The sequence below is a fragment of the Coregonus clupeaformis genome, chromosome 26 (assembly GCF_020615455.1).
Source record: "Coregonus clupeaformis isolate EN_2021a chromosome 26, ASM2061545v1, whole genome shotgun sequence".
NCBI classification, from domain to species: domain Eukaryota; kingdom Metazoa; phylum Chordata; class Actinopteri; order Salmoniformes; family Salmonidae; genus Coregonus; species Coregonus clupeaformis.
In genome coordinates this window covers 16,478,827-16,735,170 of record NC_059217.1, presented here as the reverse complement: position 1 = coordinate 16,735,170, position 256,344 = coordinate 16,478,827, and the positions used below count along the sequence as shown (strand labels likewise).

Genomic DNA, 256,344 nt, shown 5'->3' with positions numbered 1-256,344 from the left:
CGAACCAGGGACACATGCTCGGCACGCGTAGCGGAATACACCAGAATGTCATCGATGTAGACCACTACACCGCGATCAAGCATGTCCCGTAACACCTCGTTCACAAAGGACTGGAAGACTGATGGAGCATTCATCAAACTGTATGGCATCACCAGGTATTCGTAATGCCCCGTGGTTGTGCTGAATGCTGTCTTCCACTCGTCCCCCTCTCGGACACGCACCAGGTTATACGCAAATTTTGTGAAGAAGCGCACCCCATGCATTGACTCGATCACAGATGGAATGAGGGGTTTAGGATAACTATAACGTATAGTCCGCTTGTTCAGCACTCAGTAATCAATGCAAGGGTGCAGACCTGAGTCTTTCTTCTTCTTCACAAAAAAGAAACTCAAGGAGGCGGGCGAAGTGGGGGACGTATGAACCCCTGAAGCAGGGTCTCTGAGACGTATGTCTCACTCGCCTCTGTTTCAGCCTGCGACAGGGGAGACACATGACTCTGGAAGGCACAGCGGCTACATGGAGGTTTATCGCGCAATCCCCTGCCCGATGAGGTGGTAATTTGGTCACCTGCGTTTTGGAAAATGCATGTGCCAAATCGAGGTGGAGGTAGTGTCTGGACTTTCCACCGTGGTTGCATTAACGGAAACACCTAGACACCTACCCTGACACTCTCGCAACCACCCCGTGAGAACCCTCTGCTGCCATGAAAAGGTGGGGTTGTGGAGTGCTAACCAGGGAAGACCTAACACAACAGGGAAATCAGGAGACTCATAATAAAAAAGGTGACTCACTAGCTATGGGTCTCGTGTGTAACCATAGTGACTGGTGCTGTAACTTCCCTAACAAACCCGGACCTTAGTGGTCGACTGTCAAGTGCTCTGATGGGGAGTGGAATGGATAGGGGAACCAATGTAATGCCTAGACTATGTGCAAATGACCTGTCCATAAAGTTCCCAGCTGCGCCTGAATCGACCAGCGCCTTACACTGGGGAAATACTGTGTAATCAGGAAAGTGGATGGGTAGGGTACAGTGCACAGCAGAGGGCTCTGAACGAGTGTGGGTGTTCGATACCTGGGGTGACGCGAGAGTGCCCACAACAGCTTGCAAGAGAAAGTCCTCTCGTTCCACTAGAGTGACACTGGCGCTCTCATCCACCGCTCTCCCGGATCACCGCTCCACCCAGCTCCATCAGCTCGTGATCCGGGTTAGGAGGGTGGAATGGGCAGGCCCCTTCCAGGACGTCCTCTAGCAGCCAGCAGGTTGTCCAACCGGATGGCCATGTCCACCAGTTGATTAAAGGACAACATGGTGTCCCGGCAGGCTAGCTCCCTTCGGACGTCCTCTCGTAGATGGCACCGGAAGTGGTTGATGAGGGCCTGCTCATTCCACCCGGACCCAGCCACCAGGGCAAAGTCCTGCGCGGTCCTCGTCCCCTACCTCAGGTGGACCAGCCGCTCGCCCGCCTCTCTACCTTCGGGCGGGTGATCGAAGACGGCCCGAAACAGGCGAGCGAACTCCCCGTAGTTGTCCAACGCGGCTCCTCCTTCACTCCAGACCGTGTTTCCACGAGAGGCAGGAGACGAGGGCGGAGACCTTCTCCCGCTCCAATGGGGCCGGGCTGATGTTCGAATAATATAGCTCCAGTTGTAGGAGGAATCCCTGGCAGAGAGCAGCTGTCCCGTCGAAATCCTGTGGTCGGTATATATGGATCCCTCTGGGTGCTGGTGTGTGGGTGGCTGTATCCGGTCGCCCAGCTGGTCCCGACAGATCGGGTCCTCTCCTCTCCAGGCATTGGACAACTGGAGAACCCAATCCATCGCTTCGCCCAAGCTGGCTAGCATCGTCGAATGCTCCCGGACCCGTGCCACGACTCCAGGCATGTGCTCCTCTCCTGCTGACTCCTGCTGGTAAATCACAGAATAACAGGATTTATTTCGGAATACAGAGTTACGCAGTAATGCGTCAAAACAGTCCAGTGCGCAAAACAGGCGCACTGGAACCAACAAGGCACACAGGGAAAATAACCCGGCGATACAAAATACAAGGACCTCCACCGAGCTTCACTATCCTCACAATAAACAATCACACACAAAGACAAGGGGGCAGAGGGAACACTTATACAGGTACTGATGAGGGAATATGAACCAGGTGTGTGTAGTAAACAAGACAAAACAAATGGAATGATGAGATGAGGAGCGGCAGTGGCTAGAAGGCCGGTGATGACGAACGCCGAAGCCTGCCCGAACAAGGAGAGGAGGCAGCCTCGGAGGAAGTCGTGACACCAGGAGGCCGGCAGTTTCTGCGATACTGGAACTTGTGGGCCTTGCACCGTCGATCATACCACGCTTAGTCGCTTAGGTCACTCGTTTTGCCCATTCTAACGTTCATTCAAACAGTAACTTAATGCCTCAATGCCTGTCTGCCTGCCACGGCCAAGTGACTTACTGTGTGTAGGAGTGAACCATTTTCATGAACGGGGGTGGTATACCTAATAAACTGGAAAATCTAATTTTTGCCTGTCCTGGGCCTTTAAAAGTGGAACTTTTTCTCTACTCCCCATGGTAAAAAAAATTTGAATTGCAGGAAATTAACTTTAAACTGTAATTTTTTCTCTCCACCGTCAAGAGGGGGACCACCATTTTTTTTTGCTGTGAGGTGGGGGGCCCCCCAACCAAATCTCGCTTAGGGCCCCCAAAAGGCTAGAGCCGGCCCTGGGTTTGTGGCTAAAACACAGCCTGTAGCAGCTAGAAAGAAATTACTCCTTTTCACTATAAGTGCCAAACGCATGTATATATTCATTCATGCTCTACTGTGGCCATGGCCGCTTCCTTCCTTGACTTGCATATTCACAATATGAACATACATGTACACCCTGTGTAACCTTTGCCCTGTGGTTTCCTGTTCTTTGCCCCTCCATGGATCAGAGGAAAGCTCTGGGGGTAAGGCTGCCCTGTAAGGTCGAGGTCATTGATTTTCAATGATGGAAATTTGAATTTTAGTTTACATCCTGAATTGACTGAATTAAAATGGAATTGACCCCAACCCTGCTGCCCTGTCGGTCTTGGTTATTCCTTCCTTCTGCTGCAGCCAAGAACACGCTCGCCCTCCGTGACCCAACCATAGTCATGGTGAATCAGCCTGAGGTTCATGCCCCAGTCACACAGTACAGCACACAGTGCTCAGCTCCAATACAGCCTTGCCAGACGCAGATGGGAAATAACTCCCTCGTTTTGTTGTGAGCAATATTTTCCAATAACTCTCTAAGCCTGTGCTTTCCGAAAAAGTCAAACATTTCAGTAAAAACATTTACCCTTAAAGTAAATTCTCTCCAACGCAATAAAGAGAGGTTAGGGAAGAGAGAAGTAGCTGTGAACTACCTGACCACTCTTTTCCTGCCAGTCACTTTTCTTGCTGTCATTTGCACTGTTTGTTTGGCTTGGATTAAAGGGGAATTTCACCCTGGGGGAATCTGGGCTTGTTTTCATCATGTCTGAGGCATTTCAAGGACATTGAGATGTGTCTCACACATAATTTCCCAGGAGGATACACCCGATGATGGCTTCCCGTATGTTGATGGGGGGGGCGTCTTTCAGTGATGTTCCTATCGCCAGATTCATTGCTAAATACACAAGCAGACCAGTGGAAGCTGCTGAGGGGAGGACGGCTCATAATAATGGCTGGAACGGAGCGAATGGAATGGCATCAAACACATGGAAACCATGTGTTTGATGTATTTGATACCATTCCACCTATTCCACTCCAACCATTACCACGAGCCCATCCTCCCGAATTAAGGTGCCACCAACCTCCTGTGAAGCAGACACATTTTTTCCAGTCTCTGAAAGACTACAACTCGTGTAGGGTGGTGCTTCGGGCTCTGGCCCCCATCCCTCCCCCAAGCCGGGCTTTTTTTTAAAGGACACGGACACTAACAACAATCCTTTGGGCAAAACTGAAAGAATTGACAAGATGCAATGGCCTCAAGTGATTCCTCTCATCAACACAAATTCAACGATGGAGCATCTATTAGCTACATGGTGACATTCAAGCATACATGTTTCAACTGGAATATAGCAAAGAGGATTCGAAACAAAGAGTTGGATTTAGCTAACGTTAGAAGCTCAGCTACAGCCGATGCCAGCAACAAGAGGGCAGATGACAAATACGGTGCCTAGCTAAGTAAGTTATTTTCCCTGCAAGCCACCTAGCTAGCTAACTTTAGTTTATCTACTGAAACCCATATTGTGTATTGCTGGCTAACATACTACTGTGTTACGGTAGGGGGAAGAAAAAAAATTGTTTGCTAACTTAGCTAGCTATGTAGCTAGCTAACTAGCTAAGTTTGCTAGCTAAACAACTACCGGTAGCCATATCTATGACTTAAAATAGAAGAGGTTTTACAATCGGAGATCTTTTGTATCTCGATTGTAAAACTTCTTCTTCTCTTTTTAGTTGCAGATATGGCTAGCTACTAAACAGAAAGCTACAATGTTACAACCAGCCACCTAAAGTTAGGTTTACCAGCAAACATTAGCAGGGGACTGGAGTTCGCTAGCTAGTTAGCCTGGTGCCTGCTACCTTGTTATGCACCACGCCTCGCATTTGTAACTTGTTAGCAAACGTGTAACATCAGCAACTGTAAATAATTTTACTAGCTAGCTATGTAACATAATTGACAAGGGTTGACATTGGTTAGGATTATGACCTTGAATGCATTTCAATCTCATACAATTATATGCATATCCAGCAAGCTAGCTAAGTTTACTAGCAAACAGTGAGGATAAACAATAATACAACAATTTCCAGTTGTAAATCTCTAAAACTGATGCTGGTTTTACTATAAAAATATTTGCCTAAGTATGCCTGATAGACATGGCTGTAGGTAGACACTGTCTGCCTACCTACCTAGGCTCATTTGTATGGTCTGGTCACTGCAAAGGCTGAGGGTTATTTATTGTTGTAAATGTAATCTCTGTGCCTTTGCACATGTATACATGTTCAACTAGTCTACCCTAATGTTGATGTTATGCTGGCACGGTTCAACTGTTGTTCAAACACATGTTCAACTAGTCTACCCTAATGTTGATGTTATGCTGGCACGGTTCAACTGTTGTTCAAACTGTACAATAGAATATAGTGTTCTGTGTTTTTTGTCTTACAGACAATACCTTGTGGTGCCTGGGCTTCTTCCTGGAGTGGATTCTAGATACAGAAACATAATTCCTTTGCCTGTGTGTCATTGTAGCAGAACTGTATCCCGTTAACTGTATCCCTCTTGAGGGATTAGACATTATGCTGGATTTCAAGCAGATGATTTATGAGGAGCTGAATGGCAGTTTGATCATGACAACACTCATCCCATAGCTTTACAATTATTCCCTGAACTTAATGTATGTTTCTTTGGAATGGCAATTTCATCATGACCACCTCTCCCATCATCTGCTGATCACCAGTTCTCTTAGCTACAGATTGCTACACCAGATAATGTGATTTAACCAAATATGTTTGGTATCCATTACTGGGAGTTACAGGATAGGTACTGTTTGGTGTAGCACAGAGAATATTCAAACAAACTTAGCGATGCCATCTTTCTCCTAGATTCTGGGAAACAGGAGTCTCATAAAATGCCTGTGTCCAGTTGCAGGGGGTCAGTTTGAATTTAGAAAATGCTCCGTTCTTAAAATAGATAATTGTTTTGCTCCATAAAGTCATCCAGCAATAAGTGCGCTGCCATCGTGCCTATTTCAAATCTTCTCACTCAGTGATCGAGACAGGTCTCTGTCATCATAACATGCAGCACTTTAGGGTGGACACCCACCTGTCTCAATCAATGAGAGAAGACTTGAAATAGACAAGATTTTGGCAAAGATCTTTGGGTAAATCACATTATCTGATGTAACAATCTGTAACTACAGTTCTCTGCACTTGTGTGTCTCTACACCTAAGACTGACTCGGACACACTGAACTGTACTACACTGTTCATACAATATGTTTTGTACGTTACTTTTGCCATATAACATTGTTGTTGAATATCCAGTTCTCTTGAGTTAGCATTAAATAGTGTACACTCTCCTGTACTTTAGATTTAGACAAATAAACATTATTTGGATATCTGAATGTCTAGCATCTGTTTGATGTTACAGAGCCCTGTACAGCTTATATAAATATATTTTGTGAATCCATAAGGGCAGACACATTTTGAAGATTGAAAGAAAATATCCATAGTTATTTTATGGTGGTTCTACATCAGGGCTCTCCAACCCTGTTCCTGGAGAGCTACCGTCCTGTAGGTTTTCACTCCAACCCTAATCTAGCACACCTGATTCTAATAATTAGCTGGTTGATAAGCTGAACCAGGTTAGTTACAACTGGGGTTGGAGCAAAAACCTACAGGAGGGTAGCTCTCCAGGAACAGGGTTTCAAGCCAATTCTGATATTCTTTACACTAATTGGTCTTAATCACATCATATCTTTTTCAGAACTGATCTGATTGGTCAAAATACCAATTAATGAAAAGAAGATCAGAATTGGGCTGCCTAGGTAAACACAGCCATAGTCCTTTATCCGACTTCGGTACACTGGCAATGGTGGGCTGGGGAAGCTGAGACTCTTTGTGCATATGGCGATGGGCTTGTCCTGTCTGCGATGAACGGCCAGCTGGATAAGACTCTGCCGAAGGTGGTGTAGGGCTTCTTAACCACCAACTGTTTGGTCCACTTGCAGAAGATTTGCTGGTACTGCACATCTCCTGGAAAGACATGGTTGTGGTCTTAGCATTTTATACTTTTGTGGAAGGGACGTAGGGCAACACGCCTTTGTTGGTAAAGGTGTCAACCAAATAGGACCGGCTAGCGTATTGTTTAGGGACAATGAGGGGACATTAGGAGCTGCTTTTGAGAGGAAAGATCAGTCAACAAAGTGAATGGGCTGGGGGGCTGCAGAAGGTGTGAAAAGTCTTAGGAAGGCAGTTCTTACACAGTATGAATTGTTGTGTATGGGAGATTGCACAACCAAAAACCCCTTCCTCATCTCAAAGTACTGTCTGTAGACCTCCCCCAGCCCATTGACTGACAGATCATTCTTGTCAATAGTAGCCCTTTGCAGGAGAATTTTGTAGACATGTCTTTGTATTGTGTTTGGAGAATCTGCAGAGAGAAGAATGAAGTGGTTGTGTCATTACTGTAGTCTTGATTTTATACCTTTCTGTGTCCCTTGTTGGTTTCCGTCCCATAATCTTGTTGTGCTCCATAACCGCAAGGTGTGTCCTCTCCCTCATGCTTGTGTACCAAAAATGCCCCCGCTTTGGGGTATTTTTCAGCAGGCCACTGTGGAAGGACTCCAGATAACCTGAGTTTTACAAAAAGAAAAGGTAAAAAGAGAAGAGGTGCATACTAAATTGATTACATGGTTGGGAAGGTACTCTGTGGTCCTCAGGCTACCTCGAACCACCTGTAACCCCATAACACAAACACAAACCATACCCAATTCATGTTTATACCATGCTTACTGTAAATTGAGCTATCTTAGCCGTCAGCTTGTAAATATTTTGGTCAACTTACCTTCACCTTGTGCAGAGCTAGCGGTTGGAAGCGCATGTTGGTGGAACCAGATTCTGGACCACCTACAATAAAATACACAATCATACACAATTTAACCACCCGCTAATTGTATTTCTCTCTATTAGACTGGATAGCTAAGCATACATAACATGGACATTTCAATATTGTCAGCTTGCTGTTAGCTAACTAGCGTCACTAAATTGGCAGCAAGACTGCAAGCCAGCTGAGACTGGCTGAGAACCAACTAACCAACCAAACAACCACAGACAATTTATACATATTCATCATTGCTACCAACACACAAACAGAGAGTCAGTTAGCTATATCGACAATTCTATTTTTAGTAACAGAGTTTTTTCCAGACAAGGGTGGTATAGATGGCTACCAAATTGAGATACGCTTTATTTGGTAACATTAGCTTGATAACATTAGCTAACGTCAGTCAAAGATAGAACGAACAAACAAATATGTTTACTCTGCTGAAAGTAGCTACCAGTCTAGCCTACCATGGCATGTGAAATTGATTGACAGTGTGTATACCAAAAGATAGCTATATGATTTAGCTGATGGCTTTCAGAATTCAATACAGGACTGTAACATTAGCTAGCTAGCTAACTTACCCATCTAGGCAAGCAAGCTACCTAGCTAACGTTAGGTTACCTCTAATTGAGAATCTTCTGTTTTGTTGTGAAGGAAAAAAATGGATGGTCACCAGATCATTCTTGATAGCTGCAACTCAAGCCACTGGCAGAATCGGGGTGAATCTCTGGTAGGTAGAATGGTGAAAGATAACTCATTTCAGCACAGCCAGGCACAGAACACCATACGGGCATGATGACAAACAGTGAAAAACAAACGGGCCTAGAGAATCTCTGATATTACTGCGTGTTGTTCATTCAAAGTAAACAACGCCATTATTCAAGTTTGTGGGAACGCCCCCTCTACCTAGTGGGTGGTATCAGCATTTGCTATGAATGCTGGACTTTGTGGTTCACTATGAGCAGACGAATACACAGGGAGTCGAAACTTCAAGATTCTACCCGTGAAATGAAAATGTGCTAGTTCTAGCTTGTGTTTTGGAAAATGTTTATGTTTATGATAAAAACGTAATGTTGTTAATATAGTAATGACTATATGCCGTGGCAGAGCCAGTGTGAAATTCAATTTTTAAGCTTCATGACAGCAGCACCTGATCTCCCGAGTGGCGCAGTGGTCTAAGGTACTGCATCGCAGTGCTAGCTGTGCCACTAGAGATCCTGGTTTGAATCCAGGCTCTGTTGTAGCCGGCCGCGACCGGGAGACCCATGGGGCGGCGCACAATTGGCCTAGGGCAGGGGAGGGAATGGCCGGCAGGGATGTAGCTCAGTTGGTAGAGCATGGCGTTTGCAACGACAGGGTTGTGGGTTCGTTTCCCACGGGGGGCCAGTATGAAAAAAGAAAAAAATTATGCACTCACTAACTGTAAGTCGCTCTGGATAAGAGCGTCTGCTAAATGACTAAAAAATATAAAAATAAATACAGAGGCAGAACCCACGTATTGACTACAATCGCTGTCCATCTACATGGCTGGCTATCAGATTATGTAGCGCTTGTAGTAGCCTATTGCTTTCCTTTAATGGTCTTCATTTTCTCATGTTAAACCTAATGTTTATATTTAATGAAGCTATAGACCTACGGTGTCGCAATGTTGCTATTTAGAATGCTGGCGGCAATAATGTATTTACTTGTTCAATAATTAGTGGGAAATGCAAATATTGCAGATTGTAAAAATAATGTTCTATGCAACAGCATACTAATCAGAAACCAATTATATTTTTTATATACAACTGTCTTAGGTCTATAGCCTACCTTAGCTGTCCTCACGCTCTCTCTCAGCTTGGATAGAAAGTTTGTGCTGCGTAAAACCAGTCTATTAATGCCAAATAATACAATCAGTCCAACTTCAAAACAATAGCTTACTAGGGATTGTTTCATTATGCAGACAATGCAGTCTAGCCTACTAGCCTATCTATAGCTATATACAGTATTTATCTAGTAGACTATTTACATTACACATTGGAACTCTGACTCTGATCCGTCTCATCACTCGTAGGCTTACCAGTGTTCACAAATTGTATTTGTTACATGCGCCGAATACAACTGGTGTAGACTTTACCATGAAATGCTTGCTTACGAGCCCTTCCCAACGATGCAGTTTAAAAATAATAATACACATAAAATAGTAACACCAGGAATAAAATAAAATACACAAGAATGGAGCTATATACAGGGAGTACCAGTACCATACCAATGTGCAGAGGTACAAGGTATTTGAGGTAGATATGTACATGAAGGCAGGGTAAAGTGACTAGGCATCAGGATAGATAATAATAAGAGTAAAATAAAGAGTAGCAGCAGCAAATTATGAGTGTAAAAGTGTGTGTGTGTGTGTGTAATGTGTATGTATGTGTGTTTTGTTGTGTCGGTATGCGTGTGTGTTTTATTTACATTTACATTTACATCATTTAGCAGACGCTCTTATCCAGAGCGACTTACAAATTGGTGCATTCAACTTATGATAGCAAGTGGGACAACCACTTTATTAATTTTTTTTTTTTGGGGGAAGAAGGATTACTTTTATACTATTCCAGGTATTCCTTAAAGAGGTAGGGTTTCAAGTGTCTCCGGAAGGTGGTCAGTGACTCCGCTTTCCTGGCGTTGTGGGGGAGCTCGTTCCACCATTGGGAATAGCTTTGACTGGGCTGAGCGGGAACTGTGCTTCCGTAGAGGTAGGGGAGCTAGCAGGCCAGAGGTGGATGAACGTAGTGCCCTCGTTTGGGTGTAGGATCAGAGCCTGAAGGTAAGGAGGTGCCGTTCCCCTCACAGCTCTGTAGGCAAGCACCATGGTTTTGTAGTAGATGCAAGCTTCAACTGGAAGCCAGTGGAGTGTGCGGAGGAGCGGGGTGACATGAGAGCGGGGTGACATGCAACTCTCGCTCTCTTGAAGACGGAAGGGACATGGCCAGCGGTCAAGTAAGAGTTGATGAGCGAGGTGAGGTAAGGGAGAAGGTCTCCGGAAATGGTCTGGAGAAGAGAGGAGGGGATAGGGTCAAGCGGGCAGGTTGTTGGGCGGCCGGCCTTCACAAGTCGCAAGATTTCATAGGGTAGGGCAGTGTGAGCAGGACCAGCGGTGTCATTTGACTTAATAAATGAGGATCGGATGTCGTCAACCTTCTTTTCAAAATGGTTGAGGAGGGGGATTCAGCAGGGAGGAGAAGGTGGCAAAGAGCTTCCTAGAGTTAGAGGCAGAGGCTTGGAATTTAGAGTGGTAGAAAGTGGCTTTAGCAGCGGAAACAGAGGAAGAGAATGTAGAGAGGAGGGAGTGAAAAGATGACAGGTCCGCAGGGAGTCTAGTTTTCCTCCATTTCCGCTCGGCTGCCCGGAGCCCTCATCTGTGAGCTCGCAATGAGTCGTCAAGCCACAGAGCAGGAGGGGAGGACCGAGCCGGCCGGGAGGATAGGGGACACAGAGAGTCAAAAGGAGGGTTGAGGGGGCAGAATCAGGAGATCGGAGGGAGTAGGATTTAGCAGAGGGAAGAGATGATACGATGGAAGAGGAGAGAGTAGCGGGAGAGAGAGAGCGAAGGTTGCGACGGCACATTACCATATGAGTAGGGGCAGAGTGAGTAGTGTTGCAGGAGAGCGAGAGAGAAAAGGATACAAAGTAGTGGTCGGAGACTTGGAGGGGAGATGCAGTGAGACATTCACTCTGACATCCTCCCTGTAGGCTGACTCATTGCCCTCGGTGATCAGGCCTACCACCGTTGTGTCGTCAACTTGATGATGGTGTTGGAGTTGTGCGTGGCCACGCAGTCGTGGGTGAACAGGGAGTACAGGAGGGGACTAAGCACACACCCCTGAGGGGACCCCGTGTTGAGGGTCAGTGTGTCGGAGGTGTTGTTGCCAACCCTCACCACCTGGGGCCGGCCCGTCAGGAAGTGTAGGATCCAATTGCAGAGGGAGGGGTTCTGACCCAGGTTCTTTAGCTTAGTGATGAGCTTTGAGGGCACTATGGTGTTGAACGCTGAGCTGTAGTCAATGAATAGCATTGTCACGTAGGTGTTCCTTTTGTACAGGTGGGAAAGGGCAGTGTGGAGTGCAATAGAGATTGCATCATCTGTGGATCTGTTGGGGCGGTATGCAAATTGGTGTGGGTCTAGGGTTTCTGGGATAATGGTGTTGATGTGAGTCATGACCAGCCTTTCAAAGCACTTCATGGCTACAGAAGTGAGTACTACGGGTTAGTAGTCATTTAGGCAGGTTACCTTAGTGTTCTTGGGCACAGGGACCATGGTGGTCTGCTTGAAACATGTTGGTATTACAGACTCAGTCAGGGATAGGTTGAAAATGTCAGTGTAGACACTTGCCAGTTGGTCAGCGCATGCTCGGAGTACACGTCCTGGTAATCCGCCTGGCCCTGCGGCCTTGTGAATGTTGACCTGTTTAAAGGTCTTACTCACATCGGCTACGGAGAGCGTGATCACACAGTCGTCCGGAACAGCTGATGCTCTCATGCATGCTTCAGTGTTGCTTGCCTCGAAGCGAGCATAGAAGTAATTTAGCTCGTCTGGTAGGCTCGTGTCACTGGGCAGCTCGCGGCTGTGCTTCCCTTTGTAGTCTGTAATAGTTTGCAAGCCCTGCCACATCCAACAAGCGTCGGAGCCGGTGTAGTATGATTCAATCTTAGTCCTGTATTGACGCTTTGCCTGTTTGATGGTTCGTCGTAGGGCATAGCGGGATTTCTTATAAGCGTCCGGGTTAGAGTCCCACTCCTTGAAAGCGGCAGCTCCACCCTTTAGCTTAGTGTGGATGTTGCCTGTAATCCATGTCTTCTGGTTGGGGTATGTACGTACGGTCACTGTGGGGACGACGTCATCGATGCACTTATTGATGAAGCCAGTGACTGATGTTGTGTACTCCTCAATGCCATCGGAAGAATCCAGGAACATATTCCAGTCTGTGCTAACAAAACAGTCCTGTAGCTTAGCATCTGTGTCATCTGACCACTTCTTTATCGACCGAGTCATTGGTGCTTCCTGCTTTAGTTTTTTCTTATAAGCAGGAATCAGGAGGATAGAGTTCTGGTCAGATTTGCCAAATGGAGGGCAAGGGAGAGCTTTGTACGCGTCTCTGTATGTGGTGTAAAGGTGGTCTAGAGTTTTTTTCCCTCTGGTTGAACATTTAACATGTTGGTAGAAATGAGGCAAAACTGATTTAAGTTTCCCTGCATTAAAGTCCCCACCCACTAGGAGCGCCGCCTCTGGATGAGCATTTTCCTGTTTGCTTATGCCCTTATACAGCTCTTTGAGTGCGGTCTTAGTGCCAGCATCGGTTTGTGGTGGTAAATAGACAGCTACGAAAAATATAGATGAAAACTCTCTTGGTAAATAGTGTGGTCTACAGCTTATAATGAGATACTCTACCTCAGGCGAGCAAAACCTCAAGACTTCCTTAATATTAGATTTCGTGCAGCTGTTGTTTACAAATATACACAGACCTCCACCCCTTGTCTTACCGGAGGCAGCTGTTCTATCTTGCCGATGCAGCGTTTATCCCGCCAGCTGTATGTTTTCCATGTCTTCGTTCAGCCACGATATTACAGTTTTTAATGTCAAGTTGGTAGGATATCCGTGATCTTAGTTTGTATATTTTGTTATCCAATGATTGTACGTTGGCTAATTGGACTGATGGTAGAGGCAGATTATGCACTCGCCGTCAGATCCTTACAAGGCACCCTTATCTACGTCCCCAATATCTCCATCTCTTTCTCATGTGAATGACGGGGATTTGGGCCTTGTCGGGTGTCTGAAGAAAATCCTTCACGTCTGACTCCTTAAAGAAAAAATATTTGTCCAGTACGAGGTGAGTAATCGCTGTTCTGATATCCATAAGCTCTTTTCGGTCGTAAGAGACGGTGGCAGAAACATTATGTAGAAAATAAGTTACAAATAACGCGAAAAAACACACACAATAGCACAATTGGTTAGGAGCCCGTAAAACGGCAGCCATCTCCTTCGTCGCCATTATTAAAAGCTCTAGCCTTTAGCCCAGCACAGATACTGCATGTAATCCATGTTTTTGGGTTTGGATACGTTCTTATAGTCACTGTGGGGATGACATTGTCTATGCACTTTTTGATGAAGCCCGTGACTGTTGTGGTAAACTCCTCAATGCTATATGATGAATCCCAGAACATATCCCATTCTGTACTAGCAAAACATTCTTGTAGCTTCACGCTTGCTTCATCCGACCACTTCCGTATTGAGCGCATCACTGGTACTTCCTGTTTGAGCTTTTGTTTATAAACATGAAGCAGGAGAATGGAGTCATGGTCAGATTTGCTTAAGGGAGTATGAGGGAGTGCCTTGTATGCGTTTCTGTGGGTAGAATAGAATGGGGGTCGCTCTCATGAGCGTCGCTGGGTCTCTGTCAGTCATCAGCTTGGTTTTCTGGGAGAGGAGGTGGAGGAGAAGGAGGGGCCGGCACTCTCACTAGAGGAACTGTCATTATTGTCGAGGGGAGGAAGAAGAGGAGGAGCTAGGCCACTCATTGATTAAAACACTTGATAGCCAATTAGGTGAGGAGGCCGAGGCGGAATGCGGGCGGCACCGCTATGAAATACAGTGGGGGAAAAAAGTATTTAGTCAGCCACCAATTGTGCAAGTTCTCCCACTTAAAAAGATGAGAGAGGCCTGTAATTTTCATCATAGGTACACGTCAACTATGACAGACAAATTTAGAAAAAAAAATCCAGAAAATCACATTGTAGGATTTTTTATGAATTTATTTGCAAATTATAGTGGAAAATAAGTATTTGGTCACCTGCAAACAAGCAAGATTTCTGGCTCTCACAGACCTGTAACTTCTTCTTTAAGAGGCTCCTCTGTCCTCCACTCGTTACCTGTATTAATGGCACCTGTTTGAACTTGTTATCAGTATAAAAGACACCTGTCCACAACCTCAAACAGTCACACTCCAAACTCCACTATGGCCAAGACCAAAGAGCTGTCAAAGGACCCCAGAAACAAAATTGTAGACCTGCACCAGGCTGGGAAGACTGAATCTGCAATAGGTAAGCAGCTTGGTTTGAAGAAATCAACTGTGGGAGCAATTATTAGGAAATAGACCACTGATAATCTCCCTTGATCTGGGGCTCCATGCAAGATCTCACCCCGTGGGGTCAAAATGATCACAAGAACGGTGAGCAAAAATCCCAGAACCACACGGGGGGACCTAGTGAATGACCTACAGAGAGCTGGGACCAAAGTAACAAAGCCTACCATCAGTAACACACTACGCCGCCAGGGACTCAAATCCTGCAGTGCCAGACGTGTCCCCCTGCTTAAGCCAGTACATGTCCAGGCCCGTCTGAAGTTTGCTAGAGTGCATTTGGATGATCCAGAAGAGGATTGGGAGAATGTCATATGGTCAGATGAAACCAAAATAGAACTTTTTTGGTAAAAACTCAACTCGTCGTGTTTGGAGGACAAAGAATGCTGAGTTGCATCCAAAGAACACCATACCTACTGTGAAGCATGGGGGTGGAAACATCATGCTTTGGGGCAGTTTTTCTGCAAAGGGACCAGGACGACTGATCCGTGTAAAGGAAAGAATGAATGGGGCCATGTATCGTGAGATTTTGAGTGAAAACCTCCTTCCATCAGCAAGGGCATTGAAGATGAAACGTGGCTGGGTCTTTCAGCATGACAATGATCCCAAACACACCGCCCGGGCAACGAAGGAGTGGCTTCGTAAGAAGCATTTCAAGGTCCTGGAGTGGCCTAGCCAGTCTCCAGATCTCAACCCCATAGAAAATCTTTGGAGGGAGTTGAAAGTCTGTGTTGCCCAGTGACAGCCCCAAAACATCACTGCTCTAGAGGAGATCTGCATGGAGGAATGGGCCAAAATACCAGCAACAGTGTGTGAAAACCTTGTGAAGACTTACAGAAAACGTTTGACCTGTGTCATTGCCAACAAAGGGTATATAACAAAGTATTGAGAAACTTTTGTTATTGACCAAATACTTATTTTCCACCATAATTTGCAAATAAATTCATTAAAAATCATACAATGTGATTTTCTGGGAAAAAAAATCTCATTTTGTCTGTCATAGTTGACGTGTACCTATGATGAAAATTACAGGCCTCTCTCATCTTTTTAAGTGGGCAACTTGCACAATTGGTGGCTGACTAAATACTTTTTTTCCCCACTGTATATCATTACATGCATGACAACTATATTGTCTGTCTGACTCACCGACTACTCACCGACTACCAATGTAGATTGGACAACACAAACACATAGAATTTTGACATAGGTGTGAGATGACGGGCGCTCGTGCCCCCACCTTGCGGGGGCTGCAGGGGTTTCCGCTACACCAGTGGTTTACTGGAGAAACGTTGTTGTCTCACCATAGAGGAAGAGCCGGGCAAAAATCATTGGTCTACTTTTTTTCTGTAACTTGATATACTATGAGAATGAGGGATGCATATAAAAGCCCATTCCTCTGGTCTGAATTCTCCCAGGGAAAGCAAGCCAAACCTCAGCTCTCCCGTCTTGCTCTATCTCTGGTTGAAAACATCCTGGCTGGGCTCAGAGGGCTGAGCTTTCCCTTCAGTGTGGAGCGCACAAAGGCTCACTCTATTCAGGATCAAAGCACAGATTGTCTGGGCGCTTCACGGGCCCAGTTCTGGAGGTCTAGAAAAAAAGACCCTATCGTTGTTGTCGGATTCTTCACTTGAAGAAAGACACTGTAGCTCCTTTAACCACCACACCATCTATTTAACAGTCTTTGCCGCATAATTCAAATGAACCCACTCTTTCATAACAGCATAAACGTCATCCTTGTTATTACTCATGTTTTGACATTTCCCCACTACAGCAGCTTTTGGCTTGGACATGGATTGTTCTCTGCAGTGGCATGTGTCTCTCGGTCATCAGGCTTTTCCCAAACATGGTACTTTAATGAGTAAACCCTCACACGCTTTATCCTGTCTGAGTTATGCTGGGTTAGATATAGTCCGTCTGGACCATGGTCCAATGTTCTCCACTGCTGACGTGACTGGACAAATTAGTGTTAGTTCAGCTAATATATTAAAACTGCTGCTGGGCCGCCGCAGAGGACATTGAGAAGTATTAGGAATGATAGCCCTGACTGTCACAGACGCTAACCACTTATGAAAAGGTGACAGCACATTTGGTTGCTATTTGCCAAAGAGAAAAAAAAAAACATGAGGCATTTTGATCTTTAATTCATACAGGATGTGGGGAATGTATATGGGCTATTCATATCTGAAAAGACTCTTTCTGCCCCCCCAAAAAAGCCATATAGATCATCTCACGCCATCCCTTCTCAGATGGGATTTTTTTTTTTTTCATGGGTCTCAGTCACTCGTCATTGACAAGCCATCCATTCATACAGCGTTGGGGAAGAACATCTCCTTGCAACTTTTTTACAACCCAAACCCACTTCTGTGTAATCAACTAGCCGTACAAGCTAAATATTCAAAGCAACTCCTGGATGTGTTTTATGCAGACAGAACCTGACAGACTTGAATCGACACCAAGGCAGATATGAAAGTGAGCACTGTCTGTCCGTCAAACCCAAATCTGGAAGTAATCAACTCCCCTTCCTCACAGGGCCCCAGCTGAAAGTCATTAACTTAAACAATGCTGTTTTTCTACTGATAGCTAGTTAGAAAAAATAATACTTAGGAGCATTATCATAACCATTTGAGAGGATCTCAATTATCTCTTGTTCTCTGTGCTGTGCTCAGTAAGATTGCAGCTTGGTCGGTCGTTGGCTTGGCTGGGAGGATGTAGTGTAACTGTACTACTTTATGAGGTAAATGGTCCAGTGTTTACATCCTAGACCTGACTACATTAGCCAAATATGATTACCCATCTCTAATCCTATTAGCTTTTGTTTCAGTAATATACATGAGAAACATACTCTGAGAGAAAGAATTGACAAAAACTAAATTCATACAACTATTTCCGTATGGTTGTTAGCCTACCAAGGTATGCAATTATAGGAAAACATGCTCTTAGGTACTTCTCAGAGTCCAAACTATGCAATTATTCTGTATTGTTTTGTATGATCTCAAAGAAATACAGCAAGACCAGAGCTTACATTGTACAGTTTCATTTAATAAGCTTGAATGCAACATACATCAGCGTGCCATATTAGATTACTTTTTTTGCCATGAAATCTCTTTAGTTTACAGTCAGCACAACATACTGCATTTCAACTAAACTATACAATGTCAATCAATAAAACGTACTGTTGTGTAAAACAGTAATTTAAAAAAATATTTGAAATCTTCAATATTACAGGCAGAGGTAAAAAAAAAAATACATTGGCTACTAAAAAAAGGAACATTAATATATACACCTGTCTGTCTTTGTTAAGCATTCCCTGCCGGTGACTCTTATTAGTACCTCACAATCCTTTCAAGTTGCACACTCCACTGCCCCTCCCCCAGGAGCGATGCCTGAGAGTCTAGGCGTACCATAACCCCTAAAGGTCTAAGCCTTGCTACATGGCAGACCAATCCAAACTCATCTCCCGGCATGTCCAGCCCAACCATTATCTCAGCCAATCATGGATAGCGGGACGGTCATTTTCCATGGCTAAACCAACTAGGCTCGTAATTTAACCATTTTATTTGTATTTATGGATGGAATACAAGTTTGTTATTAAGGCACATGAAAGTGTGAAATGTTCCAGAATGCATTTTGATAAAAAATGTATGTTTACGTTCAAATCATAAGGAATAAGGTTTTGAAGTGTCTGTCCTATATCTAGAATTTATATAAGAAAGCTCAATAAATATTGTAGTTTTTTTGGACACATATTTAACACTTTATTTGGCACAAAACTACTTCCATACTCTTCTTTTTTAAACTGGTACCGGGTTACATTCAGACGAGTCCCGTAGAGAACTAGAGTAAAACGGAGAACAGCATCGTGTTCTTGAGAGTTTCCCTTTTCCATAGAGTGGTCATATTAGTTTGTAGGCCAAACCGTTCGTACGCTACAGGTGTTTTCGTGAGAAGACTGATTTTCGTGATGTCTCATGGTCTGACAAACTGCTCTTTAGCTCTGCCACTTTCCAGTGTAAATTCATAAGGCTGACATAGGCGGATACGGTGAATTGAGACACAGAAGGATTTTGATGTGGATTTATTTTTTATGTTAACGGGTGCGTCAATCGACTCTTAAGGAATAAACCGGCCTCTCAAACTCTCTCTGACCTGTGTGACCTGGTCCTGATTGGTTGCCATGGAAGTTGTTAGGGCAATTATTGGGCAGTTGCGAGGGGGCGGAGACCCTTCTGACTCTCCAGGTCACACACTTCGCAGTCTCCTCCAAGCAGTTGCAGAGAGAGTAGCAAGCTCCTACACCTCTGCCCTGCCCCACACAAATGGACTCCTCCATATCTCTGTGGACTTGTGGGATGGTGTGTGAGCACAAAGTGAGTTGTGTGACGTGTATATTATTCTTCATATTTAGTTGTATAACTGTTGCCTATTGTCTGTTGCCTCTCTGTGTTTACTTTGTTATGTAATATGTGCAGGTAGAATATACATTTATACAGTCCTTCCTTTGTTAATAGCTTTGTTGCTTTACTTGTGCTATTAGTTATTGTATTGTGTACCTCTGTTTCTGTCCATTACAGAACCTCTACCATTGTACATCCCCATGTACCCGAGTTTTACTGTGTGTGAATAAAGTTCCTGTGTGTGTTAACTCTTGGGCTGCCTTATTCCCCACTAACCAGGGTCAGACCAGCAAACACAGAGAGCCGGGTTGTTCTCTTTCTTGGTCCTTCTGTCACTGGATTTGTGACTTTGCTGGCACCACTACACTATGGCGGCCCACAGAGACCACACAGTGTACTTGCCACACAGGCCATCTGCAGTCCAGTGGAGTATGACTCCGGGATATGCAGTGAACTACTACCATTTGGATTATGTCCCCGCTCTGGAGCCTATGGGAGCCCCACACCTGCCGACAGCGCAGCATGGACTTTATGACCCCTCTCCTCCATCACCATCAGATTTGTAGCCATGATGCATCTTCCGCCTGCTGCACTGTACCATGAATTGCTGCTACGTTACCATCCTGAGCTGTTGGAGAGTGGGAGTCGGTGGCAGCCTGCAGAGAGATTCTGCAGCCACCCAGGCACTATATTGCAGGGTAGCATGCTCTTCCACCCCTCCCAGCTCCACAGGTGGCCCTGCAGTTCTACTGCGAGTCTACATTCCAGTGGTCACCTGTGTGGGAGCCAGCTCAGCCAGCACCGGTACCAGCTCCTCTGCTACGGCCCCTGTTGGCAGCACCCAGGCCAGTCCAGCGGCCCATGAGACTACACCAGTGGAGGGTCCTCAGAGGAGGAAGGGGAGGACCATCATTGAAATTTCATAAAAATAGAAATAGTGAAACATTTAAAATGTTATCCTTTTCAGATAAAACTATACTAAATATATTGATATGTCACCAAATAATTGATTAAAATGCACTGTTTTGCAATGAAGGTCTATGGTAACTTCAACAGCACTACATTGACTTCAATACAAAACCTAGGAGGCTTGTAGGCCTCACCCCCTTCCATAGACCTACATGGTAATTATGACCACTTCCGGAGGACGACCCCCAACCAATCAAAGCTTTTGCAGTATGAACTGACACATCCAATCATAGGATTAGGATCAGAGAATTAACCTAGTGTGTTGTATTGGGGTTGTGCCGTAGAGTATTATGGGGGGGTTCTATGTGTTGAGAAGCTTGGTGAGTTAGCTTAGTGGATAGAAATTAAGAGTGAAAAGTGATAGTCGAGCATTTTTAGGATATTATTCAATTCAAATGGCCAACAGAATGGCCAACGCTATCGAAAATGTTGTGGACTTTTTGTTGAAGAACCCCTTTCATTCTCTGGGGTAAACGGGAAAGGTGGGAATTAAACCGAGGTTTGACCTCTGCCTGAGATCAGTTTCATGAAGAAGGATGAAAAGGTGAGGGCGTTCGTCTTGATTGGTATCAAAAGGATAGCAGGTTAACATGGAGCCTTTCATCAAGCCACCTGTATTGCTGGCCTTGCCTGTTTGTTGGAAAGCCTTGGGCGAAAGGCGGGCACAGTGACTTGAATAACATCGATCGTTCAGTTAAATGGCATAACAAAAGCAGGGAGCATATAAATGCCCACATCAGATTCAAGCTTCTGGGAAAAAGTTGCATCGATCATGTGGATGAAGGTCTGCGTATTCAAACTGCGCAACACAAGAAAGTAAGAAGAAACAGGGAGGTTGTCAAGCGGTTTGTCGACACCACCACATTTTTGGGCATGCAAGAGTTGGCTTTAAGAGAACATGACGAGAGGGAAAGTTCAGCTAACAAGGGCAACTACAAGGAGCTTGCAGAGGTAATTGCGCGTTATGATGCTTTACTTGCTGAACATTTAACTTTCGACTGTCTTTTCTGGGATGTCGAAATCAATAAAGAATGATTTGATAGCTTCCATCGCATCATCCATTAAAAGTGAGATTAAAGAGAGAGGTTGACGCAGCACATTTCTTTGTGCGCGCTCAAGTAGGCTTTCCACTTTCCTTCTGTATTTATTTATCAATAATAACCCATAATCACAACGGACAGACACAAGCAAAAACGAATTATATAAATATTGCAGCAGCCTAGGCAGAGATTTAACCTGCTGTTTGGGATGAAAACGAGATTATTTTTCAGTTTGATCAACTGTAGGCTACTAATAATAGCAGCTGCATACAGCCTATGCACCCTGTCCATCTGGTCAGGTTAAACAAATTGGTAACGTTATGTATTTATAGTCCATGTGATCAAAATAGGTTTATATTCTAAATTAGGCTGGCTAGGCTGCCTATACGTTTTCAATCCAAAATTATTATTAACTCAATTGTTCTAGTCACCAGCCTCCACTGCTACAGACAGTCCGGTCGCCTGGGCTTGATCATCGACCTCCGGGATTAGCCATCACTGCAGCCGACGAGAGAGATGGCACTCCAGCTGCTGCCTCAGCCAGAAACCCAGCCTCTCCAGGCACCTCGAGCGCCCTCACCGTATTATCACCAGCCAGAAGTATCTGGTAAGACTTCTCCATCAACAGGGGCTTTTTCTGCCCCTGGTATCCTGCCTGTCCCTGATCTAGGGGACCCTCCAGCCGCACCTGACCTGCCCGCTGCTACCTCCCATGACCGGTCCAGCCTTGACCTGGGCACATCAGGGGACCCGGCCACACCACTGTCATCAGCTACCGACAACACAGGCTCACCTGACCCAGCCATAAATTAGCATTGGACTGAAAACCCACAGGACGGTAGATCTCCAGGAAGAGGGTTGGGCAGCCCTGGGCTAGGCATACTATATTTACTTCTGAATTTTCCTAATAATAAGCACATTGCTTATCTTTACAACAGGAGTATAGCCTACCTGGTTGGCATGAAAATGAACCACGGTTAAAGCGTCCTCCATTTGCTATTAAAGTACATACAGTTGAAGTCGGAAGTTTACATACACTTAGGTTGGAGTCATTTAAACTCGTTTTTCAACCACTCCACAAATTTCTTGTTAACAAACTATAGTTTTGGCAAGTCGGTTAGGACATCTACTTTGTGCATGACACAAGTAATTTTTCCAACAAATGTTTACAGACAGATTATTTCACTTATAATTCACTGTATCACAATTCCAGTGGTTCAGAAGTTTACATACACTAAGTTGACTGCCTTTAAACAGCTTGGAAAATTCCAGAAAATGATGTCATGGCTTTAGAAGCTTCTGATAGGCTAATTTACATCATTTTAGTCAATTGGAGGTGTACCTGTGGATGTATTTCAAGGCCTACCTTCAAACTCAGTGCCTTTTTGGTTGACATCATGGGAAAATCAAAAGAAATCAGCCAAGGCCTGAAGAAAAAATATTGTAGACCTCCACAAGTCTGGTTCATCCTTGGGAGCAATTTCCAAACGCCTGAAGGTACCACGTTCATCTGTACAAACAATAGTACGCAAGTATAAACACCATGGGACCACACAGCTGTCATACCACTCAGGAAGGAGACGCATTCTGTCTCCTAGAGATGAACGTACTTTGGTGCAAAAAGTGCAAATCAATCCCAGAACAACAGCAAAGGACCTATTGAAGATGCTGGAGGAAACAGGTACAAAAGTATCTATATCCACAGTAAAACAAGTCCTATATCGACATAACCTGAAAGGCCGCTCAGCAATTAAGAAGCCACTGCTCCAAAACCGCCATAGAAAAGCCAGACTATGGGTTGAAACTGCACATGGGGACAAAGATCGTACTTTTTTGAGAAATATCCTCTGGTCTGATGAAACAATAATATAACTGTTTGGCCATAATGATCATCGTTATGTTTGGAGGAAAAAGGTGGCAGCTTGCAAGCCAAAGAACACAATCCCAACCGTGAAGCATGGGGGTGGTAGCATCATGCTATGGGGGTGCTTTGCTGCAGGAGGGACTGGTGCACTTCACAAAATAGATGGCATCATGAGGAAGGAAAGTTATGTGGATATATTGAAGCAACATTTCAAGACATCAGTCAGGAAGTTAAAGCTTGGTCGCAAATGGGTCTTCCAAATGGACAATGACCCCAAGCATACTTCCAAAGTTGTGGCAAAATGGCTTAAGGACAACAAAGTCAAGGTATTGGAGTGGCCATCACAAAGCCCTGACCTCAATCCTATAGAACATTTGTCGCCAGAACTGAAAAAGCGTGTGCGAGCAAGGAGGCCTACAAACCTGACTCAGTTACACCAGTTCTGTCAGGAGGAATGGGCCAAAATTCACCCAACTTATTGTGGGAAGCTTGTGGAAGGCTACCCGAAATGTTTTACCCAAGTTAAACAATTTAAAGGCAATGCTACCAAATACTAGTTGAGTGTATGTAAACTTCTGACCCACTGGGAATGTGATGAAAGAAATAAAAGCTGAAATAAATAATTCTCTCTACTATTATTCTGACATTTCACATTCTTAAAATAAAGTGGTGATCCTAACTGACCTAAGACAGGACATTTTTACTAGGATTAAATGTATTTGGCTAAGGTGTATGTAAACATCCGACTTCAACTGTAGATAACATGTATTTTTTTTCCCCTGCCCCTGTTTCGAGACAGGTGCATGTTAATGGTCCATTCTAAATCAAAACAAATTTCACACATATATTATTTACTATATGTAAAGACAAGATTAAATCAAGAATAGTCTGATGGGTGACAATATTAGCCTATCACTTGTGAATTATATATTATCACTTGTGAATGATGCCCAGCTTAAGGCAAAAAACAGCGCATGCCTTTTTCCCCCCGACTTTTTCAAATCATAGTCGCACACCTCATGTAGCCTAGCCCGTAGGCCTATATGTTTTGATAAGGTTTGTATCACAACTAAAGTTGCCAAATAACTTCTTAAAATGAAGCACATTAATTCGCTTTACAATGGGTATAGAGCCTAACTGGCATACATACACAGCGCATGAGTTTCAAGTTTTGGGAAGATTATTTTCACCATAGAAATGCACCTTTATAATAAAAACATTACATGCATAATTGCATTTGCGGTCACTTTCTAGAATGGTGTTTTCCTGCTAATGGAACATTCGCGCGTATAGCCTACTGCTTATAATGTGAAGAAATAGCCTAACAGTTTATCAACATTTTAAGCTGAACGTTCTGATCTGTTGCACCAGGCTAATTGCTTAAAACTGTTTTTTTTGTGCTAGTGGTTGTATTAATTTGGGATCTATCGCATCCCACAACTGTACCAGACTACGTTTGGAATATTTATTTCTCACATAGAATACAATAGGTCAACTTTTGTACTATGATGGATAGTAGATTGACATAGGCCAGTGCTTTTGCTGTTCGTTAGGACCTACTCATTTTGTTGGCTGACGAAAAGTAAATGTGTACAGTTCTTCCAATATATGCAATATGCGCCTCGGAATTGGATAAGGACCCACGCAGTTGCGTCCCGGATGTGTCTGTCTTCACTTGTAGCCTGTGAGAAAGACCCAATCATGTGATGGAGAGCCATGTGAGTGAGAGGTGATTCGGCACGCAGCCGGGAGAAGGGAATTATAATGATTATATTCAGCCCAAGGGCACAATGGCACTGGCCGCAAAAGGCATGGATTTCTTTAGGGGCCATTACGGCCACACAAAGGGGATGCAGCCGGGAAATTCTAAGCATTATCAAGTGCTTGTAAAATTGTGAATGAGAGACTGATGAAGTGTGTACAGCCTGCGCAAAAAAACAAAGCGGAGCTCATGCCTTTCATGCAACTTTTTTTTCAAATCATCATCATCGCATCATGCAGCCTTAGAATGTATAAAAAATCTAAACATATAGCCCAACATTTGTATCACAACTAAAGTTACATAAATAATTGTAAATTAAGCATATACAGTGCATTCGGAAAGTATTCACATTTTGTGATGTTACAGCCTTATTCTAAAATGGATTGAATAGTTTTTTCCCCTCATCAACCTACACACAATACCCCATAATGACAAAGCAAAAACAGTTAAAAAAATGATTATGCAACTTTATAAAAAAAAATATTTACCTAAGTATTCAGAACCTGTACTTTGTTGAAGCACCTATAGCAGCGATTACAGCCTCAAGTCTTCTTGGGTATGACGCTGCAAGCTTGGCAAATCTGTATTTGGGGAGTTTCTCCCATTCTTCTCTGCAGATCTTCTCAAGCTCTGTCAGGTTGGATGGGGAGCGTCAATGCACAGCTATTTTCAGGTCTCTCCAGAGATGTTAGATCGGGTTCAAGTCCGGGCTATGGCTGAGCCACTCAAGGACATTCAGAGACTTGTCCTGAAGCCACTCCTGCATTGTCTTGGCTGTGTGTTTAGGGTCGTTGTCCTGTTGGAAGGTGAACCTTCGCTCCAGTCTGAGGTCCTGAGCACTCTGGAGCAGGTTTTCATTAAGGATCTCTCTGTACTTTGCTCTGTTAATCTTTCCCTCGATCCTGACTAGTCTCCAGGTCCCTGCCGCTGAAAATCATCCCCACAGCATGATAATTCCACCACCATGCTTCACCGTAGGGACAGTGCCAGGTTTCCTCCAGACGTGACGCTTGGCATTCAGACCAGAGAATCTTGTTTCTCATGGTCTGAGAGTCCTTTAGGTGCCTTTTGACAAACTCCAAGCGGGCTGTCATGTGCCTTTTGCTGAGGAGTGGCTTCTGTCTGGCCACTCTACCATAAAGGCATGATTGGTGGAGTGCTGCAGAGATGGTTGTCCTTCTGGAAGGTTCTCTCATCTCCACAGAGGAACTCTGGAGCTCTGTCAGAGTGACCAATGGGTTCTTGGTCACCTCCCTGACTAAGGCCCTTCTCCCCCGATTGCTCAATTTGGCCGGGCGGCCAGCTCTAGGAAGAGTCTTGGTGGTTCCAAACTTCTTCCATTTAAGAATGATGGAGGCCATTGTGTTCTTGGGGACCTTCAGGCTGCAGAAATGTGTTGCTACCCTTCTCCAGATATGTGCCTCGACACAATCCTCTCTGAGATCTACAGGCAATTCCTTTGACCTCATGGCTTGGTGTTTGCTCTGACATGCGCTGTCAACTGTGGGACCTTATAGAGACAGGTGTGTGCCTTTCCTAATCATGTCCAATCAACTGAATTTACCACAGGTGGACTCCAAATCAAGTTGTAGAAACATCTCAAGGATGATCAATGGAAACAGGATGCACCTGAGCTCAATTTCAAGTCCCATAGCAAAGGGTCTGAAAACTTACGTAAATAAGGTATTTCTGTCTTTCATATTTTTGTATAAATTTGCAAACATTTCTAAAAACCTCTTTTCACTTTGTCATTATAGGGTATTGTGTGTAGATTGAAGAGGATTTTTATTTATTTAATCCATTTTAAAATAAGGCAGTAACGTAACAAGATATGGAAAGAGTCAAGGGGTCTGAATACTTTCTTGAGTAAGGAAGCTCCAAAGTGCAGGTGTTTCAGCCTAGCTCAGTGCTTTCTGTGGTGGTGGGGAAGCCAGTGGAAAATAAGGAGCATAGGGGTTTGTAATGTTCTCTAATTGCGCCGTGATTGGCTCAGTGTTATGTCACTCATGGAGACACTTCGTCACTGCAAAATCTAAGGGTAGAGCTCGAAAATTCAAGCCCCTTGGATGCTGCCATAGAGTTACATTAGAAGTGCCCATCCAAGAAGGCTCAAGGTCATTGGCCACAGATCAAATGACTTCAAATCACGTTATATCTACAGTAGCTTTGATTGGACTGATCATTTACATTTACATTTACGTCATTTAGCAGACGCTCTTATCCAGAGCGACTTACAAATAGGTCATGTCAACATCATACTTTCAAAATCTTAGCTATCAGTCGTCATCATGAATCAAGTCAACAATCTACTGGCAAATCCTTTTTAATCCTTGTCATATGAAGAGAAATTATGAAGAGAAATTATAGATAAAATGTATTGGTGCTCATCAGCCATAAACATTACACAACAAGTTGGAAATCGCAAATTCAACAATGAGTGGTTTGGAAGGACTCAGTGGCTAACTGCAAGCATTGCAAAGCAATCACTAGCCTGCTATTCAGTGGAGTGGATGTGTGGTCCAAGTCTGGGTTTAAGGGTCTTAAAATGATAAATATTCAACATTGGCCATGCTGTCAATCCAGCATGACTTCTGCCACTTTCAAAACAACTGAAATTGGACTTCAGTGAGTTCAAGACAACTGGGAACTTAGAAAAAAATGAGCTCCTACTGGGAAAGTACGTTTTCAACGGTCATCCAACTCAGAATTCCAAGTTGGGAACTCGGGCCTCTTTCTAGAGCTCCGACCTGAAGATCGCTAAAGTCATGATTCGACCTTGTTTTTTTCAGAGTTCCCAGTTGTCTTGAAAGCATCGTAAATCCAGAGAATGCCAGACCTGATGACAAAATTTGCCCCCGAAGGACTGCCGCACAGCACAACAAGGGGAGTCCAAAAATGTATTGTATGCTGCTGCATAAATTATGTTATATGCCAGGGAGATATGTATACTGTAGCTAAGTAATACTAAGTGTATGGTGTGTAGTAAACTGTCAGTAGCCCATGTGCCTCACCCTTATAATTTGGTCCCTTTTCCCCTCATAATTTAGCCTACTGTTCTGACTTGGTGGTGCACATGTAGCCTATAACCACCAATGTTTCAGCATCACTGTGCCTTCTTGAAGAAGGCATAGTGATGCTGAAGCGTTGGTGTTTTTTTACCCAATAAATTACTGGGAGTTATACATATGGAGTGTGCGACTCTCTTTAGACCTGCCTAAAATAAATAATGGATTTATTGTGATGGTGTAGGCTATATTACATGGATTTATTAGACTTTTTTAAATGTAGATGTTCCAAAAGTCTGCATCAGTGGCTTGTAGGCTATGTGTGGAAGCCAGGAGATGCTAAATGTGTTTGTTAATTAACGGTCAATTACCGTGAGACCGGCAGTTATTTGCTTGACAATCACTGGCTGACAAAATGTCATGACCGCCACAGCCCTATGCATGGTGTGTCAATTGAGTTGTGTAAGTAAAGCTATGTTCGTCATCCGCAGGGCCTTTGCCATTTGGACAAAGCAGTGTGGGATTTGTGTGAGGACATCTGACATCACTAGTCTGATTACTGAATGGAAACAGCCTTAGGGTTTATATTATTTTTGCTCTAAAGTGTCTGTTACATTTACATTTACATTTTAGTCATTTAGCAGACGCTCTTATCCAGAGCGACTTACAGTTAGTGAATACATATATATATTTTTTTCATACTGGTCCCCCGTGGGAATTGAACCCACAACCCTGGCGTTGCAAACGCCATGCTCTATCAACTGAGCTACATCCCTTCCGGCCATTCCCTCCCCTACCCTGGACAACTGTGCGCTGCCCATGAGTCTCCCGGTCGCGGCCGGCTGCGACAGAGCCTGGATTCGAACCAGGATCTCTAGTGGGACCACTGCGCCACTCAGGAGACTACCTAAAAGCATCATTGTCAAAGTCACCCTGCTTTGCCTCCCGCCAAGCAGTAAAGCTATTCCAGGAGATTTTTCTAATGACTGATTTAAAGCGGCAATCAACAGTTGAAAAAATTACAAAGAGTCCTCCCACCACTGTTTCGGTAAAAAGTGGGGAGGATAGGGCTGGGGAAATGTAACCACATTCAAATTCAAAGACAGAGCTATGGATGCAAGGACTGACCATCAATGATATCAAAATTATAGTTTAAATAATGTTTTGAGGCTTTTCAGTGTTTGTTTTTTTTACAATTACTTTGTTTACAAACATTGGAGTTAAACCAGATTATATTTTGGGTTCTGATGGGGTATGACAGTTGAACTAAGCTCATGAGGCATTTCTAAGTTATTTTCTACAAGAATCAATGGGTAAATATCATTAATTTATACATTGTTGGCAGATTATTATAGTATTCTACAGGAATCGTATAGAACTCCACTGGCAACAGAAGGTACAGTAGAAAGGTGTAGGCCAGATCATCACATTGGACAGTATCCTCCTTCCTCTGTCATGTACGGTAGCAGTATACTGGACAGTAGCAGTGATATCTTAGGAGCTATGTAAAATTGGTATGAGTGTGTTAACATTAGGCTCACAGCTAGTCCGCCCTATATATTCTCTATTTCCTTTACTTTAACCCCCAAATCCCAGCAGATCGTAATGAGAAATACACCAGATGACTCTATAAATAGACCTGTTTCCATGTCACACACATTCCCATGAATTAACATTCATGTAAGTACATGCACACACACACACACTGTAAGACCATGCATACTGAATGTTGACCCTCTACAGTTTTGTGGACCAAGTGTACGATTTACACAGGGTACATGGGGATTAACGGCTGGGCTCTGGCCACGTATTATTATAGAGCTGGTCTGGCAGGAGGTCAAATTGACCATTAGCTACAGTACATGATGTGTTTTGGGCCAAGGTGCATCTCCCTTTGTAGATGACAAAAGGTTTGGCTCATGGGAGAAGGTATTTTTATACCAGAAAGATGATGCATTTCATGCAATAAATAGATAACAGTAGAAATATAATCTTGGGTTCTGTGACACATGCAGGCTCTGTTGCGTGCATGAATACAGCATTCACTACCATATAGTATTCAATAAAGGCAAAATATATATATATATATCATCCAAGCTAGAGGTGTCATTTCAGTGACAAGTGTTCTTTAGTAGACTTACAATAAACCTGCTCAGAAAGTTCCTGGAGCCTTCTAGGTCGACGTGGGAGATCTCAATGAAATCTCCCATCATTCCCTCCTCTGACGGCTCCACGTCCTCGTAGAACTTATGCGCTTTGTAGTAAAACTGCTTCTCTCCTTTGATTATCTCGCAGGTCACAGCGAAGAGCTTGACTGTGATACACACACACACACACACAGTTGAAGAGACTGTTACACATCATTGACCTTTTCACACGGCCATAGTCAAGTACCATTGCCATGTTATGTCAGAGTGAATAACAAACTCTTTCCCCACACTACTGACGTGGAAGAGGGCAAAGTCACTCAGGAGGAACAGGTGTGTGAGGACCAGAACAGGACACTGGTTCGCTAACTATGGACTGGATCTGAGCTGAGAATCTGCAGCAAGACTGAGAATATGCAGCAAGACGCATGATAATAATTTGATTATAAGTCTAAAAGTAAGGGATTGTTTGTCTTTTCCAACAAATGTATGTGATGCAATCAATATACGTACTGTATGTACCAGTGGAGGCTCCTCAGAGGAGGAAGGTGAGGACCATCCTCCTTAGTAAATTTCATAAAAATAGTGAAACATTAAAGTTATCCTTTTTAGATAAAACTATGCTAACTATATTCACGTCACCAAATGAAGGTCTACAGTAGCCTCAGCAGCACTCTGTAGGGTAGCACCTTGGTGTAGCCGGAGGACTTCTAGCTTCTGTCCTCCTCTGGGTACATTGACTTCAATACAAAACCTAGGAGACTCTTGGTTCTCACCCCCTTCCAAAGACTTACACAGTAATTATGACAACTTCCAGAGGATGTCCTACAACTTATCAGAGCTCTTGCAGCATAAACTCACATGTTGTCCACCCAATCAAAGGATCAGAGAATGAATCTAGTACCAAAATGAATCTAGTACTAAGCTACAGCTAGCTAGCACTGCAGTGCATACAATGAGGTGAATAGTTGGCTATCCAACACTGGAACTCTTCCAAGTCGAGGTGAGCTTTTGGTTTTATTAATTTATTGCCACGGGGCCCACTGGTGGCAATAACTGCTTGCAGCTGACTACACTGTACTGCATGATTGTAGTGGGCTTACTAATATGTTAGTTCTAGTAGCTGTTGTTGTGTTGACTATGATGTGACAACAATGTAGGCTGTGTGTAGCTATTAGTGGTCATGATATGAAGGTTTGTCTTAGAAAGGGTTTTTCGCCTGGTCACAGACAGCTGATGTGTTGTGAACAGAAGTCCACAAGCGAAGGGAAAAGGTGAGAGGAAGAGACCGAGAAGATAGATGCGAGAAGGAATTATATATAGACAACGAGCTGTTTGTATGTGGCTTATATGAAAGTGAACTGTGTTTGCGTGTGATCAGGGGTGTATTCATTGTGCCGATTCTGTTGAAAAACGGAAGCAAACGAAACGGGGATAAACATACCTGAATTTGTCCAATAGAAACTCTCGTTTGCAACTGTTGGACTAATGAATGTGTATTGAATGTGTCACTGTCTGTCACCTTGATTTCTCCAAATTCTCTCGACCTGTGCACCTATGTTATAAACTTTCATTCATAGGCTAGGTTGTAGCAACCTCATGATGAGTATAGGGAAAATTATAGTATCATGTAGTAGCCTAAATGTATTGATGTTACGTTGAGCTGGGTGAATGGAATATGAATGACAGTCATCAAATATGCTGTAATAGAAATAAGGCCATGTTCATAAAAAAATCTATAAAAATCATCCTCCCTCATCTTAAACGGCACCGACTAACACTGGTATGTAGTGTATGCGCCCAATGGTTTGTTTATGACATTTTATTTCCAAGAAATGCACTGTAAATAAGTACACACTTTTACCATACATTTTGTTATCCAAGCCCATGCTGTTGTTGCATGAACTTTGACACTGAAGTATACTTTTTTCTCACCAGTTTGAGTAAAATGTATATGTTTCTGTATGTGTTGTAGCTCTTCGTAAGTACAGTCTTTGCAGTGATAGGTAATCCAAGATGGCGTAGCAGTGCGGTCGCTTTTATTCATTGTCCCTGTGTAAATATCCCGTTTCTTGTTTTTTTTTGTCTATTTTGTATATATTTCTCAATTTTTACTTTTCATTCTTTAACTAAATATACTTTCCTGCAACCCGCCTCACCCAACGTGGAAAGGATTCTATTATTTCTTTATAACTTTCATCAAGAACCGTAAGCTGCAAATAGTGTAGCTGCAACTGAATGGCTACTTGCTACTAGTCACTGTTAGCGTCTTCACCACTGTCCGTGCCCTACACTATCCACCAGCCAGCTCTAGCTCTAGCCTGGACAATTCGTCGGCCAGTCTGCACAGCGTGCTATCGACCCAGAGCTTATTGGACTTTCTGCCGGAATCACTGGACCCTAGCGCCGGATCATCGCAACCAGCTAGCTAGCTGCAACCTGTTGTTGGCTGATTACCATTGCCCTATAGCAAGCACCAGTTAGCCTTGAGCTAGCCTCAGGCCCATCTCCCGGCTATCTACCTCTCTGTCAACCGGACGGGACCTCCTAGTGTTGACACTGAGCCCCGCCGATCCAACACGACTGGTCTGCCGACGAAATAGTCTGATGTGGTTTCAACAGGCTTCCCGTTGCGACGACCACGAAGATCCATCTGCCAGCCCCGGCCCGCTAGCACACGCAAACTACAACTGTGCTCCCTGCTAGCTGTGCTGAAGCACCAATTTGAACTGCTCTCGGACTCACATATTGCTGTTCACTGGACCTTATGATCACTCAGCTGCACAGCTGATGCCTGCTGGACTGTTCCTTTACACGGTACCCTGTCCTGTTTATTCTGTTTAGCCTTAGCCCAAACGTTATCGCTATTTCCAGTTGTTGTCTTAGCTCTCTCTAATAACACCTGTGACTGCTTTATGCCTCTCTCCCATGTCAATTATGCCTTGCCTATTGCTGTTTGGGTTAGTTCTTATTATACAATTTCACTGTAGAACCCCTAGTCCCTCTCAAAATGCCTCAAATAGTTCCTTTGTTCCACCCCCCATACACGCCGAGACCGGCTCAATCGGTGCCTCCAGTGACGCTATCTCTTTCATTGTTACCCAACGCTTAGGGTTACCTGAACTGTACTCATATCCTTCCATATCCTTTTCTGTACATAATGCCCTGAATCTTTTCTACAACGCCCGGAGAACTGCCCCCTTTATTCTATGTACCCAACGCACTAGAAGACCTGTTCTTAAAGCCTTTAGTCGTATCCTTATTCTAGTCCTCCTCTGTTCCTCTGGTGATGTAGAGGCTAACCCAGGCCCTGCAGCCCCCAGTATCACTCCTACTCCCCAGGAGCTATCATTTGTTGACTTCTGTAACCGTAAAAGTCTTGGTTTTCTGCACGTAAATATCAGAAGCCTCCTTCCTAAGTTTGAGTTATTCACTGCGTTAGCACACTCCGCCAACCCTGATGTTCTAGCAGTGTCTGAATCCTGGCTTAGGCAGGCCACCAAAAATTCTGAAATTTCCATCCCCAACTATAACATTTTCCGTCTAGATAGAACTGCCAAAGGGGTGGAGTTGCAATCTACTGTAGAAATAGCCTGCAGAGCTCTATCATACTATCCAGGTCTGTGCCCAAACAGTTTGAGCTTCTACTTCTAAAAATCCACCTTTCCAGAAATAAATCTCTCACTGTTGCCGCTTGCTACAGACCCCCCTCAGCCCCCAGCTGTGCCCTGGACACCATATGTGAATTAATTGCCCCCCATCTATCCTCAGAGTTCGTACTGCTTGGTGACCTAAATTGGGATATGCTTAACACCCCGGCCATCCTACAATCTAAACTAGATGCCCTCAATCTCACACAAATTATAAACGAACCTACCAGGTACAACCCTAAATCCGTAAACATGGGTACCCTCATAGATATCATCCTGACTAACTTACCCTCTAAATACACCTCTGCTGTCTTCAACCAGGATCTCAGCGATCACTGCCTTATTGCCTGCGTCCGTAACGGGTCCGCGGTCAAACAACCACCCCTCATCACTGTCAAACGCTCCCAAAAACACTTCAGCGAGCAGGCCTTCCTAATTGACCTGGCCCAGGTATCCTGGATGGATATAGATCTCATTCCGTCAGTAGAGGATGCCTGGTTGTTCTTTAAAAGTAATTTCCTCTCAATCTTAAATAAACATGCCCCATTCAAAAAATACAGAACTAAGAACAGATATAGCCCCTGGTTCTCCTCAGACTTGACTGCCCTTGACCAGCACAAAAACATCCTGTGGCGTACTGCATTAGTATCAAATAGCCCCCGCGATATGCAACTTTTCAGGGAAGTTAGGAATCAATATACACAAGCAGTTAGGAAAGCAAAGGCTAACTTTTTCAAACAGAAATTTGCTTCCTGTAGCACTAACTCCAAAAAGTTTTGGGACACTGTAAAGTCCATGGAAAATGAGAGCACTTCCTCCCAGCTGCCCACTGCACTGAGGCTAGGAAACACTATCACCACCGATAAATCTACAATAATCGAGAATTTCAACAAGCATTTTGCTACGGCTGGCCTTTCTTTCCACCAGGCTACCACTACCCTGGCCACCAGCTCTGCACCCTCCGCTGCAACTTGCCCATGCCCCCCCCGCTTCTCCTTCACACAAATCCAGACAGCTGATGTTCTGAAAGAGCTGCAAAATCTGGACCCCTACAAATCTTCTGGGCTAGACAATCTGGACCCTTTCTTTCTAAAACTAGCCGCGAAATTGTCGCAACCCCCTATTACTAGCCTGTTCAACCTCTCTTTCGTAACGTCTGAGATCCCCAGAGATTGGAAAGCTGCCGCGGTCATCCCCCTCTTCAAAAGGGGGTGACACTCTAGATTCAAACTATTACAGACCCATATCCATCCTGCCCTGCCTTTCAAAAGTTTTTGAAAGCCAAGTCAACAAGCAGATCACCGACCATTTCGAATCCCACCGTACCTTCTCCGCTATGCAATCCGGTTTCCGAGCTGGTCATGGGTGCACTTCAGCCACGCTCAAGGTCCTAAACGATATTATAACCGCGATCGATAATAGACAGTACTGTGCAGCCGTTTTCATTGACCTGGCCAAGGCTTTCGACTCTGTCAACCACCGCATTCTTATTGGCAGACTAAATAGCCTTGGTTTCTCAAATGACTGCCTCGCCTGGTTCACCAACTACTTCTCAGATAGAGTTCAATGTGTCAAATCGGAGGGCCTGTTGTCTGGACCTATGGCAGTCTCTATGGGGGTGCCACAGGGTTCAATTCTTGGGCCGACTCTTTTCTCTGTGTATATCAATGACGCCGCTCTTGCTGCTGGTGACTCTCAGATCCACCTCTACGCAGACGACACCATTTTGTATACATCTGGCCCTTCATTGGACACTGTGTTAACAAACCTCCAAACGAGCTTCAATGCCATACAACACTCCTTCAGTAGCCTCCAACTGCTCTTAAACACTAGTAAAACTAAATGCATGCTCTTCAACCGAACGCTGCTTGCACCCGCCCACCCGACTAGAATCACCACTCTCGACGGGTCTGACCTAGAGTATGTGGACAACTACAAATATCTAGGTGTCTGGTTAGACTGTAAACTCTCCTTCCAGACTCACATTAAGAATCTCCAATCCAAAGTTAAATCTAGAATCGGTTTCCTATTTCGCAACAAAGCCTCCTTCACTCATGCTGCCAAACATGCCCTCGTAAAACTGACTATCCTACCGATCCTTGACTTCGACGATGTCATTTACAAAATAGCCTCCAACACTCTACTCAGCAAATTGGATGTAGTCTATCACAGTGCCATCCGTTTTGTCTCCAAAGCCCCATATAATACCCACCACTGTGACCTGTACGCTCTTGTTGGCTGGTCCTCACTACATATCGCACTGCTTTGCTTTATCTTGGCCAGGTCGCAGTTGTAAATGAGAACTTGTTCTCAACTGGTTTACCTGGTTAAATACAGGTGAAATAAATAAAATAAAAAGTGAGAGGGAACTTTTATTGCCCTAAAAGCTCATTAAATCCAAAAGAATCGACAGACATTTCTCTGGGTTTAAGTGACACGTTTACAGAGGATGGGGGTGAGAGGGGGCGGTGCGTTTGGCAGCTAGAGACATGCCACGGCTACATTTATGAGACCATGATGCAACATTGCTCTGTCGTCTCATTAAAACGTCATTTGCCTCCATGCAGCTGTATGGTCTCCAAAAAACTAAAAGGCACCCGACTGGGCAGAGTTCCAGGAGTGGGACTTCAATGGCCACCTCCAAACAATCAGGGGTTAAAACCAAGACGAAGCAGACAATTGGAAGGTCGGGCCATCCCACTGGGCAGACACTGTTTGAATCAATATTGTTTCAATGTAATTTGTCAAAGTATTTTACTAAATAAAAATATAAAGTAAAGTGTTGGTCCCAAGTTTTATGAGCTGAAATAAAAAATGCCTGAAATGTTTCAGATGCACAGAAATATTATTTCTCTAAAAATGTTGTGCACAAATACATTTCTCCTTTGCCAAGATAATCCATCCACCTGACAGGTGTGGCATATGAAGAAGCTGATTAAACAGCATGATCATTTCACAGATGCCATTCTAAAAAGTGCAGTTTTGTCACACAACACAATGCCACAGATGTCTCAAGTTTTGAGGGAGAGTGCAATTGGCATGCTGACTGCAGGAATTTCCACCAGAGCTGTTGCCAGAGAATTGAATGTTCATTTCTCTACCATAAGCCACCTTTAACATACCAACCGGCCTCACAACCGCAGACCACGTGTAACCACGCCAGCCCAGACAGCTGGCTCCAGGCCATCTATAAATCACTGCTAGGCAAATCCCCGCCTTATCTTAGCTCATTGGTCACCATAGCAACACCCACCTGTAGTCTGCGCTCCAGCAGGTATATCTCACTGGTCATCCCCAAAGCCAACACCTCCTTTGGCCGCAATTCCTTCCAGTTCTCTGCTGCCAATGACTGGAACAAATTGCAAAAATCTCTGAAGCTGGAGACTCTTATCTCCCTCACTAACTTTAAGCATCAGTTGTCAGAGCACCTTACCGATCACTGCACCTGTACACAGCCCATCTGAAATTAGCCCGCCCAACTACCTCATCCCTATATTGTTATTTATTTTGCTCATTTGTACCCCAGTATCTCTATTTGCACATCAAACTGTCAGAAACCGTCTCAGGGAAGCTCATCTGCGTGCTCATCGTCCTCATCAGGGTCTTGACCTGACTACAGTTCGGCGTCGTAACCGACTTCATTCGGCAAATGCTCACCTTTGATGGCCACTGGCAGGCTGGAGAAGTGTGCTTTTCCCGGATCAATCCCGGTTACAACTGTACAGGGCAGATGGCAGACGTGTGGGCAGATGGCGTCGTGTCGGTGAGCGGTTTGCTGATGTCAACGTTGTGAACAGAGTGCCCCATGGTGGCGGAGGGGTTATGGTATGGGCAGGCATAAGCTATGGACAACGAACACAATTGCATTTTATCGATGGCAATTTGAATGCACAGAGATACCGTGACCCGATCCTGAGGCCCATTGTCGTGCTATTCATCCACCTCCACAACCTCATGTTTCAGCATGATAATGCACAGCCTCATGTCGCAATGATCTGTAAACAATTCCTGGAAGCTGAAAATGTCCCAGTTCTTCCATGGCCTGCATACTCACCAGATGTGTCACCCATTGAGCATGTTTGGGATGCTCTGGATCGACTTGTACGACAGCGTGTTCCAGTTCCCGCCAAAATCCAGCAACTTTGCACAGCCATTGAAGAGTGGGACAATATTTCACAGGCCACAATCAACAGCCTGACCAACTCATGCGCTGCATGAGGCAAATGGTGGTCACACCAGATACTGACTGGTTCTCTCATCCACGCCCCCACTTTTTTTTTAAAGGTATCTGTGACCAAAATATGCATATCTGTATTCCCAGTCATGTGAAATCCATAGATTACAGCCTAATGAATTTATATAAATTGACTGATTTCCTTATATGAACTGTAACTCAGTAAAATATTTTGAAATTGCTGCATGTTGCGTTTATGTTTTTGTTCAGATTGGATTTGAAAAAAAGTCAAATCAACCAGGACTGTTTTCATCTAATTTCAAACCAGCGTTGTAAACATTGAAATTAGGGAAAAACTTCAACTTAACTGCATTGACTTAACCTGACAAACAGGTTGTTACATCAATCTAATTTCAACATAACCATCAGAACTATGAATATGTTGAAATTGTGTTGAAAATTCCACATAGAAATGTAAAAAATAATTCTCATCCTATATTCAATATTTGATTAGTCATATTTTATTTGACCTTGTTTCAATGTTGATAGTAAAATGGTATGTTTGAATCAACGTCATTGTTTCAACATCATGCCATCAACCTAAATAAAAGAGGAATATTGAAATACAATGCGAAGTCCCAGTCCAACAATTTCTGCCTGAACATTGACTCCTACTGGTATATGAGGGGTAATGCACTTCAGTGAGAAGTCTACCATCCAGATGCCTACCTCTATGTACCCCACTTAGCAAACAAGCTGTGTTCGATTCAGCTGAGCTATCATGTCAACACTTTTAATCATTGATCAGCTTCCATACTCATTTGTGTGACTACCAAAATAATATTGAATAGTTGAAAGTAACTCCTCTAACTTTTCTTACACAAGCTGATGGGAAAGTAAATTCGGAGTGAGGATGAATTTATGTAGGCTACATTGATATCTGATTTGCCCAACAAAGGACAGCATAATTTCAACGTGTAGCTAGGTATACTATCATTCATCCAAGGTTGATTGGATCTTTGGAAGTTTAGAAGTAGTTACCATTTGTCCTATAAATAGGATGCCAAATTCATGATATGAACAACACACTTTTACCTTTGGATATTGTCTTGTGTATGAAGGATGGTTGGTTGATTTCAAATGTTATCTATAAGTTATTAATATGTTGGATTCTTGTCTCTATCTCAACCAAAAATCTAAGTTGAAGAATAGGACTAAGTCAAATCAAACTTTATTTGAAGTGCATTTAATGTTTGATTTGATTAAGTGCTGTTCTTTGAATTAGATTTTTGGTTGCAATGGAGACTTGAATCCAACATATCAATAATTCATTTGTAGACAAACTGGAAATTGAATTGTGAATGCAACCAAATATCAACATTTGAAGGAGATGTATCTCCTGCTTGCATAGTACAGTGAGGGAAAAAAGTATGACTTAGTACTTGGTGGCAAAACCCTTGTTGGCAATATCAGAGGTCAGACATTTCTTGTAGTTGGCGACCAGGTTTGCATACATCTCAGGAGGGATTTTGTTCCACTCCTCTTTGCAGATCTTCTCCAAGTCATTAAGGTTTCGAGGCTGACGTTTGGCAACTCGAACCTTCAGCTCCCTCCACAGATTTTCTATGGGATTAAGGTCTGGAGACTGGCTAGGCCACTCCAGGACCTTAATGTGCTTCTTCTTGAGCCACTCCTTTGTTGCCTTGGCCGTGTGTTTTGGGTCATTGTCATGCTGGAATACCCATCCACGACCCATTTTCAATGCCCTGGCTGAGGGCAGGAGGTTCTCACGCAAGATTTGACGGTACATGGCCCCGTCCATCGTCCCTTTGATGCGGTGAAGTTGTACCAATTGTTTTCTTGGTGACTATGGTCCCAGCTGCCTTGAGATCATTGACAAGATCCTCCCGTGTAGTTCTGGGCTGATTCCTCACCGTTCTCATGATCATTGCAACTCCACAAGGTGAGATCTTGCATGGAGCCCCAGGCCGAGGGAGATTGACAGTTATTTTGTGTTTCTTCCATTTGCGAATAATCGCACCAACTGTTGTCACCTTCTCACCAAGCTGCTTGGCGATGGTCTTGTAGCCCATTCCAGCCTTGTGTAGGTCTACAATCTTGCCCCTGACATCCTTGGAGAGCTCTTTGGTCTTGGCCATGGTGGAGAGTTTGGAATTGGATTGATTGATTGCTTCTGTGGACAGGTTTATTTTATACAGGTAACAAACTGAGATTAGGAGCACTCCCTTTAAGAGTGTGCTCCTAATCTCAGCTCGTTACCTGTATAAAAGACACCTGGGAGCCAGAAATCTTTCTGATTGAGAGGGGGTCAAATACTTATTTCCCTCATTAAAATGCAAATCAATTTATAACATTTTTGACATGCGTTTTTCTGGATTTTTGTTGTTGTTATTCTGTCTCTCATTGTTCAAATAAACCTACCATTAAAATTATAGACTGATCGTTTCTTTGTCAGTGGGCAAACGTACAAAATCAGCAGGGGATCAAATACTTTTTTCCCTCACTGTATATATACTGTATATTATGAATAACATATATAACAGACAATCTATTCCACGCAAATGAGTATGGAAGCTGATCTTTATCTAAATGTGTTGACATGATAGCTCAGCTCAAACGACCACAGCTTGTTTCCAAAGCCAAGCAGGGTACATAGAGGCAGGCATCTAGATGGTAGATGTGCATTACCCCTCATATACCAGTAGGAGTCACTGTTCAGTCAGAAATCGTTGGACTGTGGCATCACATTTTATTTCAATATACCCATTTATTTAGGTTGATAGCATGACGTTGAAACAACAACGTTGATTCAAACATACCATTTTACTATCAACATGGAAACAAGGTGAAATAAAATACACTGCTCAAAAAAATTAAGGGAACACTAAAATAGCACATCCTAGATCTGAATGAATGAAATAATCTTATTAAATACTTTTTTCTTTACATAGTTGAATGTGCTGACAACAAAATCACACAAACATTATCAATGGAAATCAAATTTATCAACCCATGGAGGTCTGGATTTGGAGTCACCCTCAAAATTAAAGTGGAAAATCACACTACAGGCTGATCCAACGTTGATGTAATGTCTTTAAAACAAGTCAAAATGAGGCTCAGTAGTGTGTGTGGCCTCCACGTGCCTGTATGACCTCCCTACAACACCTGGGCATGCTCCTGATGAGGTGGCGGATGGTCTCCTGAGGGATCTCCTCCCAGACCTGGACTAAAGCATCCGCCAACTCCTGGACAGTCTGTGGTGCAACATGGCATTGGTGGATGGAGCGAGACATGATGTCCCAGATGTGCTCAATTGGATTCAGGTCTGGGGAACGGGCGGGCCAGTCCATAGCATCATTGCCTTTCTCTTGCAGGAACTGCTGACACACTCCAGCCACATGAGGTCTAGCATTGTCTTGCATTAGGAGGAACCCAGGGCCAACCGCAACAGCATATGGTCTCACAAGGGGTCTGAGGATCTCATCTTTGTACCTAATGGCAGTCAGGCTACCTCTGGCGAGCACATGGAGGGCTGTGCGGCCCCCCAAAGAAATGCCACCCCACACCATGACTGACCCACCGCCAAACCGGTCATGCTGGAGGATGTTGCAGGCAGCAGAACGTTCTCCACTGCGTCTCCAGACTCTGTCACGTCTGTCACGTGCTCAGTGTGAACCTGCTTTCATCTGTGAAGAGCACAGGGCGCCAGTGGCGAATTTGCCAATCTTGGTGTTCTCTAGCAAATGCCAAACGTCCTGCACGGTGTTGGGCTGTAAGCACAACCCCCACCTGTGGACGTCGGGCCCTCATACCACCCTCATGGAGTCTGTTTCTGACCGTTTGAGCAGACACATGCACATTTGTGGCCTGCTGGAGGTCATTTTGCAGGGCTCTGGCAGTGCTCCTCCTGCTCCTCCTTGCACAAAGGCGGAGGTAGCAGTCCTGCTGCTGGGTTGTTGCCCTCCTACGGCCTCCTCCACGTCTCCTGATGTACTGGCCTGTCTCCTGGTAGCCCCTCCATGCTCTGGACACTACGCTGACAGACACAGCAAACCTTCTTGCCACAGCTCACATTGATGTGCCATCCTGGATGAGCTGCACTACCTGAGCCACCTGTGTGGGTTGTATACTCCGTCTCATGCTACCACTAGAGTGAAAGCACCGCCAGCATTCAAAAGTGACCAAAACATCAGCCCGGAAGCATAGGAACTGAGAAGTGGTCTGTGGTCACCACCTGCAAAACCAGTCCTTTATTGGGGGTGTCTTGCTAATTGCCTATAATTTCCACCTGTTGTCTATTCAATTTGCACAAAAGCATGTGAAATTTATTGTCAATCAGTGTTGCTTCCTAAGTGGACAGTTTGATTTCACAGAAGTGTGATTGACTTGGAGTTACATTGTGTTGTTTAAGTGTTCCCTTTATTTTTTTGAGCAGTGTATGTCTAATCAAATCTAAAATTCCACATAATTTCAACCACCCAATATACATATATTGAATATAGGATGAAAAATATGTTTTACGTTTCTATGTGTAATTTAACACAATTTCAACCTAAACATACAGTAGTTCTTATGATTATGTTGACATTAGATTGATGTAACAACCTAGTCAGGGTAAGTCAATATATTTAAGTTGAAGTTTTACCCTAATTTCAATGTTTACAACGCTGGTTGAAATTGGATGAAAACAGTACTGGTTGATGACTTTTTTTCAAATCCAATGTATTTTCCACATTGATTCCACTTCACAGTATGTTGAAAAATTACGTTGAAACAACTAGTGTGTGCCCAGAGAGATGCCAAGTACCTCTGAAATCAGGTGTTCACTTGGCAGACCATTTTATCCGAGAAATGTTTCAGGTTCACAAGGCATCAGGTTTGGCACAGAGACTGTATTCTGATACAATATCGGTGTGCACACTCAGTCATCTGACCTCATAGGGACGCCTTGAAGAGAGAGGGCGCCGGAGGAGATTGCTGCCGTTTTACGGATCTCTAACCAATTGTGCTATTGTGTGTTTTTTCACGTTATTTGTAATTTATTCTGTACATAATGTTTCTGCCACCGTCTCTTATGACCAAAAAGAGCTTCTGGATATCAGGACATGGATTACCCACCTCGTATTGGATGAAGATTTTTTTCTTCAACGAGTCGGACGCAAAGGATATTCTACAGACACCCGACAAGGCCCAAATCCACGTCATTCGCATGAGCAAGAGACGGAGATATCGTGGACGTAGGTCGGGGTGCCTTGTAAGGATCCGACGGCGACGAGTAATCTGCCTCTTCCATCAATCCTATTAGCCAACATACAATCATTTGAAAAAAATGGACGACCTAAGATCAAGAATATCCTACCAACGGGACATTAAAAACTGTAACATCTTATGTTTTAACGAGTCGTGGCTGAACGACGACATGGATAACATACAGCTGGTGGGATATACGATACACCGGCAGGATAGAACGGCTGACTCTGGTAAGACAAAGGGTGGCGGTCAGTGTATATTTGTAAACAACAGCTGGTGCATAAAATCTATTACTAAGGAAATCTCTAGGTTTTGCTCGCCTGAGGTAGAGTATCTCATAAGCTGTAGACCACACTATTTACCAAGAGAGTTTTCTTCTATATTTTTCATAGCTGTCTATTTACCACCACAAACCGATGCTGGCACTAAGATTGCACTCAATGAGCTGTACAAGGCCACAAGCAAACAGGAAAACGCTCATCCAGAGGCAGCGCTCCTAGTGGCCGGGGACTTTAATGCAGGGAAACTTAAATCTGTTCTACCTAATTTCTACCAGCATGTTAAATGTGCAACCAGAGGAAAAAAACTCTAGACCACCTTTACTCCACACACAGAGACGCTTACAAAGCTCTCCCTCACCCTCCATTTGGAAAATCTGACCATAATTCTATCCTCCTGATTCCTGCTTATAAGAAAAAACTAAAGCAGGAAGCACCAGTGACTCGGTTAATAAGGAAGTGGTCAGATGACGCAGATGCTAAGCTACAGGACTGTTTTGCTAGCACAGACTGGAATATGTTCCGTGATTCTTCCGATGGCATTGAGGAGTACACAACATAAGTCACTGGCTTCATCAATAAGTGCATCGATGACGTCGTCCCCACAGTGACCATAGGTACCCCAACCAGAAGACATGGATTACAGGCAACATCCGCACTGAGCTAAAGGTTAGAGCTGCAGCTTTCAAGGAGTGGGACTCTAACCCGGACGCTTATAAGAAATCCCGCTATGCCCTCCGATGAACCATCAAACAGGCAACGAGTCAATACAGGACTGAGATTGAATTGTACTACACCGGCTCCGACGTTTGTCGGATTACAGACTACAAAGGAAAGCACAGCCGCCAGCTGCCCGGTGACACGAGCCTACTAGACGAGCTAAATCAATTCTATGCTTGCTTCGAGGCAAGCAACACTGAAGCATGCATGAGAGCATCAGCTGTTCCGGATGACTATGTGATCACGCTCTCCATAGCCGATATGAGTAAGACTTTTAAGCAGGTCAACATTCACAAGGCCGCAGAGCCAGACGGGTTACCAGGACATGTACTCCGAGCATGCGCTGACCAATTGGCAAGTGTCTTCACTGACATTTTCAACCTGTCCCTGACTGAGTCTGTAATACCAACATGTTTCAAGCAGATCACCATGGTCCCTGTGCCCAAGAACACTAAGATAACCTGCCTAAATGACTGCCGACCCGTAGCATTCACGTCTGTAGCCATGAAGTGCTTTGAAAGGCTGCTCATGCCTCACATCAACACCATTATCCCAGAAACCCTAGACCAACTCCAATTTGAATACCGCCCCAACAGATCCACAGATGATGCAATCTCTATTGCACTCCACACTGCTCATTCCCACCTGGACAAGAGGACCACCTATGTGAGAATGCTATTCATTGACTACAGCTCAGTGTTCAACACCATAGTGCCCTCAAAGCTCATCACTAAGCTAAGGACCCTGGGACTAAACACCTCCCTCTGCAACTGGATCCTGGACTTCCTGACGGGCCGCCCCCAGGTGGTAAGGGTAGGTGACAACCCATCTGCCACACTGATCCTCAACACGGGGGCCCCTCAGGGGTTCGTGCTCAGTCCCCTCCTGTACTCCCTGTTACCCATGACTGCATGGCCAGGCACGACTCCAACACCATCATTAAGTTTGCCGACGACACAACAGTGGTAGGCCTGATCACCGACAACGATGAGACAGCCTATAGGGAGGAGGTCAGAGACCTGGCCGTGTGGTGCCAGGATAACAACCTCTCCCTCAATGTGATCAAGACAAAGGAGATGATTGTGGACTACAGGAAAGAAAAGAGGACTGAGCATGACCCCATTCTCATCGACGGGGCTGTATTGGAACAGGTTGATAGCTTCAAGTTCCTTGGTGTCCACATCACCAACAAACTATCATGGTCCAAACACACCAAGACAGTCGTGAAGAGGGCACGACAAAGCTTATTCCCCCTCAGGAGACTGAAAAGATTTGGCATGGGTCCTCAGATACTCAAAAAGTTATACAGCTGCACCATCGAGAGCATCCTGACTGGTTGCATCACTGCCTGGTATGGCAACTGCTCAGCCTCTGACTGCAAGGCACTACAGAGGGTTGTGCGTACGGCCCAGTACATCACTGGTGCCAAGCTTCCTGCCATCCAGGACCTCTATACCAGGCGGTGTCAGAGGAAGGACCTAAAAATTGTCAAAGACTCCAGCCACCGTAGTCATAGACTGTTCTCTCTGCTACCGCACAGCAAGCGGTACCGGAGCGTCAAGTCCAAAAGGCTTCTTAACAGCTTCTACCCCCAAGCCATAAGACTCCAGAATAGTTAATCATGGCTACCCGGACTATTTGCATTGTCCCCCCCACCCACCCCACCCCACCGACTCTTTTATGCTGCTGCTACTCTGTTTATTTTCTATGCATAGTCACTTTAACTCAACCCACATGTACATATTACCTCAATTACCTCGACTAACCGGTGCCCCCGCACATTGACTCTGTACCGGTACCACCTGTATATAGCCTCCCTACTGTTATTTCATTTTACTGTTGCTCTTAAATTATGTTTTATTTTTTACTTATTTTTTACTGAACACTTTTTTTCTTAAAACTGCATTGTTGGTTAAGGGCTTGTAAGTAAGCATTTCATTGTAAGGTCTACACCTGTTGTATTCGGCTCATGTGGCAAATCAGATTTGATTTGATGAGTATAGTAACACAGACAAGACCTCTCAGAGGAGGGGAAGAAAGAGAGAGAGAGTGTGAAAGAGATGTGTGTGTTAAAGGTGTTGTTCTGCCAGGTAACTGCCATTTTATGGCCACCTTCCCCTATCATCACCCATAATTAGTTCATCTCATTAGTGGACAGATAGTGTTTCTGTTTAGTAGCCTCTGAGTTTGGACAAACACATTGTATATTTGTCTTCTCTTACCAAAGGCCTGAATTTCACCACCTACTGTACAAAGGTCACCTACTGTTTTTACATGCAGAGTTGTAATTTCACTTTTGTTCTGAATTTGCCCTCTTCATCTTGTTAAAACAATCACAACAATCAATCTACTATGAGACTACAGAGCTGAACGGAATCATTTTTTTTGCTGTCTGTACCTCTATCTGATAAACAAGACAGATATGTCAACTATTGGTTTCTGTTCCCCTGAAGAAAATATAGAATTGTCTCATTCAGAAGGTCCCACTTCTATGGCTGCATTAACACAGGCAGCCCAATTATGATATTATTTCCACTTATTGTTCTTTTGATCAATCACATCAGCTCTTTCCACATAAGCTATTTTTCAGAGCTGATCTGATTGGTCAAAAGACCAATTCGTTAAAAAAAAGATCAGAATTGGGCTGCCTGTGTAAATGCAGCCTCTGTGATCATACCATGGTCTGGTTAACATTTATGAAGACATAAAAACAGGCCTTTATTCAACCCATATAAATTCATGGCTGCCATGTGTAAATAATATGACTATGAAACTGACTGTCGTGAATCACACACTTCATGACAGGGCAGAGTTAATGCTTTCACATGCCACATACCATGCTATTGATTGGGCTTGTTTTGGACAAGTTGGTTTGACCCACTGAACACTCATTGGAGAAATCAAGTTCATTAAGCAAGGCCACTATAAGTACAGTAGTAGTATCCCATTACACAGAGTGCTGCTATCTCTTTAGTATATTATCAGTAATTTAGAGGCATACGTTCCATCTATTGTTTGATCATAATAATGGTCAGAATGGTGGGATGGTAAGTATTGTTAGATGGTGGGGACATGTTCAACTGATTATAGGACCTGAATCAGGGCTATAAATTAGAGGGCAATAGATTAGATCAGGTGCACATTATCTCTACTATAGGAGCTGGACAGTATGGTGCAATTTTTTATTTTTTTATTTAACTAGGCAAGTCAGTTAAGAACAAATTCTTATTTACAATGACGGCCTACACCGGCCAAACCCGGACGACGCTGGGCCAATTGGTTCAAGAATCTGCCTTCATACAGTGAGGGAAAAAAGTATTTGATCCCCTGCTGATTTGGTACGTTTGCCCACTGACAAAGACATGATCAGTCTATAATTTTAATGGTAGGTTTATTTGAACAGTGAGAGACAGAATAACAACAACAAAAATCCAGAAAAACGCATGTCAAAAATGTTATAAATTGATTTGCATTTCAATTAGGGAAATAAATATTTGACCCCTCTGCAAAACATGACTCAGTACTTGGTGGTAAAACCCTTGTTGGCTATGACAGAGGTCAGACATTTCTTGTAGTTGGCCACCAGGTTTGCACACATCTCAGGAGGGATTTTGTTACACTCCTCTTTGCAGATCTTCTCCAAGTCATTAAGGTTTTGAGGCTGACGTTTGGCAACTCGAACCTTCAGCTCCCTCCACAGATTTTCTATGGGATTAATGTCCCATAGAAAATCTGAGTACTCCTGAGTGGCGCAGTGGTCTAAGGCACTGCATCGCAGTGCTAACTGTGCCACTAGAGATCCTGGTTCGAATCCAGGCTCTGTCGCAGCCGGCCGCGACCGGGAGACTCATGGGCGGCGCACAATTCGTCCAGGGTAGGGGAGGGAATGGCCGGCAGGGATGTAGCTCAGTTGATAGAGCATGGCGTTTGCAATGCCAGGGTTGTGGGTTCGATTCCCACGGGGGGCCAGTATAAAAAAAAAAAAATGTATTCACTAACTGTAAGTCGCTCTGGATAAGAGTGTCTGCTAAATGACTAAAATGTAAATGTAATGTCTTATAGATTAAGGCTAGGCCACTCCAGGACCTTAATGTGCTTCTTCTTGAGCCACTCCTTTGTTGCCTTGGCCGTGTGTTTTGGGTCATTGTCATGCTGGAATACCCATCCACGACCCATTTTCAATGTCCTGGCTGAAGGAAGGAGGTTCTCACCCAAGATTTGACGGTACATGGCCCCGTCCATCGTCCCTTTGATGCAGTGAAGTTGTCCTGTCCCCTTAGCAGAAAAACACCCCCAAAGCATAATGTTTCCACCTCCATGTTTGACGGTGAGGATGGTGTTCTTGGGGTCATAGGCAGCATTCCTCCTCCTCCAAACACGGCGAGTTGAGTTGATGCCAAAGAGCTCGATTTGGGTCTCATCTGACCACAACACTTTCACCCAGTTCTCCTCTGAATCATTCAGATGTTCATTGGCAAACTTCAGACGGCCCTGTATATGTGCTATCTTGAGCAGGGGGACCTTGCGGGCGCTGCAGGATTTCAGTCCTTCACGGCGTAGTGTGTTACCAATTGTTTTCCTGGTGACTATGGTCCCAGCTGCCTTGAGATCATTGACAAGATCCTCCCGTGTAGTTCTGGGCTGATTCCTCACCGTTCTCATGATCATTGCAACTCCACGAGGTGAGATCTTGCATGGAGCCCCAGGCCGAGAGAGATTGACAGTTCTTTTGTGTTTCTTCCATTTGCGAATAATCGCACCAACTGTTGTCACCTTCTCACCAAGCTGCTTGGCGATGGTCTTGTAGCCCATTCCAGCCTTGTGTAGGTCTACAATCTTGTCCCTGACATCGTTGGAGAGCTCTTTGGTCTTGGCCATGGTGGAGAGTTTGGAATCTGATTGATTGATTGCTTCTGTGGACAGGTGTCTTTTATACAGGTAACAAGCTGAGATTAGGAGCACTCCCCTTTAAGAGTGTGCTCCTAATCTCAGCTTGTTAACTGTATAAAAGACACCTGGGAGCCAGAAATCTTTTTGATTGAGAGGGGGTCAAATACTTATTTCCCTCATTAAAATGCAAATCAATTTATAACATTTTTGACATGCGTTTTTCTGGATTTTTGTTGTTGTTATTCTGTCTCTCACTGTTCAAATAAACCTACCATTAAAATTATAGACTGATCATGTCTTTGTCAGTGGGCAAACGTACCAAATCAGCAGGGGATCAAATACTTTTTTCCCTCACTGTTTGTCACATGTCTCCAGGGAGATCCCCAATTTGTACGTGTCACTATGCTCAAACAACATTTTAGATCCCAAAAAGAAGCACTATCGTCCCACGTGAGTGTTCACATACTGTATTTATCTTTTAATAATGACTTGGATGTTGATGCACCATGATCTGTAGAGGATATCAGAAAAAGCACAAGTCTGCATGGCCAACCCTATTCAAATGCCTTTATGGTAAATAGTATCAAACACTCCTCGTTAAACACTCCTACTTATACAGTACCAGTCAAAAGGTTGGACACACCTACTCATTCAAGGGTTTTTCTTTATTTTTACTATTTTCTACATTGTAGAACAATAGTGAAGACATCAAAACTATGAAATAACACATATGGAATCATGTAGTAAGCAGAAAAGTGTTAAACGAATCAAAATATATGTTCATTCTTCAAATAGCCACCCTTTGCCTTGATGACAGCTTTGCACACTCTTGGCATTCTGTCAACCAGCTTCACCTGGAATACTTTTCCAACAGTCTTGAAGGAGTTCCCAAATATGCTGAGCACTTGTTGGCTGCTTTTCCTTCACTCTGCGGTCCGACTCATCCCAAACCATCTCAATTTGGTTGAGGTCGGGGGATTGTGGAGGCCAGGTCATCTGATGCAGCACTCCATCACTCTCCTTCTTGGTAAAATAGCCCTTACAAAGCCTGGAGGTGTGCTGGGTCATTGTCCTGTTGAAAAACAAATGATAGTCCCACTAAGCCCAAACCAGATGGGATGGCGTATTGCTGCAGAATGCTGTGGTAGCCATGCTGGTTAAGTGTGCCTTGAATTATAAATAAATCACAGACAGTGTCACCAGCAAAGCACCCCCACACCATAACACCTCCTCCTCCATGCTTTACGGTGGGAAACACACATGCAGAGATCATCCGTTCACCCCCACCCTCACAAAGACACAGGGGTTGGAACCTCTAATTTGGACTCCAGACCAAAGGACAGATTTCCACCGGTCTAATGTCCATTGGTCATGTTTCTTGGCCCAAGCAAGTCTCTTCTTCTTATTGGTGTCCTTTAGTAGTGGTTTCTTTGCAGCAATTCGACCATGAAGGCCTGATTCACACAGTCTCCTCTGAACACTTGAACTTTGTGAAGCATTTATTTGGGCTGCAATTTCTGAGGCTGGTAACTCTAATTAACTTATTCTCTGCAGCAGAGGTAACTCTGGGTCTTCCATTCCTGTTGCTGTCCTCATGAGAGCCAGTTTCATCATAGCGATTGATGGTTTTTGCGACTGCACTTGAAGACACTTTCAAAGTTCTTGAAATGTTCCATATTGACTGACCTTCATGTCTTAAAGTAATGATGGACTGTCATTTCACTTTGCTTATTTGAGCTGTTCTTGCCATAATATGGACTTGGTCTTCTCTCCCCCCACACCTGTTAATTGAAATGCATTCCAGGTGACTACCTCATGAAGCTGGTTGAGAGATGCCAAGTGTGCAAAGCTGTCATCAAGGCAAATTGTGGCCATTTGAAGAATCTCAAATATAAAATATATTTTGATTTGTTTAACACTTTTTGGGTTACTACATGATTCCATATGTGTTATTTCATAGTTTTGATGTCTTCACTATTATTCTACAATGTAGAAAATAGTACAAATAAAGAAAAACCCTTGAATGAGTAGGTGTGTCCAAACTTGGACTGGTAGTGTATTTTACAGTAAGCTCTTGTCTTGCCCAGCACATAACCATATATACATTGGGAAACTGTAAACATCGCCATCCTTTCACTCACTTCAGTTCAAAACACCGATTACTTTATAGTAAACGGTAATTTTTTTACATTTTTTAGTCATTTAGCAGACGCTCTTATCCAGAGCGACTTACAGTTAGTGAATGCATACTTTTTAAAATAAAAAAATTATAATAATCATACTGGCCCCCCGTGGGAAACGAACCCACATCCCTGCCGGCCAAACCCTCCCCTACCTTGGACGACGCTGGACCAATTGTGCGCCGCCCATGGGTCTCCCGGTCGCGACCGGCTGCGACAGAGCCTGGACTCGAACCAGGATCTCTAGTGGCACAGCTAGCACTGCGATGCAGTGCCTTAGACCACTGTGCCACATATGAATTATAAGTTGCCCATAGAATTCATATGTTGCGCAATGCCCAGTACATTCTGTTTCAACCAGAAAATAAATACCATAGTGTTGCCTTCTCGCCTACGGATTCTAATTTCAGAGTGATGGCATCACCTGTCACTTCGAAAGGCTAAAATCAGCTAGTTCAAGTTATGCAATCACATTTTCTGTACCTAAACACATGTGCTGTAAATATTAATGACTCTTTGACTGTTCAGACTGTTGAGATGATATACAGTCTACAGTAGAACTCAACTATACCTCATTTTCTGTACCCTTCATATGTGCAATCATTATTTATTATTTATGGACTGCATTCAGACTGTTGAAGTGTTTTACACAATGTATCTTAAACAAGGTTGGAGGAGTCCATTCCAATGCAATAGTCAGATAAGGAAATGGATTTTAATTAATTAATTTTCCCTAGCTCTGAGCTGTAACATAACATTTAGCCACTAAACTCAAAGCAAAGTTCACATATTTACATCCTGAACTGTAAGGTCCATTGTCAATGTCACCTAACCCTGTGACCTCAGTGACCAGACCCTTCTGTTGGGACGTCCATCATGTTAACTACGCTACTTTAAAAATGACGTCCTACCAATCAATCACAGCCTTGAAATGAATATAAAATGTTGAAAATAGGTCACCAGCTGGTTACAATGGAAAGGGTCCACAAATGGAAGATGTTTCCTTAGATTAAAGGAAATCACTAAATTGCACTGATTAGAAAAACTGGACAAATCAAATCCAACAAAAAGACTGTGAAATTGAAGAATCCATTACCTGACTATGTCATACAAGAGACAACATAATGCATGTTGTTCCTGCATGAGGTCCCTGGCTGGAACAACATATGTGGACATTCGACAATGGATTACATTCAGTATCTGCTAAACCCAGTCAATGGATAAACAAACCTGAAGTCACCCACCTGTATCTGTATCTCTTTTCCAGCTGTACATGTTCTCCTCCAGACCTACAGATGGCGATAAGTTGCTCTCTTGTCTGCATTTAATCGTTCTTTGCTTTTTTCTCTCATTTTCTGCTTTGCATGCTGGGACGAGAGTCTCACCCTAGCAACACACAGCAAAAGCGTAAACAATGAGAGCTCTATATTTAACTAACGTTAGACATTAGCTAGCAAATCCAGTCGTTATGTTGAATTTACTGTGAAATAAAATTTTATGTGAGTTTTCCATTATTTCCGAAATGGAAAAATTGCAGGCTGAAGATGCACCGTATTTGAAAAGGTAACGTTTGCAAGCAACTAACTAGCGGCTAGCTAACCAGGGGCGTATTCAGTACGCCGATTCTGTTGCGAAACGTTTCTTAAACGGAAGCAAACGGAACGAAATGGGGAGGGGCCTACCAGTCATGGATAGAAGGGATCCAGCTTTTGTCAAATTAAACCTTAACCTAATTCTCCTAACCGGCTACGTTAATTCTCGTAACCTGCTGTGTAAGTCAAATCTGACAAAAGCTGGATCTAGCCATGACCGGACCTACCTGAATTTGTCCAATAGAAACTCTCGTTTTCGTTGAAAATGCATCTGTTTGGACCAATGATTACACCCCAACTGTGGCTAGCGATCAGCTGTTATTGAAATATGACAACGTGGCTAATGTGTCTTAAAATTATATGAAAAAATACATGTTGTATTTTGAAGTATAGGCTTCAAGCTTACTGTCTAGCTAACAATTTAGTGGTTGAAACTAAATGTTGTAAATCAAAACCGGTTTATCGTCCGGATCTCCATCATGATCACTTCATGTGACACTCAGCTATTATCTCATTCCATAGGAAAGTGAAAGGGGGGAGTTTGGATGTCCACCCGACAGAGAATTCCCTCGTGGTTCAGTATGAGGTGGAGGCAACTATCCTCAGCGAGATGGGAGACCCGATTGTTGGGGAATGCAAGGAGTGTCAGAAAATGTAAGCATGGTCTAGCTACACACATACCTGACATTTGCTTAAACATCAGACTGTTACCATGTTTACCCCATGGATATTCAGTCTGAAAGAAGTCTGCCTAAAAAAGAAGCAATAGTCTCTACAAGCCAGAATGTTGAGTAAAATTATATTTACTTTACCGGTTGTCTGTGCTGTTGGTCCTTTTGAGGTAAGAGATGGAGATAGGGTATCCACAAGAAATTGTTGTTTACCCTACTTTTTGTGGCGCTTTTTGCGGTGCCGGTAGGTTCTGTCACAACAACTTAACCATCTTTGTAATTCGGGGCAGCTAAAATATTTGTGTCATGAATATCTGTTGTGCGATAAAATACATTCATGGATTTGTCATTTCTCTCATTTACAAGTTATTAAACAATCTGTTCCTAACTGAACAAATGAACATCTGACACTTTGTTTCAACTATTTAACTGTACTAGAATGCTTAAAAGGCCGCTAAAATTTTAAATATAGGTTATTGTATCTGGTTTTTTGGCAAGGAAAATATCACATATATCGGTATCGGCCACAAATTTCATATCGGTGCATCCCTAAAAAGAGGCTAAAGTAACTTAATGTTACTAAGCTACCAGGAATGAGATTAATGTTGTTTTTCAGTCACTCACCTGAACAGGTCCAAGGGGTGCTTTTATACTGTTTTACATGTTCACCACTAAGTAGGGTCCCAGGGGAAACACAGACCAAAACAATGGTTCCTTCCTTCCCTGTCACATTAAAGAGTTATTGGAACTAGCAATGTTGTTTCTTAGAAAATGTCTCAAAATGATGTTGCATGTGTATTTTCTATTTACAGCATCCGCCTAAAAAGCTTGAACGCCAACACGGACATTGCCTCCCTAGCTCGGAAGGTGGTGGAAGAATGCAGGCTCATTCATCCATCTAAACTACCCGAGCTGGAGCAACTGCTCTTCTACCTGCAGAACCGCAAGAAGTCAGGTAATGGTTCCATCATGGTAATGCCTGGCCCTGCAAGATGGCGCCGACAGACATGGTCGTCCTGTTTCTAGCTCCTAGCCAACTTTGCAGTATTTTTTTTTTTTGGTGTGTTATTTCTTACATTATTTGCTCAGAAGATTTCTTGCATTATTACCTACAGCCGAAAATGACTTTTGGATATTAGATCGGCGGTCACTCAATTTGACTTTCCTCAATTGGATCCTTTGTTTGAGCTCCCTGAGGAAATGTCATTCATAACGGGGGCTGCTCCAAGACGCCGTCGCCGGAAAAGAGGAATAAGGAGTGGGATCCTAGTCAGACTCAGGAGGCATGCATACCATGCACCGCTTCTGAGTATATTACTCGCTAATGTTCAGTCCCTGGACAATAAAGTAGACGTGCTCAGGGCGAGAATCTCCTTCGAGAGATACTTGACTGTGCAAACTGGAAACTGCAAATATCCTGAGGCCGCATTTATTGTAGCTGGGGACTTTAATAAAGGAAATCGGAGGAAAATGCTACCAAAGTTCTATCAACATATCTCCTGTGCACATCTCCTGCACATCGAGAACTCTGGACCATTTCTTCTCCCCCTACCGGGACAGTTACAAGGCCTTCCCCTGCCCTCTCTTCGGCAAATTAGGACCAGCTAAACACTTTTTTTGCCCGTTTCGAGGAAAACACAGAGCCGCTGATGCGGGCCCTTGTGTCAATCTAATTAATATAATAAAGAAATACCTATCAAAATCCGTCTGTTTTAAGCTTGATATGTTAATTTTTTTTGCATGGGCTGTGTCTAGATCCACTGCATCCGCCTATGTTGGCCTTCTGCATCTGTGGTGTAAAGTGGCAGAGCTACAAAGCTGTTTGTCAGACCAGGAGACATCCTGGAAATCAGTCTTATGACCCCACTATGGAAAGGAGGGACTCTCACAAACATGATGGTGTTCTCCATTTTGTTCTACAACCTCCACAAGTGTCAGGGGACTTGTCTGAAGTTAACCCGCTACCGGTAAAAAAGAAGAAGAATGGAAGGAGTTTTGTGCCCCCCAAAAAAGGGGTTAAATGTGTAAAACACCGTTTTTTTTTTTTCCTCCTAGATATAGGACAGACACTTCAAAACCGTATTATTCATGATTAATTTTTTGACAGTCTGTTTTGCCATTTCTGATTGTGTTATTCAATGAGTTTCTATGGGCTATAGCAGGCCAAATTCCAAGCCGTGTCCTCAGAGCATGTGCAGACCTCTCAGTATCCCAGTCTGTTGTCCCACTTGCTTCAAGATGTCCACCATTGTTCTTGTACCCAAGAAAACGAAGGTAACTGAACTAAATGACTATCACACCATAGCACTCACTTCTGTCATCATTAAGTGCTTTGAGAGGCTAGTTAAGGATCATATCACCTCCACCTTACCTGACACCCTAGACCCACTACAATTTGCATACCGCCAAAACAGACCCACGGATGACTCAATCGCCATCGCACTGCACACTGTCCTATCCCTTCTGGACAAGAGGAATATGTATGTAAGAATGCTGTTCATCGATTACAGCTCAGCCTTCAACACCATATTGCCCTCCAAGCTCATCACTAAACTCAGGACCCTGGGTCTGACCCCGCCTTGTGCAACTGGGTCCTGGACTTCCTGACGGTCCGCCCCCAGGTGGTGAAGGTAGGCAACAACACCCCTGCCACGCTGATCCTCAACACAGGGGCCCCACAAGGGTGCGTGCTCAGACCCCTCCTGTACTCCCTGTTCACCCATGACTGCATGGCCATGCACGTCTCCAACTCAGTCATCAAGTTTGCTGACGACACAACAGTGGTAGGCCTGATTACCAACAATGACAAGACAGCCTACAGGGAGGAGGTGAGGGCCCTGGCAGAGTGGTGCCAGGAAAATAACCTCTCCCTCAATGTCAACATAACGAAGGAGCTGATCGTGGACTTCAGGAGACTGCAGAGAAAGCACGCCCCCATCCACATCGACAGGGCCGTGGTGGAGAGGGTGAAAAGCTTCCAGTTCCTCGACGTGCACATCAATGAAAACCTCTCCAGAGGGTGGTGCGTTCAGCCCAATGCATCACCAGGGGCACACTGCCTGCCCTCCAGGACATCTACAGCACCTGGTGTCACAGGAAGGCCAAGAAGATCATCAAGGACCTCAGCCACCCGAGCCACGTCCTGTTCACCCTGCTACCATCTAGAAGGCGGAGACAGCACAGGTGCATCAAAGCTGTGACCGAGAGACTGAAAAACAGCTTCTATATCCAAGCCATCAAACTGTTAAAGGAAAAATCCAACCAAAACCACTAATTCCGTAACATATGTTTTTTGTGAACAAATGTTTCATTTTGTCTTTATAATAAGGTTGGTAGCAACATGTGAAAATCGTTGTGGAAATCTGTTGCAGCTCAAGTCAACTACAAAACCCACAATGCAATGCTTTCTTTGTGCTGGCTGGCCATCTAGGTAGCTAGCTAGCAAACTTAGCTACACACAATAATACCAAAGTCAATATCAGCATGTGAAGTAGCTAGTTGGCTGTAAAATCGCCTAAACAAACTGCACTATCAATTTAGGAGTCTACAATCTCACCATGTTGAACCTACAGATTGATATGCCTCACAGAGTGGAGCTCGACATTCACAATGGCACCATGCAATGCACCCTTGACTGAAGAGGCAGACAAATAGGATACATGTGTTAGACCCTCTGTTAAATTACAAATTTCTCGTTGTAGTATCTTAGGATGCATCTTAGATTGATGACACCGGACACGTAAGTAAGTTTTAGTATTTAATTATAACTTAGAATAACATTACTGGAATGCACCTGGCGTAAACTACCTGAGACTTTTCCGAGCATGGTTCTATGGCAGACATTTAAACTGCTACGGATAGCGGAAAGCAAACCCCGTATTGAGTCAATACTGCCATCTATTGGTAAACATAATACTTAACATAAATATACCAGGTTACTACACTCGTGGTAGGAATATTGCAAAAATATGATCAATGGCTCATTCGAGAGAAGACAACCTACAGCGTTATGACGGCCAGTATTGAAATCTGACATATGTAATAGACGTTTTCGCGATCTAAAAATCGTATTCCTATTAACTTCCAGTGGAAAGAAAGCGGCTTTATCACAATGCTACGTCATACCGGCCAGATTTCTGCCTACTTGAACGGCAATAGCTCAGATACACATGAAAACAATTGATAAAACAACGCTCAGAGATGCACAGAAACAATATAACATTCAAAATGGTTGAATCTTTACTTTAAATAGTCACCACTAGCCGGCCTCCACCCAGTACCCAGCCCTGAACTTAGTCATTGTTACTAGCCTCCTACCACCCGGTACTCTACCCTGCACCTTAGAGACTGCTGTCCTATGTACATAGTCGTTGAACACTGGCCACTTTAATAATGTTTACATACTGATTTACCCACTTCATATGTATATATTGTATTCTAGTCAAGGCTCATCCTATATAACTACTGCTGTACACACCTTTTCTATTCATATACTGTCCATACTGTCTACACACACCATTACAGTGCATTCGGAAAGTAATCAGACCCATTCATTTTTTCCACATGTTGATACGTTACAGCCTTATTCTAAAATTGATTAAATTATTATTTTCCTCATCAATCTACACACAATTTTTAGAAATGTTTGCAAATTTATAATTTTTTAAAAACAGAAACAACTTATTTCCATAAGTATTCAGTCCCTTTGCTATGAGACTCGAAATTGAGCTCAGGTGAATCCTGTTTCCATTGATCATCCTTGAGATGTTTCTACAACTTGGAGTCTACCTGTGTTCAATTCAATTGATTGGACATGATTTGGAAAGGCACACACCTGTCTATATAAGGTCCCACAGTTGACAGTGCATGTCAGAGCAAAAACCAAGCCATGAGCCACCATAACACCTCCTCCTCTATGCTTTACGGTCGGAAATACACATGCGGAGATCATCCGTTACACACATCGCGTCTCACAAAGACACGGCGGTTGGAACCAAAAATCTCAAATTTGAACAGTTGATGTTGAGATGTGTCTGTTACTTGAACTCTGTGAAGCATTTATTTGGGCTGCAATTTCTGGGGCTGGTAACTCTAATGAACTTATCCTCTGCAGCATAGGTAACTCTGGGTCTTCCATTCCTTTGGCGGTCCTCATGAGAGCCAATTTCATCATAGCGCTTGATGGTTTTTGCGACTGCACTTGAATAAACTTTCAAAGTTCTTGAAATGTTCCGTATTGACTGACCTTCATGTCTTAAAGAAATGATGGACTGTCGTTTCTCTTTGCTTATTTGAGCTGTTCTTACCATAATATGGACTCGGTCTTCTTTATACCCCCCCTACCTTGTCACAACACAACTGATTGGCTCAAACACATTAAGAAGGAAATCAAATCCACAAATTAACTTTTAAGAAGGCACACCTGCTAATTGAAATGCATTCCAGGTGACTACCTCATGAAGCTGGTTGAGAGAATGCCAAGAGTGTGCAAAGCTGTCATCAAGGCAAAGGGCGGCTATTTGAAGAATCTCAAATATAAAATATATTTTGATTTGTTTAACACTTTTTTGGTTACTACATGATTCCATATGTGTTATTTCATAGTTTTGATGTCTTCACTATTATTCTACAATGTAGAAAATAGTAAAAATAAAGAAAAACCCTTGAATGAGTAGGTATTCTAAAACTTTTGACTGGTAGTGTATATTCCGGACTGACATTGCTCATTCTGATATTTCTTTTTTACTTTTGGATTTGTGTATTATTTTGTATCGTTAGGGATACTGCACTGTTGGAGCTAGAAACATAATCAGTTCGGTGCACTTGCGATAACATTTGCAAAATACAGTATGTGTACGTGACCAATAAAAGTTGATTTGATCTGAATGACTTTTCCCGCGATTCATTATGTAAATACACTTCATGCTTACTAGTGCACATGCCGTCCTGTCCTCCTCACAGACACACGAGAGAAACACTCGCCGAGAGACCTCACACCATTTGAGGGGATGGAGGTAAGGAGAGCATCTTCAAATGTGTTTACGTGTCTGACTGTGTGTGTCTGTGTTCGTGTCCATGTCTGTTATTTTGTGTTTGTAGCATGATTATCACTGTATTATGTCGGTATGATTTAACCCTCGTCATTCTATACTGTATCTCTGTTGTTCTCAGCTGCATGAGGAGGCCAACATCAACAGGATAGATGACTATGTGGAGCTGCTGTATGAAGACATCCCAGAGAAGGTCAGGGGTGCCATCCTCATCCTCCACCTCGCCCGCAACCCAGACAACTTGGAGGAGCTCCTGCAGAATGGTACGTTCCTTCCCCATCTGTCACAATGGTATGCTCCAGAGGAATCATCTTCTCTGTTCTGCTTTGTGGTTAAAAGCTGTACAGGCCAGGCTAGCCAAACTCTAGTGTCATTGGTTGATATAATCCACAGACTCTCTCACCAGCCCATCCCATTCATAAGAAAAGACAGCCTAGCACTAATCCTTCCTATTCCCTTCCCTGACGACAGAGCAGTTTTCTCTCACAACAGCACACGGCGTCCATTACAGCTGTCAAATGATGGCATGGCTTCATTTGTAACTGTCACTATACATCACAGGCTCACTTTGTCTGTTGAACGGATCACATGGTCAGATGTTGATAACGGTAGAATATGCATGTGAACCATGAAACCTCGGGTCAGTGAGGAAACAGGAGAGGGCCAGGGGAAATGGAACAACGTGATATGTGTCTTTACAATGAAGATCACCCATAGCTCAAGCCATGGGAGCCTGGAAGGCTTCACGTTCCCGCAGGTTCCTTACTTTAACCTCCCACCCCAACCTGACCGTCATCTCAATGCTAGTTGACTCTTTCCACTACCTGTCCACCTCCAACCCCAACTGCATACTTCCCATTCAAATCCTAACATACTGTCCATATCCCCCCCCCCCATAAACCGCATTTCTCCTCCCCACCTCTCTCTCACTTTCTCTTTCTCTCTAACCTGTGTGCTGCTCATCAGAGACGGCCCTGGGAGCCCTGGCCAGAGTTCTGAGGGAGGACTGGAAACAGAGCATTAACCTGGCAACCACCATCATCTACGTCTTCTTCTGCTTCTCCAGGTATACAACTCCCTCTCTCTCTTCCCTCTCGCTCGCCAGAACCTCAGCTTTTGTTTTCACGTTCTGCTCTCTCTCATTCTGACAGCAATCACACAACTATGACAACATAACACAAAACCTTACTTTCCAACCTCATGGGTTGGGAAACACTAATTACCCCTTGATAGAATAATAATTAAACTACTCGTCAAGAGCAATTTTAGTTGTGGGAGGATCTACGTAGTTCTGAAAACTGATAGTCCTTCTTGGCCCCGCTCCATGGCAGTGCTGTGCTGTTTGGTTTCGAAATTATTTGGCTTGTGTCTGGCTGATTATGAGTAGCAGATGAGATATACTGTTTCACTCAAACTTTCTTGGTCTTTTTTTGGCAGTTGATCATTTCAATCTGAGCACCCGACTGTGCTCCAAATAGGTGTTGCATGGCGATGAACGAAGTGCGCTTTCGAATAAGTGGAAGCCTTATAAACCTTTTCTCTTCCTTTCTCTCCCCCCATCCCCAGTTTCTCCCAGTTCCATGGGCAGGTGACCCACTATAAGATCGGAGCTCTCTGTATGAACATAATTGAACACGAGCTGAAGAGGTACGACCTCTGGCAGGACGAACTGCAGAAGAAGGCGGCAGCCTATATCCTTCAGCAAAAGTCAAAGGTCACCTAAAATATGTTACATATCTTGCTGCTTGATTTTATTTTATTTTATTTGGTTCCCCATTAGCTGACGCCAATGGCGACAGCTAGTCTTACTGGGATCCGACACATAACGAAAACGACATTACAGACAGAGGGTCACCGCCTCAGGGTCCCTGCTGCCCTCAGTGCTGGCTGATATACAAAACACGACTATAAGCGCTCTTTGAGTTAATTGGTTCAATACAGCAGCACTCCTTCCTTGACTGATCTCACGTGACGATGACCCTGAGAACCAGAATGTGAAGAAGGAGCATGAGAAATCCTTCAAAAAGTACCAAGGTCTACTGATCAAGCAGGAGCAGCTTCTACGAGGTATAGTAACAGTACAGCACACTACCATGTCTAGCAGAGGGGTAGTGATGTGTGGTAACAGCACTATTAGTGCTTGATAATGCTGTGGTGTAATTGCATAGTAATTGCCAACTACATTGGTTATTACATAGTACTATGAAGTTGGATCACTATTTGATTCTCCAGTCCCCTCTCCTCTCCCTATCCCTCCCCAGTGGCTCTGTACCTGTTGTTGAACCTTGCTGAGGACATGCGCACCGAGCTGAAGATGAGGAACAAGAACATCGTCCACACCCTGGTGAAGATCCTGGACCGGGAGGACGAGGAGCTGCTGGTGCTGGTGGTCTCCTTCCTCAAGAAGCTCAGCATCTTCCTGGAGAACAAGAACGACATGGTGAGAGAGGGAGGGATGGAGGGAGTGAGTGAGAGGGGGGGAGAGAGAGAGTGGGGGAGGGAGGGAGAGGAGTTGCAACACGGTGAGGAAAATACAGTGAGCTCCAAAAGTATTGGGACAGTGACACATTTTCGGTTATTTTGGCTCTGTACTCCAGCACTTCGGTTGAAGTGCAGACTGTCAGCTTTAATCGGAGGGTATTTTCATCCATATCGGGTGAACCGTTTAGAAGTTACAGCACCTTTTTGTATACTGAACAAAAATATGAACGCAACATGTGAAGTGTTGGTCCAATGTTTCATGAGCTGAAATAAAAGATCCCAGAAATGTTCCATAGGCACAAAAAGCTGATTTCTCTAAAATGTTGTGCACAAATTTGTTTACATTCCTCTTAGTGAGCATTTCTCCTTTGCCAAGATAATTAATCCACCTGACAGGTGTGGCATATCAAGAAGCTGATTAAACAGCATGATCATTACACAGGGGCACCCAGTTTTGTCACAAAACACAATGCCACAGATGTCTCAAGTTTTGAGGGAGCATGGAATTGGCATGCTGAATGCAGGAATGTCCACCAGAGCTGTTGCCAGATAATTTAATGCTAATTTCTCTACAATAAGCCGCCTCCAACGTAGTTTTCGAGAATTTGGCCGTACGTCCAACCGGCCTCACAACCGCAGACCACATGTAATGTCGCCGGCCCAGGACCTCCACATCCGGCTTCTTCACCTGCGGGATCGTCTGAGACCAGAAACCCGGACAGCTGATGAAACTGTGGGTTTGCACAACTGAAGAATTTCTGCACAAACTGTCAGAAAATGTCTCAAGGAAGCTTATCTGCGTGCTCATTGTCCTAACCAGGGTCTTGACCTGACTGCAGTTCGGCGTTGTAACTTACTTCAGTGGGCAAATGCTCACCTTCGATGGCCACTGGCATGCTGTAGAAGTGTGCTCTTCACAGATGAAACCGGGCAGATGTGGGCGAGCGGTTTGCTGATGTCAACGTTGTGAACAGAGTGCCCCATGGTGGCGGAGGGGTTATGGTATGGACAGGCATAAGCTATGGACAACAAACACAATTGCATTTTATCGATGGCAATTTGAATGCACAGAGATACTGTGACGAGATCCTGAGGCCCATTGTCGTGCCATTCATCCGCCGCCATTACCTCATGTTTCAGCATGATAATGCAAGGCCCCATGTCGCAAAGATCTGTACACAATTCCTGGAAGCTGAAAATGTCCTAGTTCTTCCTTTGCCTCCATACTCACCAAACATGTCACCCATTTATGTTTGGAATGTTCTGGATTGACGTGTAAGACAGCGTGTTCCAGTTCCCACCAATATCCAGCAATTTAGCACAGCCAACTCTATGCGGAGGAGATGTGACGCGCTGCATGAGGCAAATGGTGGTCACACCAGATACTGACTGGGTTTCTGATCCATGCCCCAACTTTGTTTTTAAAAGATATCTGTGACCAACAGATGCATATCTGTATTCCCAGTCATGTGAAATCGATGGATTAGGGCCTAATGAATTTATTTAAATTGACTGATTTCCTTATATGAACTGTAACTCAGTAAAATCTTTGAAATTGTTGCATGTTGCGTTTATATTTTTGTTTAGTGTACATAGTCCCCCCATTTTAGGGGACCAAAAGTATTGGGACAAATTTACTTAAGTGTATTAAAATTGTCAAATGTTTAGTATTTTGTCCCATATTCCTTGCACGCAATGATTACATCAAGCTTGTGACTCTACAAACGTGTTGGATGCATTTGCTGTTTATTTTGGTTGTGTTTCAGATTATTTTGTGCCCAATAGATATGAATGGTAAATAATGAATTTAGTCATTTTGGAGTCACTTTTATTGTAAATATCATTCCCCCTCCCAAAAATGCTAACCTCCCCTGTTATTGTAATGGTGAGAGGTTAGCATGTCTTGGGGGTATGATATAAAATGCTAACCTCCCCTGTTATTGTAATGGTGAGAGGTTAGCATGTCTTGGGGGTATGATATTTGTGCATCTGTAACTTTCTCACTCATTATTATTCACGATCCATTCAGGACTATCCATAATCATGGTAGCATCCACATTAACGTAGAAGTGTTTTGAAACATATTACATTCTTATTTACAATAAAAGTGACTCCAAAATGACACAATACGTTATTTACCATTCATTTCTATTGGGGACCAAATAATCAAACACAACCAAAACAAACAACAAATGCATCCAACAAGTTTGTAGTCACAAGCTTGATGTAATCATTGCGTGCTAGGAATATGGGACCAAATAAACCTTTGACAACTTTAATACATGGAAAGTATTTAGACCCCTTCCCCTTTTCCACATTTTGTTACGTTACAGCCTTATTCTAAAATGGATTAAATTACTTTTTTTCCCTCATAAATCTACACACAATACCCCATAATAACAAAGCAAAAACTGGTTTTTATAAATGTTTGCAAATTTATAAAATAAGAAAAGTTACCTTATTTACATAAATATTCAGACGCTTTGCTATGAGACTCGAAATTTAGCTCAGGTGCATCCTGTTTCCATTGATCATCCTTGATATGTTTCTACAACTTGATTGGAGTCCACCTGGGGTAAATTAAATTAATTAGACATGATTTGGAAAGGCTCACACCTGTCTATATAATGTCCCACAGTTGACAGTGCATGTCAGAGCAAAAACCAAGCCATGAGGTCGAAGGAATTGCCCGTAGAGCTCAACGACAGGATTGTGTTGAGGCACAGGTACCAAAAAATGTCTGCAGCATTGAAGGTCCCCAAGAACACAGTGGCATACATCATTCTTAAATGGAAAAAGTTTGGAACAACCAAGACTCTTCCTAGAGCTGGATGCCCGGCCAAACTGAGCAATCTGGGGAGAAGGGCCTTGGTCAGGGAGGTGACCAAGAACCCAATGGTCACTCTGACAGAGCTCCAGAGTTCCTCTGTAGAGATGGGAGAACAATCCAGAAGGACAACCATCTCTGCGGCAGTACACCAATCAGGCCTTAATGGTAGAGTGGCCAGACGGAAGCCACTCCTCAGTAAAAGGCACATGACAGCCAGCTTGGAGTTTGCCAAAAGGCACCTAAAGGACTCTCAGACCATTAGAAACAAGATTCTCTGGTCTGATGAAACCAAGATCGAACTCTTTGGCATGAATGCCAAGCGTCACGTCTGGAGGAAACCTGGCACCGTCCCTACGGTGAAGCATGTTGGTGGCAGCATCATGCTGTGGGGATGTTTTTCAGCGGCAGGGACTGGGAGACTAGTCAGGATCGAGGGAAAGATGAACAGAGCAAAGTACAGAGAGATCCTTGATAACAACCTGCTCCAGAGCACTCAGGACCTCAGACTGGGGCGAAGGTTCACCTTCCAACAGAACAACGACCCTAAGCACACAGCCAAGACAATGCAGGAGTGGCTTCGGGACAAGTCTCTGAATGTCCTTGAGTGGCCCAGACAGAGCCCTGACCTGAACCCAATCAAAGATCTCTGGAGAGACCTGGAAATAGCTGTACAGCGACACTCCCCATCCAACCTGACAGAGCTTGAGAGGATCTGCAGAGAAGAATGGGAGAAACCCCCCCAAATACAGGTGTGCCAAGCTTGTAGCGTCACACCCAAGAAGACTCAAGGCTGTAATCGCTGCCAATGGTGCTTCAACAAAGTACTGAGTAAAGGGTCTGAATACTTATGTAAATGTAATATTTCCTTCTTTTTTTTTATACATTTGCAAACATTTCTAAAAACCTGTTTTTGCTTTGTCATTATGGGTTATTGTGTGTAGATTGATGAGTGGAAAAAACAATTTAATACATTTTAGAATAAGGCTGTAACGTAACAAAATGTGGAAAAAGTCAAGGGGTCTGGATACTTTCCTAATGCACTGTAAGTGTATTAGTCCCAATAGTTTAGGTATCCTAAAATGGTACAAAAAGTGCTGTATTTTCTAAATGTGTTTTCATATGGATGAAAATACCCTGAAAGTAAAGCAGACAGTCTGCACTTTAACCTTGTGGTCATTGTATCATTTCAGAGCCCAAAAAACAACAAATGTATCACTGTCCCAATACTTTTGGAGCTCACTGTACATACAAAGTCTCAGGTCCTCTGACTTACTGTAGAATGAGAATGTATAATTATTATTATTTTTATTATAATTTTTATTATTATGTTGTACTCGTTAAAGATTTGTACTGGTTTACATTTAATTAGGGTTAGCGTTACTTTTGTTGATGCCTTCTAGTACAGTTGTAGGACTTCAGTGACCACTGCTTTACTTCCCTGTCTTACTGCAGTCCCACCTGGATCCAATCTCAGCCAGTTTGTGTGCCTTTTATTAAAGCCAGACTGAGTTAGGAACAGTTTTGATCTCTTTGTTTCCTTTTAGTGTATCTTTGTCTCCGATAAAAGAACCCTTCGGGGTTCCAGCCCATTGTCTACACGAGTCCAGCAGAACAGAAGAGTAGTGCTCTCAACATGTTATTCACAGAGTATCACTTTACCTCAGGGGATGGTTTTAGTTGCAGGCTGATTAGCTACAAAAAGATAATTGGTTAGTGATTTGTCATCAAATTCTACTTACTACTCGTTTGTATTCAACACCAGATAACAGTTTTAAGATGGTGTAAGAACTGTAGTTGATTACTGTGCATACTAGATTTGTATTGGTGTCAGTGGATTTCCTTGTGAACACAATAGCAAGTGTAATTGACACACACACACACACACACACACACACACACACACACACACACACACACACACCTCCAGTCCCAGTGTGTCCCTTTATAGACTGGTCCTTGATGCATCTGCTCAACACCTCCACCTACCTGTCAACACTGTGTATCTAGTCAACACTGCTTTCTCTGTACATTCAGGACAACATTCTTACCAAGTTACAAAATAAGTTGAATTCATTTTAAGTAATTCATTGAATGAACAGATTTTAAATGAAACTGACGCCAACACAGGTGAAGTCTGATGAAGTCAAAGAAAGTGTTGTTGTAGAAATTCTTACACAGGGACACTCGAAGTCAATCTTAAATGAATCATTGTTTATTGTCAGCGCGCCGGAGAGGTTCTAACCAACTCAATGCACCATAGTACACATGTCAATCAGGAGCTCTGCTCGTACAGTCCCAGCAGTTGTTTTATATACGGCTATACACAGAGAAGTTATATTTGCATGATTTAGCATAATGAATTAATCATTACCGTTTTGTTTCATTTACATTTACATTTACGTCATTTCATTCAATACCGGTTCATAACATGTGACAGACCAATACCTCACGAGGCTTCTTCTCTCTAAGCTGAGACCTTGAAACTGAGATATCTTTCGTTCTCAAAACAAGGTCTGGGCGTACTGCCAAATTGCAGCTACTGATAGTGAGGATTTGTTCAGTCAGTCACAGAGCATGAACACAGAAATTGGTTTATAGAAAAGCACAAACATAAAAATGCCCATCACATTCCACCCTCTTATCACTTGTGTGATACTAATCATTACATTTTAATGTAAGCATTTAGATTTTAGCTTCTATATCAAAATATTCTATATTCCTATTAAAGTAAGGGAAATCAACAACACCCTTCATTCTGGGTTGTACAATCCAATTAGTATGGTAATACTATAATCATAATAAAGGTTATACTTCTATTAATGGGAGTGAGTATCACAAATACACACACATACACAAGGGATCTGTAGATTCAGAGGTGAATAAATCTCTCAATGTAAACCATTGTTTCCTTATCTCTTACTACAATTGGGTTGGATTGACCTATGTTTTTCACTAACTGTCCCTGGGACATCAACATAGAATAATGTAAACAGGTTAAGGGTTCAGATGACCTTACCCTCAACTTGTTAAATGAAAATAACCTTCAATCATTACTCATCATCCATATCTACAGTGGGGAGAACAAGTATTTGATACACTGCCATTTTTGCAGGTTTTCCTACTTACAACATTTACATTTACATTTACGTCATTTAGCAGACGCTCTTATCCAGAGCGACTTACAAATAGGTGCATTCACCTTATAGCCAGTGGGATAACCACTTTACAATGTTTTTTTTTTTTTTTTTTTGGGGGAATAGAAGGATTACTTTATCCTATCCCAGGTATTCCTTAAAGAGGTGGGGTTTCAAATGTCCCCGGAAGGTGGTGAGTGACTCCGCTGTCCTGGCGTCGTGAGGGAGCTTGTTCCACCATTGGGGTGCCAGAGCAGCGAACAGTTTTGACTGGGCTGAGCGGGAACTATGCTTCCGCAGAGATAGGGAGCCAGCAGGCCAGAGGTGGATGAACGCAGTGCCCTCGTTTGGGTGTAGGGACTGATCAGAGCCTGAAGGTACGGAGGTGCCGTTCCCCTCACAGCTCCGTAGGCAAGCACCATGGTCTTGTAGCAGATGCGAGCTTCAACTGGAAGCCAGTGGAGTGTGCGGAGGAGCGGGGTGACGTGAGAGAACTTGGGAAGGTTGAACACCAGACGGGCTGCGGCATTCTGGATGAGTTGTAGGGGTTTAATGGCACAGGCAGGGAGCCCAGCCAACAGCGAGTTGCAGTAATCCAGACGGGAGATGACAAGTGCCTGGATTAGGACCTGTGCCGCTTCTTGTGTAAGGCAGGGTCGTACTCTCCGAATGTTGTAGAGCATGAACCTACAGGATCGGGTCACCGCCTTGATGTTAGCGGAGAACGACAGGGTGTTGTCCAGGGTCACGCCAAGGCTCTTCGCACTCTGGGAGGAGGACACAACGGAGTTGTCAACCGTGATGGCGAGATCATGGAACGGGCAGTCCTTCCCCGGGAGGAAGAGCAGCTCCGTCTTGCCGAGGTTCAGCTTGAGGTGGTGATCCGTCATCCATACTGATATGTCTGCCAGACATGCAGAAATGCGATTCGCCACCTGGTTATCAGAAGGGGGAAAGGAGAAGATTAGTTGTGTGTCGTCAGCGTAGCAATGATAGGAGAGGCCATGTGAGGATATGACAGAGCCAAGTGACTTGGTGTATAGCAAGAATAGGAGAGGGCCTAGAACTGAGCCCTGGGGGACACCAGTGGTGAGAGCACGTGGTGCGGAGACAGCTTCTCGCCACGCCACTTGGTAGGAGCGACCGGTCAGGTAGGACGCAATCCAAGAGTGAGCCGCGCCGGAGATGCCCAGCTCGGAGAGGGTGGAGAGGAGGATCTGATGGTTCACAGTATCAAAGGCAGCAGACAGGTCTAGAAGGACAAGAGCAGAGGAGAGAGAGTTAGCTTTAGCAGTGCGGAGAGCCTCTGTGACACAGAGAAGAGCAGTCTCAGTTGAATGACCAGTCTTGAAACCTGACTGGTTTGGATCAAGAAGGTCATTCTGAGAGAGATAGCAAGAGAGTTGGCTAAAGACGGCACGCTCAATAGTTTTGGAGAGAAAAGAAAGAAGGGATACTGGTCTGTAGTTGTTGACATCAGAGGGATCGAGTGTTGGTTTTTTTGAGAAGGGGGTGCAACTCTCGCTCTCTTGAAGACGGAAGGGACATAGCCAGCGGTCAAGGATGAGTTGATCAGCGAGGTGAGGTAAGGGAGAAGGTCACCGGAGATGGTCTGGAGAAGAGAGGAGGGGATAGGGTCAAGCGGGCAGGTTGTTGGGCGGCCTGCCGTCACAAGTCGCAAGATTTTATCTGGAGAGAGAGGGAGAAAGAAGTCAAAGCATAGGGTAGGGCAGTGTGAGCAGGACCAGCAGTGTCATTTGACTTAACAAACGAGGATCGGATGTCGTCAACCTTCTTTTCAAAATGGTTGACGAAGTCATCCACAGAGAGGGAGGAGGAGGAGGAGGAGGGGGGGGATTCAGCAGGGAGGAGAATGTGGCAAAGAGCTTCCTAGGGTTAGAGGCGGATGCTTGGAATTTAGAGTGGTAGAAAGTGGCCTTAGCAGCAGAAACAGATGAAGAAAATGTAGAGAGGAGGAAGTGAAAAGATGCCAGGTCTGCAGGGAGTCTAGTTTTCTTCCATTTCCGCTCAGCTGCCCGGAGCTCTATTCTGTGAGCTCGCAATGAGTCATCTTGCCACGGAGCTGGAGGGGAGGACCGAGCCGGCCGGGAGGATAGGGGACATAGAGAGTCAAAGGATGCAGAAAGGGAGGAGAGGAGGGTTGAGGAGGCAGAATCAGGAGATTGGAGGGAGAAGGATTGAGCAGAGGGAAGAGATGATAGGATGGAAGAGGAGAGAGAAGCGAGAGAGAGAGCGAAGGTTGCGACGGCGCATTACCATCTGTGTAGGGGCAGAGTGAGTAGTGTTGGAGGAGAGGGAGAGAGAAAAGGATACAAAGTAGTGGTCGGAGACTTGGAGGGGAGTTGCAGTGAGATTAGTAGAAGAACAGCATCTAGTAAAGATGAGGTCAAGCGTATTGCCTGCCTTGTGAGTAGGGGGGGACGGTGAGAGGGTGAGGTCAAAAGAGAAGAGGAGTGGAAAGAAGGAGGCAGAGAGAAATGAGTAAAATGTAGACGTAGGGAGGTTGAAATCCCCCAGAACTGTGAGGGGTGAGCCATCCTCAGGAAAGGAACTTATCAAGGCGTCAAGCTCATTGATGAACTCTCCAAGGGAACCTGGAGGGCGATAGATGACAAGGATATTAAGCTTAAATGGGCTAGTGACTGTGACAGCATGGAATTCAAATGAGGAGACAGACAGATGGGTCAGGGGAAAAATTTAGAATGTCCACTTGGGAGAGATGAGGATTCCTGTGCCACCACCCCGCTGACCAGATGCTCTCGGGGTATGCGAGAACACATGGTCAGACGAGGAGAGAGCAGCAGGAGTAGCAGTGTTTTCAGTGGTAATCCATGTTTCCGTCAGCGCCAAGAAGTCGAGGGACTGGAGGGTAGCATAGGCTGGGATGAAGTCTGCCTTGTTGGCAGCAGAACGGCAAAGCATGTAGAGGTCTGTAATTTTTATCATAGGGACACTTCAACTGTGAGAGACGGAATCTAAAACAAAAATCCAGAAAATCACATTGTATGATTTTTAAGTAATTAATTTGCATTTTATTGCATGACATAAGTATTTGATCACCTACCAACCAGTAAGAATTCCGGCTCTCACAGACCTGTTAGTTTTCTTTAAGAAGCCCTCATGTTCTCCACTCATTACCTGTATTAACTGCACCTGTTTGAACTTGTTACCTGTATAAAAGACACCTGTCCACACACTCAATCAAACAGACTCCAATCTCTCCACAATGGCCAAGACCAGAGAGCTGTGTAAGGACATCAGGGATAAAATTGTAGACCTGCACAAGGCTGGGATGGGCTACAGGACAATAGGTAAGCAGCTTGGTGAGAAGGCAACAACTGTTGGCGCAATTATTTTGAAAATGGAAGAAGTTCAAGATGATGGTCAATCACCCTCGGTCTGGGGCTCCATGCAACATCTCACCTCGTGGGGCATCAATGATCATCAGGAAGGTGAGGGATCAGCCCAGAACTACACGGCAGGACCTGGTCAATGACCTGAAGAGAGCTGGGACCACAGTCTCAAAGAAAACCATTAGTAACACACTACGCCGTCATGGATTAAAATCCTGCCGCGCACGCAAGGTCCCCCTGCTCAAGCCAGCGCATGTCCAGGCCCGTCTGAAGTTTGCCAATGACCATCTGGATGATCCAGAGGAGGAATGGGAGAAGGTCATGTGGTCTGATGAGACAAAAATAGAGCTTTTTGATCTAAACTCCACTCGCCATGTTTGGACGAAGAAGAAGGATGAGTACAACCCCAAGAACACCATCTCAACCGTGAAGCATGGAGGTGGAAACATCATTCTTTGTGGATGCTTTTCTGCAAAGGGGACAGGACGACTGCACCGTATTGAGGGGAGGATGGATGGGGCCATGTATCACGAGATCTTGGCCAACAACCTCCTTCCCTCAGTAAGAGCATTGAAGATGGGTCGTGGCTGGGTCTTCCAGCATGACAACGACCCGAAACACACAGCCAGGGCAACTAAGGAGTGGCTCCGTAAGAAGCATCTCAAGGTCCTGGAGTGGCCTAGCCAGTCTACAGACCTGAACCCAATAGAAAATCTTTGGAGGGAGCTGAAAGTCCGTATTGCCCAGCGACAGCCCCGAAACCTGAAGGATCTGGAGGTCTGTATGGAGGAGTGGGCCAAAATCCCTGCTGCAGTGTGTGCAAACCTGGTCAAGACCTACAGGAAATGTATGATCTCTGTAATTGCAAACAAAGGTTTCTGTACCAAATATTAAGTTCTGCTTTTCTGATGTATCAAATACTTATGTCATGCAATAAAATGCAAATTAATTACTTAAAAATCATACAATGTGATTTTCTGGATTTTTGTTTTAGATTCCGTCTCTCACAGTTGAAGTGTACCTATGATAAAAATTACAGACCTCTACATGCTTTGTAAGTAGGAAAACCTGCAAAATCGGCAGTGTATCTAATACTTGTTCTCCCCACTGTATAGGCGGAAATGAGCCTCATCCAGGGTTGGCAGCTCATTAGTTTCACCATCCTCTGGAGGAGCAGAAAACATGATAGCTGCTGAAATCTTATCAGCCAGAGAGGCACAGATCGCCTTACAGCATGTTAATAACATTTCACAGGGAAGAGAGAGAGAACGCATGTTATAAGATTCACACCAACCTTGCTAAGAATGAAATTGGGGCAAGGTTAGCCCAAGCTACAATCTAGTGGCTCTCCTCACATTTTTAGGACACAGCTCTGTCTCTAGAAGCCTTGCCTTTCCAAATCATAATTATAACTATTGATAAATTATCCAACCCAAATTTAGAATGACAGTCCTTAGTGCTTCACGTTGGTTCTATCACTTTAATTTAAGACCCTCAGCTTAGCACACACCGATACTGGCAGAATGTACATTTAAATGTACATACATTACATTTTTCTAGCATTAACTTTTCTCATCATGGCCCCCATTTGTGGTAATGACAGATTGGTATCTCAATGCATTCTCTGTCTAAATTACTATGAATTTCGCAGTGTGCAGACCTCCACAATCAACTTGATACCGCAAATATTTTTTTATGCCTAAATCAATTACGGGCACGGTTGACCACCCCTCTCCCTCCCGGCACTCATCTTCTGCCGTTTCTTCATGTTCTTCTTCAGATAGTGTTTCAATTCGTCCTTTAATGGCACATGTTCAAAGTGGATGGCCCTTGATAATGTCTCACCTGAGCCGCCACTGTCCTTTACAGTCTATTATGTCTCGTCCATTTTCCCACCAGTACACCAGCAAGTTTGGATGGGATCTCTCTCCATGCTCACTCCACGTGGACTCATGTCGCACTCCTGAGAGAAAAGGCATGAGAGAAAAGGCAGTTGATAGTTTCGACTGGATGCTGTGTACAGGTTGCTGGCTTGGACTCAGGTCTCACGGTAGAAGTGGTGAAGGACCAGGGCCATAATGAATGCCATTTTTTGCCATTGCTTCAGCCAGTTAGAGGGGGTGAGGTTCACACTGTTCTCGGCCGAATTATCATCCATGCATCAAGACACCATCTGTGGTCACCTTCGCCATAACCTCCAGAGAGAGACAGACCAGAACAACAGTTTAGTTTAGAGCATTTCTGTTTCAGGAAATCCAGACAAATTATTTACTGTATGACAAATTATTACTACTACCTGGTTCTTAATACAGATTTCTAAAACAAATGTCAAAGAATAACACACAGTTGAAACTATTTCCCCACCCAAATTGGCTTATACTCCCCTATCATCTTGGCTGCAGAGTTACAGGGTCAGGGGGTTAGAGGGCTAATCCTTAGGGAGAAATCCCGACCATCCAGCAGACCCAATCTGGTGAGATTTGTTATTGAAGCAAGACAAAAACAAACAAACAACACAACAACAGCAATACTAATTCATATAAAACTAGAGGTGGGGAAAACTTTAATCCATTTGTAGTAACTGTCAACTATTACCAACATATCTTTCTTCTTTTTACAGGCAGGCATGTGAAGAAAATCAATTTGCATATTTACCAAAGGGCCCCAGGGGACTTGCCTCCACAAAAACAACAACAACAGTGCCTGTTAATTCAAAAATTAACTAATAATTAAAATAACACATCAAATTAGAATTACAACTCTTGATAACTCCATAAGCAAATGATTGTATCCCATAAGGTAATGGTAAAATATACTAAAGACAGGTGTCCCTCCAGGGGCAGCACTCTCTCTCTGTCCTTCTCTTGGTCCGAATCACACATAGGACTATTGATAAATTATAAATGTCTTCTAATTATTAGTGTTTACGTAGCCCATTTAAATGTCACCCAATGTCTCCAGTCTTCCTAGTGAGGGTGATCAGACCTCACCAGGAAGTTCGAACAGAGGTCAGAGGTCAGTCAGCCCTATTAAGTGAGTGTTTGTTTTCCTGTACCTCAGACATTATTTAAAGATATTTCAAACATTTCAAACATTCTGTGTATCAGGTTTACATTGGGTTTTTCAGTACATTTCTTCTAATCAAGAGAAATTACATGTGTGCACCCAAAACTCTGACAATAGAAACTTCAAAACATTTCATTTGTGTACGGCATCCTTTCTGACGCTTGAAAACCCCACTAAAACAGAAAGAAAAATACCCCACACTTCTAAATCAAACAGAGTATTAACCACTAACAAATATTCATTAACAGGTGGGTTGTGTGTGGGTGCTGGTGTGTGTGTGGTAAAAATCGTAGGGTAAACACAAACAAAATGGTCTTGCTTAATTTGGGAGGCCCCTTATCAGCTGGATCCGGGTACTTTTGACTGCTCTCCTAAGGCACCTGCCTCAGGAAGCCTTTCAAAGGGAGAGATACAGAATCATTGATAAACATGTAAAAAATACTTGGTAGTGGACATTCATCAGTCCTGGAAGAAAGAAAATAAACATAATCGAGTGTACTGCATCTTGGGCAGGGAGTCTTAATAAACCGGCAGGTAGCTTAGTGGTAAAGAGCGTTGTGCCAGTAACCGAAAGGTCGCTGGTACTAATCCCCGAGCCGACTAGGTGAAAAATCTGTCGATGTGCCCTTGAGCAAGGCACTTAACCCTAATTGCTCCTGTAAGTCGCTCTGGATAAGAGCGTCTGCTAAATGACTAAAATGTAAATGTAAACCCATGCATATACAGAATTATACTTCAGACACCAGATGATACAGTGTCCCTTAAAGCTGAATTAGGCACCTTCTAAAGTAAACAATCCCAGAGCCCCTCTTAAATCCCTGGTGCTACCCAAACTATAGAATTGAGAAATACATTTTCAAAAACGTGTCTTATTCAATTATTCACCTCTGTCCCAAATTTCCCACTGTCTCTCTTACAGCCTGTTTGAGTTCAGTGTGTCCTGGCGGCTATCTATTGTTCCACCGGAAGCTTATCTCTTAACCCAAACACCAGATGGCTTAAACACGAGAGCAGTGGACCAGGCACTGAAGAGTGAGCTGCCTCTAATTGAAGTCGCAATGCTCAATTCCTCTGTCTTACTTCTTCAAATTACTAAGATATTGCATTATTGGATTTCTATCTGAAAGCCAATTACCATTCACTTTGTTACTTTCACTAGTCTCCATATCTGTTTCCCTCAACCTGGACTTCCTTCCATATAGGAAGACCTCAACCATTACTGCTTAACACATGGATCACTCTCAAACAACATTCTTATTTTCCCCCTATTGCAAGGTTTAAAACAAAACAAAACAAACATGATAACTTTCTCCATATTGGAAGGCATTGTTTTTCAAAAGTATACCTTCAAAAAGTTACTCTATATTTTTATTACCAATTTCTGTTGGATATTCACTTACTGCTTAAATATTTATTAAATGTCTATTATTTGAAGATTCATATGTAATGCTTTAAAGGGATCAATATGTATTAACTGGGTTGGCACTGTCTCAGTCCCCAGTAGATGTCACGCTTCGTCCATAATAAGTCTGGCACCTGAGACAGCAGGGAAACAGATGCAGTCTCCATTTTGCCTACTCACGAATTGGTTTAGAACGTCATCATTTGGGATATCATTGAAAACTCCATCGGGAGTACAATAAATTGTAGCCTTTTAAGTTTAGTTAATAGAAAATCATGTTCAACATTCATTAGTTCTATTTAACAGGGTATGGGGTTTATTTCAAAATGCATTACCAGGGTGGAGGAAATCTTCTACGCGTTTATAGTTCTATTGGTTAGGGGTAAGTCAAGTTCCGTACAATGTTTTAACCTTATCATACCTCAAATTATCCATAAAGGGACCACTCTGAACATTTCTCAGAATACTTTTTTACACCACTTACGTACGTCTATGTGTGGGTGTGCAAGTATATTATTGTTATTATTTCTATTGTTACTTCATCATATCTCTAGTAACCTATTATACTCAATATTATGTTACTTTATCTCTAGTAACCATTATACATTTGTGTCACATCACAAATTCCTCCTCTACACAAGTGTTCTATTCATACAGGGGTTTAAATATTCCCTCGTGTTCTATTTAACAGCATATTCGGAAATAGTACTCTCATCTTTCAAATCTCACCTCCACACTGCAGCAACAATCACAGCGCAGCAGCCCGAGAGGTACACATATCTTTCAATGGCTTCTCCTGTCAGTGCTCACTACCTGTAGATAAATGGGCAGTGGTGGACAGAACCTGTAGATAACGTTATAGTTCTAAAAACTCAGCTCACAGAACTGGCTGGGGTATCCATTCTTTCACACACTCAGTAATCCTCTTTCATACCGGAGCTAGTCCCCTGACAGCTCGCATTCACTCAGTAATTTATATCTACATTTCTCAATCAATCTTATTATCCAAATTCCAATCTAAATAGTAATCATTTCAATCCATTTATTCTCCAAATTTCAATCAACCAAATTTCAATCTTAATAGTAATAATTTCTAAATTTCAATCAATCTTATTATCCAATCAGCTTAATGTCCAAATTTCAATCAATCTGCTCTTGTTATCCAAATTTCAATCACCTTAATATGTCATATCTCACAATCACACAACTTTCACATCCACATTCACTTAGGACTATTCCCAAACTCACTCGGGAATCTCCCTCATTACCCCATGTGCATCGTCAACGATTCTCTTGTTGTTACTTGCTATGCACCATATGTATCTTCACTATACATATAAAATAGCACAGAGTGCACCTTATGCTATTCTCTACCAGTGGCTGCAGACCATGTAGAAATTCCTCTTATAAATGCCTACAGACAGCTGTCAGCGGGCCATGGTACCGTTACTTGCCCTCACTCTAGTCTTCTCTCTAAGACTAGCTCTAGCCTTCTTCGACGTCATATGTATCTTCAACGGTTCCTCTATAGTCTCCACAGTCGACATAGTCTCTACAGTATCCATGGTCCCTGAGCATCTGTAGTCCCTGAGCATCCATAGTCCCTATAGTTATAGCATCTATGGTCCCTACAGCATCTATAGTCCCTCAGCATCTACAGTCCCTCAGCATCCATAGTATCAATAGTTTAGATAGTCATAAATGCTATGGTCTCTATAGGCTCTGTAGTCTTGCCGCTTCCCATACATGTAAATAACACCCCGTATTCAAAAACACATTGTGTTATTTTGTAGGCTAGTGGTACCCTCCTTCTACATCTTCATTGGTTTTATATATCTATATATTTTATATTTTAATACAAATTAATTTCAATTGACTTACTGAAATCCGTTGCCGTCCCTCAATTGTTTACAGATGATGTGTCTCCTCCTGGGCAGCTCACAGTAAGGGTCCTCGTCCGGTCAGATGGGAATTTACCTCACGCTTCATAAAATGCGCCAATGTGACAATGTCTCCCTCAGTGTCTCCTCTCCTCTGTTCCCTGGTGTTCAGGCAGAGACGTATGCTGTGGAGAAACTGGCCAGGCTGCTGCCCTGTAAGCATGAAGACCTATTGAACACTACACTGCGCCTGCTCCTCAACCTCTCCTTCGACACAGGCCTCCGCAGCCAGATGGTCCAGGCTGGACTCATCCCCAAACTCTCTTCACTGCTAGGTACACTACTCACTGACACAACTGTGTGTGTGTGTGTACATGTATGTGTGCACTCGTGTGTAGGCTGTTATAGCGCTGTGGGCACAGCAAGGCTGGCTCTGTTTCTGGTTCTGGTGGCCATTAGAGAAATGACTTCCTGAAACTAGATAATGTGTGTGGCTGGTGTGTTAGCTCATCCAGGGGGTAATGTGGCATGGCTGGGAGCATCTGTGATGGGCCTTTTAAAGCCTCTCCAGGGAGGGTTGGGTAATGTGCATAATTAATATAATATATTTGTTAGAATAATACGCTGGGCCGCAGCATAAATGTTGTTTTTGCAGGAGCCGGCCGGAAAGGCTGAGGGGTCTACAGAGATTTGTGAGGGTTTTTATTTTCATTTTATGAATGAGACACACACTTGTGCACGCACATGAGCGCACACGCATACTCACACACATGATATGCAGGCACATGCCTGTCCACGCTTAGGCTAAACATAGCCGAATACACTCCCCTACATATGTACAGTTGAAGTCGGAAGTTTACATACACTTAGGTTGAAGTCATTAAAACTTGTTTTTCAACCACTCCACAAATTTCTTGTTAACAAACTATAGTTTTGGCAAGTTGGTTCGGACATCTACTTTGTGCATGACACAAGTAATTTTTCCAACAATTGTTTACAGACAGATTATTTCACTTATAATTCACTGTATCACAATTCCAGTGGGTCAGAAGTTTACATACACTAAGTTGACTGTGCCTTTAAACAGCTTGGAAAATTCCAGAAAATAATGTCATGGCTTTAGAAACTTCTGATAGGCTAATTGACATAATTTGAGTCAATTGGAGGTGTACCTGTGGATGTATTTCAAGGCCTACCTTCAAACTCAGTGCCTCTTTGCTTGACATCATGGGAAAATCATAAGAAATCAGCCAAGACCTCAGAAAAAAATATTATAGGCCTCCACAAGTCTGGTTCATCCTTGGGAGCAATTTCCAAACGCCTGAAGGTACCACGTTCATCTGTACAGACAATAGTACGCAAGTATAAACACCATGGGACCACGCAGACGTCATACTGCTCAGGAATGAGACGCGTTCTGTCTCCTAGAGATGAACGTACTTTGGTGCGAAAAGTGCAAATCAATCCCAAAACAACAGCAAAGGACCTTGTGAAGATGCTGGAGGAAACAGGTACAAAAGTATCTATATCCACAGTAAAACGAGTCCTATATCGACATAACCTGAAAGGCAGCTCAGCAAGGAAGAAGCCACTGCTCCAAAACCGCCATAAAAAAGCCAGACTAAGGTTTGCAACTGCACATGGGGACAAAGATCGTACTTTTTGGAGAAATGTCCTCTGGTCTGATGAAACAAAAATATAACTGTTTGGCCATAATGACCATCGTTATGTTTGGAGGAAAAAGGGGGTAGCTTTCAAGCCGAAGAACACCATCCCAACCGTGAAGCACGGGGGTGGCAGCATCATGCTGTGGGGGTGCTTTGCTGCAGGAGGGACTGGTGCACTTCACAAAATAGATGGCATCATGAGGAAGGAAAATTATGTGGATATATTGAAGCAACATCTCAAGACATCAGACAGGAAGTTAAAGCTTGGTCGCTAATGGGTCTTCCAAATGGACAATGACCCCAAGCATACTTCCAAAGTTGTGGCAAAATGGCTTAAGGGCAACAAAGTCAAGGTATTGGAGTGGCCATCACAAAGCCCTGACCTCAATCCTATATCCTGTGTGGGCAGAACTGAAAAAGCATGTGTGAGCAAGGAGGCCTACAAACCTGACTCAGTTACACCAGCTCTGTCAGGAGGAATGGGCTAATATTCACCCAACTTATTGTGGGAAGCTTGTGGAAGGCTACCCGAAACGTTTGACCCAAGTTAAACAATTTAAAGGCAATGCTACCAAATACTAATTGAGTGTATGTAAACTTCTGACTCACTGGGAATGTGATGAAAGAAATAAAAGCTGAAATAAATCATTCTCGCTACTATTATTCTGACATTTCACATTCTTAAAATAAAGTGGTGATCCCAACTGACCTAAAACAGGGAATTTTTACTAGGATTAAATGTCAGGAATTGTGAAAAACTGAGTTTAAATGTATTTGGCTAAGGTGTATGTAAACTTCCAACTTCAACTGTATTTGGACAGTGATGCATTTTTTTTTTTGATTTGGCTCTACTCCAGCATTTTTTATTTGACATCAAATGTTTCATATGAGGTGACAGTACAGAATGTTGCCTTATATTTGAGGGTATTTTCATACATATCTGATTTTACCGTTTAGAAATTAAAGCACTTTATAGCCTAGATCTTGTACCCCCATTTGAAAATGTCATAAGTATTTGGACAAATTTCACTTATAGTGTAGCAAAGTAGTGAAAAGTTTAGTATTTGGTCACATATTCTAGCACGCAATGACTAAATCAAGCTTGTGACGCTACAAACATGTTGGATGCATTTGCAGTTTGTTTTGGTTGTGTTTGGGCTATGTTTTGCCCAATAGGAACTGAATGGTGAATGATGATTGGAGTACATTTATTTCTAAGTGAGTATATAAGAACACTTCTAAACCAATCCTGATAATGAAGTGTTTTTAAAAAATCATAAATTAATCAAATCGAATCAAATGTTATTTGTCACATGCGCCGAATACAACACGTTAAATGCTTACTTACAAGCCCTTAACCAACAATGCAGTTCAATAAATAGAGTTAAGAAAATATTTACTAAATAAAATAAAATAAAAAATAAAACACAATAAAATAACAATAACGAGACTATATACAGGGGTTACCGGTACCGAGTCAATGTGTGGGGGTATAGGTTAGTCGAGGTAATTTGTACATGTAGGTAGGGGTGAAGTGACTATGCATAGATAATAAACAGCGAGTAGCAGCAGTGTAAAAACAAAAGGGGGGGGGGGGATTGTCAATGTAAATAGTCCAGGTGGCCATTTGATTAATTGTTCAGCAGTCTTATGGCTTGGGGGTAGAAGCTGTTAAGGAGCCTTTTGAACCTAGACTTGGCACTCCGTACCGCTTGCCGTGCGGTAGCAGAGAGAACAGTCTATGACTTGGGTGACTGGAGTCTTTGACAATTTTTTGGGCCTTCCTCTGACACCGCCTAGTATATAGGTCCTGGAGGGCAGGAAGCTTGGCCCCAGTTATGTACTGGGCTGTACACACTACCCTCTGTAGCGCCTTACGGTCGGATGCCGAGCAGTTGCCATACCAGGCGGTGATGCAACCAGTCAGGATGCTCTCGATGGTGCAGCTGTAGAACTTTTTCAGTCTCCTGAGGGGGAAAAGGTGTTGTTGTGCCCTCTTCACGACTGTCTTGGTGTGTTTGGACCATGATAGTTTGTTGGTGATGTGAACACCAAGGAACTTGAAACTCTCGTTCCACTCCACTACAGCCCCGTCGATGTTATTGGGGGCGTGTTCGGCCCTCCTTTTCCTGTAGTCCACGATCAGCTCCTTTGTCTTGCTCACGTTGAGGGAGAGGTTGTTGTCCTGGCACCACATGACTAATGATGAGAAAGTTAGAGTCTACAACAAAGCATGCTAACCTCTCATTGTTACCAATAATGAGGGAGATTAGCATTGGTAACTTTCTCACTGATCATCATTCACGATACATGGGTGATTATGCAGAATCATGGTAGCATCCACATTCATTTAGAAATGTTCACAAACATTTTCTATTCTTACTTACAATAAAAGTGACTCCAGAATGACACTTTTTCTGTATCACTGTCTAAATTAGGGTTGCAAAGGGTATGTTACACTCCAACTCAAGTGCTCCGTTCTACCACCTCTGGTCTCTTGGCCCTCCCACCCGTACGGGAGGGCAGCTCTAACTCAGCCCAGTCCTCTGTCCTTGCACCCCAATGGTGGAACCAGCTTCCCCCAGAAGCTAGTCCATGTTGAGTGACAACCTATGTAATTTGCAAGGTTATTGTTCTCTATGCGCTGTTTTAAAATGGTGGTTTAAAGTGAGCTACCGGAGACACAACTCTCATCTGGCTGTACCTGCTGAACGGGGCTTACAATATATTTTATTTGGATCGTTCATGTTCACCTACAGCAATAGTTTTGAATAGTTTTGCTTTAAACAGGGTATATGGTAATTTGTAGATATACAGGGTAAAGTTGATTCATAATTTTATAACAAGGACAGCAATCACTTTTGCGAGGCGCACTGCATGTCCGAAGCGAAGTGGTAGGAGAAAAGAAACTCACTCCGTAAAAACTTAATAACCATTCGATTTTTAAATGGGGGTGAAATCCAAACTTGTGCAATACACTGAGTGTACAAAACATTAAGAACTCTTTCCATGACATAGACTGACCAGGTGAATGCTATGATTCCTTATTTATGTCACTTGTTAAATCCACTTCAATAAGTGTAGATGAAGGGGAGGAGACAGGTTAAAGAAGGATTTTTAAGCCTTAAGACAATTGAGACATGGATTGTGTATGTGTGCCATTCAGAGGGTGGGCAAGACAAATTATTGAAGTGCTTTTGAACGGGGTATGTTAGTAGGTGCTATGCGCACAGATTTGTGTCAAGAACTGCAACGCTTCTAGGTTTTTCACGCTTAACAATTTCCCGTGTGTATCAAGAATGGTCCACCACCCAAAGGACAGCCAACTTGACACAACTGTTGGACGCATTGGAGTCAACATGGGCCAGCATCCCTTTGGAACGCTTTCGACACCTGCCCTGACGAATTGAGGCTGTTCTGAGGGCAAAAGGGGGGGTGCATCTCAATATTAGGAAGGTGTTCTTAATGTTTTGTACGCTCATTCATTGGCTATATCATGACTAGCTCAAACACTCAATCTGCAAAAATGACAAGTTAATTAGTGGGTGATGGTGATTTCAGAACCAAAGGGACAAAAAACATAGCTACATTGCCCCCCTAATCTGATAGTGGTAGTGGGGTGGTAGATGCCTAGTCTTCCTTATGGCTCAGCTCAGGTGCCTACGTAGTAAATACACCATAGACGTACATCATTTACACACACATACACACAAACCTAGTACAGTGAGGGAAAAAAGTATTTGATCCCCTGCTGATTTTGTACGTTTGCCCACTGACAAAGACATGATAAGTCTATAATTTTAATGGTAGGTTTATTTGAACAGTGAGAGACAGAATAACAAAAATGTTATAAATTGATTTGCATTTTAATGAGGGAAATAAGTTACTTGGTGGCAAAACCCTTGTTGGCAATCACAGAGGTCAGACGTTTCTTGTAGTTGGCCACCAGTTTGCACACATCTCAGGAGGGATTCTGTCCCACTCCTCTTTGCAGATCTTCTCCAAGTCATTAAGGTTTCGAGGCTGACGTTTGGCAACTCAAACCTTCAGCTCCCTCCACAGATTTTCTATGGGACTACGGTCTGGAGACTGGCTAGGCCACTCCAGGACCTTAATGTGCTTCTTCTTGAGCCACTCCTTTGTTGCCTTGGCCGTGTGTTTTGGGTCATTGTCATGCTGGAATACCCATCCACGACCCATTTTCAATGCCCTGGCTGACGGAAGGAGGTTCTCACCCAAGATTTGACGGTACATGGCCCCGTCCATCGTCCCTATGATGCAGTAAAGTTGTCCTGTTCCCTTAGCTGAAAAACACCCCCAAAGCATAATGTTTCCACCTCCATGTTTGATGGTGGGGATGGTGTTCTTGGGGTCATAGGCAGCATTCCTCCTCCTCCAAACACGGCGAGTTGAGTTGATGCCAAAGAGCTCCATTTTGGTCTCATCTGACCACAACACTTTCACCCAGTTCTCCTCTGAATCATTCAGATGTTCATTGGCAAACTTCAGACGGCCCTGTATATGTGCTTTCTTGAGCAGGGAGACCTTGCGGGCGCTGCAGGATTTCAGTCCTTCACGGCGTAGTGTGTTACCAATTGTTTTCTTGGTGACTATGGTCCCAGCTGCCTTGAGATCATTGACAAGATCCTCCCATGTAGTTCTGGGCTGATTCCGTTCTCATGATCATTGCAACTCCACGAGGTGAGATCTTGCATGGAGCCCCGGGCCGAGGGAGATTGACAGTTCTTTTGTGTTTCTTCCATTTGCGAGTAATCGCACCAACTAATGTCACCTTCTCACCAAGCTGCTTGGCGATGGTCTTGTAGCCCATTCCAGCCTTGTGTAGGTCCCTGACATCCTTGGAGAGCTATTTGGTCTTGGCCATGGTGGAGAGTTTGGAATCTGATTGATTGATTGCTTCTGTGGACAGGTGTCTTTTATACAGGTAACAAGCTGAGATTAGGAGCATTCCCTTTAAGAGTGTGCTCCTATTCTCAGCTCGTTACCTGTATAAAAGACACCTGGGAGCCAGAAATCTTTCTGATTGAGAGGGGGTCAAATACTTATTTCCCTCATTAAAATGCAGATCAATTTATAACATTTTTGACATGCGTTTTTCTGGATTTTGTTGTTGTTATTCTGTCTCTCACTGTTCAAATAAACCTACCATTAAAATTATAGACTGATAATTTCTTTGTCAGTGGGAAAATGTACAAAATCAGCAGGGGATCAAATACTTTTTACCCTCACTGTACATACGCCATAGACATACATCATTTACACACACACACGCACAGAAGTCAGCCCAGACAGATCCAGCTCAGAGAGCTCCAGCTTATGAGTGCCATCAACAGCAGATTTTTATTTAGAATGAAAAATCTATGTGTTCATGCAGAAAATGTTAGTGTATCGCATCGAACCGAATCGCATCAATTCGTTCTCTAATCAAACCGAATCGCACCGAATTGTTTCAAACTAAACCGTATCATTCCTGTATTGGAGCACGTCTCTACATACGTATCGAATCAACTTGAAAGGGAAAGATGCACATCCCTGCTATACTGTATATTAATATATTTTTTAAAGTTATTCAAGTATAAATGACCAAAGTTACCATAGATTACCTGTTGATTGCCAAAATTACTGAAAGTTCTGGTAACTTTGCAACCCTAGTCGAAATACATACATATGGGAGTGTACATCTCATTTAGAGCGTGTTTCTGTGTGTGCACTTGTAAGATTCACTCTCTCCCATTGCTCTTAAAAGTAAGAAAAGCCCCTAACCGAAAAATGATGTTTTGAATAAATTTTCTTCCCACAAAATGTAAATCAAAGTGCAGTTATCACAAAACATATTATTTTCCGTGTTATAGCCTAACTAGATGGTAGGCTATAAAGGCCTGGGGAAAGTTGTGTAATTTAAAGAAAACCGGTGAGGAGGAGGCGAACTTTAGGCTATTTTAGTAAAGGCATACAAGACATTGCAAGATACAGATTAAGACATTCTTTCTGCCTGCCCCCCCCCCCCCTCTCTCTCTCCCTTGCGCTGGCTTGCCTGCACTTACTCTTTGCTAATGTTGTGAGTGTGTGTTCAGTCTTCGGTCTGCTGCGTGTAGAATATCCTAGCCTATTCATTGATGATAGGCCCTGCTTTACTGAAGTTGCGAGACATTGCAAGCCGAAAAATTGCAAGATGCAGCATTCCATTGCGAGATACAGCTTTTGATTGCCGATAGATAGGCCTAGTGCACGGTTCTGACTCCGTCTGCCTGGTGGCCGACCTGCCTATACTGTGTCCCTCCCCTCTCTCCGTCCCTCACTAGCTCGCTATGAAAGATGCAAGTGTTCGTGTTCTCAGAAGTACAGCTCCTAAATAGTCTCCTCCGTTCCAAAAATCTGAATCAAAACTTTACTCGACGTGCAAGGGAGTCCACGTGCAAGAAGTCGAGGAATCAACTATTTTGTAGTCGACTCTCCACCACTACGTCATAATCATTAACAGTTGGAAAAATGGCAGAGAAAGGCAAGCGACAGCAACAGGTCCTGTATGGCAATACTTTGACAAGTTACATTTACATCATTTAGCAGACGCTCTTATCCAGAGCGACTTACAAATTGAGAAGGAAATGAGAAGGAAAAGCAAACTTTGCGAGGTGGAATTGAGGTACAGTAATGGTAGTGTAGGTGCAATGCTTAACCACCTGAAAGGGACGCAACATGAGACCCAAACCGTTGCTGGGAGCAGTGCAGCTGCATAGTGAGTTCACGTGGAATTTAATGCATTTTTCTCTTAACGGAAAACCGCCCCAAAAATGGCAGTTTAAACGTTAAGATTATTTTTTTCATTTGTCACATCCCTAGTATTTGTGTGGGTGTTCAGTATGTGTGTCAGTGTGGTTTTCAAACTGCGATTAATTGAAGTCCTGTTAATCATCCTATTGGCGCTGTCCTGTTTTCTGTGTGGAAGTACTGTCCAGAGATTTCCCTCTTATCTCCAGAGAGAGACGCTCCTCTCTGCTCTGCTCCAGTCCGGTCCGCTCTGAGGGTGTGAGGGGACAGCTACCATCCCTATGCCATCAGCCCCCACTAGGGGTCGCAACCCGGGCTGATAAGATGAAAGGGAGAAGGGTGAGCTACACCTCATCTTCGCCTTCCTCGTGATCCCACCACCTGAATGAGGATATACATCACAACCCTTTCAACCCTTCACCTGACCATTGGCCTTGTGTTGTTGACGACTACTATCCATGGGTGCTGCCGAAATACCACGTTTTACTCCAAATTTACTCCAGAATCATTCCATTTGGACAATTTCACTGGGACTTTTTGCCGGGACTTTTTCTTAGAAGCATTTTCACCATTTGATGTGCATTATGGGTTTTCTTTTTGAAGACTGAACCAGTACTCTTATTTACTCAGTAAATTGCACAAACAACAGAATAGTATACTATCCACAGAACTGCCCCAGGCGCCACTAATGCATGGCGGTGTGATTTTATGAAGGTTGGGTGGTTTTAATTCAGAGCAGAGTGTAATTGGAGTTTAGCTCCCTCACTAACTGCCCCTGAACACTCAAGTTAATTCTTAACGGCTCCCCGCTCTTCTTTTTTTTCAGTGGGTCTCTAGTGGTGTTTAGTACTTTTAATGGGGTTTCTCTCCTTCCCTATAAAGGATCCTCCATGTTTCTACCGGTGCAGTGAGGGAGTTTTCCAGGTCAGATGAGAGAGTGTGTGTGTGTGAGCTCATGTGAGGCAACAAGTGTGAGCGTGTGTGTTAAGGTATAGGTTGAGGGCTCCACTAATGAGAAGCACGTGTGGGCCAATCACAGCACTGCAAGGGCCTGAGCAGTGTAGCTTTAACTTATTAAAGGCAGTAAAATTGATGCTTCCTCCTGTTTTCCCAATTAAACCTCCAAGCCGTCTCTTTTCTCTTGTTTCCAGGGGTTCGGTAAGCACATCTGGTTCCAGTAGGCTGCTATGTGATAAGGCTGCCTGCCCTGCATGGTCACTGACCACGGGTTAGGTTAGGACCAGTTAGAACTATACTGGGTCAGTCTGGTCTGTCAGATCTGTGGTCCTTCATCACCCTAGTTCTGACCCAGTGTGGTCGGTCACTGCAGTCACTCTCTCTCTAGAAACTAGTGTTCACATGAAACAATGTCCTAGGCCCTCAGACTCATAACCCCATGATGTTGGTGAGCTATCTCTCTGGAGCGTCCTGCAGTCACCCTGCAGTGGTTTGGGTCAAACTCATAAACACTCTGAGAGAGCTGCCTGACAGATTAACACTGAATCATAGAGTCAGAGCCACGTTCTTTAGACTGCTGTAAAATAACCTCTTATAAACCTGCAAAAAGAAAATGTGTTCATTGTCTTTCAATGGCTAGCTTTATTACTAAACCATATCATCCTAGAGAGCTGGTTAACTGTATGTTATTTAAGCTGTGTTGTAGTGGACGTATGGGTTGTCCACTAGCCTCGTCCAAGACTTTTGGACATTTGAATCTCCATGAAGCAGAAATTAAGTACAGCTCTTCATTCATTCATCCATTTACCCCTCTCTGTGCTTCTCTTCTCTCTGTGTATGTTTCAGCTGACGAGAGCCAGAGACAGCTGTGTATGTGCATTCTGTACCACATCAGTGTGGACGACAGATTCAAGTCCATGTTTGCCTACACAGACTGCATACCACAGGTAAGACTGGGTAATGTACACTCAAGGGCTGAGGCCGCAGCCCAGACAGCATTAGCATCGAGGCTAACAGTCTTGGAATTATGCATGAGAAAGAGGGAGAGGGAGGGAAAGGGATGTAGAGAGGGAACGATGGATGGAAAGAGGGAGGGATAGAAAGGGATGGAGAGGGTGGGAGAAATGGAGAGAGCGGAATGAATAGAGAGTGGTAGGAATGGAGAGAGAAAGAGAGGAATGGAGAGAGAGGGGGGCATGCTACATCTGCACCCAAATCGCCAAAGGACGGCTGCTCAGCCTTCACTCTCACTGATGACAGCTCCGTGTTTTTTAACTATGTTTTTTTTCATCCTTTCCACTTATTGGAGCGCTGGAGAAAACCTTGCGTCATTCATCTAACCAGCCCTCAGTGAAAAAAGGCCCTTCTCTCCATCTTCTCTATGGTCTAGGCCTATTTGGTGTACGTAGAATGCACTAATAAGGAATATCTAGATTTTAAGTGTACATGATGTTAGTGATGTCGGAATGAAACTGAGATGTCATATTGATTGAGTTAAGTCTGATTGCCTCTGTCTTTCATCATTGGTAGATTAGTTAAATGCTTATTCTGTTTGTCTTGTGAGATTGGGTGTAACTGGGGGCCAGATGCTCATAAACAGGGCTGTTTGTGTAGTGGGTCATGTCACCAGTAGATCTGCCCCGCGGGGTCGGCGTGTCAGAGAGGATGTTGGGTAGCAGCATGACCGGAAAGTGGCCTTTGACCCCAGGCCCTCTCTCTCGCTCTCTCTCTGTCTCTAGGGATGGTCCTTTAGCTAGGACTGGGCAGTATACCGTATTTTACTAAATATGGGTATTGATGTACGGACCGGTTTGGGTTTTTACTTTACCTTCTATAATGGTATATCAATGTTTGGTTTGTTAAATATGATACGCAACATTTTTTTGTTTACTCCGTTTTCTACTTGAGTTGTCTTTCTCTCTCCTCCTGCTGCATGCCACTTCCCACACTTTCCTGCCCCCTGTCACTCAAGGAGAGAGCAGTTGCTTGACCACAGTCACGAGCACTTTCTTGCCGTTCGCTCTGCAGTCTGCATGGTCAGATACAGTTGAAGTCGGAAGTTTACATACACTCAATTAGTATTTGGTAGCATTGCCTTTAAATTGTTTAACTTGGGTCAAACGTTCCGGGCAGCCTTCCACAAGCTTCCCACAATAGGTTGGGTGAATTTTGGCCCATTCCTCCTGACAGAGCTGGTTTAACTGAGTCAGGTTTGTAGGCCTCCTTGCTCGCACACACTTTTTCAGTTCTGCCCATACATTTTCTATAGGATTGAGGTCAGGGCTTTGTGATGGTCACTCCAATACCTTGACTTTGTTGTCCTTAAGCCATTTTGCCACAATTTTGGAAGTATGCTTGGGATCATTGTCCATTTGGAAGACCCATTTGCGACCAAGCTTTAACTTCCTGACTGATGTCTTGAGATGTTGCTTCAATATATCCACATATTTTTCCTTCCTCATGATGCCATCTATTTTGTGAAGTGCACCAGTCCTTCCTGCTGCAAAGCAACCCACAGCATGATGCTGCCACCTCCGTGCTTCACGGTTGGGATGGTGTTCTTCGGCTTGCAAGCGTCCCCGTTTTTCCTCCAAACATAACGATGGTCATTATGGCCAAACAGTTATATTTTTGTTTAATCAGACCAGAGGACATTTCTCCAAAAAGTACGATCTTTGTCCCCATGTGCAGTTGCAAACCGTAGTCTGCCTTTTTTATGGCCGTTTTGGAGCAGTGGCTTCTTCCTTGCTGAGCGGCCTTTCAGGTTATATCGATATAGGACTCGTTTTACTGTGGATATAGATAATTTTGTACCTGTTTCCTCCAGCATCTTCACAAGGTCCTTTGCTGTTGTTCTAGGATTTATTTGCACTTTTCGCACCAAAGTACATTAATCTCTAGGAGACAGAACGCGTCTCCTTCCTGAGCGGTATGACGTCTGTATATTGTATTGTATGCAATATTTGTTCTGAGGTCTTGGCTGATTTCTTTTGATTTTCCCATGATGTCAAGCAAAGAAGCACTGAGTTTGAAGGTAGGCCTTGAAATACATCCACAGGTACACCTCCAATTGACTCAAATTATGTCAATTAGCCTATCGGAAGCTTCTACAGCCATGACATCATTTTCTGGAATTTTCCAAGCTGTTTAAAGGCACAGTCAAATTAGTGTATGTAAACTTCTGACCCACTGGAATTGTGATACAGTGAATTATAAGTGAAATAATCTGTCTGTAAACAATTGTTGGAAAAATTACTTGTGTCATGTACAATGTAGATGTCCTAACAGACTTGCCAAAACTATAGTTTGTTAACAAGAAATCTGTGGAGTTGTTGAAAACAAGTTTTAATGACTCCAACCTAAGTGTATGTAAACTTCCGACTTCAATTGTAGATGGAGCAAGATGTTGGTGACATGCTGCTTTCCACAAGCGTTCTATAATTACACTATTAGTTAGTTTATTTTACTGTCTGCAAACTACTGTCTGCTAGTTTGTCTTTTCTTAGCAAAGTTTTGACTAAAATAAATGTTGTTAGTCACAAATGCTAATCGCTAGTTAGCTGGCTAGCTAGCTTGCTAAATGTTCTAAGAGTCATAGCAAACATAGCTATCTAATCAGCCTGGTACCAGTGCTGGTGTAGGCCTAGATAAGCATGTTGTTTGTGCAACGGTATCTTCTAAATCAGAGAGGAATAGGCGAAGCATGAATGTGTTAGCACAGAGTTTCTAAACCCAGAGGCACAACATTGCGAGACTTCCGGGAACGCTTGCGAAACAGACCAAGTAGACCAGGCCGGGGTTTGGGGTTTGAGAATTCAATGAGGGAAGTGAAACATTATTCCTTAGTTGTTAATTTTTACAAAATCTAAAGGCACAACCTAGATTCGAGCCAAGTCTTAAGTAGTTGAACATGTTATTACTCTAACCTCGTGAAGGTGACAAACTGACACGTTTTCATTTTTGTCAAAAACAACTTTATATCTAAGGAATGCCTTTGATTTGACGGCCTGTACATCCGCAGTTTGGCGCGAGACGACTGTTAGACCCGATTACCTAATTTTGTGCATGAGCTTAGCTAGCCAACATCACCATGACATCGCCTACGAGTGTGATCAGGGATTTCTATTGGAGAAGCAGTTTCTGCCTATCTTCATACTGTACTGTCTTTGATGTTAGCTAGCTACATGAGGTAAGAAAACATGCCATGTAGCTTCTAATTAAGGGTCACCTAGAAACACTGACCAACACTTTTGGTTCCTACCCAATAATTCCTTCCTGGCTTATTAATTTGTTGTCATGTCAAACATCAATGTGTTCAAGGTGCTGCCCAATAAATTCCATCTATAGAATTTGAATAATCATTATATTTCCATGATTCCAACAGTTCACTACTAGGCCTAGATTTTTTTGCCCATATCATGCATCCCTGCAGGTCACAATGTGGAAATGATAACAAAAGTGCAGGAAATACAGAAATGTATGAAAATACTGATAATTATTTTTGTTTGAAGTTGGATTGAACAGTATACAACAATCAGAATGGAGAAAGACCCATTTAAATCACTTATAGTGTATGTGTTGCCACCCTAGGGTCATGCACTACTCAAAGCATATTTATAACTTTTATTATTAAAAAACATAAAATACCTTCAAATACTGTCATACCGTCAAATGTGGAAAATATTGTGATATAAGATTTTGGCCATATCGCCCAGTTCTACCTTGAACCCCCCTCCTCTCCATCCTCCCTATTCCCCGCTGGGCAGGTTTCCTCATCAGGCTACCTCTGCTCTGTCCCTGCCCTTTGGCCAGCTCAGCCTTTTCCTCTCTACCTCTCCCCACTGGGCCTGGGGCAAGACCTGACCCAACCCTTTCCCCTTCTCCTCTCCTCCACTCCTGGTGGGGTCAGCTCTGGGCTGGGAGGGAGAGGCTCGACATGGGGTTATGAGGGAGAGGAAGGGGCTTTAGTGTTAGGGGTGAAGGGGTGTACAGGGTTAGGGGTGGAGGGGAGTGAGGGGTTAGATGGGGAGGGTCTGCTGTGCTGTGTAGTGTGGTGCTAGGTCTCCTCTGGCTATGCTGTGGTAAATAAGCAGAGGCAGGTGCCACAGAGTCTAGACAGGGCTGATTTTGGGTCCGGGGCCCCTGGTATGTGATACCCGACGCGAGGCCTGTGTGTGTGTGTGTGTGTGTGTGTGTGTGTGTGTGTGTGTGTGTGTGTGTGTGTGTGTGTGTGTGTGTGTGTGTGTGTGTGTTTGTATGATTGCACACTACTGACTCCTCACAGGGAGCGGGCCTTCAGTGCCACTGCTTAAAGCCTTTCCTGTTTAATGTTAAATCAGAACAGGAAAGCTGGGAGACTGGGCAGGGAGAGAGGGGGAGCAGATGGCAAGGGCTGGGGGAGGACTCCTTTTTGGACCGTCGTCCTCTCTCTGTAGTTGACTTCCAGGGCGTTTACTGGTGGCCTAGCCCCCTCTTCAGCTCCCCTCATCACGTCTCCCCCCCACCTCCCCCCTCCACACATGTACAAATACACACACACCAATCATCATCATCACTAAGGACCCAGAGCTTACTTTCTTTTGATGTAGTTGGAGGAGACTGTAAGATGCTCTATATGAGTCAGAGGCCTTTGGATTGTGAAGGAATGGACAAATTGCAAGCAGGCATGGAATGTCCCCTCTTTCCATCTCCCTCTCTCCACCTCTCTCTCCTCTGTCTGTTTGCAAGCCCTCTCAGTAGTCCCCTGCAGGGTATTGGCACAGACCTGATTAGACAGTAATGACTGTACCTATACCCTCTACTTTTCTGCTCACTTCAGAGAAGGCCTTCCTGTTTCCGTACTCTGCGGTTAACCCAGTGCGTCACCATGGCAACCAACTAAATGACTGTATGGACAATATGTAGACCAATGTCATCAACATGGTGATGATGTCATTCATACATTCAGCCAATGATGTCACCAAGCATGCATCCATCCTCAAATAGTAGAGAGAAAGGCTTGGGAACAGACACACCCATAACACACTGACTGACTTCTGGCCAGCTATAATGATTGATGATGCATTGGTATTGTTGAATTGATTTATGTATTATTTGATTGATTGACAGTTGATGAAGATGCTGTTTGATTGTGGTGAGAGCCCCATGGACCCTGAGCTCATCTCCTTCTGCATCAACCTGGCTGCCAACAAGAGGAATGCACAGGTCATCTGTGAAGGTACAACACATGGGTACGCACACACACACACACACACACACACACACTTCTGATCCTGTTTTCCTGTCCCTAGGTAATGGTCTGAAGATGCTGATGAAGAGGGGTCTGAAGCTAAAGGATGTTCTGATCATGAAGATGATCAGGAACGTGTCTCAACACGACGGACCCACCAAGAACCTCTTCATAGTGCGTACTAAACTAACTCACAGTCTTTAACACTGATGAGCTTCATCATGCTCAGTATAGATATTGGCCAGTGATGGGCAACTGTCGCCCGCGGCCGTCCTTTTGTAGGCCCGCGGATCAATTTCAAAATGTGTCATTGCTTCAGCAGTTTTTCACTTGTTATGTCAGTCATTGACAGATGCTCAATTATCACTCAGATATCATTAAAAACTGCAAACATTTCTCTCCACCCTATGGCAAAATGTGTAGAATTGCACGAAATTAACTCTAAAACATACATTTGTTCTCTCCGCTGTCAAGAGGGGTGCCGCTAAAATGGCTAGGGCCTGCTCTGACTGCACGTGTGTGGATATGGATGTGGATAAAAAATGTTGTGGCTCCCATCCCTGATATAGGCGGATAAGGCTAGACAGGCTAACATGATCTGTGTTCTTATAATAGTATTACTGAATCCATAGTCTCTCGTGGACAGATGCACGTAGTATAAATGGTAATAGCGTCTGTCAACAGACTGTCCGTATGGTGCCAGGATAACAACCTCTCCTTCAACGTGATCAAGACAAAGGAGATATGAAAGATGTGTGCACTCACTAACTGTAAGTCGCTCTGGGTAAGAGTGTCTGCTAAATGACTAAGGTGTACATGTAAAATGAGATGATTGTGGACTACAGGAAAAACAAGAGGACTGAGCACGCCCCCATTCTCATCGACGGGGCTGTAGTGGAACAGGTTGAGCGCTTCAAGTTCCTTGGTGTCCACATCACCAACAAACTATCATGGTCCAAACACACCAAGACAGTCGTGAAGAGGGCATGATAAAGCCTATTCCCCCTCAGTAGACTGAAAAGATTTGGCATGGGTCCTCAGATCCTCAAAAAGTTCTACAGCTGCACCATCGAGAGCATCCTGACTGGTTGCATCACCGCCTGGTAATGGAACTGCTTGGCCTCCGACCGCAAGGCACTACACTACCGGTCAAAAGTATTAGAACACCTACTCATTCAACGGTTTTTCTTAATTTTTTACTATTTTCTACATTGTAACTACATCAAAACTATGAAATAACACATATGGAATCATGTAGTAACCAAACAAAATTTAAACAACTGAACATTTATTTTATATTTGAGATTCTTCAAATAGCCACCCTTTGCCTTGATGACAGCTTTGCACACTCTTGGCATTCTCTCAACCAGCTGCATGAAGTAGTCACCTGGAATACATTTCAATTTCAATTTGGTAAAAGACCACAGTGAGGCGAAGACTTTTGGAGGATGGCCTGGTGTCAAGAAGGGCAGCGAGGAAACCACTTCTCTCCAGGAAAAACATCAGGGACAGACTGATATTCTGCAAAAGGTACAGGGATTGGACTGCTGAGGACTGGGGTAAAGTCATTTTCTCTGATGAATCCCCTTTCCGATTGTTTGGGGCATCCGGAAAAAAGCTTGTACGGAGAAGACAAGGTGAGCGCTACCATCAGTCCTGTGTCATGCCAACAGTAAAGCATCCTGAGACCATTCATATGTGGGGTTGCTTGTTAGCCAAGGGAGTGGGCTCACTCACAATTTTGCCTAAGAACACAGCCATGAATAAAGAATGGTACCAACACATCCTCCGAGAGCAACTTCTCCCAACCATCCAGGAACAGTTTGGTGACGAACAATGCCTTTTCCAGCATGATGGAGCACCTTGCCATAAGGCAAAAGTGATAACTAAGTGGCTTGGGGAACAAAACATCAACATTTTGGGTCCATGGCCAGGAAACCTTAATCCCATTGAGAATTTATGGTCAATCCTCAAGAGGTGGGTGGACAAACACAAACCCACAAATTCTGACAAACTCCAAGCATTGATTATGCAAGAATGGGCTGCCATCAGCCAGGATGTGGCCCAGAAGTTAATTGACAGCATGCCAGGGCGGATTGCAGAGGTCTTGAAAAAGAAGGGTCAACACTGCAAATATTGACTCTTTGCATAAACTTAATGTAATTGTCAATAATAGCCTTTGACACTTATGGAATGCTTGTAATTATACTTCAGTATACCATAGTAACATCTGACAAAAATATCTAAAAACACTGAAGCAGCAAACTTTGTGAAGACCAATACATGTGTCATTCTCAAAACTTTTGACCACGACTGTACATCACTGGGGCCAAGCTTCTTGCCATCCAGGACCTCTATACCAGGCGGTGTAAGAGGAAGGCCCTAAAAATTGTCAAAGACTCCAGCCACCCTAGTCATAGACTGTTCTCTCTACTACCGCACGGCAAGCGGTACCGGAGCGCCAAGTCTAGGTTCAAAAGGCTTCTTAACAGCTTCTACCCCCAAGCCATAAGACTCCTGAACAGCTAATCATGGCTACCTGGACCATTTGCATTGTCCCCCCCACCCTACCCCCTCTTTTACACAGCTGCTACTCTTTTTATTATCTATGCATAGTCACTTTAACTCTACCCATATGTACATATTACCTCAATTACCTCGACTAACTGGTGCCCCCGCACATTGACTCTGTACCGGTACCCCCTGTAAATAGCCTCCCTACTATTATTTTATTTTACTGCTGCTCTTTAATAATTTTTTATTTTATATTTTTTACTTATATTTTTTACTTAACTTTTTTTCTTAAAACTGCATTGATGGTTAAGGGCTTGTAAGTAAGCATTTCACTGTAAGGTCTAAACCTGTTGTATTCGGCGCATGTGGCAAATAAAATTTGATTTGTGGGATGCAAGACTAACAATGAACTTTGTTCCGGTACGCTGATTTTTCGACACTGATCATTTGGATAAATCATGATTTCGCAGGTACTCGCATCTTTTGAATTTCGGAAGGGGAGGGGACATTTGGCCCTGCTTGAAACTTGCAGATAGGTTCCCTTGGGGTGAAGACTTTGCAAGTCGCATTAGTTTCCTCCCAGAATTTAATAGATTTTTGTTCTGGGTTTCGGAGATGACTGAATCCATAGCTATGCTTGTTCTTATGCTAGTAGCTGAATACATAGCTAGGCTCTATTGCAGCGGTTCCCAAACTAGGGGTTGCGACCTCATACAGGGTCGCCAGAATTTCAAAAATCCTGGTTAAAAAAATAATACCATAAAGAAATATATTGTAATATCGTCTTTGTCTCTGAAAATCATTGTAATGTACAGTTGAAGTCAGAAGTTTACATACACCTTAGTCAAATACATTTAAACTCAGATTTTCACAATTCCTGACATTTAATCCTAGTAAAAATTCCCTGTCTTAGGTCAGTTAGGATCACCACTTTATTTTAAGAATGTGAAATGTCAGAATAATATTAGAGAGAATGATTTACTTCAGCTTTTATTTATTTCATCACATTCCCAGTGGGTCAGAAGTTTACATACACTCAATTAGTATTTGGTAGCATTGCCTTTAAATTGTTTAACTTGGGTCAAACGTTTCGAGCAGCCTTCCACAAGCTTCCCACAATAAGTTGGGTGAATTTTGGCCCATTCCTCCTCCGCTGGTGTAACTGAGTCAGGTTTGTAGGCCTCCTTGCTCGCACATTCTTTTTCAGTTCTGCCCACACATTTTCTATAGGATTGAGGTCAGGGCTTTGTGATGGCCACTACAATACCTTGACGTTGTTGCCCTTAAGCCATTTTGCCACAACTTTGGAAGTATGCTTGGGGTCATTGTCCATTTGGAAGACCCATTAGTGACCAAGCTTTTAACTTCTTGACTGGTCTTGAGATGTTGCTTCAATATATCCACATAATTTTCCTTCCTCATGATGCCATCTATTTTGTGAAGTGCACCAGTCCCTCCTGCAGCAAAGCACCCCCACAGCATGATGCTGCCACCCCGTGCTTCACGGTTGGGATGGTGTTCTTCGGCTTGCAAATTACCCCCTTTTTCCTCCAAACATAACGATGGTCATTATGGCCAAACAGTTCTATTTTTGTTTCATCAGATCAGAGGACATTTCTCCAAAAAGTACAATCTTTGTCCCCATGTGCAGTTGCAAACCGTAGTCTGGCTTTTCTATGGTGGTTTTGGAGCAGTGGCTTCTTCCTTGCTGAGCGGCCTTTCAGGTTATGTCGATATAGGACTTGTTTTACTGTGGATATAGATACTTTTATACCTGTTTCCTCCAGCATCTTCACAAGGTCCTTTGCTGTTGTTCTGGGATTGATTTGCACTTTTCGCACCAAAGTACGTTAATCTCTAGGAGACAGAACGCGTCTCCTTCCTGAGCGGTATGACGGCTGCGTGGTCTCATGGTGTTTATACTTGCGTACTATTGTTTGTTCAGATGAACGCGGTACCTTCAGGCATTTGGAAATAGCTCCCAAGGATGAACCAGACTTGTGGAGGTCTACAACTTTTTTTTCTGAGGTCTTGGCTGATTTATTTTGATTTTCCCATGATGTCAAGCAAAGAGGCACTGAGTTTGAAGGTAGGCCTTGAAATACATCCACAGGCACACCTTCAATTAACTCAAACGATGTCAATTAGCCTATCAGAAGCTTCTAAAGCCAATACATAATTTTCTGGAATTTTCCAAGCTGTTTAAAGGTACAGTCAACTTAGTGTATGTAAACTTCTGACCCACTGGAATTGTGATACAGTGAATTACAAGTGAAATAATCTGTCTGTAAACAATTGTTGGAAAAATTACTTGTGTCATGCACAAAGTACATGTCCTAACCGACTTGCCAAAACTATAGTTTGTTAACAATAAATTTGTGGAGTGGTTGAAAAACGAGTTTTAATGACTCCAACCTAAGTGTATGTAAACTTCCGACTTCAACTGTAGTTAACCTTAAAAATCTAAATGAAAATAATTCAAATCTAAAAGTTAGGACTTCCGGCGACGATGTGGTTAGTAGCAGCAGCTAACTAAAGAGGCTGTGTAGCTCCAACTATATTTTAACTAATTATTCAACGCCTAGTTACACATTTTGTGAACTAATTGTCGGTTACATTGAAAAAGGACTTAGAAACGCACAAAAGCAGACACTTTTGACGAAAACCACGAAAATGTCGTCTCTACCTGTTCAAGTGGAAAAATAGTTTTAGGGTCAAAGAGGGAAGTATCTTGATTTTACTTGTAAAGATTTCAGGACAAAACATAAGATTGGGAAATATTTATGCTCCAAATGAGGAGGACCCAGACTTCTTCCTTCAACTTAACAAAATAATACTGGATTTCGGTGATTTTCCTCTGGTACTAGGGGGGGGGATTACAATCAGGCCCCTGATGCTTTTTTAGATAAATCCAAAACTGTTCTAACCAGGACCTCAAACTCAAGAAGCAATTAAAACACTGTGTAAAGATGCTGGTCTTTATGATATATGGAGATTGATCAATCCAACCTCTCGTGATTACACATTCTTTTCAAATAGGCACACTGTTTATTCACGCATCGACTACTTTCTGATCTCACACTCTCATAGATAAATTTGGTGCTTGCAGTGTGGGCACGATAGCTATGACAGATCATGCACCCATTGATCTGACTGTTGGAATAGGAGAAGAAAGAGGAAAATTAAAAGGTTGGCGAATGAACACCAGCCTTTTACAGGACAAGGCATTTTGTGAATTCCATAAAACACACATTATGATATTCTTTGAAACAAACAACAATAGTGCAAAACGGGTACATGTCTGGGAAGCTTTTAAAGCATACATACGTGGAGTAATGATTAAACGATCAGCTACTATTAAGAAACTAGATAAACAGAAAATTTTGAAACTTGAAACAGAGCTCAAAACGCTGGAGAGGGAATATTGGTCCAATCCTATCAACATTTCTCTGGTAAATCTGACGAAAACCAAATACGAGCTGAATACTTTATTCAGTAAAAAAGCTGAATATTCACTGTACAGGCTGAAGCAGAGATGGTACGAATCAGGTGAAATGACAGGAAAACTGTTAGCCAGTCAATTGAAATCTAGAGAAACAGATAAGTATGTGGAATCAGAAATAAGACAGGCAAGCTGATTACCAATCATAAAGAAATAAACAATATATTTTGAGACTTCTATCAGGAACTTTATACTTCAGACGGTCCTTTAGATATGCAGAAAGCAGAGGCATTCTTTCAGAATTTGAACCTTCCTAAACTAACAGAGGAAGACATGAATTGGCTCGACCGCCCTGTTACTTTGGAGGAATTGACCGAAACTATAAGACAAGCACCCAGTGGTAAAACTCCAGGGTTGGATGGGATACCCAGTGATTTCTATAAAAGGTTTGCAGAGCAGCTTAGCCCAGAAATATTTAAACATTTAACACATTGATTGACACAGTTGAGCTCCCACCTTCAATGAGTGATGCAGTAATCACCCTAATCCTCAAAAAGGGAAAGGATCCCCATGAGTGTGGGAGCTACCGTCCAATTTCTTTTATAAATTGTGATGGAAAGTAGTTTACAAAACTTCTGGCTATGAGGGTAAATCAAATCATTAAGAAAATCATCAATCCAGACCAGGTGGGATTTGTTAAAGGCAGAACTTCATCTGATAATCTTAGACACCTATTGCATGTCATCTGGAAGGCAAAATATTTGGATACTTCAGTGGCAGCCTTATCCCTAAATGCAGAAAAAGTGTTTGATAGGGTGGGCTGGGACAACCTGCATTATACAATAAATACATTTGGATTTGGACAGGGCTGTCAGAATATTATTAAACTTATGTACAACGACCCCAAATCCATGGTAGTCACTAACGGACTACGATCATCTCCATTTTCAGTAGGACGAGGCACAAGACAAGGTGACTGTCCCTCGCCCCTCCTATTTATTATAGCATTAGAACCATTAGCCGAAGCCATTAGGCTGCATCAGTCAATCAAAGTGGTTAATATGGCAGGTAGGGAGAATAAACTACTGCTTTATGCAGACTACATATTACTATTAATGTCAGACCCCCAACTCTCCACACTGCTTTTACTGGACCTTGCATTCTCAGAGATATCGGGCTATAAAGTAAACTGGACCAATGCCCCTATCAAAACATTGTCTGAGAAATGACTTCCTCAACTGGAGGTTTCAATGGGTCCCTAAAAACTTGAGGTACCTGGGGATCGCTTTAAATCCTGGTGTAGATAACATGATTTCTGAAAACCTTGACCCACTATTGAACAAAATCCAACTCCAGTTTAAGAGCTGGGATAAGCTACAAATCTCGCTATGGGGTAGGATACAGGTTATAAAGATGGTCATAGCTCCTAAACTGAATTACGTAATCAGCATGTTACCATTATCCATACCTGTCTATACTTTTAAATCCATCGACAAAATTATTACTGATTTTATTTGGGCCGGTAAAAGGGCCAGGATGAAACTAGTGAGATTACAGGCAAAGATTGAGAAGGGAGGATTAAAGCTCCCTAACATGCAATTATATCAAGAAGCCTTTGTGGCTGCCCAAATACGTGTTAAGATAGAAATCCTATGCAAATTACCACATACCGCAGGGCTTATATATAGCCACCTTTATAGGTGCATTTAATGGAACTTGTGAGGGCCTAAAGGCCTTATGGGAAAATGACTTGGAGGTAACATTTGGAGAGGAGGAATGGAATATAATAGTACAACAGATTATCCTCCCTATGAGAGATGCCCGGTCCAAGCTGATTCAATTTAAAGTGTTCAGTAGGATTTATTGGACTCCCCTGAGGTTGAACAGAATGGGTTTGATAGAATTCAACCTATGCTGGAGATGTCAGTCAAGTACAGGTGACATGATCCATATGTTCTGTAACTGTCCAAGCTTGCATAACTTTTGGCAGAAGTTAATGGAAAAGATTGGGGATATTCTGTATTCGGAATATTTGAAGAATTGTGGTACCCAGAATATCCCCAATCTTTTCCATCAACTTGCGGTATGTGGTAATTTGCATAGGATTTATATCTTAACACCTAAATCGGAATGTACTGGGAATTTGTTGTTGTTTTGTCCTACCTTAAACATACAACCTCTAAGCTGGAGATACCTCCAAAAGTCTTGTTTCTGTAAATTATACTTGGACGTTAGTTCTTCAAAAGAGGTCAAAGTGTTTTCTTGATACAGACAACCAATGTTCTTTATCCCCTTTCTATACCAATGTTTCCAGAAAACCATGTGTCCCCCGATTTTCAATTCAGGGTTGTTCCATAACAAAGCAGAGCTCGTCAAGAAAGGTGAAGATCTCTCTGTCATGAATCTGGCTCCATATATTTTTAGTATGGGACATTACTGGATTCTGCTGTCCCAACTTTTGTTGACTCAAATAATCTGATGCGCCAAATGGGGCATTAAGTTCCTCTTCCATGTCCACCCAGAAGAACAATACTTGCAAATCCTGCTTTGTTATTACTGAATATCACTAAGGATATTGATAGACTGAGAAGCCCATGTTTAAACTGGCTAAAAGTTGCTCCAACCACAGCCAAAATAGTAATATTGACACACTGGAGGGAGAAGGACCCTCACTCATATAAGGAATGGTACAGTGAGGGAAAAAGTATTTGATCCCCTGCTGATTTTGTACGTTTGCCCACTGACAAAGACATGATCAGTCTATAATTGTAATGGTAGGTTTATTTGAACAGTGAGAGACAGAATAACAACAACAAAAATCCAGAAAAATGCATGTCAAAAATGTTATAAATTGATTTGCATTTTAATGAGGGAAATAAGTATTTGACCCCTCTGCAAAACATGACTTAGTACTTGGTGGCAAAACCCTTGTTGGCAATCACAGAGGTCAGACGTTTCTTGTAGTTGGCCACCAGGTTTGCATACATCTCAGGAGGGATTTTGTCCCACTCCTCTTTGCAGATCTTCTCCAAGTCATTAAGGTTTCGAGGCTGACGTTTGGGAACTCGAACCTTCAGCTCCCTCCACAGATTTTCTATGGGATTAAGGTCTGGAGACTGGCTAGGCCACTCCAGGACCTTAATGTGCTTCTTCTTGAGCCACTCCTTTGTTGCCTTGGCCGTCTGTTTTGGGTCATTGTCATGTTGGAATGCCCATCCACGACCCATTTTCAATGCCCTGGCTGAGGGAAGGAGGTTCTCACCCAAGATTTGACGGTACATGGCCCCATCTATCGTCCCTTTGATGTCCTGTCCCCTTAGCAGAAAAACACCCCCAAAGCATAATGTTTCCACCTCCATGTTTGACGGTGGGGATGGTGTTCTTGGGGTCATAGGCAGCATTCCTCCTCCTCCAAACACGGCGAGTTGAGTTGATGACAAAGAGCTCGATTTTGGTCTCATCAGACCACAACACTTTCACCCAGTTCTCCTCTGAATCATTCAGATGGTCATTGGCAAACTTCAGGCGGGCATGTATATGTGCTTTCTTGAGCAAGGGGACCTTGTGAGCGCTGCAGGATTTCAGTCCTTCACGGCGTAGTGTGTTACCAATTGTTTTCTTGGTGACTATGGTCCCAGCTGCCTTGAGATCATTGACAAGATCCTCCCGTGTAGTTGTGGGCTGATTCCTCACCGTTCTCATGATCATTGCAACTCCACGAGGTGAGATCTTGCATGGAGCCCCAGGCCGAGGGAGATTGACAGTTATTTTGTGTTTCTTCCATTTGCAAATAATCGCACCAACTGTTGTCACCTTCTCACCAAGCTGCTTGGCGATGGTCTTGTAGCCCATTCCAGCCTTGTGTAGGTCTACAATCTTGTCCCTGACATCCTTGGAGAGCTCTTTGGTCTTGGCCATGATGGAGAGTTTGGAATCTGATTGTCTATCAAATTATTGTTTAATGCCAATTGTAATTCAATTGCATTGTTGTTATATTGTGAAAGGAAACAATAAAAACTAAAATTACAAATCTAAAAGATATATTTCAACCAGAGAGCACACTTAGATCGTGGTAAATGGCCGCACTTGACCGTTGCACTTTAATCATTCCCACGGTGAATGGCTAAGCCCGCTACGCTATGAAACAACACACTATTGCAGAGACTTTGATATTACCGGCCGCAGTTGATATGGTGAAAACAATGTGTGGGGAGGCAGAGGCACAGAAACCCACATCAATACCTTTGTCAGATAACACTGTGAAACTAAGAATTGATGCTATATCTAGCAATCAAGAGGAAACTGACTGAACGACTCAAAAACTTCTTAGCTGTGAGGGCCGAGATGCATTGACTTTTGTTCGCTACATGTCGGGGGATGCTATATGAGCATGAAACGGCACAGGGGATGTTCAGTTTGCTCCGTGGCTATATTGATGAAAAACTGATTCTATGGGATTGAATGGTGGGCTTTTGCACAGACGGGACAACGGGCAGGCCTCTGCACTCTAGTTATGAATGTGTTTCACTGGCGGCTGAGGCTGCTCCCTTTGCCGTATGGACGCATTGTATGATACACCCACTGAGCAATTGCCAAGAAACTGAAGATCTCGTACAACGCTGTGTACTACTCCCTTCACAGAACAGCGCAAACGGGCTCTAACCAGAATAGAAAGAGGAGTGGGAGGCTCCGGTACACAACTGAGCAAGAGGACAAATACATGAGTGTCTAGTTTGAGAAACAGATGCCTCACAGGTCCTCAACTGGCAGCTTCATTAAATAGTACCCGCAAAACACCAGTCTCAATGTCAACAGTGAAGAGGCGACTCCAGGATGCTGATCTTCTAGGCAGAGTTTCAAAGAAAAAGCCATATCTCAGATTGGCCAATAAAAAGAAAAGATTAAGATGGGCAAAAGAACACAGACATTGGACTTTTTCTTTGCAACTCTGCCTAGAATGTCATCATCCCGGAGTCCCCTCTTCACTGTTGACGTTGAGACTGGTGTTTTGCAATTTCTCACATGGAATAGCCTTCATTTTTCAGAACAAGAATAGACTGACGAGTTTCAGAAGAAAGTTATTTTTTTCTGGCCAATTTGAGTCTGTAATCGAACCCACAATTGCTGATGCTCCAGATACTCAACTAGTCTCAAGAAGGCCAGTTTTATTGCTTCTTTAATCAGCACAACAGTTTTCAGCTGTGCTAACATAATTGCAAAAGGGTTTTCTAATGATCAATTAGCCTTTTAAAATGATAAACTTGGATTAGCAAACACAACGTGCCATTAGAACACAGGACTGATGGTTGCTGATAATGGGCCTCTGTACGCCTATGTAGATATTCCATAAAAAATCAGCCGTTTCCAGCTACAATAGCCATTTACATCATTAATAATGTCTACACTGTATTTCTGGTCAATTTGATGTTATTTTACTGGACAAGAAAATTGCTTTTCTTTCAAAAACAAGGACATTTCTAAGTGACCCCAAACGTTTGAACGGTAGTGTATGTTGATGCTAATGTTATGCTAATGATAATGCTAACAATAGCATAATATATTCAATATGCTGTGGGCTGTTGTCTTTTAACAGTTGCGCTCAATTCATTCTGATTAACCTAGCAATTACGACACACCCCTCACTATTGTCATTGGTTGCACTAATTGCACCGTTTGTCTACATACAGTGGGGAAAAAAAGTATTTAGTCAGCCACCAATTGTGCAAGTTCTCCCACTTAAAAAGATGAGAGAGGCCTGTAATTTTCATCATAGGTACACGTCAACTATGACAGACAAAATTTTTAAAAAAAATCCAGAAAATCACATTGTAGGATTTTTAATGAATTTATTTGCAAATTATGGTGGAAAATAAGTATTTGGTCAATAACAAAAGTTTCTCAATACTTTGTTATATACCCTTTGTTGGCAATGACACAGGTCAAATGTTTTCTGTAAGTCTGCACAAGGTTTTCACACACTGTTGCTGGAATTTTGGCCCATTCCTCCATGCAGATCTCCTCTAGAGCAGTGATGTTTTGGGGCTGTCGCTGGGCAACACAGACTTTCAACTCCCTCCAAAGATTTTCTATGGGGTTGAGATCTGGAGACTGGCTAGGCCACTCCAGGACCTTGAAATGCTTCTTACGAAGCCACTCCTTCGTTGCCCGGGCGGTGTGTTTGGGATCATTGTCATGCTGAAAGACCCAGCCACGTTTCATCTTCAATGCCCTTGCTGATGGAAGGAGGTTTTCACTCAAAATCTCACGATACATGGCCCCATTCATTCTTTCCTTTACACGGATCAGTCGTCCTGGTCCCTTTGCAGAAAAACAACCCCAAAGCATGATGTTTCCACCCCCATGCTTCACAGTAGGTATGGTGTTCTTTGGATGCAACTCAGCATTCTTTGTCCTCCAAACACGACCGAGTTGAGTTTTTACCAAAAAGTTCTATTTTGGTTTCATCTGACCATATGACATTCTCCCAATCCTCTTCTGGATCATCCAAATGCATTCTAGCAAACTTCAGACGGGCCTGGACATGTACTGGCTTAAGCAGGGGGACACGTCTGGCACTGCAGGATTTGAGTCCCTGGCGGCGTAGTGTGTTACTGATGGTAGGCTTTGTTACTTTGGTCCCAGCTCTCTGCAGGTCATTCACTAGGTCCCCCCGTGTGGTTCTGGGATTTTTGCTCACCGTTCTTGTGATCATTTTGACCCCACGGGGTGAGATCTTGCGTGGAGCCCCAGATCGAGGGAGATTATCAGTGGTCTTGTATGTCTTCCATTTCCTAATAATTGCTCCCACAGTTGATTTCTTCAAACCAAGCTGCTTACCTATTGCAGATTCAGTCTTCCCAGCCTGGTGCAGGTCTACAATTTTGTTTCTGGTGTCCTTTGACAGCTCTTTGGTATTGGCCATAGTGGAGTTTGGAGTGTGACTGTTTGAGGTTGTGGACAGGTGTCTTTTATACTGATAACAAGTTCAAACAGGTGCCATTAATACAGGTAACGAGTGGAGGACAGAGGGGCCTCTTAAAGAAGTTGTTACAGGTCTGTGAGAGCCAGAAATCATGCTTGTTTGTAGGTGACCAAATACTCATTTTCCACCATAATTTGCAGATAAATTCATAAAAAATCCTACAATGTGATTTTCTGGATTTTTTTTTCTCAATTTGTCTGTCAGAGTTGACGTGTACCTATGATGAAAATTACAGGCCTCTCTCATCTTTTTAAGTGGGAGAATTTGCACAATTGGTGGCTGACTAAATACTTTTTTTCCCCACTGTAACCAGGTTCAAGCATTCATGACATTACCCTGAAGAAGGCACAGTGATGCTGAAACGTTGGTGGTTTCTTACCCAATAAATTACTGGGAGTTTATACATAGAGTGTGACTCTCTCTATTTGTTTTTATAGTTTACATTTTCTCCTTGCCTATTTAACAGACATATTTGGGAAGCTGATCGAGCTGTCATGTGACCAAATGCTGCAGACAATGCATTCATGGGTCAATATGGATGAGTTTTGGTTCCTAACTCAAAGGGAATAGGGTGCTGTCTCCTTCCGAGCATTAAGACTCATATTACGTTGATTCAGTGCTCTCGTCTGCATTAAAAATAAATATTGATCCAGTTTGAATGTGACCGGAGAGATGAGGTGCACACTGTTGACCACGTCCCCTGACTTTGAGAAGCTCTGACGCGACATGCATCAAGCCACACCCATCTCATTAGTGGTGGTGAGATAAGATACATTATGTCAGACAAATTTGCAATTGACTGTCAAAGCCCCACATTAAAACTATATGATGGTGAGTTGAGAATACAATCAGAAATACTGTTAGAATGTTTTGCAATTGACTGCAATAGCCCCAATTAAAGAAGCTAACGTTGGCTGTTCATTTCTTTTCACATGGTTGGGGTCGTGAGAATTTTCATATCAAAATGGGGTCGTGGGCCAAAAAGGTTTGGGAGCCCCTGCTCTATTGGAACAGAACATTGTGGTGTTGGACCCTGACCTCTGTTTCTATGGTAACTGACCTCCCTTTCATCCCCCCTCAGGACTATGTAGGTGACCTGGCTGCTCAGATGGGAGGGGAGGAGAGGGAAGAGTATGTGATTGAGTGTCTGGGGACCCTGGCTAACCTCACCATTCCTGACCTGGACTGGGAACTGGTGCTGAAGGAGTACAACCTGGTGCCCTACCTCAAAGACCTCCTCATACCAGGTAGGCCTCAAAGACCTCCTCAAACCAGGTAGGCCTCAAAGACCTCCTCAAACCAGGTAGGCCTCAAAGACTGCCTCAAACCAGATAGGCCTCAAAGACCGCCTCAAACCAGGTAATGAGGGAGGGAGGGAGAGAGAGAAAAGGGGGAGGGAGGACTGGTGTTGCAACTTACAGGTGCATTCAGCCTGAAGTATTTGAGAGAAGCAAATACTGTACGGCCATACCACAAGTTTTAAATTTGAACAAATTCTATCCCATGGCTTTCTCCAACCCCAACCCCAACCTCTAACCCATAACCTTCATCACTCTATCAGTGTCACTGACTGATCCTACATCATTGAATGATGTCAGCAGTCACACAAGTACAGTGATCACACACACACACAGTGACTTCTCCCTTCTCAGCTTTGATCTCTGTGACCCCTGACTTCTGCCCCCACCAGGCTCGGCAGAGGATGACCTGATCCTAGAGGTGGTGATCATGATGGGGACGGTGTCCATGGACGACTCCTGTGCTGCCATGATGGCCAAGTCTGGCATCATCCCTGCCCTCATCGAGCTGCTCAACGGTAGGTAGTAGGTAGGGCCCAGGCCTGCACATGCTGGAGGGAGGGTTATCCTACTAAAATGCCTGCAAGTTATGATCAAACTGACATGCTATGTGAGCTACAATATGAGGAGTAATGATGATACAAGTACTTATCTGAAATCTATGATACAATATACAGTACATCGACTTGTATTAGCTTGCTTGTTGAGGGATTGTATGTACAGTATTTCTGTGTATGTGAGCCCAACAGGAGGACAATGAGTTTGTGTGTCAGATCGTCTGTTTCATCTCTCTCTCCCTATAGCCAAACAGGAGGACGATGAGTTTGTGTGTCAGATTGTCTATGTGTTCTACCAGATGGTGTTCCACCAGGCCACCAGGGATGTCATCATCAAGGACACACGTATCCTCCCTCTTACAACAAACCTCAATATTTCTCAGGATACCTCAATATATCCCAGTTTACTTCAATATATCCCAGTTTACCTCAATATAGCCTAGTTTACTGCAAGATACCTCGGTATACCTCAATATACCACAATATACCTACATTAACCATGATATAGACCTCAGCCCAAATAACCCTAAAATATCTTCCTAAATGTCTTTCAATGTAGTTCTTATTTATTTACCCTGTCTTTAAATTGTGTTACCATGGTAACCAACAGTTTCACCCTATATCCCATCTGCTTCTTTCAATGTGTGTTTCCACGGCAACCTCAGTTACCCTGTCCATGACCTCAGTGCTCCACACTGCACAGTCGTGATCTGAGACGGCAGGCATACAATTACAAATAGCTTGCAGTAATACTGTATTTGATAGATGTTTTCATTCTATGGAGAATATTAGAGGGATCTCTGCCAAATGGTCTGCCTTGGGAGAGTTATTCTGATTTACAATATCTCTCTCTCATCACAGGAAATGTAAGAGTTGTTCGTTTGGCCGCGGGGCAACTGTCTCGTGTCTGCTTTCTATAAATTAAAGAGCAAAAGCAGAGTCTTTCTCTCATTACTTTCTCCCTCCAATACCATAACGTAACTGTGATCTTGATTAAAGAGATACTGTTGAATGATGTGTTTGAGTAGAAGGAACAGCAAAATGATCCAAAATAAGTGTAGAATGCATCCCTCCCTTTCTCTGTTGTCCTCTCCTTAACTCCCTCTCTCCAGAGGCTCCCGCCTACCTCATTGACCTGATGCACGACAAGAACGCCGAGATACGCAAAGTCTGTGACAACACACTGGACATCATCGCTGTAAGTATCTATCTATCTATCTATCTATCTATCTATCTATCTATCTATCTATCTATCTATCTATCTATCTATCTATCTATCTATCTATCTATCGATCTATCGATCTATCTATCTATCTATCTGTTTAGTGAAATCGTATGCAGTAAGCAATCCCCGCCATTCGTTCATTTTTGTAGAACGCTTCCTCTATTCTGATTTATCAGCTGTTGTCAAACACGTCTGAAAAGACAATTCTCTTCCTCAATAGTGTGCAGCGAATTCTACTAGAAATGAGTATGGCATCCTGACATTTAAAGCGTGCTCAATTTTCTAAATTTCACATAGTATAAAACGTTCTATTTTTGCATACCCAAAAAGCCTACTATTTAGAACGTAAGTATGGGCATTCTGACATTTTCTTCCCATTCATTTCTAACTGAAACTGGCCAAAATTCTGGTTTTCCTGATTTTCTATGTTTTCCTGATCCCATCAGTCATTAAAACTCAATACAAAAGTAATTAAAACTCGTTTTTCAACCACTCCACAAATTTCTTGTTAACAAACTATAGTTTTGGCAAGTCGGTTAGGACATCTACTTTGTGCATGACACAAGTAATTTTTCCAACAATTGTTTACAGACAGATTATTTCACTTATAATTCACTGTATCACAATTCCAGTGGGTCAGAAGTTTACATACACTAAGTTGACTGTGCCTTTAAACAGCTTGGAAAATTCCAGAAAATGATGTCATGGCTTTAGAAGCTTCTGATAGGCTAATTGACATAATTTGAGTCAATTGGATGTGTACCTGTGGATGTATTTCAAGGCCTACCTTCAAATTCTTTGCTTAACATCATGGAAAAATCAAAAGAAATCAGCCAAAAATATTGTAGACCTCCACAAGTCTGGTTAATCCTTGGGAGCAATTTCCAAACGCCTGAAGGTACCACGTTCATCTGTACAAACAATAGTATGCAAGTATAAACACCATGGGACCACGCAGCTGTCAAAAAAATAAAAAAATATATATATATACAGCTCAGGAAGGAGACGCGTTCTGTCTCCTAGAGATGAACGTACTTTGGTGCGAAAAGTGGAAATCATCCCAGAACAACAGCAAAAGACCTTGTGAAGATGCTGGAGGAAACAGGTACAAAAGTATCTATATCCACAGTAAAACGAGTCCTATATCGACATAACCTGAAAGGCCGCTCAGCAAGGAAGAAGCCACTGGTCCAAAACCGCCATAAAAAAGACAGACTACGGTTTGCAACTGCACATGGGGACAAAGATCGTACTTTTTGGAGAAATGTCCTCTGGTCTGATGAAAAAAATATATAACTTTTTGGCCATAATGACCATCGTTATGTTTGGAGGAATAAGGGGGTAGCTTTCATACCGAAGAACACCATCCCAACCGTGAAGCACGGGGGTGGCAGCATCATGCTGTGGGGGTGCTTTGCTGCAGGAGGGACTGGTGCACTTCACAAAATAGATGGCATCATGAGGAAGGAAAATTATGTGGATATATTGAAGCAACATCTCTAGACATCAGTCAGGAAGTTAAAGCTTGGTCACAAATGGGTCTTCCAAATGGACAATGACCCCAAGCATACTTCCAAAGTTGTGGCAAAATGGCTTAAGGACAACAAAGTCAAGGTATTGGAGTGGCCATCACAAAGCCCTGACCTCAATCCTATAGAAAATGTGTGGGCAGAACTGAAAAAGCGTTTGCGAGCAAGGAGGCCTACAAACCTGACTCAGTTACACCGGCTCTGTTAGGAGGAATGGGCCAAAATTCACCCAACTTATTGTGGGAAGCTTGTGGAAGGCTACCCGAAACGTTTGACCCAAGTTAAACAATTTAAAGGCAATGCTACCAAATACTAATTGAGTGTATGTAAACTTCTGACCCACTGGGAATGTGATGAAAGAAAAAAAAAGCTGAAATAAATCACTCTCTACTATTATTCTGACATTTCACATTCTTAAAATAAAGTGGTGATCCTAACTGACCTAAAATAGGGAATTTTTACTAGGATTAAATGTCAGGAATTGTGAAAAACTGAGTTTAAATGTATTTGGTTAAGGTGTATGTAAACTTCCGACTTCAACTGTATGTCTCTAATGGTAAAATTTAGGTTGACTGGGTCTGGTAAATCAAATTCCTGTGTGGTTAAGTCCCAGTCATGGTGTGATCTGTCACAGGCCTGAGATCAGTGTAATTAGCTATAGATTACAGCCGGGCTGTGGAGCGGGTAGTGGGGGAGAGGAAGTGTTTCATTGAAATTATCAGTGAGAACTATTAAGATGTGAACCACATGAAAGACCAGGACAGGCTCTGGAGAGTGTCTTGGCAGGATGCAGTAGGTGAGAGAGAAAGCAGACCCTACACACACACACACACACACACACACACACACACACACACACACACAAAACAATCATTAGTCTTCAGAGCTGCAGGCTACCTTAGAAGCACACGCCATGATTGTCCGTTCTTGAATGTTTCCTATTTGATCAATGTGTCCACACACACACACCCCACAGAGAGAGAGAAACCTACGTATAGATGGTTCTTCTAGGTCAGACAGAAGGGTAATTCATGAGAATAATTCTTAGATTCAGGTTTTCTCTGAGGAGGAACATTGGAAATGCCATGAGTACTGTTTAATATCGGCTGGCTCCTTCCCTCTGAGACGTCATTAGCTCAGCTCTCTCGTTATGATGGATTAAGCTTAATATCAAACCCTTACTACAGACTAATGGTCCAGGGGAAGTCAGCTGTGTAGTCATTAAACCACTTTAGCCATGTGATAAATCTGCAGCTTGACAAAAAGTTTCACTGCCACTTTGGGGACGGAGAGCGGCCCTGAGATGCGACAATGGGCCCGTTTGAGGCCTGGGCCTTGGGTGGCTGTCAGTGCCCAGGGGGCTCTGCTTTGCGTCTGGATGATTAATTTGCTGGGCCTGGCCGCGTGGAGCACAGCGGCTCAAAGAGAGCCTTTCTCCCAAATGGCCCACGCAGAGAAAGGAAAACAGAATCTGTGTTCCTCCTCAGCCTTCCTCGGCCAAGCTCCACACACAAACACACACACACAGCCCCATCGCAGTCCCATCCTTCTCACCACGCCAGGTTTTTATTAGTAACCGCATCAGTAGGGTGCAGGCTCACAGAGCAGTGTATTGTGAGATGCTCTAGTAGTCTGTGGAGGATCTGGCCCTCCCTGCTGGGATGGACCAATATGGCGGTCAGGGGTCCGGCTGGTCCCCCAGCCCTACCTGACTCCCTGCCAGCCACTCTTCTACAGCAAATTACACGTTTAGTTCAGTTTGGTGGCCTCTCTCACCGTTTACACAGAGTGTATCTGTTTGCTACTAAGGCTGGGATTCAATCAATTGAAGATGGTGGATTTCCATATAGCGCTTTCAGCGTGTGTGCGTGCCTGCCTGTGTGCTTATATGCATGTGTATGACTCAGTCTGTTTGTTTATCTGTGTGTGTGAACCTCCAGTAACCCTTACTCCTCTCTCTTGCTCTCTCTCTCTTGCTCTCTCTCTCTTGCTCTCTCTCTCTCTTGCTCTCTCTCTCTCTCTCTTGCTCTCTCTCTCTCTCTTGCTATCTCTCTTGCTCTCTCTCTCTCTCTCTCTCTTCCTGCTGTAGGAGTATGATGAAGAGTGGGGGAGGAAGATCCAGAGTGAGAGGTTCCGCTGGCACAACTCCCAGTGGTTAGAGATGGTGGAGAACAGAGCCATGGGAGACGATGGAGAACCATTCATGTACGGAGATGACGGGGAACCTTTCATGCACAACGGAGACATTCTGGAGAGACCCGACCTCTTCTACAGTGCAGGTACGGAGTGACGTAGGGAGGGAGGTAGAGAAGGAGGGAGGGAGGGAGGGAGGCAGAGACATTCTGCAGAGACCCAACCTCTTCTATAGTGGAGGGAGGGAGGGAGGGAGGGAGGGAGGGAGGGAGGGAGGGAGGGAGGGAGGGAGGGAGGGAGGAGGGAGGGAGGGAGGGAGGGAGGGAGAGAGTGGGGTTGAGCCATGTTTTACATTCCGTCAAGGGAAATATAGTCTTCTTTCTAACAAAGATATCTACATATATTTCAGGATGTTGTGTGTCCCTGGAAATAATCAGAAGTCATGTAGACATTACAGTTTTGAAAACATAGCTTGTGGTCTCTTGGCACAATTTAAAAGGGAAAGTTAAGCTGCCTACAAATTTCTGTACTTTATTTCCCAAACAAAATTCAACACATTCACAATCACTTTTTGTCTTTTAATCATTTTAAGCATCTTTTAACATAGGCTTAACACCTAACAAACACTTTGTACTTTTTTAAACACTTAACATACATTGGCCAGGTCCTGTTGTTACCTCATTTCCCAGTGATAATGCCTTGCATTATGCCTGGGAAGGAAACACTTCAATTTGCTCAACTTGCCATTGGCTCAACCATTGGATCAACTTACGAAAGGCAAACATTTTGAATATATTAACCCACACAGGTTTAGGACCTCATATTGAAGCTTATAGAGACCCCAACTGTTGTATAGAAAAAATGCAAATGATCAACTTGGGTTTAGATACAAGCATCATGACACCTCTAACACAATAAATTAATTTGGCTTGGTGAAAATACGTTTTTTGGACCTAACTTGCTTACCACTTTTTCCATGTGGTTACTTCCTTCACAGACTCCATGAAATGATGACCTCTTCCTAAATATTTGGCCAAATTATTAATTTTCTGTATGGTTTCCTGGAAACAAGGGTGGCTCAACTTACCCCACTCTCCCCTACAGAGGGAGGGAGGTAGAGAAGGAGGAAGGGAGGCAGTGAGCTGACCTCTTCTACAGCGCAGGTACAGAGAGAAAGAGGAGGGAGGGAGGGAGAGGGGTACAGAGTGAGAGTGCTACTGTAGAGACTCAACCTCTTCGACAGCGCAGGTACGGAGAGCATGGATGAAGTGAGATGAGGTGTAGAGACATTCAACAGTAAACTTGTCTCTAACTTAGAGTTGTATGTCTCTCTCCCCAGATGGGATCATCCCAGCAGACGGTACCATCAGCCCAGAGTTCTTCATAGACTACCAGAATGGAGACATGGGCCAGGCTAGAGGCTTCCCAGGCAGGTGAGCTCAGAGTAGGGCAGGGGTTGGACTGCACATCTATCTCCATCCCCTAGAGGCTCCTCTCGGGGGTGGGCTGCACCTCTGCCCCCTCCACCCCACCATCCCCTGGAGAACCACAGCAGGGCTGGGCTGGTTGTCTTTCTCCTGCATTAACATTTTAGTCATTTAGCAGACACTCTTATCCAGAGAAACTTACAGTAGTGAGTGCGTACATTTTCATACTTTTTCGTACTGGTCCCCCGTTGGGAATCGAACCCACAACCCATGCTCTACCAACTGAGCCACACGGGACTGACAGGCTGTCCTGAAGCAGGACAATGACCCCGTAGCAAACCATCCCAGTCTCAGCCTGTCTCTGCTGCTCAGTGAACAGTGTTATTCTCCTCCAGTATTCGCTGATCTTTGTTATTGAACCAGGGGCAGGGGATATGTCAACAGTCCTCCAATATCCCAGAAGGCCATCAACAGCAATACTGGAGCTTTGAGAACAAACACACTCTCTGCTCTACTCCGTTGAGGTTCAGAATACAGCCTGCGATGAAATAATGATTTATATTTATCATTAAACAAATACTATCCTTTGATTTTTGCTGTCTTAAACAGGCCTAATATGTCAAGTTGAAGTAATTTGATATGCTGTTAAAATGATGAATAGGCAAGGAAATTTGGAGTTTATTTAAAGTAATTTGTCTTATTTATTATCAAACATCTTGCGTGTGAGAGCGCTTGTGTTGGAAGGTTTTTTCCTGTCTGAGTATGTTTGTGTTGACTGCTGTTGAGAGGCTTGCTGTGTAGAGCAGGACTATGCGCTGAATCCATGCCACAGTTATTTCAGCTTTCAGATGGATGGAGGGAGGGAAGGAGAGAGAAGGGGGGGGGAGAAACAGATCACAAAGAGAGAGCGAGGGAAGGGAACGGAGAGAGAGCAAGCGAGTAGGAGGCTTTTTTTCCAAATGTCTTTGTAACTGATACCTTTTAAATATACTGAGCAAGCTGGGGGAATTGGCATCTGTAAGAGTGTTTTAATTTGGCCAGTGTACTCTGGAGTGGTCCAGGTTAACACAATAATCAAAGCCAGCTCCAGCGCTTATTTAAAACTATGTGTGAAACATGGTGTGAATGGGATCTTTTAAATGGGTTTAATACAATCACTGTTATTTGAATAAATATCATAACAAGCTATTTTATATGAACTATATAAAATGTCTCTAGTCCAGGGGTCATTGGGAAGGAGCGGCTCCTTTATTTTAAAGAACGTTAAAAGAAGTCCCAGCAGCCTCAGTGGGCCAGGCGACAGAGGCTGAGCGAGGGCGCCGTTCGTGTCAACGTGTGGAAAGAGAAGTGTCTGGGTTTCACTAGAGGTGCACGACAGCGTGAGATTGGAGGGTTTCTGACCCCCTCAACACGCAGACGGGCGAATCAATGAGCGCTTTGAAAGAATTGTCAGTGATTGACAGCCAAGAGTGTTAAGGAACGTAAAAATAAAGCAAAACAGAACGGCGGTGCAATCAGGTGAGATGGAAAAAGAGGGAGGAAGGGGGGAGCTGGTTATTTAGCACTTGTGTAGTGGGTAGCTGTAACCTGAGGAGTGACAGCCAGGGGAGAGATCAAAGCCTCCCGGGTGAGAGGGCCGGGGCGAGGCGGGAGGAGACAGACGTATGAGGGAGCAGAGGGTCAGGGGAGCAAAAAAAGGAAAAAGGCCTGCTTCTCTTCCTGTGCACTACGATTACGCTCTCTGTAGAATGTGTCCCCATACTTCACCCCGGGTTCACTGGGGCCTGCAGGACCAGGCTGGAAACACGAGGGCCCTTTGTCTGCTAACAAAACCCTCCCTCTCTTAAAATGTCACAACACACACGCGTGCCTGGAATGAGGTGAGAGACGAGTTGGTTTACATGTCACATATTACTGTATGAGGAAGTGTGTGAGTGAGTTGTTGATCAACTGACCCTCTTTATCGTAATGTGGTCATTTTAACCCAGTGGTATTCAAACTTTTTCAGCGGGGACCCAATTCTTTCCAGCAGAATTTCTGGGGAACCCATTTTTTCCCCAAAGAAAAACACCACTACACCCCAAATCTAATGTCACAACCTTTAAATCTGTAAATTCCCATCTTTACATCAACAGATAAATGCCAAGAATAGGTTTCATCTCATAAAAATGAAAAGAAACTAATAAATACATTTACTCAATAAAATTGTATTTTTCTAATTATCTTTCACAAAAATATTTGTATATTGATGCCATACAATAATCTGTACTTTTTGGGGGGCAACCCGGCTGCATTTCCCCCATGGCCCACTAGGGGTTGCGACCCCGACTTTGAATACCACTGTTTTAATCCTTTCCTCATCAACCCCACCACCAGAACCAGGCTCCAGGCCCTGACCTGAGGTCCAGCTGTGTCTCTGTCTCTCTTTCTCCTAGGCCCAGGGTGTAGTCAGACAGATGGTCAGTGAGGCAGGCAGGCTTTCCAGGCAGGCTGTAAGGCAGGCAGTCAGACAGTGAGGCAGACAGGCTGATCCAGGCAGGCTGTGAGGCAGGCTATCCAGGCAGGTTGTGAGGCAGGCAGTCAGACAGTGAGGCAGACAGGCTGATCCAGGCAGGCCCTCCAGGCAGGCTGTGAGGCAGGCAGTCAGACAGTGCTATCAAGGCAGGCTGTGAGGCAGGCAAGCTATCAAGGCAGGCTGTGTGACTCAGAGCTCTGGTGTTTCTCCAGTGTTTCTCTTAGCCTCCTTTAGCCTGCCTCTCAAATCCCCCCTGACAGACGAACGGAGATGAAAAATACATATTTCTGAGGTAGGGGTTGGGAGGGGGCACGGGGAAGAGGGGGTACAGAGTGCGTAACTGATCGCTGGAAGTGATTTGGGCTAAAAACAACACATCATTATAGGCGCTCGCAGGGGCAAAGCAAACAGCTCGCATTTTAATGAGCCAGAGGATGTCGGCCCGGCCAGCCAGCAACTGACTGTGTATAGACCAAGAGAGTAAAGGATGTAGGGTGGCGGGCAAGAGAAGGGGACATGCTGTCGTTTGTCGAGGGGCAGTTTATCCATCACTCTGTATGGTTAACTCACTCACTGTTGACCCGACTGCACAGCCGTGAAATCGTCCAGCCTTTCTTCCTCTGTACCCACATCCCCATGGTAAATGATTTGTATGGTTGTAGCTACAGCCCCTTTATCATCCCCCGGCCGGGGTTGCTGGGCGGGTGGAGGGGTGGAGGGGGGGCATGCAGGTTAGACAGGTCTGGCTGTTGGTCTCTAACGGAGCTGTTTTTTGACATTTAGCTGTTTTATGTCGTTGGCTCACTGGCTGCCTCCACTGTTTACCCCTGCAGCTACAGGTGCCCTGTCACAGAGCTTCATTGTTTCGTCAGAACCCTGTATTAGGGCAGATCAATATTGCATTACGTTTTTAATTAGCTTTTACTTAACGTTCTATTATACTACGACGCCTTTTACCATGTTTTGTTTGTGTCCATGTATGTTTCGCTGTCTCAGAATGCCACCTAGTGGTGGTAATTAGAACCATCTCACATGATGTCGACTCCTGTGGGGCTGACATGGCTGTGTGTGTTTATCCCTACAGTATGAATATCGATACGTTTGGACAGTCGTCGGTGACCCCTGGACAGCGCCCCGCCACGGCGTACGGCTTCCGGCCAGACGAGCAGTTCTTCTGCAGCTACTTTGGTGCGGCCTCCAGATAAACCAGGTCAAATTAGGCTCACTGCACCGCACAGACTGACTACAGCTATCTCCCACGTAGCTCGCAAAGCTAAGCTGTATAGTGGTGAGGGGGTATCAACGCTACTACTGTATGTTTAACAGCTAGTCGCTTCAAGTGCTCTAGTCCAACCTCCAGCAGGGATGCTGTTGCTGTTTTATTGAATGCTAACATTACATCTTAAGCTATCCAAGTGCTTTTCTGGAAAACAATATTTTCCTAGTTGAGGGCAGTCTTTAATGTCATAAAAATGCCAATTTGTTTTGAGCTTTTATTGAAATATATTTGTATATATATATATCAATGTGTTCACTATAGGTATGTACCATAATACAATAACACATACTTAGATGAATTAACTTTAGTCTTAACTTATACAGGATGAATGCTGCTTTGTTTCCATAGGATGTTTTCCACGCATGACATTTTAGAAGGAGAGGTGGTTGGTTGGTATTGCAGAGTGTTAGTCTTATTCTAATAGTCCAGTAGCTGGATGCTGTAACAGTCCTTTTTATAGGTGACCTCATTCATGAGACTGACATGTTCTCTATCTTTTCTGGCTTTGCCGTTGCATTTTTTTCTCTCTCTCTCTCTCTCCACACACACACACACACACACACACACACACACACACACACACACACACACACACACACACACACACACACACACACACACCCCACTGGAAATATAACTCCAAAAATATTGTCACCCTCTTTTACTTTGCCTTTGTACAAACATTCAGTGATTCTGTTTATTTAACTGTTATTTTATTTTGGTATAAATTAACAATTTGTTGTGTTGTCTCTTCATTGTGCCTGGTGCTCATTAGAACTATCTTTTTTTTAATTTTTTGTATCTGTGGTGCAATATTAAAAATAAAGTGTTGAAAACTGACCTTGTTTGATGTGACCATTCCTTGTACAGTCCTTGGCACCGTTGATAAAGATTAGCAAAAAAACGATATAAAATAAATAATACAAATACTGAGCGATAATTGTATGCTCAAATTGTTAAGAAAATATATTATTTTATACTTGTACAATTGCTCAGAAATATATTTTGTTTAACAAATAATACAAACAATTCTTAAAAAGATATGTCAAAATGAATGGCACCCTTAAAATGTAATATATATTGCATTTTTATCTCAATATCAAATCATTTCTGGATAACAATTAATTACCTTACTGGGATTGTTTTCAATTACAATAGTCAAGAAGAAACAAAAATAGCTTCTTAGCAAAGGGCTCTCAAACTAGAATTTAGCTAGCACTGTCTGGGAGAGGTCTGAGTTGGGAGGGAAATCTGAAAATTAGCTGTTATTGGCAGAGGTTTGGAACTCTTTCTTATTGGTCTATTAACTAATTTACCGCATGGTGATGTCACAATGGAATGCCAAAACTACATCCCACCACAACAGGCAGAAATTTCAGGCAGTCTTTTCAAACAGCTCTTACACCAAAAGGGCAATATCATAATTTCACAAATTCATAGTGTGGAAGTATATATAAAACACAGGAAAATCACGTTTTTGACTGCACTGGGCCTTTAAGTTAATCTCAGCTTAACCCTTTATACTCCTGGGAATTGGCCTATATGGATAGGGCTAAATTGAAATGTTTCTTACAGAAGAAATATTAAAAGCATATGCATAACATGGTAGCAATTGAAAGGGAACAGTTTGGAGATAATGGGAAATGTATTAGACCAAAAGTGAGTACACAACAGTTCACCTGACACAAGACTGAATCCAAACATTGCACTGTTGATTTTATGTGCAATTTACATTTACTGTACTTTTTTGCCACATTTGTTGATAACGAAATCTGAAAATACTCTGGATACATTCAGTAACATGATAAGACTATTCCTGGAAAATGTGGGGTAGGTGAAACATAAGACAAAAACATTACAAGGGTTTGAGTGAGCAGGCTAACTGGTGTCTCCAAGTGGCCACACACCTATCCAAAGTGTGTACAGTTCCTATGCGATTTCAATACACTTTTATGACTCAAACGAGTCTTCAACTATAAGGTACTTTTTTTTGTACCTCTCCTAGCTGTGCTGTAGAGGAAATAGAGCAGGCAAACTTGTAGCTGTTTCGTTTCAAACACAACCCTGCATATCCGCAATCACACATGGCGGATTGTTTACGCAATCCAAAAACTGTCCATTATAAATCGCAATCTGGGTCTGGTGGACATACTTTGAAAGCTTGTTTTATGGGCATGATTTGAAAGCTTGTTTTATTGCCAACATGACTACCTAAGTTATAAAATACGATCTTCGTGTTAGGCTTTCACAAGCCAATTCAGAGAAAAATATCGTATTTTTGGTGCGCATAGAAAGTACTGATGAGTGTATTCAGGTGCGTGTGTCTCGGCTGATTTTCTTCACAATAAACAAACAAGCGCATTCTGTTCAGAACAACCCAGGGTATGACGACATGTCATCTTGTAACTGGATATCAAACATAGTGATCATAAATGATGACACTCACTGTATATGACATGAGTTTTATAATTTGGGTGTGAAGTACACATTTGTTTGGCTTGCTTGTATAATATCAAAGCAGTATTTATTATAATCCTCAGCGTCTCATCTTTAAAAATACAGAGTCTTCTTAATTTACAGCATTTCCTCACTCAGACAACAACAAAAAATTGCAGAAGTTGCACAATTAGCGGGAGGGATAGGGACAACTTATTGACTGGCGTGGTGCTCAAGTTCTGAACTGCTGTCAGTCAAAACCCAGACAGTGCTGTGAAGCGCATAGCCTGAGCTCTGACGTAATGTATAGCATGTTCCTGAACAGCCACTACGTTCCAAATCTGCCATTTTCATCCTGTATTAATACGTGTACAGTGTAAAGGGCTATGGAACTGTATTGTCGCTTTCCATGGCTTCATGTTTCACTGGGGTATAAAAATTAAGTAACACTCATATAAAATCCATTTGTCAAAATCCAAGGGCCACAGTTGGAGAATTACAGAACTTGCAACCAACAAATCTACAATTAGACGCCACCTCCTGCCAATAGGCTATTTGGAAGGGTTGCTGGAAAAAACAAATAAGTAAACGCCTGGAGTTTGCTATACGGCATTGACCCTTGGATTGGAACCGGGTGCTATGGTAAAATGAGACAAAAAATAGAGGTCTTTATCCATGCAAACCATTGGTGGGTTTGGCATCGAAAGAAGAATGCATATGCAGAAAATGACCTCATACAGTGGCTTGCGAAAGTATTCACCCCCCTTGGCATTTTTCCTATTTTGTTGCCTTACAACCTGGAATTAAAATTGATTTTTGGGGGGTTTGCCTACCACTTTGAAGATGCAAAGTGGTAGGCAACAAGTGAAACCAACAAGAAATAAGACAAAAAAACAGAACTTGAGCGTGCATAACTATTCACCCCACCCAAAGTCAATACTTTGTAGAGCCACCTTTTGCAGCAATTACAGCTGCAAGTCTCTTGGGGTATGTCTCTATAAGCTTGGCACATCTAGCCACTGGGATTTTTGCCCATTCTTCAATGCAAAACTGCTCCAGCTCCTTCAAGTTGGATGGGTTCCGCTGGTGTACAGCAAACATTAAGTCATACCACAGATTCTCAATTGGATTGTGGTCTGGGCTTTGCCTAGGCCATTGCAAGACATTTTCAATGTTTCCCCTTAAACCACTCGAGTGTTGCTTTAGCAGTATGCTTAGGGTCATTGTCCTGCTGGAAGGTGAACCTCCGTCCCAGTCTGAAATCTCTGGAAGACTGAAACAGGTTTCCCTCAAGAATTTCCATGTATTTAGCGCCATCCATCATTCCTTCAATTCTGACTAGTTTCCCAGTCCCTGCCGATGAAAAACATCCAGGGATGAGAGGTGATGAGAGGTGTTGGGTTTGCGCCAGACATAACGTTTTCCTTGATGGCCAAAAAGCTCAATTTTAGTCTCATCTGACCAGAGTACCTTCCTCCATATGTTTGGGGAGTCTCCCACATGGCTTTTGGTGAACACCAAATGTGTTTGCTTATTTTTTTCTTTAAGCAATGGATTTTTCTGGCCACTCTTCTGTAAAGCCCAGCTCTGTGGAGTGTACAGCTTAAAGTGGTCCTTTGGACAGATACTCCAATCTCCGCTGTGGAGCTTTGCAGCTCCTTCAGGGTTATCTTTGGTCTCTTTGTTGCCTCTCTGATTAATGCCCTCCTTGCCTGGTCCATGAGTTTTGGTGGGCGGCCCTCTCTTGGCAGGTTTGTTGTGGCGCCATATTCTTTCAATTTTTTAAGAATGGATTTAATTGTGCTCCTTGGGATGTTCAAAGTTTCAGATATTTTTTTATAACCCAACCCTGATCTGTACTTCTCCACAACTTTGTCCCTGACCTGTTTGGAGAGCTCCTTGGTCTTGATAGTGCCGCTTGCTTGGTGGTGCCCTTTTGCTTAGTGGTGTTGCAGACTCTGGGGCCTTTCAGAACAGGTGTATATATACTGAGATCATGTGACAGATCATGTGACACTTAGATTGCACACAGGTGGACTTTATTGAACTAATTATGTGACTTCTGAAGGTAATTGGTTGCACCAGATCTTATTTAGGGGCTTCATAGCAAAGGGGGTGAATACATATGCACGCACCACTTTTCCGTTATTTGTTTTTTAGAATTCTTTTCATTTCACTTCACCAATTCGGACTATTTTGTGTATTGCATGAAATCCAAATAAAAATCCATTTAAATTACAGGTTGTAATGCAACAAAATAGGAAAAACGCCAAGGGGGATGAAACTTTTGCAAGGCACTGTACCTCCTGTAATATATTGTGGATCTTTGATGGTATGGGGCTATTTTGTTTCCACTGGTCCTGGGGCCCTTGCTAAGGTAAACGGCATCATGAACTTTACCAAGAATCCAGGACATTTTAGCCAAAAACCTGGTTGCCTCTGTCAAGAGCCTGAAACCTAGCCGCACGTGGATCTTCCAGCAAGACAATAACCCCAAGCACACATCAAAATCCACAAAGAAATGATCAATTGACCACAAAATTAATTTACCTCCCCCCTCCCCATTAGTAATGACAAAGCCAATGAATATACACTGAGTGGACAAAACATTAAGAACACCTTCCTAATATTGAGTTGCACCCCCCCTTTGCCCCCAGAACAGCCTCAATTCTTTGAGACATGGACTCTACAAGGTGTTAAAAGCGTTCCAGAGGGATGTTAGCCCATGTTGACTCCAATGTTTACCACAGTTGTGACAAGTTGGCTGGATGTCCTTTGGGTGGTGGACCATTCTTGATAAACACGGGAAACTGTTAAGCATGAAAAACTCAGCAGCGTTGCAGTTCTTGATACACCTTCTACCATACCATGTTCAAAGGAACTTCAATCTTTTTTCTTACCCATTCACCCTCTGAATGGCACACACACAATCCATGTCTCAATTGTCTCAAGGCTTAAAACTCCTTCTATATCCTGTCTCCTCCACTTCATATACACTGATGAAGTGGATTTAACAAGTCAGTAAGGGATCTTAGCTTTCACCTGGATTCACCTGGACAGTCTATGTCATGGAAAGAGCTGGTGTTCCTAATGTTTTGTACAGTCAGTGTAGGTCAGTATTTGTATTATTTATTTTATACAGTCTCATCTTTATCAAGGGTGCCAATAATTTTGTAGGTGAATGTATATTTAACAATTAATTGCTAGCTATTGTAATGTAATTGATTGTTTTCAGCTAGTTTTGTGCACCGTAAACTCAGCTATTAACCCTTCAGTGCTAAAGGAAGACAGACACACAGTAAATGTGTTGTATTTGTTTTATAGTAAAATAAAAAGGTTATTTTATTTAAATTCCCAACACAAGCACTGGACGGCTGGCTGGTTTTTCTAGACTTCATACAGTATTTTATAGTTTCTCAGACTACATGAATATGCACAGCCCCTTCACAAACTGACAGTGTAAAATTGTATGTACAGGCACTGGATGGTATTGACATTTCAACACGGCTAAAGGTAATTCAGCAATAAAGACACTAGACCAGTCTCCATAGCAACCACGTCAAATGGAAATAGCTTATCCTTCTTCATGGAATCAACGCAGTAGGCCTACGTGTATACAGTATAATAATAAGGCACTTCGAAAAAACATTAGCTCCTCAAATCATGATGCCTTTGGAGGTATCTCATAGGCACTTGTTGGGCTAGCTGTCGATTGAGTATAGACACGCATGCATGCCCTTTACATGGAACTAATGGGAAAAGTCAAAGTACATAGAACAGAAAATCCCTAAGCCCTCCATATGTAGAACCCTCCCATTGCTACTCAGACCGATTCAAAATATACGCCAGTGTTCTTGATTTAAAATTTAACAACTTAAAATGGGCATATATCAAACTGTTTTAAAATAATCTAAAATGTATGCATACTCATGTAAGGACATAGAAGATATAAAAAACTATGACAAGTGAAGTTCGTTTCACACAATTGCAATACCCAATTTGATGCTTTCCTTGGTCCTGAATTTATTAGCTTTCCTTGGTCCCGAATTTGATAACCCAGTTATGCCCATATCTCACCACATTGATCTTCTCACAAACACAATTGTATACATTCATATTTTACCAGTTTTATGGAAACTTGCAGTTTTACGCTTGTGTAAAAGTTTCTTTGTTTTTTGACGGTGAAGGTAATCTCAGTCGGTTTCCACAACAGCAAGGGTATAGTCTATCACATTTATTATCTGTGTGACATCAGGCCCCTCACTGGCCACCCCTCTCTTATAGGTTATCACTACCTGGGTAGCGCTGGATCATCTCCTCTACTTCCAACACCACCACCAGGTCTCGGACCTCCTTCACACAGCTGGGACTGCGTTCAAATTGGTTGCTGATGCTATGGTGGAATCAGAACATGCAGTGACTTCAACACTAGCTTCTCAGTTAAAGCCTAATGTTGCTTCAGAGACAGGGTTAGGGGGAACAGCTCACCCTCTGATACTTCTATAGGGGGCTCGGTGTCGATGCTGACTGGCGATTCGCTCACACTGACCTCTACTGCAAGGTCAGAGGTCACACAAGCGCTCATCTCTTCTCCGCTGCTCAATGACACTTTGACCTCCTCAGTGGGGGCTGCTACTCCCGACTCCACTGTGACATCATCATTAGGGGTCTCAATGTGTGAGGGGGCAGACTCACTATCTGTAACCAAGTCATCATCCCCATCATCTGGGAAGGCTGGGGATGGGGCTCACAGGCTCCTCCACATCTTTGGTCTCTACTGCTGCAGCAAGGCTGAAGTCTGCTGGTGGCGCAGTTGCATGTTTCTCACCACTAGAGGGCAATGCTGGGTCACTGTGAGGAGGACTGGTCTCTCTATAAGCTTTTCAAATAAAATAAAATTGTATTGGTCACATACACATATTTAGCAGATGTTATTGCGGCTGTAGCGAAATGCTTGTGTTTCTAGCTCCAACAGTGCAGTAATATTTAACAATTCACAACAATACACACAAATCTAAAAGTAAAAGAATGGAATTAAGAAATATAGAAATATTAGGACGAGCATGTCGGAGTGGCATAGACTAAAACACAGTAGAATAGAATAGAATATAGTATATACATATGAAAAGAGTAAAGCAAAAATATATAAACATTATTAAAGTGGCCAGTCATTCCAAGTCTATGTATATAGGGCAGCAGCCTCTAAGGTGGTTGTTGTCCTTGATTATCTTTTTGGCCTTCCTGTAACATCGGGTGCTGTAGGTGTCCTGGAGGGCAGGTAGTTTGCTCCCGGTGATGCGATGGGCAGACCGCACCACCCTCTGGAGAGCCCTGTGGTTGCGGGCGGTGCAGTTGCTGTACCAGGCGGTGATACAGCCCAACAGGATGCTCTCAATTGTTTGTGAGGGTTTTAGGTTACAAGCCAAATTTCTTCAGCCTCCTGAGGTTGTGAAGAGGCGCTGTTGCGCCTTCTTCACCACACTGTCTGTGTGGGTGGACCATTTCAGATCGGCAGTGATGTGTACGCCAAGGAATTTGAAGCTTTCCACCTTCTCCACTGCGGTCCCGTCGATGTGGATAGGGGCGTGCTCCCTCTGCTGTTTTCTGAAGTCCACGATCGGCTCCTTTGTTTTGTTGACTTTGAGTGAGAGGTTATCTTCCTGGCACAACTCTCCCAGGGCCCTCACCTCCTCCCTGTAGGCTGTCTCTTCATTGTTGGTCTCCTTCTCAGATTCAGATCAGGTTGTAGGCACTCCTCAGGTCCAACTTGGTAAAGTACCGGGCCCCTCGCAGCTGCTCGATGGCCGACGGAACCAGAGGGCGGGGGTACCGGTACTTGATGGTGACTGCGTTCAGCCCCCGGTAGTCAATGCACGGTCTCAGTCCTCCGTCTTTCTTGGCCACGAAGAAGAAGCTGGCAGAGGAAGGAGAGGTAGAGCATCTGATGAACCCCTGTTTCAGGGTCTCCGTCACATACTTCTCCATGGCCTCAGTCTCCGCTATGGAGAGGGAGTAAATGCGACTCTTCAGGGGGTGTTGTCCCTCCAGCAGGTCAATGGCGCAGTCCCAGGGCCTGTGAGGAGGGAGACACTTAACCTTGGAGGCAGAGAAGACATTGGAGAGATCTGCATACTCACGTGGAATGTTGGGCTGGAGGGCGGACTTCGGACTCTCCACTGACGTGGAACAACAAAACCACCGGCAGGCAGTTCCTCCGGCATGAGGGGGACCAGGCTATGATCCTCTTGGTGATCCAGTTGATGGTGGGGTTGTTTAGTCTGAGCCAGAGCAATCCCAAGACGATCCGGTGAAGGGGTGACGTGACGATGTGGAAGGACAGCTCCTCGTGGTGCTCCGGTAGTGTGGGAATGGTGATGGTGATGGGGAGAGTGACGTGCGTAATGGTGCCTGATCCAAGTGGTTTATTGTCCAGCGAGGTGACGTGTAGCGGAGAAGGCAGTGGCATGGTGGGCAACCCCCATTCAGAGAAAAGCTCCCTATCTATAAGGTTCCCTGCTGATCCGGAATCTATCATTGCCGTGGAAAGCGAAGAGAAGGAAGAACCATTCACCGTTAGGGGAACTAAACACAATGGTTTGGTGACGGGTGATGACGGAACACTCACGGAGCGGCGACGGGAGTCATACCACCTTGATTGGGAGCCGCCAGAAGATATGTGGTCCGTGGTGGTGTAGGGGGTGCTGCCCACATCCATGGGTGAGGACTCAGAGGCAGGGCGGCTTCCATAGCTCAGATGGGGTGAGCGTCGAGGTTCCGGGAGGTGTTGGGAACGCCGTCGGTCTCTCAACATGTCGTCAAGACGAACGGACGTGGCGATGAGTGTATCAAGGTCCATCTCGTCGTCCCGACATGCGAGTTTCGTCATGATGTCCTCCCGTAAGCCTCTCCTGAATGCCGTGCGCAGAGCACGTTCATTCCAGCCGGAAGATGCCGCCACCGTGCGAAAGCTCAGGGCGTAATCGCACGCGGCCCCCTCTCCCTGTTGTAGCCGGAGGAGACGCTCACCCCAGTCCTTTGCCTCCATGGGATGATCGAACACCGTCCTGAACCAAGCGAGGAAGGTGGAGTAGGGAAGTACCGCGGCCTCACCTCCTTCCCAGACTGCCGTGGTCCAATCCAGCGCCTTTCCCTTCAGTAGCAAAATCACCAACGCTATCCTTGCTTGGTCTGATGGAGATGCCCCACGCTGACACGCCAGATACAGTGAAACCTGTAGCAGGAAGTCTCTACATTTTGTTGTTTTCCCTTCATAGCGCTCCGGCAGGGCGAGGGGTCCCTCAGACGTTGGTGATAGCCCAGGAGGAGGTGGAATGGATGCACTTGCCGCTCCCTGAGGTGGAACCTGGAGCGATGGTCAGTTTATGCAGCGTTTGGAGCACTTCCTGTATGGCGACGTTCAGCTGGGCAATCTGCTGCTGGTCGAGGTGCTGGGAAACTCCAGGAGGATTACCTGCTGCATCCATCTTTGTGATTGGTGTGTGATTCTGTGACGAGTACTGAGGATACGAAGAGGCAGGACGTAGACGCAGCAATCAACAATGTAAAGGTTTACTTAACACTGAGCAAGAGAACAACAAAGAGCAAGTACACGACAAGACACTAACAATCACACACAACACAACACTGAACAGTCCAGGGCTATATAGGGGTGGTGATGAGATGATGAGGTGCAGGTGCGCTGGAGGTAATCAGGGTGCGTTGGGTTTCCATTCCAGTGTTGCCGAGGTGGTGCGCTCAGACCGGTGGCTCAGTAGACCGGCGAATCAGAGCACCGGAGGAGAGCAACGGGAGGAGACGTGACACTCTGGAATCAGTTCAATTGCCCTGGGGGGTACGAACAAAGGATCCAATTCGGGAAAGTCATATTCCTGGTTGTAATGCTGGTGAGTTACCACCGCTCTGATATCCAAAAGTTATTTCCGGCTGTATGTAATAACACAATAAAAATTATTGGCTAATAATGTAAGAAATAACACACAGCTTCGGAGCTAGAAGCAGAGCTGCCCTATCTGTTGGCGCCATCTTGCTTTTGGCTCAGTAGTGGTGATTGTGAGAGAAGCCATGCTACTGAATCTTCAACAGCTACAGGGTCAATGACAGCTACAGGTTTGACAACACAAACAGGGACAGGGTCCGGAGCTTTGCTTTGTGCTACTGTGGTTGGTATATCAATTACTACTGTCTCCTCCACCTCCACGCCATCTACAGGAGTGGGTTTCCTCATCTCAGCTGAGGTGGGTGTGCCTGGGCTCGGTGTCTCAGGAACAATGGGTGTCTCTACTTTAATAGTTGTCTCTACCTCGATCGGTGTCTCTACTTTCTCTGTTACAACAGCGACTGGCTCGTCTACCATCACTATTTCAGGGGCAATTGGATTGTCTACCTCCTCTGTCTCAACTGTAGGGGCTGTGTCAACATGAGCTGTCTCAGTTAGGACAGGGATGTCCACTTGAGCTGTTTCCATTGGAGCAGGACTTGCCACTTTATCTGTCTCAGTTGGTTCAGGCGTGTCCTCTGTTTTTTTCTCAACCACTACAGGTGTATCTGTCTGATCTTTCTCAGGTGTACTGACTGTCTTCTCCACCTCTACTAGCTTCTCCACTGAAGCTGCAACAACAGGTGCAACACTGGCCCCCAGGGCCTCAATCTCTGCTGTGGTACCTGACACTGTCTCCACCTTGTCCTTCTCTGCCTCCACCATGGTCCCCTTCTGTAGGGCTGTTACGGTGACCTTATTACCAGCAGTCATGAGTTATGACCGCAGTCAAGTGACCATTTAGTCACAGTAATTAGGCTTCTCCAAGCTCTGATGCTGCTGATGGTCATTAGTAGCCTACCAAACTTGCTAATTGGCTGGTACTCAGCACTCTCTTGTCCCTCTACATTTACATTTTTGTCATTTAGCAGACGCTCTTACAGTTAGTGAGTGCATACATTTTTTTATTATATTTTTCTCGTACTGGCCCTCTGTGGGAATCGAACCCAAAACCCTGGCGTTGCAAACGCCATGCTCTACCAACTGAGCTACATCCCTGCCGGCCATTCCCTCCCCTACCCTGGACGACGCTGGGCCAATTGTATCCTTTACTCTCTCGCTCTCCTCCAACACTACTCACTCTGCCTCTACTCAGATGGCAATGTGCCGTCGCAACCTTCGCTCTCTCTCTCCCGCTACTCTCTCCTCTTCCATCCTATCATCTCTTCCCTCTGCTCAAACTTTCTCCCTCCAATCTCCTGATTCTGCCTCCTCAACCCTCCTCTCCTCCCTTTCTGCATCCTTTGACTCTCTATGTCCCCTATCCTCCCGGCCGGCTCGGTCCTCCCCTCCTGCTCCGTGGCTTGACGACTCATTGCGAGCTCACAGAACAGGGCTCCGGGCAGCCGAGCGGAAATGGAGGAAAACTAGACTCCCTGCGGACCTTGCATCTTTTCACTCCCTCCTCTCTACATTTTCTTCCTGTTTCTGCTGCTAAAGCCACTTTCTACCACTCTAAATTCGAAGCATCTGCCTCTAACCCTAGGAAGCTCTTTGCCACCTTCTCCTCCCTGCTGAGTCCTCCTCCCCCTCCCCCCCTCCTCCCTCTCTGTGGATGACTTTGTCAACCATTTTGAAAAGAAGGTTGACGACATCCAATCCTCGTTTGTTAAGTCAAATGACACCGCTGGTCCTGCTCACACTGCCCTACCCTATGCTTTGACTTCTTTCCCCCCTCTCTCTCCAGATGAAATCTTGCGACGGCCGGCCGCCCAACAACCTGCCCGCTTGACCCTATCCCCTCCTCTCTTCTCCAGACCATTTCCGGAGACCTTCTCCCTTACCTCACCTCGCTCATCAACTCATCCTTGACCGCTGGCTATGTCCCTTCCGTCTTCAAGAGAGCGAGAGTTGCACCCCTTCTCAAAAAACCTTCACTCGATCCCTCCAATGTCAACAACTACAGACCAGTATCCCTTCTTTATTTTCTCTCCCAAACTCTTGAGCGTGCCGTCTTTAGCCAACTCTCTTGCTATCTCTCTCAGAATTACCTTCTTGATCCAAACCAGTCAGGTTTCATGACTGGTCATTCAACTGAGACTGCTCTTCTCTGTGTCAGGGAGGGTCTCCGCACTGCTAAAGCTAACTCTCTCTCCTCTGCTCTCGTCCTTCTAGACCTAACTGCTGCCTTTGATACTGTGAACCATCAGGTCCTCCTCTCCACCCTCTCCGAGTTGGGCATCTCCGGCGCGGCTCACTCTTGGATTGCGTCCTACCTGACAGGCCGCTCCTACCAGGTGGCGTGGCGAGAATCTGTCTCCGCACCACGTGCTCTCACCACTTGTGTCCCCCAGGGCTCAGTTCTAGGCCCTCTCCTATTCTAGCTATACACCAAGTCACTTGGCTCTGTCATATCCTCACATGGCCTCTCCTATCACGCAGACGACACACAATTAATCTTCTCCTTTCCCCCTTCTGATAACCAGGTGGTGAATCGCATCTCTGCATGTCTGGCAGACATATCAGTGTGGATGACGGATCACCACCTCAAGCTGAACCTTGGCAAGACGGAGCTGCTCTTCCTCCCGGGGAAGGACTGCCCGTTCCATGATCTCGCCATCACTGTTGACAACTCCGTTGCAAAGAGCCTTGGCGTGACCCTGGACAACACCCTGTCGTTCTCCGCTAACATCAAGGCGGTGACCCGATCCTGTAGGTTCATGATCTACAACATTCGCAGAGTACGACCCTGCCTTACACAGGAAGCGGTACAGGTCCTAATCCAGGCACTTGTCATCTCCCGTCTGGATTACTGAAACTCGCTGTTGGCTGGGCTCCCTGCCTGTGCCACTAAACCCCTACAACTCATCCAGAACGCCGCAGCCCGTCTGGTGTTCAACCTTCCCAAGTTCTCTCACGTCATCCCGCTCCTCCGCACACTCCACTGGCTTCCAATTGAAGCTTGCATCTGCTAAAAGACCATGGTGCTTGCCTACGGAGCTGTGAGGGGAACGGCACCTCCGTACCTTCAGGCTCTGATCAGTCCCTACACCCAAACGAGGGCATTGCATTCATCCACCTCTGGCCTGCTGGCTCCCCTACCTCTGCGGAAGCACAGTTCCCGCTCAGCCCAGTCAAAACTGTTCGCTGCTCTGGCAGCCCAATGGTGGAACAAGCTCCCTCACGACACCAGGACAGCGGAGTCACTCACCACCTTCCGGAGACACTTGAAACCCCACCTCTTTAAGGAATACCTGGGATAGAATAAAGTAATCCTTCTACCCCCCCTTACCCCACCCCCCCAAAAAAGAAGAAAAAAATAACAATTGTAAAGTGGTTGTCCCACTGGCTATCATAAGGTGAATGCACCAATTTGTAAGTCGCTCTGGATAAGAGCGTCTGCTAAATGACGAAAATGTAATGTAAATGTAGCCTGTGAGAAAGACCCGATCACGTGACAGAGAGCCATGTGAGTGAGAGGTGCTTCAGCACGCAGCAGGGAGAAGGGAATTATAATTATAATATTCAGCCCAAGGCGCAAAAGGCATGGATTTTTTTAGGGGGCATTATGGCCACACAAAGGAGATGCAGCCTGAAAATTTGAGGCATTATCAAGTGCTTGTCAAATTGTGAATGAGAGACTGATGAAGTGTGTACAGCCTGCGCAAAAAACAAAACATGCCTTTCATGCAACTTTTTTCAAATCATCATTAGAGTTGCATCATGCAGCCTTAGAATGTGTTAAAAATCAAAACATATAGCCCAACATTTATATCACAACTGAAGTTACATAAATTACTCTAAATTAAGCATATAGGAGTACCTGTTTCTTTGCTAACTGCTCACCACAGAATAGCTGCATGTGCGCGCTCCCTCAAATTGTTTGGAGAAAATATCCTTTCTATTTTATTCAGCTACGTTCAATTGTATTCTTCATACTATAAAATAATATAAAATAATGCCACTGAATTCTAAGCTAATCTTGCTAAATGAACTAGTGTAGCCCACAGATATATGGCATAGCCATATCAGGGCCTAACATAAGGATAACTCAGAGTATGCTATTCCGTTCTTCTGAAATAGACTACATTTTCTTCATGTTTCTTTAGACCATTCTAAAATAAATAATGGATTTATTGTGATGGAGTAGGCTATATTACATGCATTTATTAGACCTTTTAAAATGTAGATGTTCCAAAGGTCTGCATCATGGCTTGTAGGCTATGCGTGGAAGCCAGGAGATGCTAAATGTGTTTATGTTAATTAACGGTCAAAAACTGAGACCAGCAGTTATTTGCTTGACAATCACCGGCTGACAAAATGTCATGACCGCCACAACCCTACCCTTGTGCACCCCCACCTTGGGGCTGGGTCTCAGTGTGGGTCTGGATATAGGTAGAGGTCTCAGGGTGGGTCTGGATATAGGTAGAGGTCTCAGGCTGGGTCTGGAGCTGTCTGGGGAAGCCTAGCACCCTGACTGGGCTGCTGGGGTGGGGATGGAGGGGGTGGAGAGGAGGCTGGAGCGGCTCAGGAGGTCTCTGCTGTCTGTGAACAGGTTGTGTTTCTTCAGGCTGGCTGCCTCCTCCACCACTGTAGAGCAAACAGAGACATTATTTTTTATTTATTTAACCTTTATTTAACCAGGTAAGCCAGTTGAGAACAAGTTCTCATTTACAACTGCGACCTGGCCAAGATAAAGCAAAGCAGTGCGATAAAAACAACACAGTGTTACATATGGGGTAAACAAAACAAAGTCAAAAATACAACAGAATATATATATACAGTGTGTGTGAATGTAGTAAGTTATGGAGGTAAGGCAATAAATAGGCCATAGTGCAAAATAGTTACAATTTCGTATTAACACTGGAATGATAGATGTGCAAAAGATGATGTGCAAATAGAGATACTGGGGTGAAAATTATTTGGTGTTGCTTTGGTGACCAGTGAGCTAAAATAAGACAGGGAATTGCCTAGCAGTGATTTATAGATGACCTGGAGCCAGTGGGTTTGGCGACGAATATGTAGTGAGGGCCAGCCAACAAGAGCGTACAGGTCACAATGGTGGGTAGTATATGGGGCTTTGGTGACAAAACGGATGGCACTGTGATAGACTACATCCAATTTGCTGAGTAGAGTGTTGGAGGCTATTTTGTAAATGACATTGCTGAAGTCAAGGATCGGTAGGATAGTCAGTTTTACGAGGGCATGTTTGGCAGCATGAGTGAAGGAGGCTTTGTTGCGAAATAGGAAGGCGATTCTAGATCTAACTTTTGATTGGAGATGCTTAATGTGAGTCTGGAAGGAGAGTTTACAGTCTAACCAGACACCTAGGTATTTGTAGTTGTCCACATACTCTAAGTCAGACCCGCCGAGAGTAGTGATTCTAGTCGGGTGGGCGGGTGCAAGCAGCGTTCGGTTGAAGAGCATGCATTTAGTTTTACTATTGTTTAAGAGCAGTTGGAGGCTACGGAAGGAGTGTTGTATGGCGTTGAAGCTCATTTGGAGGTTTGTTAACACAGTGTCCAATGAAGGGCCAGATGTATACAAAATGGTGTCGTCCACATAGAGGTGGATCCGAGCGTCACCAGCAGCAAGAGCGACATCATTGATATACACAGAGAATAGAGTCGGCCCGAGAATTTAACCCTGTGGCACCCCCATAGAGACTGCCAGAGGTCCAGACAACAGGCCCTCCGATTTGACACATTGAACTCTATCTGAGAAGTAGTTGGTGAACCAGTTGAGGCAGTCATTTGAGAAACCAAGGCTATTTAGTCTGCCAATAAGAATGCGGTGGTTGACAAAGTCGAAAGCCTTGGCCAGGTCGATGAAGACGGCTGCGCAGTACTGTCTTTTATCGATCGCGGTTATAATAACGTTTAGGACCTTGAGCGTGGCTGAGGTGCACCCATGACCAGCTCGGAAACCGGATTACATAGCGGAGAAGGTACGGTGGGATTCGAAATGGTCGGTGATCTGTTTGTTAACTTGGCTTTCAAATACTTTCGAAAGGCAGGACAGGATGGATATAAGTCTGTAACAGTTTGGATCTAGAGTGTCACCCCCTTTCAAGAGGGGGATGATCGCGGCAGCTTTCCAATCTCTGGGGATCTCAGACGTTACGAAAGAGAGGTTGGACAGGCTAGTAATAGGGGTTGCGACAATTTCGGCGGCTAATTTTAGAAAGAAAGGGTCCAGATTGTCTAGCCCAGCTGATTTGTAGGGGTCCAGATTTTTCAGCTCTTTCAGAACATCAGCTGTCTGAATTTGTGTGAAGGAGAAGCGGGGGGGGGGTTGCAGAGCTGGTGGCCGGGGTAGTGGTAGCCAGGTGGAAAGCATGGCCAGCCGTAGCGAAATGCTTGTTGAAATTCTCGATTATTGTACATTTATCGGTGGTGACAGTGTTTCCTAGCCTCAGTGCTGTGGGCAGTTGGGAGGAGGTGCTCTTATTCTCCATGGACTTTACAGTGTCCCAAAACGTTTTGGAGTTAGTGCTACAGGATGCACATTTCTGTTTTAAAAAGCTAGCCTTTGCTTTCCTAACTGATTGTGTATATTGGTTCCTGACTTCCCTGAAAAGTTGCATATCGCGGGGGCTGTTCGATGCTAATGCAGTACGCCACAGGATGTTTTTGTGCTGGTCAAGTATGAGGAGAACCAGGGGCTATATCTGTTCTTAGTTCTGAATTTTTTCTTATTTAAGATTGAGAGGAAAGCACTTTTAAAGAACAACCAGGCATCCTCTACTGACAGAATGAGGTCAATATCCATCCAAGATACCCGGGCCAGGTCAATTAGAAAGGTCTACTCGCTAAAGTGTTTTAGGGATCGTTTGACAGTGATGAGGGGTGGTCGTTTGACCGCGGACACATTACGGACTCAGGCAATAAGGCAGTGATCGCTGAGATCCTGGTTGAAGACAGCGGAGGTGTATTTAGAGGGTAAATTTGTCAGGATGATATCTATGAGGGTGCCCATGTTTACAGATTTAGGGTTGTACCTGGTAGGTTCGTTGATAATTTGTGTGAGATTGAGGGCATCTAGTTTAGATTGTATGTTGGCCGGGGTGTTAAGCACATCCCAGTTTAGGTCACCAAGCAGTACGAACTCTGAGGAAAGATGGGGGGCTATCAGTTCACATATGGTGTCCATGGCACAGCTCGGGGATGAGGGGGATCTGTAGCAAGCTGCAACAGTGAGAGACTTATTTCTGGAAAGGTGGATTTTTAGAAGTAGAAGCTCAAACAGTTTGGGCACAGACTTGGATAGTATGATAGAGCTCTGCAGGCTATCTCTACAGTAGATTGCAACCCCACCCCCTTTGGCAGTTCTATCGAGATGGAAAATGTTGCAGTTGGGGATGGACATTTCTGAATTTTTGGTGGCCTTCCTAAGCCAGTGTCACGGTTTCGGCCGAGGAGGCTCCTTTTCCTTGTTCGGGCAGGCTTCGGCGGTCGTCGTCTCCGGAGTACTAGCTGCCACTGTTCGATGTTTCATGTTAGATTGGTTTTGTCTGTTTGTTACACCTGTTTATTGTTAAGTGTTCATTAGGCACCCTATTTAGTTCTCTTGTGTTTGGTCAGGTGTTGTGTGTAATTGTTCGATGTCACGTGTTGTTGTTGGTCCTCTGTTTTGTGCTCTCTGTATTCGTTTTGTTTAAGAGAGCCCTGCACGTTGTGCGTATTTACTTTGGACAGTCCGGTGTGCGTATGTTTCGCCTGTGGCCTGTTGCCGTGTTGGCTTGTACTGTCGGACTTCACTATAGACATCTGGTTTTGAATCTCTGTGTCCTGCGTGTGATTCCACGTTCCCTCTACACTCAACCCTGACAGAATTACACACCATCTATATGGAATCAGCAGGAGCACCCGCACCCACCGAGATCATGGAGGAGCGCCTTCGTGGTCAGGAGGATAGAATCAACCAAATCGGGCACGCCCTGGACCGAGTGATGAACACCCTCCATCGATGGGAGACCAGCGGGGTACCCACACCCCCCACCTACCGCACCATCACCATCGGTCAGCCCGCCCGTCCAACTCCCGGAACCCAGTGGGATTCGGCTCTCGCTCCCGAGGGCGTACGACGGCACCGCTGCCGGGTGTCAGGGGTTCCTGTTACAAGTTGAACTCTACCTTGCCACCGTACACCCGGCGCCCTCGGGACACGAGCGTTTCCGCCCTCATCTCCTGTCTCACCGGCAAGGCGTTGGAGTGGGCCAACGCCGAATGGAGGAGAATAGACGCCGCTACTATCACCTATGCGGAGTTCTCCTGCCGCTTCCGTGCAGTGTTCGACCATCCACCAGAGGGGAAGGCGGCGAGGGAGCGTCTATTCTACCTCCGGCAGGGGATGAGGAGCGCTCAGGAGTTTGCACTGGAGTTCCGGACTCTAGCGGCAGATGCAGGGTGGAATGAGCGGGCACTCATAGACCACTTCCGCTGCAGCCTCCGGGAAGACGTCCGCAGAGAGTTGGCGTGCAGGGATACTACACTTTCATTTGACCAGTTGGTTGACATGGCCATTCGGCTGGACACCCTGCTCGCTACCCGCGGACGTCCCAGGTGGGGGTCGCCCATTCCACCCTCCAGCGCCTCCAAGCCGAGCCCGATGGAGCTCGGAGGTGCTGGCGCTAGAGGAAGGAGAAGAAGGAGCCCGAGGGGGGCCGTCCCCTGCACCAACTGTGGCCGTGGAGGGCACACCGCGGCTAGGTGCTGGGGAGGGTCCCCTGGTGGAGGAGACGGCAGACCACACATTGGGGAGTCCTCCCAGGTGAGTAGGCGCCCCACTTACCCAGAGCTTTCTGTCGTACACATAACCATAACTGTTTGTTTTCCACAGGTTGCACCTCGTTCCCAGCATAAGGCGCTAGTAGATTCAGGCGCAGCTGGGAATTTTGTAGATCAAATTCTGTGTAGAGTTAGGGATTCCCCTCCTTCCGGTTAATAATCCTTTCCCTGTACATGCCCTAGATAGTCGTCCGTTAGGATCCGGGTTGATTAGGGAGGTCACAGCGCCACTTAGGATGGAGATGCAGGGGGGTCATGAGGAGACGATCCAGCTCTATCTGATCGACTTTCCTGCGTATCCGGTGGTACTGGGGCTTCCCTGGTTGATTACCCATGATCCTACTATATCGTGGCGAGAGAAGGCTCTTAAAGGGTGGTCTGCTCAGTGTGAGGGGCTATGTCTGGGTGTTTCCGTAGGGGCGACCTCGGTGGAGAGTCCGAACCAGATGCCCGCATTGCACATTCCACCCGAGTATGAGGATTTGGCACTCGTGTTTAGCAAGACAAGAGCGGCACGGTTGCCGCCTCATAGACAGGGGGATTGTGCGATAGACCTCCAGGCAGGAGCTGCGCTCCCGCGGAGCCATGTGTATCCGTTGTCACAGGAGGAGAAGAGGGCAATGGAGACATACATTGCCGAGTCTCTGAGACAGGGATACATACGGCCCTCCACTTCACCCGCGTCCTCGAGCTTCTTTTTTGTGAAGAAAAAGGATGGAGGTTTGCGCCCGTGTATTGATTACCGCGGTCTAAATCAGGTGACTGTGAAATATAGTTATCCACTCCCGCTGATTGCGACTATGACGGAGTCATTACACGGGGCACGGTTCTTCACAAAATTGGACCTCAGGAGCGCATATAACTTGGTGCGCATTAGAGAGGGCGATGAATGGAAGACAGCATTTAGTACTACCTCCGGTCATTACGAGTATCTCGTCATGCCATACGGGTTAATGAATGCTCCATCAGTCTTCCAATCCTTTGTAGATGAGATTTTCTGGGACATGCAGGCGCAGGGAGTAGTGGTGTACATAGACGATATTCTGGTGTGTACAGTTCTACCCGGGTCGAGCATGTAGCCCTGGTGCGCAGAGTATTGAGGAGATTGTTGGAGCATGACCTGTATGTCAAAGCCGAGAAATGTCTGTTCTTCCAGGAGTCGGTCTCCTTTTTGGGTTATCAGTTGTCTGCGTCAGGGGTGAGGATGGAGGTTGACCGTGTGTCAGCCGTGCGTGATTGGCAAACCCCAACCACGGTTAAAGAGGTGCAGCAGTTCTTGGGTTTTGCGAATTACTACCGGAGGTTTATCCGGGGTTTTGGACAGGTGGCAGCTCCCATAACGTCCCTTCTGAAGGGGGGTCCAGTGCGCTTGCGGTGGTCAGCTGAGGCGGACAGGGCTTTTGGGAAACTGAAGGACCTGTTTACCTCGGCTCCAGTGCTGGCGCACCCGGATCCCACTTTACCATTCCAAGTGGAGGTGGACGCGTCTGAAGCCGGTATCGGGGCTGTTCTTTCACAACGGTCCGGCACACCACCTAAACTCCGCCCCTGTGCTTTTTATTCGAAAAAGCTCAGTCTGGCGGAGCGGAATTATGACGTAGGGGACAGGGAGCTGTTAGCCGTGGTACAGGCCCTAAAGGTGTGGAGGCATTGGCTTGAGGGGGCTCAACACCCTTTTCTCATTCTGACTGACCACCGTAACCTGGAATACATTCGGGCAGCTAGGAGACTGAATCCTCGCCAGGCTCGGTGGACTATGTTTCTAGCCCGGTTCGTGTTTAAGATCACTTACATCCCTGGGTCCCAGAACGGGAAGGCAGATGCCCTGTCTCGGCGGTATGACACAGAGGAGAGGTGCGTGGAGCCCACTCCTATACTACCTAAGTCTTGTCTGGTTGCACCGGTGGTATGGGAGGTCGATGCGGAGATCGAGCGGGCATTACCCACCGACCCTAGCCCTCCAAAGTGTCCGGTGGGTCGGACGTATGTCCCGCTCGAGGTCCGGGATCGGCTTATTTATTGGGCTCACACGTCACCCTCCTCTGGACATCCAGGTATTGGCCGGACGGTGCACTGCCTTAGTACAAAGTACTGGTGGCCAACGTTAGCCAGGGAGGTCAGGATTTATGTCTCCTCCTGCTCAGTGTGTGCCCAGTGTAAGGCGCCCAGACACTTGCCCAGGGGTAAGTTACAACCCCTGCCCGTTCCACAACGACCCTGGTCTCACCTCTCGGTGGATTTTGTTACAGACCTTCCCCCCTCACAGGGGAATACCACCATCCTGGTCGTTGTGGATCGGTTCTCGAAGGCCTGTCGTCTCCTTCCCATGCCGGGTCTCCCTACTGCCCTACAGACCGCTGAGGCACTATTCACCCACGTCTTCCGGCATTACGGGGTACCCGAGGATATAGTGTCTGATCGAGGTCCCTAGTTTACCTCCCGAGTCTGGAGAGCGTTCATGGAGCGCTTGGGGGTCTCGGTGAGCCTTACCTCGGGGTACCACCCGGAGAGCAATGGGCAGGTCGAACGTGTTAACTAGGACGTGGGTAGGTTTCTGAGATCGTATTGCCAGGGCCGGCCGGAGGAGTGGGCGAGATATGTGCCCTGGGCCGAGATGGCACAGAACTCTCTACGCCACTCCTCCACTAAACTAACCCCTTTCCAGTGTGTGTTAGGGTACCAGCCGGTTCTGGCACCTTAGCATGAGAGCCAGATCGAGGCCCCTGCGGTGGATGAGTGGGTGCGGCGCTCGGAGGAGACGTGGAACGCTGCACACGTCCATCTGCAGCGAGCCATCCGTCGACAGAAGACGAGCGCCGACCTCCACCGCAGTGAGGGGCCAGTGTACGCACCTGGAGATCGAGTCTGGCTCTCAACCAGAAACCTGCCCCTCCGCCTGCCCTGCTGGAAGCTGGGTCGGCGGTTTGTGGGGCCTTTTAAAGTCCTGAGGAGATTGAACGAGGTGTGTTACAGGTTACAACTGCCCATTGATTACAAAAATATTAACCCCTCGTTCCATGTGTCTCTCCTCAGGCCGGTGGTAGCTGGTCCACTCCAGGACTTTGAGATAGAAGAGACTCCTCCGCCCCCGTTGGACATCGAGGGGGCTCCGCGTCACACTGTTCGGGCCATCCTAGATTCTAGACGCCGGATGGGGGTCTCCAATATCTCGTGGAGTGGGAGGGGTACGGCCCGGAGGAGCGGTGCTGGGTGCCGAGGAGGGACATCCTAGACCCGTCTCTTCTGACCGAGTTCCATCGTGGTCATCCTACGCGCCCTGCTCCGCGTCCTCCTGGTCGTCCCCCGAGGCCGGGCGGCGCACGGCTGGAGCCGCGCGTCAAGGGGGGGGGTACTGTCACGGTTTCGGCCGAGGCGGCTCCTTCTCCTTGTTCGGGCAGGCTTCGGCGGTCGTCGTCTCCGGAGTACTAGCTGCCACCGTTCGATGTTTCATGTTAGATTGGTTTTGTCTGTTTGTTACACCTGTTTATTGTTAAGTGTTCATTAGGCACCCTATTTAGTTCTCTTGTGTTTGGTCAGGTGTTGTGTGTAATTGTTCGATGTCACGTGTTGTTGTTGGTCCTCTGTTTTGTGCTCTCTGTATTCGTTTTGTTTAAGAGAGCCCTGCACGTTGTGCGTATTTACTTTGGACAGTCCGGTGTGCGTATGTTTCGCCTGTGGCCTGTTGCCGTGTTGGCTTGTACTGTCGGACTTCACTATAGACATCTGGTTTTGAATCTCTGTGTCCTGCGTGTGATTCCACGTTCCCTCTACACTCAACCCTGACAGCCAGGATTCAGACACTGCTAGAACATCAGGGTTGGCAGAGTGTGCTAACGCAGTGAATAACTCAAACTTAGGGAGGAGGCTTAGGATGTTAACGTGCAAGAAACCAAGGCTTTTATGGTTACAGAAGTCAACAAATGATAACGCCTGGGGAGTAGGAGTGATACTGGGGGCTACAGGGCCTAGGTTAACCTCTACATCACCAGAGGAACAGAGGAAGAGTAGAATAAGGATACGGCTAAAGGCTTTAAGAACTGGTCTTCTAGTGCATTGGGTACAGAGAAAGAAAGGGGCAGATTTCCAGGCGTTGTAGAATAGATTCAGGGCATTATGTACAGACAAGGATATGGAAGGATATGAGTACAGTGGTATGGGGAATAACTTTCAGCAAGCACACTAATAATATTGGTGTGGGTGAGCAGAGAGAGTAACATTGTAGTAATGCCTAAGATGTGTATTACACTTGAATAAGATAAAAGTAATAACTCCAATATGTAGTAGAAACAATACCTTTGATGACTTCCTTGTTCAGACTCTGCAGCAGAATGCCCTCATAGATATTGTGAACATGGACAAAGTTGGAATAGTCTGCATAGATTAACTGTTTAAGACCCTGCAGCTCCTAAAGACACAGAAACAACCATTTCAACCTGTGATTTTCTAAACAATAATGAGATTTCAGGATACAAAAAAATATGTAAAGGCTTGTGCTCTCAAAACACTATTATTATTTTGGGGCAGTATAACATATGCTGACTTTCCCCCCATTTTCTTGAGGGTTTTGAAGGTCAAGTTTGCAGGTGTGTAGCAACTGATAATGTAATAAAATACCAATAATGCAATAGCAGCTAATAATGTAAGAACTTTTGCATGTGTAATAGTGTAATAACTTTAACCAATAATGTAATATTCACTCTCTTTTTTAATTTTTTATTTTTTATTTAGGACGTCCCAGGAATGTCACAAAATGGTCGCCTAAAGTGGTAAGGACATTGTGTTATGGTCCCCTGTAGGTTTTGTCTAGTTCCCGGTTTATCCCAGGGACGTCCCCGAGGACATTTTTAGGATGTCCTTGGGACGTTGTGTCATGGTCCCCTGGAGGTTTTGTCTAGTTCCCGGTTTGTCCCCAAGAACGTTTTTAGGACGTTCAAGGAACGTTGTTTCATGGTCCACTTGAGGTTTTTGTGTAGTTCCCAGTTTGTCCCTGAGGATGTTTTTAGGACGTTCTTGGGATGTTGTGTCATGGTCCCCTGGAGGTTTTTGTCTAGTACCCGGCTTGTTCCAGGGGACGTCACCTGACGTCACAAAGAAACGTTCTCCCAAAAATAAAAATAAACGTTCTACCCAGGACATACACAGCCTAGTTTCATTACACATCACCCGTTGTTACTGTTGCCATGGCCTTGATTGGTGAACCACTGATCCATTCACAGCTCATTGTCTTTTGGCAATGTTAGACACACACACACACACACAGTGCTTTTAACATAGTGTTTTCAACTTACATATTTGACACACTGACATACAGTACTGTGTATGTTTATTCATACAATACTTATTATTCAGCATGTCTTCACCTGTGATTTTAACTCACAACCTCTTGGTTTATGGAATTCAGATTTTTCTGCTACGCCACCATGGCTATGTCAATTACTAATTTCACCTGTATTCCTACACTTTGTACTTCAAATTAAATCTCTGGTCTGTTAAAAATACTCTTAAGAAAAACGATTTAGGAGTAACATTAAAACAGAATAATATGCCCAGCTCAGGTGGACATTCCTGCAGTCAGCATGCCAATTGCACACTCTTTCAAAACTTGAGACATCTGTGGCATTGTGTTGTGTGACAAAACTGCACATTTTAGAGTGGCCTTTTATTGTCCCCAGCACAAGGTGCACCTGTGTAATGAGCATGCTGTTTAATCAGCTTCTTGATATGCCAAACCTGTCAGGTGGATGGATTATCTTCACAAAGGAGTTTATTTCAATTGACTGATGTCCTTATACGAATTGTAACTGTGTCAAATCTTTGAAATTGTTGGATGTTGTATTTTTGTTCAGTGTAGGTATGAATGTGTAGTGGACTTCTGAAATTCTATGGACTTTGTGCCGCAGCAGAATGATCAGCATGCCCCAAATGTCAGTTCAAATCCCAAGTGGGGTCATACTGAAAAGTCAAGGTCAGAATGGAAGTGCAATGGTAACGCCCCCCCACCCCTTGCCCTTGCCAGTCTGTTGTGGCAGTGGATATAAATACAAAGTGTTCCTCAAGTGTGTGACACTTAATTGGCATGCCATTAAAGACAGTTATTAGACTATTGATCACTTTTTTTTAACCACTTTATAATGTAATAATCAACGCAGAATGTAATAATAATAATTTAATTATTACATTATGCTCAAAAACGTTATTACGTTATGCATTCAGCATATTTATTACATTATTGCCAATTTATTACATTATCAACATTTATTACATTATAAATGCAAAAGTTTTACATTATTAACAGCTATTCCATTATTGGCAGTTATTACATGATCAGTTGCTACAAGGTGGGGGCCAGGTTATGTGTGTTGGTTCTAGTGTTAGGTTAAAGGGTAAAGTGTGTGTATTGACTCACTGTTTTGTAAGTGGGGGCCAGGTTCTTCTTGATGTAAGGCAGAGTGATCTCCACCAAGGCCTCGTGAAGGATCCTCTTCCTCACCGTACCGCTGTCATAGTCATATTGCTGCAACATACAGAGAGTTTAGTCAACATATAAACATCTATTTTGATCAGTGCTTGTCTCGGTGAGTTCCTCTGTATGCCAGTGAGGTAACTGTGCTTTATACACTGATGTGTAATAATGAATAAGCAGCGTACCTTGAGCACCCTGTGCCTGGACTTCTCCATGGCAGAGCCTGCGTTGCCTGGGTTGTCCTCTATGTCCTTGTAGAGCAGCAGATGAAACGTGTACGCTGCATTCTCCACCAGCTGAACACAGAACACGGAGGAATGAACTGGGAGCTCATCAATCAATGGCACAGCTAGCACACTGTACATAGCTATTATTATTTATCGTCATCACTGTCTGTCTGATTCACAAGAACTGAGACTGTCTGATGAGTATTGACGTGTGGAAAATCTTAGTAAGTCACTTCGTGTGTGTGTAATGTTTACCTGCTGTAGGTCTATCTGGGTGCTGTGGACCAGGCTGCTGATGTTGGAGAAGCCAAAGCGTTCCTGTAGGTTGTGCAGCTGGTCATGGAGAGAGTTGATCCTCTGGTAACAACTCAACAGATTGGGCCTACTCAGTTTCGCTAGGGCCTGGATAGAGGGAAAGAGGAAGAGGGGGATGAGAGGGAGGAGAGAGAGGGTGATGAAAAGGAAGCGACAGAAAGGGAGAAATGGGTGATGGAGTTTGATAAAATGGGAATAGATGAGAAAGAGGAAAAAGGGGTGAGGGAGAGAGGGAAAGGGTGAGAAGAAAGAGAAACGGGATCAACAGACAAAGTGAGGGTCAAGAGTTTGAATAAAGGATAGCTCAGACAGGATTGTTTATGAGACGAAGATAAGAGGAAGTGTGCACCTGCTTGAGTTCATTGGTAACCCCGCCCTCCTGGAAGTCCTGACACAGTTGGTCCATCTGGCTGTCACTCAAGAGCCGTGCTTCCTGGAACCCTGAGCTGATTGGTCCCATCAGCTCCTCCAGTACAGAGGCCAGGTAGGGCTGCACGCCCTCCGAACAGAACTTTTCTGCAGGCTCTAATACACTGGCTACATCAGGACAGATACATTCATTAGCTGCTCTGATACACTGGCTACAGGAGGACAGATACATTCACTGCTGCTCTCATGCACTGGCTACAGGAGGACAGATACATTTATTAGCTGCTCTGATACACTGGCTACAGGAGGACAGATACATTCGTAGATTCATGCAGACCACAAGCTAGGGCTTGGTCAATAGAGCAAGATACAGTACTGTACATTGAGTCACAGTTTAAGCTCTCTCTGGATTTAATCTATAGTGCTGCTGTTCCATTAATGCAATAAAAACAGGCTTTAATTAACATAAAACAAGGTATCTTAAGTGCTGCTTCCTAAGATGGATAATTGTAACTCATTTGATGGAGGGTATTGGCATGGCTCGTGTGTAAACTGCCTGTGTTAATGAACATGAATATTGTAGTCCAGTGTACAGAGTCATCAGATCTGCTGGGTGGCATTTGCTGTCCCAACAGAGACATTCACTCTCACAGGGAGTTAGCTAGGTATCAGTGTCAACAACACTGAATTGAACAACATAATAATGTACACCAACGCCCCAATACCACACCCTAACCTAAGCCCTGCTGGATCACCAACAGGTCTACCCAGCCCCCTAAAATCAGACACACACAATCTCACACGTACGCAAAGGCAAGCACGCATGCACGAACATGTGCGTGCACACACACAGTCTTGTATAACTAACCTTGTGGGGACACACAATTCAGTCCCATTCAAAATCCTATTTTCCCTAACCCCTAACCCTTACCCTAACCTTAACCCGAAAACCTAACGTTAACCCTAAACCTAAACATAATCCTAGCTCCTAACCCTAACCCTAAAACTAACCCTAGCTCCTAACCCTAAGACTAATTTGAACCCTAACACTAATTCTGACCTTAACCTTAAACCCCCTAGAAATAGCATTTTACCTTGTGGGGACTAACAAAATGTCCCCAGTTGGTCAAATTTTTGTTTTTTTACTATTCTTGTGGGGACTTCTGGTCCCCACAAGTATAGTTAAACACACACACACACACACACACACACACACACACACACACACACACACACACACACACACACAAGTACACAAAAATGCATGCAGTTAACCTGCCATGTTCATGGATGCATTCATGCAAAACAGTATCATGTGACAAACTACAAGTAACATATTGCATTTGTACAGCCTGTTTGTCTTGTAGTGAGTGAGAGCTGCATAGCCCTGACTCTCTTGCTGAATTCTAAATTAACCCCTACCCATATATGAGCATAGTATGGGGGCAGATTTTGGATTGATTCTCTCTACAGGGTTAGTCGGTACCTCGTAGCTTTCCCTCCAGGTAGGTTCTGGAGTTGAGGATCTGTTCCATATCAGAGCGTATCAGCACCTCCTGCTGGTGAGCTGCCGTCCTACACTCCTCCTTCAGAGCAGTCAGACCCTCAAGCAGACGCTCCTGCACCAGGATATAGGCCGCTTCTACCGTCTGTGGTGTAGAAGAGAGAGGGGTCAAGGGTTAGGGTTTAAGGAAATATACACACACACGCATCATCATCATCATACTTTAGTATTGGCAGCGTGACTCACAGCGAACCACACTCTCTTCCTATCTGTCTTCCTGGCCTTCAGATGAGGCAGCATGTCCTTTTCCAAAGAGGGCAACAGCTCCTCCATAACCAAGTTGGCCAGTACCTATACACACACACATAAACACACAATGTGGGGGAGGGGGGGACAGAGTTTCAATGTGAGTGTTAGAAGCTAAACCAGACAGTAACCTACCCTGACGTCACTTCCAATCAGCATGTTCCAGGAGTCATAGCTGCCCTTCTCCTGTCTGTAGAGGTGGACCGCGTTGAGGAAGGCCTGCACCTCAACTGTATTCTTCTTTAGGAAGTCTGAGAGAGAGAGAGAGAGAGAGAGAGAGAGAGAGAGAGAGAGAGAGAGAGAGAGAGAGAGATGGAAGAAATGTGTGATGCTTCTCTGTCTTTTAACATGGAAGTCAAATCTGGGCTGTGTTCCAATTCCCTACTTGTCTCCACAAAGTGTGCACTTACAAAACATTGTGAAAACATGGGCTAGCGGAAGTTTCCACTATGTCCCATACACAGGAGAGAGGGGGGTGAGTGACTGCACACTTCAGAGTGAACGGAAGAGAATTGGAGCACAGCCCTGGGCTTAGTTCTGACTGAGCTTTGTGTATGCTCCCCTCCCTCAGGAGACCCTACATGAAAATGTTATTAAAGTTATGCCTATGCATCTTTGCTTCAGTGCTGGTGTGGCGAACCTGCTACCATGGTAACCGTTCGTTCTTGCTGGTTAGTTACCTTGGTTCTGGTGGCGGATGCAGTCGGAGAGGATGGAGAGGAATTCAGCTTGGCGAGTCTCCTGTCGGAAGCAGAAGTAGTAATCCCTACGGTACGGAAGCCTGAGGTACACAGGGAACTGTCCAGGCATGCCGATTATAGGAGGGGCAAACTTCTCATTTACATCTGCAATAGAAACACACACATTATCATGTTGGTCATACACATTGGCTGTTAATATTATTACACACATCATGCTGGGCCATAGCATGGGACTTATGGGACACCCACCCACCCACCCACCCCCACCCACCCCCACACACACACACACACACACACACACACACACACACACACACACACACACACACCAGTCTGCCTGGTTTTACTAGAGGAACACACTGCCTATTCCAAAGGACGAAACATGTGATGATTTTAAGGTAGTACTCATCTCTCATGAGAAAACAAATGATCAAATGTGATCAAAACAACTGCCTTTATCTGCATTTGTGGCCGTCTGTAACAGGAGAGGTAATGCTGCTTCTCCCAGAGTAGCAAGGACTAAAAAACACCCACTCACTGTGCTCTCTACACATCTAAAAGCAGTTGAGGTGGGAGTTAGGGAACAACAACGTATTTGACTGAAATTTGGCAACTTTCAAAATAAGTGTCCGGAATGGCAACAGAGACAAAATGAAAGAATCTCCCAACAGACAGACACAGCATGTATCAGTGCTCAGTGGATGGAATGGTTTTATCAGTCCGGTTCTATAAAGACTGGTTTCCCTACGCTTCTGTGTCCCTGTAGGCAGGTTTGAACAGGTTTTAGGCCAGACTGTTTGTTTCAAGGATATTTGCATTGGGATTTCACTAGACAAGTAGGAAACCAAGCGAACCCTACATAGAGACTGTCTGCGAGAAAGGGATTGCCATTGTGATTTTGTGTAGCAACAGAGAGGGTGTGTAACTTAACCCACACACATTCATACTCACACTCACCCACACTCACACACTCACATTCACACTCTGAGTACTAATAGAAGATCCAGGGCTGGTGCATCTATCGACTGTCTAGTTTGGTCGGTATATGTCATAATATATATTAATAAGGAAGCACAGCATCGGTAGTCAGCTTCGACATTGCTATTTGCTTACACAAGTATGGATGCCCAAAACTGACATCCTACTACATGATATATACTCACTGTTGGTTTCAGAAACAGGGAAGCATTTGTCCACCATGGCCATGTATTTCTCCTCTGTGGTGAGCACAGTGCCCCCTGTTGGCAGCAGCTTGTGGCACGGGGGTACGCCCTTCACAAAGGTCTGGAAGAAAGGAGTCACTGCACTAGGGCTATTTCCATTTTTCTGTTATTTATTTAGCTCAAATACTGTATACATTTTTCTTATGCTGCTTATTCACCTACTCAGACAAAATGTCTCCCCAATGACGATGTCCTCCTTATGGCTGTTAAAAAGGTGTCATAAGAGTTTCCTGCTCACCTCAAAGCTGTTGTGGCACTCCAGGCAGTAGTTGGCACGCACCACCACGTACCTCTCTTTCCACTTCCTGGTGTCCTCAAAATGGAGGACTTGTTCCTCATACAGCACCTCCCCAGCCTCCGGAGGACCCTGGATCAACACAGAGATTATGTCATGATGCCATGTCCGCAGTGGTAATCAATGGAGAGATCCATTGAACACATACGCACGCACACACACACACACACACTCACACACTCAAGCGCACACACACACACACTCCTTACCCTCTGTTTGAGGAGCTGCTTTATTTTCTCTTTCGGCTTCTCCAGCTCACCCTGGACTTCGGAGAAGAAGACTACAGAGCACTGTGTCCTGTAGTGGGGACCGAACTCTTTCAGCTCTGCCTCTGCACAACCTACAAACAACATCACCCAAACATACAGTAACTAGCATTATACACTGAGTATACAAAACATTAAGAACACCTGCTCTTTCTATGGCAGACTGACCAGGTGTATCCAGGTGAAAGCTGGAGAGGAGACTGGCTAAAGAAGGATTTCTAAGGCTTGAGACAATTGAGACATGGATTGTGTATGTGAGCCATTCAGAGGGTATTTGGGCAAGACAAAAAATTTAAGTGCCTTTGAACGGGGTATAGTAGTAGGTGCCAGGTGTACCGGTTTGTGTCAAGACCTGCAACTCTGCTGGGTTTTTCACACTCTACAGTTTCTCGTGTGAATCAAGAATGGTCCACCACCCAAAGGACATCCAACCAACTTGACACAATTGTGGGAAGCATTGGAGTCAACATGGGCCAGCATCCCTGTGGAATGCTTTCGACACCTTGTAGAGTCCATGCCCCGACAAATATAAGCTGTTCTGAGGACAAAAGGGGGTGCAACTCAATATTAGGAAGGTGTTCCTAATGTTTTGTACACTCAGTGTACAGTATGTAGTAGCAGCTGTAATAGTAATAAAGTATAGTGACTACTATAGTGACTAATCTCCCGAGTGGCGCAGTGGTCTAAGGCACTGCATCGCAGTGCTAGCTGTGCCACTAGAGATCCTGATTCGAATCCAGGCTCTCTCGTAGCTGGCCGCGACCGGGAGACCCATGGGGCGGCGCACAATTGGCCCAGCGTCGTCCAGGGTAGGGGAGGGAATGGCCGGCAAGGATGTAGCTCAGTTGGTAGAGCATGGCGTTTGCAACGCCAGGGTTGTGGGTTTGATTCCCACGGGGGGGCAGTATGAAAAAAATAAAATAAAAAATAAATAATGTATGCACTCACTAACTGTAAGTCGCTCTGGATAAGAGCGTCTGCTAAATGACTAAAATGTAAAATGTAGTAGATGTATTGGTAATGGCAAGGATAATTCATAGTGATTGTGTGAAGAATAGTACTGTAATTGAGCAGAAAAAGGGGAAGTTCTACAGAGGCTAATTCGTGAGGTTTACTTCATATGAATCATTTATTTCTAAAACGCTATATACTGTATGAATTTTCAGAAATGTTGGTATATTAGCTTTTATTGTTTAATGAACTAATGAAAGCGATTGGTGTGTTTTTTCACTATCTAATCATGACATGGGTGTAAAAACGGCTAGCTCATCTCCTTTCCAAGACCCTAACTTTCTTTTGGTTTTCCTATTGGAATAAGGTCATGCCAATCATCATAATCTTATTAGCCAATCAGCAGCCTTTTTCCCGGGACTTAGCATAATATCCGACCAGGCAGGGCCTCAGGCAGTCTGTAGTTTCCGTTCTGATGACCAATCTGTTTTTCTCTCCTGCTTATACAACCTCCTTAGAAGAAATTGCTTTTCTTTCTGATGTTTATTGTGCGTGCAGCTAAATGTAAGTGCCAAAATCCTGAAGTCTTGTTGTTTGGAGATAAATAGTGTCTGTTGTAAATATGTACCATGTGTTAAACTTGTTAGCTAGCTAGCTAGCTTGCTTACTCCCGCTAGTGTTAGCATTAGCATTAGCATTGTCATCCGGAATTCATTACTATTTAGCATGCTTATTAGTGAATAGCATTTGTTAGCATTTGTCTGTTGTGCTAGGCTATTTTCTGTTGTAGATCGCTCATGTTTATTATGTTGTTTTATCATGTGTAGTTATTTATACATTGCTCTATTGTTATTTGTGCATCTATCATGTGTTTGGATCCACATAGCCTGTTTAGTTGTTGACATGCAAATATTTCTCCTCTTTTCTTTACAGAACCACAATTAGTATCAGAGAGAGTGGTATTGTATGTGTGTGTGTGGATCTTCATTGAACCTTGAACTGGAACTACTGCTTCCTCGTGTTCTGAATGGACACCCTGTGGTGGGTTGCTAACGACCTAAAATCCAGCACCTACGTTTTTATCCCTTTTTATTGGTCCTTCGAATTCAGAAACAACCCATATTTTTCATGGTCCTTCGAGCCGGATTCAGTAACTACCAAAGTTCAAGGTTGCCAGTCTCCAGAGAAGATCCTCCACAAGTTGTGGTTTGTACCCGCCGTCAGACTCGCCCCCCACATCGACTGGTCGACTATGAGGTAAGCTACGAGTCAAGGCAGACACCACACACAACAACGCACCACTCCAACGAGGGACCACGAGCAGAGGGGGCTGTGAGTGGAATTAATTACCATTGTACCCTCCTGTACAAGATGAGAGAGAAACCCGTTCTTCTTCCAGAACAGTCGTAACGTGCCTGAAGCTGATAGGAGAGGAAACTGAGAAGTTGACACGGGAGATACTGGAGCTATCGGAAGAGCTAAATTCATCCGCTTCAATGGGTCCCCAACAGTTGAAGTCACTACCCAGGCTGACCCGCAACAGTGAGGATGGAGCCTCACCTTCATCAATGGCCAACTCACCGGCCCCCCATAGCAGGCGCACCTCGACTAGATATTGTCATCATCAAAGTCAGCCTGAGCGGGCACAGCTGGTGACAACCAAAGATGATAAACTGCAGTCACAAAGGCAGCGTGATAAGATAGAGCAGCTCATTGAAAACCTTGGGATCATAGGGCTCTCCTTCTCAGACCAGTCATCCTCACCGTCATCATCTACTCAGTCAACCCCTTGAGGTCATGAGCCATCGCACCATCGAGACCGGTCGACTTCTCATTGCAGAACTCGTAGCCCTATAGCGCCACCTAGAGGGCTGACTCACCTAACCGCTGTGGTCAGCCTACACCTGATTGCCGTCGTCAGCCTGCACCTGACCGTCATGACTACTCACCTGACCGCTACGGTCAGCTTACAACTGACTGTCCCGCCGCAACTACTCACCTGACTGACGCCGACGCGACAACTCACCTGACCGCTACGGTCAGCCTATGCCTGATTGCCGTCGTAAACCCTCAATTGATTCCCATTGTCAGCCCACGCCTGAGTGTCGGCGACTACTCACCTGACCGTAGCCGCCGCGACTACTCACCTGACCGTTGTCATCACCCCTCACCTGACCATCGCCACTGCGACTACTCGCCTGACCGTCACCGCCGGGCCTACTCACCTGATCGTCGTCGGCACTCACCTGTCCGCTACCGCACACCTTCTCCACCCAGCCGGGAGCGCGTCTACCATGGACTAACTCCTACCATCCCCAACTTCATCAATGAAGACCCACGAGAGTTTGCAAGGCTGAATGTGGCCCTTGACAATGTTTTGCCTGTAGATGCAACAGAGTGCTTCAAGTTTCAGATATTGGTGGACCACCTTAAGTTGGAAGAGGCTTTGCTAATTGCCGACTCCTACAGCAACAGCAGGTACCCATACAGTGCCACCATGGAGTCCCTCACAGAACTGTATGGCCAGCCCCACCAGCTTGCCCTCCAACGCATTGCAAGGTTAATGGGTGGCCCCAACATCAAGAGTGGTGACACCAAGGCATTCCGAAGATTCGCTCTGAGGGTGCGTGCCTTGGTTGGCATGTTGGATCAGCTAGGGAGTAATGGACAGAGAAAACTGAGGTGTGGCTCACACATCTCCCGCCTCTTAGCTAAGTTACCACACGACCTAAGTGCCAACTTCAAGAGATGATGGGGTTCACACAATACACCCATTCCAGCCCTCCTTCACCTGGCAGAGTGGCTCGAGTACGAGGTGAGAGTGCAAGTAGATGGCATGCAGTTCAGTAGCGAACAAAGCAGAGACCACCCTAGCTCACGCCGAAATCAGTGTAAAGACAAATCCTTCCCCAAGACCATCACCACCCTCCATGGAGGTGAAACAGAGAAAGGACGAATTCGAACTCTCTGCACAGAACCAGTCTCCGGAGGAAAGGTCACGGGAGAACCCAAAGAAGTATTGTCTGTTCTGCAACACCACGCAGCATTACATGAATCAATGCACCAACTTTCAGCTCCTTTCGAAATAACAGAAATAATCCTGGATCAAGACAAATGAAAGATGTTGGAAGTGTGGACGCGAACACCAAGCAGCTTAGTGTACTCTCAAGGCTAAGTGCAAGAAGTGCGAGAAGAAGCATCTTGAGATTCTCCACGAGGTCAACACTAGCCCGACTGCTACAAAGAACGCTAGCATGAACTCTATGAAGACTGTCAGCACAAAGGCGTCAACAGAGAGCATTTGCCTGGTGAGCTCCACCGCAGAGACCCTCTATGTTGATCGACCTTCCAGCAGCAGCAAGGTGCTGCTGAAGATGAGTCGAGTCATCTTGCGGAGCGGCAACAAGTCACTTGACACGTACGCCCTGTTGGACGATGGGTCGGGCGCACTATACTTCTACATGAAGCAGCAGAGCAGCTAGGCCTCCAAGAAAATCCTGAGGACTTGGCACTTCTACGGTGTGTCAAGATATCAGAGTTGTCCATGGAGCTTCTGTGTCATTCTCTGTGGCCCCTGTTACTCAACCAAACAGGTCCTTTGACATCCACAGAGCCTTCACAACTGAAGAGTTGGGCCTTGCACCGCATACCTACCCGGTCGAAGCCCTTAAGAAAAGATATCAGCACCTCAAAGGCCTACCCCTTCAACCACTGGACCAGTCGCAGCTGTTACTGCTCATCGGATCAGATTCTCCCCATCTAATCACCCCAATGGAGCCAGTGCATTTGGGTCCCCCTGGCGGACCTGCCGCCATCAAGATTCAGCTCGGATGTACCCTTCAAGGTCCTTCAAAGTTCCTGCAGCAAAGTCTTGCTCCACAACAGTGCCTTCATACATCCCTTGTCTCTCCATCTGCAGAGCTCTTCAGCCATGTAGAGAAGCTCTGGCAGTTGGATACGCTACCGTACAGGAGTGAGAAGCTCGTCACACGGTCCAGACAAGATGTAGAAGCCATGCATCTACTGGAGGAGAAGACAGTCAGGGTCGAAGTGGACGAGGTTCAAAGGTACGCCACTCTCCTTTTGTGGATGAAGAACCTTCCTCCCTTGGAAGCTCCAAAGGAGGCAGTACTGGCTCATCTGCGAGGGACAGAGAAGCGTCTGTCCAAGGATCCAGAGAAAGCAGCTATGTACAACGCAAAGATTCACAAGTTGGTGGAGTCCGGCCACGTTAAGAAACTATCCCCAGTAGCAGTCGAAGAGTACCAAGGTTGGTACATTCCCCATCATATGGTCCATCACAATGGGAAAAACAGTTGTCTTCAACTGTTCCTTCAACTACAGGGGCAAGAGCTTGAACGAACAACTCTTTCCCGGACATACCTTGGGAGCTACTCTGCTTGGAGTCCTTCTCCATTTCCGGGAACACTCTGTGGCCATCAGCAGTGAAATAAAGGGGATGTTCCATCAAGCCCGCCAGCTACCCGAAGACCAGCCTCTTTTCCGGTTTCTGTGGCGAGACCTAAACCGTGATGATTACGCTGATGTCTATGAGTGGCCGGTTCTTCCCTTTGGGATGACATGTAGCCCCTGCTGCGCCACGTTTGCCCTTCAGAAGCATGTGTTCAACCACAGTGAGTCCGAAGGAGATGTGCGTTTTTCTATAGAACGCTGTTACTATGTAGACAACTGTCTACAAAGCCTCCCCTCTGTGGATGAAGCCAAGAAACTGCTGGACAAGATGAAGCACCTTCTTACTGAGGGAGGATTCGATATACGCTAGTGGGCCAGCAACCTTCCAGCAGTCATCGAACACCTACCTCAAGAGTCCAGGTCGGAGAACGGTGAGCTGTGGTTCACCAAGGATGGCGTGGAACCCCAAGAGCACACCCTTGGATTACAATGGCAATGTCTTTCTGACACTCTTGGCTACAAGCAAGGTCACATGGAGAAAGTTGAACCCACCATGCGCAACATATATCGGATCCTTGCCAGCCAGTATGATCCACTCGGCTTCATCGTCCCATACACCACACGGGCCAAGGTTGTGGTCCAGAGGCTCTGGAATAAGAAAAGAGGGTGGGATGACCCAGACCTACCTGAAGATCTTCTGCAAGCGTGGCTTATTTGGGAGAACGAACTTCCACAGCTGTCTCAGGTCACACTGCCAAGGTGTTACGTCAGCCCTGACATGGACCTCCCAACCAGCACAAGAAGTGTTCATGTCTTCAGTGATGCCTCAGAACGTGCATACGGTGCCGTTGCATCCCTCTGTACTGAAGACACCAATGGACGGATCCAAATAGCATTCCTTGCAGCAAAATCAAGAGTGGCCCCAAAATGACAACAGTCGATGCCAAGACTCGAGCTCTGCACTGCACTCACCGGTGCTCAGCTGGCCGTGGTCATCAGAAAATAACTCACCCTGGAAATCCATGAGGTCACGTACTGGTTTGATTCTACAACAGTCTTAACCTGGCTCCAGTCAGACTCCTGCAGGTACAAAGTATTTGTAGGCACAAGAGTTGCAGAAATACAGGAGCTCACAGACTCCCAGGCCTGGCGTTACGTGGACACGGAGAAAAATCCGGCTGACGATATCACACGTGGAAAGACGCTGTCTCAGCTTTCAGAACCCAACCGTTGGAGTCAAGGTCCTCCATTCCTGTGGCAGGCCCAGTCATCCTGGCCGAGAAGACCAGACCAAGTACCTCCTGATGAAGCAGAGGAGCTGCGGAAGCCTACCTTCTGTGGACTCCTGTCAGCGGACACCAAGTCGTCTCTCCCTGATGTTGCCCAGTTCAACACTTTCCGTGAGCTGGTGGAAGCCACAGTGCAGTTGCTACACGGGGCAGCCAGTAGTGCCGACAGCCCTTCAGCCAACGATTTCAAGCAAGCAGAACCCGAAGTACTCAGACATGCTCAGTCTGAGAGCTTCCCAGAAGATGTCTCCCTACTAGAGGCAGGCAAGCCAATCCTTCCGAGCAGCTGTCTGGTGACGCTGGCCCCGGAGTATGACAACGACACCGGACTGATTCGTGTTGGAGGTCGCCTTCGGAGGTGTGACCAGCTGGGCCCTGACGTTCTTCACCCAGTGGTTCTGGATCCAGGTCATCCGCTCACCAGGTTGCTGATCAAGAAATATGATGAGCAGCTGAGGCACCCGGGCCCAGAGAGGGTGTTTACTGAGTTACGTCGAAGGTTCTGGATTCTGAGAGGGAGGGCAGCCATTCACCATTTTCAGCTTGGCTGCACCGAATGCAGGAAGTGGCGAGGCCAGCCAGATGTGCCTAGGATGGCCCGACTGCAGCTCCACAAGCCCACATTTTATTCTACAGGCGTGGACTGCTTTGGACCGTATATCATCAAGATTGGGCATCATCTTTAAGTGCATGACCACCCGGGCTGTACATGTGGATCTACTGACGAATATGGATTCCGATTAATTCCTAATGGCATTGAGACGCTTCATCGCTCGAAGAGGAAAGCCCTTTGAGATCCTGTCTGATCGAGGAACACATTTCAAGGGAGGGGAGCGAGAGTTACAGGAGGCCTTCATGACTCTCCACCCACAGCTCCAGGAACAGTTAGCCAGTCAGAAGATTTGCTTCGCCTTCAACCCACCAAGTGCACCACACTTTGGAGGATGCTGGGATAGGGAGATCAGATCCATCAAGACTGCCCTGCAAACCACTCTTGGTGTGCAGACCATCTCCGAAGAGGTGCTGAGGACTGTCCTAATCGAAATAGAAGGGATCTTGAACTCCAAGCCCTTGGGATATGTGTCGTCTGACATCGCGGATCCGGATCCAATCACTCCTAACTCTCTTCTCATGGGGCGGCCAGACTCGTCACTACCACAAGTAGTCTACCCAGAGTCTGAACTGCTCAGTCGCAAAAGATGGAGACACAGCCAGGTTCTAGCCGACCATTTCTGGCACTGCTTCACACGGAATTACTTACCTGCACTTCAAGGCCGCCATAAGTGGCACAAGGATAAGGAAGACCTTGTAGTTGGGACCGTTGTGATGATCGTGGATGATAAGTCTCCTAGGGCACTCTGGCAAATTGGAACTGTCAAATCAGCTTTCCCTGGAGCAGACGGGAAAGTGAGGACAGCAGAGATCCAAGTCTAGGACAGAACCTACGTCAGGCCTGCTGCTCGACTCATCCAGCTGCCCGCCCTTCCTCAAGTAGCTACTGACCCTTAGCTGGCTTGTCTGTTGAAGCAAATATGTACAACACATTTGGGGCGGCTGTAAAAACGGCCAGCTCATCTCCTTTCCAAGACCCAAACTTTCTTTTGGTTTTCCTATTGGAATAAGGTCACGCCAATCATCATAATTTTATTAGCCAATCAGCAGCCTTTTCCCCCGGGACTTAGCATAATATCCGACCAGGCAGGGCCTCAGGCAGTCTGTAGTTTCCGTTCTGATGACCAATCTGTTTTTCTCTCCTGCTTATACAACCTCCTTAGAAGAAATTGCTTTTCTTTCTGATGTTTATTGTGCGTGCAGCTAAATGTAAGTGCCAACATCCTGATGTCTTGTTGTTTGGAGCTAAATAGTGTCTGTTGTAAATATGTACCATTTGTGTTAAACTTGTTAGCTATCAACCTAGCTTGCATACTCCCGCTAGCGTTAGCATTAACATTAGCATTGTCATCCGAAATGTATGACAATTTAGCATGCTTATTAGCGATTAGCATTTGTTAGCATTTGTCTGTGGTGCTAGGTTATTTTCTGTTGTAGATCGCTCATGCTTATTAATCAAATTAAATCCAAATCAAATTTTATTTGTCACATACACGTGTTTAGCAGATGTTATAATGGGTGTAGGGAAATGCTTGTGCTTCTAGCTCCGACAGTGCAGTAATATCTAACAATTTCACAACATATACCCAATACACACAAAAAAGTGAGGAATGGGATTTAAGAATATATACATATATGGACAAGCAATGACAGAGCGGCATGGACTAAGATACAGATGAATATTATAGAATAGAATGCAGTATATGAGATGAGTAGTGCAAGATATGTAAACATTATTAATGTGACTAGTGTTCCATTTCTTTAAGTGGACAGTGATTTCAATAGGCAGCAGCAGCCTCTAATGTGCTAGTGATGACTATTTAACAGTCTGATGGCCTTGAGATAGAAGCTGTTTTTCATTCTTTCGGTCCCAGCTTTGATGCACCTATACTGACCTCGCCTTCTGGATGATAGCGGGGTGAACAGGCAGTGGCTTGGGTGGTTGATGTCCTTGATGATCTTTTTGGCCTTCCTGTGACGTCGGGTGCAGTATGTGCCTTGGAGGGCAGGTTGTTTGCTCTCGGTAATGCGTTCGGCAGACCGCACCACCCTCTGGAGAGCCCTGTGGTTGTGGGCGTTGCAGTTGCCGTACCAGGCGGTGATACATCCCGACAGGATGCTCTCAATTGTGCATCTGTAAATGTTTGTGAGGGTTTTAGGTGATAAGCCACATTTCTTCAGCCTCCTGAGGTTGAAGAGGCTCTGCTGCGCCTTCTTCACCACACTGTCTGCATTTCAGTTTGTCGGTGATGTGTACGCCATGGATCTTAAAGCTTTCCACCTTCTCCACTGCGGTCCCATCAATGTGAATAGGGAAGTCCACGATCATTACATTTGTACATTTAAGTCATTTAGCATCTTTGTTTTGTTGATGTTGAGTGAGATTTTATTTTCCTGGCACCACACTCCCAGAGCCCTCACCTCCTCCCTGTAGGTGGTCTCGTCATTGTTTGTAATCAAGCCTACTACTGTTGTGTCGTCTGCAAACTTGATGATTGAGTTGGAAGCATGGTTGGCCACGCAGTCATGGGTGAACAGGGAGTACAGGAGAAGGCTGAGCGCGCACCCTCGTGGGGCCCCAGTTTTGAGGATCAGCAAAGTGGAGATGTTGTTTCCTACCTTCACCACCTTGGGGCGGCCCGTCAGGAAGTCCAGGACCCAGTTGCACAGGGCGGGGTTCAGACTCAGGGCCTCGAGCTTAATGATGAGCTTGGAGGGTACTATGGTGTTGAATGCTGAGCTACAGTCAATGAACAGCATTCTTACATAGGTATTCCTCTTGTCCAGATGGGATAGGGCAGTGTGCAGTGTGATGGCATTTGCATCGTCTGTGGATCTTTTGGGGCGTTAAGCAAATTGAAGTGGGTCTAGGGTGACAGGTAAGGTAGAGGTGATATGATCCTTGACTAGTCTCTCAAAGCACTTCATGATGACAGAGGTGAGTGCTACAGGGCGATAGTCATTTAGTTCAGTTACCTTTGCTTTCTTGGGTACAGGAACAATCGTGGCCCTCTTGAAGCATGTGGGAACAGCAGACTGGGAAAGGGAGAGATTGAATATGTCCATGAACACACCAGCGAGATGTCGGTGTCGGCGACGTGGCTGGTTTTATTTTTGTAGTCAGTGATTGTCTGTAGACCCTGCCACATACGTCTCGTGTCTGAGCCGTTGGATTGCGACTCCACTTTGTCTCTATACTGATGTTTTGCCAGTTTAATTGCCTTGCGGAGTGAGTAGCTACACTGTTTGTATTCTGCCATATTCCCAGTCACCTTGCCATGGTTGAATGCGGTGGTTCGTGCTTTCAGATTTGCGCGAATGCTGCCGTCTATCCACAGTTTCTGGTTAGGGTAGGTTTTAATAGTCACAGTAGGCACAACATCACCTATACACTTCCTGATAAACTCAGTCACTGTTTCAGTGTATATGTCTAAATTATTTTCGGAAGCTAACCGGAACATATCCCAGTCCGCGTGATCAAAACAATCTTGAAGCGTGGATTCCGATTGGTCAGACCAGCATTGAATAGTCCTTAGCACGGGTACTTCCTGTTTGAGTTTCTGCCTATAGGAAGGGAGAAGCAAAATGGAATCGTGGTCAGATTTGCCGAAAGGAGGGCGGGGGAGGGCCTTATAACCATCCCGGAAGTTTGAATAGCAATGGTCGAGGATTTTAGCAGCGCGAGTACAACAGTCGATATGTTGATAGAACTTCGGCAGCCTAGTCCTCAAATTTGCTTTGTTAAAATCCCCGGCTACAATAAATGCAGCCCCAGGATATGTGGCTTCCAGTGTGCATAAGGTCCAGTGAAGTTCTTTGAGGGCCGTCTTGGTATCGGCTTGAGGGGGGATATACACGGCCGTGACTATAACCGAAGAAAATGATCTTGGGAGATAATACGGTCGGCATTTGATTGTGAGCTATTCTAGGTCGGGTGAACAGAAGGACTCGAGTTCCTCTATGTTTCTACAATTACACCACGAGTCGTTAATCATGAAACACACACCTCCGCCCTTCTGCTTCCTGGAGAGATATTTATTCCTGTCTGCGCGATGAACTGAGAACCCATCTGGCTGTACCGATTCCGACAGAATATCCCAAGAGAACCATGTTTCCGTAAAACAGAGTATGTTACAGGCCTTGATGTCTCTCTGGAAAGAAATCCTTGCCCGTAGTTCGTTGACTTTGTTAACTAAAGATTGAACATTAGCGAGTAGAATACTTGGAAGTGGTGGGTGGTGTGCACGCCTCCTAAGTCGGACAAGCAGGCCGTTCCGAGTGCCTCTCCTCCGCCGGCGATGTTTTGGGTCAGCCGCTGGAATCAGTTCAGTTGCCCTGGGGAGAGCAAACAAAGGATCTGCATCGGGAAAATCGTATTCCTGGTCGTAATGCTGGTGATCTTCATTAAACCTTGAAATGGAACTACTGCTTCATGTTCTGAACGGACACCCTGTGGTGGTTGCTACCGCCCTAAAATCCAGCACCTATGTTTTTTCATCCCTTTTTATTGGTCCTTCGAATTCAGAAACAACCCATATTTTTCAATGGGGTTGTTCAATGACAGACATGTATTTTGTTAAAATTTATCACTTGATGGTTTCATTTTAGAGAGACAAATAATCATGTTTTTTTTGCAAACACTATATACAGTGGGGGAAAAAAGTATTTAGTCAGCCACCAATTGTGCAAGTTCTCCCACTTAAAAAGATGAGAGAGGCCTGTAATTTTCATCATAGGTACACGTCAACTATGACAGACAAAATGAGAAAGAAAAATCCAGAAAATCACATTGTAGGATTTTTAATGAATTTATTTGCAAATTATGCTGGAAAATAAGTATTTGGTCAATAACAAAAGTTAATCAATACTTTGTTATATACCCTTTGTTGTCAATGACACAGGTCAAATGTTTCTGTAAGTCTTCACAAGGTTTTCACACACTGTTGCTGGTATTTTGGCCCATTCCTCCATGCAGATCTCCTCTAGAGCAGTGATGTTTTGGGGCTGTCGCTGGGCAACACGGACTTTCAACTCCCTCCAAAGATTTTCTATGGGGTTGAGATCTGGAGACTGGCTAGGCCACTCCAGGACCTTGAAATGCTTCTTACGAAGCCACTCCTTCATTGCCCGGGCAGTGTGTTTGGGATCATTGTCATGCTGAAATACCCAGCCACGTTTCATCTTCAATGCCCTTGCTGATGGAAGGAGGTTTTCACTCAAAATGTCACGATACATGGCCCCATTCATTCTTTCCTTTACACGGATCAGTCGTCCTGGTCCCTTTGCAGAAAAACAGCCCCAAAGCATGATGTTTCCACCCCCATGCTTCACAGTAGGGATGGTGTTCTTTGGATGCAACTCAGCATTCTTTGTCCTCCAAACACGACAAGTTGAGTTTTTACCAAAAAGTTATATTTTGGTTTCATCTGACCATATGACATTCTCCCAATCCTCTTCTGGATCATCCAAATGCACTCTAGCAATCTTCAGACGGGCCTGGACATGTACTGGCTTAAGCAGGGGGACACGTCTCGCACTGCAGAATTTGAGTCCCTGGCGGCGTAGTGTGTTACTGATGGTAGGCTTTGTTACTTTGGTCCCAGCTCTCTGCAGGTCATTCAATAGGTCCCCCCATGTGGTTCTGGGATTTTTGCTCACCGTTCTTGTGATGATTTTGACCCCACGTGGTGAGATGTTGCGTGGAGCCCCAGATCGAGGGAGATTATCAGTGGTCTTGTATGTCTTCCATTTCCTAATAATTGCTCCCACAGTTGATTTCTTCAAACCAAGCTGCTTACCTATTGCAGATTCAGTCTTCCCAGCCTGGTGCAGGTCTACAATTTTGTTTCTGGTGTCCTTTGACGGCTCTTTGGTCTTGGCCATAGTGGAGTTTGGAGTGTGACTGTTTGAGGTTGTGGACAGGTGTCTTTTATACTGATAACAAGTTCAAACATGTGCCATTAATATAGGTAACGAGTGGAGGACAGAAATCTTCTTAAAGAAGAAGTTACAGGTCTGTGAGAGCCAGAAATCTTGCTTGTTTGTAGGTGACCAAATACTTATTTTCCACCATAATTTGCAAATAAATTCATTAAAAATGCTACAATGTGATTTTCTGGAATTTTTTTCCTCAATTTGTCTGTCATAGTTGACGTGCACCTATGATGAAAATTATAGGCCTCTCTCATCTTTTTAAGTGGGAGAACTTGCACAATTGGTGGCTGACTAAATACTTTTTTTCCCCACTGTATCCGCCTCACTTTCACAGAAATATGTAGTACTGCTAGGTTTAACAACATCGAAGTTAGTGCATTCATCATAAGATTGCTAGGTGAGACAACAACATATCAGTCAAATATACAGGATGCGAACATTCCATTCCAGCTAAACAATGGTATATAGCATTTAGCCAAAAAATCTCAAATCTATTAATAAGAAATCTGAAAACAGTAATGTTTTGGAAATAAACTCTTCATATAAACCTTGATTCAGCCTTTATACCCCGGTGCCTCTGAGTGAAGGCTAGCTACAAAACACCAAGTTTCAGCTGAGTTCATTAGTATTTTTCCACAATGAGCTCAGACCATCTCATCTTTCACTACATCAAGATTGCCAGGCAAGTTATTCAAGCCATTCAAACTGACAGACACAAACCAGGTGACATCACAGGGACTGTAGCCTTCGTAGATTATCATATTATAGCACACAGAGCGTAGAGGCAGTCGTAACAGTTCATTACCCTCCCTCTCTCTCTCTCTAAGGGTTGCGTGAGTAAGTCATTTGGTGTATGTAAGAGCCCAACCAGATTGTGTGTGTCTGTGCAGCCAGCCATACGGAGCTCCAGTCCAAGGCCACCAAACTCCTCTCTAAAACTCTTACACAAACGCACGCACAGACACACACACACAGTACCCAGCTAGCACATATTTTTCCTTCGAAATTGATGGAACATATGTTTTTGGTTTCACATTGATTGTGGGAACGAAGCCATACGTTTCCTGACCGGTGAAACTGAACGTTTTTAAACCTTCTGGGAACAGAAGTGAACAATTTGCCTGTTCTGGGAACTTGTATTTTTAGGTTGCAGGGAGGTTCTGAGAATGTTTTACTCTGGTTCCTTTAAAGTTTTCCTGGGAGGTTTTATTGACGCTCTGAAAACTGAAATTATAGGTTATTTTGAGGTTTAAAAAAAATAAAATTCTCTAAATGTTTCAAGAAGACTTTTAATACCACTGCTAGCCTATTTTGGGTTAACATTTTTAAAACTCCAAGCACAGGTAGGACACATGGAAATTAATTTCCTTAGGCATTAATCATGCAAACACATTTATTTTTTATTGTGACACAGCATCAGTAAGATTCAAATCTATAATCTTCTGTTTTCTATCCATGGAATTAGTCCACCGCGCCACCAGGATGGAGCTAGCATGCCATGTTTTTTTACGCATTCAAAGCTTTTCATTTTAGTCTATTCAAACAGACCCCATTTCAAAGGAAACAAGCACTCATTAAAGATCAGATGTGGCCAATTAGTGGGCGCAGCTAACACACCTGAACACACTTAACAAAATATAGGATAGAGAGAGTTTTGCTGATGCTGAAAACGGAATGTATATGTTTTTAAATAACATTCTTAGAACGTTCTCTGAACATTACTAAAGTCTTCTTGTGGTTTTTATGGAAAGTTTTCTTCAAGGTCTGCGATACTGAAAAGATTAGATATTAATCTTCAGATACTGAAAAGATTAGAGTGCACATTTAGAGAGCTTGTTATTGTGTAATACAGTAATACAATACATTGACACAAGCCAATAGAGAGACAGCGAGAGAGAGAGAAAGATTGCAAAGGCAAAGCCAGAAAAGATAGAGAATATCTCAACTGTCAGTCTCATGAATGAGGTCACCTATAAAAAGGACTGTTACAGCATCCAGCTACTGGACTATTAGAATAAGACTAACACTCTGCAATACCAACCAACCACCTCTCCTTCTAAAATGTCATGCGTGGAAAACATCCTATGGAAACAAAGCAGCATTCATCCTGTATAAGTTAAGACTAAAGTTAATTCATCTAAGTATGTGTTATTGAGTGGAAAGCCTCATGATCAACCGCTTCAGTGGAACTATTTCTTTTTTTTTTTATTTTTCTCAGGTCTCTGCTGCTAAACGATACTCTGGTTGAAGGTAGTTCTGTCTCCTCTCTCAGTGTACCCTAACAAGGCCATTTCCCCACTGATCACTGCAGTGCTAATCAGAGTATAGTCTCCCTCCCTTGTATACACATTCCCCTGGCTAGGATAGTGGATATCCTACTACTCCTCGCGGGTGAGAGCCATGCCCATGACCCAACCCGTAATGCTGTTTGCTCCCATTTCAATCAAGACTCTTGTTTGTGTGTGCGTGCGTATGGATGCATTAGTGTTTGAATTAAAGGATTGTATCAAACAAATGATAAGCTTACTACCTAGATTTGATAATAACCATACAACCTGATATACCTGGATGTTCCTGACCTACCTGGGTCAACCTGTTTGAGGTGTGTGAGGCTGTTTTTCTCAGGTGTGCGTGTGGTCTGTATCTCTCTACCTGTGTGTGTGGCACCCTTCTCCAGGTGTGCATAGTGTTGGTGTTGGGGCAGGCTGCACTGTAAAACAATTTTAGTTGTTTCAACTAATTATTATTAAGTAACTGGTTCCACAGCCTTTTTACGTTTACTCAACTTTTCTGAGGTTTTCCCATTGCCTCACAAAGAAGGGCATCAATTGGTAGATGGGTAAAAATAACAAAAGCAGACATTCAATATCCCTTTGAGCATGGTGAAGTTATTAATTACACTTTGGATGGTGTATCAATGCACCCAGTCACAACAAAGATACAGGCGTCCTTCCTAACTCAGTTGGCGGAGAGGAAGGAAACCGCTCAGGGATTTCACCATGAGGCCAATGGTGACTTTACCTCTTAGATGTCCCCAGTTTATAAATCGATCTGTGGACACCATAGATCTTGCATTAAGTGATAGCCCTGGTTCCCACGGACACAGTAGTATATTTTCTGAGACTGTGTGACGTAGGATGTGAAATTCCAAAACACTTGAAGCTGGGATGTCGCTCCTACCATTTCATTCGCTCTTCTGACTGTCCATCAACTCCTGGCTGAACCTTACATCACAGCCATTAACAAAGCACATGCCTGCAATCCTTACATTGTAGCTCAGCAGGAGAGAGTGGTTTCATCACTGTAACACATTCAGATCGATTTATAGCCATTCATCTAAAATAATTCATAGATTTTAAACAAAAAACACTTTCTGTTTGTCATAGACAGACATGGTTAATATGAGATGAAAGGCGAGTTCCTGACGAGTTCAGGAAGCCAAGCTTGAGCTCTGTGAGATGTTCACAGCGATGGGGGCAGACGTTTTGATCGAGAGAGACCTTTAGAAAATATGCACATTTTCTCTAACACTAAACATACAAATATGTATTTTACAGATATAAGGAAGGTGCAATCTTATAGAACCCACTACCTTGGCGTTACAAGCGCCGTGCTCTACCAGCTGAGCTACAGAGGACCACCAAAGTAATACTGCAAAAAATGTGGCAAAGCATTTCATTGTCCTGAATACAAAGTGTTATGTTTAGGGCAAATCTAATACAACACATTACAGACTACCACTCTCCATATTTTCAAGCATAGTGGTGGCTGCATGATGTTATGGGTATGCTTGTAATCGTTAAGGACTGGGGAGTTTTTCAGGATAAAAAAGAAATGGAATTGAGCTAAGCACAGGCAAAATCCTAGAGGAAAACCTGGTTCAGACTGCTTTCCACCAGACACTGGGAGATGAATTCACCTTTCAGCAGGATAATAACCTAAAACACAAGGCCAAATCTACGCTGGAGTTTCTTATCAAGAAGACAGTGAATGTTCCTGAGTTGCCTAGTTACAGTTTTGACTTAAATCTGCTTGAAAATCTATGGCAAGACTTGAAAATGGCTGTCTAGCAATGATCAACAACCAACTTGAAAGAATTTTCAAAGAATAATGGGTAAATATTGTACAATCCAGGTGTGCAAAGCTCTAAGACACTTACCCAGAAAGACTTACAGCTGTAATTCTGGGTTATTGTGTGTAGATGGGTGAGACATTTTTTTGTTTAATCCATTTTGAATTCAGGCTGTAATACAACAAAATGTGGAAGAAGTCAAGGGGTATGAATACTTTCTGAAGGCATTGTATGTAGTGTGTGTCTATGAACTCCCACAAGTGGTAGGTAGGTTACATGACACATCTGCAAACACTTGATCCATATAACCCAATCTATAAAGCCATTCTCTCTAGACTAGAGAGTAAAGATGCTAAAGCATACTTGACATTCATGTCACAAGCAGTAAAGGAAAGTGAATGTTTATGTCACACAAATGAATGTTTCTGTCATGTCTTAAAGTCATTGTGTGGGTGACATTCTGAAGACCTTATGCTCAGCCTCTGAAGTAGCGTGTGTGTGTGTCAACGAGACAGAATGCTAGTCACACACTCCCCTGCTGGCTGCTGCCAGCCTGTCACATAGCATTTGCATATCTGCTGAACTTTGAAAGGTAAAATAATCATAAACAGTGGTGGTTTTCCATACTGAGATTCCAGCGATCAGACTGGCCAATCCAGAGCTGGCTCACAGGGGGGAGTTTACACCTGTGTGTAAATAGTGTTCTGTTGAAGGAGGGCAAGCTCAACAGGTTATACCATTACATCATCCATCCACAACCCCATTGATCACATTATGAAAAGGAGGTTCTAATTTTGTGGAGTAGGTGTGAAAAGGGTTCTGTGCTCAGATGAGATTGTTCTATTATCATCATGACCTGCTCCTCATTGTCAGTTAGCAATAGTGTTGCTGTACTGGCGACCTCAAGTGACGTATCGACTATGTGACAATAACATGTTTTCACTCCAGGCTTCAGCAGTAGTAGTGTAGTAGATATGACATATCAGGGTGCCATGGGATGCTGGGATTCATGTGTTTAATAACAATATAACGTCAACATCGATATTGATGGACAGCCAGAAGCAAGTCTAATATTTCCCCAATGAAAAATATATCTCTGTGTAATATAATAAATATCTTTGTCCACACAATGAGGAAATGCCTGGGATGTTGAGTAAGAGGGCTTGTGTGGACATTACATGTATTTTCTTTACAACTAATATATGCGACATAACTTTAGAATTACAACCTGCAAGACAATGTCTCTCTCTCTCTCTCTCTCTCTCTCTCTCTCTCTCTCTCTCTCTCTCTCTCTCTCTCTCTCTCTCTCTCTCTCTCTCTCTCTCTCTCTCTCTCTCTCTCTCTCTCTCTCTCTCTCTCTCTCTCTCTCTCTCTCTCTCTCTCTCTCTCTCTCTCTCTCTCTGCATCGTGAGGGAGCTCAGGTAACACTCTGAACACGTCAAACATTTTTACTGTGTGTTGTGTGTCTACAGGTTCCATTGGGGGTAGGTGTGGCCCTAGCCTGTCAGTACCAGGGCAACAACCAGGTTTGTGTGACGCTGTACGGAGACGGACCAGCCAACCAGGTGAGACTTCTTCTATCTATCTAATGGTTACAATAAGATGACCATCATCAACTCTCCCCCTCTTGTCCAATCAGGGCCAGATCTTTGAGTCTTTTAGCATGGCGGCTCTGTGGAAGCTGCCATGTATCTTCATCTGTGAGAACAACAAGTTCAGCATGGGGACGTCTGTAGAGAGGTCCTCTGCTAGCACTGAGTACTTCAAGAGAGCAGACTATTCCTGGCCTGAAGGTAAGACGGACACACACACACACACAGTCAGTGTGTGTACAGTATCTCGGGCCGTACGCACTACAGAGGGTAGTGCGTACAGCCCAGTACATCACTGGGGCCAAGCTTCCTGCCATCCAGGATCTCTATACCAGGCGGTGTCAGAGGAAGGCCCTAAAAATTGTCAAAGACTCCAGCCACCCTAGTCATAGACTGTTCTCTCTGCTACCGCACGGCAAGCGGTACCGGAGCGCCAAGTCTAGGTCCAAAAGGCTTCTCAACAGCTTCTACCCCCAAGCCATAAGGCTCCTGAACAGCTAATCATGGCTACCCGGACTATTTGCACTGCCCCCCACCCCACCCCACCCCATCCCCCTCTTTTACGCTGCTGCTACTCTGTTTACTAACTCTGTTTATTATTTATGCATAGTCACTTTAACTCTACCCACATGCACATATTACCTCAATTACCTCGACTAGCCGGTGCCCCCGCACATTGACTCTGTACCGGTACCCCCCTGTATATAACCTCCCTACTGTTATTTTATTTTACTGCTGCTCTTTAGTTTTTAATATTTTTTATTTTATTTTTTACTAAACACTTTTTGTTATTTTACTTTTTGTTTAAAAACTGCATTGTTGGTTAAGGGCTTGTAAGTAAGCATTTCACTGTAATGTCTACACCTGTTGTATTCGGCGCATGTGGCAAATAACATTTGATTTGATTTGCTATATTGACCTACCTGCAATTCCTATCATATCTAAAGCATTCCTTTAAAACGAGTGCTTTTTCTATATCGTAGATCCGGAAGTCTCCTCGATATAAACAGCGTGGGACAGTGCTGGAACTGACTAGTGGCAGGTATCAAATCAATGGACTGAACAATGGCAGGCACCAATGGGTGTTTCCTGATATCAAGAACAAAGAGAGTAGGATGTAGTGCACCCACAGGAGCCTATAGAAGAAGACAGAGAGGCTAGGGAACCCAATCTCCTTTGAACTAGTAGTCCATTCAATCTTAACTGGCCAAGTGGGAAGAGCAGAGCCATGACCTCATGAGAACAAAGGCTTACAATCCAACCTGTCATTAAATTGGCCTGGCCTCTCAACAGTGAGTGTTTCCCTTACCTTGGAGAAATCTCACTCTCCAGGGGATGGATCTTTACATTGATCTAGAGCAGGGTTTCCCAAACTTGGTCCTGGCCCCCGTTTTGGTTTTTGCCCTAGCACTACACAGCGTATTCAAATAACCAACTCATCATCAAGCTTTGAATATTTGAAATCAGCTGTGTATTGCTAGGGCAAAAACCAAAGCGTGCATCCAGGGATGGGCCCCAGGACCGAGTTTGGGAAACCCTGATCTAGAGCTCAGTAATGGACTTAACTCACATATTTTCATCAGACCTTTTTTCTTTGTCATATCATATACAGTGGGGAGAACAAGTATTTGATACACTGCCGATTTTGCAGGTTTTCCTACTTACAAAGCATGTAGAGGTCTGTAATTTTTATCATAGTTACACTTCAACTGTGAGAGACGGAATGTAAAACAAAAATCCAGAAAATCACATTGTATGATTTTTAAGTAATTAATTTGCATTTTATTACATGACATAAGTATTTGATACATCAGAAAAGCAGAACTTAATATTTGGTACAGAAACCTTTGTTTGCAATTACAGAGATCATACGTTTCCTGTAGGTCTTGACCAGGTTTGCACACACTGCAGCAGGGATTTTGGCCCACTCCTCCATACAGACCTTCTCCAGATCCTTCAGGTTTCGGGGCTGTCGCTGGGCAATACGGACTTTCAGCTCCCTCCAAAGATTTTCTATTGGGTTCAGGTCTGGAGACTGGCTAGGCCACTCCAGGACCTTGAGATGCTTCTTACGGAGCCACTCCTTAGTTGCCCTGGCTGTGTGTTTCGGGTCATTGTCATGCTGGAAGACCCAGCCACGACCCATCTTCAATGCTCTTACTGAGGGAAGGAGGTTGTTGGCCAAGATCTCGCGATACATGGCCCCATCCATCCTCCCCTCAATACGGTGCAGTCGTCCTGTCCCCTTTGCAGAAAAGCATCCCCAAAGAATGATGTTTCCACCGCCATGCTTCACGGTTGGGATGGTGTTCTTGGGGTTGTACTCATCCTTCTTCTTCCTCCAAACATGGCGAGTGGAGTTTAGACCAAAAAGCTCTATTTCTGTCTCATCAGACCACATGACCTTCTCCCATTCCTCCTCTGGATCATCCAGATGGTCATTGGCAAACTTCAGACGGGCCTGGACATGCGCTGGCTTGAGGAGGGGGACCTTGCGTGCGCTGCAGGATTTTAATCCATGACGGCGTAGTGTGTTACTAATGGTTTTCTTTGAGACTGTGGTCCCAGCTCTCTTCACGCCCGAGTGGCGCAGTGGTCTAAGGCACTGCATCGCAGTGCTAGCTGTGCCACTAGAGATCCTGGTTCGAATCCAGGCTCTGTCGTAGCCGGCCGCGACCGGGAGACCCATGGGGCGGCGCACAATTGGCCCAGCGTCGTCCAGGGTAGGGGAGGGAATGGCCGGCAGGGATGTAGCTCAGTTGGTAGAGCATGGCGTTTGCAACGCCAGGGTTGTGGGTTCGATTCCCACGGGGGGCCAGTATGAAAAAATACAAAATAATGTATGCACTCACTAACTGTAAGTCGCTCTGGATAAGAGCATCTGCTAAATGACGTAAATGTAAATGTCATTGACCGGGTCCTGCCATGTAGTTCTGGGCTGATCCCTCACCTTCCTCATGATCATTGATGCCCCACGAGGTGAGATCTTGCATGGAGCCCCAGACCAAGGGTGATTGACCGTCATCTTGAACTTCTTCCATTTTCTAATAATTGCAACAACAGTTGTTGCCTTCTCACCAAGCTGCTTGCCTATTGTCCTGTAGCCCATCCCAGCCTTGTGCAGGTCTACAATTTTATCCCTGATGTCGTTACACAGCTCTCTGGTCTTGGCCATTGTGGAGAGGTTGGAGTCTTGTTGATTGAGTGTGTGGACAGGTGTTTTTTATACAGGTAACGAGTTCAAACAGGTGCAGTTAATACAGGTAATGAGTGGAGAACAGGAGGGCTTCTTAAAGAAAAACTAACAGGTCTGTGAGAGCCGGAATTCTTAGTGGTTGGTAGGTGATCAAATACTTATGTCATGTAATAAAATGCAAATTAATTACTTAAAAATCATACAATGTGATTTTCTGGATTTTTGTTTTACATTCCGTCTCTCACAGTTGAAGTGTACCTATGATAAAAATTACAGACCTCTACATGCTTTGTAAGTAGGAAAACCTGCAGTGTATCAAATACTTGTTCTCTCCACTGTATGTAAAGGAACCTTTAGCATCAATTTGCTAATGTAAAATTATGCAAATCTCTGTGTTATTATTCATTCCAGATAGTTATTTATGGTAGGGAATGACATGGCCAAAGCTTAACATCAGAAAGCACTGTCCATTAGCACCTGCCAACATTCATACACACACACAGACACACACAGACACACACACACACACACACACACACACACACACACACACACACACACACACTAACACTGAATGAGCGAAAGAGAGAGATAATAATCCTTTGTCCACAGTCCCCACCCATATGTTTCTCAATAGACACCATGGTAACCTGAAGAGAGAGAAAGATAAAACAGGTTCAGGAACTTTTTGATTCCCTCTCACTTTTCAGCTGCCTGCACGGCTAGAAGGGGTGATCTTACCTGATAAAGCCCTGCCAGATACAGACAGACAGACAGACAGCAGAACCAGGACTAGCGTGAAACTCCAAAAGTTTATTTCAGGAAGGTTCTATGAGGCTACTGTATAATTCCCATGACATCCGCCTATGCTCCGATTAATATTTATTTGCTGTTCTCTCCACATCTCCTCCAGTCTGTCTCAGGCTACAGATGTAGCATGATGTATCCTACAGCCACATCACACCAGTGACCATCCACGCCTCCTGCAGATTTTGAACTTGAGATCTTTCTCAGATGACATTGACCAAAAATTGGTGATTTGATCCTTTTACAGAGTAGGGTCTTCAATTGTCAGTCAAACATAGATATTGACTCAGAGACAGACCAAGCCCTGCTCAGGTAATAACTCCCATAATTTCTAAGAGTTATCGTCGTACTGTTGTCTATACTGCCAGGGGTGTCAGTTGTAATCTTGTACCCATTAATTTGAACTCCACTCTTAGATCTGCTATTGTTAGCTCAAAAGAGAAGCCCACAGTGGTCTGCTCACCCAGTACTATTAGTTCAAATGTGAATACCATAAACTTGAATACCCCCTCGGTTTTCAAATCACGTAGAGGGCTTGGGCTGTTGCACGATAGCAACCAAAGCCCAGGTATGTCAGTTTATAACATTCCATCATTGGTTACTCTGAGAGTTCCTCAAACTGACATTGGCTGCGGCCTCAGGCCCTATCGTGGCAGACTTGGATAAGTAATTCCAATTTCTACTCTCTCTTAAATTACAAATAGGGATAGACCAAATGGTGCAGTGTATGCAATTTTATATCTATACCAACTACAGCATATCAATATCAACCATCAGACAGGGCCTGCAACCATCAATTGAGCGTAGATTGTTTGAGTTGGAGACTCCATCTGACTTTAAAAACCGTAAAGGACTTGGGTTGATGCATCTGAACATTAGGAGCTTTTTTCCTAAACTGGATTACATCAGGATCTGGGCTATGCAGACGAATCCATTCTGATATTGACTGAAACTTGGATCTCTGGGGACATTCTGGACTATTAACCTCTTAAGGATCTGACCCTTTTTTTTCAATTTTCGCCTAAAATGTCATACCCAAATCTAACTGCCTGTTGCTCAGGACCTGAAGCAAGGATATGCATATTCTTGATACCATTTGAAAGGAAACACTTTGAATTTGTGGAAATGTGAAATTAATATAGGAGAATATAACACATTAGATCTGGTAAAAGATAATACAAACAAAAAAACATGCATTTTCTTTTTTGTTCCATCATCTTTGAAATGCAAGAGAAAGGCCACAATGTAAAATTCCAGTTTAGGCGCAGATTTTGGCCACTAGATGGCAGCAGTGTGTGTGCAAAGTTTCAGATTGATCCAGTGAAGCGTTGCAATACTGGACTATTTTGTATCAAGTCTGCCCAAATGTGCTGAATTGGTCAATTGATACATTTTCAAGTAAATAACTATAGAGAACATGCAAAAATGATATGGTAATATAAAATGTAAGTTTACACACTCCCAGGAATGTCATACATGATGGATCATTAGCTTATACAAAAACTTCCACACATCTAAATGGCCGGGCGGGGTGGGTGTGAAGCCAGAGACAGCAAGGGTTCAAACTGTAGAACCCAGTTCCTACATTTGAATATGAAAATGGATTTTATCAAACAAAACTATGCTACATTTTATCTCTGGGACCCTCAGGATGACAAATCAGAGCAAGATTACTGAAAGTTTTTTGTTGTTGTGCACTCTCCTCAAACAATAGCACAGTATTTTTTCACTGTAATAGCTACTGTAAATTGGACAGTGCAGTTAGATTAACAAGAATTTAAGCTTTCTGCCCATATAAGACATGTCTATGTCCTGGAAAGTTTGCTGTTACTTACAACAGTCATGCTAATCACATTAGCGCACGTTAGCTCAACCGTTCCGTATACGGGACACTGATCCTTGGTCTTCATGGTGCCGCATGCTTAGTTGTGCCCCTTGCTTAGTGGTGTTGCAGACTCTGGGGCCTTTCAGAACAGGTGTATATATACTGAGATCATGAGACAGATCATGTGACACTTAAATAAAGTCCACCTGTGTGCAATCTAACTAATTATGTTTTTGTTTTGTTTTTTGCTTTAGTCATTTAGCAGACGCTCTTATCCAGAGCAACTTACAGTTAGTGAGTGCATACATTTTTATTTTTACTTTTCATACATATTTTTATGTGACTTCTGAAGGTAATTGGTTGCACCAGATCTTATTTAGGGCCTTCATAGCAAAGGGGGTGAATACATATGCATGCACCACTTTTCCGTTATATATTTTTTTGAATTTGATGAAACAAGTTATATTTTTCATTTCACGTCACCAATTTGGACTATTTTGTGTATGTCCATTACATGAAATCCAAATAAAAATCAATTTAAATTACAGGTTGTAATGCAACAAAATAGGAAAAACGCCAAGGGGGATGAATACTTTTGCAAGGCACTGTACTATCTTTAAGCCTTTGTCTAGGGAAAAATGTATCCATAACTGTTATAGGGATCTACCGTCCTCCCTCGGCTAAACTTTGTGCACTCAAGGAGTTAACTAGTTTGTTGTCTTCTTTCACTAAATCAGAGGTTATTATCCTGGGTGACCTAAATTTTGATTGGGAAATGCAGGCTTCAGACAATCTAAAAGACATGTGTAATGATCTAAACTTAATCCAGCTGGAGACTAAGCATACACGGCCCAACCCTAAAGATCCTTCAAAGTCAACTCTGATCTTATTCTAGCGAATACACCAGAGAAATATGTTTCTACTGGTGTCTTCGCCCAAGATATTTGTGACCATTGCCCAGTTGTTTGTGTTAGAATACAAAGATCTAAACCTTGTGTCGTCACAAAGTGGAACTTAAAAAACTTAAGTGAACAGGCTTTTTTTAGATTATCTTTATTTCAGTGACCTTGATTGTATTTCAGCTATTTCAGCCAGAACCTGATTTAGCTTTCAGCCTTCTTTCAAATGTCTTCAATACTATTGTGAATAATCATGCTACCTTCAAAAAACTAAGGGTTAAATGTAGGTCGAATTTCTGGTACACAATTAATTCATAAAAGAGATGATGCTTGGGTCAAGGTCAGGAAAACAGGCTTAGGCCTGGACTGGCAAGCTTTAAAGCAACTGAGGAATCATTGTGTAAGACAAATCAGAAAGGCTGAATCTGATTATTATGTAACTGCTTTTTCGGACTGTAATGGGAACCCAGCAAAATTCTAGAAAACTGTCAAATCCCTGAAGGGTTCTACTTCCTCCTCTCTGCCACAACAAATTAACACCCTAGAGTTGATTGACATACCAGTGCGTTAATCTAAATTACATAACAAAAAAATCCACATCAAAATCCATCAGTTTAAGCTAGAGATATCTGTTTTTTTGCATTAGATGAGTCTCAATCCCCCGCTTTGCTCTACGACCGCCACAAGTATCACGGGACTCGTCAGAAGGTAACCGGTGCCGGTAATAAAAAAAAAATAGGAATTATCAAGGTAGTTTTGTGCCTACCCCAGAAAAAGGGGTTACATTTATTTATTATTTGACTGTCCTTTTTGCCATTTATGAATGTCTTATTCAATGTGATTCTATGGGCTTTAGTGTTAAAGGTAATAAAAGTAGTGTTTGCTGAATGATCAGAGAAATTATAGTCAAAGCTTTTCTTTTAGGCTATTTACAGAAAATAAGTTCTGGATGCTTCGCTAGCAATAGACAACAAGAAACCCACAAGGGCCTACCAATTGGATCCCGGTCTGCTTAAGTGTGCAGCGCACATAGTTGTTGGCTCAATAACCCACATTTTTTATTTAATATTGTTATCAGGAAATATTCCAAATGTATGGAAATCTGCTCTTGTGCTGGGGATAGTAGTGATCTTAATAATTATTGCCCCATTTCAAGTCTTCCTTGTCTAGCTAAAATTGTTAAATCCTTGGTAAATGTACAACTTTGCTCTTTTTATCTGATAAATGTATTTTGAATGTAAACCAGTCAGGGTTTAGGCCTGGGCATAGCACTATTACAGCAACCACTTTAGTTGTTAACAATCCTTTAGACACTAAAATTAAATGTGCTGCTTTGTTTGTGGACCTGTCAAAAGCTTTTGATACTGCTGACCATGCTATTTTATTGAATAAGTTGCCCTCGATAGGCCTGAGCTCTGACGCCTGTTCATGGTTTCATGATTATCTTAGTGACAGAACTCAGGCCATCGTGATTGATGGGGTTTAGTCAGAATTTCTTGAAGTGCATAAAGGTGTACTACCTGGATCACTATTTATATAAACACCATTTGTCAATCTGTTGGCCCTACTTCATAAACTTCCTTCTTATCTAACTTTGCTTTTGAAGTATAGACACCTGAGTTACCTAACTCCTTCACAGGATTGGTTAACTCTTCAGTTTCCTAGGGTGCTGCAGCACCCTCAGCACCCCTTCTTCCACGGCTATGGAGCTAGGTAAATCTGCTTTTAGTTTTAAAGCACCGTGTTGCTGGAACAAAATTCAAAATAAATGTAATCTTAATGTTCTGGTGCCGTTCGGGCAGTTTAGAGTATTGATTGGGGACTTATTTCTGGAGGAATGTAACTGTTTTTCTTGGTGATTTGTGATTTGTGATGTTTTATTTGTAATATAATAATAATAATAATATGCCATTTAGCAGACGCTTTTATCCAAAGCGAGTTACAGTCATGCGTGCATACATTTTTGTGTATGGGTGGTCCCGGGGATCGAACCCACTACCTTGGCGTTACAAGCGCCGTGCTCTACCAGTTGAGCTACAGAGGACCATTTGTGCTTCACATGACTAGGGCTGTAGCGGTCACGAAATGTAGTCAGCCGGTGATTGTCAAGCAAATAACTGCCGGTCTCACGGCAATTAACATAAACACATTAAAATTAATTAATTCATTCATTTCAAGAACGTTGAACGTTTCTTCAAGTGCAGTCGCAAAAACCATCAAGCGCTATGATGAAACTGGCTCTCATGAGGACCACCACAGGAAAGGAACACCCAGAGTTACCTCTGCTGCAGAGGATAAGTTCATTAGAGTTAACTGCACCTCAGATTGCAGCCCAAATAAATGCTTCACAGAGTTTAAGTAACAAACACATCTCAACATCAATTGTTCAGAGGAGACTGTGTGAATCAGGCCTTCATGGTCAAATTACTGCAAAGAAACCACTACTAAAGGACACCATTAAGAAGAAGAGACTTGCTTGGGCCAAGAAACACGAGCCATGGACATTAGACCGGTGGTAATCTGTCCTTTGGTCTGATGAGTCCAAATTGGAGATTTTTGGTTCCAACCGCCGTGTCTTTGTGAGATGCAGAGTAGGTGAACGGATGATCTCCGCATATGTGGTTCCCACCGTGAAGCATGGAGGAGGAAGTGTGATGGTGTGGGGATGCTTTGCTGGTGACACTGTCTGTGATTTATTTAGAATTCAAGGCACACTTAACCAGCATGGCTACCACAGCATACTGGACCGATACGCCATCCTATCTAGTTTGCGCTTAGTGGGACTATCATTTGTTTTTCAACAGGACAATGACCCAAAACACACTTCCAGGCTGTGTAAGGGCTATTTGACCAAGAAGGAGAGTGATGGAGTGCTGCATCAGATGGCCTGGCCTCCACAATCACCCAACCTCAACCCAATAGAGATGGTTTGGGATGAGTTGGACCGCAGAGTAAAGGAAAAGCAGCCAACAAGTGCTCAGCATATGTGGGAACTCCTTCAAGACTGTTGGAAAAGCATTCCTCATGAAGCTGGTTGAGAGTATGCCAAGAGTGTGCAAAGCTGTCATCAAGGCAAAGGGTGGCTACTTTGAAGAATCTAAAGTATAAAATATATTTTGATTTGTTTAACACATTTTTGGTTACTACATGATTCCATATCTGTTATTTCGTAGTTTTAATGTCTTCACTATTATTCTACAACGTAGAAAATAGTAAAAATAAGGAAAAACCCTTGAATGAGTAAGTGTGTCCAAACTTTTGACTGGTACTGTATATGTTTTTTTTTTTTACCAGGATTTTGGAATTTCTCCCTAGACCCCATTTTCATATCAGGAGACCCCACATGGGGCCGCGACCCCTAGTTTGGGAACCGCTGGTTTAGGCTATATCACTGGACTCAAAGGTTTCGTGCCAGCGGGTGAATATCTGTATTTTCCTGACCAAGCATATCAGGCGAAAATGTATGATGAATAGAAAAAACGGTTCCACAAGTTCAAATGTATTCTGTCAAATACCAAATCAAGCTACCTACTGGGCAAAAACTGGTTGAATCAACATTGTTTCCACGTCATTTCAACCCAAAAAATAAATATGATGTCTTTGAATCAACTTGGAAAACTGATTGTATTTGCAAAACTTCATCAACATAAGGGAATTTAGGCTTTTTTACACCCAACTTTTAACCTAAATCCAAAAACGGGATGACATGTTTTGTTGATTTAACGTTGAATTCACCTTATTTGACAAGTCAACCAAATGTACCTAAATCATAACTAGACATTGAGCGCACGTATGTGCCCAGTGGGTAGTAGCCTATGCGACAGTGAAACAAAATGTTTGAGACAGTGTGAATCGTGCAATAAAAAAAGTTAAATTAATTGCTTTTTAAAATTTGTCAGTGGAAAACAGAGTTGCATAATCTTGCCACTCTTGTAGGTATAGGCTACCGCTCAACCGTGTCTGGAGCGGGGCGCAAAGCACGAGCACACATAATCATTTTGGAAAAGCGTTCTGTTACCTCGTATGTAGTTGGATCTTCTTTCATCCAGGAGACTGGACGGTGATATCCCCATGTTGGCGAGCTGGTTGTGGAGAAGGGTCTACTCTCCGCAGGTAGGGTTCACTCCTCAGGTGTAGTGTGTCGCATCGATCGCGGCACCGCACGGTGGAGACTCCTCTCTCTGTCTTCCTCTCAGTGACTGTCATACAATGACAGGCGGGCGTGGAGAGAGGGGACAATCCAGCTGTTATTGTGAACTCAACATCCCACAAGTGCGACTTCCACGTCCTCGTTCATCATCTCGTTTATTCATCGGCCCCTACGCGTTCTCGAGAGGCGCATGGCCCCTAAAGATGTAGATTCGTATTGCTTCACGCCAGGAGGCAAAATAAGAACCTCAGTCTGGTATGAAAAATACAAGACACCAAACAGCCGATTCCCACAAAATGGGAGCAGGCAGCCTCAATCAACTCCACCCCTCTATAGGCCTATGTGCCTAAGAAATCTTTCATTTAGGGCGGGGGCTGTTCCAACTCAAGGTGTCATAAAAAACAATATCACCCCCCTCCCCAATTAAAACAATATTTTCACATGACCCTCCCCTTGTACTGTAAAATGAATTGAACACCCTCCCCCTCATATAATCAACTCAACATAATGTTTCCCACCACAAATAACAATAACTGTAGCGACCCTGCGTTTATAAACGTTGATATCGACTTTGCCACTTCAACGTGCTATTGCGGCACAGTTGATGCCAGGCAGGGCTACGGGCCAGAAGTTTCAGAGTTCGCCGACCACCACAACCAAGCTCATTCTCGCTGCCTGTTTCATTACTTCACTATCAGAACCGGTTGCAGACAATGATCAGCTAGGGGGAATAAGATGTTGATGCCATATTTATAATTATATAAAATATATGCAACAAATCTTCCACCACCAGGTTTCTGTGCCAATGCATCACACAACCAATAAACAAAACATACCGACTTCGGGCACTTCAATATCATATTTGCCTTTTCAACACCACAATAAATAGACCTTGTCAATCTCGACAAACAGAGAATGCATCCCTCCCTACCTTGTAGGCTAACCCAGTATCAAAGGCTTGGCTTGACAATTTCCGAATGTCATTCAACCTTTTGGTGTTTTGTAAACAGATGTCTCTTTCCATTCATCAAATTGCCGCTGCACCGTTTGGATTGATTGATTACATTTATTTGTCAGTAAAAAAAAATACATATATAGACAAATAATTTTAAAAGTGACCAGGACTGCACAATCAAGTCAGGGACTTATTTCTATTGTGGTCCCTACATTTGATGCAGCATATGCTAGCAGTGTTTCCCAACCCTGGTCCTCGAGTACCCCCAACAGTACACATTTGTGTTGTAGCCAACACAATCTCACACTCAATTCGTGCAAATATATAACATTAAAGTATTTCAGCAGATTTCAGGAGTTTCTGTGCATTTTTTGTGGCTTAATTCATGTGGAAATACACACATTTCTGTGCAACTTAATTCGTAGGAAAATACACACATTTTTGTGGGACTTAATTCATATGAAAATACATTTTTGGGGGGCAAACTTCAGAACAATCATTTGAAAGTTATTGGAGCAATGCATTTTGGGCAATGGTGTTCTACACTGTTTTTTTGTTACGTCCCACATTTATTTATATAAAAAACAAACGTGTTAACAACCCAATATTGTTAATCAACCAGGTTGTCACCGAAATACTTATAGTATGAAAAAAATATATATATCATGCCAATGCTATTTTCTATGCTTGTTTTCGCTTAATACTTTGTGATACTGGTGCTATGTCGGATTTTAATAGAGTTGCCTGATTGGAGTAAAAAACTTTAATTTTTTAATTTTTTTGTGGTAACGATGATTTGATTGGGGAATGGGGATACATTTTCATGATGGGAAATTAATTCATCAATAAATGTGAGGAAACAGAAGACCTGCAAAAAAAATCTGTTTGGTTTAAATTCCCCTGGTGCAACTGCATGGTATTTGCATCTATAACAAGTCTGGACTACGATCGATTAAGCCATATCAATGCAGTTAAACAGCTGAATGTAAAATAATGAATTATGTTGGCTTACACATATGGCACGTCCAAGGCCATTTCATGATGATAATTATAGTTGTGTCAATCATGTTATACAGACCACTTGACTTTTTCCACATTTTTGTTAGGTTACAGCCTTATTCTAAAATTGATTAAATAGTTTTTTTCGTCATCAATCGACACACAATACCCCATAATGACAAAGAAAGAAATGGTTGTTTGAAATGTTTGCTAATTTATGAAAAATAAAAATTTGAAATATCACATTTACATAAGTATTCAGACCCTTTACTCAGTACTTTGTTGAAGCAGCTTTGGCAGCGATTACAGCCTCGAATCTTCTTGGGTATGACACTATAAGCTTGGCACACCTGTATTTGGGGAGTTTCTCCCATTCTTCTCTGCAGATCCTCTCAAGCTCTGTCAGGTTGGATGGGGAGCGTAGCTGCACAGCTATTATCAGGTCTCTTCAGAGATGTTTGATCGGGTTCAAGTCCGGGCTCTGACTGGGCCACTCAAGGACATTCAGAGACTTGTCCCGAAGCCACTCCTACATTGTCTTGGCTGTGTGCTTAGGGTAGTTGTCCTGTTGGAAGGTGAACATTCACCCCAGTCTGAGGTCCTGAGCGCTCTGGAGCAGGTTTTCATCATGGATCTCTCTGTACTTTGCTCCGTTCATCTTTCCATCGATCCTGACTAGTCTCCCAGTCCCTGCCGCTGAAAAACATCCCCACAGCATGATGCTGCCACCACCATGCTACACCGTAGGGATGGTAACAGGTTTCCTCCAGACGTGACGCTTGGCATTCAGGCCAAAGAGTTTGATCTTGGTTTCATCAGACCAGAGAATCTTGTTGCTCATGGTCTGAGTCTTTAGGTGCCTTTTGGCAAACTCATAGCGGGCTGTCATGTGCCTTTTACTGAGGAGTGGCTTCTGTCTGGCCACTCTATCATAAAGGCCTGATTGGTGGAGTGCTGCAGAGATGGTTGTCCTTCTGGAAGGTTCTCCCATCTCCACAGAGGAACTCTAGAGCTCTGTCAGAGTGACGATCGGGTTCTTGGTCACCTCCCTGACCAAGGCCATTCTCCCCTGATTACTCAGTTTGGCCGGGCAGCCAGCTCTAGGAAGAGCTGGTTCCAAACTTCTTCCATTTAACAATGATGGAGGCCACTGTGTTCTTGGGGACCTTCAATGTTGCAGAAATGTTTGGGTACCCTTCCCCCAGATCTGTGCCTCGACACAATCCTGTCTCGGAGCTCTACGGACAATTCCTTCGACCTCATGGCTTGGTTTTTGCTCTGACATGCACTGTCAACTGTGGGACCTTATATAGACAGGTGTGTGCCTTTCCAAATCATGTCCAATCAATTGAATTTACCACAGGTGGACTCCAATCAACTTGTAGAAACATCTCAAGGAGGATCAATGGAAACAGGATGCACCTGAGCTCAATTTCTAGTCTCATAGCAAAGGGTCTGAATACTTACAGCACCAGTCAAACGTTTGGAAACACCTACTCATTCAAAGGTTTTTCTTTATTTTTACTATTTTCTACATGTGATGGGTGATTGGAAGGAGTCAGGCGCAGGAGGGTAAATCACAGAATAACAGAATTTATTCCGGAATACAGAGTCACGCAGTAATGCGTCAAAACAGGCGCACTGGAACCAACAAGGCACACGGGAAAATACCCTGGCAATACAAAATACACGGAGCTCAACCGAGCTACACTCTCCTCACAATAAACAATCACACACAAAGACAAGGGGGCAGAGGGAACACTTACACAAGTACTGATGAGGGGATATGAACCAGGTGTGTGTAATAAACAAGACAAAACAAATGGAATGATGAGATGAGGAGCAGCAGTGGCTAGAAGGCCGGTGATGACGAACGCCGAAGCCTGCCCGAACCAGGAGAGGAGGCAGCTTCGGAGGAAGTCGTGAAAGTACCACCCCCTTGACGTGCAGGTCCAGCAGTGCGCCGACACCGGCCTCGGGGACGGCCAGGAGGACGCGGAGCAGGGCGAGCCGGATGGTGACGGTGGAAATCCCGCAACAGGGAAGGATGGAGGATATCCCTCACTGGGACCCAGCATCGCTCCTCCGGATCGTACCCTTCCCACTCCACGAGGTACTGAAGGCCCCCCACCCAACGCCTCGAATATAGGATGGAACGGACAGAGTACACCAGGGCCCCCTCGATGTCCAAAGGAGGCGGAGGGACTTCCCGCACCTCAGACTCCTGGAGCGGACCAGCCACCACTGGCCTGAGGAGAGACACATGGAACGAGGGGTTAATACGATAATCTGGCGGGAGTAATAACCTATAGGTAACCTCGTTTATCCTCCTCAGGACATTGAACGGCCCCACAAAACGCGGCTTCAGCTTCCGGCAGGGCAGGCGGAGGAGCAGATTCCGGGTCGAGAGCCAGACCCGATCACCCGGTACAAAGACCGGGGCCTCACTGCGGTGGCGGTCAGCATTGGCCTTCTGACGACGCATTGAGCGTTGGAGGTGGACGTGAGCAGCGTCCCACGTCTCTTCCGCATGCCGAAACCAGTCATCCACCGCAGGAGCCTCGGTCTGGTTCTGGTGTCACGGTGCCAGAACCGGTTAATAACCTAAAACACATTGGAATGGGGTTAGATTAGTGGAGAATTGACTGAGAGAGTTCTGGGCATATTCGGCCCATGGCAAGAACACCGACCACTCCCCCGGCTGGTCCTGGCTGTAGGACCACAGGAACCTACCCACATCCTGATTCACCCTTTCCACCTGCCCATTAGACTCAGGGTGAAAACCAGAGGTCAGGCTGACCGAGACCCCCAGACGTTCCATGAACGCCTTCCAGACCTTGGATGTGAACTGGGGACCCCGGTCAGACACTATGTCCTCTGGTACCCCGTAGTGCCGGAAGACGTTTGTAAACAGGGCCTCCGCAGTCTGCAGGGCCGTGGGGAGACCGGACAGAGGATGGAGGCGGCAGGCATTGGAAAAGCGGTCCACAACGACCAGGATGGTGGTGTTACCTTGAGAGAGGGGAAGATCAGTAAGGAAATCAATACTCAAGTGGGACCATGGCCGTTGTGGAACTGGTAAAGGCTGTAACTTACCCACTGGGAGTTGCCTAGGTGCCTTACACTTTTGGCGCACACCGAGCAGGAGGAGACATACACCCTCACGTCCTTAGCCAAGGTAGGCCACCAGTACTTTCCGATCAGGCAGCGCACTGTATGACCGATACCTGGGTGACCAGAGGAGGGGGACGTTTGTGCCCAATAGATCAGACGGTCACGGACAAGAGCAGACACGTACTGCAGCCCAGCTAGACACTATGGAGATGGCTCTGTGCATAACGCCTGCTCTATATCCGCGTCCATCGCCCATACCACCCACCCCACAATGCAGGAGGCCGGGAGTATGGGGGTGTTGTCTCTGGGCCTCTCCTCTGTGTCGTACAGCCGTGACAGTGCATCTGCCTTCACGTTCTTCGCACCCGGGATGTATGATAGTGTAAAATCAAACCAGGTGAAGAATAGGGCCCACCTGGCCTTGCAGGGGTTCAACCTCCTCGCTGCCTGGATGTACTCCAGGTTACGGTGGACCGTCCAGACAAGGAAAGGGTGTTTCACCCCCTCGAGCCAGTGCCTCCACACGGTCATGGCTCCCGATCACCAACGTCGTAGTTCTGCTCCGCCGGGCTGAGCTTCTTGGAGAAGAAGGCACAGGGGCGGAGCTTGGGTGGCGTGCCCGAGCGTTGAGATAGGACCGCGCCTATCCCTACCTCGGAAGCATCCACCTCCACTACGAACGGTAGTGATGGATCGGGGTGGGCCAGTACCGGGGCTGGGTTGAACAGACCCCTCAGGTTACTGAAGGCCCTGTTAGCCTCAGCAGACCAGCGGAGCCGGGACAGCCCATCCTTCAAAAGAGATGTGATGGGAGCTGTGACCTTGCCAAAGCCCAGGATAAACCTCTGATAGTAGTTGGCAAAGCCAATAAAGCGCTGAACCTCTTTTACCGTGGATGGAGTCGGCCAATTATGCACGGCTGAAATGCGATCTCCCTCCATCTCCACACCTGAGGTGGTAATGCGGTATCCGAGGAAGGAGATGGACTGTTGGAAAAACAGACCCTTTTCTGCCTTGGCATAAAGGTAATGTTGCAACTGTCAGGCCAGCACTTTGCGAACCAGGGACACATGCTCGGCACGCATAGCGGAGTACACCAGAATGTCATTGATGTAGACCACTACACCGCGACCAAGCATGTCCCGAATCACCTCGTTCACAAAGGACTGGAAGACGGATGGAGCATTCATCAAACCGTAAGGCATCACCAGGTATTCGTAATACCCCGTGGTTGTGCTGAATGCTGTCTTCCACTCGTCCCCCTCTCGGACACACACCAGGTTGTACACACTCCGGAGATCTAATTTTGTGAAGAAGCGCGCCCCATACATTGACTCGATCACAGATTGAATGAGGGGTAGAGGATAACTAAATCGTATTGTTCCCTTGTTCAGTGATCAGTAATCAATGCAAGGGCACAGACCTCCGTCGTTCTTTTTCACAAAAAATAAACTTGAGGAGGAGGGCGAAGTGGAAGGACGCATAAACCCCTGGCGCAGGGACTCCATTTCAGCCTGTGACAGGGGATACACATGACTCCTGGGAGGCACAGGAATGGAAGACCCAGAGTTACCTCTGCTGCAGAGGATACGTTCATTAGTTACCAGCCTCAGAAAGTGCAGCCCAAATAAGTGCTTCACAGAGTTCAAGTCACAGACACATCTCAACATCAACAGTTCAGAGGGGACTGTGTGAATCAGGCCTTCATGGTCGAATTGCTGCAAAGAAACCACTTCTAAAAGACACCAATAATAAGAAGAGACCTGCTTGGGCCAAGAAAAACGATTAATGGACATTAGACCGGTGGAACTGTGTCCTTTGGTCTGGAGTCCAAATTGGAGATTTTTGGTTCCAACTGCCGTGTCTTTGTGAGACGTGGTGTGAGTGAACAGATTATCTCTGCATGTGTAGTTCCCACCGTAAAGCATGGAGGAGGAGGTGTTATGGTGTGGGGTGCTTTGCTGGTGACACTGTCAGTGATTTATTTAGAATTCAAGGCACACTTAACCAGCATGGCTACCACAGCATTCTTGTCACAATCGTTTACGAACGAGAAGGACCAAGGCGCAGCGTGATAAGCATACATGTTTATTTAACGAATAAACACCACGACAAAACAACAAACGAAACGTGAAGTCCAAGGTAGCATACACACAACATACCTTACACGAGAACAAGATCCCACAACTAACAGGTGCCAAAAGGCTGCCTAAGTATGGTCCCCAATCAGAGACAATGATCTACAGCTGCCTCTGATTGGGAACCACCCCGGCCAACATAGATCTACACATTCTAGATCTAACACATAGAAAACAACATAGCAAACACAACACAGAAAATACACACCCTGACTCAACAAATACAAGTCCTCAGAGTCAGGGAGTGACAGTACCCCCCCAAAGGTGCGGACTCCGACCGCGCCACATAAACATAACAGGGTAGGGGCCGGGTGGCCTGGTCTGGTCTCGGCGCGCTGCTTCCCCTCTCCTTCCTCCCATGACGTACCAAGCCCTGTCTGGACCCTGGTGTGGGAGACCCCGAACCTGGAGAGGGGCTGACGTCTGGGTCTGGACTGGAACCGCTGACTGGAGCTGGACCCGACGATGGTGGAGCGGACTGCTCTGACTCCGGAGTGGAGCGGCTGACCGGAGCTGGACTAGGCCCCGGTGGAGCGGATTGCTCTGGCTCCGGAGTGGATCCGCTGACCGGAGTTGGACCGGATCCCGGTGGAGCGGATTGCTCTGGCTCCGGAGTGGAGCCGCTGTCCGGAGCTGGACTGGACCCCGGTGGAGCGGATAGCTCTGGCTCCGGAGTGGAGCAGCTGACCGGTGTCGGACCAGGCACCGGTGGAACAGGCACGGGCCGTGCCGGACTGGACACACGCACCACTGGCTTGGTGCAGGGAGCAGGAACGGGCCGGACCGGGCTGACGACACGCACCACAGTCTTGGTGCGAGGGACAGGAACAGGCCGGACCGGGCTGGCGACGCGCACCACTGGCTTGGTGCGAGGGACAGGAACAGGCCGGACTGGGCTGGCGACGCGCACCACTGGCTTGGTGCGAGGGACAGGAACAGGCCGGACCGGGCTGGCGACGCGCACCAATGGCTTGGTGCGAGGGGCAGGAACAGGCCGGACCGTGCTGACGACGCGCACCACTGGCTTGGTGCCTCTACACTCTCCTTCTCCCTTATCGCCTCCTGTAGCGCCTCCCTCTGACCAAATAACTTCTGCTCCCTCTGAACCAATAGCCCCCTTAACCTGGTGGCCTCCTCTCTTAACCTGCATATCCGCCCTGTCGCTGCCTCCTGCTGCCTCGTCGTCCACACCGTGTGCCCCCCCCAAATTGTTTTATTGGGGTTGCCTCTCGGGTCTCCGTCGTCGGCACTGTTGGCGCCGTTTCACCTCTCCTACCTGGGCATCCTCCTTCATCGCCTTCCGGTAGCGGACGGCCTCCTCCTCCGTGATTCTCCCCCAACCGAGGAGGACATCTACTAACGTAACCTCCTGTTTAATTCCCGGCGTTTGCTCCTGAACACGCTGCTTGGTCCTATTTTGGTGGGATCTTCTGTCACGATCGTTTACGAACGAGAAGGACCAAGGCGCAGCGTGATAAGCATACATGTTTATTTAACGAATAAACACCACGACAAAACAACAAACGAAATGTGAAGTCCAAGGTAGCATACACACAACATACCTTACACGGAACAAGATCCCACAACTAACAGGTGCCAAAAGGCTGCCTAAGTATGGTCCCCAATCAGAGACAACGATCTACAGCTGCCTCTGATTGGGAACCACCCCGGCCAACATAGATATACACATTCTAGATCTAACACATAGAAAACAACATATCAAACACAACACAGAAAATACACACCCTGACTCAACAAATACAAGTCCTCAGAGTCAGGGCGTGACAATTCTGCAGCGGTACGCCATCCCATCTGGTTTGGGCTTAGTGGGACTATAATTTGTTTTTTTAAAGGACAATTACTCAACACACCTCCAGCTGTGTAAGGGCTATTTTACCAAGAAGGAGAGTGATGGAGTGCTGCATCAGATGACCTGGCCTCCACAATCCCCCGACCTCAACCCAATTGAAATGGTTTGGGAGGAGTCGGACCGCAGAGTGAAGGAAAAGCAGCCAACAAGCGCTCAGCACGTGGGAAATCCTTCAAGACTGTTGGAAAAGCATTCCAGGTGAAGCTGGTTGAGAGAATGCCAAGAGTGTGCAAAGCTGACGTCAAGGCAAAGGGTGGCTATTTGAAGAATCTCAAATATAAAAAATATATTTTGATTTGTTTAACACTTTTTGTGTTACTACATGATTCCATGTGTGTTATTTCATAGTGTTGATGTCTTCACTATTATTCTACAATGTAGAAAATAGTAAAAAAATAAAATAAGTAGGTGTGTCAAACTTTTGACTGGTACTGTATATATAAATATATATATATATATATACATTTTTTATATATTGAATAAAGTTTTTAGTTATTAGCCTTATATTTAGCTAATCAATGATGGGCTATAAAGACGCATCTAACTTATAGCATCTGTCACTTGTGCAATACGCACCATGTGCTCTGCTGGCCTCTCTCCTTAAAAAACTTTCCTTTGCTCTTGGAGTCCCAGGAAAAGCTAGACTAGAATAGCTTACTGGAATAATTCATTTTTAGCATTTCTTATACTAATAGACTATTGGAAGAGGGATGCAAGCTCTTGTTTGTTGAATGTTAAATACAGCAGCCAATAGAACCCATGGCCACGGGCTGGGGAGTTTGAAAGAAGAGAGAAAGCAGAATGACTGTAGACTATACACTGTAAAACCGGATAGGTTCTGGCTACTCAAACATTTTGAGGAAATCGATTGCCTAAAAAAAAAAAAAGTTAAAAAACTGAAATAGCTGAAGTAAGCACTGCTACCTTCATATGAGTAATACAAATGCAGTTTTCTTTAGTAAGGTGTACTTGAATGTAATGTTCCCACTAAGCCACGCCTAAAAATGTCCCAGTGTTTCTTGAATTCGTTCATTTTCAGTCCTGAGGCCTTCACCAAGTGAGTTCCTAGGCAAATATCACATTATAATTGAACCATTACATATATCATAAGGCCTTATACAGTGGCCTGAAACTCATAGTGGTCCTCTGTAGCTCAATTGGTAGAGTATGGCGCTTGTAACGCCAGGGTAGTGGGTTTGATCCCCGGGACCACCCATACGTAAAAATGTATGCACGCATGACTGTAAGTCGCTTTGGATAAAAGCGTCTGCTAAATGGCATATTACTATTATAGTTTACAGGCCTGAAACTCATAGTTTACAGGCCACATTAGGCCTGCAAGCAGGGTTGCAAAATTCCACAAACTTTCCCCCAAAAAATTCCAGTAATCTTCCAACAAGGATTTCTGGAAGATCTGGGACATTTTCCAGAATTTTGCAACCCTAACTGTAGCTCAGCTGGTAGAGCACGGCGCTTGTAATGCTAAGGTAGTGGGTTCGATCCCCGGGACCACCCATACACAAAAAATTAATAAAATAAAAATAAAATGTATGCATGCATGACTGTAAGTCGCTTAGGATAAAAGCGTCTGCTAAATGGCATTTTATTTAAATCACATTATGCTGGCTTGCAAAGTGATGTGTAATTCTTATTGGAATCTAGCCAGCGTCAGGCTATCCAACAGTTGAAATGTGTATTCACCCGCAACCTGCACTCATAATGACTGCCAGGGTTAAGCACAATGGGAGGAAACTACCTAAGCCATTTAAACTGGAACAACCATTTCAGTAAGGGGTGCAAAATTTTAATGATTGGATTAGTTTTGAAAAAAAAGTTAATTTGTTATCATAACTTTAATAAATAGTGTTAATGTGACTTCTCATTTAGTTTTGAGTCAGTACCACATAAACATTTTAAGTAATAATGACTTTTCATTGACTTTGAGTACAACTTACTACAAGTATTTGAGTTAAAAATGCCTTGGGGTTTACAGTGGTTATTTGTTCAGACTCCTAACCATTCAATCTTCGTGAAGAGAAAATAAAGCCATCTGCATCTTATTGTAGTCCTATATTATTCAAGCATGTCATTACAATGATGAAAATCAGGACATGGAAACATTTCATCTAACTGTTGAAAGCAAGGAAGGAATAAAGCAACAATAGAGAAAGAGGAGGTAGGCAGGCTAATATGGACTTTGTACAACATTAGGGGAAATATTATGAAAGGTATGCATGCGTCAGCCTACTAATTATACTAATTTAAAATAGGCCCTATTATATTTCAAAATGTTAATCAAATTCGCTTGCCTATTGTAGTATCTAAACAGTTTATAATTTTGGCTGACGTTTGCAAATGGTGTGATAGATGAACTTTACTCTGCTTTGCTGAAACATCTGGAAAGCATTACTACAGGGGCTCCTTGGAATAGAGGACATTTGGAGATATGTGGAGGCCAGATATGCAAATGAATTTAAAAAAATCATACAATGTGATTTTCTGGATTTTTGTTTTAGATTCTGTCTCTCACAGTTGAAGTGTACCTATGATAAAAATTACAGACCTCTACATGCTTTGTAAGTAGGAAAACCTGCAAAATCGGCAGTGTATCAAATACTTGTTCTCCCCACTGTAGCCCATCAAGTGGATCTGTACCAGAAAAAGGAACACAACCAGAAAGAACAGAACCAAGAAACTCTCAGAAAACTAAATCAAATACAACTGGTGGAGAATAAGAAGGAGAAGAAACAGGCTTTGGTTATGCAGAATCAGTGTTCACCAAATCAACAATCACTGCCACAGCTTCAACCGAACCAGTTCCAACCGCAATTGTACCAGCCACCACTAGTGGGACCAGTTGTTTCATATCCACAGTCAGTTTCTGGACAGACACAGAATTGGAGAGGAAGAGGACGAGAAGGCTTAGGAAGAGGAAGAGGAGGAAGATTTAAGCCATACTTCCAGCAATCTTCAGAAGTGTGTTATAATTGTGGACAGGTTGGTCACTCACACAATTGAGGTGAAAGTAAACAACCGACCATTGGAGGTGATGGCGGATAGCGGAGCTGCTTTCACCTGTGTTCGGCCTAAAGATGCTACACATCTCCCTATGTCCAATCAACTAATTAGGACAATCGGATTTGAGGGAGTGAAACAGCTGATTCCTCTTACGGAACCAATTGAGCTCTGCTATAAAAATCAGAAAATTACAATACCCATACTGGTATCAGAACATACACCTATTGCATTTTTGGGAAGAGATGCGTTGTGTAGATTGAATTGTACAATAAAATGTACGCCAGACGGCTGTCTGGTAGAAGTGCCAAAAGAAAAGGTTTACCAATTGTTGATGACGACAGAGATGGATTCTTCTTCAGTATTTTGGATTGGAAATCTCAGTGAAGATTTTTTGAAGCAGGCTAAGATATGGGAGAAATTCATTGTGGCAAACATGCCAGGTGCGAGGCTTCCAGAATATCCATTTCACTGTACGCTCAAGTATTTCAAGAATGCTGCCCAATCGAACTCAGAGGAATGGTTGAGTCATCAACCAAAGAAAGTTCAACTCAGCTCATGTTGCATAATTTTAGGACCACAAGGAGCAGCTATGAAGATAAACACAGACGATTATCTGGATAAAGAATTTGAGATTGAGAAGAGTATGCCACATGTGACCATGTTGGTTTCTGAAGGCTATGAGCAGAAGCAAATAGGAGAAATGATGACAGAAGCAGAGAAAGCTGTTTTTGTACCGATGAAAGAGAATTTGGCGATTTGGAGGAGTGAAGATCAGCGATTTCTCAAAATCATGATTTCAGCTCAAGTACAAGGACAGCCACAAGCTGTACGGATGACACATAAATCTATTTGCAGTGCGAAGATGGATTCAGACTCTATGAAAGAGGAGATGTTGCAACAAGTTCCAGAATGTTTGTGGTCTCAACACAGTATCGATATTGGACTTGTGAAATCAGCCCAACCGGTGAAAGTTGAACTTCGACCAGGAGCCAGACCTCCTTGGAAGAATCAGTATCCATTGAAAGATGAAGCAATCCAAGGGATCGAACCACAAATTGAAGGATTTTGTTATCGTGTGGGAGATCAATTGTGTGCTGGCTATGCAGTAGTTAAAGCCCAGGGAACTGGATTTGTTGTTGAAAAGGCTGAAGTAATACCACAGCCTGTGTCTGCACAACTTGCTGAACTTGTGGGGCTAACAGAAGCGTGCTTGTTAGCAGAAGGAAAGCGAGTGACGATATATACTGATTCTGCATATGCACATAGTGTATGTCATTTGTTTGGAGCAGTGTGGAAAGGTCGAGGGTTTAAGAAAACGGATGGTTCTCCAATACAACATCATGCGCAAATGATGAAATTGTTGCATGCTATGATGAAGCCTAAAGAGATAGCGATAGCTAAGTGTGCAGCTCATAAAACCGATGTGTCAAAAGTCACACAAGGGAACAAAGCTGCTGATGAAGCTGCAAAAGCCGTCACAGGAGCAGACAAATTGGGCAAAGTTTTTCTGGTCACTCATGGAGTGATAAAATTACGCTTAAGGATGTGATTTTGATGCAGGAAGCTGCTTCTACGATCGACAAACAGTTATGGCTAGACCAAGGTGCCGTCAAAGATGTTACTGGTCTTTGGAGAAACCATGAGGTGTTGATAGTAGGGCCTCTAGACCTATTAGGTCTGATGATTCAGGAAGCACACGGGTTAGCTCATGTTGCAAGGGGGGAGGTTAGGAGAAAGATCACAAAGGAGTATGGTTTTTGGGCACCATATTTGCTTGAACAGGTTGACTATGTCATAGGTAGGTGCACAATCTGTCTGAAAAATAATGTTCGCAGGGGTGTGACTGTTTTTCTTGGTTACATTCCTATACCAAGAGGTCCTCATATGTCCAACTAAGCTAAAATATGCTCAGTCGGTTGCGAAGTCATAAGCAGGTGGGGACTTCCCGATCGAATATCCTCAGATAATGGGAAGGAATTTGTGGATAAATCAGTGAAATTGATGTTGCAAAAATTGGGAATTAAGCAACGTCTTGGAACATTTTATCATCCACAAAGTCAAGGGATTTGTGAAAAAATGAACGGTGTTTTCAAAAATCGCATTGTCAAAATTTGCCAGCATTCGGGTCTAAACTGGATAGCGGCACTTCCTTTAGCATTAATGGTGTATCGCACAAGTGAGTTGCGTGATCTACGTATTACACCCCATGAACTGGTCACAGGAAGAAGGATGCCTACGCCTTGTTTGCGAACAAGCGGAAAGGGTCCAAGTTTGGCTCTTTTGGAAGATGAAATGAGAGCGTACGTTACATATATGGCCAATTCTCATAAAAAGTTGTCCACATATGTTTCTGACAGGCAAAGAAAAGAAGAGGTGGAGGAGAAGCTTGATGAGCAAAAAATGAGTACAGTGCAACCTGGGGACAAGGTGTTCGTGAAGGTATTTAGAAGGAAGTGGTATAACGAATGTCGTGAGGGACCATTTGAAGTTGTTCATAGTACTGGAACGGCTGTCCAGGTTAAAGGGTCTCCAACGTGGTATCATTTGTCACATTGTGTTAAAGCGCCTAGAGAAGACGTGCCACGCGCAGAGAGACAGTATGTTGAAGGCTCAAGAGAGCAGGATGAAGATAGGGAAGAACAGGCAGAAGGAGAGATGCATGACAATATCCAGAGTCAAAACCCAGAAGGAGAGATTGTCCATGCTGTGGACAACATTGATGATGATGTGTACACTTCTGATGATGACAGAGATGACTCTGCAATGGATGGACAGGAAAGGAGATTTGGGGACATTGATTTTCAATGCATCCCAGAAACAACAGGGCATATTTCAGTGGAATGTGAAACCGCAGAGATCACCAAGGGCAACTCTGTTACAGGAGAAGCTGGTGATTCGGTTAGACGAAGTAGCCCCAGACCAGTTAGGAAAAAAGTCAGACCAAAACGTTACGAAAACTAGGGTTGAAGTAACTCTAGGAAAGTCAGCTCAGCTCCCATGTCAGTGTATGAGAGAGAACAGTGGTGAAGGGAAATTTAGAGTTCAGTGGGAAGATCGCTATGGCAGGAATTTAGATCTGTTAGGAGCAGTTGCATTGAGAAAGTATGCGTTGCTGAATGATAAAAGAAGACTGAAGATTGAGGGTGATTGCAGTCTCTATGTGTACAATTCCCAGCAGGAGGATCAAGGTGATTATAAATGTATTTTTTATAATCCACAGTTTGAAAGTGAGGGATTAGAGTCGGGACTGAGAGTTAATGTAGTGAGACTAGTGGTGATAGATGGAAATACAAGTAAAGAGCTCAAAGCTGTAGGGATAATAGATGAATCAACAACAATGACATCAACACTTCAGCCTAATACAACAACAATGAGAAGCAATTCAACTCTTTTAACGTTGACAGTTATTAAAGCTATAAATGTATCACATTTGATTACAATGGCGCCTCAGAAAATCGCTCCAACACCAATTTTAGAAAAAAAGACTGTAATTAGGGTTAGGATGGGTGGTACAGCTCATCTTCCTTGTAGATGTGAGAGACGGAGTGGGGGTGGTGACATTCCTCCCACATGGAGAGATAATTATGGAGCAGAAGTGTTGTTATCAGGACCAGAAGTAGAAGCTGTGCCCCCTAGTCAAAGGAAGTATATTTTGTACAACGATATGAAGTGGAAGAGGGTTATGAGTGATTGCTCACTTATTTTGCCTAATGTTACATGGGAAGATCAGGGAGAATATACTTGTACTTATTTAGAGCCAGCGTTCAAATTTGTTCCGGTTAAGAATTATTGGTTAGAAGGCTATGTAACTTGTAAGGTGACGCTTATGATGGAAGATTTAAAGTCTGTTGAAGTTTCCACAGTCACCAAAGGAGTTCAGGAGCAGTATATTACAGTAGTCACTCCAAGAGTAAATAATACACAGAGGATATCTGCCACTTTGCCCCTGAAAATAATTAAGAGTGTTAATACATCAACTAAAGCCACTATCTTAACAGTAACTCTGAAAGAGATGAATGTTACGACGGCGATAACAAATTTCGGAAATGTGACACAGACACCAACAACAGCTTTTCTGAAATTAAAGGATGTAGTAAATGTGACTCAGAAGTCTATGATACAGATGGAGATTGGTGTAAATGGTAGTAAGGATAGTGTTGAAATAGGAGAGCAGATGGTAGCAGAGAATGATGAAGATTAATCTGAAATAGTGCAGAATTCTATCCCGGAGGTAAAGGATGAGTTCTTTAATTTTGATGGAACACCAGAAGATATATCTGATCAATAACGCTCGTTAGGGAAGAGAGAAACTAAATGGAAGGCATATGGATTTGATTCTTCTGTTTTGCTAATTAAAGATGGATGGGCAGGTAGGAATCTATGGTTGCAGCAGTTAACTCATTCTGTAAGATCAGTGAGGAATCTTGAGGGTCCATGTCTGTTGAGAATTCCAGCACCAGGCACATGGGGTTCAATCTTAGAGACGGTGGCTCAACCTCTATCAACTGCGTGTCAATCTTATGCTTCATCGTGGCTGTTGTATCAGCAACAATCATTAACAGATATAATGATGTCGTTGTCGAAGCATTTGTTTAGGCCTAGGTTTAATTGTTCTTGGTTAAATGAATTACCCTATGTGAATTTGTTAGATCGGAAGGAAAATCAGTTAACAGCGATTCCTGAAGCACTGGAGGTGAAACCCGTGAGGGCTAAAACTGTTTTTGTTCAAATAAAACATATGATTGACCAGGTATGTTTATGGGAGTATCAGATTGTGATGATTATATGATGACTTTGGGTATGCATGACCGTAAGGTTAGTGATGAGATATATAAAGTAACTTTTTCTGTTCCATTTAGTAAGAAGAGCAGGATTTAGATGGTAAAAGATCAGCTTTTGCCTGGCAATGTGACTATAGGGAATTCTCAAGATATTTGGTGGGTTTGTGGTGATAAAGCCTATATATTCTTACCCTATGGATGGACAGGATGTTGTTACATGTCGACGTTGAAGCTTCCATATGAGGTTTATACCATTCAAAAGGGGGAAGCACCGGACACAGATCAATCTGATTCTAGGTCTGGAAATAGGGTGAAAAGGGAAATGGCGCAATTTCATAATCTGGAATCCTACCATTGGAGGATAAGTCTAGGAGAGAAGTGGGGACTTGGACTTTTTCCATGGTATGGTGTAACATTTTTGTCAGATCATATTGATAATATTACCTATACGTTGCAGGGTTTTGCAAACGAAACGATACGAGGGTTTAACCTTCTGTCAAATACTCAGAGAAGTCACCGACTGACGCTATTGAAACATGACATGGCTCTTGACTATATTTTAGCCAAACAAGGTGGCTTATGTGTGGCTATGAACTTGACGGGGGACGATTGTTATACTTGGATCCCCGATAGTTCCGATAATATCACTAGTGTTATAGATGCATTGAAGAGTATAAGGGATGCGTTTGGTCAATCTGAAGGAGCTGGATGGTCAGCGAAGGCTTGGTTGCAAGATCAGTTAGGCCCAGTGGGAGCAGTAATAGTTCAGATTTTAGTAGCAGCTCTTGTAGCGCTGTGTGTGATGTTTTGCTTTTGTACTTTGTTATTGACTTTTGCAAAGGCTATGATATTGAGATGGGTTGGAGTTGTGATGCCTGGAACCAACACTCAGATGCCGTTGTTACCGGTTACTGATCTAGATGGAGATAAACAAGTGGGACTGGATGGAGTATTGATGGATAGATATCAATTTTGAATATCCGATCATTTTTCACGTCTTTACATATTATTGTGATATTTAGTATTTTCTTATGAATCAAAGGGGGGAAATAGAATGTGATTCATTTTATATATCATTTTATATATAATTTTTATATTATTGTTGATATTGATGTTTTAATTTGCATGTGTTGTTTTGCAAAAGATACTGGTTGGTGTTTTCTTTTCTTCCAGAAGCATATGGGGAATGTGTAGAGTGGGACTCCAAATACTCAAACATGGACAATATGAATGGACTGGAGGAAGTGAAGGAAGGTGTGGATATGTTCAGATTCCATCATCGACGTTACATTGAAAGTCGACACTGCTGAGGAGATGCAATGTAGTGGACTACATTCCAGTGTCTGCAATGATATATAGACATATTTGCATGTATAATACATAATTTGTGTCATATTCTTTCTGTATAAATATTTTGAAGAATGATGTTTTCTGTTGTTGGGTACATGTGGGGACCTCAGACTTTTTTTTTTTTTTTTTTCGTGGATGCTTAGGGATATTGGGTCTAGGCAGGGACAGAGAGAATCCACAGGAGGGTCCAATGGGTCGACCAGCCTGAATGTGGACATTTTTGATTGTATTTTGTTTTCTGAGATGTTCATGTGTATTCAATTGCATCATAGCTTAAAATGCATTGATAAAGATTTATAAATTGATCTGGAGTACTTAAGTGGTCACCTGGGGCAGAGGGGCCGTGAGAGAATTTTCCTGTCTTGATTGATTGATGGATATTTGGAATGAAAGCTGCCAGACAGGTTTTTTGCTCTTACACTCCATAAAAATGTGTTTACACTCCATAACAATTTGTTTACACTACATAGCAATTTGTTTACACTCCATAAAAATGTGCTTACACTCCATAAAAATGTGTTTACACTCCATAGAAAAATTTGTTTATTCTCCATACATTTTGTTTTATTGCTAAAGTTACACAATAATTCTGATGTAATAAAAATGGTTATTTGTTATAATCCTATTCTTTTTGTTTTCGAGACTTAATTAGTCTCGAAGGGGGGAAATATGTAGTATCTAAACAGTTTATAATTTTGGCTGACGTTTGCAAATGGTGTGATAGATGAACTTTACTCTGCTTTGCTGAAATATCTGGAAAGCATTACTACAGGGGCTCCTTGGAATAGAGGACATTTGGAGATATGTGGAGGCCAGGGATTGGTCTATCAAAAACCACCCATCTTATGTTACATAGGATATAAATACCATGTTTCAACAAAGGACGGGGAGAATAATCATTTTTAGATTGGGTTAGTTGTTCTCCGGATTTCTGCAGAAATCTGTAAATTGACGCTGGAACTTTTGATATAATAAACCTTCATAATCAAGTACAGTGTCAAGCGGATTTCTTGTCTACACAGCATATCAGCATCGTTGTCTCGACACCACACTATAATTGTAACTTTGTAGGCTGCATGACCTGCACCAGCATCACATGTTCTCTCCCAGGTTCATGGTTTGAAAGAGGTGTATAATTCCAGTCCATATACACTGAACAAAAATATAAACGCAACATCTAAAGTGTTGGTCCCATGTTTCATGAGCTGAAGAAAAAAAATCCCTGAAATTGCACAAAAATCGTATTTCTCTCACATTTTGTGCACAAATCAAATCAAATCAATCAAATTTTATTGGTCACATACACGTGTTTAGCAGATGTTATAGCGGGTGTAGCAAATGGAGATGTTGTTTCCTACCTTCACCACCTGGGGGCGGCCCGTCAGGAAGCCCAGGACCCAGTTGCACAGGGCGGGGTTCAGACCCAGGGCCTCGAGTTTGATGATGAGCTTGGAGGGTACTATGGTGTTGAATGCTGAGCTATAGTCAATGAACAGCATTCTTACATAGGTATTCCTCTTGTCCAGATGGGATAGGGCAGTGTGCAGTGTGATGGCGATTGCATCGTCTGTGGATCTATTGGGGTGGTAAGCAAATTGAAGTGGGTCTAGGGTGACAGGTAAGGTAGAGGTGATATGATATGATCCTTGACTCTCAAAGCACTTCATGATGACAGAGGTGACGGCGATAGTCATTTAGTTCAGTTACCTTTGCTTTCTTGGGTACAGGATACAGGAACAATGGTGGCCATCTTGAAGCATGTGGGAACAGTAGACTGGGAAAGGGAGAGATGAATACAGTGGGGGGAAAAAGTATTTAGTCAGCCACCAATTGTGCAAGTTCTCCCACTTAAAAAGATGAGAGAGGCCTGTAATTTTCATCATAGGTACACGTCAACTATGACAGACAAATTGAGAAAAAAATTCCAGAAAATCACATTGTAGGATTTTTTATGAATTTATTTGCAAATTATGGTGGAAAATAAGTATTTGGTCACCTACAAACAAGCAAGATTTCTGGCTCTCACAGACCTGTAACTTCTTCTTTAAGAGGCTCCTCTGTCCTCCACTCGTTACCTGTATTAATGGCACCTGTTTGAACTTGTTATCAGTATAAAAGACACCTGTCCACAACCTCAAACAGTCACACTCCAAACTCCACTATGGCCAAGACCAAAGAGCTGTCAAAGGACACCAGAAACAAAATTGTAGACCTGCACCAGGCTGGGAAGACTGAATCTGCAATAGGTAAGCAGCTTGGTTTGAAGAAATCAACTGTGGGAGCAATTATTAGGAAATGGAAGACATACAAGACCACTGATAATCTCCCTCGATCTGGGGCTCCACGCAAGATCTCACCCTGTGGGGTCAAAATGATCACAAGAACGGTGAGCAAAAATCCCAGAACCACACGGGGGACCTAGTGAATGACCTGCAGAGAGCTGGGACCAAATTAACAAAGCCTACCATCAGTAACACACTACGCCGCCAGGGACTCAAATCCTGCAGTGCCAGACGTGTCCCCCTGCTTAAGCCAGTACATGTCCAGGCCCGTCTGAAGTTTGCTAGAGTGCATTTGGATGATCCAGAAGAGGATTGGGAGAATGTCATATGGTCAGATGAAACCAAAATATAACTTTTTGGTAAAAACTCAACTCGTCGTGTTTGGAGGACAAAGAATGCTGAGTTGCATCCAAAGAACACCATACCTACTGTGAAGCATGGGGGTGGAAACATCATGCTTTGGGGCTGTTTTTCTGCAAAGGGACCAGGACGACTGATCCGTGTAAAAAGAAAGAATGAATGGGGCCATGTATCGTGAGATTTTGAGTGAAAACCTCCTTCCATCAGCAAGGGCATTGAAGATGAAACGTGGCTGGGTCTTTCAGCATGACAATGATCCCAAACACACCGCCCGGGCAACGAAGGAGTGGCTTCGTAAGAAGCATTTCAAGGTCCTGGAGTGGCCTAGCCAGTCTCCAGATCTCAACCCCATAGAAAATCTTTGGAGGGGAGTTGAAAGTCTGTGTTGCCCAGCGACAGCCCCAAAACATCACTGCTCTAGAGGAGATCTGCATGGAGGAATGGGCCAAAATACCAGCAACAGTGTGTGAAAACCTTGTGAAGACTTACAGAAAACGTTTGACCTGTGTCATTGCCAACAAAGGGTATATAACAAAGTATTGAGAAACGTTTGTTATTGACCAAATACTTATTTTCCACCATAATTTGCAAATAAATTCATTAAAAATCCTACAATGAGATTTTCTGGATTTTTTTTTCTCATTTTGTCTGTCATAGTTGATGTGTACCTATGATGAAAATTACAGCCCTCTCTCATCTTTTTAAGTGGGAGAACTTGCACAATTGGTGGCTGACTAAATACTTTTTTCCCCCACTGTAGCTGCTGTTTTTATGAGTGAGTTCATGTTTAAGTTCTTACTCAGCTCTGTCAACACTTTGTATTTAACACTTTTATAAGCCATAAAATGTGTGTTCTTCCTATTTCCACCTAGCACTACAACAGTGCAGCAGTAATGAATGAGTAGGAAAGTGTATCTATAGGCTTGCGTTGTTATTATTAGCGGCTTGGTTCTTTTTTAATATCGAGGAATATTTCACTTTCTCTGTTCATAAGAGTAACATGAATTTGTGCAAATCGAGTTTCCCCATCAGCTGGAAGACGTGTCCCTTTTTGGTCAGTGGAGGAAAGGGAGAGCGGAGGGATGTTGAGAGGCGGACCCTCAGTCTGCTGCTCTCTCCTTTAGCTGAGACTGACCATCAGATGCAGGCAGGCACCATCAGCCCAGTAAAATACAAATAAAAAGCAAATTATTTAAAATGCTCACTCAGTTGTGCCTCACAAGTAATACAACGGATCTATTACCGGTGTGATCATATAGCCTACTTCAAATTTCGAAATATATATATTTTTAAATGGCCCGAACAACAATGTATTGGCATGGAAATTCAAGCAAAGCCAATATGCGGTGGTAATTTATTGGGCCTATAGCTTACTGCACATACCTCATTGCTACAGTAATGTTTTTAATTGGTTAATGTTGCATAGGCTTAAGTTTTTTAAGTCATGTTTTTTTTTTATCTGAGCGGTAGATCTCCCCCTGCATTTTGACTCAGAAGTGATCTTGACTCAGATAAGGTTGGTGACCACTGTTCTAGGGTTTTCCCTAACACTATCAACATTTCCCTTTACTGTGGTCACGCCCTGGCTCTGGGGACTAGTATGTTGAGTCAGGGTGTGAGTTTTCATTTGTGTTTGTTCTGGTTTTGTATATCTATGTTGGCCAGGGTGGCTCCCAATCAGAGACGGCTGTAGCTCGTTGTCTTTGATTGGGAGTCATACTTAGGTAGCCGTTAGGCATTCATTTGGTGTGGTTTCTTGTTCCGTGTATGGTTTGTGTATGTAACCAAGGACGTCACGTTATCGTTTTGTTGTTTTGCTCGTGTGATCATTATTTAATAAATATGTTCGCATTCCACGCTGCGCCTTGGTCCTCTGTTCCCGACGAGCGTGACAGAAGAAACCACCAAGACTGGACCAAGCAGCGTGTCCAGGAGCCATCGCCTGGGAGATCTCTAGCGGATCTCCTTCGCCTCCTCGACTGGGTCAAGCCGTGTGAGGAAGAGAGAGGCTGGACTTGGAAGCAGAAGGGCGAGAGTCTGGCGAGAGACATGGAGACCTGGTCCACGGGAAGGAGAGACGCCCAGAAATTTTTTAGGGGGGGGCTCACGCCGTGGACGACGGGGCAGCAGGAGGCCGCCAGGTTATGGGAGTCACTGGTCACCAGGGGGAAGGAGGATGTAGAGGCACGGGGAGAGGTACTGGGGTGTGTTGCCAGTCCGGTCCGGCCTGTTCCTGATCCCCGCGTAGGGCCAGTGGTGTGTGTTCCCAGTACGGTCCGGCCTGTGCCTGCCACTCGCACCAAGCCTACGGTGCGCGTCGCCAGCCCGGCCCGGGCTGTTCCTGCTCCCCGCACCAAACCTGTGGTGCGCATCGTCAGCCCAGTCCGGCCCGTTCCTGCTCCCCGCACCAAGTCAGTGGTGCGCGTCGTCAGCCCGGTCCGGCCCATTCCTGCTCCCCGCACCAAGTCAGTGGTACGCGTCGCCAGCCCGGCCCGGCCCGTTCCTGCTCCCCACACCAAGTCAGTGGTGCGTTTCGTCAGCCCAGCTCGGCCCGTTCCTGCTCCCCGCACCAAGCCAGTAGTATGCGTCGTCAGTACGGCACAGCCCGTGCCTGTTCCACCGGTGCCTGGTTCGGCACGGGTCAGCTGCGTCACGCCGGAGCTAGAGCAATCCGCTCCACCAGTGTGCAGTCCAGCTCTGGTCAGCAGGGTCAAACCGGACCAGGGGTACTTTGGGGGGTTAGAGAGGGAGTGGAGATCATGCCCGGAGCCGGATCCGCCTCCAAGGCGGAGTGCCCACCCGGTCCCTCCCCTGTGGTGTTTGGTTGGCGCGGTCGGAGTCCGCGCCTTTGGGGGGGGGGGGGTACTGTCACGCCCTGGCTCTGGGGACTCTAGTATGTTGAGCCAGGGTGTGAGTTTTCATTTGTGTTTGTTCTGGTTTTGTATATTTATGTTGGCCAGGGTGGCTCCCAATCAGAGACGGCTGTAGCTCGTTGTCTCTGATTGGGAGTCATACTTAGGTAGCCGTTAGGCATTCATTTGGTGTGGTTTCTTGTTCCGTGTATGGTTTGTGTATGTAACCAAGGACGTCACGTTATCGTTTTGCTCGTGTGATCATTATTTAATAAATATGTTCGCATTCCACGCTGCGCCTTGGTCCTCTGTTCCCGACGAGCGTGACAACTGTAGCAATTGTGATCGAATCAACACAATATTAGCCACTTTCAATGCAACGTACCGAAACAAAACAAACTATCCAAGAAAGTTTGTTGTAGGCAGAACGCATCGGAGTAGGATTCTATTGCATTGACACGCGCTACTCAGTCCGTACTCTACACAGACCGGTGCGGCATAAACAATCAGAGGTGCAATAGGCCTATATGCAAATAGACCATTGCCATATATGGATCTGTGCCATTTACTTTGAACTGGACTGTGTTTACAGCATGAGCGGTCGTGAGTAGATGCACTTGTTTTGAGATCAAAGCGAGAGCTGCATTTAGCCACTTGTGCACATTTTGTTCATATCCTTTGCTAGTTAGTGAGTTATTAGCCCAGTTATAGATCATTTGTGGCCAGCAATAGGGGAGTGATTGCTTCGTAAAGAAGCACAAATCCTGTACATTTCTAGGCATCTTTGAAAAGGGAGTCAGGTAAAGAGCTTTTCAGAGTTGTATTTTGAGACAGGCTTGAATAAGGTAAGTAGCCAATAGGCAGAGGATAACATAATTAGTCTGATACTTTGTAATAATGGTATGGGAATAATAATGCATTTTATTTTGTAAAGTGGTTTCTTGCATCAAACAACACAACATTTTCAGTCACATCCTTGTCTGAAGGATAAACAGGTTAATGTCAAGCCCTGCATGTTTTTTTTTCAAAAGTTTCATGGAATGAAGGCCTACATTGAACACCACACATTGGCCGTTACTGTAGGCTGAATGATAGAACAGCTAATTCCATGTTAAAATATTATGGGATCCATTTTCTCCATTGTTTTTGATGGTAGGCCACTCTGTTAGGCCTACATTATAATTTCAAATAGCCACAGTAGCCTACATGGCCACTGTTAAAACTGTAACTTAAAGTGAGTACAGCCTCAGTGTTCACAGTAAACACACGCTGGAAGTTGCACAGAATTTTCATAACGTTCAAGTTTGCGCTCAGCAGACCTGAAATTGGCTCAGTGACGAACATTTTTTGAGGGAACATTTGTCAGCGTAGCAGCAAAAATCAATGCTGTGCTTTCTGATAACGCTGCCAAGGGGTAACATATATAAACTGAACAGTACCGAACCTTGTGGAACTCCACATGTGATATGTATTTTCTCTGAGGCCAACCCACCTCTCCAGTTTGTCCAGAATGACATCATGGTCAACAGTGTCGAATGCAGCAGTTAAATCCAAGAGTACAGAGAGCTGTTTGGCATCTGTGTTGGCTCTAAGATCATTTATCACTTAAACTACAGTTATCTCTGTGCTGTGGCGGGCCCGAAAACCAGATTGGAATTTTTCAAAAATAATTTAGCTGTTTGAAAACCTATTCCTCCAGAATTTTGCTTAAGAATGGAAGGTAGGAGATTGGCTGAAAATTGCTAAAAGCTGAAGAATCTAGATTACTTTTCTTCAGAAGGGGTTTAACCATAACAGTTTTAGTGCAGTTGGGAAAGTGCCTGTGAACAGGGAGTGATTAACAATAGCTTGCACTTCTTCAGATATGCAATTAAAAACTGTTTTGAAGAAGGTGGTGGGGATAGGATGGAGAAGGCAGGTAGAAGGTTAAACTTGTGAAATCACTTTCCTGAGCATGTCTGTGTCAACTAGGGAAAATAAATCCATAGTGCCTTTGCGTGGTAGGCTAGGGCACATATCATCAAACTTCTGCCCAGCCTAATGTTTGTTATCTTATCTCTGAAATATGCCGCAAACTCATCACATTTAGATGTGGAGGAAGGTTCACATAGGTTTGCGGGGGTATGTGGTGCGTGGACATCGACCCACCAGAGGAGGGCGTCACATCCACACTCAGTGAGAGATAGTCCTCCAAAAAATCTAAAGAAAGTTTGTTCTGAAGTGTCTGTCCTATATCTGAGAGATATAAGAAAGATCCGGAAACATAAAAAAAAAAATGTGTCATGTATTGAACCCCTTATTTTTGGCACTAAACGATCTCCATATACAGTATACTTTCATTCATTTTTTCAACTGGTACCAAGGACCTTCAGATGAGTCAAATCTAATGAGAAACAGAAAAACACACATGCAAATCAGAGTGTTCAGTGGCTCTATTAATAAATACAACCCATACAATTAGGCAGAGGCAATATGCTTTGATTCTAGGCATAAACGTTTATCCACAGGTAGAACAAAAACATGTGTTTTGATAGAATTGTTTCACAGAAGGGATAACGACATTAGAATTCCCCTTCAGTGCTTTCCCCTCAGAAAAATGCACATAAGGGCATGGGGGACAGAGTCAATAATCAAAGCCTTGTCTCTGGTCACCTGTGTAGGTAAGGAGGAGGATGACCTCCAGCATGACCTGATCATTGTCCTGGACACCAACATCCTCCTCAGTCACCTGGACTTCGTCAAGAAAATGAGGTCACACGGCCTTGGAGGTGTGTGGAAAAAATATCTTGAAGTTGCAATAAATACCACTACCCCAGTTCCATTCACACATTAATACATTTATAATTTTTGCTCAACTCTCTCTTCATCTCCCTGCTCCTCCCCCTTAACCTTCTCCTGTTCCCCCTCCCCCCTCCTGTAGCCACCTGGCCACACCTGTTGTGCAATACATCTACACCTGTCTGAAGAGCCAGGAGCCTCGCCTCTGGGGCCAGTCCATGCAGCAGGCCTCTCAAAGCAGCTGTGAGTCCCTTATGACAGCTCTATGTCTGCTTATGCCCTCCCCCCATGTATTCCCTCCATTGGCACCGACTGAATGATCATTCCTCTGGACTGCCAACAGGTGGCGATAGCGGCACAGTGATATTCCACCCAAAGCAGGCAGTGTCACAAAATTACTTGTTTCAAGGACAAGCAGTCACACTAGTAGAAGCTCACCCTTTCTGCAGAAGCGCTCCGAAACTCAATTGTACATTAATATGCCATTTAGCAGACGCTTTTATCCAAAGCGACTTACAGTCATGTGCGCATACATTTTTACTTATGGGTGGTCCCAGGGATCAAACCCACTACCCTGGCGTTACAAGCGCCATGCTCTACCAATTGAGCTACAGAGGTTCACCTAAGCCAACAATAAAGCATTTCTGTGTCTTCAGTGCTGAGGTGATGGTCATGACTCAGGTCTCGTGTCCTCTCTCTCTCTGACAGATGGACTAAATACTGAGAATAATGACGTGTGCTGCAGTACTGCCTGCAGTACCATAGTCTCTACCCAGAGGGAGTTCTCATCCTCTGCACGTGAGTCCCCCCTCCTCCCTCCACCTCCAATCTAACGTTCACTGCTGTTCATTGCTGCAGTGTCTGTCTGTCTCTCCTCTGCAGATACATGTATGCAGGACAAGTGTGTGTGCATGTGTGTCTGTAGATAGTTCTTCATATGATGTTATAGCCGATTTGGACATATTTGTTTAAAAGACAGAACATACAGAGCTCCATGTACGTGTGTGTAAATACACTGCTCAAAAAAATTAAGGGAACACTAAAATAACACATCCTAGATCTGAATGAATGAAATAATCTTATTAAATACTTATTTTTTTTACATAGTTGAATGTGCTGACAACAAAATCACACAAAAATTATCAATGGAAATCAAATTTATCAACCCATGGAGATCTGGATTTGGAGTCACCCTCAAAATTAAAGTGGAAAACTACACTACAGGCTGATCCAACTTTGATGTAATGTTCTTAAAACAAGTCAAAATGAGGCTCAGTAGTGTGTGTGGCCTCCACGTTCCTGTATGACCTCCCTACAACGCCTGGGCATGCTCCTGATGAGGTGGCGGATGGTCTCCTGAGGGATCTCCTCCCAGACCTGGACTAAAGCATCCGCCAACTCCTGGACAGTCTGTGGTGCAACGTGGCGTTGGTGGATGGAGCAAGACATGATGTCCCAGATGTGCTCAATTGGATTCAGGTCTGGGAACGGGCGGGCCAGTCCATAGCATCAATGCCTTCCTCTTGCAGGAACTGCTGACACACTCCAGCCACATGAGGTCTAGCATTGTCTTGCATTAGGAGGAACCCAGGGCCAACCGCACCAGCATATGGTCTCACAAGGGGTCTGAGGATCTCATCTCGGTACCTAATGGCAGTCAGGCTACCTCTGGCGAGCACATGGAGGGCTGTGCGGCCCCCCAAAGAAATGCCACCCCACACCATGACTGACCCACCACCAAACCGGTCATGCTGGAGGATGTTGCAGGCAGCAGAACGTTCTCCACGGCGTCTCCAGACTCTGTCACGTCTGTCACGTGCTCAGTGTGAACCTGCTTTCATCTGTGAAGAGCACAGGGCGCCAGTGGCGAATTTGCCAATCTTGATGTTCTCTGGAAAATGCCAAACGTCCTGCACGGTGTTGGGCTGTAAGCACAACCCCAACCTGTGGATGTCGGGCCCTCATACCACCCTCATGGAGTCTGTTTCTGACCGTTTGAGCAGACACATGCACATTTGTGGCCTGCTGGAGGTCATTTTGCAGGGCTCTGGCAGTGCTCCTCCTGCTCCTCCTTGCACAAAGGCGGAGGTAGCAGTCCTGCTGCTGGGTTGTTGCCCTCCTACGGCCTCCTCCACGTCTCCTGATGTACTGGCCTGTCTCCTGGTAGCGGCTCCATGCTCTGGACACTACGCTGACAGACACAGCAAACCTTCTTGCCACAGCTCACATTGATGTGCCATCCTGGATGAGCTGCACTACCTGAGCCACTTGTGTGGGTTGTAGACTCCGTCTCATGCTACCACTACAGTGAAAGCACCGCCAGCATTCAAAAGTGACCAAAACATCAGCCAGGAAGCATAGGAACTGAGAAGTGGTCTGTGGTCACCACCTGCAAAACCAGTCCTTTATTGGGGGGTGTCTTGCTAATTGCCTATAATTTCCACCTGTTGTCTATTCCATTTGCACAACAGCATGTGAAATGTATTGTCAATCAGTGTTGCTTCCTAAATGGACAGTTTGATTTCACAGAAGTGTGATTGACTTGGAGTTACATTGTGTTGTTTAAGTGTTCCCTTAATTTTTTTGAGCAGTGTATATGAAATATAAATGTATATGATGAAATATTAGGTACGTACCTTTATGATTTATTTACCTGATTGAGATATATTCCTTTGTTATTAGTGTAACTTAGTTTCTGGCTCCCCCTCTTGCCCATTCATTGTACGGTGGGAAGTGTGTTAGTGATAATGGAACAATGGAACCCTGGCAAATCATAAATAGCCAAGGCAACGGACCGTATGCAGTGAAAACACTCTTTGGATGGGTGATGAACGGTCCTCTTAACCCCTGTACCATGGCAGAAGAATCTGGACATCCTACGGTGATGGCCAATCGTATCTCAATGGCCGACCTGGGGGTTCTTCTTGTAAATCAGTACAACCATGACTTCCATGAAGAGAAAAGGGAGATGTCAGCTGAGGATCGTAAGTTTATGGAGATGGTATCAAGCTCCATAACCCTCAAAGACCGCCACTACTACTTACCGTTGCCCTTTCACAACAAATATGTAGTCCTGCCAAACAACCGTGACATGGCAGAGCAGCGGGCTCTAAATCTTATCAGGAAGTTCAAGAAGGACGAAGTTTACGCAGCAGAGTACAAAGGCTTCATGGAAGAGGTAATAACAAAAGGTTACGCCGAGAAGGTACCACAAGAACAGCTCCTCAGAGAGAAAGGCATACCACACCATGGTGTTCACCATAAGCGCAAAGGAACAATATGAGTGGTGTTCGGCTGCTCATCATCATATGAAGGCACATCTCTCAACAGTGAACTCCTTCAAGGACCTGACCTGGCAAACACGCTCATCGGAGTCTTGCTAAGATTTCGGCAAGAGCACATTGCCATGATGGCAGACATCGAAGGAATGTTCCATCAAGTACGTGTCCATTAAGATGACTTAGACTTCCTGTGATTCCTATGGTGGCCAGATGGTAGTACAGAATGACGGTACATGTTTTCGGTGCTATATCCTCTCTAAGTTGCGCAAACGTTGCACTGCAAAAGATGGCAGAAGACAACTGTGAGAGGTACGATGAAGAGGTGATTGAAACAGTCAAGTCCAACTTCTATGTTGATGACTGCCTCAAATCAGTGGCACAGAAGAACAAGCTATAGCTCTCACAAAAAACCTCAGATGTGTGCTCTCAGGGTGGGTTCAAGTTGACCAAGTGGGTCAGCAACAGCCACGCTGTGCTGGCTTCTATCCCTGATGAACACAAAGCCAAGCAGATAAAATAACTGGACCTGGACAGAGAAAAGCTGCCTGTTGAAAGAGCACTTGGAATCCGATGGAACATTGAAAGTATGCATTTACCTTCCGAGTCACTATCAAGAATAGACCCCTTACAAGAAGAAGTATTCTCTCAACTGTCAGCTCTGTTTTATGATCCATTAGGTTTCCTCGCCCCATTCATATTAAAAGCAAATTCTTCAAGATCTCTGCAAGCTAAAGTGTGAATGGGACGAAGTCATCCCCGAAGAACACTCTATTTCATGGAAGAGATGGCTCTCAGAGCTGGACCAGCTGTCCAGATTCCAGATTGACAGGTGCGTGATGCCTGAGAACTTTGATAATGTCAAGACCGCACAGCTGCATCACTTCGGTGCCGCAAGTGAACAAGGTTATGGCACAGCAAGTTACCTTAGGGAAATGAAGGGTGACTCCACTCAAGCAGATGACGATCCCCAGACTGGAACTTGCTGCGGCAACATTGGCGGTGCGAATGGACAGGATATTAAGGTTGGAGCTCCAGATTGAACTGGAGGAGTCAACTTTGTGGACAGACCGTCAGACTGTGCTAAAATATATCCGCAACGATACCAAGAGATTCCATACCTTTGTGGCTACTAGGGTTGCTGTAATCCGTGACCTATCGAAAGCAAAACAGTGGAGGTATTTGAACTCCAAACACAACCCAGCCGACGATGCCTCAAAGGGTTACATGTTGAAACTTTCCTGAACTCAAAGAGATAGCTCAAAGGACCAGAATTCCTGGAGAAAGCAGAAACACAATGGCCGAAAGTCCCTGAGGAGCTTGGCTCCATCCCTCCGGATGATCCAGAGGTGAGATAAGACGTCATCGTGAACAGTACAAGTGTGGAAGAAAAGAGTCCGACCAGAAAACGGATTGAGTACTATTCAACATGGAACAGCTTGAAGAAAGCAGTTGCCTGGATGCTGAAACTGAATAGAAGACTTCTACAGTTAAGCCAGAAAAGGAAAGTTCTCACACAAACTGATCCAGGATCAGATCAGAGTTTAACAAATTCACTGAAGGAACAAATTGACATGTTCAAACTGATGTTTGGAAAGGAAAGTCTGTCTGTGGATGACCTAGATGAAGCAGAAAAGGTCATAATTCGATTTGAGCAAAGCAGCACTTTAAACAAGAAATTGCACTCATTGTGAAAGGAAGACAATGTGCCAAGGGAAGTGGCTCAATCTTTAAGCTTGATCCAATTGTTGACAATGGTATTCTGAGAGTGGGAGGAAGTTTAAGCAAAGCTGCTATGCCTACGGAACTAAAGAATCCAATGATCCTGCCCAAAGACTCCCACATCTCCAGACTGATCTTACTCCACATCCATGAGCATGTTGGCCACTCTGGGAGAGGTCACATGCTTTCCAGACTTCGCCAGCGATATTGGATACCCTGTGCCAACTCCTTAGCAAGGAGATCCTTAAGAGCTGTGTCTTCTGCAGGCAGATGCAAGCTAGAGCTGGAGAACAGAAGATGGCCGACCTTCCACAAGATCGGGTGTCACCTGATTTGCCGCCTTTCACCCATGTGGGAATAGATTACTTCGGCCCCATAGAGGTGAAGCGAGGCCGCGTTCATGTGAAGCAGTATGGTGTGATCTTTACTTGCCTTGTGAGTCGAGCTATCCATCTAGAAGTTGCTAGTTATTTGGATACTGATTCCTGCATCAATGCCCTACACAGGTTCATCTGTCGAAGGGGCCCAGTAACAAGTATCAGAACAGACAATGGCACCAACTTTGTTGGAACACACAGAGAGCTAGGAGAAGCTCTAAAAGAGCAGGATCACAACAAGATTCAAAATGCATTACTGAAGGAAGGAGTGACATGGTCATTCAACCCTCCATTTGGAGCCCACCATGGGGGAGTATGGGAGAGGTTGATCTGACTGGTGAAAAATATCCTCTATTCAGTCCTTAAAGAGCAAGTACTGGATGATGAGGCTTTGCAGACAGCCTTGTGTGAAGATGAGGCAATCATGAACGACAGACCAATCACAACTGTAACAAATTACCCTAATGATCTAGAACCCCTGACTCCGAACCATCTGCTTCATCTGAAAGCAAAGGCAGTCCTGCCACCAGGACTATTCCAGAGAGGAGACCTACAGTTGAAGTCGGAAGTTTACATACACTTAGGTTGGAGTCATTAAAATTCGTTTTTCAACCACTCCACAAATGTCTTGTTAACAAACTATAGTTTTGGCAAGTCGGTTAGGACATCTACTTTGTGCATGACACAAGTAATTTTTCCAACAATTGTTTACAGACAGATTATTTCACTTATAATTCACTGTATCACAATTCCAGTGGGTCAGAAGTTTACATACACTAAGTTGACTGTGCCTTTAAACAGCTTGGAAAATTCCAGAAAATGATGTCATGGCATTAGAAGCTTCTGATAGGCTAATTGACATCATTTGAGTCAATTGGAGGTGTACCTGTGGATGTATTTCAAGGCCTACCTTCAAACTCAGTGCCTCTTTGCTTGACATCATGGGAAAATCAAAAGAAATCAGCCAAGACCTCAGAAAAGAAATTGTAGACCTCCACAAGTCTGGTTCATCCTTGGGAGCAATTTCCAAATGCCTGAAGGTACCACGTTCATCTGTACAAACAATAGTATGCAAGTATAAACACCATAGGACCACGCAGCCATCATACCGCTCAGGAAGGAGATGCGTTCTGTCTCCTAGAGATGAACGTACTTTGGTGCGAAAAGTGCAAATCAATCCCAGAACAACAGCAAAGGACCATGTGAAGATGCTGGAGGAAACAGGTACAAAAGTATCTATATCCACAGTAAAACGAGTCCTATATCGTCATAACCTGAAAGGCCGCTCAGCAAGGAAGAAGCCACTGCTCCAAAACCACCATAAAAAAGCCAGACTACGGTTTGCAACTGCACATGGGGACAAAGATCGTACTTTTTGGAGAAATGTCCTCTGGTCTGATGAAACAAAAATTGAACTGTTTGGCCATAATGACCATCATTATGTTTGGAGGAAAAAGTGGGCAGCTTGCAAGCCGAAGAACACCATCCCAACCGTGAAGCACGGGGTGGCAGCATCATGCTGTGGGGGTGCTTTGCTGCAGGAGGGACTGGTGCACTTCACAAAATAGATGGCATCATGAGGAAGGAAAATTATGTGGATATATTGAAGCAACATCTCAAGACATCAGTCAGGAAGTTAAAGCTTGGTCGCAAATGGGTCTTCCAAATGGACAATGACCCCAAGCATACTTCCAAAGTTGTGGCAAAATGGCTTAAGGACAACAAAGTCAAGGTATTGGAGTGGCCATCACAAAGCCCTGACCTCAATCCTATAGAACAATTGTAGGCAGAACTGAAAAAGCGTGTGCGAGCAAGGAGGCCTACAAACCTGACTCAGTTACACCAGCTCTGTCAGGAGGAATGGGCCAAAATTCACCCAACTTATTGTGGGAAGCTTGTGGAAGGTTACCCGAAACGTTTGACCCAAGTTAAACAATTTAAAGGCAATGCCACCAAATACTAATTGAGTGTATGTAAACTTCTGACCCACTGGGAATGTGATGAAAAAAATTAAAGCTGAAATAAATCATTCTCTCTACTATTATTCTGACATTTCACAATTTTAAAAATAAAGTGGTGATCCTAACTGACCTAAGACAGGGAATTTTTACTAGGATTAGATGTCAGGAATTGTGAAAAACAGAGTTTATATGTATTTGGCTAAGGTGTATGTAAACTTCCGACTTCAACTGTATACTCACGAAGGAGATGGAAGCAAGTACAATATTTCACTGACCTCTTCTGGAAGAGATGGAAAATTGAGTATCTTCCACTTATGCAGGAGCGGAACAAGTGGAACAAAACTAAGAGAAACTTCAGTCCTGGTGACTTCAGTCGATGACACAGCCCCAAGGAACTCTTGGCTAATGGGGCGTGTGGTGGAGGCTTTGCCAGGGGCCAAAGGTCTTGTCCGGAGCGTCATGGTTAAGACCAAGACCAACATCTTACAGAGACCTATCAATAAACTCTGTCTGCTCCTGGAAGCGGCAGACTGAGACACACACACACACACACACACACAGTGCTCCATCTTTGAATCACGTGAACCTCTGATTCTTGGACGTCAAACTCTTGACATTTTTTGGATGTTGAACACTTGAACACTTACAATCTGGGACTGAGATCAATGGACTCTTGTCCTATATGGGACATTGTATATTTGTATATAGCTATGAACCGTAATACTGCTCTGGTATAGTATGTTTTGTGTATTGGCTCTATTTTTTTATATTAAGTAATTGTTATGCATTCAGTGCAGTTAACAATTAGGGGCCGGTATGTTAGAGCCGATTTGGACATATTTGTATAAAAGACAGAACATACAGAGCTCCATGTACGTGTGTGTAAATATATGAAATATGAATGTATATGATGAAATATTAGTTATGTACCTTTATGATTTATTTACCTGACTGAATATATCCCGTTGTAATTAGTGTAACTTCGTTTTTGGCTCCCCCTCTTGCCCATTCACTGTACTGTGGTAAGTGTGTTAGTGATAGGATGAAGGCAGGAAGTTGGGCCTTTGGGGGGAGGGGAGTCCTAGCTAGACATGGGAGCAATATAGTCTTTTGACCATAAAGACAAGCCATATTATGTATTTTCATGTCAAATAATCTATGCTTTAAGTTGATTGGAGAATCATTTTTTGTTAGATATAAGAAGAATACACCTTGTTGTTGCACCATATCCCTGGATCACATTGAATGTTTTTGCCATTTGGGAACTTCGAATATGGACTGTATGCATCCGAAACAACCCCACTTCAGGCTTGGGCAGTGGCTATGGTCAATTGGTAAGGAAGCCACTACATATGATATGGTGGTGTTTGTGGGTTTGAGAGAGAGACTGCTTGTTCATCAGTAATACTCACTTCTTCATTTCACAATGGCAAAGGGCTTCACTTCCTATGCAAGCTGAGTCTCACACTGTCTGGTCAGGCACACGCATGCACACACACACACACTCTCACTCTCTGTCTCTGTCTCACTGTGTGTCAAATGCATTTGTAGAGAGCACTTTGCTTATGGAGGTTGATTGAATGTGATTGTGTGTCTGTTCACTGTAATGATAAGAACCTGTGCAGTAAGGCCATGCTGAGTTGGGTGAAGGCCCTCACTAGGAGGTGGCCAGGCTCAAAACTATTGGTGTCCACAACCTGACTCCCCTCCGTGCACAAATACACACACACACAAACCCCTATCAACACATGGACACAGAACCCCATCTGCACACAAATAAAATCAAATGTCATTGGCCGCATACACTGCACATAAATATCAGAAGCCTCCTTCCTAAGTTTGAGTTATTCACTGCGTTAGCACACTCCGCCAACCCTGATGTTCTAGAAGTGTCTGAATCCTGGCTTAGGAAGGCCACCAAAAATTCTGAAATTTCCATCCCCAACTATAACATTTTCCGTCTAGATAGAACTGCCAAAGGGGGTGGAGTTGCAATCTACTGTAGAGATAGCCTGCAGAGCTCCATCATACTATCCAGGTCTGTGCCCAAACAGTTTGAGCTTCTACTTCTAAAAATCCACCTTTCCAGAAATACATCTCTCACTGTTGCCGCTTGCTACAGACCCCCTCAGCCCCCAGCTGTGCCCTGGACACCATATGTGAATTGATTGCCCCCCATCTATCCTCAGAGTTCGTACTGCTTGGTGACCTAAATTGGGATATGCTTAACACCCCGGCCATCCTACAATCTAAACTAGATGCCCTCAATCTCACACAAATTATCAACGAACCTACCAGGTACAACCCTAAATCCGTAAACATGGGTACCCTCATAGATATCATCCTGACTAACTTACCCTCTAAATACACCTCCGCTGTCTTCAACCAGGATCTCAGCGATCACTGCCTTATTGCCTGCGTCCGTAACGGGTCCGCGGTCAAACGACCACCCCTCATCACTGTCAAACACTCCCAAAAACACTTCAGCGAGCAGGCCTTCCTAATTGACCTGGCCCAGGTATCCTGGATGGATATAGATCTCATTCCGTCAGTAGAGGATGCCTGGTTGTTCTTTAAAAGTAATTTCCTCTCAATCTTAAATAGACATGCCCCCATTCAAAAAATACAGAACTAAGAACAGATATAGCCCCTGGTTCTCCTCAGACTTGACTGCCCTTGACCAGCACAAAAACATCCTGTGGCGTACTGCATTAGCATCAAATAGCCCCCGCGATATGCAACTTTTCAGGGAAGTTAGGAACCAATATACAAAAGCAGTTAGGAAAGCAAAGGCTAACTTTTTCAAACAGAAATTTGCATCCTGTAGCACTAACTCCAAAAAGTTTTGGGACACTGTAAAGTCCATGGAAAATAAGAGCACTTCCTCCCAGCTGCCCACTGCACTGAGGCTAGGAAACACTATCACCACCGATAAATCTACAATAATCGAGAATTTCAACAAGCATTTTGCTACGGCTGGCCATGCTTTCCACCTGGCTACCACTACCCCGGCCACCAGCTCTGCACCCTCCGCTGCAACTTGCCCATGCCCCCCCGCTTCTCCTTCACACAAATCCAGACAGCTGATGTTCTAAAAGAGCTGCAAAATCTGGACCCCTACAAATCATCTGGGCTAGACAATCTGGACCCTTTCTTTCTAAAACTAGCCGCCGAAATTGTCGCAACCCCTATTACTAGCCTGTTCAACCTCTCTTTCGTAACGTCTGAGATCCCCAGAGATTGGAAAGCTGCTGCGGTCATCCCCCCTCTTCAAAGGGGGGTGACACTCAAGATCCAAACTGTTACAGACCCATATCCATCCTGCCCTGCCTTTCAAAAGTTTTTGAAAGCCAAGTCAACAAACAGATCACCGACCATTTCGAATCCCACCGTACATTCTCCGCTATGCAATCCGGTTTCCGAGCTGGTCATGGGTGCACTTCAGCCATGCTCAAGGTCCTAAACGATATTATAACCGCGATCGATAATAGACAGTACTGTGCAGCCGTTTTCATTGACCTGGCCAAGGCTTTCGACTCTGTCAACCACCGCATTCTTATTGGCAGACTAAATAGCCTTGGTTTCTCAAATGACTGCCTCGCCTCGTTCACCAACTACTTCTCAGATAGAGTTCAATGTGTCAAATCGGAGGGCCTGTTGTCTGGACCTATGGCAGTCTCTATGGGGGTGCCACAGGGTTCAATTCTTGGGCCAACTCTTTTCTCTGTGTATATCAATGACGTCGCTCTTGCTGCTGGTGACTCTCAGATCCACCTCTACGCAGACAACACCATTTTGTATACATCTGGCCCTTCATTGGACACTGTGTTAACAAACCTCCAAACGAGCTTCAATTCCATACAACACTCCTTCAGTAGCCTCCAACTGCTCTTAAACACTAGTAAAACTAAATGCATGCTCTTCAACCGAACGCTGCTTGCACCCGCCCACCCGACTAGAATCACTACTCTCGACGGGTCTGACCTAGAGTATGTGGACAACTACAAATATCTAGGTGTCTGGTTAGACTGTAAACTCTCCTTCCAGACTCACATTAAGAATCTCCAATCCAAAGTTAAATCTAGAATCGGTTTCCTATTTCGCAACAAAGCCTCCTTCACTCATGCTGCCAAACATGCCCTCGTAAAACTGACTATCCTACCGATCCTTGACTTCGCGATGTCATTTACAAAATAGCCTCCAACACTCTACTCAGCAAATTGGATGTAGTCTATCACAGTGCCATCCGTTTTGTCTCCAAAGCCCCATATAATACCCACCACTGTGACCTGTACGCTCTTGTTGGCTGGTCCTCACTACATATTCTTCGCCAAACCCACTGGCTCCAGGCCATCTATAAATCACTGCTAGGCAAATCCCCGCCTTATCTTAGCTCATTGGTCACCATAGCAACACCCACCCGTAGTCTGCGCTCCAGCGGGTATATCTCACTGGTCATCCCCAAAGCCAACACCTCCTTTCCTTTGGCCGCAATTCCTTCCAGTTCTCTGCTGCCAATGACTGGAACAAATTGCAAAAATCTCTGAAGCTGGAGACACTTATCTCCCTCACTAACTTTAAGCATCAGTTGTCAGTGCACCTTACCGATCACTGCACCTGTACACAGCCCATCTGATATTAGCCCGCCCAACTACCTCATCCCTATATTGTTATTTATTTTGCTCATTTGTACCCCAGTATCTCTATTTGCACATCATCTCTTGCACATCTATCATTCCAGTGTTAATACTAATTGTAATTATTTTGCACTATAGCCTATTTTATTGCCTTACCTCCATAACTTGCTAAATTTGCACACACTGTATATTATATGTATTTCTGTTGTATTTTTGACTTTGTTTTGTTTTACCCCATATGTAACTCTGTGTTGTTGTTTTTATCGCACTGCTTTGCTTTATTTTGGCCAGGTCGCAGTTGTAAATGAGAACTTGTTCTCAACTGGTTTACCTGGTTAAATAAAGGTGAAATAAAAAATAAATTAAAAATATATTAAAAAATACACATATAGTTGAAGTCGGAAGTTTACATACACCTTAGCCAAATACATTTAAACTCTGTTTTTCACAATTCCTGACATTTAATCCTAGTAAAGATTAAATGTTTTAGGTCAGTTAGGATCACCACTTTATTTTAAGAATGTGAAATGTCAGAATAATAAAAAAAAAATAAAAAAAATATGCCATTTAGCAGACGCTTTTATCCAAAGCGACTTACATACATTTTTACGTATTGGTGGTCCCAGGGATCGAACCCACTACCCTGGCGTTACAAGCGCCATGCTCTACCAATTGAGCTACAGAGGACCACAATAATAGTAGAGAGAATGATTTATTTCAGCTTTTATTTATTTCATCACATTCCCAGTGGGTCAGAAGTTTACATACACTCAATTAGTATTTGGTAGCATTGCCTTTAAATTGTTTAACTTGGGTCAAACGTTTCGGGTAGCCTTCCACAAGCTTTCCACAATAAGTTGGGTGAATTTTGGCCAATTCTTCCTGACAAAGCTGGTGTAACTGAGTCAGGTTTATAGGCCTCCTTGCTCGCACACGTTTTTTCAGTTCTGCCCACAAATGTTCTATAGGATTGAGGTCAGGGCTTTGTGATGGCCACTCCAATACCTTGACTTTGTTGTCCTTAAGCCATTTTGCTACAACTTCGGAAGTATGCTTGGGGTCATTGTCCATTTGGAAGACCTATATGCGACTGTAGTGTCTAAACAGTTTATGACTTTGTTGATGTTTGCAAATGGTGTGTTAGAGGAAGTCTGTTAGGTGGCCTCCTGTGATTGGTTTATGGGAAAACACCCATATTATGTTACATAAGGGCATAGGATATAAATACCATGGTTGAAACAAAGGACGGGTAGTAACAACATATTAGATTGGGTCGGTTGTTCTCCAGATGCCTGCAGTAGTCTGTAAATTGACGCTGAAATCTTTTGATATAATAAACCTTTATAATCAAAGTACAGTGTCAGCGGATTCCTTGTTCTCACAGCATAATTAGCATCATTATTTAGTTACAAAACGACCAAGCTTTAACCTCCTGACTGATGTTGCTTCAATATATTAACATAATTTTCCTTCCTCATGATGTGATCTATTTTGTGAAGTGCACCAGTCCCTCCTGCAGCAAAGCACCCCCACAGCATGATGCTGCCACCCCGGTGCTTCACGGTTGGGATGGTGTTCTTCAGCTTGCAAACCACCCCCTTTTTCCTCCAAACATAACGATGGTCACTGTGGGCAAACAGTTAAATTTTTGTTTCATCAGACCAGAGGACATTTCTCCAAAAAGTACGATCTTTGTCCCCATGTGCAGTTGCAAACCTTAGTCTGGCTTTTTTATGGCGGTTTTGGAGCAGTGGCTTCTTCCTTGCTGAGCGGCCTTTCAGTTTATGTCGATATAGGACTCGTTTTACTGTGGATATAGATACTTTTATACCTGTTTCCTCCAGCATCTTCACAATGTCCTTTGCTGTTGTTCTGGGATTGATTTGCACTTTTCGCACCAAAGTACGTTTATCTCTAGGAGACAGAACACGTCTCCTTTCTGAGCACTATGACTGCTGCGTGGTCCCATGGTGTTTATACTTGCATACTATTGTTTGTACAGATGAACGTGGTACCTTCAGGCGTTTGAAAATTGCTCCCAAGGATAAACCAGAATTGTGGAGGTCTACAATTATTTTTCTGAGGTCTTGGCTGATTTCTTTTGATTTTCCCATGATGTCAAGCAAAGAGTTTGAAGGTAGGCCTTGAAATACATCCACAGGTACACCTCCAATTGACTCAAATTATGTCAACTAGCCTATCGGAAGCTTATAAAGCCATGACATCATTTTCTGGAATTTTCCAAGCTGTTTAAAGGCACAGTCAACTTAGTGTATGTAAACTTCTGACCCACTGGAATTGTGATAAAGTGAAATAATCTGCCTGTAAACAATTGTTGGAAAAATTACTTGTGTCATGCACAAAGTAGATGTCCTAACCGACTTGCCAAAACTATAGATTGTTAACAAGAATGACTCCAACCTAAGTGTATATAAACTTCTGACTTCAACTGTATTTAGCAGATGTTATTGCGGGTGTAGTGAAATGCTTGTGTTCCTAGCTCCAACAGTGCAGTAATATCTAATGTCAGTGCAGTAACACCGTCCCATACCCGTGACAACCAGAAACCCAGACCCTCCCCAGGAGAGGAGCAGAAGGAACAGAGGAGGAATAATAATATAATAATATGCCATTTAGCAGACGCTTTTATCCAAAGCGACTTACAGTCATGAGTGCATACATTTTTGTGTATGGGTGGTCCCGGGGATCGAACCCACTACCTTGGCGTTACAAGCGCCGTGCTCTACCAGCTGAGAAAGGGAGAGGACTGGATGAGGAGAGAAAGAACGCTGTAGAAGAGGCCCAGGAGCTGAGCAGCTGTGTGTCAGTACTCTAAAGGAGGTGCTGTCTCAGGTGCTGGAGGTTGAGATGAAGGCAGCCTATGAAGAACTGTGGTAAGAGGTAAATGCCACGATCTCATGGTAAATTCCAAATCAACCCTTAGCCTCTGCCCCAGACACTCTATGTCAATCAGAAAGGATTAGACAGGACAGGTGTAACATTTGTGGAAGTGCTTACTGATATACAGACAGAGAAAGCTTGAACTATGCAAACTAATCAGATGTTGGCAATTTTTTTGCGACCTACATTTTTGATTGGATACGACAGATCGTATATCTGAAACCGCCCTTGACTCTTGGAGACCTCCTGCAGTGTTTCAAGAAACACTGGATCACCTTTGGAAACATCATCCCTCGGAATCTGCAGCAATCCATGGAATACAGTGAGGGAAAAAAGTATTTGATCCCCTGCTGATTTTGTATGTTTGCCCACTGACAAATAAATGATCAGTCTATAATTTTAATGGTAGGTTTATTTGAACAGTGATAGACAGAATAACAACAAAGAAATCCAGAAAAACGCATGTCAAAAATGTTATGAATTGATTTGCATTTTAATGAGGGAAATAAGTATTTGACCCCCTCTCAATCAGAAAGATTTCTGGCTCCAAGGTGTCTTTTATACAGGTAACGAGCTGAGATTAGGAGCACACTCTTAAAGGGAGTGCTACTAATCTCAGCTTGTTACCTGTATAAAAGACACCTGTCCACAGAAGCAATCAATCAATCAGATTCCAAACTCTCCACCATGGCCAAGACCAAAGAGCTCTCCAAGGATGTCAGGGACAAGATTGTAGACCTACACAAGGCTGTAATGGGCTACAAGACCATCGCCAAGCAGCTTGGTGAGAAGGTGACAACAGTTGGTGCGATTATTCGCAAATGGAAGAAACACAAAATAACTGTAAATCTCCCTTGGCCTGGGGCTCCATGCAAGATCTCACCTCGTGGAGTTGCAATGATCATGAGAACGGTGAGGTATCAGCCCAGAACTACACGGGAGGATCTTGTCAATGATCTCAAGGCAGCTGGGACCATAGTCACCAAGAAAACAATTGGTAACACACTACGCTGTGAAGGACAGAAATCCTGCAGCGCCCGCAAGGTCCCCCTGCTCAAGAAAGCACATATACAGGCCCGTTTGAAGTTTGCCAATGAACATCTGAATAATTCAGAGGTCAGAAGAGACCAAAATCGAGCTTTTTGGCATCAACTCAACTCGCCGTGTTTGGAGGAGGAGGAATGCTGCCTATGACCCCAAGAACACCATCCCCACCGTCAAACATGTAGGTGGAAACATTATGCTTTGGGGGTATTTTTCTGCTAAGGGGACAGGACAACTTCACTGCATCAAAGGGACGATGGACGGGGCCATGTACCGTCAAATCTTGGGTGAGAACCTCCTTCCCTCAGCCAGGGCATTAAAAATGGGTCGTGGATGGGTATTTCAGCATGACAATGACCCAAAACACATGGCCAAGGCAACAAAGGAGTGGCTCAAGAAGAAGCACATTAAGGTCCTGGAGTGGCCTAGCCAGTCTCCAGACCTTAATCCCATAGAAAATCTGTGGAGGGAGCTGAAGGTTCGAGTTGCCAAACGTCAGCCTCGAAACCTTAATGACTTGGAGAAGATCTGCAATGAGGAGTGGAACAAAATCCCTCCTGAGATGTGTGCAAACCTGGTGGCCAACTACAAGAAACGTCTGACCTCTGTGATTGCCAACAAGGGTTTTGCCACCAAGTACTCAGTCATGTTTAGCAGAGGGGTCAAATACTTATTTCCCTCATTAAAATGCAAATCAATTCATAACATTTTTTACATGCGTTTTCTGGATTTTTTTGTTGTTATTCTGTCTCTCACTGTTCAAATAAACCTACCATTAAAATTATAGACTGATCATGTCTTTGTCAGTGGGCAAACGTACAAAATCAGCAGGGGATCAAATACTTTTTTCCCTCACTGTACCTTCACAACTGTCACACCCTGATGTGTTTCACCTGTCTTGTGCTTGTCTCCATCCCCCACCAGGTGTCTCTTATTTTTCCCCATTATACCCTGTGTATTTATACCTGCGTTTTCTTTTTGTCTGTTGCCAGTTTGTCTTGTCTCGTCAAGTCGTCCCAGCGTGTTTTCCGTGTGTTACCAGTTGTCAAGTTCTTGTTTTCTAGTCTTCCCGGTTCCGACCTTTCTGCCTGCCCTGACCCTGAGCCTGCCTGCCGTTCTGTCCCTTTTTTTGACTCTGCCTTGGATTACGAACCTCTGCCTGCTCTCGTCCTGCCCCTTTGTTATAATAAATATTCTGAGAACCAAACCATCCGCCTCCTGTGTCTGCATCTGGGTCATATCCTGAGTCATATTAGTACGAACTGGCCATGACTGACCCAGCAGACTCAGACCAGCTCCACAACGCTGTTTCCCTGCAAGGAGCCACCATTGGAAGACATGAGGAGCTACTTCAAAACCTTATGGAGGGACTCCATACCTTGGAGGAAAGCCATGACCATATGTTCAACTCATTACTGGAGCAAGCCACAACGGAAACCTCCCGGGCGCTCAGTAACCTCGCTACTAGCGATGCTTCTCCCCAGCCTACCTCGCCTTCCCGAGAACCCCACTTACCTCCTCCGGAGTGCTATGCTGGAGATCCTGGAAACTGCCGGGCGTTTCTCTCCCAGTGCTCCCTCATCTTTGAGCTACAGCCCTCTTCGTTTCCTTCGGATCAGTTGAAGATAGCATATCTTATAACACTGATGTCTGGAAAGGAGCGCCTGGTCTACGGCGATGTGGGATCAACAATCCACCGTTTGACTTAGTCTACAGGATTTCGTGGCGGGGGTAAGGAAGGTGTTTGATTCCCCGGTGTCCGGGAGAGAGGCGGCTCGGAAGCTACTTCGTCTGCGTCAAGACTCCCGCAGTGTGGCTGACTACGTGTTAGACTTTCGCACGCTGGCCGCCGAGAGTGCCTTGAACCCAGAGTCCCTGTTCAACACCTTTCTTCATGGATTATTGGAGGAAATCAAAGACGAACTCGCAGCCCGGGAGTTACCCAGTGACCTCGACTCCCTCATAGCCTTGACTAGAAGGCTCGATGGGCGCCTATGGGAACGCAGGAGGGAGAGGAGGTCTGTTCTCAGCCACACTCGCTCGTCCACGGTTTCTCCCTCGCCTCTGAAGAACCCTGGAAGTCCCCGACACCTGCCTTCCCGAGAGAATCCGAAATAACCCGAGCCCCCTCGGGGATCATCGGGGACTGGCGACTTGTCTCCTCCTGAGCCCATGCAACTGGGCAGGACTAGATTGTCACCTAGTGAACGTTTATGCAGGCTGTGCTCCAACAGTTGCCTGTATTGTGGTACTACAGGACATTACATAGCCACCTGTCCAGTAAAATCCCAGGCTCATCAGTAGGTACGGGTACGCTGGTGGGCCATACTGGGAGTCTCCAAATCCCAGTACTCGTACGCCTCTCCACGCCTGCTGTTGGGTGACCGGTCAAAATATATCTGGGTGCTCATTGACTCTGGGGCTGACGAGAGCTTCGTGGACGCTACCCTGATATTTGAGCTGGGTATCTCTACTCAACTCCTCTCCATTCCCATGGACGCCAGAGCTTTGGACGGACACTCCATTGGCAGGGTCTCTCACAGTATGGTTCCCATTAACCTGCGAGTGTTGGGTAATCACAGTGAGTCCATATAGTTTCTACTAATTTAATCTCCTCAAACACCTGTGGTTTTGGGATTTTCATGGCTCCAGAGGCACAACCCCCTGATCAACTGGTTCTATCCTGGGTTGGAGCCCGTTCTGCCACGCACATTGCCTTAAGGCAGCGCAGCATGCCCCTGGACGTCCTTCTGCAGACTTGGGAAAAGCCTTGGATCTTTCCACCGTTCCCGCGGAGTACCAGGACCTCCGGGAGGTTTTCAACAAGGCTCGCGCCACATCCCTTCCTCCGCATCGACCCTAAGATTGCGCTATTGACGACCTCCCGGGCACCACACCACCTCAGGGGCGGCTTTATTCTCTTTCTGGCCCGGAGACCAAGATCATGGAGGTATACATTGAGGACTCTCTAGCTGCGTCTTTCTGCCTCCCCTGCCGGTGCAGGGTTTTTCTTTGTGGAAAACAAGGACAAAACCCTGCGCCCGTGTATTGACTACTGGGGCCTAAATGACATCACTGTAAAAAATTGTTAGCCACTACCACTCCTCTCCTCGGCTTTCGAGCCTCTCCAGGGGGCGACCATCTTTTCCAAGTTGGAACTTCGGAACGCCTACCACCTGGTTCGGATATGGGAAGGAGATGAGTGGAAGACAGCCTTCAACATGACTAGCGGACACTACGAGTATTTGGTTATGCTGTTTGGTCTGACCAACGCTCCAGCAGTGTTCCAGGCCCTGGTCAACGATGTGCTCCGTGACATGTTGAACCGGTTTGTGTTTGTCTATTTCGAACGACATCCTTGTCTTTTTTGGTCGGCTCAAGCATGTTCTCCATGTCCGACAAGTCCTCCAGCGCCTCCTGGAGAACCAGTTGTTTGTTAAAGCAGAGAAATGTGTGCTCCATCGTTCCGCTATCTCCTTTCTGGGTTACGTCATCACTGCAGGGAACATTCAGATGGATCCTGACAAGGTGAGAGCAGTGGTGGATTGGCCCCAACCCACATCCAGAGTGCAGCTGCAACGTTTCCTGGGATTTGCTCATTTCTACTGTCACTTTATTCGGGGCTACAGCACCCTGGCCTCCCACCTCTCTGCACTCACCTCTCCCAAGGTTCCGTTCATGTGGTCCCCAGCTGCTGACCGGGCATTTCTGAATCTGAAGCACCGTTTCACCACAGCCCCCATCCTAATCCATCTGGACCCGTCCTGACAGTTCGTGGTGGAGGTTGATGCCTCAGACATTGGAGTGGGGGCTGTCTTGTCCCAGCATTCTGTCCAGGACCAAAAGCTGCATCCCTGCGCTTTCCTCTCCCATCGTCTCAATTCTGCTGAGAGGAACTATGACGTGGGAAATTGGGAACTTATTTCGGTCAAGATGGCGCTGGAGGAGTGGAGGCACTGGTTTGAAGGGGCGGAACATCCATTCTTAGTGTGGACCGACCATAAGAATTTGGAATATCTCCGCACCGCCAATCGCCTCAACTCAAGGCAGGTTTGTTGGGCTCTGTTATTCACTCGATTCAATTTTACCATCGCCTACCGCCCTGGTTCCAATAATGTCAAGATGCCCTCTCTCACCTGTACAGTTCTGCTGCTACACCATCTGACTCTGAGACCATCCTCCCTACCGCCTGTCTAGCAGCTACACTAGTCTGGGGTATTTTATTTTTTTAGGGGGTAGATCAGCTTTAATATCGCAGATTGTAACTTCCATCAATGTAATTGTTTGCATCACTTCCAATCCCCCATATGTTTTTTTATTTTTTTGTCTGGGGTATTGAGAGCCAGGTCCGCAAGGCACAGCGTTCCCGGTCCTGGAATGGGCACATTCCTCTAAATTCACCTGTCATCCCGGCTCCCGTCGGACCCTGACATTCATCCGCCAACGTTTTTGGTGGCCAATCATGGTTCCGGACGTCTCCGCATTCGTCGCCGCCTGCACTGTGTGCGCACAGAACAAGACTCCGCTGCAAGCTCCGGCTGGCCTCCTTCAACCACTCCCTGTTCCTCATCGCCCCTGGTCCCATACAGTGGGGAAAAAAAGTATTTAGTCAGCCACCAATTGTGCAAGTTCTCCCACTTAAAAAGATGAGAGAGGCCTGTAATTTTCATCATAGGTACACGTCAACTATGACAGACAAAATGAGAAAAGAAATTCCAGAAAATCACATTGTAGGATTTTTAATGAATTTATTTGCAAATTATGGTGGAAAATAAGTATTTGGTCAATAACAAAAAAGTTTCTCAATACTTTGTTATATACCCTTTGTTGGCAATGACACAGGTCAAACGTTTTCTGTAAGTCTTCACAAGGTTTTCACACACTGTTGCTGGTATTTTGGCCCATTCCTCCATGCAGATCTCCTCTAGAGCAGTGATGTTTTGGGGCTGTCGCTGGGCAACACGGATTTTCAACTCCCTCCAAAGATTTTCTATGGTGTTGAGATCTGGAGACTGGCTAGGCCACTCCAGGACCTTGAAATGCTTCTTACGAAGCCACTCCTTCGTTGCCCGGGCGGTGTGTTTGGGATCATTGTCATGCTGAAAGACCCAGCCACGTTTCATCTTCAATGCCCTTGCTGATGGAAGGAGGTTTTTCACTCAAAATCTCACGATACATGGCCCCATTCATTCTTTCCTTTACACGGATCAGTCGTCCTGGTCCCTTTGCAGAAAAAACAGCCCCAAAGCATGATGTTTCCACCCCCATGCTTCACAGTAGGTATGGTGTTCTTTGGATGCAACTCAGCATTCTTTGTACTCCAAACACGACGAGTTGAGTTTTTACCAAAAAGTTATATTTTGGTTTCATCTGACCATATGACATTCTCCCAATCCTCTTCTGGATCATCCAAATGCACTCTAGCAAACTTCAGACGGGCCTGGACATGTATTGGCTTAAGCAGGGGGACACAGCAGGATTTGAGTCCCTGGCGGCGTAGTGTGTTACTGATGGTAGGCTTTGTTACTTTGGTCCCAGCTCTCTGCAGGTCATTCACTAGGTCCCCCCGTGTGGTTCTGGGATTTTTGCTCACCGTTCTTGTAATCATTTTGACCCCACGGGGTGAGATCTTGCGTGGAGCCCCAGATCGAGGGAGATTATCAGTGGTGTTGTATGTCTTCCATTTCCTAATAATTGCTCCCACAGTTGATTTCTTCAAACCAAGCTGCTTACCTATTGCAGATTCAGTCTTCCCAGCCTGGTGCAGGTCTACAATTTTGTTTCTGGTGTCCTTTGACAGCTCTTTGGTCTTGGCCATAGTGGAGTTTGGAGTGTGACTGTTTGAGGTTGTGGACAGGTGTATTTTATACTGATAACAAGTTCAAACAGGTGCCATTAATACAGGAAACGAGGGGAGGACAGAGGAGCCTCTTAAAGAAGAAGTTACAGGTCTGTGAGAGCCAGAAATCTTGCTTGTTTGTAGGTGACCAAATACTTATTTTCCACCATAATTTGCAAATAAATTCATTAAAAATCCTACAATGTGATTTTCTGGAATTTTTTTTCTCAATTTGTCTGTCATAGTTGACGTGTACCTATGATGAAAATTACAGGCATCTCTCATCTTTTTAAGTGGGAGAACTTGCACAATTGGTGGCTGACTAAATACTTTTTTTCCCCACTGTATATCCCTGGACTTTGTCACTGGTCTCCTCTGTCAGATGGCAACATCACCATCCTTACTGTGGTGGATAGGTTTTCCAAAGCTGCACATTTCATTACCCTTCCCAAGTTACCCTCAGCCAAGGAGATGGCCCAGCTTATGGTGCAGCACGTCTTCCGGATCCATGGACTTCCGGTCGACATGGTCTCCGATCGGGGTCCTCAGTTCTCGTCCAGGTTCTGGAAGGCATTCTGCACCCTCATTGGGTCATCGGTCAGCCTGTCCTCCGGGTTTCATCCCCAGTCTAACGGCCAATCGGAGCGAGCCAATCAGGACCTGGAGACTACTCTTTGCTGCCTCGTCTCTGCCAACCCCACTACCTGGAGCCAGCAACTTGTGTGGGTGGAGTACGCCCGCAACTCCCTTCCCTGCTCGGCCACTGGACTCTCGCCCTTCGAGTGTTCCTTGGGTTACGACTCCCCGTTCTTCCCTGAGCAAGAGGAAGAAGTCAGTATACCCTCGGGCCAGATGTTCGTCGGCGTACCTGGAAGAGAACCTGGTCTTCTTAAGACCACCTCCAGATATGGCGACATGCGGATTGCCACCGGACCCCGGCTCCCCGCTATCGGCCCGGGCATAGGAAAGAAAAGGCCATTCAAGACGGTCAAAGGCCTTTTCGCCATCCACAGCCATTATTGATATATCTACACTACCGCTCAAAAGTTTTAGAACACCTACTGATTCAAGGGTTTTTCTTAAGTTTTACTATTTTCTACATTGAAGAATAATAGTGAAGACATCAAAGCTATGAAATAACACATATGGAATCATGTAGTAACCAAAAATGTGTTAAACAAATCAAAATATATTTTATATTTGAGGTTCTTCAAATAGCTACCCTTTGCCTTGATGACAGCTTTGAACACTCTTGGCATTCTCTCAACCAGCTTCACCTGGAATGCTTTTCCAACAGTCTTGAAGGAGTTTTGACAAGCAATGAAACATATACGGTGTTGCGATAGTTCAGTGTGCGTCGCTGCGTGCTAATACCAGCCTTCACAAAAAGTTGTTAGACTGTTAAAGATTAATAGGCCTATGTTAATTAATGTGAATTATGTCACCAGTAGGCTGCTAATGATGTGATAATAGTCAGTTCACCAATGACAAGGCATGTTAAATGAATGGTAGCCTATAGCTAACTAAACTCAACTCTACGATTTATGATGGAGTTGAGCAGCGACTAGTGTGACCGGCTACTGATTTCAGCACCCAAAGAATAGCCCGCAATTACACAGAACCTAGTAGTCAGACCTAACTGATGGATTAGTTCAGGGATGGAGATCTGAAACGAGGTCATAAATGCCTAGTTCAGTTGTTTCATATTCCAAATAGCCTACAGTATGCTAGACTACTACATTGCATCCAGAAATGTAATTATTCCGAATATTCTCCCCAAACAAAATTAAGAATCCAGTTTACATTTTCACTAGACTATCCACATAAAGACACCTATTAATTAGAATAATCATTACCCCAACATTTTACCAAGAAAAATGTAAAAGTGTCATTGAGACCACCTCAATTTCATTTTGGATCAAACACAAGATTTCTGTGTTGGCTACAATGTTTGATCATTTAAGACTCAGGAAATGGCAGTTAGAAGTTTTTAAAAAATGCTAAATGCTCCAAGCCCCTCCGGACCTAAATAAACCCCATGATGTTTGTGTACTGTGCACATTACGCAGAACAGGTTGTAGGTTAGAAATGGAACACAAAAGCCTGATAGCAATGTAACTTTTCTTAATCACTTTCTTAATCGCTGTAAAATGAAGATGACTTTCATGTACTATGTCCATCTGTAGGAAGCTAGATTGGGTGTGTGTGTCAAGGCTGCGCCTGTGCAGTTGCCTTGGAGATGGCCAGACAGTTGCTACTACAGTAGCTAGAACAGATGATTCATCACAGCCCATACAGTACATGCGAAAAATATTCAGACCCCTTCCCTTTTTCCACATTTTCTTACGTTACAGCCTTATTCTAAAATTGATTAAATTATTTTTTTCCCCTCATCAATCTACACACAATACCCCATAATGACAAAGCGGAAACAGGTTTTTAGAAATGTTTGAAAATGTATTACAAATAAAAAACAGAAATACATTATTTACATAAGTATTCAGACCCTTTGCTATGAGACTCGAAATTGAGCTCATGTAACCGGTGCTGTACTGCACCGCTGTAGCTATGCGTTGTGTGTGATTGATTGGGACAATAGACGTGGACTTCGGATATCAGGCTGTTTTACTGAATCAGAATTCTCTCTGCATTCAAAAGAAAAGACAAAACATTTGTAGAGCACAAATATGTTCTGCCCATTGTCGCCTCTTTCTACAACATAGATGCACAATACAAAGGACTGGGATCAGTCGAGGAGCTAGCCATCGTTCACACATACAATACCTTAGCTAGCTAGTAACCACATGTTGAATTCAGAATGTTAATATCATCCATGCAATTACAATTGCATCTTAACAATACCATCCACTTATGAGTAAACTCTAAATATACAACATTATTCATGAACAAAACACTGTGTATGACTTTGTGCTTAAAGGAATCTAACTTTTCTGAAGACGACAGAAAAAGCGTGCCTACCTCTCATAGTGCATCAAAATTATTTGAGCACGAGCACGCTGGGCAAAATGTAAGTACACACTTCCCTATTTCCAGGATGCAGGCATGCATAATAACAAATCAACATGCTATATTAATATATGAACCTGGTGAAATTCATAAAGTACTTTAACAACTGTTACATTCACCCTTCTTGAATTTTACCAACCTTGTAAAACTAAACAAAATAATCTACCAAGCTCAAGGCATAATTCTGAATTCAGCTCAAAGCTACCCATAGGGTTCAGGGCAAGTGAAAGTTGGTCAGGCCTTCAACTGCCCCTAGATGCATAGTGCCTCTTACACTATATCTACCTTCTTTGCTGTAAAAAAAACGGTCATTCTGTGCTATGTTAAACTTGCATTTTCTGGGGGATTGACTCAATTAGTCTCTTGACTGGTTTAACTACCCTCCCCGGCCCTTGTGAGACCCGCCAGTGGGCTAGGGGCCATGGTGACTAACAGTGGTTCTGGCCTTAGATCATTGATCAGAGGAGGATTTGAAGGAATCAGCTCCAGGATCTCAGAGGTGCTTCCCAGGTCATTTTCCTCAGGCAGGCAAGGTTCTTCTGGTTCTGTCTTTCCATCTGATGTCCAGAGCTCGGAGTAATCGCTTGAATCCTCCGCCATCCAAGATGCACTTTCCTCCCCAGAATCCTCCATGTTTTCCCTGTCCAGTCCATTGCCAGAGTGCGTGGCCTCTCATGCATCTATATTGATCGAAGGTCCTGCAGCATAACTGTCATTGAAGTACTCTGAATCATCAATTTAAAATGGCAGGAAGTTCACGTGCAGCAGTAGATTTCTGTGAACCACATTCTCTCTGCCATCGCGGTCTTGGATTCTGTACGTGTGAGTTTGTGGATTCACTGAAGTCACTGTGAAAATTTCGGGATTCCACTTGTCCGTTAACTTGCAGTGGCCCCTTTCACCCTTGTTGGCGATGAGGACACGATACCCCATGGACAAACTGATGCCTTTAACCCGCTTGTCGTACTTCCGACCTTGTCTCCTCTGTTGCTTGTCAGTGTGCCTTTGGGCAACACTCATAGCTTCCTTCAGCCTAGTGCTCAGAGTCTCGACATACTTGTTGCAATCCACAACACTGGAGTCGTCCAAGACATTGTGTAACATCAAATCCACTGGTAGCCGAGGGACCCTACCAAACATGAGAAAGAATGGAGCATAGGCCGTAGTCTCGTGAACAGTGGCATTGTAGGCGAATGTCAATAACTGGATTTGTTCAGGCCAATGTTCCTTGGTTTTCAGGCGTAGACTCCTGAGCATGCTGCCTAAAGTCCTGTTGAAGCGTTCAGTCTCTCCATTCCCCATTGGGTGATATGCCGTGGTTCTTGACTTTTGGACACCGGAGAGCTTAAGCAGTTCGCGCCCTGATCAGTATGGATCCTTGCAGCAAATCCATAGACACAGAAGACATGATCCCACAGTTTACGAGCTACTTGCTTAGCTGTCTGGTTTCTGCATGGCCATGCATGGGAACGTTTAGTGAAGTGGTCAGTCACCACCAGAACGTCAACTGAGTTCTTCTTACTGTCTTCCGCTGTCCAAAAATCCAAACACACCAACTCCATGGGAGAGCAGGTTTTGATGCTCTCTAACGGGGCTCTAGCCGCTGGCTCTGGAGTCTTTGCTAGAACGCATCTCTGGCAGCAGCGTACATACTACTTGATGTCTCTCTCCATTGCAGGCCAGAAAAACCTCTGTCTGGCCAGGGCTAGAGTTCTAGCCTGGCCTTGATGTCCTGCAAGGTCGTGAATGCCGGTCATGGCTTTGAGTCGCAACACCTCTGGTAAGACGTACTGGAACTTTCTCCGGTTTGTGTGACTCTCCTTAATGACACGATACAGAACTCCCTCTCTTAGGATCAAGCGGTCCCACTGCTTCCTCAGCAACAACACTTTAGAAGAAACAACATATTGGTCTCGTCTGGTGGGTCGTTTCTTATTGAAGACTAAAGGGATGACCTTGGAAATCACAGAGTCTTGCAGCTGGAGATCTCAAAGTTCCTCATGCGAGAGTTCAGGAGAAAGCAGCTGTTGGATGTTGGAACCAAGCTGTTGCTTGCATCTCCGTTGAACATTTCCAGTCAATATGGAGCTGACATATAGCTTTCACTTCAGCAGTGGTCAAGGAGGTTATCTCCTGGGGATAAGAAGCCCCCCGGAAGGCATCTTGGACATCATCATTCAACAGCCTCAGACAGAAGTGCTAGGTAGGACTCCCTCATCAGCCTCTGCGCGACAGTCACTGTGAAGGGGTCGCGGCTCTGTGCATCTGCTACTGTATTCTTGCTGCCTGGGATACACTTTAAATCGAAGTTGTACGGTGCAAGCTTGGCAACCCATCTTTGCTCGCAAGCGTCCAGCTTGGGTTTTGTCATGATGTACGTTAACGGGTTACTATCTGTCCAGACAGTGAACTCGTGCCCCTTAAGCCAGTGACTGAATTTCTCACACACGTTCCATTTCAGTGCTAGAAATTCAAGTCTGTGTGCCGGATACCTTCTCTGCGACTTACTCAGGGTCTTGCTCACAAATGCTATGGGCCTTGCTTTATCTTCACCTTCAGGCACTTGACAAAGCACAGCCCCAAGACCATCCAAAGAAGCGTCAGTAAAGAGAATGAACGGCCTCTCAAAATCAGGGTGAGCCAGCACAACACAATTCAGAAGAGCATCCTTCAGCTTCTGGAATGCAACGACACTCCTCTGTCCAATCCGATAGCGTCAGCTTCCGGAAAATCCCCCTGTTGCCCTTCTTACTCCCATCTCTTCCTCTTCTCTTTTGACCCCCAGTGAGTGCAAACAAAGGCTTGGCTATGGCGGAACAGTCAGGAATTAAGTAATATAATACCATAACCAAGAAGGATTTCAGCCTCCGAGCAGAGGGAGTGCATCCGTTTGCCTCCATCAGCTAAGCTTGGCTCATCTTGCCAATGACCTCCACCTTCTCATCGTCCACTGACACATCGTCCTCTTTAATGATATGTATGAGGAATTTCCCTGTTCTTCGTAGGAAGTGGCATTTCTTGGGTGCTAGTTTGAGATTGTTGCCACTTAGACGGCTAAACACAACTTCAAGTCGCTGCACAGCCAGTTCCTCGGTGGGTGCAAAGACCAACAAGTCATCTAGGTAACAAAGGAGATTTGAGAAATGTAGGTCCCCAAATATACTTAACATCATTCTCATGAAAGAGGCCGGGCTGTTACACAGACCTTGTGCCATGCGATTGTACTCATAAAGTCCCATCGGTGTGGTAAAGGCTGTGTACTTCTTGTCCTCCTCATGAACTGGAATGTTATAAAATCCTGAGGTCAAGTCCATGGTGCTGAAAAATGCACTGCCACCAAGGGCTGCGAGGCAATCTGCTTGATGAGGAAGGGGATGAGCGTCCTTCACCGTTTGTGCATTCATCCACCTGAAGTCAGTGCATAACCTCAGACTCCCGTCTTTCTTCCATACCATGACTAAAGGGGAGGCATACTCACTAACTGACTTGTGTATAAGGCCTACTTCCTCCATATCTGTTAATACCTTCCTCAGCTTCAGGTAATGAGCAGGCGGAACCCTTCTGTATGGTAGGCGGAAGGGTCTGTCATCAACCAGGTGGATACGGTGAACATAACCCCTGGCTTCTCCGCAGTCCAGATTATGTCTTGAGAAGATGTCTTCATATTTTGTGTTGGTATTCACAAGCTTCTCCTTCCACTGGTCAGTCACTTGGCATCCATCAATGTCGATGTCTCCTAATTCTAGATCAGACAGTCTTTGTTTCAGGTTGTGGCAGCCATTGTCATTCTGCTTCTGTTCTACTGGGGTTTTCCTCACCTCATGAAGGCCCTGGAAAATTGTTACATCCTCAACAGCCAAGCATGCAGACACATCGGCCAGCTTCATGTTACGTCTTAGAGTGACAGTTTACTACCTTTAAAGGGACCCAGCCATCTCCCCAAATGGGCGTAATAATTCTACCCACAAGTATGTTTCTGGGCATGACCTTTGACCTGGTATGCTCGACTATTACAGTGCTGCCTGGAGACAATGCCATATTTTTAGGAAGTTTACCCCAAACTAAGTGTCCTGTCTTGGGAGAAAGAGTCACAGCTTGAGTGAGCTTCACGGTCCCAATCTTGCCATCAACTTGCTGTCCCTTCCATCTTGTGACACTTGTCATCATCTGCAGAAACTGCTCACCCTCTGGTGAGTGAGTCTGGCCATCCATGTTGTTGACTCGCTTCCAGTATTCGTCAGTGCCTTTCATCTCATGCAATAGATGCTTAATGACATTCAATCCCAGGATAAGATCATCACGCTGTCCAGGAACAACTACGGTGGGCACTTTAACATCAATCCCATAGATTTGCATCTCCAAGTCATAGAAACACTTTGAGGCCTTCTTCCCCCCACAACCCACAACCCACTAACACTAACTCTTTAGGAGGCTGATATTGCTGAGGAAGGGCACCTGCTTCCAAGTCTCTGCTCAGTATGTTCACTCAATGTCCAGGCCATAGACCCAGTGTCAAGCATGCCCTAAAGCTGCACTTTCCCATGTACAGACACAGAGGTGTAAAATAAATCTGAAAAAGCCTCAACCTCTTGTGAACCTAACATAACAATTTTTCCATTTCGCATCAGAGCACAAAATCTCATATTTTCTCAAGATCATCAGATTATTTCTTGGGGGTAGACAGTTGAACACCCACATTTCCCCCCTTCACCTGTGGGCGTGTCAGTTTAACGGTTGCTGCTGTGGTGGGTTTCTCTGCTGCTGTGTTGGGCATCTCTCACCGCCGGGATTGGCATAGCATTCCCCCTGTTTTGGACAATTTGACTTCCAATGATCTGGGGAAAAGCACCAGAAGCACAGGTTCTCATGTTTACAGTGCATCACAGTGGAGTGATCTGTTGAGCCACAAACCCTGCATTCCCTACGCCTGAAGGGCTGGGCAGGGAAAGATGGCGCCCTGGCCTGTGTCTGTGAAACCATAACAGGTGGTATGCTCTTCTCTAAGGTACGTTCAAGCAGGTGAATGAGCTTCTCGATACTTGCACTCTGCCCATCTTGTTTGGCGCTTGATGGGAGAGAAGTGTCACTGCACGCACCAGCATTGGCCCCGCCTTCAAACTGAGTTGTCTGGGGATGTACTGTTACTTGCTTTGAGGACACAGCAGTAGAATGACACATGGTGGCCTTTCTGTACTTCACTCGCAGTCCATTTCTCAGCAGACTTGTATTGGAATAATGCTGCCAGTTTGGGGTCAAGGCAGTATGTTATAAACATCATGACGACATCTGAGTTGGAGCTGTCAATCTTCTTACCTTGTCTCTTAAGACCCTCGTCAACGACATCTACGGCCTTGTTCAATCGAACCCAATACTCCATAACAGCCTCTCCGGGTACAGGTTTAGTATTGTAAAAACAGCTAAAGGCATGCATGAGCAGGCCAATTCGCTGAAATTCTGTTTCAGAATGTCAAATGCAATCTCTGCCTTCTCTTTAGGATCAACAATTGTCTCATTGCGTAAATTTATCATTACCATGTCTCTTGCTTTGCCAGATAATCGACTAATCATTTCATCCGATTGTTCCCCAACAGGACATCCCTTCCTCCAAGTATATTCTCATCAACTCCTCCCATTCATGAATGGAGCATTTGTCTGTACCATCTCCTCTATATGTAGGAGGTTCCTTCACGTCTGATTGCATGATTAACTTCATTTTACAGAGGTCTACATATCCTGTTGACTCTGAGTGATGATCACTTATCTTCTCTGTACTTACTGGTGGCTCATGAGTGCTGGACCTGCCACTCTGTATTTCTTCCCTAATGGAGCTCCCTACTTCCCGGGCTAGCTGAGTGACCAGTTCAGCTAAACCATCTACAAGCGCATTTTGATGAACACTAGATGAAGGGCTTTCATCAGTATTTTTAGTGGAGCAAAACATGGGGGAACCTACTGCACCTACACGCTTTACAGGGGTTTGATCAGGGTATGAGAAAAACCTCCCCCTCCCAGCAGTGAATTTGGGTTCATCATCACCATTATAAGATGCCATGTCACTAAACCACTAATGTTATGTTAACATTTCTGTTGATGAACACACTTCTATATTAGTTAACCATCAACAGCACTCTCAATACGTCGTTTTCAGAAAAAGATCAACAGGAGAGAATATAGACTGCAGATCCGCTTTTTGTCACAAGGCGGCAGGAGTACCTCAATGATGTAAACAGAGTCTCTAGAGCAGCAGCGCAGCGGTGATTAGGCTGACGTCGATCAACGATGAATCCGGGTCTAGAACGCACCGGTGCTGTACTGCACCGCTGTATGTCTGCGTTGTGTGTGTGTGATTGATTGGGACAATAGACGTGGACTTCGGAGATCAGGCTGTTTTAATGAATCAGAATTCTCTCTGCATCCAAAGAAAAGACAAAACATTTGTAGAGCACATATGTTCTGCCCATTGTCGCTTCTTTCTCTCATAGTGCATCAAAATTATTTATAGAATACAAAAATGAGTACAGCCTCTCCTTATAATGTATCAACACACAACATACATTATACATAGATAAAACCACATACCTGCATCCAAAAGAAAATAGTGATGAGTGAAAAGCCTAGGAGGCCGGCAGTTTCTCAATTACTGGAACCGGCGCGCCTGGCACCGACGATCATACTACGCTCAAAGTCGCTTAGGTCACTCGTTTTGCCCATTCTAACGTTCACGCGAACAGTAACTGAATGCCTCGATGCCTGTCTGCCTGCTTTATATAGCAAGCCACGGCCACGTGACTCACTGTCTGTAGGAACTAATCAATGTCGTGTATGGAGTGGTGTACCTAATAAACTGGACACTGAGTGTATATGCACATAGCTACAGCAATTACTTCGTACCTCTGCACATAGACTTGGTACTGGTACTCCCTGTAGTATATAGCCATGTTATTTTTAGTCGTTATTGTTATTCGTTATTCACTGTTTATTTATTCCTTGTGTCAATATTTCAAATATATATTTTTATATCTTTAACTCTGCATTGTTGGAAAAGGACCCGTAAGTATCATTTCATAGTTAGTCTACATCTGTTGTTTACGAAGCATGTGACAAATAACATTTGGTTTGATTTGACTGCTTCATAAATACAGTAAAATGATTTCTGTCTTTCTCTCTATCATCCCCCTCACAACTTATTTTACTTAATGACAGTGGTTGTGTGTGCGTGCGAGCGTGCGCGAGTGTCCCTCCACTAATCAGACCCTGGCTGTTGTTTGTAGGGTTCTGTCAGCACACAGCTGTTTCGAAGACGCCCAGGCTCTCCTTTCCGTCATCCACTCTAGTGAGGTTAGTATTTATTCCTCAATCATAATAAGTCTCTGTTTAATACCAGGACAGACCAACTTAATCTGAGATTATAGTTATTACTCATGTTTCATCACTCCAAGGATATTGTTTAATGTTTGCTTTTTGGCTGCCAGTGTTTTGATAGGTAGACTAATGGTTGCTCATCCACATGGACATTGTAGTATTAATTTATTCTAAATGTTAATGAGATTGTGGTGTTGAGGTTGATGGCATGTACTGTCTTTCAAGCTGATTTGACTGAATCTTAATAAATCCCTGTTCGGCTTTAGATTGCTGCCATGTAGCCCAGGTTCACTGCCAAAAACCTGTTGAACTGTCTCTCACAGCACGAGTACGGGTGGGTGAAGACACAAACCCATAGCTACACTCACATACACACAAACATGCTTTGCTTGCTGGGCTTACAAATAAACCTGTGATAGAAGCACATGTGAATGTTCTAGTTGACAGGGTATCTAGGGAGTATCCAGCATGATCTAGTCCACTAATGTGCAGTAAAAGGTATTTGTAATATTAGCATGCCTGGGCAGGTCTCTGGTGAATGGCCCTGCCTGGGAGTCTAGTTTCACCTCATTGTGTCATCACAATCGCCTCCCCCCTAGTGGAACTCTTATAACCCTGGTCGCCATGCCAGCCATTCTAGTCGCCATGCCAGCCATTCCAAACTATTGTGATGCTGATTATTCATGACAGTGTCCACCTCTTTCTGGAATTGCCCAATTGCTGCGACTGTAAAATGGCATAATGACACACACACACACACACACACACACACATACACACACACACACACTTGTATGCCTTGTACAGCTAACCTTGTGGGGACACACAATTCAGTCCCATTCAAAATTATATTTCCCTAACCCTAAACCTAACCCTAACACGTACTCTTACCCTAACCTTAACCCCTAAACCTAAACCTAACCCTAGCTCCTAACCCTAACCCTAGCTCCTAACCCTTAACGTAATTCTAACCCTAACCCTAATTCTAACCTTAACCCTAAACCCCCTAGAAATGTCATTTGACCTTGTGGGGACCAACAAAATGTCCCCAGTTGGTCAAATGTTTGTTTGTTTACTATTCTTGTGGGGACTTCTGATCCACGTCCACACACACACACACACACACACACACACACACACACACACACACACACACACACACACACACACACACACACACACACACACACACACACACACACACACACACACACACACACACACACACACACACACACACACACTTTTATGAGTGGTTAAATGAGTTCAAGATGCTGTGTTCTTCCACCCTTTTAACTATTGGCTGGTCATTATATCAAGGTTTTATTATTAGTTAGACTGTCTTGTACCCATGCACAGCTAAAAGCTGAATTGCAATATACAGAAAAAAAGTGAAGGTCTCTATTGATCTGGCAGCGAGTTGGATGGTACTAGGGACAGACAGGTTTGGTGATGGTGGAGTTGGAGTTGGCTAGCCGGTCTTCACGTTGTTCTCAGTCCCCAGCCCTCTGTCGCCACTGGACGACACTAGTGATGTGTAGCACCCACTTGGGTGATGGTTCTTCTGCTGCCGATACAGGCGCTAAAAGCTCACCACACATCACTCCAGTGTATAAAGTCACCCTCACCGCGAGAGAGCCGTCTAACATCTCCACACTGCTGTCTCACTTTGGGTGGGTGAAACTATAAGCTGGTGCTGAATGCATCTTTTAAATCAAATCAAATGTTATTTGTCACATGCGCCGAATACAACAGGTGTAGACCTTACAGTGAAATGCTGACTTACCCTTAAGTGTTAAGTAAAAAATTTATAATTAAAACATTTTAAAAAAGAAAAATAACAAAAGAGCAGCGGTAAAATAATAGTAGCGAGGCTATATACAGGGGGTACCGGTACAGAGTCAATGTGCGGGGGCACAGCTTAGTCAAGGTAATTGAGGTAATATGTATAGTACCAGTCAAAAGTTTGGACACACCTACTCATTCCAGGGTTTTTCTTTATTTTTACTATTTTCTACATTGTAGAATAATAGTGAAGAAATCAAAACTATGAAATAACACATATGGAATCATGTAGTAACCAAAAAAGTGCTATATATTTTAAATGTTAGATTCTTCAAAGTTGCCACCCTTTCCTTGATGACAGCTTTGCATACTCTAGGCATTCTCTCAACCAGCTTCACCTGGAATGCTTTTCCAACAGTCTTAAAGGAGTTCCCACATATGCTGAGCACTTGTTGGCTGCTTTTCATTCACTCTGCGGTCCAACCCAAACCATCTCAATTGGGTTGAGGTCGGGTGATTGTGGAGGCCAGGTCATCTGATGCAGCACTCCATCACTCTCCTTCTTGGTCAAATAGCCCTTACACAGTTTTGAGGTTTGTTGGGTTATTGTCCTGCTGAAAAACAAATGATAGTTCCAATAAGCGCAAACCAGGTGGGATGGCATATCGCTGCAGAATGTGGTGGTAACCATGCTGGTTAAGTGTGCCTTGAATTCTAAATAAATCACTGACAGTGTCACAAGCAAAGCACCCCCACACCATCACACCTCCTCCTCCATGCTTCACGGTGGGAACCACACATGCGGAGATCATCCGTTCACCTACTCTGCTTCTCACAAAGACACGGCGGTTGGAACCAAAAATATCAAATTTGGACTCCAGACCAAAGGACACATTTCCACTTGTCTAATGTCCATTGCTCATGTTTATTGGCCCAAGCAATTCTTCTTATTGGTGTCCTTTAGTAGTGGTTTCTTTGCAGCATTTCGAACATGAAGACCTGATTCACGCAGTCTCCTCTGAACAGTTGATGTTGAGATGTGTCTGTTACTTGAACTCTGTGAAGCATTTATTTAGGCTGCAATTTCTGGGCTGGTAACTGTTATGAACTTATCCTCTGCAGCAGAGCTAGCTCTGGGTCTTCCTTTCCTGTGGTGGTCCTCATGAGAGCCAGTTTCATCATAGCGCTTGATGGTTTTTGCGACGGCACTTGAAGAAACTTTCAAAGTTTGACTGACCTTCATGTCTTAAAGTAATGAGTCATCTCTCTTTGCTTATTTGAGCTGTTCTTTCCATAATATGGACTTGGTCTTTAACCAAATAGGACTATCTTCTGTATACCACCCCTACCTTGTCACAACACAACCGATTGGCTCAAACGCACTAAGAAGGAAAGAAATTCCAAAAATTATGTTTTAAGAAGGCACACCTGTTAATTTAAATGCATTCCAGGTGACTACCTCATGAAGCTGGTTGAGGGAATGCCAAGAGTGTGCAAAGCTGTCATTAAGGCAAACGGTGGCTACTTTGAAGAATGTCAAATTTAAAATACATTTTCATTTGTTTAACACTTTTTTGGTTACTACATGATTCCATATTTGTTAGTTCATAGTTTTGATGTCTTCACTATTATTCTACAACGTAGAAAATAGTCAAAATAAAGAAAAACCCTTGAATGAGTAGGTGTGTCCAAACTCTTGACTGGTACTGTACATGTGGGTAGAGATAAAGTGACTATGCATAGATAATAAATAGAGAGTAGTAGCAGCGTAAAAAGAGGGGGTGGGGGACAATGCAAATAGTCCGGGTAGCCATTTGATTAGCTGTTCAGGAGTCTTATGGTGTAACGTGTACATTGGGATTCGGGAAGCAAGTACAGGGAGTGAATTTAATAATAAATGGAACAATACAAGAAACACGAGTAGCATACAGACATGAAACACAGGAACAGAATCAATAACGCCTGGGGAATAACCCGAAGGGAGTGACACGTATAGGGGAGGTAATCAGGAAGGTGATGGAGTCCAGGTGAGTCTCATAATACCGCGCAGGTGCGCATAACGATGGTGGCAGGTGTGCGTAATGAGTAGTCAACTGGCGACCGAGCGCCGGAGAGGAGGAGCGGGGAAGACGTGGCATATGGCTTGGGGGTAGACGCTGTGAAGAAGCCTCTTGGACCTAGACTTGGCGGTCCGATACCGCTTGCCGTGCGGTAGCAGAGAGAACAGTCTATGACTAGGGTGGGTGGAGTCTTTGACAATTTTTAGGGCCTTCGTCTGACACCGCCTGGTATAGAGGTCCTGGATGGCAGGAAGCTTGGCCCCAGTGATGTACTGGGCCGTACGCACTCCCCTCTGCTCCGGCCGAGCAGTTGCCATACCAGGTGGTGAACTTTTTGAGGATCTGAAGACCCATGTCAAATCTTTTCAGTCTCCTGAGGGGGAATAGACATTGTCGTGCCCTCTTCACGACTGTCTTGGTGTGTTTGGACCATGATAGTTTGTTGGTGATGTGGACACCAAGGAACTTGAAGCTCTCAACCTGCTCCACTACAGGCCCGTCGATGAGAATGGGGGCATGCTCTGTCATCTTTTTCCTGTAGTCCACAATCATCTCCTTTGTCTTGATTACGTTGAGGGAGAGGTTGTAATCCTGGCACCATACGGCCAGGACTCTGACCTCCTCCCTATAGGCTGTCTCATCGTTGTCGGTGATCAGGCCTACCACTGTTGTGTCATTGGCAAACTTAATGATGGTGTTGGAGTCGTGCCTGGCCATGCAGTCATGGGTGAACAGGGAGTACAGGTGGGGACTGAGCATGCACCCGATGGGCCCCTGTGTTGAGGATCAGCATGGCAGATGTGTTGTTACCTACCCTTACCACCTGGGGGCGGCCCATCAGGAAGTCCAGGATCCAGTTGCAGAGGGAGGTGTTTAGTCCCAGGGTCCTTAGCTTAGTGATTAGCTTTGAGGGCACTATGGTGTTGAACGCTGAGCTGTAGTCAATGAATAGCATTCTCACGTAGGTGTTCCTCTTGTCCAGGCAGGAATGGGCAGTGTGGAATGCAATTGAGATTGCATCATCTGTGGATCTGTTGGTGCGGTATGCAAATTGGAGTGGGTCTAGGGTTTCTGGGATAATGATGTTAATGTGAGCCATTACCAGCCGTTCAAAGCACTTCATGGCTACAGACGTGAGTGCTATGGGTCGGCAGTCATTTAGGCAGCTTACCTTAGTGTTCTTGGGCACAGGGACTATGGTGGTCTGCTTGAAACATGTTTGTATTACAGACTCAGTCAGGGACAGGTTGAAAATGTCAGTGAAGACACTTGCCAGTTTGTCAGCGCATGCTCAGAGTACACATCCTGGTAATCCGTCTGGCCCTGAGGCCTTGTGAATGTCTGGTAGGCTCGTGTCACTGGGCAGCTCGCGGCTGTGCTTCCCTTTGTAGTCTGTAATAGTTTGCCAGCCTTGCCACATCCGACAAGCGTCGGAGCCGGTGTAGTACGATTCAATCTTAGTCGTGGTTCGTCGGAGGGCATAGCGGTATTTCTTATAAGCGTCCAGGTTAGAGTCCCGCTCCTTGAAAGCGGCAGCTCTACCCTTTTAGCTCATTTTTTAAAACATTTTTTTGCATTTTTATTCATTTAGCAGACGCTCTTATCCAGAGCAACTTACAGTTAGTGAGTGCATACATTTTTCATACTGGCCCCCCGTGGGAAACGAACCCACAACCCTGGCATTGCAAGCGCCATGCTCTACCAACTGAGATACAGGGCTCAGTGCGGATGTTGCCTGTAATCCATGGCTTCTGGTTGTGGTATGTACTTACGGTCACTGTGGGGACGACGTCATCGATGCACTTATTGATGAAGCCAGTGACTGATGTGGTGTACTCCTCAATGCCATCGGAAGAATCTCGGAACATATTCCAGTCTGTGCTAGCAAAACAGTCCTGTAGCTTAGCATCTGACCACTTCTGTATTGAGCGAGTCACTGGTACTTCCTGCTTTAGTTTTTGCTTGTAAGCAGGAATCAGGAGGATATAATTATGGTCAGATTTGCCAAATGGAGGGCGAAGTAGTTTTTTATGCATCTCTGTGTGTGGAGTAAAGGTGGTCTAGAGTTTTATTTTCCTCTGGTTGCTCATTTAACATGCTGGTAGAAATGAGGTAAAACGGATTTAAGTTTGCCTGCATTAAAGTCCCAGGCCACTAGGAGCGCAGCCTCTGGATGAGCATTTTCCTGTTTACTTATGGCCTTATACAGCTCATTGAGTGCAATCTTAGTGCCAGCATCGGTTTGTGGTGGTAAATAGACAGCTACAAAAAATATGGATGAAAACTTGGTAAATAGTGTGGTCTACAGCTTATCATGAGATACTCTACCTCACTCGAGCAAAACCTCGAGACCTCCTTGATATTAGATTTCGTGCACCAGCTGTTATTTACAAATATACACAGACCGCCACCCCTTGTCTTACCCGAGGCAGCTGTTCCATCTTGCCGATGCACTGAAAACCTACGTCCCCGATACCTCTGTCTCTTCTTCATGCGAATGACGGGGATTTGGGCCTTGGCAGGTGTCTGAAGTCAATCCTTTGCGTCCGACTCGTTAAATAAAAAATCTTCGTCCAGTACGAGGTCAGTAATCGCTGTCCTGATATCTATAAGCTCTTTTTGGTCATAAGAGACGGTGGCAGAAACATTATGTAGAAAATAAGTTACAAATAACGGGAAAAAACACACACAATAGCACAATTGGTTAGGAGCCTGTAAAACGGCAGCCATCTCCTCCAGCACCATTATGGAATGCAAACAGTAGACAGCTATAGCTAGCTACAGGTAACTGTCAAAATAAAGGAAACAACATTAAGTGTCTTAATAGTGTGTTGGGCCACAATGAGCCGCCAGAACAGCTTCAATGAGCCTTGGCATAGATTCTACACGTTTCTGATACTGTATTGGAGGGATGCGACACCATTCTTCCACGAGAAATTCCATCATTTGGTGTTTGTTGATGGTGGTGAAAAATGCTGTCTCAGGCGCCGCTCCAGAATTTCCCATATGTGTTCAATTGGGTTGAGAGACAAACACACAGACCCTTTAAACCCCCTATGCACCTTTGAGAACCCTCTTTCAAAGTCACTGAGATCTCTTCTAGCCATGGTAGCCAAAATAATGGGCAACAGGGTATTATTATAAGCAGTGAGGGTCGTCACTCAAAAAAAGTAATATTACCTATTACTCATTACTTCTTTCAACAGAAACAAATTACTTGACTTATTGACCCTGGGAAAAGTAATTAGTTCAACTACTCATTATATTACTTTTGCGTTACACCCCAAAACGCTGTGCGTCCTCACTCAATGTAAACAATGCCAACGTTACATTACGTAGGCCTATACACCAATGGATAAGGGCAGCATTTCCTCTAACGTGTTACCCCAACACTGACCCTAAGCATGATGGGATGTTAATTATTTAATTCCACTCTGTGGAAGCACTTGCTTTCAATATACTTTTTATCCCTCGATTACTCAATTGTTCCCTATATTTTGTCAGTTACAGTGGCTTGCGAAAGTATTACATCCTGGAATTAAAAATGGATTTTTGGGGGGTTTGAATCATTTGATTTACACAACATGCCTACCACTTTGAAGATGCAAAAAAAAATGGTATTGTGAAACAAACAAGAAATAAGACAAAAAAACAGAAAACTTGAGCGCGCATAACTATTCACCCCCCCAAAGTCAACACTTTGTAGAGCCACCTTTTACAGCAATTACAGCTGCAAGTCTCTTGGGGTATGTCTCCATAAGCTTGGCACATCTAGCCACTGGGATTTTTAACCATTCTTCAAGGCAAAACTGCTCCAGCTCCTTGATGTTGGATGGGTTCCGCTGGTGTGCAGCAATCTTTAAGTCGTACCACAGATTCTCAATTGGATTGAGGTCTGGGCTTTGACTAGGCCAAAAAATGTTTCTACTAAAACCACTCGAGTGTTGCTTTAGCAGTATGCTTTGGGTCATTGTCCTGCTGGAAGGTGAACCTCCGTCCCAGTCTGAAATCTCTGGAAGACTGAAACAGGTTTCCCTCAAGAATTTCCCTGTATTTAGCGCCATCCATCATTCCTTCAATTCTGACGAGTTTCCCAGTCCCTGCCGATGAAAAACATCCCCACAGCATGATGCTGCCACCACCATGCTTCACTGTGGGGATGGTGTTCTCGGGGTGATGAGAGTTGTAGGGTTTGCGCCAGACATAGCGTTTTCCTTGATTGCCAAAAAACTCAATTTTAGTCTCATCTGACCAGAGTACCTTCTTCCATATGTTAGGGGAGTCTTCCACATGCCTTTTGGCGAACACCAAACGTGTTTGCTTATTTTTTTCTATAAGCAATGGCTTTTTTCTGGCCACTATTCCGTAAGCCCAGCTCTGTGGAGTGTACGGCTTAAAGTGGTCCTACGGACAGATACTCCAAACTCCGCTGTGGAGCTTTGCAGCTCCTTCAGGGTTATCTTTCGTCTCTTTGTTTCCGCTCTGATTAAGGCCCTCCTTGCCTGGTCCATGAGTTTCTTTGGTGGGCGGCCCTCTCTTGGCAGGTTTGTTGTGGTGCCATATTCTTTCCATTTTTTATGATGGATTTAATGGCGCTCCTTGGGATGTTCAAAGTGTCACATGATCTGTACTTCTCCAAAACTTTTTTTTTTTTTTGTGGGGGGGTAGATCAGCTTTAATATTGTACATAGATTGTAACTTCCATCAATGTAATTGTCTGCATCACTTCCAATCCCCCATATGTATTTTTTTTCCCTTTTCGCATATATATATATATATATATATATATATACACACACACACACACACATACATACATACATACATACATACATATCCTTTAAAAATATATATATTTCCCTTTATTACTTTCCAACCCCACCATCCCCTCCCTAATTGGAGTAAACTAGTGAACAACAATGCTTAGGCCTCTACTTCATGCTTATACATACTATATACATTTTATGGACACAGTCAATAATTATATTTTGTTTGTTTTTACTCCTGAACTTCCTCCGATCATTTTCATGATGTCCATCTGGTATGCTTCTATATGCCATATCTTTCTAATTGTGCTCTTTCACAAAAGCTCACAATATATAACCTATATACTTATTATGGACACAGCATGTCTTACACTAGTTATCTTGTTGTTATTAGTTGTTGTTATTAGTCCCATCCTTCAGCTCCATTCAACACCTCCCATCAATCTCTTAACACCATCCATATTGGATTTACAGTGAGGGAAAAAAGTATTTGATCCCCTGCTGATTTTGTACGTTTGCCCACTGACAAAGACATGATCAGTCTATAATTTTAATGGTAGGTTTATTTGAACAGTGAGAGACAGAATAACAACAAAAAAATCCAGAAAAACGCATGTCAAAAATGTTATAAATTGATTTGCATTTTAATGAGGGAAATAAGTATTTGACCCCTCTGAAAAACATGACTTAGTATTTGGTGGCAAAACCCTTGTTGGCAATCACAGAGGTCAGACGTTTCTTGTAGTTGGCCACCAGGTTTGCACACATCTCAGGAGGGATTTTGTCCGACTCCTCTTTGCAGATCTTCTCCAAGTCATTAAGGTTTCGAGGCTGACGTTTGGCAACTCGAACATTCAGCTCCCTCCACAGATTTTCTATGGGATTAAGGTCTGGAGACCGGCTAGGCCACTCCAGGACCTTAATGTGATTCTTCTTGAGCCACCCCTTTGTTGCCTTGGCCGTGTGTTTTGGGTCATTGTCATGCTGGAATAACCATCCAGGACCCATTTTCAATGCCCTGGCTGAGGGAAGGAGGTTCTCACCCAAGATTTGACAGTACATGGCCCCGTCCATCATCCCTTTGATGCGGTGAAGTTGTCCTGCCCCCTTAGCAGAAAAACACCCCCAAAGCATAATGTTTCCACCTCCATGTTTGACGGTGGGGATGGTGTTCTTGGGGTCATAGGTAGCATTCCTCCTCCTCCAAACACGGCGAGTTGAGTTGATCCGAAAGAGCTCCATTTTTGTCTCATCTGACCACAACACTTTCACTCAGTTCTCCTCTGAATCATTCAGATGTTCATTGGCAAACTTCAGACGGGCCTGTATATGTGCTTTCTTGAGCAGGGGGACCTTGCGGGCGCTGCAGGATTTCAGTCCTTCATGGCGTAGTGTGTTACCAATTGTTTTCTTGGTGACTATGGTCCCAGCTGCCTTGAGATCATTGACAAGATCCTCCCGTGTAGTTCTGGGCTGATTCCTCACCGTTCTCATGATCATTGCAACTCCACGAGGTGAGATCTTGCATGGAGCCCCAGTCCGAGGGAGATTGACAGTTATTTTTTTTGTCTTCCATTTGCGAATAATCACACCAACTGTTGTCACCTTCTCACCAAGCTGCTTGGCGATGGTCTTGTAGCCCATTCCAGCCTTGTGTAGGTCTACAATCTTGTCCCTGACATCCTTGGAGAGCTCTTTGGCCTTGGCCATGGTGGAGAGTTTGGAATCTGATTGATTGATTGCTTCTGTGGACAGGTGTCTTTTATACAGGTAACAAGCTGAGATTAGGAGCACTCCCTTTAAGAGTGTGCTCCTAATCTCAGCTCGTTACCTGTATAAAAGACACCTGGGAGCCAGAAATCTTTCTGATTGAGAGGAGGTCAAATACTTATTTCCCTCATTAAAATCCAAATCAATTTATAAAAATTTTGACATGCGTTTTTCTGGATTTTGTTGTTGTTATACTGTCTCTCACTGTTCAAATAAACCTACCATTAAAATTATAGACTGATCGTTTCTTTGTCAGTGGGCAAACATACAAAATCAGCAGGGGATCAAATACTTTTTTTCCCTCACTGTATATTTGCCATATATTTTTCAACTGTACTGTGATGTTTTACAAAAGTTCTGAACCTTTCTATTCTCACAGTTTCTACAGTTTGTGAATTGAAAATAAACATCTTTGCTAAAAGTATTATTATATTATTGATCAATTGACTATGACTTTTCAGATCACCCAGTAGTGCTATCTGCAGGTTCAAGTTTTGAATTTGGCGTTGTTTGCGTATCAGTTCATAAACACAATGCCATGGGATCGGTACGTCAAAAATCTCTTCCCAACTATTTTGCAATCTATGTGGGATGGCTGTCAATCTTTTGGTCCTTAAATGAAACTGGTAAACTTTTTTATTTATCACAATTTTCTTTAACCAATTATGTTCTTTAATGCAAGGCCGACAGACAAGTTCCTTACTTTTTCCTCCTTCCACTTTCCTCTTCCATTTTTGCGGTAATGCTGCAATTATTTGGTTGTAATTTTGGGTAGAGCAGACACTTCCATATGTTTTTGTTAGCTGCATGTGCGACATAACTCCACCATTCCTACCGATAATATCATTTACGAAGATTATACCTTTTTTTTTTTTTTTTTTTATCAAAAAATAATGGTTTTTATCAATTAATATATTTGGGTTTAACCACAATATTTGTTGCAATATTTGTTCTGTCATTTCTGGAGGATTAAATTGAAATTGCAACCAACTTTCTATGGCTTGTTTTAGAAATAGTGATATGATGATTTCCTTTTCAAATACCTGAAAGTGAGGGGTTGTAATCTGAATAAAAGGAAAACGTCCCTTCATGAACATTGGTGAGACAATCTTACTAGTTTGCTAGAGAACCAGTTTGGATTTATGTATAATTTTCATATGACTGAAGCTTTAGTGATAGGTCTAATGCTTTAATATTTAATAATTTCTGTCCTCCTAAATCATATTCATTATATAAATAGGCCCGTTTAATTTTGTCTGGCTTGCCGTTCCAAATAAAATGGAATTATTTTTTTCTCATATAATTTAAAAAACTGTTCGCTAGGCATAGGCAAGACCATAAGCAAATAGGTAAACTGGGATAATACTAAATAATTAATCAGGATGATTTTTCCACAAATTGACAGGTATTTACCTTTCCATGGTAGCAAGATCTTATTTATTTTTGCTAACTTTCTTTGTCCTTGACCAGTTTGGAGAGCTCCTTGGTCTTCATGGTGCCGCTTGCTTGGTGGTGCCCCTTGCTTAGTGGTGTTGCAGACTCTGGGGCCTTTCAGAACAGGTGTATATATACTGAGATCATGTGACAGATCATGTGACACTTAGATTGCACACAGGTGGACTTTATTTAACAAATTATGTGACTTCTGAAGGTAATTGGTTGCACCAGATCTTATTTAGGGGCTTCATAGCAAAGGGGGTGAATACATATACACACACCACTTTTCCGTTATTCATTTTTTTAGAATTCTTTGAAATAAGTACTTTCTTTCATTTCACTTCATCAATTTGGACTATTTGGTGTATGTCCATTTCATGAAATCCAAATAAAAATCCATTTAAATTACAGGTTGTAATGCAACAAAATAGGAAAAACGCCAAGGGGGATGAATACTTCTGCAAGGCACTGTACCTGCAGCTAGCTTAGCAAACCAAACAAATCGATCTGCCATCATTTCTGCTATTCCATTGGTCAAGGCAACTAGAGTTATCAAAAAAATAAAATAAAGATCACACAAAAAGAACACTTAAATCAACTAAATGTATACAATATTTACAGGAGCTTTCAGACTATGCTGCCATTACTGTGCCATGGCAACCTACCAGTCAGACTGCTTCTCTGAATGATATGGGTCTTGTGTAATGGATACACCTGTATGTGCTTTTGGATTGTTATTGTGTACTGAATGAACTATGTGCACTTGAACAGTCAAATGTTATTGGTTATTTAATTAGAAAAATTTGCACATCAGTGCATCTGGAAAACATTGTATTGGATTTGGGGATTCGTAGTCTGTCCGTTTTTAGAGGCTTCACCATATTTGGTAGAATAAAAGAGCTGATTCTTACTGTAAGTGCACATGAGTCTGCATATATTCTCTGTCATATGTTGGTGTGAGTGAGTGTCTAGGCCTATTTGGGTATGCACACATTACGCATTTACATTCCAGCCAGCCAGCCAGCCAGACACACACACACACACACACACACACACACACACACACACACACACACACACACACTGTGTGTGTGTGCGCGCATGTGTGTGTGTGTGGGGCTAATGGCTAGGGGCTTCCAGCCATTCAGGATGAAGAAGCCACCATCCCCACACACACACACATACACATGCGCGCACACACACACACACAGTCTTGAATAACTAACCTTCTGGGGACACACAATTCAGTCCCATTCAAAATCCTATTTTCCCTAACCGTAAACCTAACCCTAGCTCCTAACGCAAACCTTAACCCTAAACCCCCTATAAATAGAATTTGACCTTGTTTGTTTACTATTCTTGTATAGTTAAACACGTCCACACACACAGACACACACACACACACACACACACACACACACACACAGCATGTCCAGTCCTTTGTGTCTGTCACTAAAAAGTCCCAGCACTATCATAATGCTTTCTATATGTGACCCTGGCCTGAACCAATTACCGGCTCACTGCTATGGAAACAGGTTAGAATTCTGAGTATGAAATGGATTATTATTCATGGCACCATTACAAGTAATCTCTTTATTCTACTGTCTGAACGTCAGCTAGAGAGCTATTTCTGATGATTTCATTATCATAACGAGAACATTCTCGTAGTTTACTGACAAACGCGCCATTCTTTATTCCCAGAAAGAAGAAAGATGACAGCTGTTGGCTTTAGATGACACTGAATGTAGGCCTAGTTATTTCTTAATTCATCATGATGTTGTTGATGTAAAATAGCCATTTCATACTGTGGTTTGAATCTTAACTGCTGCTTAAGATTGAGAAATAGTTAATAGGATATTGCATTAACGAACACCACAGCGATAGTCAATGTTTCATTTCTGTTATTATTTTACTAAACTGCTCACTGTGGAAAGAAATAGCCTAACAGCCTAGTTGATGCTGTAGTTTTCTGGCTTTATTTGGATAGTCCATCTGCGCGTGCTCTACAGGCTATCAGTAATATTTCAACTATCTACTAACCCTAACCCTTATTCTTTTATATATTTTACCCCCTTTTTCATGATATCCAATTACGATCTTGTCTCATCGCTGCAACTCCCCAACAGGCTCAGGAGAGGCGAAGGTCGAGTCATGCGTCCTCCGAAACATGACCCGCCAAACCGCGCTTCTTAACACCTGCCCGCTTAACCCGGAAGCTAGCCGCACCAATGTGTCGGAGGAAACACTGTTCAACTGACGACCGAAGTCAGCCTGCAGGCGTGTCACAAGGAGTCGCTAGAGCGCGATGAGCCAAGTAAACCCCCCCCGGCCAAACCCTCCCCTAAACCAGACGACGCTGGGCCAATTGTGCGCCGCCCTATGGGACTCCCAGTCACGGCAGGTTGTGACACAGCCTGGGATTGAACCCGGGTCTGTAGTGACACCTTAAGCACTGCAATGCAGTGCCTTAGACCGCTGCGCCACTCGATAAGCCCCTAAACCTTATTCTAAACCTAACCATAACCTTAGCAAGCAGTTGCTTATTAACATATAGTTTGTTGATAGTATCCAAATAAAGTATGACCGCTTTCTGTGTTAAATATTAATTAATTTGGCCTACGGTGAAGTAATACAGTTAATAGGTAAGTAGGCTTTGTTATTCCTTGTGTGGAATATGTTATGTTGGTGGCCACTGAGGCTTGGGCTGCATCCCAAATGGCACTCTGTACCCTATACAGTATATTGGACTACTTTTGACCAGGGGCCTCATTTATCAAAGGTGTGTTGGCACAAAAAAGACTCTGAATCTTAAGTGCGTCAGTTTTCCCGCAATGGTTAATATTTTAAAATGTTGAACTTGACAGGAAAGTGTGCATATCTCCACACAAATCTCAGACCATGCGTACGCGCAACTTCTAGTGGTTGATCAAATAATAATAATAATAATAATAATAATAATAATAATAATATGCCATTTAGCAGACGCTTTTATCCAAAGCAACTTACAGTCATGCGTGCATACATTTTTGTGTATGGGTGGTCCCGGGGATCGAACCCACTACCTTGGCGTTACAAGCGCCGTGCTCTACCAGCTGAGCTACAGAGGACCATCAACTGTATTGCAAGCAAATATTGTTATTTTGGGGGAAATGGAAGTGCTTGATGCACAGGAATTATAATAATGGTAGGCTAATAAAAACATTCAAATGTAGGCCTAATGATAAAACAGATGCATTTGCCGTTGGTAAGACGATCGCAGCATTTCACCTAATATATTTATTTAACTTATTGCAGGGCATGTCTCTTATTTTTGGACTGTTTTTTAAAATCCATCGCTGGGTGATGTTACCCTTGCATACCCAAATGTTACAAAGAAAACGTGTGTGCGTGCCTGCGTGCAAGACAGAGAAGAGAAAGATTGTGAGACGTGGAGATGAGCAGAGAGAGAGAAAGAGGTGAGAATGGCAGGTCTATTTCCCCTCATGACATCTGTAGTGCTCTAGTGCAGGGGTTCTCACCTCTTATATACATATATATACAGTACCAGTCAAAAGTTTGGACCCACCTACTCATTCAAGGGTTTTTCTTTATTTTTACTATTTTCTACATTGTAGAATAATAGTGAAGACATCAAAACCATGAAATAACACATATGGAATCATGTAGTAACCAAAAAAGTGTTAAACAAATCAAAATGTATTTTATATATGAGATTCTTCAAATAGCCACCCATTGCCTTGATGACAGCTTTGCACACTCTTGGCATTCTCTCAACCAGCTTCACCTGGAAAGCTTTTCCAACAGTCTTGAAGGACTTCCCACATATGCTGAGCACTTGTTGGCTGCTTTTCCTTCACTCTGCCGTCCGACTCATCCCAAACCATCTCAATTTGGTTGAGGTCGGGGGATTGTGGAGGCCAGGTCATCTGACGCAGCACTCCATCACTCTCCTTCTTGGTAAAATAGCCCTTACACAGCCTGGAGGTGTGTTGGGTCATTGTCCTGTTGAAAAACAAATGATAGTCCCACTAAGCCCAAACCAGATGGGATGGCGTATCGCTGCAGAATGCTGTGGTAGCCATGCTGGTTAAGTGTGCCTTGAATTCTTAATAAATCACAGACAGTGTCACCAGCAAAGCACCCCCAAACCATCACACCTCCTCCTCAATGCTTTACGGTGGGAACTACACATGCGGACATCATCCGTTCACCCACACCGCATCTCACAAAGACACGGAGGTTGGAACCAAAAATCTCAAATTTGGACTCCAGACCAAAGGACACATTTCCACCGGTCTAATGTCCATTGCTCTTGTTTCTTGGCCCAAGCAGGTCTCTTCTTCTTATTGGTGTCCTTTAGTAGTGGTTTATTTGCAGCAATTCGACCATGAAGGCCTGATTCACACAGTCCCCTCTGAACAGTTGATGTTGAGATGTGTTTGTGACTTGAACTCTGTGAAGCATTTATTTGGGCTGCAATTTCTGAGGCTGGTAACTCTCTAATGAATTTATCCTCTGCAGCAGAGGTAACTCTGGGTCTTCCATTCCTATGGTGGTCCTCATGAGAGCCAGTTTCATCATAGCGCTTGATGGTTTTTGCGACTGCACTTGAAGAAACATTCAAAGTTCTTGCAATTTTCCGTATAAAGTAATGATGGACTGTCATTTTTCTTTGCTTATTTGAGCTGTTTTTGCCATAATATGGACTTGGTCTTTTACCAAATAGGGCTATCTTCTGTATATAGAAATTCCACAAATTAACTTTTAAGAAGGAACACCTGTTAATTGAAATGCATTCCAGGTGACTACCTCATGAAGCTGGTTGAGAGAATGCCAAGCGTCTGCAAAGCTGTCATCAAGGCAAAGGGTTGCTATTTGAAGAATCTCACATATAAAATATATTTTGATTTGTTTAACACTTTCTTGGTTACTGCATGATTCCATATGTGTTCTTTCATAGTTTTGATGTCTTCACTATTATTCTACAATCTAAAAAATCCTTGAATGAGTAGGTGTGTCCAAACCTTTGACTGGTAGTGTATGTACATGTGATATTTCAGTTGTAAAAAAATGTTATACATTTGCAAAAATGTATAAAAACCTGTTTTTGCGTTGTCATTATGGGGTATTGTGTGTAGATTGATGAGGGGGAAAAACTAATTGAATATAGCTGTAACGTAACAAAATGTGGAAAAAGTCAAGGGGTCTGAATACTTTCCGAATGCACTGTATCTGTCTGGTAGCAGTATCTAACAGCTGTTGTGTGTATGGAAATGTTTTGTAGCCTTTGTTTTGTCCCATTTCAACAGAAGTACATTTGATGATGTACCATTAGCTAGAGATAGCCAAAAGTTGGCTAATGTTAGCTAGCTAGCTAGCTCACTAACTTTATATATTATTTTTGCCTCAATCACACTAGACCTGAATCAAATGATGAAACCAGCGGCCAAACGATTGAAAACTGATATTCTGATGTTTTTTCAGTGCAATGCGAGTTTTTATTAGTCAGTATAGCAATGTAACATTATTGATCTGTCAGTTTCCCTAGCTAATTCCCTACTTTTCACACTGACACTGTATAAACAGCTCTACAGGCTTCACTGTCATGGTGCACAGTCAGTGTACAACACTATGCTCACCATGTCTTAGCAGGATCAGATGGTGACAGGTGTCCCTGCAGGGTCAGACAGCCAGGGAAGACCAGTCTACAGACCTCAGGTGAATTTTGCAGTATATTATAACAATCAGTGAATGGATACAAAGTGCCATCTTGAGTTGATGGGTAGGCTACAGTCTGGGATCTGGCAATAATGGTACATTCAATTGTTGAACCATTGAATCTATTCATGGATGATATAATGTATAAATGTACACCAATGTAATTCTTTGTCATGCCTCATCTGAGCAGGATCAGATGGTGACAGGGGTCTCATCAGGGTCAGGCAGCCAGGGAAGACCAGTCTGTGATGGAGCTGAGGTGAATTTTTGCAGATACAACACTATTTTCATTGTGTGGCAAACACTGGACAAGCAAGAAGCTTCAAAGATTGAAACTATTTTAAGGTAGTCTGACAAATAGAGACTTTTCTTGATGACACAAAGCATGTAAAACTAAAATGTGAGGAAGACCTGGGAGACGCTATTGATGATGATGAATGGATACAGAGACGTTAGAATGCCCAGTCATGTTCATATAATCTCAGACAAATTACTGCAGTTTAAAACCATCCATAGAACGTACTACATGCCAGTGGAACTGAATATCATGCACACAGAAATGTAATTATTCTGCTGGAGGTGTAAAACACAAAAGGGGACATATTTGCATATGTTGTGGTCTTGTGAAGGCTGGCTGAATTCTGCCAAAGAGTATGTGCTTTTATCTCAGTATGTCTACAGATTCTCCCTTCTCCCTGTTTTTGTTTGCTTGGAAATGTTGATACTGGAGACTGTTATCTGAAGAAACTGTGTAACCTAGCATTTATAGTGGCTAAGAAATGCATTGCCATTAATTGGAAGGTTGGTTATCCTCCCACAATGGATGGAAGAAATGTCAAGTTCTGTATCACTAGATTTGATCTATTACAAGATTAAGGGTATACTGTGCAACTTTCATAAGGTCTGGATGCCTTTAATGGAGTACAGTACGACAAAAGGAGTCTGTATTGAAAACATGCCCACATCAGGGGAGATACCTATTTAGGCAATCCCTAACTGCTGGGCTGCTCAGAGATGGCCCTGGGGGTCTGCCATACTGTTGGTTGTCACTCTAATTAATGTTTCACTAAGATCCTAAAGCTGAGTGGGGTGTGTTGGTTTGGGGCGCTGCAGGGCCGTGGACCCCTAGGAACAGAACGGGGTGACCCAGCTATATTGTGTGCAGATAAAAAGAGCTCTACAGTACTATTAGGTCTATGATATGAATTATATGGAGGGTGTACTGTTTCTGTGTGTGTTTTTTTTATAACACTTTTGTTTTCCAAACCTTTCCTTGAGACATAAAAAAAAAGGTGGGACGGAAGTTTTGTTGGGGAAGAGAGTTGAGTTATTGACTAGACTGGTGGGGGTTGGGCTTGCAGGCGGCTCGGGCTGGCTGGACGGTCTGGCTGAAATTTGATGTAGAGGATGTCTTAATAAAGACAATCAAAAGTCTTTGTACTTTATTTGTAAGAGTT

General features: G+C 44.3%; 2 protein-coding genes and 1 long non-coding RNA gene across 4 annotated transcripts; 1 reads left to right on the top strand and 2 right to left on the bottom strand.

The window, feature by feature from the left end:
- Positions 1-6,527: 6,527 nt before the first annotated feature.
- LOC123481942 lies at positions 6,528-7,624 on the bottom strand. Its single transcript, XR_006657445.1, has 3 exons — positions 7,562-7,624; positions 7,202-7,349; positions 6,528-6,750 (listed from the first exon to the last, which is right to left on the bottom strand). It is a non-coding gene; the product is annotated as an uncharacterized LOC123481942 (long non-coding RNA).
- A 44,681-nt stretch (positions 7,625-52,305) lies between these two features.
- LOC121540422 (kinesin-associated protein 3-like) lies at positions 52,306-118,916 on the top strand. 2 transcript variants are annotated; one of them, XM_041849278.2, is made up of 20 exons: positions 52,307-52,616; positions 53,168-53,299; positions 54,129-54,271; positions 59,278-59,330; positions 59,488-59,629; positions 60,333-60,432; positions 60,933-61,057; positions 61,335-61,433; positions 61,628-61,806; positions 77,706-77,868; positions 87,793-87,893; positions 93,055-93,163; positions 93,237-93,349; positions 107,195-107,360; positions 107,804-107,929; positions 108,215-108,313; positions 109,081-109,166; positions 112,812-113,001; positions 114,195-114,288; positions 117,882-118,916. In XM_041849278.2, the coding sequence occupies exons 1-20, from the start codon at positions 52,576-52,578 to the stop codon at positions 118,000-118,002; spliced, it is 2,382 nt and encodes a 793-aa protein (XP_041705212.2). In that variant the 5' UTR covers positions 52,307-52,575; the 3' UTR covers positions 118,003-118,916. The 2 variants fall into 2 exon arrangements, with proteins under 2 accessions (XP_041705213.2, XP_041705212.2); XM_041849279.2 differs by lacking the exon at positions 108,215-108,313 and having other exon boundaries at positions 52,306-52,616.
- A 13,869-nt stretch (positions 118,917-132,785) lies between these two features.
- On the bottom strand, positions 132,786-178,820 carry LOC121540421 (protein Niban 1-like). Its single transcript, XM_041849276.1, has 14 exons — positions 178,575-178,820; positions 148,910-149,040; positions 148,644-148,772; positions 148,346-148,466; positions 147,162-147,326; positions 146,617-146,732; positions 146,422-146,526; positions 146,158-146,320; positions 144,652-144,839; positions 144,243-144,389; positions 143,946-144,056; positions 143,704-143,811; positions 141,591-141,702; positions 132,786-133,098 (listed from the first exon to the last, which is right to left on the bottom strand). The coding sequence occupies exons 1-14, from the start codon at positions 178,627-178,629 to the stop codon at positions 132,974-132,976; spliced, it is 1,776 nt and encodes a 591-aa protein (XP_041705210.1). The 5' UTR covers positions 178,630-178,820; the 3' UTR covers positions 132,786-132,973.
- Positions 178,821-256,344: the final 77,524 nt, after the last annotated feature.

Bases quoted from the DNA above. Each gene is read 5' to 3' on its own strand.
- LOC121540422 (XM_041849278.2), top strand. From the start codon at position 52,576: ATGGAAAAATTGCAGGCTGAAGATGCACCGTATTTGAAAAG. The intron at 61,434-61,627 runs GTATAGTAACAG...ATCCCTCCCCAG, and splicing joins GCAGGAGCAGCTTCTACGAG to TGGCTCTGTACCTGTTGTTG. The intron at 107,361-107,803 runs GTAGGCCTCAAA...TGCCCCCACCAG, and splicing joins CAAAGACCTCCTCATACCAG to GCTCGGCAGAGGATGACCTG.
- LOC121540421 (XM_041849276.1), bottom strand. From the start codon at position 178,629: ATGGGGATATCACCGTCCAGTCTCCTGGATGAAAGAAGATCCAACTAC. The intron at 146,527-146,616 runs GTAGGTTACTGT...GTGTGTGTATAG, and splicing joins TGATTGGAAGTGACGTCAGG to GTACTGGCCAACTTGGTTAT. The intron at 133,099-141,590 runs GTATTGTTTCTA...TTTGCTCTACAG, and splicing joins GAACAAGGAAGTCATCAAAG to TGGTGGAGGAGGCAGCCAGC.